This window comes from Amia ocellicauda, chromosome 3 (genome assembly GCF_036373705.1).
Source record: "Amia ocellicauda isolate fAmiCal2 chromosome 3, fAmiCal2.hap1, whole genome shotgun sequence".
In the NCBI taxonomy this organism is placed as follows: Eukaryota; Metazoa; Chordata; class Actinopteri; order Amiiformes; family Amiidae; genus Amia; species Amia ocellicauda.
Genome location: NC_089852.1, coordinates 40,752,051 through 40,993,034, shown reverse-complemented (window position 1 = coordinate 40,993,034; position 240,984 = coordinate 40,752,051). Strand labels below are relative to the sequence as shown.

Below are 240,984 nucleotides of genomic sequence, written 5' to 3'. Positions count from 1 at the left end.
GAAAACCATATTCTTGGAGATAGTCAACATGGGTTTAGACGAGGCAGATCATGTCTTACTAATCTATTATAATTTTTTGAACATGCAACTGCAGCTGTAGATCATGTGAAAGTATATGATATGATATACTTAGATTTTCAAAAAGCTTTAGATAAGGTTCTACACCAAATTGGAAGCTGTAGGCATTCAGGGTAATGTAAGTAGATGGATTATGAACTGGTTGATGTATAGGAAACAGAGGGTGTCGATTAGAGGAGTCACTTCTAACTGGAGTGAGGTTGTTAGTGGAGTTCCACAGGGATCAGTACTAGGGCCTTTGCTTTTTCTAATCTATATTAATGATCTGGACTCTGGGATAGTTAGCAAACTTGCCAAATTTGCAGATAGTACTAAAATAGGTGGCTCAGCAGATACAATCTTGGCAGCACAGGCTATTCAAAGGGACTTAGATAATATTCAGTTGTGGGCCGACACCTGGCAGATGAAATTCAATGTGGACAAGTGCAAGGTAATACAGTGCATCCGGAAAGTATTCACAGCACTTCACTTTTTCCACATTTTGTTATGTTACAGCCTTATTCCAAAATTGATTAAATTCATTATTCTCCTCAAAATTCTACAAACAATACCTCATAATGACAACGTGAAAGAAGTTTGTTTGAAATCTTTGCAAATGTATTAAAAAAAATAATAATAATAAATAAAAATGTACATAAGTATTCACAGCCTTTGCTCAATACTTTGTTGAAGCACCTTTGGCACCAATTACAGCCTCAAGTCTTTTTGAGTATGATGCTACAAGCTTGGCACACCTATTTTTGGGCAGTTTCTCCCATTCTTCTTTGCAGGACCTCTCGAGCTCCATCAGGTTGGATGGGGAGAGTCGGTACACAGCCATTTTCAGATCTCTCCAGAGATGTTCAGTCGGGTTCAAGTCTGGGCTCTGGCTGGGCCACTCAAGGACATTCACAGAGTTGTCCTGTAGCCACTCCTTTGTTATCTTGGCTGTGTGCTTAGGGTCGTTGTCCTGTTGGAAGATGAACCTTCACCCCAGTCTGAGGTCCAGAGCTCTGGAGCAGGTTTTCATCAAGGATGTCTCTGTACATTGCTGCATTCATCTTTCCCTCGATCCTGACTAGTCTCCCAGTTCCTGCGCTGAAAAACATCCCCACAGCATGATGCTGCCACCACCATGCTTCACTGTAGGGATGGTATTGGCCAGGTGATGAGCGGTGCCTGGTTTCCTCCAGACATGACGCTTGCCATTCAGGCCAAAGAGTTAAATCTTTGTTTCATCAGACCAGAGAATTTTGTTTCTCATGGTCTTCAGTCCTTCAGGTGCCTTTTGGCAAACTCCAGGCAGGCTGTCATGTGCCTTTGACTGAGGAGTGGCTTCCGTCTGGTCACTCTACCATACAGGCCTGATTGGTGGAGTGCTGCAGAGATGGTTGTTCTCCTGGAAGGTTCTCCTCTCTCCACAGAGACACGCTGGAGCTCTGTCAGAGTGACCAGAGGAGACTACGTGGGGACTTGATTCAAGTCTTCAAAATCATGAAAGGCATCGACCACATCAAACCAGAGGAGCTTGCTTTTCCAGATCAGCAGGGACACACGCACACGGGGACACAAATGGAAATTGGGCTTCAAGGCATTCAAGATGGAAAACAAGAGACACTTCTTTACACAGAGAATCGTCATAATCTGAACAAACTCCCCAGCGATGTGGTTGAAGCTGAAAATTTGGGAACATTTAAAAATAGACTGGATAGGATCCTTGGATCACTCAGTTATTAATGGACACCAAATGAGCATGATGGGTCAAATGGCCTCCTCTCGTTTGTAAACTTTCTTATGTTCTAACTACAGGCCATAGTCTAAGTAGAGGGCACATCCGTGAGTGGATAAAGGCCGCGAGCAGTCTGTAACAGCCTGGTCCTGCTTGTAAAACACATGGTTCGGAGCAGACAGTGGTCTTGAGTATAGGTATTTCCTTGCTAAATTGCACCTAAAGGCCTAACAATTTGCAGGTAACCCTAGTTACAAGCATAGCATACAGTGAGAAACACAGCTTGTCTCACTTAAATAGCAAAGTAGAATAACATCATCACTGGTTAAAGGACACCTCTATTTTTTGTTCAGAATATAAAAAAACATTTCTTGTATGTTCTATTTTATTTTACTGTTAATCATGCTAACCATTCACATCCTGTACAGACCATATATATGTTTTAGATTTGCAGCTGCTTTTTCATTAGCTTCATTAACCACTGGATGTTACACTTTCATTAAATCTATAGTGTACATCAGTACTTTATCACATTAGCAATCTGCCTGCCCACATCAAACCTTTACAATAATACTGGACCCCTTTCTTAATAAATTAAACCAAAAAACTATCACCCACGGCTGTCAGACACAGCAATCAACCACCTGTCTCTGCTGTCATATCTGCAAGGTGTGAATTAATGTTAACAGTGAACCTCCTATTGGTTGTGCAGGCTCGCTGAGCCCTGCACGATTGTGCAGTCTGTGAAGCAAAAATGAAAAAAAGGTTACTGCTCGGGACATAAGCAAGTGTACTTGTGAAAAAGCTGAAGTAGTGGTCTCTTTTCGGAAAGTCCCTTGCTATCACATAAGCTGCCCAGCCAATCAGCTTCGTGGTTTGAAAAAAACTTCAGAGAGCATGTGTTGAACTTAAAAATTATGAACCCCAATCAGTAAGACCCCTTATTCAAAATGTACAACAGGGGATGGAGACAGCACCATAACAGACAGTTTTTTAATTAAATGCTCCTCAGACTTAAGAGACAACAACATAATGAGAACCTCTGAAAAAGGACAGGCCCACAATGAAATGGAGCACTTAGAGAATATCATCAGCTGTTTTATTTTGTCAGCACCTCAGCATCTGCACCTCCTGTAAACATGGCCAGAAACAAGAGAAAGGACACGTACACAGGAGCTTTACATAAGTTTGATATAAAAACAAGGATACCAGTTATGGTGCACAAATATATAGAACCATGTGTAATGTATGAACACACACATCTTTACCAACACATTCAGACTCACATAGGCTAAACTGGGGAAAAATAAATGGCAGGAAGGAGAATCCATTTACACCCAATTTAACAAAACGTTACATACAGTTTTCAATATGAAACCAAACACACTGTGTTACAGGTTTACTTTCTTGTGTTGTAATTATAGTCCAGGCATCTCCAACTATGGTCCTGGAGAGCCCTTGTCCAGGTGGCTTGAGAGGTCACTCTTCTGTCACAAATTTTTAAACACCTGGAAGTACTTCATTAATTGTTTATAATCTCATTCATTTAGAAACCACTGGAATAATTTATTGACTTCCTCCAGTTCCCTTGCTTGCCTCGCTTAACTGATTAATTACTCACACGTTGCAAGTACAAATTGGTGATTTAGGGTGAGCTATGACATTAAGAAGACAGATGATCCTCAAGACCAGGCTGGAGATGACTGTTACAATATTAACAGCCAGGCTAGGGTACAGACCTACAGTTATTCACTTAGGGTCATGGATGACATTACAGTCAGACTGTATCAAAAAGTGATATAAAAACAAACAGATACATTCAGACATGCTGTGGCCACAGTGAGGGAAAAATAAATGAAAGTGTTGAGGTCACACTGCACTCAGGGCAGTTAGTTTTCATAAATACATTTACTACTACTCTCGTCCTGTGATGTCCTCTCTGTCTGCGTTACCAACGTGCCAAAACTAAGGTTCTCATACACCTCGTTGGTATAGACAGTGGGCTGATTACTGCATGTGATTCTCAGTGTGCGACCTGAAAGAACAGTGAAGAAATAAATAAGATCAATAGAGAACGAAAGGAAAAAACTTAAGAAAAAGTAAACCAAAGTCGTAACACTACAACATTTTTCACTTTGATTAAAAGTATTTAAAATGTTTTAGACACATTTCTTAGGATTTGTGTGGTTACTTAACTATTCTCAAGAATGAGTCCTTGGAAAAAAGCCAAAGAAGAACATAAAATAAAGATAAGCATTCTTTTTTCAACTAGATTAAACTATAGTTTACTCATTTACCAAGACGCACTATCTACAGGTAAACACAAATAATCTTGTCCGGTTTGTGAGCAAGCATCATAATGATGCATTGATAGTAAAAAACAGGTTTCTGTATTTTGGTGTAACAACAATCTGATAAGTATTGTCACAAATTGTCAAAAAAAAAAGCTGCTTAGACCTTATCTTTGCTAGCACATCCTGCTGTCTCTGGGAATATCAAAATATGATTCATCAATTAGATATAGATTTTGATGAGGAAAAAAAAAAAAAAGTAGGCTGAAATGAAAACTTTTGATTAAAGCTGCCTATATTGGAGTAAGTATAATTCAAATATTTTCTCAAGGATCACCTAGTCCTAAAATGGCTGATGAGAACTTGTGGTGAAGTATTATGTCAGCACCGAGCAGTGCTCTCATTTCTAGGTCTCATTCACAGCACCGCAAAGTTGTGCACAATTGCCAGTTATGGTAGAATGTGGTTTAAAATATTTTATAATGTGACATAATAGTCTGGCCCACGACAAAATATTAAGGACCCATTCAAATTTTTCATGAATTTTTATTTCAAATATTTTTTTGTTTAATTTCAGATTTGAAGAAGTAAAAATGTTTATATATTCAAATTGGCAGTTAATAAGGGATAGCAAAATAATATCATAGACCTTTATTCTGAATTAGAATACTGCGTAGCAGTAAGTAGCAACAAATTGACAGTACAAACACATTCAAATGCAACAATTAATTGCACACTATAGAAGAGTGAATATAAAAATATGGGGACACACACTTAGTGTAACTGTCATGTTCATGTGAAATAATTCTCAATTTGAACAAAATTAGTTTGCATGTGTTTTGCATTAGCTCTCATTTAGGATTAACTTTCAGAGAACTTGTATTCAAGTTACACTTGGTCAGCGAGGATGTACATTTTTGTTCCAGAGCTTATGTGAACATCTATCGCCATCTGTTGGATAGACAACTAAACATCACCAGAAGGTTTGTCCGTTTTCATTTTCCTGTGCATCCTTATGCATTTTAAGTTTCACACTGATTTGCACACTTTAAAAACAAGCTAAACACCACCAATCTTTTTTCCCACGGTCTAATTTGGAGAAAAAAACTGAGAGCATTGCTGTAGTATGTTTTTTACTAAGAGGAATCAATACAAAGGGACCAAACCAAAATGTTGACCCACCTGCAAATCGCAAATAACGTTTTGATTTATAAACGGTAGAAAGCAGCTACTTACAATGAATTAAACTGCCACAGGGTGCAGATTCGTACTTTGTACTTTGTTTTGATTGTACCCCAGCATTCTAAGACCAAACGTTGAACTTTGACATCCTGGTGACTTTCAGATTCACACACAGGGTCACGGAGAACTGTGGACTGAGAGCATTACTGTAGCCCCATCACTGAAAACACAAATGTTATATCTGTATTTCTGGTGCCTCCTTTTTGCTTTTGTATAACATGTGCATTTTAATATGTGGCTTTAATTTGTAAGCAGAGATAATGAGCGCGATAGAGAGAGAGAGAGAGACTAGAATCTGCGGTGGGTGGCTCGGCCTAATTTTTCTATTCTCTTTGTGGTTGTGCATGAAGGTGGTGCTTCCTTCCCTGGGTCTCTGAGTGTTTATGAACATTTATGAACATACAAACAGCTACATTCTTCATGATCAGACCAACTGACTTCCTTCTTGGTTCATAAGCAACCCAATATACCAGGTCCATACCAACTCCTACACAGTAGCACAAGAGCCTGGTGACATCTGCACTGCTTGCAAAAATGAATAAACAACAACCCACAATGCAGTGTAGCTGTTGTTTGAAGTGCAACCCAGAGTCTTCTATTAAAAAAGGACAGCGGCCATTTATTCAGGTGTAATGGGTTATTACACAAAACTACCACAGTTTCCAAAACGATTGCCTTTGTATGTCCTTGCGTGTTGGTAGGCGTGTATAAGTAAAGCATCTTTAGTTCTATTGACTTCTGCAATATTATCAGCTTTTAATATTTCAAAGTGCAACTCTCTCCAAAAACATGGCGTTTGTCTAAATCTCAACGTATTGCCGTTTCAGGGTTTCTGGATGCGAGAGTTTCATCCCTTACCCATCAATGAACATACCTGGGTAATTCTGTTCAGTGGTGCCTTAGCATTAACATCTTAATAATAACAATAATATCATCATCACCATCATGATATCTGTGAAATAGCAGGTTTTCTCATTGTTTACCTTCACAATTTACAACCACTCAACAGTCTCAGTCTCATCTTTAAAAACCCTTTCAAAACGCCTCAGACATCCTGAAGTCAGTCATGTACGTCATTAATGTATTCAGTATTTACCTATGAAAACAGCATGCAGATTGAATTAAGTCCAAGTGTTTTGTCACCCCTGACATTTTATATTGTTACCTGCAGGGGTGCACAGCACTGTGGGCGGACTGTCTAAACAGGCGAGGGAAACGGAAATAACATGGTGTGGGAGAGAGGGGGGAAGTGACATTATAGCTGTGATGATAACTGACGGTATCCAAGGCTGTTTGCTCATCCTTTAAAACATTTTACTATTATTTTCTTAAGCATTATAATAATAATAATAATCAAACAATCATCCTGTGCTATACTGAGAATATGAAACAGTACATTAACACATGCACTGTAAAAAACAAAAACAAACTTCACCTACGTTGTTCAAATCGTAATGCCTTACATTTCCCAAAATGGTAACAAAGCCCACTTGCCACCAAAATCCCTGCTGACATAAGGACACAGGGAACCACGATGATGATCCAGTTCTGATTGCAGCACTTATTATCTGAAAAAAAAAAAGTCATTGCATCTCAAACTGGTCGATAAAATATTTTCCCTTCATCTTTCCATTACAATCTGATGCCATGGCAGCCGCCACAATGTGTGGGACTGAGATGTCAGGTTCCAGTCTCACGCTCCTGTTTGCTGACTGACACACATTCTTAAAATATCTAGTCAAAGTTCAAGATTAAATTCTTTCACCTTCTTTTCCTTCACACAGACGCTCAATGCCAGCTGCTCTTAGGCTGACTTGTGAAACTTAATTCTACATTTATAAATCAACATTACAACTACTTTCAGAATCTGAAGTCTGATTCCTCAACAAAACATGGTTATCTCATTAGGGGGAAACAAGCTCAGATATATTCTAAGCTATTGGTTTATTGTGATTGTAAGGAGAACGTGGTACACATTTTAACTCATGCACAAACTGTCTTGACCATGATAATCTTTTCATCTTGATCTTATTTCTGGCTTTGTGGGTGTGGGGCTGATGTGAACATGAAAATAAATAAGGTTCTGTATCTCATGTACCACCAACCTTTCTTTGGAGGAACAGTGATGGTTTTATTAAGGATGACGGGACTGGCAGTGTGGTTTACGAGGCAAGAGATCAGACCTTCCTCCTCCAAGTTTGGTGCGCAAAATGTCAGGTAACTGGCCGCGCTGAAAGAGCCGTCATTGGACAGAACCGAATCATTGAAGGTCACCCCTTCCGATATCCACTCTCCCTTTCTGGTCCATGTGATGTTAATTCCTCGAGGTCTGAAGGACTCCAGCAGACAGACCAGGCTGATGCATTGCTCAGAGCGATTGTAAGAGATGTTCACAATATCCAGTTTCATGACTGGGGGAGCTGTGGGGAACAGGCCAGGTTTACAGAGTCCTGTACATTAACGTCTGCTTTACAACATCAATCGCTTTTCTCTCTCTCTCTCTGCGTTTAAGGATAACCCACTGACTGAACAAGTTTTGCTGAAGAAGAGGTGCAATTCCATGTATTGCTTCTTTAAAGAGTTTGCAAAGCTACATAGGTCACAGACCACTGCTTGCAATTTTTACAAACAGAGAAAAACCAAGGCATGCCATGATAGAAATTAATGCCAATAATAGAAATGTAAGATGCCAGTATAGTTACCTTGTACTGAAAGATTCATGGTGTATTCTTTCTCCTCCACTGGTGGGGGTATCTGTCTTGAAACAGTGCATGAATATTGACCTGTGTCCTTGGTCTCAATATCTTTGATTTCAATTTGGTGAGGTGTCCATTTGACCACTATCCGGTTATCACAGCTGTTTAGGATGATAGTCTCATTTTGTACAAGGTATTCACAGATTTTTCTGGAGCTTTCAACTCTCCTCCACTTAACTGAAATAAGGTCTGAATCAGTCTGTGAATCAAAGGAAATTTTGCAGAAAAGAATGACAGAACTGCCTTTCAAAGCTTCTGTGATGTTATCTGGGGGGTCAAATGGAAAATGTAATAATTAGTACTCCAGCTATTGTATAATATAGCATATGAATATAACACAGCATAACTTTGTTTATTTAATACATTTCCTTTCACCAATTGTAGACTGAAGCGAGATCGCATTAAGTTCAATTGTTTTTTGAATGACCATTTTGAGCAATGATGGCGCATATTTCATTTTATTAAACAAGTGCTACACGGACACTGTTTTAGACATAAATACATATTGTCTTTCATAAAGGGAATGTACATTGGGTTCATAATATTTACAGGAAGATAGTTTAGCAATCAACCAAGCACTAAATTACAATACGATATGATATTTGTTCTTGCTGGCTTTCCATAACCTGCACTTTGTAACCATTTCAACATATGTTTATACCCATCTGTCTCTCCCTATTGAATCTGAATGTTAACCCTGTTTTTTTGTAATGTAACCATTCATAAAAATGTAAATTCTTTATGGACAGATACTTTTTTCTCTCACAATCTAAAAGCCTCCTTTCTCAAACTTGCTAATTTGTTTAGTGTGAACACAATCAGTTTTTGAATGCCAATATTATTGCTGTGTACTATTACTACCCCTGTGAGACAAACATATTATATGATGGTTACTTAAGTTCCTGCTGATATTATAAACACAGCCCACCGTCATTCTTAGATTAGATCATCAGTTAAATCAGAGTCCAAACAGAAGAGCCAGTCAAAATGTGGCATCTTAAAAAACAAGACAACCGTACCTGTGAAAGCCATACATGCTGTGAGAATTGTGCAGACCGTAAAAAGCGATAGCAGCGGAGAAACCATTGTGGAGACAAGTGGTTCTCTATGCTGAAGCTGCGCGTATTATACACCCGTGAGTCTTTCCTGTCCCCTCTTCCTGTGAAAACTATACTTAACTGCCAGCTTCTTCATCAGTTCCTGCATGCAGCAAATCTGTGAAGATTAATATCTAATCAAGAAAATGCTGACAAAGTACCAATATCTCCTCTGACAACAACTGTTGCTTTTATTCAGTTTTCTTCTATAAAGCCTGTATAGTTGCAGGGTATAGACTCAGCCTATAAAACAGATTAACAGCATGAATTGAAAATGTTAAATACTTCTTGGTCTTTGATGGGATTAATTAATTAACTCTTTATAAAAATGTCACAGCGTGGTATCACTGTTATTTTTAGATGCATGGTCAATATTATTATGAAACAAAAATGTGCACATTCTCAATGGACTTTTTTATATTATGCATTAATTAAAAACAAAAAAGACATTTATATATTCTTAAAAAAACAAAAACCCATACCTTGCTGATGTTGTGCACAGTATCCATACAAGGAGAAAGTGCTTCAGGCGCTGAAGAAAGGGGACTGTAATTCACATATATAAGGGACAGATGGAAAGGAGAAATGAAAATCTGTTGTTTTGATTCTTCTTTTCTGGAACTGCTTTACTGCATTTAAAAAGAACAATAGGTTCTGAAATAATTTCTTTATATTACATAATCATGCTCACATGCAAAACAGTCATTAAATGTGTTACACAAAGTAAGAAATCTGCAAACATTACAACTCAGGGTTTGTCCACAAAACCCCTCTAAACACAATAATAATAATAATAATAATAATAATAATAATAATAATAATAATAATAATAAAGCACAGAGGAAGTGAGTGGAAAACATGTAATAAGCTTTATTGCCTGCTAGTAAAAGGAAATAATAATATTGTGTCTGCATACAGCATTAGGAAGAATAACTGAAAAAGTCACAAACCAATGAGACAGGCAATAAACAATGCACAATATAAAATAACGGGTTATTTTCAAATGAAGCAATTTCATAGTTTAATAGTGGCTTTCATCTAAGACCTTTCAGTAGTAAATTATCTGGATTGACGTCTTCACACTTCACATATCAGTAAGGAAATGTGCGGATAAAGCATTACAAAGGAGCTATATACACAGGCACCTTCTGTTTAACATACAGTAATCTACACTGTTGCAGGGCACATGGGAGAACTAAGCACCGGATTTAATAGTGTGGCAACTACAAAAAACACAACAAAAAACAAAATATCTAAATTAAACAAAGAATTGTGTCTAATGTACCTGTGTGTTACAAGTCAGTCATTCAGTTTCACAAAAGGTCTTAAAAATATAATATCTGCAAAGGTTATGTAACTCCATGACAACAATTTGGCTAGATCTACACATTCCACTCACTGACCAATCACACCATTATTCTAGTTAATAGACAATACCTCCTGTTGCCTCTTATTTGACCATGTATTTCTACAATTCATGAGCCCATATTTTGCATACTTTGATTTCCAAACAGTTGGGATTTGCCAGGTTAACGAGTCAAAATCCATCAGGTGCAAATCTACCTGAACAGACAGAAGAGAACAGAAGGTAGATACCATCTAAAGCTGAGAATGAAAGATTTTGGTAAGACAGTGATTTGCTGAGCATTTAAATTTCCATCTTGTCTGGCAAAGAATGCCAAACCAGCACACACACCCACACGCACACGCACTCTTCCAATGGTCAAGAAGAAACACAGAAGTCATTCAACCAAATATGTGTTGTGTAATTACACTGGGGATGCGCAGTAAGAGATCGATTCATCACACAGGACCTGAGGGATTCTGCTGACGGTTGCCATCTTAAAATGATATTCCATACAGCTGCAGGTTACTGGTGCACAGATGAAATGGTTAACAGTAAGTCCTTGGCATCAGCTGTCCAGTTCAAGTTAAAGTACAGGTGAGGCAAGTGGCCATATGCATGTGGTGGTCTGAAATAAAGCACTTTTGCTTTTAACACTGTCATCAATGGCCATAGTAAAGACACTTTGGTGTTTCGTCCATTAATAAAATTGCCAGTTTCCCTGCATTGGTATTGTATATGGGAGTTTGGGGGGGGGGGGGTGCTACAAGGTTTAAAGTGCATGACAGGAGGCCTTCCAGTTAGGATGCACAGAAGACCATTGTTAAACACTATCTAGATGAGGAGGCAGATCTGAAAGACACTACAAGGCCCAACTAGAAACATTGACACAGTACATTTTACAAAGCAAGCAACAAATATAACATAGATCTTGAACAAAGTTGGAAGAGAAGACAGTCAGTATGATTATGCGTGACAGGAAGAGCCTATACAATTACAATACTTCTGATGTATTAGAAAACCTCCATCTTCAACAGGGTATTTAGTGTCAATGCACAGGTCAATCATGAATGAATTGTATGTTCAAATTGGCAGAATATTCATGCAACTGTAATTAGAATACACTTTTCAAGTTGCTCTGGGGTGCCAAAGCGATTGAGCTAACAAAATGAGTCCAGCAGTAGTTCACTAGATCAGAAATGCTATTCTGTTTACTATGGGCTATGCAAACCACTGCTGTGGGACTCCCAACTCAGTTGGAAGGAGATCAACTAATAATTTGACCACATTATTAACCACACCAACTTCCTTCAACAAACTGAAACAATTCTACAAAGCTGATCTATAGCAAGACTATAACAGTTGCAGTTTTACCAGAGCTTTGAGTTCTACAAGCATGTGTTCCAGAGAATCAGGTTTGCGACATCAGCATAACTCAGCTAAAAGCCTGCTCCCTAATTCACAACCTAACACAGGCTTTTTATTACATACCCATGTTGGAACCATAAGCTTCTCTTCCATCTTTGCAACACCAGTGACTTCCCACACAATCGTTGATCATCTATGGGATTATTGGAGTTTTCCCTGACCTTTCCCTTTCCTGGCCACTGTAGCTGTGGAAACCCCTCACTGTTACAGCTCCCTGTGGAAGCAGTTGAGCTCTGTGGAAACGATCAATAGAAAGCGCAATCGCGTGACTGGAGATCCACTCAAAGAGAAAGAATTCAACATGACCTACAATACAAAGCTCCTCTGAATGTGTTATGTCACATGAACTCTGTCAGTCTGTATGTAAGTGGAGTGGATGGGTATAGACTAATGTACAGAAATATTCAGCAATTACATCAATTTCATGCTCTGGGTACTCTAGCATCTCAAATGTAGCAAGCAAGGAAGCGTATATCATTGAACCCAGAGGAAGACAAGTGATTTCGATGCATTAAACTGAACTCCCCTTTTTGGATTTGTGGTCGTCTTAATGGTGAAGAAGATACGTTCTCATAACAGACATCCTCTTTGTTTGGTCTGAGAGTTTGTAGCAAAAGCAAGCCAATACATTCTGATTTCAGACATGTGACTGGTGATTGCAGGCAGAAAAAAAAAAAGAAGAACCTAACAACAAAAAAATGCTGGTCATTGCACGGAAGTTGTGTTTTTCAAAACCACCTCACTCAAGAAGTGCTACTCTGCTGCTACACAGAAGGCAGAGAAAGCATGATCTAACTGGAGCCCCCTGCAATGCATGCTGGTCAATTTGTAGCACACATTCAAAACATTTCTGAGGTGGGTGGGTGAGGGGTAGGAAAAAAATGAGATAGAACGATGGCCATAACAAAAGCACTATTTAGAAAATCAAACTGAATGGGTTTAGAAGAAACATGATATCCTTCAAAAGAGGAGAGCAGTGAAATAAAACAAAACAAAATATATTAAAATGTCAGGCGCATCATATTTCAAAAATATCCTTTTGAATATAAAGTACAGTGAGGGAAAAAAGTATTTGATCCCCTGCTGATTTTGTACGTTTGCCCACTGACAAAGAAATGATCAGTCTATAATTTTAATGGTAGGTGTATTTTAACAGTGAGAGACAGAATAACAACAACGCATTTCAAAAAAGTTATACATTGATTTGCATGTTAATGAGGGAAATAAGTATTTGATCCCCTATCAATCAGCAAGATTTCTGGCTCCCAGGTGTCTTTTATACAGGTAACGAGCTGAGATTAGGAGCACTCTCTTAAAGGGAGTGCTCCTAATCTCAGGTCGTTACCTGTATAAAAGACACCTGTCCACAGAAGCAATCAATCAATCAGATTCCAAACTCTCCACCATGGCCATGACCAAAGAGCTGTCCAAGGATGTCAGGGACAAGATTGTAGACCTACACAAGGCTGGAATGGGCTACAAGACCATCGCCAAGCAGCTTGGTGAGAAGGTGACAACAGTTGGTGCGATTATTCGCAAATGGAAGAAACACAAAATAACTGTCAGTCTCCCTCGGTCTGGGGCTCCATGCAAGATCTCACCTCGTGGAGTTTCAATGATCATGAGAATGGTGAGGAATCAGCCCAGAACTACACGGGAGGATCTCGTTAATGATCTCAAGGCAGCTGGGACCATAGTCACCAAGAAAACAATTGGTAACACTACGCCGTGAAGGACTGAAATCCTGCAGCGCCCGCAAGGTCCCCCTGCTCAAGAAAGCACATGTACAGGGCCGTCTGAAGTTTGCCAATGAACATCTGAATGATTCAGAGGAGAACTGGGTGACAGTGTTGTGGTCAGATGAGACCAAAATCGAGCTCTTTGGCATCAACTCAACTCGCCGTGTTTGGAGAAGGAGGAATGACCCCAAGAACACCATCCCCACCGTCAAACATGGAGGTGGAAACATTATGCTTTGGGGGTGTTTTTCTGCTAAGGGGACAGGACAACTGCACCGCATCAAAGGGACGATGGACGGGGCCATGTACCGTCAAATCTTGGGTGAGAACCTCCTTCCCTCAGCCAGGGCATTGAAAATGGGTCGTGGATGGGTATTCCAGCATGACAATGACCCAAAACACACAGCCAAGGCAACAAAGGAGTGGCTCAAGAAGAAGCACATTAAGGTCCTGGAGTGGCCTAGCCAGTCTCCAGACCTTAATCCCATAGAAAATCTGTGGAGGGAGCTGAAGGTTCGAGTTGCCAAATGTCAGCCTCGAAACCTTAATGACTTGGAGAGGATCTGCAAAGAGGAGTGGGACAAAATCCCTCCTGAGATGTGTGCAAACCTGGTGGCCAACTACAAGAAACGTCTGACCTCTGATTGCCAACAAGGGTTTTGCCATCAAGTACTAAGTCGAAGGGGTCAAATACTTATTTCCCTCATTAACATGCAAATCAATTTATAACTTTTTTGAAATGCGTTTTTCTGGATTTTGTTGTTGTTATTCTGTCTCTCACTGTTAAAATACACCTACCATTAAAATGATAGACTGATCATTTCTTTGTCAGTGGGCAAACGTACAAAATCAGCAGGGGATCAAATACTTTTTTCCCCTCACTGTATATAAGAGACCACATCTATATATTTCACAAAAAGTACCCCAGTGAAAGCAGCAGATATAAGTATAGGGTATTTTAATAGGTGTTCAAGGAATAATAATTGCGTCAGCAGACAGTGTTATGACAGATAACTCATTAAAACGGGCTGGAGTAAACGGCTAAGGTGTCCCTTTCTAATCAGGGTGTCAGTAAGGCAAGGCTGCATGTACAACTGGGCTGTAACAATCAGGTCCATATACATCATGATACAGTACGTTTTGCCATAAATTAGATCACGCACACAATGTACAAACTTTCAAGAAGATACATCATAGATCTGGAGAACCACTTTCATTGCTCAATCAGTCACCTGTCATACATTCCTGTAATGAGCATTTAAGATATATCAATCGTTCTGGGTGTATATCCAGGTGTTAAGACTATTTGGATAAATGAAAAAGAAAAAAAAACAACAGATGAAAATAAATTATATAATTACAGGGGGTTTGGCAATTACTTTAGTTTTTATACATAATATATAAAAGTATGTCCCTTGCCCTGCCCTTCAGATGAGGAAATTTGCTGCCAGTTTCCTTTTGGTGTCTAAATCAGGGCAGTACCTACTAAGTTGTTTTTCATGGTAAGAAAGAAAAAAGTCCTAATTTCAGAGATACATTTACATAAATCAGGTCAACACGGATATCCCCCAGTTATCAGTACAGCATCTGTCTCGTCTTATCTCCATACATCGTAACAAACTATGAACTTGTGTAAACACCCTAAAACGTCTCCATATACAAGCCATCACATATCAGAAAGTTTAGACTGAATTGTAAATAGAAAAATACAGGTACAAAATCCATTACATTCAAGAGACAGTACTAGCACAAAGGGTATTATTAATAATAGTTTAACTAATATAGGAACTCTAGATTTATATAGGCATCTTCTATATAGAAAAAATGGAAGATGGTTTTTCAGGGTGGGATTACAAATCTGTGGACCAAGCATTTGTTTTAGTTTTCCTTTTAAAACTGATTTCATGCCAGAAGAGTCAAATAATCGGTTAACTGACACAATTTGCCTAAAATAATTTCATTCATATTTACATACAAAAAAATAAAATAGAAGGTCATTTCCATAGATGGATGCTTCCCCCAAACAGGTGACAGAAGGACAAAGGGTTTGACAGTATCTAGTGAACATCAAAAATAACAGTGATGGGGTGGGGGGGGGGAAACAACCCTTTGAAGAATGTGATAAGATATTTTGGTTAAGGATTTAAGGTGCAAATATTGTCTTTTTAAAAGAGGCATTTAAAGGTGTCAGTGTTTTTCTACACCATTCCCACTACAGGATTTAAGTCATAAGAATAACACCAGAAGTATTGGTCAGAAATTAGTTGTGCTGATATAGTACATCTGTTACCTGAAAATATCAATGCCCCTACAAAGGATCAGTGCAACTGCTAATCTATGCATTTTATTGGTTTGTATTGTTTTTTCCAAGAGACTGTCCCCTTTTCTTTGGCAAATGTCTGCTAAAAAACTGCATGGTTTTATCAACAACTTATTGTAATGTACAGCGAACAAGTCTGCGGTGCTCTGTGCTTATTTACGTGAAATAACATTTTCTGATTGTTAATAAAATGTGCTTTGCTGGTATGCTATTTAAAGGAAATATGTGAAAGGTCCTTTGTTTAGTCTTTTTCATTTCAGAGGGAAGTTTCTGGGTAAGTGCCATTAGCAGAAGAACAATTTAGTGACTTCTGCAAATTCACTATAAAGGGACATTACAAAATGGGACTATTCCATGAATCCCTTTTACAGGACTTAATTTTACTTATCAAAAAATGACATTTTAACATATTTCCAGGCTGCGATGCTCCAATTCTGTTCTCTTTCATTTCAATGTTATTGTGTATTTGTTATGAAGGGAAATCAGTGAAAGCAATTGACTCAAGTTAACTTAATAATTCCTTACCAAAATGTCACTGTTAGAGTATGCAGTATGACTTTGTTAGACAGTGGGAATGCAAGATTAAACCAAAAACAATCTTTGTCATTAAGAAAACAAGCAAAAAGTCTACAGTTTGTGGAGAGAAAGGACATCTTTGGAACTGTTAAAAAGGGAGAGGGCAAAACACAAAAAACTGTGCGGCCTCTTTCCAAAATGCAAATACTGTGCAAATACCCAGCAGACATTGGCCAAAAAAAGGAGATGCATTTGCTTTGAGAATATATCCTCCTGGAAGCAGTGAAGCATTAACTATGGTACTACAAGCGTGCAGGGTTTCTCAGTGCTCATCTGCTTAACAATTAAGCAAGGATACTTTTTTTCTTCTCCATATGAGCTTTTTGACAACAGTCTTAATCCAGTAAACTGGCCCCCCAAGAGAGGGTTCCGAGGTTGGGAAGAAAGAAATCACAACATATATAAAAAAAAGCAGATACGACAATTTCCTAATGCACACACACAACTGTGTCAAATGAAAACAAAAAGTCTCACAAACACATTTACAGAAAATCTTACAAAAGGAATGAAAGTAAAAGATTAACTGAACGTATGATCCTAAAAAAAAAGGATGACATAGATTTCCTTGTTTCAAGAAACAAGAAAATTAGCATTGCACCAGTGAGAAGGACAGACTAACAAATGTTTCACTACTTCAGCTCCAGCAAACTAGGTGTCATTCTTCCGCAGGGTCGGACAGACCGAACTGGTGCGGTTCTCTGTGCATCTCGGTTGATGTTTTTGGTTTGTTAGTGTGTTTTTTTTTTAAGGAATCGTAATTAATTGGATGTGAGATGCAGTCTGAAAAATTGTCAGACTAACGCCATACACAAATATATGGAGACGCACCCTTTTACAGAACTCCTGAAGAATTCGGACAATTAAGGTTTGGGGAGATACCACGTCTGAAAGTAACTGCATCGAATCTTGTTTTTGTTTTGTTTTTTAAAGTTAAAAAGCAAATGGTAATGTGCAAATGTATATTGACAAGACTTTTCTTTTTAATGATTGGGTTTGGGCTACATTCCATTTTCTGCAGAAGCTGGTGGTATTGGTGGTCCTGTAATGGTGAAAGAGAACAAGGGATTAAGTTCCTCAAGCAATTTCAGATACGGCAATGCTTTCTTCTTAATAGGTCACACTTCATACGAAGGCTGTATTGTGTCTGTTGTCACCAGCTAGCGACTATCCTCCCCTTAGAGAAGAATGACAGCAGGCTGGATAATTGAGAAACATTTTGCTGAAATCTGAATTCTCACTCATGATACATGCACCCAAAATATATGCACCACCTGTATACGAGGAATGGCAGAATTCTTTACACAACATACACTGGGATTATAGTTGTAACAGGTTACTTGAAAAGGGAATGAATGCCTGGGTGATCCATTTAAATAGAAAACAAACAAACAAACAAACAAAACAAAAAATGAAGCAATTATGATTTTCTTCAAAAACAAACTTTTTTTTTATGCTGACAGTAAATTTCATAACCTACAAGGACTGGACTGGTCCTTCATCAAGGGTTATCAGAAATAAAAAAGAAAAAGAAAAGGAAAAATTGCTTAATACGAACCCTATTAAATAAAAATAGAAAACTAAGCCTTTTCTAGCTAGAAATTAGTGCAGTGTCTGTGTTATTAAACTAGCTATCATAGGAAACTAGTAGCACACATTTGGATTAGCTATTTAGATGCTACAAAGACTGCTGTAAGGTCAAGTATTGATATCAAATGCATTTTATCTTTCAAGTATTTAAAACTGATATTTCGTAAGCATGATTTCTGTGTTGCGCGGAGTCTCAGTCTAAACTGCAAACAAGATGACAGCAATGTATGCTGCCATTGTGGAGACTAGCTTGAGATGGTATGGTGGCTGAGCTTTGGAGTGTCTAGCTTTAACAGAATAACCTGTATTCTGCCCACTATCCCCCAAAAAGTGTGTTGAATTGTGTGGCACACTAACATCTGTACAGGACTTGAAAAGCCAATGATGACAACTGAGAAACGTAGCTGGTTGTGTGTCAAGCAAGAGGCACAGTCCCAGCTTTATTTGTCACTGGTTCCACATTCATTTCTTATTGACTTCGTCTTTTCAGATTTATAAGTTAGGCCCATGAAAAGGTTTTGGACAAGTTCCAGGTCTTTCTTTCATTCTTTTTTTCTTTCTTTCCAAACATCCTATCCTTGTCTTCATTCATGTCAGCAGATTTTATGTGTTGATAGAGAAGAGAAATCATAAAAGTTTAGTTATTGATGATGAATTGACTTGAAACTGGTCTAAAACCTTCCACAGGGCATAGTTTCAAATCTGAAAAGATAAGCCAATGTGAAACCTAAGATAAACCATTCGGGACTGGTCAGAAAATCTTGAAATCAAAACCAGACTGTTTCTCACCAAGCATGGGGTGTTCAGTAAGTATAGCAGACTCCCCTAATATGACTACATAGTACAAAGTTATTCAAGTAAAATTATTTTAGGGTAATTTAGGGTAGGGTAAAAGGATTTAGGCTATACATTTCTGTGTGAGAGTGTGTGTGTGCTAAAGTATTTTCAGGAGATCTCTTTGATATAAAACAAGAAGGAAGTTTCAGCCACAAATTGAAATGTGATTAGAAAAATATTAATTCTGAGACGGCAAAAGGCAGAAGTGACAGAAACATCAATATCTCCCTTCTCTCAGAATTACTATGCCAATCTAAGGGTATTTTTGTAGTTTCTCGAAAACCAATTCCAAAAGAGATAACTTTATTGGGAAAGGAGAAAGCCTTCCCTTTTTGTGTGTGACTTAAGACAATTGTCGATTCATGCACAAATTGTTATTTTCAATTTGCAGGCATAAAGGGAACGTAGACTTCTCTGTAATCTCAACATATATTTAGTTGTGTTTATTAATAACTTTATAAATATATATATATATATATATATATAGATATACATAAAAATAATAATATATATATATGTGGTTATTTTATTTTTAAAATATGTTTTTTCACACCACAAATTATTATGGTTTATTTTTAACTCCTTTAAGTTAGTGCCTTCAGAATAAATTACTTTGGTAAACCCATAATAAATTGGTAGAAGCTATTATTAGAACCTCTTTATCCATAGTTTTTTTTTTATCCTACCAGTTTTTCTTTCCCTTCTGTTAACGCACAATAAATTATTTCATATTCAGAGGAGTCTACTGTACATCTTTCGGTCCAGAGATTTATCCCCAGGCTGCAGCACTTACACGTTGGAAAGACGTCTGGTCATGTGGTTTGAGACGAGGTTAGGAAAGCATTCATTGTGCTAGAACACAAATATCTCCCGCATTACCTCAGCCGGCTGTGCAACAAAAAGGTAGTGGTACAGGAAGCGGCTGAATTAAGGAAAATGTGACCTTGACTCTTACGATCTCATCTGGTAAGTGCAGTCAAGTGTAGATTACCCAGGTAAACAGGCAATGTTGATTTAGAAAGGAAAAATAAGCTAAAGTGGAAAAATATACTGTATATACATTTTTTTTTTTCTTCTTCTTTAAATGCACTTTTTGTTTTCAAAACTTGACCTTATAATGGCAGCCTTCTCTCGCGCAACGTAATCTGCTAACCCGTCACAGCCACCCAATGGAAAAGCCAAACTTTGGGACCAGCTCTATTCCCATTCCTCGATGCAAAAACCAGTTCATCGGGGAACCACAAGAGGGGAAAAGTCGCCCGCCGAAACCCACGCCCACCCCCCGTCCCCAACCCCAGTGTTCAATCGGCTCCCCCTGCCCAGAGCTGAACCCCGTGCGCTCAGGACAACTTCCCACAATGACCTTCCATCCTCAGGACATGGCTAGGAGGTTAGGAAACGAAAGCACACTGTTTCTCTGCTCTACACGTTGTGCCTTCACTGGTCGGCACAGGAGATGAGTACGGGTGCCTGGGCTATGTCCTTCGCCTGTCCCTCGCGAGGCATGGTTACAGTGTGCTGGCTTCTGCAACGAGAAAAGAAACACACGTTGCCTATAGAGATACTACAGTGCAATGGGGTGGTGAAGGGCAGATACGAAAGCTGGAGAAGTGAGGCAGATATTTTCAGGGTGTGAACACGTGGGAGTTTGGTTTATGCTGGTGGGAGGTTGCTGCGTGTACCTGTGCACGTTCTCCATGGCTGCTACCTCGGCTAGGGCAGCCAGACTGAAGAATGCAGGGACGGGGGACACACCGGGCCGGTCCGGGGTGATACTGCCCTCCAGCTGTGACGGGGTGTCTGTGTAGCACCCTTCTTCATTGCATAAAGTCTCTTGGGTTAATGGCTTGTCATCCTGGTCCTGCGCCAGCTCCTTGGCTTTGTCATCCACTGACAGAAAGACAACAGCAAAATCAAATTCAGGGCGCTTTACCAGAACCTTAAGAGTGGAAAAAAAACACCTGCTCACTCCACTAAATCAATGCAGTTTTAAAGACATCTCTGTTTCACTTCAAAGGAGTGTACTTTGCTGGACAAAACCGCCTGGTGGTCGGCTGCTCGCTGCAATCTCGCCCAGGCACAACGCCTTGAGTATTGTCCTCTACATCTCACACCCACTTCCTTCCCCTTCGCCTCCTCCCTGTTACTCTGCGCCCTGAGAAGCAGTCACTCACCCTCTGCTGGTGACACCCTGCCATCCGCACTGCGCACTAGGTGTGTAATCTTGCTCTTCCTCGCCTTCCTCTTCTGGCTGCCCACCAGCATCTCCGCAGCCCCCAGGGCCTCCAGGGAAGCCATGCTGGGGGGCAGTGCGAGCGTGGCCTTCTGGGCGGCGTCCATCGTGGCGTTCTCTTGTGCTGCTATGGCTGCGGGCAAAGACACGGGTCACAATCTGCTACACTGGGGGGCGGGAGAGCCCTGGTAGTTAACACTTTATTCCCCTGTTATGCATTTGTGCTTTCTGTAGATTTATTCCTGCAGTCAGCTCATTGTCTGCTCTGTTTTCTTAACTATCCAATCCAGTTCACTCCAGCTGGAACTAGGACACCTGTCAACTAGAACGATTTTATTCATATTCTACTTCAAAGCCGATGACATTGACAGGTCTGAGGGGGAGCACAGATAAAGGTGTCAGTGCTGATCATGTTATTTTCAATGGGTTGGAGGGAACAGTATTCGAACAAGCTTAAATCAGACGGCCTGAATGCTGCTGAGAGACTCTTTCTGTAGTGATTCCCATGTTAGAAGAGGGATCAGAAATTGTGCAAGTCAGACCACTAGCCTTTCACCAGCGGACAGATGGGGTCGCACACGGCCCAGACCGCTGGCCGAAGGAGCTCTGAGGTCTTGGGTGCGCATTATTTGGCCTTATTTGCCAAATCAGAGAAAATCCATTAGGAAATGTAATATCTAGACTGGGGGGACCAAAGTCTTGAATTACATGAACATTTAGAAGAGAAACAAACAAACAAACAAACAAACAAAAACAACAACAATGAGAGATGAATGAACTATTTCACCTTTATCCACTGTATGGGGTTTCTCCTTTTTGTGCTTGTACTTGCTAACAATCTTGTGGAATGAATTCTTTTTCTGAGATGGAGATGAACCTAAGATTAAAACAGGAAGAAAAGAGCACAGCATGCTATGTTATATGAAATATATGTAATCCTGAACTGAAATGAGCAATTATCAGGTTACAGACACACACAATAACAGTAAGAGACGAACTCGCAGTGCTAAGAGGAGAATACATCAGCAGTTTCCCACAATGCACTTTGCTGACCTTTGCTTGGTTTGGGTGGCTCTGCTGTGCCAATCCCGTTGTTCTTCTTCTTCTTGGTGGCAGAGTTCTTTCTGTCGAAGGTCAGAGGGCTATACTGGGGCAGGCTGTTAAACTTCTTTTCAAACTCCTCTTCCAGCTTTCCTAGCCTGCACACAACCCAAGAACTGTTACACACCACCCTACAACTTCAAGCACACAATCTGTATCACTTAAAATACGTTTTGGAATTTTCTGCATAGTAATGTATTCCTTACTGAAGGCACCATCAATTCTACTTGGAGAAGAGTTCAAAGGAAAACATTGTGTTACCATCACAAAAGGATTTTCCCCATCCACCCAATTTAATTCTATTTGTGCTACTCATTCACAGGCAGGACGCATATCTAATTTCCTCCCACCACAAGTGTTAGAAAATATAACCGGACACTGCTAGTGGTTACAGAATCACAAAGTGACCTACATAAAACTTCTTAAAGCCCATCTTCAGATGAGAATCTCGAAACTGTAAATGACCATCATATGCCAAAAAAACAAAAATCTGGATACATCTTTGTTTAAACTAATTACTTTCAGGTAAATGTACATTCTTTGAAAAACCCGCTAATGTTTCTGCTTACCCTGCGACAGACTCGTCTTTTGATTTGGATTTCTTCAGCTTCTTGGGGTTGCTGGTCCCCATCTGTGTGAATGCCCAGCTCTCGTCAGTCCAACCGCCCTCATGATCGGAGACGCTCCCTCGCCCTGCACCCCTCTTACCTGGGATTGAAACACAGAACTGGGTGTCATAGCAGTCATTCTACACACAGCATCAAATATGACAATACCAGCACTGAGACTGATTCAACAGGTATCTTTACTGGCAATATCTTGGCAGCCCACGTCCAGAGGCAATATACTGAAGAACAATTAAATTACTTGTAAGATATGCATTTTGTTTGGACCTGCATAATTTAAAAACAAAAGAAGACAACCACTGCCTTTTGCCTTTGGTACAGTATGTAATGACTAGGTTCCCCTGGGGCCCTCAGAGACACTATTCTTTAGCCACATTAGTGTCAGAGTGCCGTACCTCGATCCACATTGGCCCGTAATGACGTCAGCATGCCTTCAGACACCAGAGTCTTATACAAAGCGCCTTTGCAGGTCCTCTCGGACTTCCGCGAGCCGCAGCTCTCCGGCTTCACGCCGCCATCCTTCTCTTCCATTTTCACCTCGAGCACCGGTGGGCTGGGCGGTGGGATGATCTCTTCCGTGCTCATGGGGGGCTCCATCTTCACATCCATGTCCTCCTCTGCCTCTATCTCCTCACAGGGGGGCGTGGAATCCAGCTCCGGGGGCTTGGACTCTTCCGCTGGCTCCTGTTCTTTAGCCTTGGGCGGCTTCTTCACTTTGGCCTTCAACTTCTTCTTTGGTGAGCCAACATCCCCAGGGCTGCCTTTCTCTCCGGGCGGGGGGCGGGCCTTCTTCTTGGGCGTCTCATCGGCGCTATCTCCCGCCCCCCAGTCCCCCTTGGCAACAGCCTCTATGGTATAGATGACGCTCTCCAAGTCTGACTCGGAGGACTGGCGCTTCTTGCAGCTCTTCTTGGGAGACCCCTTCTCGGTTTTGGGCTCCTCGCTCTTCTCTTTCTTCTTCTTCTTCTTTTTCACCTTCTTGGGCTGGCCAAGGGCAGGGGGGCTGCTCTCCGTGGGAGTGGAGGAGGTGGAAGAAGAAGAGGAGGAGGAAGAGGAGGAGGAGGAGGCGAGCGGGAAGTTGGAGGCGTCCCGTGTTTCGCAGCCCTGCGTCACGGGGTCGGTCTCTGCCCCACCCTCCGCAGAGATGCCCTCCGGGGCACAGGGGGCTGGACTTGGCTCACCCACAGACAGAGGGGCCAGTGCTTCGATTTTCCCTGCCTCGGATGCTAGGCACATCTAATGCAATTACACAAATAGCAAAAAGTGAGTCCAAAACATTTAACCTAGATGAGGGTTATAGTTTCAGATAGGGGGAAATACACTGAGAATATTTTTTTGGGGGAGAAACAAGCAAAAACAGTATATAAGTTTCCAAAGATTATTTTTACCTAATAAATTCATGAATTTAAGGTTTCATCATGGGTAGCATTTAATGTTATGAAAAAAAAAAACAAAAAAAAACACAATCCTATAATCAAAGCAATGCTGGTTTCCCCCACTAGGTGGCAGCATTTATGTTATAAAATAGAGTGTAATGTACGGTAATGATGTGTTGATATTAGTAGCACTTAATAATCTGTAAAATATGATTAGCGTGGTTTAATATTCAGTTGAACTTACTTAATACTTAATAATATTCAATCCTCTGCAAGTTATTTGTGGTCCTAGATCAATTCTTCTGCAGGTACGTCCCACAGTGCTTAAAGATTAATCTTAATCCAACCTCTACTGGTCCGAAACCGCTTACCTCTGCCAGCTGGAAGAGCGCTGACTGGCCACACTGCTTTACCTCTGACACAGTGGACTGGGATGTGCTGGAGGAGATCTGCTTTAAAAGAGACCAGGAGTCTTTGTTAGATGTGTTTATTATCAGAGACAAAGATATTTCCCTGAACGCCAGCTGGGTGCTGGGCAAGGAGTCCCAAGGCAAACCTATCTCCTTCCTTCACTAAGCAAAACTGATCAGTGATATAGAAAGTGGTTCTACTAAAACACAGCCCTCAGGTCACTGTGGTGAAGTAGTGAAACATATTGAAACAGGTTCTGACTCAGAATGTGCCATAAAAAGGACCAGACGCTGGAGCCCATGTGTGTCTCGCGCTCAGATAACTTTACCTCAGCCAGCTGAAATAACGGGGATTTCCCACAAGGCTTTGCAGGGTCAGTCAGGCCCAGCTGAGATGTATTCGGAGAGATCTGAAGGGGAAAGAAAAGGATCTCAGTGTCAGAATCAACAGAGGTTCACGATGGTAGACATAACAGAAAACCTTAAACAGACTACTGGAAATGCTGTCAAGATCATGTGTGGCACTATTCTCAAGGCTGCAGTTTTACCTTCATTTTATGACATAACATGTTACAGAAAACTGATTTCATGGCACCAGAGCAAGGATAAATTAAGAATAAAGATAAGATGAGCTGATCTGACATTTCAATTAGTGTTTCTGAACGTAACTATTTATGTAGAAAGGTATCTGTACTGTTATTTAAATTGGTAAGGTACTGATATTGTGCTCAAATGGAATTAGGCTACATTTTCTGTCATGTAAGATTCTGCTGCCAACACAATAAGGTAATGTACTGTTTATAGTTATATGATATTTTTCACAGTATTTCGGCTTGGCGTGTTCTTTTCCAATACTCTTTGGTTAATAGTCTCTCCGAACTGTCCAACTACAGTCCTACAGTTTTCAGTTGCGGCAATCGACTCACCTCAGCCAGCTCAGACAGGGTGGACCTGCCACTCTTCGTTGTGTCTAACACGGGGGTCTGTGGTGAACTCGAGGAAATCTAGGAAGACATGGAACTAGAGTTACCCACAGCGTTACAATCCCAAGGTCTGGTTTAAAAGTCTCCAGGATGAAAATGGGAGCTACAGTACTCACAATGCTTTACCATTAAATAAAAAAAACATTATTTCCTCATATTTTCCCTGCAGGTAACACTCGGAGGTATTTTTTTACAAGCATCCTATGTTGCTCTCTAGCTGTGAATGGAAAAGTGTATTAACAAAGCTAGCACCTATTGGGGTTGGGTTTATTTATGGTTTTCCTTACTGTTTAGAGGTTTATACCTGGCCTACAACCCTGTAGTTCAGCCACAGCTGTGAGTAGGAGGGTGTCTGTGGCCTACGGTCTGCAGAGCCATACTGCACAGCCCCTGCTCCACAAACCCAGCTCTCCCAGAGTCTCATCCCTCATTTGAAATTAAATGCCCCCATCTCCTCTCTGCGTACGATGATGAACAATTAATTGTATTACTTAATCTGGGTAAATCTCTTTTCGACCAGCAATCATATTAATCCTCTGACACCACATTCATCGAAGTGTGCCAGAACTAGTTCAATTAATATGATTAAGAGTTATAATTAATAAACAGCTTAGTCCAAAAGGTCCTCATTGATCTGAAAGAAGGCATCAAAGTCTTTTGCCCGGCCACAGATGGCGAGATCTTCTGTCTGCGGTGTCAGTAAGGGTTCACCTCCAATTCTCATTAGCGCCCCCAATCAAATTGCAATTCCACACACCTCTGGGCCTCCGTATCCTTATTGATATGACGGCAAATACAGATATTTCCTTTCATATGAGCTTCATAGGCATTTGGCACCATACAATTCACCAGGGACCATGCAGCCCATTTATCATATGATTGCAGCACACTTGTTACTTCCATTTTACACGTGATTTTGCATTTTAGAAGGGGAAAAATTCAGTAAAAGATAAAGCAAATTAAAATAAGATTACAAAGATAGTATTGAAAAGAATTATAGTAATACATAAAATAATATACAAAATAATACAATATAAATGATCCAGGAAACCAGGACCAACAACGAGAAACTACAACTATTACATGAGCAAGTAACAATCACTAAAACATGCTGTGTGCTCCGAGTCTGACCGTATCAGGCGCTTCTGTTCTGGTACAGTAGAAGTAAAAATGCTTCTAATGTTGATTAACATGGTAGTCCAAAAGATGATTACGTTTATCTTAAAAAAACTAAATGGGATGTGAAACGGAAACAACACTGAAAAAGTCAGTGAAAAAGAAAAGTTGCAGCATCCAAAAAGAGCAGAGTTGTAAGAATGGGAAGAGTTGTTCTGTGCAAACAAAAATGGTAAGCTTTGCTCATCTTACCTGCAAGTTTGCAAGACATATAATACAAAACTAGGATACACTTTGAAACTAAGCATGCAGAGTTCGCACATTGTCCCGCTGAGACAGATCTTACAATTACGAATCTGAAGATGTATGAAAAAGTCTTCACTCTGTTGCCCTGACTGAGTCTCAGTTTCATTTCGTATTTAAGCATCATATTTGCTGGCTTCTTATTACAAAAATAAATCAATACATCAATAAATAAATAAGTAATAAATCCATTTAGTAGTCCCACTCAGTTCTGTCCATTGACCATTTTGCTTCATCTTACTATGCCTTGGGTGTGTACTGTATATAAAAGTTAATTGTAATTAAACATCATTCTTAATTATATAGCTATAGATAAAACAGTAATCTCAGCCTGTATTTCGCAGCTGAGGTTGAGTATTGCAAATTACACTCAATTATATACTTATTTTTTAGCTACATGCGGCACATTTCAACACATGGTTAAAGTAATATTTTGGATATGTGGCCCACGACAGAAGTTGAGTTGCGCACCTTTGATCTAGGCCCATACTCACGTACACCCAATTCAGTTAAAAAGCAATGCTAACCTGAACGTAAGGTAGGACTCTAACCTTAAACCTCACTTAGACCAAAATGTAACCCCAATTTCATAGCTCAACTTAATTTTAATACAAAATGTAAATGTATTACTCAAAATAACAGTCTATGCATTTTACTATTTCTACCTTCACCTATATCTCTAATTAAATCTTATTATTGCCAAATTGGCTAATCATTCTAATCATTCAGGGTCCAAACTGAAAGATTTGACACTATACACCATTGTATAAATACATAGGTTGCCTATATCATTTTAAGCCCAAGTAAGAGGCTGTAGCCAATACCAACATTTCAAGCTTGGCCCATACAAGACTCCACACACGTCGGTGGAAAAGCAACCCTCACCTTAACGGAAGCCTACGTTTACTGGGAAAATCCAAACACAACTCTAGTCTGGACCAAAATGTAATTTCCTCACTACATATCATATTATGAATAAAAACAAAACAATATTCAGCATTAGTATAGTAGCTGTGAGACCAATGATATACATTTGGCTGAACAAAAGCTAATATTAGCTTTTCCTCTTGAAAGTGACCTTGATTGGGTGAATTGGTGAAGAGCCACTTTAAAAACGCTTCACCTGGCTGGTGATGGTGACAACTTAATTTCCTCCTGAAATGAAGCTTCCCACACTGATACCAGGAGAGCAGGAGACTGTCCTGGGTCTAAATTGCAGCTTTATCTATTGTTGTTTGTCCTTGTTGTTTTAATCGTTGCAATACATTGAAAAACATTTTCAAATTTAATTCAAAATAAATGAAGGGGTGGTGTCAACTTTTTCAACATTAATACATTTGCTGGTTGTTTCATGCTTTGCCATTATTCAGACCTGTTCCACTCCTAACCTATTCAACAGAGCAGTTCTGAACATGTGTGCATTGATTCATTTGTTGTAAAGCTCTTGGTAGCATAGCATGAGAGGATCCCCATGAACTGAGATATTGAGGAAAATAAGAAACAGCAACAAATCCCTCCCAGGCTAGGCACGAAGAGTATCAAAGACTACACCTTTATTTTATATGTTTTGATGGACAAAAAAAATAGAAATCTGAAGCATTCAACATGTAAAATCCAGGTGAAGTGTTTCAGAGGTGTTCTCATCTGCCCTATGAAGTTCTTACCTCCGCAAGCTGGAAGAGTGCAGACTTCCCAGGGTGCCTTGGGTTTTCAGTGTCTCCTGACTGCGATGTGCTTGAGGAGATCTGGATAAATATTATAAACATCCTGTCAACCTGTCCAGTCTCAACTCACACTGTTCATCAATATACAGGACTGAAAATCAGATTCATAAGTTGAATTCCTATAGTAATTAAATAGCATAATTTAATTCTGAGGAAATTAATAGGATTGTAATTTTCTAAAATCCTTATTTTATCTTAATTTGTTTAAATACTCAGTTATTATTTGGTTAATGTATTATGTGAGGAAACTTGTTTATTTGAAAATCAATTGGTAATTATAGCGTTATGAGTTCACTGGGGTCATTCTTGATAAACAGCTTGGAGATAAACGTTACTTTATATGCTGAACACCAGGGACTACGTTAAGGAAGTCACGAAGTTCAGATGACCTAATGCTTTCAGGAGAATATTCAAATACTTATAGTTTTTGTGAAGGAGTAAGGGATCAGGAAAAGAAAGAAACAAGCAAACTGACAGCAGACAGACATTACATGAGTGCAGGACAAAACTTTATTCTGGGGTATGGTGTATGATTTTATGACAAATATATTGTGCTTAAAGGTAAAACAGGGTACAGGGCTTAGTGTTTGACTCAAACAAATTCAGTGAACAGCTGTAAGTACAAGGTGTGAAGGGCATCCTCACCTCAGCGAGCTGAAACAGGGCCGACTTCCCACACGGCTTCTCTGAATCCAGAGTCACTGGAGACGCACTTGAAGAGATCTGTCATTAAGAAGGAATGGGGATAAAAGCTGTGTCAAAAGCACTGAATATATGGTACATCAATTACATGTCACCTGTTCAAGAAATATAAGCCTCCTCAGAGAAACTGGCTCAGTACAGGGTGGGGGGTCCCTTTGCATAGTTGCTGATTGCTGTATCTGTTTAAAAATACCAGCTACATTTAAATAAATAAATACATATTTAATTAATTTCACATAGGGAATTGTCTCTGGTTCACGAATAACCTGTTGTTCAATCAAACTATTCAAAAACCACACAAAAAAAACAGTTTTGGGACAGATAATAAAATCTGGAGCGGAGCCTGACCTGCCGTGACCTGATCCCATGCAACCCTTTGTTTTCCTTTGCTGCTGAAACTGACACCATTATCTGCTTAAGAGGCAGGCCCTGAAAGCCTCACCTTCATCATCCACAAATCCCCATTTCCTCTAGCCGAACAGCCACTGCAAAACGGCCTGCCGTTGCCTGCGTTTTGGCTTCCCTAATCCTCATCCGAGCCCGTTTAACTGCGGATCCAGATATTTTCAATTGATGTAATGCCATATTATGATTCTCCAGCATGACTCCTGGCTGCTTATTGTTTCAGATCTACCCCCTGTGGTCCTCTCTTCTGACACAAACATTGTGCGCTGCAGTAATTAGGATCAATTTGCGGCGGGGAAATGGAATTTCCAGAGGATTACCTAAACATGTGCCCGTGACATCGCCACCGCACGGCCTGCCTGCCGCTACTGCTCAGTAATGAAGTGCTTTGCTGTGGCATTGCCTCGCTTTTAATTGTACGGCCCTGAGCCGCTCCCTGCGATCGAGAACTAGAGAGCACATCATGATGATTTGTGCCTATTCACGAAAGCACAGCTGGGCATGGCATGGTCTCCCCTCAGCCTGCTAAAAATCAGTACACCTGGCAGGGCGCCCTGGCTGGGCTCAGAGCAGCAGACAGCAGCTTTATCACTGCTCTCCGTGTCTGGGCATTGCAGGGCTCCCCGTCTCGCACAGTGTAACACACTCACCCTCACATACACACACAGGTCGACATACTCCCAAATAACACACCTACACAGAGCGATTGCTTGCACACATAGATGCCATTTTGGACCAATCAGCAGGTGCACAACCAGACAGACCAAGCACGGCCAAACATACACAGACGGAGAGTTATGTCTGCAAGAGAGCATTTCAGGATAGTGTGGCCAGCTGTAGTCTGCGGCCCCTACCGTATACAGTACTGCAGTGTACCATAGATACTACAGTGTCCCACAGCAGCTCTGACAGAATGCATGGAGCCTGTGCCTTCATTACACAGTGATAAAACAGTAGCTGATAATGAAAAACCATCTTTGCATCATCTTTTCAGTTGTGTGAATAGATTAATATCACAGGATGTTCATTACTTTAAAATTTCTGACATATGATCTTGCAGTATGGAGTTTCCCCAACTTCTGTTTCAGCACAGACTGTAATTTCCTTTTATGTCTGCAGTAGGACTCTGCCAAGGCACTTTACTTTTTAATCCAGAGCATTTCCATGAAAACTTTCTAAAACATATTAGAGGTTACAGGATTTATTCCTAGAGAACTCATAACAGTTGTTTTTTTTGCCTTATTCCAAAATCAGTCCCATATTAAAACCCCTTTCCACGTATTAGTTTAACCACATGTAATTTTGAATCTTGCCACACTTATGGCTGCACCAACATTTTCTACTGAAAATAAACCTTCTGTATTTCTTCAAATCTGGTTAATTTACAAATGCTCTCTGATATTAAACCAAGCAGCAACCTGCAGCTGCTACACAAGTACAAACTACAGGTCTTTCTGTACTATGGTTAGGTACCAAAACATGAGGAATATGCAATGTTTTTTTACAGCACCTTAGTAGTATGGTGGGGTCAGGGACTGAACTCTTACCTCCCGGGCCGTCAGTGCGTGTTCCCCAGCTAACAGCAGCATGCTGAGGCCTCCCATCTTTGTAGGGTCTTGGGAAGAAGCAACATAATAATAAGTAAGTCTAACAAAAAATACAACATAAGCGACATTTAAATTCTAGTTTTCCACCCATATTATCTGACCCTGTAAAAGATCAATATTAGCAGTCAGACACCCACCAGCCATGGCAAAGTTGAGCTGTGGCATGTCGTCAGTCTTGGGCAGTTTTTTGGCAACGGCACAGTCCTTGGAGGTGTCTGTGGGGTAGGCCCAGACTCTTTTGCGGGTGCTGACAGTCGGGGAAGGGCTCTTGACCGGCTTGTTAGTTGTCGGACACCATTTGTACCCAGGGTTGGCCTTCATGAACGCATCCTTGTACTGCAAGAAATGAGAGAGTGAGGGTCAGGGCCCGGCTGCACATTGCCTTGAACTGTGGCCTGGAAAAGTCCCGCAATGAGAGCGATTGTACACAAACAGGAAACACTCTATTCAACCCTACTGTGTGTGTACTGTGCTATATCACAGGAAACTAAATAACAAACGACATATGGTAAGGTCTTTCAGAAAGTCTCTCGGTTTAACTAATTACAATTGAGAATGCAAATTGGCGGCCACCCAGGAAATAGGCAACAATTAAAAATGCATTTTAAATGCGATGCAAGTAGGTAAATGATCAAACCTTGTAACATTTTTTTTCCCCAGCGATTAATTTACTAGGGAGATCACTGCCTTTCAACATTACTTTGTTTCCTGAATATGGTTGGACTAGAATGGAAATCTTTCAAAATCAGTAGAACCACGTAAATATCTTTTGACAAGAGCAAGCACTGATGTTTATATACACACGCACACAAAAAACCCCACCTGAGATATTCGTACTGATCAACAGATAAAGATTATCCACCATAGACAACCCAAAGTGTGCCTGTTTATTCAGCGCTGTATTTGAAGGCACTCGCTTCAAGTTGTGCAAGCAGTAGACAAGGAATATAAACCACATCCCATAATAGTAACATACCACCTGCTGTGCAATTCAGGCTGCCCTTGATCTGAAGAGGGGGAGCACGTTCCCTGCAGTGTGGGAGATCACACTCGGGGATTTGTTATTGTCAAGTCGATTCAGGGCGGGTGCTTTGTTTAACAGATCTTTAGGCTGTTGTCAGATCGTCTGCAAGACTCATCCTCTCCTCACTTCACATGCAGCCACCTTTCACCTTGATCACAATGCACCTCTCTCTGGGCTGAGAACGAGGGGGAAGCCGCACACGGAGACTCATGGCAGCCTCTGTAGCTCACTCGAGTTAGCGATCTTCAACAAGATACAAATTGAACAGATCTTTACACTGACCCTGAACTGTCCATGGAATAATTTTAGGAGTTACACTATTGCGGTTTAGATTAATGTCTGGATAAGGATCCCCCTGGTGGCGAACAGGGGTACTGAACACCCAAACGGAAAGACATCTCCTCATTTTTCTCTATGAAACACCCACAAACATACATGCAGAATGATTAGTGCCGAGGCACAGAAGATCCAACCACTGAACTGTCTGAAGAGAGCCCCGACAAACAAACGGTCTTGTTATATTCGCCAGCTTTCCTGCTGTCCGTCGTGACCTTCAGGTGATATGTGGCTTCGTCCAACAATTGCTTTAAGGTTGTTCTAAATAAGAGTCCCCTGTGTTTCCAGGAAGGACTGCTTTTCTGAAAATCAACCATGCAGCAACAAAGGTCTTGCTCTCTATTGAATAGTGCCGAGGAGTTCTCTGCTTTTGTCTCAGTCAATCCAAAACCCCATCAAAGTCTTTGGCCTCGCACCCACACGCTAACTGCACAACTATATCCCCATATGACACGGGCTCACACTAAGTTACAGCCCTTTCATAGTTTCGAAGAGCAGTCAGTAAGGTTCTCCAATTCCTTCCGAAATTATTGGTGGCCCGACATCTTGAATGCCACTTAAAATACAAGTCAATGTTGGGATGGAGGTAACTGATTACTTAGTTTTTTTTTTACATTATAATTACAGTTTCATTCTTTTTATTTTTTAACCAAATAAAATATGACAAATTAGATAATGTCTCCAACCAGAATCTCAACAAGGTGTTGAAAGCACAACAAGATTATTGTTAAATCTGATACTGGTCTTATGCTGTAAATGAACAACAACATCAGCAAAAGGTAATGACTGCAATTAAAAATAAATACATTAATTAAAACAAATATGCAAAAAAAATATATATTGTAGGTGTTTAATAATTAAAACCAAAATTCGGGTGCATGGGCAAGCAAAGGCTCTCTCACCTCCTTGGCCATGTCGGTGTATTTCTGTTTCTCTTTGGGCTCCAGCACAGCCCACCAGTCAGCCAGGATCTTCGTGGCCCCGCGGTTGTCGAGTCGGGGGTGCTCCTGCCGCACCAGGGAGCGGTGCCGCTTACAGAACAGCAGGAAGGCGTTCATTGGCCTGCGCGCACGGTGCTCTGATGACTCCTCCTCTTCCTCCTCCTCCCCCTCATCCTCCTCTGTGCCCCCCGCCTCCGCCTCTCCCGCTCCTGTCTCCCCACACAGCAGTGGCACCTGTGAGAAGAGTCGACACTCTTTAGCCACAATGTGCAGCATCGCACCTCCTTAGCACCTTACAGTGGAACAGCATCTCAAAGAGCTTTACAACAAAGCTTTACTTTATTGAGCTTTACTTTTACTGCTGAATAGAAAATGTTAGATGCTCAGGAATGGGGACGAGATCCACACAGGAAAGACAGATAGTGACTGAGACATATAACCCCCTGATATGACAGTAAACTAAACTGAGAACTTTTTCAGCAGCAGAATGCCCATGTCCCACAAAGCTCTATTTTATTCCACTGGTCACCTTGTCCAGCTCTTCCTCCTCCTCCTCCTCCTCTTCCTCAGAGAATTCCAGGGCCTTCTTGGACAGCAAAGGGTGCCACTGGAGACACTTGCGTTTCGGGCGCTTGCCGCTTACCTCCCCGTCCACTGGGGGCTCCTTCCCCCTTCCTCCTCCCTTCATGGCACTGACCCTGACGAAAGGAATACAGAGGTCAGACACATCCTTGGACAGAGACAGCAATTATACCCCAGTAGCAGTAACCAAATACATAAAAACAGTACTGTGATAAGCTGTAAAAACTACCCCATTATTGTTTTATTTGCAGCCAGTGCCTTCATGGTCAATTCACACAATATTCCTCTATAGAACTATCTTGATAGTTTCATCTGGTCGATCAAAGGGGTTTAGAAAAAAGAAAGAGAAAGAAAAGACAGAAGAAACGTCATACACATGCTGACTCTAAGATATGTCTTTGTTCATTTGAGGTATCTGAAATGCTATGTGGACATCTGACAATATTGTGTTTCAATAAAAAAAGAAAAGAAAGTTGAGTCATCAATTCCTAAAAACACCTTCTGATAATTTTAGTATCAAATCGGATTAAACTCCAATACCTCTTTTAGAAAAACATTCTTGAACCATTATTTTCCCACATACAGGACGTTATCATGTGTATCCATTTGATTGAAACTACTGCCGATGCCAAATAAATCCTTGTGTAATTGATGCATTTGCGCGGGGCAGCAGAACATTCAGCTGGAAAAGACGAGTGCAGCGCTGGCTGTTTATTAGGATGGTAAAGCATTTGATTTGAAGATGAGCTGAGAGGGAGAAAGCACCGATATGGTATTTTAATTAACACGGCCCGCTTCCCCCAATAAAATTACTGTCAAAGTTCTCTTATTACATTTGAGAAACGAGGGAAGGGGATCCATAATTCCACCAGCAAATCCACAAGATTGTCACTAATCTGAATGGAAATCCAAGTATCAAGATGAATTGAGTGTTTAAAGTTACCTAGAGAACTAACAGCATGACACTCCCGGCTAAACGCAATTAATGCCCTGATTGAAAGTGCATCTGGTCGGCTTAACTTGTCGGGAATTTTGATTATAGATATTAATCAACCAATCAAAAATGTATCTAATCCACGACATAACATGAAAAGGAAATGCCCTTGTTGACTTAAATGGCATGGGGTTGGAACATGCAGACAGACAACACAGACAAAAGTATATAGCCAATATAAGCACACAATAAACCTGAATTATGAGGTCAAAAACAGCAGAAAATCTAGTCTAGTTTCACAAAACGAGTACAGAAATTCGTTTAAAAAACGTTCCGGAAATCTGCAAAGCGAGCAAGGCACAAAAGCAATCTCCAAGGCAATAATTTCATTTCTGTAAAATATTGCAGGTGCTCATTACAATACTTTGCATCCTACTGTTATTCAATTACCCGTCAGCATTCAGAGCCAGCGCACCATTTCGTAATGTTTAATAACGTACAGTAGGCCAGAGCCTGTGTCTGTCAAATGAACAAATTACCCCTTGACCATTTCACAGCAGAAGCCCAAGCAAGATCACGCCAAAACGCTTTCAGATTCATGTGATCACCCTCCCTTTCCCCCCACTTTCCCAGCGCAGTGCTTTTTAATGAGCTTGCTCGACACAAAACGAAGAGAGAGGAGGGTTGAATGGAAGCGTGCGGTGTTAACAAGCACTGTGCACATAAGCATCCATCTCCAAAAGGCCTTGAGAGATTACACTTTTTGATTAAGAAGAAAAATATTTAGTTCACAGTTTAATTTAGCCCAAATGAAATGAACATTGCATTCTCCTCTTTTCTTTTTGAAGCATTTATTACAGCACACTAGAGGTTCCAGCCTGCCACTCTCATAATTCATCCCACATTAGGGCTTTCGGAAAATCAGCCCTGTGCCTCAAATCACAATCAATCATAAAAAATTAACTCGCTGGTAGGAACATTGTATTGCTATGAAGTGGTTTAGGCACAAACTACATCAATTACATCACCTAACAGGTCTTAGGCAAGGTGTTAGGTGCCACATCAAGGCACTACGTTTCCAAGTGCTACAGATTAACCTGTAGAGAAGTTCGTCCGAAACTAGGTGAAATGTCAGCCATTTTGGTTCAGTGCTGATGTGTTTGTTTTTCTTCCTCTATGTATGTCTGAATTGGATTCCTCTCACCTGTGTCAAGACGATTGACAAAAAAGCAAGAATGCCTATCTGGGATCATTTCTTTCTCTATCTTGAGCTGCACAAAGCTTTATCCTTTCACTTCTAATAGAAAGTCCCCTGCCTGTCACAGTCATGTAGGCCACACTCTGCATAAATAAGACCATGCCATATAGCTTTCTGAACACGCAATTGTTTTCGGTCAGTGTCAAATATACTGTAAACTTGACCTTCAATATCACTCTCCCTAATCCTTCCACCAAAAAATATTCTTATTTTTTATTTCTAGCAAACTCACTACTCTAGTTTTATTCCTGAGCTCACTGTTGTGTCTTTCCAATTAAATTCCTTCCCATCATGCAAGGCCCAGGGCTAGTGAAGGTTTTAAAAGTACTGTGGCCAAAATTACTTTCCTCTCTAATGTAGCCCTTTAGGACCTATAGTATTGAACACAAATAATATTTTCTATTATAGTGTATGAAAGGGTGACATGGTTCCGATATTAAACAGAATAAAAAGGATTGCTTCGAACGTTACTTGTTACCTCACTAGATCATTTCAAGCACAGTTTACGACAAGCAGGCACCGAAAACGAACTTGGAAGACTTGGAAATCATTTTTTTTACCTGAACTGTGAGGGTAATTGCTTCCTGTCATGTATAAAGTCAAGTGTAAGCCACTCATTGGTTACCCTGGAAATCATGTGAATTCTCAAACGCACAAGAAAAAATGGGATGGTACTGCACTGGCATTTGTTATTTTGTGATATCCCCCACCATACTAACAATGATTTTTGACAAAGTTTCTGAAACCTGTTACCAATGCTAGGAGCACACTGCAACAAAGACACCGAATGTAAAGCTGTATTTATTGTTATCTGCTGCCCCCTTGCAGGCAAATCTGAATTGCACCAACATCTTGAGCAGAACTTAAACAAATCCTGAGAACAAGATACAATTAACAAGATTATTAAAGCCAGTGGTCAAGATAATTTATAAATACTACTTTGTTTAAACTACATTCCTGACTTAAAGACAAATGCAGCATAAAATGGCACCGGAGCCCATTCCTGATGTGGAATAAGGTAGTTTCCAGATATGAATATGGGATACTAAAGAATGGGATATGGGTACCTCAACTCTTCCAGTCCAACAACTTAACATACAAGTGTCACACTACAATCACAACTAAGGACACTGAAATACTTTAGAACGATGCAAGACATGTGCTGACAAATAGAATAGCCAGCATGACATTTGGCAGCCATTTTGCAAAGCAGCCCACCATTCAACAGCAGAATCATATGCAAAACATTTTCTTCCAGCCGGTTTTATTTCATTAATGTTTGAAAGGTCAGGTCAGAGTGAATCAGAGTAATAACATACTGTAGAAATACTGTAACATAAGATTTTTGCTACAATAAAGCCACAGAGAACAGTTACTTTATGTTAGAATCAATTAACCATTTTGACATTAAAATCAGCAATGCAGAAATCTAAAATATCAAGGGCTATAAACCTCTGGAGTGCATTAGATTTCTGTGATCGAAATACTGTTATTCAGTACATTGAATTAATTGTCAAGAAAGAATGGGAAATAAATGAATTTGTTTAGAGTCCTGAACAGACACAAAAGAGCTAATTTCAGTAGGCATAGCCATGATATCTGGAAGCACAGGGTTTGCCCTCTGCAGATCACTTACTGTACAGCACTTTCTATGCTTTTCCAAAGTAAACATATGGTTAGATTACCCTGTCTAAAGTGTATTTTCTAATGCTATACTCTTCAAACACAAAAGTAGTGACATTCAGTCTTTCTGAACAGTTAGATCATGTGTTGTTTGCTCAGTATCTGGGGAGGAGCCAAATACTTTAGGCTATTCTTTTAAATTTTTGTAGACTTAAGAACTGTCCTCTATGTTCGTCGAAAGTTTAATTTTAGACTCTGGGACGCTTTCGGTTTCCACAGTGACCGCGCGCCGTCTGAAGCAGAGGACCGGGTGAAGTATCCAACGATATGCATTTCGACAATTGCAAAGCACAATTTGCCTTTTCCCACCAGAATTTAAAAGACATGCGAGCACGGACTGTGATAAAATGCAAATTTGAAAAAGGATATATTCAAAACACACAAGATTATGTAACTGGGCACTTGCTGAACCTTCACAAGTTGTGCATCTTATTATGTACAAACGTGGGTGAGACACAAGGGTCAGAGTCGATGACACACAAGGTCATGACCAAGGGCATGTCAGGCTGGTCTCTCTGCTCTGTGTCTGCCTCGGTCTCCATCACAGTTCTCTCAGGTGGCCCTGGGACGGTGACAGCTACAGAAGAGCTCTGGCGCACGATGCTAGGGAAGGCTGTCATGATGGATAGGTGCAGTGCATTCTGGGAGTTCTGTAATGCAGGCTCACCAGGCCTCACTCTGAATGCAGCCTCACTGTATTATGATGATGAAAAATAACAATTCTCAAGTATTTCCAAATTTGCTTTTTAAAATAATTTCTGGATAAATAATAAGTTAATATTTGCTTTTGGTAGTGTACTATAAGCAGTGCTTAGTTGTGAGTACATTTTTAGTAATAGTTTGTAATTTTATTTTAATTAATTTGTGACTTAATCACCCGCCAACATAATATTTCTAAAGCAGACATGGACACAAAATTTGAATTAATATGAATATCAGATATCAAGCCAGCAAAATAATACATCCTCAATACAAAAAATACAACCTTTATAAAATACTATCCATGTTGAGAAATGTCCTGCAAGAAGCATGTTTATTTGGTTTTCCAACACACTGAAGCATTTGGTTTTGCTTGTACCAACATCTACTTATCGATTCGGACCACGGGCTTCCCCCCTCGGAAACACACACGCAGAATGGTGAATGCACTGCAAGGCATCCAATATTAGCTCGTCATTTCACTTGCTTGGTCTTCTTCGTAGCAGCGTTAGTGCTGCTCCTCTCAGCCTATAGGGCTGCCTGTAACCCCGGAATAAGTGTGCGTGGAACAAAGGGAGGCTCAGACACATGCTTGATAAATGAAGGTCGGATCCACTTGTAATTACACTTTAGGAAATTGTGGGTAATTAGTGCTGGAGCTAGTAGGTGTTGTCACAGAGTGAGGTAAAAGGCAGGCGGGTTGAATCTATTTTGCTTCTTCCGTTCAAGCAGTACTCTTTTCAGATTCTGAAAATGGCTAAAAGCACTTCTGATTAAATGTGCTTTAATACTTTCAGCTGAATCACTCCATTTCAATTCGGCACTGTAGCTCCAAAGCTTGTTTGGCCTTACTGTACTATAATTATAGTGGGAATCGCCACTGAAAAGAACTTGCGCCTATTATCAGATCCGTGCTAGTAATCTTAAAAGAATGGATCCAGGTATCTTTGTAATAGCAGAACCTTGCTTACATTAATTAAATATACTGTCCATAAATACAGAGGGGAACTTCTGAACTAGATTTTCCAATCTAGGTTAAATGTAAAATATGCCAAAGTAGATACTTGAAATCATAAATCAATGTGTGCATATATAATTTTTAAAATATTCAGTTTACCCACATATAAAGTCGGGTAGATATAAGGATCAATCAACAGTCAACAACTTTATTCATGTTTTTACTGCCCATAAAACAAAGAACAATGAATACCCACAGCTCACTTTTAGATTATATCTTTCAATCTATAATAGTTAGCTTAATGTTTAGAAAATGTAAATTCCACGTGAAAGGATTGCTTTACAGATGTATTGGAAAATATGATCATGAGAAAATTGTAAAATTGAGAGCATTTATAAGAAGACTTATTTCACTCTCTGTAAAGAAGTTGAAATTATTTATTTTTTCATAAGGTGATTTAATGTAAGCCTGTGTAGTTGACCTTTAATCAAGCCATATTTTTACTTGAATGTCATAGCAAGATCCCAATCTTCAATATGACATACTCCACTTAAATACACAATAAAACATTGTTTCTGTAAACCTAAATCACTCAAATCAAACTCTTTCATGAGGAGATTAATTTGCTGCCTTAATAAGTAACACAATTGCTGTTGGTACACAAATGAAGTGTGCTGTATCCTTCAAGCTGATAAAACACAAGCATACATTAATATTTCAATTAGCTATCAATTAGGATTTAATTTGCCTCCTTGAAAACATCTAATCAGCACTCTATTAACAATAAAAGCAACAACAATAGCAATAGTGCTTCAGTGCTGTGCTTGACCCTCAGGTGTTTTGTCAGAAAAGTTCACACATTGAGGACATTTTATGTGATCATTAAGGTTGGAGGATAAAGAGCAATGAAACAGAATGAAACTGTCAGCCGGCCTCACAGGGACCACTTGCGTTGTGAGAAGAATCTTTAATCTGTACATATGTCTGTCCACCCCGGACATATATATCGACTATAAAGGTGCCAAGTTATTGACTAGATTTGGGATACAGATACTATAAATGGTAAGACAATTAAGGACCCTTGGTTCGGAAAAAAACACTGCTTATGTTTTCTGCCAGTCCAAAAAAAACATTTACCATGTATTTTTTTTAATAACCAAATATATTGACAATGGATACAGCCAATATATTGAAAGGGCTTGTGTGGAGCCAGCTGCCCACTGACTGTCAGGAAAAGTCAACACTGCATAATTGCTGGGGTAAGAAACATAGTGAAACTTCCTATAGGATCAAAGTTCATCCCAGTGTAGGAAAGGATCAGATGTCAGTCAGCCTCCACCAGCATTACTTTAAATTATAAGTGAACGAGCCCTATCTTACCAGGGGTTTTTCTGACATTACACCACAGGGCCATTTAATGGAAAACATCAGCTAAGGATGAAGGGACATTAAAACTGCTTCAGTATCAATTATTCCTGTCATTCACAACTCCCCCCGAGATTTTACTATAACCCACATAACGGTATGGCTAAATGATAGTGGAAAAGGGGGTACAAAAAAATTCACCTTGTTTTTCTTCAATGCATCTGTCATGTATACCTGAACTGATCAATGCCAACATTAGCTGCTGAAATGATGATGATGATGTATAGTAATTAATTCTATAGTAAAGAATTTAGGTGTTTGAAAACATGCTTCAAAATCCAACATAAACAATCAATACATTTGAATGTTCTTGTTTACTGAATGAATGAAAACATGTAGAGTATAAAGAACAGAAACACCTGACTGGACTGCAATCTTCTCGAATCTTAACACAATCTGCAATCGACAAGGAAAGGACAACATATAATCTCAAAAAGACTGTCCTCTTTTTGGATCCTAATTGTATATTTTAAATATGACTTCACAGATTAAACATGTGACACGCAGTTTATACTCTGCTGTTGCAATGTTCCAATAGATTGTTATTTCACACTCATTTGAGATTTAAAAAATACAGTGCACTAAAGCCAGCATCAAAATACAGTGACCAAACCCCAAAAGACGCTGACATTTTGCCCGGCGCAACAGCTGTATAAATCACTGTACTTGAATCAAAATACCAAAGCATTTCAGCTCCCCCAGTTTTCATATCGAGTCAGAACTTCAATAGAAATGAACCTGTCACTGCTCTAAACTGCCAGAGGCATTAACACACCTCTCAAAAGAAGCCTGTGACCATCTATCATCTCTCCTAAAGTTACCGGCTGGTCAAAGCCAAAATGCAAATACAATTTAAAAGAAAACAACCCCTGAATGAAGTATCTGGCCTGCAGGAGTGGAGGCTGTAATGGTGTCTAGAACCAGGCCTGTGAGAAGAACAGGAATATCTTCTCTGCTTCTGCTTTTCATTGGCACTGCTGTACTCCAGTACATTGCTATTACTGAAATATCAATTATTGTTTTGATAACATGATATATTATTTGAAAAACCATTTAGGGGCCATCTAAATTGTATTATTTGTAAAAGCTGCTTTAGACTGTTGTTTTTATTTTTACATTTAGTAATGCTGGGCTTTTAATTATTTGTAGATGCTTCCACACCTGTTCTTCAAATTGCAAATTAGCTTTATATATATATCTATTTAGGAAGGATGCAAAACAGAACCTTTGTAAATGTGTACTGTTCTTTTTAATTAACTTTTCCACTTCTTACAATGGTGATAAGCTGACTGTAACACCAGCTACTGTGGAAATCATAACATTCGGAGGGTAAACATTTGAAGGCTTTCAGGCCTACAGTACACCACAAGAAACACAGCCTGGAACTAAATTTTCACATCCTACTTCCACCATTCTGAACGTCTGAGTAAGACAAATGTGAAAACATGTTGACAGATCTGGTCTCTTTTTAGTGTTGGAAAAAGGCCTCAAAAAGACCTGGCCACCAGTTAGCCAACTAACAGCAAAAAAGAAACAAAAGAACAATAGGTGCTTTTCTTTTAACTTCAAGTTCCTCTTATTAAGCAAAGGATTCTGAAAATAATTTTCCCACTTTATCTGGCAAAGGCCTAACACCCAAACAAACTGTGGGGTATCTGACAGTAAATTCCCACAGACAAGAAACAAAACAGACATTTATAGTATTTTGTAAAAGCTATTACCAGAAATGGATACATATACACGGATACCAATGCAAAAGTCCAAGCTGTGAAAAGATCAAATGGCTGTACTAAAATGAACTTCCAAGTTGGCACAAAAAAGATTCACATAACAAACCACTTCCTTCTTCTGTATGAAATTAATAAAATCTGAACACCGTTTTAATAGGGATAGAGAGATATAGCGTTATTATTTTGCATGAATCATCAGAAGATTTCAGAAGGGAGGCATATACAACCAGTTCTTTAATGTCCCTTACACTGTGGAATGGTTATCAAAGCGTCTGATTCAGGCTCACAAAACACAGATATTCTGACTCTAAATGTCTTGGCCAGAAAGATATTCAGATGGTACATCTTAATGGAGAATTTGAAATTGAAACCCAGGTGTAAGAAATTGTGAATAAATCTAATTGGGTGACATTTCAAAATGCAATGGAGTTTCACTGAATCATATACTCTGTATCAGGTGATGTACATTTCCACATTTGCATAGAAAGATGCGTCTCCAGGTCTAGTTTATTTACATGAAAAACATTAAATATATCGATTTGATAATGTATGGAAATTATTACTTTCCATGCAGCATGTTTTAAAGCTTACCAGCACACTATACACAGACACAAATTAATTAAAAAAACAATCAAAAGGTAGGCTATAGCATAAAGTTTGAAATATCTTATAAGTGTTAGGTCAAGCCTGTAAGTATTGAAGCCATTGTGAACAAAAATGTTAGGTTTGTCCACAAGTGTGCACTATTACTGTCAACAAATGTAAATAAGTCTTTAATGCCTGCCTAAAACTTAACACCGAGCAGAATTTGTAATTTCAGGACATATGAATGATCTAGCAAACTTCGTTTCAGTAATAATAATAACAATAATCATCATCATAATTCAAAAACATTATTCTGGTGCTTATGTAAGCATAAGGTATATAACATGAAAGGTTATATCTCAAAGCAGCCAAAGCAACAGCTGATGTTGTTGGGACATGTTATTAAGGGGCTGTTGCAAACAAACAACAAAATGTGTTTATCTTCCATTTCCTCTAAATTGTTTTAGGTAGGTTACTTCACTTCCCAGGATTAGGTAAAATGAAATACAGGATGGGTTGTGTAATTTGTTGGTTGATATATTTGTGTGTGTTTGTATGTATGCAGGTGTTTATGCATATTGTTTGTGTTTCAAGCTTTAATATCTCCAATTACTAAACGGCACAAGCAGACACAGCCAGCAGGGCCTCGGTGTGGTTTGAGACCCGAACTCCACTTCAGTACAACTTTGTAAACACTGCTAAATGAATCTGCACCGAGAGAAGCTGGCTGAAGATGACATCACTCCGCATACCAGGTAATTATTAAGGTAAAACAACAGCATTGAATTGGAAGGGGTAAGGCGGGCTGTAGTTAGCTGCATATGGGCATTCGATTATGCGTACGAGCACAACAGTACCTCTCGGCCCCAGTAACTTCACACACCTACACAACGTTACCTTGGGATTAAATACTGCAAATTAGGATTTTTCTACATGTCTGTGTTATACTAATGCATCCTTTGATCTGACCAAATTCCAAAAGTAAGTGTTTTTTACTTTTCTGGATTTGCACAAAAGGTAGTGCCTCTTAGTTATTTTAACACACAAATGGAAATCCAGTGTTCACTCATTTTCTTTGCTTTTTAAGATAACTTACATGACCTGAAATCCACATCCTGATATTCGGGAGGGGAAATTCCGATTCATTAACAAGAGTCAAACATGAAAATACAGTATCAAAGTGAAGAACAAATTGCAACGTTAACACATCATATAGATATCTGACATCGGGTCTACAAAAATAATATTTACTGCCCTGCTTGACTGATCCAGGACTGATCCAGGACAGCAAATGATGCATGAACGTTTTAAAGCTGGACTTGGGTATCTCTGCTCATTTACAAACCAGCTATTGACCAACATCATTAGACTGAGTGAGAATACAGTCTCAGAAATATCACAAGAGTACACAAGCATGCAGCTCCGAAGGACTCAAAGTATCATAAATGCACTTAGGACAGAACTCCTGTTGCTGTTTTTTTAAGAAGGCTATTTTATCCAGTAAAATAATGTTTGGCGTGGTGGCTGCAATTGTCAAAAATATACAGACTGTTATGCAAATTTTGGTAATGAGAAGTAACATTAATTCTCTTTATAATTTGAATCTGGCAGTCCAGAGGATTAGGCAGCACTTGAGCAGACTGTATATTTAAGCATTATACACAATTCTAAGGAAAAAAAGATCGGTTTAGAGACACCAACATATTTAATGAGAATGCACTCTTCTAAACATGAGTTAATTAACATATGCATAAAGGTCGTAGTCACATATTACAGATTTAGGAAGGGCAAAAGGTTATAAAGTCATGGAATATTGTAGATATTATTGCAATATGTAGTGTAAATACATTGTGTTAATAGTTATGTTGGAATAAAAGTAGAATTTTACATGTGGAATGCAATTTATGTTTAGTACAAATATGCACAGGAAATTGTAAATACAGTAACTGTGTGCTGATACTGGGTGGCTTTAGTGACAGCATCTGAGGTCTTATCTGACTTATGCTCTGGGAAAAGCACCTGCCATTTTAACCAAACTATGTACTTAAACAAGATCACATTTAATTGAATCGAATTGAATTGAATCATACATGCATATTCTATGGCATGCTTATGGAGACAGCTGTGATCATGTTTTGTTAGCATGTGGTAACAACAAAAGTGAAATAATAGCATGTGTATTTCTTGCAAATAGGAGCCTACACACAATCACCACCACCATCATCATCATCATAGAAAAGCAACACAAAACCGAGTATGAAGGGGAAACAAATCATTGGATGTGGAAAAATGAACGGCATGTGTACTTACTTAGGCACAGAAAATGGAAATATCTGAAAGATGAAGATGAATCTGTCACTCAGGCTTTGTCATGTGATGATGACCTATAAAATAAAAACACACCGACTGCTCAGTCCGGGATCTCTTCATTTCACATTGCAATGTCACAATCGGCCCTTTCCACGGCCGGAGAGAGATTCACCCCCCCAATAATAACCGATAATCCTGCGAAATTAACTTTTCTAACATGTGCAAGACAGACGAGCGGTAGTCAGACTACGCCGGGCATTATTGTACGTACATCTGCGTAAAGTTCACTGCATGCTCGCCTTACAAAGCGCATCCACGGTATTTAAAGCGATTCCGGAACTTTCTACCGAGCCACCATTAAATATCATTTAAATAACAACACCGCAGGTACAGCCCGGTGGATGTGCAGTATTTGCAGTGTTGTAGCAGTTTCCAGGTAAGACCGGACTGCTGCTACTGTTGGCTACAAACCGGAGGTGCTCTTTTTCTCGGTGCTGAAAAGTGCAAAATACACGCAATGTGCCTCAAAACGACGGCCCCGGTCGCAAAGTGGACCTTGGCCGGCTGCTAATTGTGTCGATCTGCCCTCATGCTATCTGCCAGACCCGGCTCAAGTTGGGATCTCGGTGCAAAATGTCGATCTGGGGTCTGACAAGACAGACGAGCGCAAGAGAGTCCATCTTGCTTTGGGGAAAAATGAAGTCCAAATCTCACTCCTGTCAAACTCCGCGACAGGCATGCACGGAGACAGGGCTCCCCCGTGACGATGGGACCCCTTTCATTACTTAAACTGACGCTGATCGGAGCCCATCTGGGGGAAAATCGCCCAATTTGGCCCGATCTCTGCCTCCGATCTGCCGGGTGAAATAAAAGTGCCCCGATGCGAGTTGCTGTACTGAACGTGTCAGTGTTTGAACGGGCAATGGTTTCAGCCCCTGGGCCACTTCACAGCCGACATCCCCTCACTTTCCTCGCCCAAACTTTTGCTAATTTCCCTATTTGTGCCCAGCCGTCGCCTGCCTCTTCTTATTCGCTTTAAAAAGCGATGTGGGAGAGGTGTGGGGGGGCAGTGATCATACCGTTTCTCAGTCAAGCAAACAGCTCCTCTCTCTCTCTCTCTCTCTCTCTCTCTCTCTCTCTATGTCGTACATATTGTCTCTCGCTTGTGCATCGTCTGTTTCACCCGCTAGAGATGCGTGCCCACCACGACGCAGGTACCCGACACGTCTCCATCGCCACATTAATACACCACTGTGGGCAGAGCGATCACCCAGCAGAAATGAAAAGCAGAGAGAGAGAGAGAGAGAGGAAGAGAGAGAGAGAGAAAAAAGCCACCCCCGTCCCCGTCCCCTGGCAGCTCGAAAACTGGCACAATCGCGGGGCTCTCGACAAAAAGGCACCCGGGGCTGATGGTGGGATGGAAAAGCCGCAAGTTTTCTGTCATGACGGCCCCGGCAGATGCTAACTTACCTCTGGACGCCGACGGAGACACCAAGGCCTGCTCATACCAGCCCCCGTCCACCTTTAAACTTATTGACACATCCTAACAGTCCTGCACCGGGGCTGTCGGCAACAACAACACAGCCCTGCCGGACTGGGAGCACTTTTCCCGCACGGCTGCCGTCCGCCCGCAGCGCTGCCGCAAGTCGCCAAAGTAACTCAGATGTGCTGTTATCCCCCGATACGAGGCACTTGTTCAATTGCAATTTTGTTGCAGCACTTTCGTTTTCCTCGACCAGTGTTTTCTCTCTCTCTCTCTCTCTCTCTGCCCTCCCCCTCTTCCCCCGATCGCCCAAGTCTTGTGTAGTGTATGTGGATGGATGTCCTCACACACACTGGCCTAGCCGTGCATAATAACCCCCAGTCCCACCCCGGCCTGACGGGCACACGGCTCTGGTGCAAACTTTTTTGTGTGCATTGTGGTTTTTTTTTGGCGTGTGGCACTGAGGGGGGGAAAAAAGGATGACTGCGTTTGTCCCCAGCAGCCACTATCTCAGTGTGTCGTGTTGTGTGTGACTTTAGTCTCTTCCTGGGTGTCGTGTGAGTGAGGGATTGCATGGGGGGGTGTTGGGAAAATAAAGTGGACCAGCAGAAGTGGGCTCGTACTTACCCGCCAGAGGCCAGCCGGTGCAATGGTGAGGGAAGTACAGGGTGACGCTCCGAGGAGCCGATGTCCCCCCCTCTCTCTCTCTCTCTCTCTCTCTCTCTCTCGCTCCCCCTCTCCAGTGTCTGTCTCTGAACAGTTTTTGCAAACATACAGTACTGTACATGCACTGACTGGAAATCTTTTTTTTTCCCTTCTTCTTCTCTCTCCTCGCATGTAAGGCCGGTGGTGATTGGACGGCGGTCTGAGAGACGGGCTGCCGCAGCCACCCAGCGAGCCCCTTACAGTTGAGCAGCGCGGAGACACAGATGAATATAACATCTTCATAATGTGCTGGACATGCACGCTGCACGGCAGACCAGGTAGGGGGGGGGGGGGGAAGGAGAGAGAGAGAGATAGAGAAAGAGAAAGAGAAAGATCATCTAAGAAATATCAAGTAAGCCATTAGCATTGAGTGTGAATGATGCATTTATTGTAAATGGTTACATGTGGAATGCATCTATGGCCATTACCTTTCATCTAGTGTGTATCACTGGAGATAATTTTGCACCAGTGTGTTGCATGTTTTCTTCCCATAGGACAGGCTGATGTTGTCACAGTCTCATATATATATATATATATATATATATATATATATATATATATGCTACATGCAGACCTCAGTGTTATTTTCATTCATTCATTTAAAATTCCCCCATCTTACAAAAGATTAGTTACATAAGTGTCAACTGTTGACTGTTTTTCCCCCCTTCTTCTCTCTGGTCATGATAGTAATGACATCATCACAATAGGTGTATATCTTGTAGTGGATGTTTTAGTCGTGTGTCAGTTTAAAGCGCTGTTTCCGCCACACACAAATGGAGTGTCGAACTTGTTGTCAAATTAAATTCACTATGCATTCATACAATCAATGCAATTAGATCTTGAAACTGAGTTTTTTCACAGCATAGGCCGTCTATTTATTTTTTAGTAATCACAGATGTCCATCTTTAGGAACCTGGGACAGCAAGAGGGAGAGGGAGAGGGAGAGGGAGAGGATACTTCAAGATGGACCAGGTGTCTGTCTTTGCTACTAGGGAGGGCTGCTTGTTTGTGGTTTCTTTCTGATTTTCAGCAGACAGATTCATACGGCATTTGTTATCCAGAATTAGTTTGTGTAACATTCCGTAAAATCAATTAGATGTTTTTATGAGCTGTCTTTACTGAAGGGTCCTGCATCACAGTTTATTGTACCATTGGGTCGGTCACAACAGATAAGGTGTGAAGTCGTCCAGTCCTGCAGCTGTCACTGTCGGCCCGTACACTGGACGTCAGAGGAGTGGCGGTTGACTCTTTGGGCTTATCTTCATATCGCAGCATTAAACTGATTTGAAGTCAACAACAGGATTTCTGAAGTGTAAAAGCATCAGAGTTGTGTATTGGCCATTGTAATCAGTGAGTAGAAACTCAAAGGAGGACTTTGTTGTAAGTCGCCCTGGATAAGGGCGTCTGCCAAGAAATAAAAATAATAATAATAGTGGAATGTGGACACAATTTTATCTACATACATTTTTGCATTATGGTTATGATCAAAATAATTCATACAATATTTAATACAGTTCAAACTGAACACATATTCCTTATGTTGTAGTCAATTGGTTAATGTAGGAAGTACACTTGATGCTGACATTATAACACTAGTCAGTCATGGTACAGTATGCAAGGATATTTGAGCCATTGTACGTAAATACAAATATTAGAAACTTATCAACCAAAAATTATTACATTTAATCTAAACTTTCTCCTCTTAACAAAGATTACATACCCCTTCTCCCTGTCCTTTATCTCACAGCTAATACTTGACACATATTGGCCGTACATATTGAGTACATATTTTTACAAAAATGTCAAGCTCGGCCCATACAAATCTGCACCTGCTTCAGTTTAGTCAATAGTAAAGCAGCCCTAACCTTAACGAAAGCCACAATTTATTGGGGAGTCTAACCCTAACCCTAGGTTGGACCAAAATATAACTCTAACTTTGAACATGTAACTTCATTTAAATGCAATTTCTAGTTAAATGACTCCAAAGAATGCTCTATTAAAAACTAAATGTAACTTTAAGATCATTGCTACATATATCTGTCTTCCTGATTATTATTTAGCCTGGGCACATTCTCTAATTTGAGTTTTTCATTTGATATTATGTTTGTTTTTCTTTAAACAAAATTAAAATATTAAATACAGATATGACAATTATTTGGCCTTAAACCTACATACTGTCCATAATATGTGTTCTGTTCTGTGATACTATTTTGCGGTGTTGACCGGAGACCCTTACTGTGTGCACTATTGTACTACATCACTAACACATTAACCCAACCCTAGCTCAAACCAAAATGTTCAGATAGGCCCACAAATTGACACCCGATTCAGTTAAGTCAGTAGTAAAGCTAAGTTTATTGGGGGCTCTAACCCTAATATGCACCAAACTGTAACTCTACTTGTAGTACTTAGTTTAAATGCAATAACTAGCAAATCATGCTTTATTAAAACCTCAGTGTGACCATGAGATCAGAGCTGCCTTTATTTGTATCCCTGATTCATATTTAGCTTGGACACATTTTCTGAAATATTAAAATCTGCAATTCCTACCTACACCAATCAGCCATAACATTATGAGACAAGGGTCAAATTGTGATGGCTAGACGACTGGGTTAGAGCATCTCCAAAACTGCAGCTCTTGTGGGGTGTTCCCGGTCTGCAGTGGTCAGTACCTATCAAAAGTGGTCCATGGAAGGAAAAGCGGTGAACCGGCGACAGGGTCATGGGCGGCCAAGGCTCACTGATGCACGTGGGGGGCGAAGGCTGGCCCGTGTGGTCCGATCCAACAGACGAGCTACTGTAGCTCAAATTGCTGAAAAAGTGAATGCTGGTTCTGATAGAAAGGTGTCAGAACACACAGTGCATCGCAGTTTGTTGCGTATGGGGCTGTGTAGCCGCAGACCAGTCAGGGTGCCCATGCTGACCCCTGTCCACTGCCGAAAGCGCCTACAATGGGCATGTGAGCATCAGAACTGGACCACGGAGCAATGGAAGAAGGTGGCCTGGTCTGATGAATCACGAGTTCAAGGTGTTGACTTGGCCTCCAAACTCCCCAGATCTCAATCCAATCGAGCATCTGTGGGATGTGCTGGCCAAAGAAGTCCGATCCACCTTGCAACTTACAGGACTTAAAGGATCTGCTGCTAACGTCTTGGTGCCAGATACCACAGCACACCTTCAGAGGTCTAGTGGAGTCCATGCCTCGACGGGTCAGGGCTGTTTTGGCGGCAAAAGGGGGACCTACACAATATTAGGCAGGTGGTCATAATGTTATGGCCGATCGGTGTATATGATAATTAAGTAGCCTAACACCTAAATAATATTCAGACACTTTATTCTGTTCTGTTCTGCATTGCAGTGTTGACAGGAGAGACCCTGTGCGCGTGATTGTGTTACCTCATTAGGGTACCTGGTGCATTTTAAGCCCTACCAGCAGACTGGACCCCAACCCTAGACAACACCAAAATCTCAAGCTAGGCCTGTACAAAGCTGCACCTGATTGAGTGAAGTCAGCCGAAAACAGCCCTAACCTTAACAATAAACTGAAGCTGGGGACTCTAACGTAACCCGGATCAAAATATATCCTTCGTGTTGACACTTTGCTGAAATGCAAAAATTTAGATACATTACTTAAAATAACGCTCTGTAAAAACCTAAATGTGACCGTGAGAGCATTGCTACCTTTATCTGTATCCCTGATTAACAATCCAAATGTAGTGTGGGCAAATCAACAACAATTATTATTAATTATTATTATTATTATTATTAATATTATTATTGTTGATGTTGTTGTTGTATTACATCAGTAGGTTACATGGTGCATTTAAAATGTTTGCATTGTCAAATTTCCCCATTTGTCTTGTCACAATCTGGAACAAACTCCCCAGTGATGTGGTTGAAGCTGAAAATTTGGGAACATTAAAAAATAGACTGGATAGGATCCTTGGATCACTTAGTTATTAATGGACACCAAACGAGCACGATGGGGCGAATGGCCTCCGGACACTTTCTTATATTCTGATGTTCTTATGTCATTTTGCCGCAGAATTTCAGAAAAGACCCACATGAAACAACGAATGAGTGAACAAACAAACAAACAAACAAACAAACGAATAAATCAATCAATGACATTCAAAATACCCAGATAGCAAACTAAGTTGGACCAGCTTGGGTTTATGGTTGGCTTGGTTGGCCAGTGGTCGGTTGGCACACTAACTATGGGCCATGTCACTGAATTACCAGACACCACATAGTTGTTTTTGTTGTTGTGGTTGTTATTTTTACTGTTGGTACTACTATTATTATTAGCACACATCCAATCATTAAAAACATGTGTAGTCTTATTTAAAATGCTATCAAAGTCTAGTTTTAATTAAATACTTAACACAAAAAAGACTAGCATGACCTCATTGATTGGAAACAGGTGACCCTTGCAGTGCAGTTATTTAAAGCACAGGAAATATAGCCATCCACACATCAGCGCCCTCTAGTGGAGCATTCTTGTGTAGGCTGCATATTTCCATTTTCTGTCCATGGAGGAAGACATTTGCGTTTTTGCGTATTCTTTAAAAAAATATTATTATTAATAATAATAATAATAATAATAATAATTATTATTATTATTATTATAATATTGCCGTTGTTGTTATTGTGGTTATTATGATATTTGTATTAACAATGCTGTTCATGGATGCATTATTTTAAAATAAGGACACGGGGGAAGTATTATTTTTAAAAGGATACATTCTGCAAATGTTTAACCGTCATTTAGACTCACTCGTGATTTAATACTGAGCTGGTATTACGTATCATAAGAGTTTTCCCCTGTATATGTTTTCAATAGAAACAGTATGAATGGACGAGGGGGCGCTACACTTAACCTGTGAACGGCAGCTGTTTATACACTGGTGGTTGGCGCCCTCTGGTGGTGGACGGGGGTATTGTCTCGACTCTGGGCACTACAGTACTTAGGTGCTTTAATTTGCCCCCTCACGCTTTTATTCTTTCAGACGTTGTCCATCCGCAGATGAATCTCTTTTCCAGGCCTGGCCCACTGTCACTGACTCAGCGGCTGCAGGTCTGGATGGCACAATTCACTTGTCAACCTTTCCCAGCCTCTGTGGGTGACATCAGGAGTGACTAATTCATAGCTATTATTATCTGTCCCCGGCCTTAGGCATCATTATCGGGGCCTAATTCCGTCACATATAACGCTATTATGTACACAAATAAATGGAACAAATAATAACAATCATCACAGTCAAAGGTCTCCTGCTCTGTGAGACCCCAGTGTGTTCCCACTGCCACGGACGCCAGCAATCAATAAGGGCTTTGATCACATTCGCTAATGGAAAACATGTAACTGAAATCAAGGCGGTACATTCGTGTGTGTGTGTATGTATGTATGTATGTATGGCAGCGAGAGAAACACACAGACAGAAATGTGGTCCTCCAGAGAGGCTGCCCAGACAGAGCTGTTCTCCCTGTGTTTGTCGTTTCCTAGACTAACGCTGTCAGAGAACGCATTTCCACCGGGAATCGGCTCCTGTCTGTGTTTTTTTCTTTTTTTTTTTGTCTTTGAAGGGAGAGCAGTCTAGCCTTTAATTATTAGGGCTGTAAAACAAACTTGTATTATTATTATTATTATTATTATTATTATTATTATTATTATTATTATTATTATTATTATTAATGTTGTTGTTGGAATGCTGTGCTTTACATTTTCCCTAATGCCAGTAGACTCTTGAGGGTCATTCTACTAGATATTCAGCTCAGAATAAGTGATGAGTGACTGGGGACGGCCTGGTCTCAATGGTCTTGTCCTCTGTAATAAGATAAGCAGTAAAATCTTGCACATTGTTGGTATCATTATTATAATAATAATAATATTATTACTTTCAACAATGTGTGTCTTGGATCAGAAAGAGAAAGAGTCTGCTAGTTTGAGCTGAGCACATAGTCAACAGTAATCACAACTGTAACCCCACACTCCACTCCCAACATACGCACACGCACACACGCACACACACACACACACCTATGTATCCTGAAAGAGACAGGCTGTCTTTCAGGGGGAGCCGCACTCTCCCAGGTGATTCTCCCAGGAAGTATTTAGCGAGGCTATCAGAGTGCCAGAGCAGCGCCGTGCCTGATTGTAATCACTGCTGTTGTCCCTCTCCTTTCATTAGCACTTTAGATAAAAAGAAGAAGAAAAAGGGAAAACAAAGAAACAGGGATGAGGGAGCACTGATGACGAGATTCATTCTATGAAACAAAGTGACCTCGGCGTCCAGTGAGCCAGTCTCCGGGGGCGGCTCCGGAGCAGCTTTCTGGGCGATGTTTCATTCATTCATCTCAGGAAAACAACAGGGGCTGAGGTAATTGAATCAGACGGGAGGCGGGCCGGTACAGGAGCTCAATGGAGAGGAGACACCTGTAGAAATCCTGTTATGAATCCCTGCTCCCTCACTGCGACACCGGGCTCAGTGTGATCGGCTAGATTAGATCCAGTCGGCAGCCTCTGTGGGATGAAAAAGTCCGGGCCGGGCACAGGAGGGCGAGGGCACGTAGCAGAGGCAGGTCACCGCAGGACAGACGACTCAGCTCGCCTCAGGTTAACCCACTTGGAAGAAACACAGCAGCAATGCAGCATCGTGGCTAAGATGTTAATAAGCAGTCTCTTGAAATCCTATTCCAGGCCCCGGGCAGGCAATTACACCGCCGGCCGTTCTGAGTGGGTCTTAATTGGGGCTCTGCAGGATGTGGGGGACGTCACATGGCTGTGATTAAAACCCCGCTTCCTCGTGCCGTAATCGGTATTTAATGAAAATGGCTTTATCAGGCAGATTGGGCCCGCCACTCGGCCCCGCACGGACCTGTCAGCGGAGGTGCCTGTGCCTCCTGCCCGTGCGGACGTCAGAGGGAGCCGTAACAAAGGGTGACAGAGCAGCGGGGTGGAAATGCAATCTGTGTCAGAGCCTTCCCGGCGCTCATTGGCTGGCCGTGGCTTTCTAGGTTAGTGCTCTAGGGTATTGCGGCGGTGGACAGCGGAGCGGCCTGCTGCGGCGCATTACGGCTGCGGCTTCTGCCTCTAACCTTTACATCTGAGCCGCCGGTTAATCTGCCTGTGAGCGCAGCGCCGAGAAATCCCTCTCATCTCAGGCCTGGACTCGATGGGGAAACAGTGGGACTTCCTGGCTTCCCATTTATCCCCCCTCCACCCCACCCCCCGCCAGGATGAATAATCCCCCTGCTGTTATCCACAACCTGACAGAGGACAGGACCGACGCGATAGGCCACCACTAGGCCCGTTTAAAAGCAGTTAATTCTCTGGTAATTTGCATGGCGCTGACATACATTAATTTGCCCGACAATGAAGGTTTAAATCAGTGGGGGGGCGGATCTCTTCTCTGAGGGCTTGAATCCTGTAGGCTTTAATAGGATATCTTTCAATTAACGATGGCACGGGCCCCTCAAATCAGAATACAACCAATTACATAAATTGTTAGTCGATGTGCCGAACGGAGGGCACAGGTGGGATGAAGAACTGAAAGCCCCGCAGCCGTGCTTGAGATCCCCCCCCAGCGCCCCACCACTGGCCTCGTTTATCTTACACTAACGAGCACGGAGCAAGGATGTTCCCTGTTGTGTGTCTGAGAGATTGGAGTCAAAATCTCCCACCTGGAATGGATGGAGAGACTGCAACAGTGAAATGTGGTGCTTTACTTATAAAACACACACACTTACACAAACACACACAGTTTGGTTCCTGGATTCACTCGGCAAATGACTGCTCACTCCCGAGGAAGGAAAGATGAAATTTAAAATGATTTTGTGTAGACTGTGTAACATTCGTGCCGCCAAAAAAAGCGAATTTACCGATTCTTGTCCGCCAAGTAAGTTGAGTTAATACTACCCTGGATTTACCCTGATTAAAGCAAAATTAGCACAGATTCCAGAAATGTAAGTCCCCCTTTTTGTGTACTGCTTTGTATATATACAATTCAAAAATCCTTTAATTTGGAATTGATAGTTTAATAAGTATTTAAAAGCTCTTGAAGGAGCACTTCACAAACATCCAAAGGCTTCCAGTTTGGTCCGTCACCGCCGAGCTGTACGTCTCTCTACATTATCCCAACAAGGTGTTTCCTACATATTATGGTCTACACTGCAATACAATCACCTGGCTATAGATCTACCAAGAGATATCAGGTTTATTGCGTTTCCAGCAGTTTAAATTGCCTCATTGAACCTCAATTCACGCATTCCTGGGCTCTCGCAACACTGACAACACAAACTAGGCAAATGGCGGCCTGATGCACAGGACAGAAAAACTCATAGTGAAACTGAAAGGAAGTATTATTTTAACTTTATCGATTTGGTAGCGGTTTGACTTAGGTATGAGATGAGGGTATTGATTGGGTTTGAGTCAGACTTGGGTTTAGATTGAAATGAGTTTAAGGGCATGAGGTTGTGTTACTTGTTACTGACTGGTATCGGCTAGTATCATTAGTCATCATGTACAGTAGAGATTAAAGACTGGAACCAAAACCAGTGCAGGGCCAGTTTAGGCCACCAGATGTCAGCAACGGCTAACTCAAACACGTCTTAAATGGCAATTGATGTCTTATAATTTATGAAAAGTGCTGTGAACCCATGAAATATATAACATCTGTCTATTAAAGCAGTGGAAAGGAGACTTTGATTCTTAGATCTGTGTTAATGGAAGTGTGTAAAATGAACATTAAACAGGTTGAAAGGTTATTTTTTTATGTTTTCCTAGCTGTTGACACATAAGATGCAGGAAAGCCATTAGCAGACTCTTAGTTGATATATCCGTTGTGCTCATTGGCAGTTGTAGTGCAGATCTTTTTCAGTTAAGTTGTGTGTCAGGCAGAGTCCTTGTTTCCATTTGCCATGGAGACAAATTGGAGCGAGTGCTGCCTTTAGCTTACAGCCTGACATGCCTGATGTGAACAGTGGGATAATGCATTTACTATCATATCTCCTGTCTCGGAAGTAGCTGCGTTTCAGCTGCTAAATTGCGTTTTCCCGAAACAGGTTAATTGATCAGATTCTGCATAATTCAGTTAATCAAGATTTATTTTCACTTAAGGAAGCAATTATGCTGGGCCTGCACCACACATTGGAGGAGATTGCTTCAGCGCAGTATTAGATCCTATTCGAACTGAAACATTGTTCTTGGTAATTCCTTTATAAACAGTATTACTTCCTAATAGAAGGGCTCCCGTTTCTATTTTCTGCATGGGCTGCGGAGGCCACATATGGGAGTTATTTCTCATGTCATCAATTGCATTTTGTATTGTTTTATTTCCCGTATCAATTTAAATAATTGTACATGTTACACATTAATGCTTTTCCTTGAAACAGGAGTCTGGCGAGTGTGAATGTGGGTAGACCTGTATAAAAAACGTTTTAATAATCCTAATGTGAGGCCTGGGTCCAGTCAACAGACAAATAATATCTATATATGATGATAGTAATCCTCTAGCCTCAAAAGTGGCGTTTCTGAAAAGAGCATCAGACAAACGGTTGGAGTTTTTGTTGATGAGCCGTGAGACAGGTCACTTTTCAGTTCAGGACTGTGCTCTGCGGTGCATTAACCACTGTCCCTCTCGCTGACGGTCTCTGAGGGTCTCTGAGGGTTTCTGTGGATGCAGCATTCGTCTTTCTCCCGTCACCAGGGACTCTGTGAACAGGAGATTGTCTCTCGGCTCTCTGCCAGTCTGCACTGGTCTCATTCAATCAGCAAGCTGGACCGTGTGAATTGGCAGCGTGTGTGTGTTGCGGTCTCCGTCTCAACACCCATCTCAGTAAATATGTGTCAAGAAGAGGACTTCTCGGTAACTCTGCATTGACTGTGAGCTGGCTAGTGTGTTGCGTCGCTCTCTCCGTCAGTGTAGAGGTGACTGTTTGTTGGACAATCACTCTGGAGCTCAGTCAATGTCTCCCCGTCTCCCTGCGATTGTTGTGATTCTCCCCTGCAGTGCCAGTCCTGGTCACTCTGCCAGCGGGACTTGGAATAGGTCCCACAAAGTGTCTTTTAAAGGTCTTATTTACCCCTTCAGTTCCAGTCTCATTAACTCAGAGTTGGCTGTGTGTGCGTGTGCTCTTGGCTGACGTGTCTGCAGGGCTCTCTGCGGCTGACTGCGAGTCTTGTGAGAGACGATCACCAGCAGAGAGAGGTCTGGCCAAAGGGGCACAGCTCTGTCCTGCCAGCCTCTCGCTCCCTCTCTCCGGGTGAGAGCTGCCAAGGCTCTGGGCTGTGTGATATCAAGCTGGGGTCAGTCAAAGTTGAACAGAACCCATTGCATTTCAAAAGAAAGTGCTCTCAATGAATGTAATACATATATAATACATATAATACATATATCATCTTCATCATCAGCCTATATCAATCCCCTGCTGGATGAAGATGCCCCAAGATGTTTCCACTTGCTTTGATCTATAGCTTCCCTTTTCCATGTCACGCCTGCAAAGTTTATTATTTGATTTCCCCATCTTTTCATGTGGTCTTCTAGGTCATTTTTCAACTCTCTCTCTCTCTCTCTCTCTCTCTCTCTCTATGAAATATATATGTATTTTTTCCCCAAATACGGCAATGACTTCAGTATTTCTGGTAGTTCAGAGAGAGCAGTCTAGGGTTCAGCACCTCCTGTTCTCAAGCCACTGTTTTATGATAGAGAAGTGAACGTACAAAACACTAGTCAGTGCTAAACTAAACGATTCCCAGACACAAAGGCCAAGCTCATGTTTTGATTCTGCCTTTTGCCAGAACTGCATCTGTTTTTTCACTCACTTTTCGATTTGATTTCTCCGAGAATGAAATGTTTCCCGTATGACAGGATCTTCAAAGCCTAACTCGGAGGATGAAAGAGTGGCTTCTTACCATCAGAGGGGCATCTGAGCTGCCGGGAGATAAAAAGGCCAAGAAAATGAAATGGGGAGCCAGTGATCTCTGTGCTGACTGCTCGTCCACATGGGGGAAGGTGACGTGACTTTACTCTGATGTTAGCAGTCCTCTCCAATGCACAACCTCAAACGATGCTGCTTTCAACCAGTACAGCGTTCGTTTCATGGTTTCCATCAAGAGCGACATCCCCAGAGGCTGTGATATTTAAGTCCAGGTGGGGGCAAGCATTTGGTTTGTCTTCTATTTTATCCACCCAGATCAAGCAGTACTGTACTGTATATATCTCTGGAACTAATTGTAAGTGAATGTTCTTTCAGATTATATCCCAAACAACATGTGCAACAGGATTACTCTCACAACACTGTCCAACATCTGGGGCAGTGGATCACACTCAATAAAGCAATTAAATGTTTCTTAAAAAAGTGTGTTTTTTTCTTTTGCTTTTGCCTTATCAGAGGATCTGGTTTGAAAGCAATGCGTGTATTAAAAAACAGCCTCAAAAACTCAATAATTAGACAAAAACAACAACCCTTTATCAGACAGGAAGGTCTGAAAGCAAAGATAAAGCTATTTGACTGAGGATGTAAAACAGCTGTCAGGATCGATGTCGTTTCTGCTTTCATTTTACAGAGCCGAGGTTGACAATTTCCCCCGCTACCGAAGACAGCGAGGCGACTCTGAAATGTCTATTCCAGCTGTAATGGCGGCTTTAATTGGGGTTCATCCCGGGCTTGTCACAACCCATTTCACACGGCGCAGGCCTGCCTTTGTCACGGGCCACACTGACGCTCTCCCTCGAAAATCAGAGACTCCTGGTGAGCGCCATAGACAGAGCGGCGAGTGTGAGCGAACACAGACGCACGTCTCCTGGTCGCCGCGTTCCCGCCGCTCTCTCATCACAGCTCCTGAGTAAATACACACACAGGGCTCTGACTCATTTCAGTGTCAGCCTCATGATACATCAAGTCTCTGCATACGAAGTGTTCCTCACAGTGCCTGCACACCAAAGTCATCTGCGGCATCGGAGGCAGTTTATCGGAAACCAGTTTATACTGGCCTTTAAAAAAGAGTGAACATGGCGTTTTTGTTTCTGCAGATGTGGGTTTGCGGATTGTCAAAATCCTCTGTGACGTTACATCGAGATGCCTGCAGTCTAGCTTTTGTTTTTCACTCTCCTTCCCACATTCTGAATTTTTGTAAGTTTTTATGCGCAGTATGAGGTGAAGGTTAAGCGTATTTCAGGGTAAAGTAGTGAGCTAATGTGAGAGAATTTTTTAAAGCTGATTATTTCTCCATCCATGGCGCGGTGAATGGTGCAAATTAAGTACATGGTCAAATGTCATTCTGTCGGATGAATCATTTCTCCTCCACATCTTGACTGGAGTCCAGGTTTCACAGCTTGGCCCAAGAGTGCCATCCTACGCCTTTTCTAATTCAAAAGTCTGCAGAGAAGGTGTAGGCAAACAGAGAGTCAACCTGATGCAGGTTTTAGAAGTTTGAATCGTGTCTGAGACACTTGTGCATTGTTTTAGGCAGGTGTAGCTTCTGAGATGCATGTTCTTTGATTATATATATTTTTTTAATGTAATTGATTGTGACTTCCAATTAGTAGATATGGTTGGTGGGAACAGCTGTTATATGATTAATTAACTCGTTACGTTAGGGGAATGAGCAAGTGAGCAAAATCCTCTTAGGAAGTACCGAAGAGCTACAATAAGATATTTTTGGAATGAGTAACTTGTTACACTGCAACACACAACTAACGTGTCAGGAAAACCACAAAACACGATCAGTTTAATCACAGTTAGTTGATGTAAGCGGATTTAAGAAGATTCCCCCATTTTGTCTACCTCCTGAAGTGCGATAATGAAAAGAGCAGGCTCGGTAGAGGAGTCGACACTGGCAGGGGAGCGCTGGTGGTTCGGAGAGTTTGAGTGGGAGATAAAGTGAGGAGCAGCCGGTCTCTGTGGGTGGACAGGCTGTTGTGTGGTGGGCGGGCTGAGCTCACCAATACCCAGGGGTCTTCTTAAACTGCTCGGTTCAGGAAGGCAGCCCAACCTGTGGAAGCTCTTGCCGTCCCACATCTCGGATAAATATATCTGCAAACGCATAGCAACAGCTTCACAGTTATTTAGTTTACGTTGCAGCATATGATCCTAAGCCTGCCATACAAATATTTTGCAAACACTCAACTTATATTGATATGTTAATTTTGAACATATATATGTAATTTACTGTATATTCCGATATGGTGATGGTGAGTTTAAGTATTTGAGAGATATGAGTCACGAGAGGGAGTTTTCAGACACATTGCTCTCATGTCACATGGTGCTGTGGATAGTTAGGGAGTAGAGGAAGGATGCACTGCTTCGTTTGAGACTTACCTGTCCTAAATCTATCAAGACTTCATTTATTTTTCAGGGATTACTTTTTCAGTGTTTGTTTTAAATAAAGACACGCTCTGATTCGGGTTCCATCAGGCTAAAAGACAGATTTGGGTGTTTGTTAAGTTGTTGGCCAGATACATCTGCAGTCCTCTTTTGAGAGGTTAAACAATACGTTTGATTTCTGAGCCATTAGGAGCTTAAAGACATTAAATCCAAAACGTGCTAACCCCCACCCCCGAGGAGGTTTATCAGTGCATTCAAGCAAGAAATTAAATTTGGATTTTCAAGGGATTTTTGAGAATTAATCACTTAATTAAAGAAGTTTAAGAGCCGGGCTTTTTAATGACCTGAATGTAGAAGAATTAAACGGCTACTTGAGGCGGAAGATTGATCGACATGCACTACAAAAATGAAGAAAGGTCAAATGTCATCGTTATGAATCTAATTATGCGTATTTGTGTATTTGTGTATAATGTGTATTTGCCAAACAATTTTGGGCTGAAAAAGTTAAATAAATGTACTGAATAATGAGTCTGTTTGTTTTTTTTGTTTTTTTTGTACAATATAATCTGTCCAGGCCACTTAAAAACATAGAGGATAGATCCATTCCTTCAAAAATGCATTGTGGCCTGTTTGTGCTTATCTAAACAGCTGAATTCTGGGTTCTTCACTGCTAATTTCAAATTGTAACAGCCTGCGAACCACTTCCTCACAGAGATATCAGCATGATGCATCATCACACTGGTATTGAAAGAGCCCTCATTGCAGATGTCTAGAAGTGCAGTATTGTTGTAAATGTCAAGTTACTTATATAGATCGAGCTCAATTTTTCTAATGCGTCACACTTGATATACCATAGTGGTGAGGGCCTGCGATAGAAGTGAGCTACATGCACACTTTGGTAGCATAGTGATCAGTAGTATAGTGAGCCAATTGTATTATCCGATTAGCTGGTACATTTTGAATATTTCACATGATTATGATTATGCTTCTGTTAGGCGGCCCATGGCTCTTGCAGTGAAGTCTTTGTCTGTCCTTAATAATCTGAAAGGTGCTGATCAGAAAGAAGTGCAGTGCCCCATGCTTGTCCGTGACATATTTCTCATCTCTAGCAATTATTAAAATATATTTGCTACTAATAATGGCGTATTGGGTCCAGCAGAGTACCGAGGTCTAAGTGTAATAAAGGTAACTCCCTATAGGTGACACTGTTGCAGCTGCAGCACAAACAGTGCAGACAAGCGTCTCTGGCATCAAAACAGCCCCTGTGACCCGCCCTCGGCAGCGAGGCAGAGGGAATTCAATTCACAGCTTAATTCTCGAAAAGAAATTCAACTCATTCAATCAATAGGTGTGTTTCTATCTGTTACATAATGATGACTGGGAGGGGGGGGTTGGCTGCCAAAAGCCCGTAAAATAAATTCCAAGCCGGTTTAATTATGGGCTGTGTAAAGGTTAGGTTTATTTTCCTGCAGCGTTATTTGGACTTACCGCAACAAATTCAATTTCCTCGTGAAACAGTGTTCTCGGATGTGGTGCGGAAGAGATACTTTATCGACTGCGGAGACGGATCGCTCTGCCTTGTTTCAATTCTGAATCTTTACACATGACAATGTAGCACTGAAGAACATCCCAGTTCTGTGACTAAACACCTCTGGACTCAACGTGGATGTGAATTGCATCACCGTCCAGAGCTTCTGAAATGACAAAGCAAGAAAGCACAACTTTGAGAAATGTTTCAGCAACCTGGCACCCAATATTTGGTGACTTAGACATCACCAATATGCATAGAAACAAACATTTTCACCTTTTCCATTGAATGACCCTTTCACTTTATATTAATCACCAACAAGATCTATAATGTGTGATACCTGCGTCCAGATGTATTACCCTCAGAAATATATGGTCTATTATTTGATGCTGTCAGAATAGAAATAGTATAGAATTGTTTTCTTGTTTTCTTATCAGGACACAATTTTTATCAGCAGCTGCCTGCACTAATGGGGCTGTTTTATTGAGTCTGTGTGTGTGTCTCTGTGTCTGAGTGCCCCATTTCCACACACAAGACAGTCCTGCCTTAAAAGCCAAGTGGCATTTTACTTGATGATGTCATATGATGTTCTTTTCCTCTCTAGGACGAATAACAATTGCTGCGGCACAAAATCAGAAATCAATGTTCACTCCTCACATTTAGTATTTTGCCTTTAAAAGTCATATTACTGTGCAGACATCAAAGGTAGACCTTCGGATTTGCTGCTTCCCTCTCCCTCTGTTTGAGTTCACGCATTAATGACAGGATTAATGTCACAGCTTTAGAGTTTGCCCCCAATGCACAGGAAAAGGTCTCTGAACATTAAATAATACCCATAATGAAAACAAACAAAAAACCTCTCCGATTACTTTTGGTCCACTGTGTTTCTGGACTAGATTAATTTGAGTCCTCAGAAGACCTCTCTGAAATAAAAGCAAAGAGTAGTAAGCAGATAAGAGGCGAGGTGCGAGTTTAAGAGAGATGAACTCTGTAACCTATACCTTGTAATATTTATGCAAAACCTAGAAAGAAAAGAAAATGGGGAGGACCTCTGTGATCATATATCAATGACTGCTGTTATTAGGCAGTCGTTAGGTTTCACTGGGGGCTTTTCCACTCTTCAAGCCTGGCTTTGATCTGCTCGTGGATGTCTGCAGTGGGTTGTGAAGGTCAGCAGCACGGGGCCCCGCCTGGCTGTATATCCACTGATCAGGATCAGACAGGAGCTCAGCACTTAGCTTTCACTCGTGCCACACAGAGGCCAGCACACTTACACAGCTCAATTCATCACTCTTTAAAATGAGGGGGATACCAGAGGTCCCATACGTTCAAAGCAGATTGTTTTTTTAGATTTTTAACCCTTTAACCCACAAGAAAAGATCATTGTGTTTAACTGAGGGTAAAAAACCTACAAATATAATAATATAGATATAGATATACACCGATCAGCCATAACATTATGAATACCTGCCTAATATTGTGTAGGTCCCCCTTTTGCTGCCAAAACAGCCCTGACCCGTCGAGGCATGGACTCCACTAGACCTCTGAAGGTGTGCTGTGGTATCTGGGACCAAGACGTTAGCAGCAGATCCTTTAAGTCCTGTAAGTTGCGAGGTGGGGCCTCCATGGATCGGACTTGTTTGTCCAGCACATCCCATAGATGCTCGATTGGATTGAGATCTGGGGAATTTGGAGGCCAAGTCAACACCCTGAACTCGTGATTCATCAGACCAGGCCACCTTCTTCCATTGCTCTGTGGTCCAGTTCTGATGCTCACGTGCCCATTGTAGACGCTTTCGGCAGTGGACAGGGGTCAGCATGGGCACCCTGACTGGTCTGCGGCTACGCAGCCCCATACGCAACAAACTGCGATGCACTGTGTGTTCTGACACCTTTCTATCAGAACCAGCATTCACTTTTTCAGCAATTTGAGCTACAGTAGCTTGTCTGTTGGATCAGACCACACGGGCCAGCCTTCGCTCCCCACGTGCAACAGTGAGCCTTGGCCGCCCATGACCCTGTCACCGGTTCACTGCTTTTCCTTCCTTGGACCACTTTTGATAGGTACTGACCACTGCAGACCGGGAATACCCCACAAGAGCTGCAGTTTTGGAGATGCTCTGACCCAGTCGTCTAGCCATCACAATTTGGCCCTTGTCAAAGTCGCTCAGATCCTTACGCTTGACCATTTTTCCTGCTTCTAACACATCAACTTTGAGGACAAAATGCTCACTTGCTGCCTAATATATCCCACCCACTGACAGGTGCCATGATGACGAGATTATCAGTGTTATTCACTTCACCTCTCAGTGGTCATAATGTTATGGCTGATCGGTGTAGGTAGATATTAGGGATGGGCATTTGAAATGTTCACTATTTGAATAATATCCTTAATTTTGTCAGAGTATGTGAATATTCAAGATTTAGTTCATGTGGGGGGGGTACTATTTTAAAAGACGCTTTTGTTTTTTACTCTCACAAGTAATCAAATACTGACATCCCTTTGAATATTCAAATACTCAACAGATCTATATACACTCACCTAAAGGATTATTAGGAACACCATACTAATACTGTGTTTGACCCCCTTTTGCCTTCAGAACTGCCTTAATTCTACGTGGCATTGATTCAACAAGGTGCTGAAAGCATTCTTTAGAAATGTTGGCCCATATTGATAGGATAGCATCTTGCAGTTGATGGAGATTTGTGGGATGCACATCCAGGGCACGAAGCTCCCGTTCCACCACATCCCAAAGATGCTCTATTGGGTTGAGATCTGGTGACTGTGCGGGCCAGTTTAGTACAGTGAACTCATTGTCATGTTCAAGAAACCAATTTGAAATGATTGGACCTTTGTGACATGGTGCATTATCCTGCTGGAAGTAGCCATCAGAGGATGGGTACATGGTGGTCATAAAGGGATGGACATGGTCAGAAACAATGCTCAGGTAGGCCGTGGCATTTAAACGATGCCCAATTGGCACTAAGGGGCCTAAAGTGTGCCAAGAAAACATCCCCCACACCAATACACCACCACCACCAGCCTGCACAGTGGTAACAAGGCATGATGGATCCATGTTCTCATTCTGTTTACACCAAATTCTGACTCTACCATCTGAATGTCTCAACAGAAATCGAGACTCATCAGACCAGGCAACATTTTTCCAGTCTTCAACTGTCCAATTTTGGTGAGCTTGTGCAAATTGTAGCCTCTTTTTCCTATTTGTAGTGGAGATGAGTGGTACCCGGTGAGGACCACACCCCTAAATGCATTGAAGCAACTGCCATGTGATTGGTTGGTTAGATAATTGCATTAATGAGAAATTGAACAGGTGTTCCTAATAATCCTTTAGGTGAGTGTAGATATAGATATATAGATATTCACCTTGATTCCAACCACAGTGTTGCCTCTGATGTTGTGCCTTGTTCTGTGATCCACAGCCTTGCTTGCAGGGAATGACAAGGAATCAAAGTTGTTCCCAGAGTCACTGGTGTCTGCTGTGCCTTCTTCTGTTTGGTGGAGCGTGAGTGATGGGCTGTGAAGGCTCAGTGTGAAATGGCGTGTTTTCCCCGTGGCGTGCGATGACAGGCCCCAGGAGTCTTCCCAGCTGAGGCGCAGCCAGGCCCCCGAAACACACAGCAGCCCTGGGTGACATTACCAAGGAGCTGCAGGTGAGAGAGGAGCGCAGCGCCTGCAGACCGGGGGCGAGCGAGAAGAGGAGAAGGAGGCATGGGGCTCATCAGCAGGCTGTCAGAGCTGTAGCACAGCAGAAACACTCCTCCAGCCTGGAGCGCTGTCAGTGAACTACCATGCACAAGCCCAGGAAAAATTATAGTGCAAAAAGGCATTGTGAATTTAATTAAGACCTAATTAAGTCAGCTGAATAAATTAAGAATTATAAATAAATAACATGGTTGGGAAATAAACAGAAGTGTAAAACCTATTGGAAATTGAAATAAAAAATTCTTACATTCCCATGATTTCTAATTACCGTTAAACATTAGGAGGCGTTACTCAGAATGATTCCAATATATCAACCAGACAGAGTATTTATTCACCTCCAAGTAAGCCAATTTAATCAAGACCGCAAGCACCTGGACCGGGCAGGAAGTTTCAGAACTGGCAGATGTTCAAATCGATTACAGGTGAGCAGGACACATTGGGGGCGAAGAAAGAGGCACAGATGTTCCAGGGAGTGTAAGTGCTGTCGTGACACATTACAAGAAATATCTAATAAAGATAAAATAGAGGAAAGCAAGGTACCTATAAATCTACAACATAATATGGTGTGGTTAAGTCTGTATAGTTTACTATAACATTTTTGGAACATAAAAGGCTTTTTTTTGCCAAAATCTGAATTAGTTGCATATGGACAAACATATTGTAACCCTTAACATAAGCACATGTTAATTTTAAAGCAGAAAGGCAGGGTCTCTTTCGGTAGCTGTGGCAAATCTGAATGCAAAGCAGTCAAACTAGACTTAGAGGTATTGAGGCCCCCTTTCCAGGTAATCAAGATATCAGCTGTCGTAGAAGATCTGAAGTCCTGTTTTCTGGATAACTTTTTTCACCTTCTGAAGCCAATCACCAATGTGCAAATACACTTGTCTCTGTGCTGAACGGAGGTATACCCAACGTTATTATATCAATAAGTAACCTTACACAGTTTAAGTACCAACAATAACCACAACCCCAACACCAGAATTTTAAGCTATGCCAAATCTGCAGTTAGATGTGTTTTAGATGGCCCAGTTGAAACATAACCATAATGCAAACAGAAGTCTAAGTTCAAGTGTAAAATGTAGCCAAATTAGTTAAAATATTACTTTAAAAACAACCTAATTGTAGCTGTAAAACCATTCCTCCCTCTAATTATGTTATAATTAGACCTCACCAAAACCTCAATCACTTCCAAATGTATTAATTTCTTGTTTAGGATTGTATTTTTTTTTTTTTCAATCCAAATTGGCAGTTATTCCAAGAATACAAATGAAGAATTAGCCTGCGACTAAATACTATTTTCACAATCTTTATTCTGAAAGCTGTTATCTTTTTAATGTTAATTACTGACACTGATTTTATGCCCATGCATTAATTTTATAGACACCTTTGATCTCGCCCTGCCTTCATTCAGTAGGAGCTGTTTATATGTATGTAAAAAAAGAAAGAATAATTAAGAAGGATAGAAATAAGACCCAATAGCTGTGTTCGGGGGGGATTTGATTATGCTAATGATCACTCCAACAAATTCGCCAACATCTGCTTAATTGCTTCACTCGATTTCTAAATTACTTGAGTGAACATCCCGCTCTTGATAGTAAAATTACAATCATGCCAATATGTAAGAATGGATGAAAGATGTCAGAGAGGAATATTTAATAGTCAACGCAAGTTCTACAAATTCAGGGGGGTGTCATTGTTATAATTTCACCACATCTTCTATCTTAAAGTAGACCATATCTGTGTTTCATTCTCTTTCTTAAGGATCATTAATATTTACCCACTGAAGCCTTTCATAGTAGAGACAGGTAGGTTAAAAATCCTTCTGCCGGTGACCCCCTGCAACTTCAGGCGATGGAGCAATGTCAGTTTCAATCTCCTCCCGCTCTGAGCTGTCAGGGCTCAGGTGCAACCGAGATGTTCTCAGTCACAAATCAGAAATAATGGCCTTGACATGGACTTTTAGCTCTCGTATTGCAAAAGCTCCTGTGGGGATACAGATAGGCATTCTGAAACTACTGTCTTGTTAGAGAACAATATGTTCCTATCAGAACCGCTATCAAAGAGATTGAAGTAGAGAGACAATTTAGGTTTTTTTTTTCCTCAAAGGGATTTAGTTCAGGAATTGAAGAATCAGGACATTGTTAGTGTCAATATCTCAGGAGGTTGGAAGGTGGAGGGTGGGGCATTGTCAGTTTGTATGACCTTGAACTCGTATTGAAAAAGGTGATGGGAGGGTCGTGCATATTTTGATTTTACCTTTTCTTGTCATTCAGATAAGCCCCCACAACAGTCATGTCTTGCCTCAAATAGGTTCATGCAGAAACATATCTCTATAAAAGCTTCCATGTTTCAAGTTGCAGATTTCAGTGCTGCTGGAATGAAGCTCTTCTGGTGAGAGATATTCCACACGGCAAAGGATGTTGACAGGCCCTCTCTGTTGAAAGGTCCCTGGCTGTCGTGGTAGCGAGAGAGGGGGTGGGAGTAGGTGTTTTAAGCAGCGTGAAGAGGGTGTGATTTAAACAGACCTCCGAGCAGAGCCCTCTTCAGAGTCCTCGGCGCTCGTTCAGCCTGAATCCTGTGAATAACAAATGATCCCACACAGATTGAGAGGTCGCGTTATATTTTTGTGGCTGCACATCAAACTGTCAAGTTCTCGGATTCCGACGCTTCCGCGGACAAAAAGTCAGATTGGATTTCAAAGACACGGCATAATCCCTGTTTCAGTGATGCAGAGTGCTGTAGTTCTACCACTGAAACATAATTTGTGTTATGAGGAAAATCTGTTCTCTACTCGGAACTGGTCTCTGAAATTGGATTGACAACATTAGGTGTGGTTGATGTTTCACAAGAAGTGTATGGTAGAGTAGTTTGTGAAATCATAAGGTAGGCCTCTAAACATCAAAACGTGAACATTTTCTGTTTGTTCATTTGACATGTTCTTTTGAAGTTCTCAGCATCTTGAGCTCAATGAACCATGAAGTTTCAGTAATGGGGACAGTCACATTTTGATTGAGTGTGTAATTTAAACACGGCTTAGTTAAGCTGTCTGAAGTCCAATATTCTCCTTAGAAGATATTTTTCTCCAGTTTGAAGCTGCTCCTATAGTTAAAGGGCTTTATAGCAGGCCCAAGGCTAGGCCTAAATGACAACCAGCAATGTTTTTCCTTTCATCCATCTCCAGGGTTTATCCAGTAATCCCCTCCCTGAAAAAGTGCCACCCTCCTATCACCCTTTCCAAGCCCAGTGACTGAGCTTGCCCTATATACTTCACAATAGATGCCACACTGGGCTCAAAAGGTCAAGATACACAACTCAAACCCAAACTACCTTTACGCTTGTAGTACGTTTTATCTAGGCCCAAGCGATCTGTTTGCCTGAGATAGAAATATGTTGGCATGCCCTGTTATTTGACAGGTTTGTGGTGTGAAGAGCTAGCTATACAAGCAACTGGGCAGTTTGACAGAAGCTGTATTCAGCTAGAGTCCCCCTCCCAGGCTGCTAGTTTAACTGGAGCTTTTTGATAGGATACATTTTTGATAGAATTTAAAAAAAAGCAACCCCAGCACCTTTTAGTTTTATCAGAGACATTTAGAGTTTGAAATCACTTGCAGTAGGGATGCTGTTATTCATGTTTGCTGGCAGTACTTTGGCAACCTACAAATCCATAAAAAAAGCCACTTGGAAAAATGATAAGCTTTCAAAGTGAAGTTCTTGCAAATAGCTCCCGTTGCTATGTGACTTAGTTATTCTTGCAGTAAGTGAACATGTGGGTGGATGACTCCTTGCTTCCTGGTAATTTATTCCCCGGGTTCCACGTGGACAAGTCAACACCTGACCGCTGTGTCAACGAACACACATGGCAGACTGGCGGTGCAAGCTGCCTCTCCACTCCTCTCCCTCCCTCCCTCCCTGCCATCTTGCATCTTATTTTTGTATGCCAGTTCCATCAGTGACCATGGATATCAGTGTAATACCTGCTGTACCAGAGCGCTGCCACCCCTTGGGTTATGTACATTTTGTACAAATCTACAACCTCTGAATACTACCATACAAACTTTAATAATACACATAAAAAAAAAAGTATACATAAAGTACTGACACATGCAGACACAGTATCTTCAGATACTTTAAATTCTAGTCGTTACCTATTACACTGTTTCTTTATCTTCTATACTAGATTTCCACATAATAATAAAGATCCTCCAAGAGAACAGCACTCTGCATGTTCACGTGCTGGTGTTAATGAGTTTAATTCTAGTTAATTCTCCTCTGTATGTTGTATTTCAAAAATGGAAAATGTTTTCAGATATAGGTCCCATTAACAGGCTTGATTTATGTTTCCTAATAAGGTTTACATTATGTGAAGTGGTGCATTAATATGTGTCTAGCCTCTGCCTCCCAGATTCCTAGGGTGCCGTATCCCCAGTGCGAGGCTACAAGCAGATGTAGAAAAGAATGTCCAGATCGCAGCGTTAAAGAAAACATATAAAGAAGCTTTTTTTCAGGCAGACTGATATGTGCATTTATAACTACTGCCAGACGGTAATCAGTGGATGTGGTGGCCTGCTTTTGTGATGAAAGACAGGGGCAGTAGTTTGAACAGGGCTGACCTGATTGAAAACACAATGAGCGGTCTGTTCAAATGCAGTATCTCTACTGGATTTCAAAAGGAAAAGGAAATATTTTTTTAAATATATAGTAACTCTCTCTCTCTCTCTCTTCCTCTTTCTCTCAGCTGATTCTCTTCTTTATGTAACAGATTCCAGCTTTCAAAGGACACGGATGTTTCAACAGTTAATAGTTACTGCTTTCATATAGAAAGTATTCTGTCTCTTCACATTATAAAGGCCTGCTTGTAATTCAAATGACGTTGAAATAACTTCGCAATTTCAACATAGGGTCCATATCTCTGCGGAACGTCCTACATCTGGTGCTCTGGTGTTTCCCATCATTTCAGTAGGGCCCCGATAACAATGCTTAAAGGACGCGGTGGTCTCTTTGAAGGTATCTGGTGTTGGGGTGGCTTTGAACAACATCAAAGCGGGGTCACACTGTTTCCATGCCATTTCCATCACATTTGCAGGGAAAGGAAAGGTTCGTAGCATTTAAATTCTAATGAAATCTGGGAAAGACAAAAAGTATAGAACAATCTCTTGGAGATGTGGTCCGCACATGGCCAACCTGAGGCCAGCGTGGACCCTAGAGCTGGGAGGTTCCTTGCAGGGTTTCAGTTTGACTGTGGTGTTGGTAGAGACTTTGAACTTAAGATCAGCAGTGGTGATCACCTGGGGAATCTCTGGCTTACTGCATATCTGACTTCGCTATGACTGGTTGCGAGCTGATGATATTGAACTTTAACGTTTTAGCTGTGTCTCTCCTCCAGTTGGCACTTGAGGTCTTCTCTTTGTGTTACTGGAAACCAGACAATATCAAGAATCATATCTAAGGGGGACATTTGTCTTGACCTCTGCCAGTCTTGCATCTCAATTGAGGCAATATAAATTCTCTCTTATGGACTGCTAGAAGAAGGTAATTCCATTGGATTATTTTTTATTTTAGTTATTCTTTCATGGAGTAAGTCTTCCTGGGATTAAAATATTCAGGTTCTGGGAAAAAGTTGAAAAAAACAAAAAACACTTGTATAAAATGTAGAATAGGCCACCAGTGTAACAAAGAACAGATTTTTGTACCTCCAGAGCAGCTGTATCAAGAACCTTTCTGATGTTTCACCACCAGGATGGAGGCATCAGACGCTGTATGTGCTTGTGCTGGAGTTAATAAAAGGAAGTGTGTTTTTCAGCACTCTGGGAGACGGACTCTGGAGCCCGGAGAGGATGTGTGTGAGAACATTCTCAGCCTGGACCTGCTTGGGCCTGCTGTCTGCGGAGCTTCAAAGCGTTTTGATGACCAGGTGGTTCTCGTGTTGTTTTCTTCTGCACGGCTCATTTACAGCACATCAAGTAAAAAAGCTATTTCTGGTACATTGTGTTAATACTAGGCTAAATTTACTGGAAGCCATAAGGGAAACAGTTCTAATTCTAGCAAGTTTAAATTTCAATTTCTGCCAGTCAAGGTACATTGAATTAAAACCTGTTTGAAGTTTCATCTAAACCTCTTTCCCCTAAAACAATCTATAATTGTTTTAAAAATATAAACTGCTTTCAGAAAAGTAAGCATCAGTTTTTCTCTCCAGCAAAAAGCTTAGACATTAGGCAAATAAGGCAAAACAAACCTCGAGATGAAACTAAACTTACTGGTTGTTTCTGAAAACACGGTGTCTTGCAACCTTTACGAATGGTCTGGAGTTTGGTTGTACAGTGTTTTATTATTATTCAGCTGAGAAGCAGGGCTAAGCATCGATTCAGGTAAAATAACAGTGTGGCGACAAAATAAAAATATATGAAATGAAGAAGCTTGTGTGAAAAGGTAATTATATGCTTTTGGGGAACAAGTGGAGAGTTCTTACACTTTAGAAGATAACAAGCAGACAATGTGGAACAGAATGTCAGGCGTTTGTCACATTAGTGTATCATAACACATTCTGCCAGAGAGAGACTTTTAAAGTTTATTCTTTGTAAAGTCCCTATTTATATTTTACTGATAAAAAACATAATAATACTTTCACCTGCAGTGACCTCAGCATTGTAAAAGACAGTTAATTTCCATCTTTATGAAAAGTTCAGCACTTGCAGAAAGAGTCTTTTTGGTATTTTGTTCTACTCTAATTACAGATAAAAGGGAGGTGAGTTTGTGTCTGTGAATTTCCTCTTACAAAACCAAAGCACATGTGAAAGCAGCCAGGCAATTACTTCTTCTATACTGAGACTGCTATCAGAATGGTCCACAATTAGTCCTCTAATTTCCTCCTCAGGTCTTTCTTCATTAGTGTGCAAGTGAGATCATGCAGAGTCTTGTTCTCTTGTAAGATCTTTATTATTATTAGTCTGCATGTGAGAACATATACATAACCCCTTTATAATATGCATACGAGCCCAATAAGGGACGGACAGACAATGTGCGGTTCAAGGCAGACATTAAAAATGCTCTACAGGGCTAAAAATTGTCATGCATGGAATAAAAGTAAAATGGAAGCATATAGTAGAGTAACAGTAACATATATCACTGCATATTTTAAATAGGTATTAACCTTGTGTTCTTGCTGACCACATTGAGTCATAGCCAGTTGTTAACCCCTGGACCACTGGCATTATTACTGGTTCAGGGGTTATTCTGTATTATATGCTGCTGTTACTCTAATATATGCTCTCATGTGAAATGTGTTATTCATGTGTCGTACTCTTTGTCCCGAATTACAGTTTGTGGTTGCCTATGACACTTTTGTGGTCAGGTATGGTACTCTATGTCCCACTAGTTGACACTATGACACTAGTTTCCAGTGGAATTTGTTTGCCCCTGTAAGACATTTTTGGTCACGTATGACGTATGATTTTTTGGATGTCTTGCACTATACTTTGTCTGTCTTTTCCGTGTTGGACACATATTTGAAAATGATAAACCGGTTATGCTATTTCCATTGTATGATCAACAACAACAACAATAATAATAATAATAATAATAATAATAATAATAATAATAATAATATAATTGATGCGGTACAGGGTCCTGTCTAGATTACAAATATATTGGCAGCAAGATTGTGTAAACCATGTATGAATTTCAGCTTTCTCCAGATAGGCCAGGTGCAGTAGTTTCTGTGTAGCAGGTTTTAGAAAAACCTTTGATCCAAGGCTATATAGAGTACAGGAGACAAAGATGTAGTCTATGATGGAGTTGGGGTATCTCGTGTACCCAGCAACCAAGGAATTGATCCTTTTATGTGATAGTATATCCTTTAGAAAAACCTTAGATGAATCTTCCCGCTCTGTCTCCGGAGCACTTCAGTATTGTTTAATAAACTACTGTGATATTATTCAGATTAATCTGGTCCTGAGTGTTAGTTGTCCTCTATATCTATTGAGTGAGTACATTGCTCCCTATCAATAGTCATAATAATAATAATTGTAACAATAATAATAATAATAATAACTAACTTACATACATCATGAATAACATACCTGCTGTTATACTACAGCTAACCTACATACATGTACATTCAATTGCTGAGGATTTTGTTTAAATAATTTAAAGTGGAAATATCTTGAAAGTTTTTAAAGACATCGGGAACTACATCAGATCATCCAAAGGAATTAAAGTATTGTGGTTCTGTATGTTTCTGATCGCTGAGCAGGCTCCATCATTGTAGCCGTAAACTATTTGACTGATGTCTAAATGTCTGTGTAAAACCAATACTGTCTACATAACTTTTAGTACTGATACTTGCTGTAAGGGAACTGGACTATTGTCCTGCTAAAAATAGATGTTGTGTTTCCCTTTAGAAAGTTAAACTTAAAAAGAAGAAAATGTTCATCTTTAGATATTTTGCCAATAGTCACTAGGAAAGGACCCCAAAAGTCTTTTGAGTCTTAAAAGATTGTGGATAAGCAATAACTGACATTTATAATGGACTCCAGACTCTAAGGTTCTGATCGAGATTCTTACATTGTGATACAATGCCGACACTCCAGGTTCATATAGAGACTGACAAGGTGTCTCCAAAGTGCTAACACATTTGAGGAAGTGTCCCACTGCTGTTGGGCTGCGAACTTCAACAACCAGAGAAATGGGCTCCTCCTCCTTGTCGATGGGGCTCCAATGGGCATGTTTTGAGAAGGAAATTTGAAAATTCTTGGACAAGTAATGGAAATCCAAATTGCTAAGCAAAATCATATTTTGACGGAGCATTAAATTACAGTGTTAGGAAACACTCCCTTTGCGTGAGATCGAAATGCCGTTTTTTGGAAGACAGGACAGGACTGCAGTTTATAGCGCTTCACTGTGCCATATACACCACTTTCAAACATGATGGTAGCCACAGTCTGAGCAGATGGGTTTCATTCATTTGCTATGGTAGCAAAACCATAAGCAATATACGGAGCTGGCTTAGGCCCATGCAGGATTCACGCTATTTATTTAAAATGGAAAGGAATGCCAATAGATGTGATCGGGAGCATTTAGCTTTTCTTAACTTTTCTTTGTGATTAACTGTGAATGCCCCTTTCTATTTCTCTTTTGTTCCCTAAAGCCTGTACAGTGGGCGACCTTGCTACTCACAGCAGTACTGAACAGTGCAGTGCCTGGCCTGAACTCACACTAATTGGAAAGTTGCTGGTAAGTGGCAGAACACTCACTAACTGGATTTTTAAGTTAATTCTGGAAAAAAGTACAATCCTACAGACTGGTGACTATTGCCAATGGAAGGAAATATATATATTTTTTTTTACAAGAAATACCAAGACTAAATATATTGTGATTCATTATGAACTTTAGTTTCTGGTAATAAACACCATTAAGAGACATTACACATAGCAATAACCAATGACAAGCATGTATTACTGAATAATATGCTTAGCCTGAAAAGTTCATTCTCAGGAAAAGGCTGCAAAAAGTCTTAAAACACTGTCATTACCTACAGCCCTTCATTTATTTTGTCTATGCCTTTTTGAAAACGCACGAAGGCCCACTTGGTTGCATATTTTCTTCTGTAACAGTGAGCAGTGTACACTGACGCAGGTTACGTTCAGACTGAAATCTGTGAACTTGTTTTGCTAGCCTCTGTTTCATCATCAGTGTCTGCTCAGAGAGGATGAAGTGTGTCTCGTGGCAATCCTCTTTATTGGAAGGAAAACCTGGCTTGTTTGCACTTTCGGTGTCTTATTTCAAAACAATGAAGCCTGGAGCTAAGTTTAGGAGTCAGCCATACTTCCTTTTAAGGCTGTTAGCGTCCAGGCAGTTATTCTTCTACATAGAGACCATTTCCTGACTTCCCAAATTCCTTACAACACTTAGCTCTGTGTGAGTCAGGGATGCTGGGATGTGGGGGATTGTTCTGAACATGTAGTAATATCAAGCCGTCCGGCTCCCGGCCAAGGTACGTCACTGCAGCTTCCTTTCCAGGGAGGTTTGATGTAATGCTTCCATTCATAAAGACGCCAACCATGTTGAATTACAGGGGAGAGCAAAATTAAAACTCTGGTTTTAAATGCAATATAGTGCCTTACTGTTTCACTTATCATAAAGGTCCTTAGTCTGATGATATGTAAATAGTACTGTATATGTACTGCCAAATAAGGACATTGATATTTATATTTATTCATTGTTGTACCTGCAGTAAGTAAAATACTGTATTGGCATAGAACTTTAAGATACTTTTTAACTCTTGGCTCTAAATGTACTGTATTAGAACAAAGACTTGTCACTGGTTGTATTTCAGTTTCACATTGGTGACTAACAATTAAGTTTACTTTTGGAAGGGTTGGGCAACTCCAGCCTTCAAAGGACACTATCCTACCGGTTTTAGAGCTATCTTTCAACTATCAACTTATATTGCACAAAAAGGAAAACCGGTTATGTGAACTTGTTTCCAAATAATTAAAATAATTTTAAGTTTGAAGTTCCAACTTGATAAGACAGCAATTATGTATTTTTAGCATCGGCTTGTACTGGAAAATAATAAATGGGATTTTTGTTCCTTCAATTTTAATTGAGCTCTGAGGCTGACTCTTGTTGCCATGGTTGCTACAAATAAAAGTATGTGGTGTTCACACTTTCACAGCTCAAATGTCGGAGAAATGAGGATAGCATCTAGACAGAGCAGCATTAGAAGAGAAATTTAAAAGTACAATATTTACACCAAATGGGTTACCACGCTGAGTAATTTCCAAAGTAATAAATTGATGCTGAATTTAAATTTGATCAGAAATGATTTATAACTCAGGTCACTTGATTGTCAGTTCAATTTCCACTTTGTAACACTTGGTTCCCAAGCCTTATCTTCATTGTTTGGACTTACTTCCTAGCAGTTTTTTTTTTTTTTTTTTTAATCTTGAAAGTTTGTTTACTATACAAAGACATGCTATCTTGCCAGCTGTGAGACACCACTGTGATATTACGTCTTGAGCTTGAGGACTGGCAGTAACCTGATGTTTGGGAAGCTAGCAGACATCCTGTCATACACAAAAACATTATATAAAGGTCTAGATGTACAGAAAAAATAAATCCACCCTATGGCACTCAGTCTGAATGGCTTTGCTCTTAAAATCCTGCAAACAGACATGAACTGAGAAAGGGGATTTTAGTAAGGCTTAATTAATTATACATCCCCCACCCTGGTTCTCAATGTGAAAGTGTTGGTCCATGTTCATTTACAATCTCCCACACTCGGGCTACTGACTAATCTAACCAAGACTTCATAGTCAGGTCTGGTGCATTTCCTGACTTCAGACAATAACCGCCTCCGAATATAACTCAGATTCATTCATAGCCATTTGGGATCTACTGCCACATTTCCATAACATGACAAAAGTAAACCACTGACTGAAAGAGTTGGAGGTTGTTGTTATCTTTGTATTTAAGTTACAATACAACAGAATATAACATTTTCATTAGCAAACCCCTTGATCCATGAGGGATCAAGCTGATCATGTTTCATGTGCTTTGTGTAACTTCTTTGCTCTTACTATATGCACAGTTACAAAATATAATGACTAAAATAGGTCCTATTGTTTAGTGGCTTTTAGATTTTAATCCTCTGTTGTCCGCCTACAAATAATTAGTGTGGAACAAAAAGGTGCAATCCATTACTGTGTAAGGTTATGTTCATAATTAAAAAAAACAACCCTGATTAGTCAGAAAAGGTACCATTACGTCACTTAATCACATCCCACGCGGATGATTAATATTTAAAAGCACTTCCATCTTTGTGTAGTCAATCAATACTTAATTGCAGACACCTTCTGTTGTCTTATTTGAAAGTCATGCTTAAAAGAGACATCGGAGGCACGTAAGACAGGTTCCATTGTAAAATATGTCTTGTTTGTATTTTTTAGTTAACACCCATTGGCTCCTGAGAGACTCATGCAAGATGGCATTAAGTATTTTACACTAGAGACTTATTTATTTATTTAAACTCCTCTTTACCCAGGATTGTCCACTTATGATTCAGACCTGTTTTTCATGGGAAACTGACAAAAATGGAAATTGACAAAACCCTGACTAAATGAATTGGGCAGTGGGGGTCTTTAGGAAGACCAGATCGTATCATCTATGTTTGAATCTGGCTATGCCACTGAGGCTATAAAGCCCTGGGAGGAGTGCTCTAGTTAGGTGTAACATCCACCTGCTCTCTCCATTCGGGTTAGCTGTGTGAAATGAGACGACTTGCTGTTGTATCTTGTAGTGCTAGAGAACTCCAGGTGTGTGTCTTTAAATTCAACAGCAGCTGACACTATAAAAAGACAGGGTTTGCATGGCAGTGATATGGAAGCTGTCTCCCTGTCTTAGTGAAAGCCATTTGCTCCCGAGGAAAGACAACTGGAGCCTTGAAATAACATCCACCTGCTGCTGGTGGATGTTATCCCACACATATCTTTCTGGGGTCTTCAGCTATGCTTGCTGAGTCTCCCTTCTACCTGCTACCACAACATCCTGTTTTGCTAGTATTGACAGTTTTGCTATGGCAGAATGAACCTTTAAAACCTCAGTGATTGACTAGCAATCTGCAGTTGGTTGATATCAGTGAATTGGAACAGCTATGATAGGCTTATATGCTGATATGTTTTAGGCTGTATTTCCCACGGCCGGATTGAACGTCACAAATTCACTTCATGAAGTGAATTCAATGTATTTTTAAAACTTGTTTTAAATATGTGTGGAATGAGGTACTTGGATGTGGATTTTGTTTTTTACCAATCTAGAACACTGCGAAAGTTCACTTTTAATGGTAGGATCTTCATGATTGAAAACTTTACACCAGCGGAAGGAGAGGTAGGACACATAGAAGATAATAAACCAAGGGAATTTAATTGTATGTTCTGTGCTTTAAATTAGAGGAATTATAAACAAGTGAAAAAAACAAGGTGAAACCACATCAGAATTTAGTTGTGTGGCCTTGCGTGCTAGAATTGCTTCCCCCCTGAAGGAATACTTGGTGCAACGAACTGAGTGATAGGCTGTGAACAGCAATAATGTGCCCCAGTCACTCTCACCACATGTTTTAAAAAAAAAAAACAGACCTCTTTGAGCAAGCCTGACCTTCAAAGTTCAGTCTGGGAGACAAGGCAATGCTGGCTAATTGAAGGTAGAATTTAACTGACCAGACAAGGCTTCACGAACTTAAATCAGCAAATGTGTTACGTATCTGGCCTCTCGCTTATTACTTTACTAACCTTCTCGGACATGCTCACTAGCAACTGCACTGTTCTTCTTTCTAAGGTGCTGTCTCCACAAGTTATACCTCGTGCCATCCAACCCGATCTAGCACAGACTAGATTTTTTTGTTGTTGTTTTTTTTAGATTGTTTCTAAGTACATTCTAAACCGAGAGCAATACAATTATTGACTTTAGTATCATCTATGTGTTTTTATGAGTAAACAATAGCCTTTATGAAGAAAATAATGGTTGTGTGTCATGAAGAACAGTATGATAGTTGTAATTAGATCCCTGATTATGACATCAGAGGAACCACACCAGTGTAGTAGTTCTGTTCCACCTCTGCAAATTGGTTTGTAAATCTCCCATGAATGTTGTGACTCAGACAGCATTCCAGTGAGGGTGACTGAAGGTTTGCGTCTTTCTTCATCATCCCATAATTGAGTAAATTCCTCTTTGCATTTTACCACCCTAAGCATATGCCATTGCTAAACTGCTTCAGCCACATCCTTTTATTCTGGTGGAGGCATTTTTTCATGTGAGATTTAAAGCCTGTGGGTCACAATAGAAACAAAAGCAGTCAGTAAAATCCAAATACACATATTTAAACTCACTGAAACTCACTTTAGCACTGAATTCTTACATTGTTTCCTTGAGGATAACTCAGTACCTGTAGTATAATCAAACACACGTATTTCAATATAATATAAACTATGAATCAGAACCAACTCTGTGGCTTGCCTGCCCATTTTGAAAAGAAAGTTGTGTGTGTCATGCCCAATGCAGCTCTGCTTCCCTCCTTCATCCCCTCAATGTGGCATGTGTCCACAGCGCTTTGGATCAGGTTTCTGTGGATAACATGTCATGTCTCAGTGATCACTCGCTGTAGCAGGCCACTGAGCTCAGTGCACTAATAAGTGAGATCCCATATCAAGTGACCTTGTGGTTAAAACTCTGCACTGTCTGATTTTCATTAAAAGTGTCATGCATGTTGGTAGCCTTAAGAAATTGGTTTGTGTCAAATTTCAGATATCTCGGTTGAGTGGTTTTGGGAGGAGAGAGAGAGAGGGAAGGGGTGGGCCTTATTTTATGGGAGGACAATAAAAATGTAAATACATGTCACATGGAAATCTAATGCTGCTTACAATCAAATCTACTAGAGTGATCATTTAAGATAATCATTATTGAGGAATTAACTATGTTTATTTTTATGTCTTGTACTTACAGGCAAATGTTAGATGAGTCATTGTTATATCATACTATCAATCAAGAATTATTCCTTTCCATTGAATTGGGGCATATGTTTGTAAAAGCCAGGACTCCTTATTCTAATCACAGGTAACCTCAGAGCTGCACATATAATTATACTGAGAAAAAAGAACAGGTGATTGCAGTCTACAATTTGTTTCATACTGCCTAGAAGATTATCATAATTGCAGATAAAAATACAAAGATGCTGGATTCATTGTATAGAAATGTAGAAGTAATAAGTTTCCTTTTAGGTGAAATGTTTAGACCTGGTGCCTTAGTGCTCCTGGGACCCAGATTATATTACAGCCTTAGGTGTCCGTCTGTGTGGAGTTTGCATGTTCACCCTGTGACCCAGATTTTCTCCAGTTTCATCTTAAATCCCCCAAAACATGCTGCTTAGGTAAATTGGCTACTCCATATTGCCCTGTAGTCATGTGAGTGTGTTAGTGTTGACTTGATATGGACTGGTGTCCCTTCAAGGGTAACCCTGCCTTGTGCCCTGTGCCCTTCCCTTGTGCCAGTTTAGGCTCTGTCTCTGGATGAAGTGGTTATTGAATATGGATAGATGCATGTTTCAAGAAATAGTAAAATACTGCTGCTTTAGAACTGCACAGCTAGCAGAATGCATAGCAACATTATTTTGAAAACTTACAAGGTTATTTACATTGAACTACAGGGGAAGAGCAGAAATGAAGGGACAATAAATACTACCCATTCTTTGGTGTGAAACTGGATGCAAGCATGGTATTCTGTCTATAAAATGGATTATATAGGTTTTTCATTTTGTGAAGAATCTAACTTGAACAGTGAAGTCTTTGAAAAAGAGTTGTATTAAAATTCCCAGCTGGCCTATTTTGGATCTGAGCAGAGATCCTTCGTACAGTAGCAGAAACTGAACATGTTTGAAGTTTCACGCCTTTGTTTTCAGGATGCTAACTGCGCCATTTTTCCAACATCAGCATAATCTTGCAGTGACATCGACTTTCTCACACATTTCAGTTCTTAATGACCCCCTCAAGCTGAAACACACACATTCACATAGACACTTACACATAGCAGGATTGAAGCGATCTCGTTAAGGTCAGCTTTCTTTTCTAACTTGAAAGACTGGCAACCTTATGGTTTCTAAAATGCAGCTGTGAAGCCTGTTTAATTGTAGGTGGGATAGCTTTTAAGGCCATGACACACAAGGCAGCTTTAATCAGGAAGAAGTTTCATTTTAATTTATTTAGCCTTCACACTTGGGAGATGTTGTGACAGAAGTGTCGCTCCTGATTAGATGGACTTAAACTTAGGAATAACATGGTCTGAGATATGGGACTAGCCAATGATAGACTCCAGATAAGCGGAGTATAATCATTTCTTGACAGCTGTGTCTCAGCAGCCGCTATTGCCACAGGGATGGTCTTCTTATTTCATTACAATCTCACATCAGTAAAACAGTAATTGTTTTCCTGGATCAATGGCCAAATGTGAGGCTGTGACACTTTACTGTGGTAAAAATACAGTAAGGTGTAGTGTGGTGTAGCATGGTAATCACGTGGTAATATATGGTAAACATGGGGAATTATGGTAAAACCAATAGTGCAAATCATGGTAAAAAATGTACAATAATGATGAAAATGAGAAAACATGGTACAATCATGGTAATATCATGGTAAAACATGAAACAATACAGTATAGCATGCTAAATACTGCCCTACAAATTATCACTGATCATTGAATAATACATATTCAACAATATATTATGCACAAATTACTCACATGCAGAAAATATTTATTGAGATTATTTAAAGTTGAGTTCTTATTTATGATGTTCATTGCAGAGATGTATTACATTACTTTTGTCGTGTAGATTGTGACACTGACACAGCCAAGTGCTTATTTTGAGAAAGTTGTGTTTATTCAAATTGAAATACACTTTCAGTAAGGGAATAACACACAATAAATATCACACTTCCTACCGTGAAACCTGTTGCGACTGATTTCCACAAGTTTAAACACAGAAACAATTCTTATTATGTGTGCACCAGTTCAGAAATACTGCCTCGCTTATCAGTGCTGGAGGACAACCTCCACAGCCATTCCTGGCAGCATCATTTGCTGTTAAACTTGCGAAGGGAACAAAAAAACTAAACTGTTCCCCAGACTCCATTTCTATTGGCGATAATTGCTGTCTATCAAAGTTGTCACAGCTTCCTGTTTTCCAATACGGAATTTGATAGGCTGTGTGGCCGAGCGCCCCGCCCCGGCGAGACTCCGCCTCCTGGGTAGACGGTGAGTGGGACCGTAGCTGTTGCTCAGTTGCCAAAGGATTTAAAAGGCTCCTGATTTGTGGCGCCTCACCGTCAACACAGTGACTTACGCGACTGAGGGGAAAAAAATAATCAGAGACAAACTGGACCATGTTTCGCAGCTGTTGACTGAGCGAAAGCCCCCCCAGTTTCCTGTGTTGTTTTTACCGCTTTTTGGCTCTTTTTTAATTTTTTGATTCTGTTAGGGGGAACACCTAGTTACAGCTGCGAGACCCTCCATTGACATTCACTCCTGCTTGGGTTGCCGTCTGGTTTTTGCCGCAGTAAGTCTAAATTAACCAGGTTTCGCCTTATATTAAATCCGGGATTAAAATAAAATGAAAGAAAAAACACTTTACAGAAGCCAGAGCCTGTTTTCTATTGAAGTTCAGCTGTCTTAAGGAAACAGTTGTGTTTTTCCTGATGTATGTATGGTAACAAAAGTAGCTTCTCGCCAGCCAGCCACCGAGGCTACACAGGAGTAATTGATTAACACGGCCACACGATTTGTCCCAGGGCCTTTTGATAATGGTAATGCTAATGGAAAGAATTGCTTACAGATGTATTTGATTATTATTATTTTTTGATATTGAACTGCAGAAGTTTTGTCTGGGTTTGTATTTTTACATGCCTATTGGGATATGGCTTTGGCTTGCCAGCTGACTGCATTGCTAGTTGTGCTGACTTTCGCTTGTGGTGTAAACTTTCTGTGTTGATCCCCCGTAAGACGTGATCTGTGTGATTGAGAATGCAATCTTGCGTAGTTACATACTAACCAGAATCGCTACGTCACTTTCCACGTTAACCCGTGACGTCATTTTCGCACGTCTGTTGACAGAATTAGCTCTAGACTTTCGGATTATATAGCCAACAACCCAGCTCAGAGGGCTTCTTTGTACTCTTTAAAGTGTATCGAAAATGGCAACTGCACTCAGTGGAAGAAACCCCGGTGGTCGAAAAGGCCGGATTCTGGGAATCATTGATGCCATCCAGGATGCAGTTGGTCCCCCGAAGCAAGCTGCCGCCGATCGCAGGACGGTGGAGAAGACCTGGAAACTTATGGACAAAGTGGTAAGGGATGCATTCCGGTGACTTGTTAGTCTCCCATAAATTGATACAAATGGTCAAGCAAAGCTAAGTGTACAGATACTGTATGCTTGTATGGTTAAACGTATCTGCTTTAAACCGGCGTGCCTCAGTCCATGTCTGCAATTTAGTTAAAAACATGTATTTTTCATGACGCAAGTTGGTTTTCCATCTCTAGTTTATAAGCTGAATTCAGGTTTCCGCGTAAGCAATGGAACAACTTTGTCATGTTTATTTTTTATTTTTCATGTTTTCTGTTGACGCACAATCTGTAGGGGAAAACATAAGCATAATTTAAAAGAAACCCTCTGCTGCTCAGGGGTTATGCTATTTTTCCGAAATAGGCTACCTAGAACCCTGACATGACTTCATAGCACCGACATTAAAGGCAAAGAAATTGATTAGCACGTCAACCAAAAAAATAATAAGAAACGTCAACAAAGGGAAACCAGAAAAACAGCCCGACGTGACTGTATAGGCGAGGTTATTTATTGTGAAAAGACATAGTTACTTGCTTGAACTTCTTCACTGCTCAGACTTGCGTCTGTAGCATAGTTTTGATTCCCAGTGGTTTAATTTGATGACGGCTATTATTAATCATTTAAGTGCGGGACTGTAGTAGCATCTCTTCGTAGTTTTTTTTTTTTTTTTTTTTTTTTTTAGCGTAACTTTTTTTTTTTTTGTATCTAATCTTCCAATTTATGAATTGTGTTCATGTTTATGTGTCATGTTGCACTACATGATTGTGAGCATATCATTAAAGCTATTATTGCTAACAAATAATTGTGTGTCCCCCCCAGTGTTTGGTCAATAAAATAAATGAAATAAAATACATTTTCAATTCAGATGCTTATAAAACATAGTAGCTGCAGCCTGTTGTTGTCCTCCATAACAATTAGGCTCTGTCCGCTGGCACTCATGACTGATGTTTAACTTTTAATGTACTACTTGGCACAGAGAATATGATAAAGTAATTGCAGCAGTCTCCTTTAAAATAGAAGTGAAATGACTTGCTTATTGGTGGAAGGCTGGAATATGAAGTGTTGCATCATCATTCATCGTTGTTTTCTTGCATTAGTGCATCTCGAGACCACCAAAATATTCCAACCTTGTAACCATGTCCACTATTGTAATGTGTCCACAGGTAAGACTGTGCCAGAACCCCAGACTGCAGCTGAAGAACAGCCCCCCATACATCTTGGATATCTTACCTGACACGTATCAACACTTGCGGCTAATACTCTGTAAATATGAGGAGTGTCAGAGACTGACACAATTGAGTGAGAATGAGTATTTTAAGATCTACATTGACAGTCTGATGAAGAAATCGAAAAGGGCTATTCGTCTCTTTAAGGAGGGCAAGGAGAGGATGTATGAGGAACAGTCACAAGACAGGTAGGAAATTATCATGTTGTGTTTTTACGGTTCCGAGTTGACTTGTGGTTTCCCTCCGTTTCTTTGTTTGTTCTGCAAACACCGTACATCATAACTTTCACTGTTGACCTAATGTAAATACAAAAGTAATTGCACTTAAAAATGCATACATGTAAGCAGTCTTTACACCCTACTGTAGCTTTTCAATGAAAGTAACCAGGATTTCCTGAGTGCCAAAGATTTTGTGAATTTGGTCTGATGGTGGCCAATGGACAGTCATCACTGTGAAGGAGTGCGTGTCTCATGGCAGGCTGATTGATTTATTAATTGTCAGGCTCCATTGGTTTCCCCAGCATTGTTGTTGGAAAGATTTGCCTAATGGAAGAGATTTTCTGAGGATGTAGTGGGCTCTGGTTGTAGTGAGTTGGGGAAAATGGTAGTACGAAACAAAACAAGCACAAATAGGACACGTAATCAGAGCACAGAGTTATATAAATTAAGGCTGATGCCATGGGCACAGTATGGTGCAGTATGTAGATAAGGTTTCAAGTTGTATAAAAGTTATAGTGTTGTGTCAGGTTTACATGAGGAACTGAGATAAAGCTAAAGTAGTGAATTAACCTACATGAGTGTGTTGTTTTTCTTCTCATTTGTGTTTGCGGCCATGTAATCCATTGGCATTTCTCAGCATGTCTAATCGGTTTTGTACCATTTGTTCTACATTGTGCTCAACGGGCTGTTTTGTGCAGTAGTAGAAACCCTGCCACTCAGATAATTTTCTTGCTGTTGACGACATACGAGTTACATCTCTGTTTTTCTGAAGAGGCTTGTATTAAGCTGAGGAATTAGCAAAAGATTTGTCAAGTTGTTTTTGTTTTGCTTTGGAGAGTGGTGAAGTATTGACACAACTGTTACTATATTCCCCAGATTAACCTTTATAACATAGTTGCAGATCTGTCACCCTTGGAGTGGGAGAGAGTCTAATTACCAGACTTTGGACCTTTCTTGTGTTATTCAGTGATTCTAATCTGTGATGGCTTTTCGCATATAAAACGAAACTGCCTTTCCCCAAACATTTGCATCCTGCTTATTCTAAAGCCATTACTGACTTCAGTTTGTAGGTGAAGTAAAAGCAATCTGGCCCTGTCTGTATTTTTCTCATTTTGTTTATGGAGCCATAGTTTACTGGAATTCAGTGGATGACTTATTTATTTATTGTCTCCCAATCTATTTTTAGAATCGGCCCTAATTTTAAAGGGTCACCTGGACTCTTAACTCTGACGTTCACTTTGAAATCTTAACCCTTGCTGCACCAGGATGAAGCCATAAAAGATCTGACTCCAGACTCTAAGAAGTTTTCTCTTCTCCAACACACAGGTCCTGACCCTTGGAGGGCTGGGGGTTTTGGTACAGTATATGGAGTTGATTAAGATAATAGCCCTCATTTAAATGTGCTGTGTCCCCTTTGGAGATCTGTAATAGGCTCCAGATGCAGTCCTTCTTTTCTGGAGCTAGTTTCAATTTTCTTTTGTCTTGCATTCCAGCAAGAAAATATTTAAAAGAAATGTCACTTATAGGAAAGAATGTGAACATTTTTTCAAAAAAGAAATATTCCATATTCTGACAACAGTGACAAAATTGTCCCTCTAAGTCTGGATTGTTTAGAATGCAGGAAAACTGCCGTGGCTGTTTGTGCCCGGGCATCGGGGTGGTGTGGGACAGCAGATTGTCTTCTGTACTTCATGCCTTTTCTTTACTGCTTATCTTGCCTTGCTGTTGTGTCAGTGAGCCATGGTGCTGTGGACAAAAGCACGGACAGTCTGCAGAGTCTGGCAGGGCGCCCTGTTTTAAATCGCACGGAACCATCTACACCCTGAAGGGCAGATGGAGCTGCAAAAGACCCAAACTGAATTTGTCATTTAGTGAAGGACGAGAGGCTCAGCGGTGTGCAAGGCATGTCGCTCAATGGACTGAAGAGTTTAAGAACAGAACATAAAGAGCTGCTTGCACATCATGTTTACTTGATACAGTACAGACTTGCTTGAAATCCCATTTATTTTTTTGTAACATTCTCCATGAGTAGTTTCTGAAGTACATTTGAAGTCGATTGTTTTAATCCCTGGTACCCCTGTACCTGTAGTGTTTAATTCCAGCATGGCTCTAAATATTTTAATTGGAATCTTAATTAAACCATAATTACTTAAACATGGCCAGTAATTAAAAAGGTCCAGTTAACAATTGGGGATAGTTCAGGTAAGGATTTAATTAAATAGTGGAGTGCTCAGTTGGAACAGAAATCGGAAGAGACCAGGGCATTCCCGTATGAGGGTTGGAAAACACTGTCCTGCATTATAAAGTGTGGAGGAAATAGAAATGTTTGCATTTGCATGAGTAGACCTACTATAGTTTGAGTCATTGAGGAGGGGGAGCTAAAATAACCAACTTTTCTTGAGCGCTTGGGTCAAAAATGTAGAGCACCCTTAATGGAGTTATAAATTTAAGTTTGGGAGGAAGACCACCCCCCACCACCCCAGTCTTACGCCTGACTTCCGCATAACCAAGCATTAGTGTCCGGCTTTCCCAGCATTCATCACTGCAAGATTCTCCTTGACTGTACACACCACCTTTGCAGCAGTTTCTTGGCTAATTCCACCTAGTGGCCTCGTCCTCAGGGGTTGTCTGAACTCCTTTGTGGAACTATCTGGATCTCTGATTTAAATATTGTTAAAGCAACTAAGAGACTTCAACACGTATTGGTTTAAAAATGTATTTTCAAAGACTCTTTTAAAGAACCCTTTTATTTCGCTCTCAACCCCTTAGGCCTTGAAAGTAGGATCTACAGTCGTTTACTGTAAATATCTAATTAAAAAAAGATTGATAGGAATGCATACACGTTTAAGTTTGGTGAATTCTCCCCATCGTATGTTGTTTCTTGATTCTCTTTATAAATATACTTGGATCGCAGTCATGCACTCTGTTTATTCACAGGGCTTGAATTAGAAGCATGAGCCACATGATGACATTTTAATGGTGTTTATATTTTTATTTTACTGTATTCCTGTGGAAGGGTTTTGCTTGTCATGACTGTAAAATCACAAACCATGAAAAACATATTTTTAGTAACTAGAAGTAAGGGAGTGATATGCTTTGGCTTTAAAATATGATACAAGATATATTTTGATCCTCTCAATTATTGTTTTTTTGTTTTTGTTTTTGCTTTTTAGCCGTTTCAGACATGTATTCGGGAAGCACAAGATTTCACTTCTAGAACATTATGATAAATATGTTCTATGTCGTTTACTGCTTTCCTGTTCATTTGTCATTCCCATACTGGTTTTAGACTTGCTGTCGCAGTGCAAGATCATATGATATGGCTAAATATGGTCTACGTGAATTTGTATGAGTTTCCTCACTATTACAGACAAAAATCTTTCATTTTTTTCCAGCATTTGGTAATCAGGAATGGAACTTAATTTATTTAGATGCATCATACATTTTACAGATTTGGAGAATTGCTATTACTTCAAAATTGTGTACAAGTGGTTTAAGTGGTGATTTTCATCTTCTGGCAAATTGAATCAATTAAGAAAACTAATTACTAATTGCACAGTATCTTTATCCTGAGCTGTAATACTGCCATGCGATACAAAATTAGGAGACTTAACACTATACATCAATATGTTCCTTACCACATTTTAAGCCCGAATAACCTCACCATAGACCGCCAGTATTTGAACATCCGCCCTTGCAAATTTACACCCATCACAGTAGAAAACAACCCTAACCTTAGCGCAAGTCGAAGTGAACTGGGGACTTGTACCTGCACTCTAGACCAGACCAAAATGTTGACCAAATTTTGTCCCCATACCATAGTTTTTTTGTGCAAAAGTTAAATTACTCAATTCATCTAAAATAAGCTAAGTAGTAAACTAAAATGTAACTGTAACGTGATGTATGTATCACTAATTAAAACCAGTCTTAAAACCAGTATTGTAATTTTATTTATCATTATTATTTCTTAAACATCCAAGCCTTCATTTCATACTGGTTTATCCTAATTAGCCCAACAAGTACATAATAATTAGATTCTTTATTATAAACTGTGATACTGTGCAGGGATGGACTTTCTTTATCATTTTTATAGCAAATCTGAACTTTAATTTGCGTAGCAAAATGATTACAGTAGTTAACTAAAACTTTAATTGTACATACTGTATTTTCACTTTCATACTGTTTTTGAAATGTAAATGTATGAACAATACATTCACTACCTATGGGGAAACTCTTCCAGGTTAGTTGAATCACTGAAAGGGGTTTGTGAATTTGGACTTAATCTTATCGTTTTTGACTTTTGTTTACTACTAAATAAAGTAGAAATATTTCACATCTGGAATTGAACTCTTCCATGCATAGCAGCTGGAGCCACAACGGCTTTAGTCGTGGTCTTAATTAATCAAACCTAAGCCTAATTAGACAAATAAGACCTTGAAAAGTTTGCATAATTACACTCCTTTAAAGGCTGTGTTGGATTAAAAGTGTAGAATAATCAAACTGGTGACTCGTTTGACTACTTTCAATCTTTGTGTAACATCCTTTCTACACTAAACTCTCTTGAGGTTTCTCATCAGCAGAGAACAGATCTGGGCAGTTAATAACATTTGCTGACGGCTGTAATATGTGAGAATTAACTGTATTCTAGAGTGGCAACCATATTCAGACTGGGCACCTTCGAGGAGCTCGATCTTATCTGATGAACTAATGTCCCAGAGAGCGAGAGATTAAAAACTGAAGATATGTATTTGAAAGCCAAGTTTTTGAAAATATAAGCTATCAATATCTATGTATGTATATACATTTTTTTTGTTGTTGTAAAAAACGGACGGAAATTTTCCATTTCAGTGCAGTAAGCTGATTGTGCAGACTGTCACTTAATGCCATTTGATAATTATTCTAAAGGTTGGCAAGGTTGTGCACATTTTCTTTTTTTTTACTCAAGTGCCTTAAATGCATTACCATCAATTAGTATTGACGTTAACAGCGGACTTAAAGGAAGCTCAAGACAAGGAGACGAATAGACATGATGACCACAATGAATGCAGATTGAGATTGGCTCAGGGGAGTGAGTTTTTGTGTGTTTTTTGACTGTCTGGGGGGGGTGGACGGTGATGAGTGGGGGAGGGTTATTCTTTCAGTCTGTGTGGCTTGTGTTTGAGCAAAGCCTTGCAAAACAGCACCTGGTACTGATGTGTTTCTGTTTGGGTACACAGGTGCTTAAAAACAACAACAAGAACTATATTTGTGTCTGTACATCAGCACTGGCAGTACCATTCCAAAACATAAAGGTATGTGTGTTTAACATGTACTCTTATTAATAAAACAAAGTATTTCTCTTTCCGTTTCCAGCAAAGTATGAAAAATTTGGTTGATAGATTTTTTTTTTCTTCTCTCGTGTAATCAGACTTATAATTTCAATTGAGAGCAGTGTGGTGAAATTATGTACTGCAAGCAGTGAGGTGGACGTGATAGTCTTTTAATCTTATTTTCAAACCACCAAGAAGATATTCATCCATAATTTACAACCCCCAATCACCTCCTAAATGTTGGGGAAAAATCTAATAAAAGTGCACCCCCTTTGTAGTTTAGCTTTTACTTTGATGCTGCTGCTGCAGATGAGGGATAAAGAGATGGTTTGAAGCAGACAAAGGCAGGCTGCTGTGTGTGGCAGTGATGGTGGGGGGGCGTGGGGGTGCAGGTGAGGACAGGATAGGCCTCTGCAGACGGCAGTGTTTAGCTTTTGGCGATGGCTCTTTGCATTCTATGTAATTGTTCCCTGCCCAGACCTCATTCTTATGAGCAAGACAAAAATACAACAAAGGAACAATGCATTAATGCTGAGGCTTGTTAAAGGCAACTACTCTACTTCTGTATGCACACACAGTATCTGATAAAAGGTGGCTTTCAACAGTTTTATTTTATTTTTTCAAAGCAGGATATAACCTTTTGTTTTTTTTTAAAGGTGAAATGACTAACATTAGAAGAATACTGTTTTAAAAGCTTTGAGTGCAATAGAATACTTCCATCTCTTTGAGGCCAACCCTCCTACATTTTGCTCTTATTTAGTTGATCGAATGCAGAGGTTTTTGCAGGTGTAGTGTGTTAGGCTGTGGTATTGTTTTGTACAGCCTTGTGTAAAAACTACTTGAAGTAAAGTGGTTTGACATTTCCAGTGCACACATTACGGTGATGAAGACTTTCTATATTATAAAGTATAGGAATAACTAATTTTAATTTATTTTGTCATGAAATTCCCTCTGTGTACGACATGTATCTTTCAGTGAGCCGTCAAACACAGTCACTCTGTCGGGGGCTGCTATCTGTTTTCAAAAGCTGTATCGTACAAATAAAACATCCTACGCCACAAAAAAACATCAACAAAAGACTCCAAACCTTTTGAAACACCATTTGTAAAGCTTCTCGAAAAACGGGAGAAGATCGCTGATGGCTATTTAGCACGTAAAGTAAAATTTAAGGTTATTTAAATCTATTGGACTGAACATGTGGTGGACATTAAAGATGAAACAATGGCTGTATTATTAGGCCTTTGAGTCCATGTACAGTACAGCTTCATACAGAGGTCTCCTCCAGTGTGATCCAGTCCTGCCCTGGAGATCTCAGCAGGGCAGGAAGCAAATTAATACACGGACTCATAGCTGTTTGTTCTTGGCTCTTCATGTTAAAACTATCCACAGCATCCATCAAATCGGAAGACTGGTCTTGTGATTTGGACAATTGTGTTACTCGGAAGTCTTTTTTTACTTAAAAGGGTTCTGTGTGTGTGTGTGTATATATGTATATGTGTGTGTATATGTATATGTGTATACAGTGAGGGGAAAAAAGTATTTGATCCCCTGCTGATTTGGTACGTTTGCCCACTGACAAAGAAATGATCAGTCTATAATTTTAATGGTAGGTGTATTTTATCAGTGAGAGACAGAATAACAACAAAAAAATCCAGAAAAACACATTTCAAAAAAGTTATAAATTGATTTGCATGTTAATGAGGGAAATAAGTATTTGATCCCCTATCAATCTGCAAGATTTCTGGCTCCCAGGTGTCTTTTATACAGGTAACGAGCTGAGATTAGGAGCACTCTCTTAAAGGGAGCGCTCCTAATCTCAGCTCGTTACCTGTATAAAAGACACCTGTCCACAGAAGCAATCAATCAATCAGATTCCAAACTCTCCACCATGGCCAAGACCAAAGAGCTGTCCAAGGATGTCAGGGACAAGATTGTAGACCTACACAAGGCTGGAATGGGCTACAAGACCATCGCCAAGCAGCTTGGTCAGAAGGTGACAACAGCTGGTGCGATTATTCGCAAATGGAAGAAACACAAAATAACTGTCAGTCTCCCTCGGTCTGGGGCTCCATGCAAGTTCTCACCTCGTGGAGTTTCAATGATCATGAGAACGGTGAGGAATCAGCCCAGAACTACATGGGAGGATCTTGTTAATCTGGATGATTCAGAGGAGAACTGGGTGACAGTGTTGTGGTCAGATGAGACCAAAATCGAGCTCTTTGGCATCAACTCAACTCGCCGTGTTTGGAGGAGGAGGAATGACCCCAAGAATACCATCCCCACCGTCAAACATGGAGGTGGAAACATTATGCTTTGGGGGTGTTTTTCTGCTAAGGGGACAGGACAACTGCACCGCATCAAAGGGATGATGGACGGGGCCATGTACCGTCAAATCTTGCGTGAGAACCTCCTTCCCTCAGCCAGGGCATTGAAAATGGGTCGTGAATGGGTATTCCAGCATGACAATGACCCAAAACACACAGCCAAGGCAACAAAGGAGTGGCTCAAGAAGAAGCACATTAAGGTCCTGGAGTGGCCTAGCCAGTCTCCAGACCATAATCCCATAGAAAATCTGTGGAGGGAGCTGAAGGTTCGAGTTGCCAAACATCAGCCTCGAAACCTTAATGACTTGGAGAGGATCTGCAAAGAGGAGTGGGACAAAATCCCTCCTGAGATGTGTGCAAACCTGGTGGCCAACTACAAGAAACGTCTGACCTCTGTGATTGCCAACAAGGGTTTTGCCACCAAGTACTAAGTTGAAGGGGTCAAATACTTATTTCCCTTATTAACATGCAAATCAATGTATAACTTTTTTGAAATGCGTTTTTCTGGATTTTGTTGTTATTCTGTCTCTCACTGTTAAAATACACCTACCATTAAAATTATACTCACCTAAAGGATTATTAGGAACACCTGTTCAATTTCTCATTAATGCAATTATCTAACCAACCAATCACATGGCAGTTGCTTCAATGCATTTAGGGGTGTGGTCCTGGTCAAGACAATCTCCTGAACTCCAAACTGAATGTCTGAATGGGAAAGAAAGGTGATTTAAACAATTTTGAGCGTGGCATGGTTGTTAGTGCCAGACGGGCCAGTCTGAGTATTTCACAATCTGCTCAGTTACTGGGATTTTCACGCACAACCATTTCTAGGGTTTACAAAGAATGGTGTGTAAAGGGAAAAACATCCAGTATGTGGCAGTCCTGTGGGCGAAAATGCCTTGTTGATGCTAGAGGTCAGAGGAGAATGGGCCTGATTCAAGCTGATAGAAGAGCAACTTTGACTGAAATAACCACTCGTTACAACCGAGGTATGCAGCAAAGCATTTGTGAAGCCACAACACATACAACCTTGAGGCGGATGGGCTACAACAGCAGAAGACCCCACCGGGTACCACTCATCTCCACTACAAATAGGAAAAAGGGGCTACAATTTGCACAAGCTCACCAAAATTGGACAGTTGAAGACTGGAAAAATGTTGCCTGGTCTGATGAGTCTCGATTTCTGTTGAGACATTCAGATGGTAGAGTCAGAATTTGGCGTAAACAGAATGAGAACATGGATCCATCATGCCTTGTTACCACTGTGCAGGCTGGTGGTGGTGGTGTAATGGTGTGGGGGATGTTTTCTTGGCACACTTTAGGCCCCTTAGTTCCAATTGGGCATCGTTTAAATGCCATGGCCTACCTGAGCATTGTTTCTGACCATGTCCATCCCTTTATGACCACCATGTACCCATCCTCTGATGGCTACTTCCAGCAGGATAATGCACCATGTCACAAAGGTCAAATCATTTCAAATTGGTTTCTTGAACATGACAATGAGTTCACTGTACTAAACTGGCCCCCACAGTCACCAGATCTCAACCCAATAGAGCATCTTTGGGATGTGGTGGAACTGGAGCTTCGTGCCCTGGATGTGCATCCCACAAATCTCCATCAACTGCAAGATGCTATCCTATCAATATGGGCCAACATTTCTAAAGAATGCTTTCAGCACCTTGTTGAATCAATGCCACGTAGAATTAAGGCAGTTCTGAAGGCGAAAGGGGGTGAAACACCGTATTAGTATGGTGTTCCTAATAATCCTGTAGGTGAGTGTATGTATGTATGTATGTATGTATATATATATATATATATATATATATATATATGTGTATATATATATATATATATATATATATATATATATATATATATATATATATATATATATATATATGTATATATATATATATGTATATATATATATATATATATATATATATATATATATGTATATGTGTATATTTTTATATATAAAAAAACTCATAGCAAATAATACTTAAAAACTTATCTTGTTCAGTAATTAAATGGATGGACAAAAACTGTGTACACTTTTTTTCGTAAGACGCCAGTGTATTAATTCAGAAAATTCCTTTGAGTTGTTGGGTTGCCTTAAATTTGTGCTTGAAATAATAACAAAGGTTTATTTAGGAGTTGCAAGCTTTAGAAGGTGTATCAGGTGTCTACTGTCAATTCTGTTGAGCAGCGCAACAGTAGAAATGTAATGCCTGCAGGAGACGTTTATTTGAAGTCTGCATACATTTTTGGGAAGTGCAGGCTTTTGTCTCGAGTTCAGCAGGTTACAGCACTGAGGTGGTTCTTGTTTTGCGCTTTTGGAGATGTACTGGCCTGTTGCAGTAGATTTAGTGCCTTTTGAGTAATTGCAATAATTGCTCTAGATCTTTATTACAATATAATCCTCCGATTTACATTTACCCATTTAAGCCCTGTGATTTTCACGTCTTTGTTCCGATAGGAGTGTCTCACAGACGTGACAGCCAGAATGCAGCAGCTTTTTCCCATTGTACTTTATTAACTAGACTGCTGGAATAACTGGTCCTCGTTGAAATTATTTGCTGACAAAAACCTTCAAAGTAATTATACCCTTTATAGTGGATGAAAGGCCTGCATGTGTATCAAAGGGCTAGAGGGTAGATTTTCTCTTGCCTCCTGGTGCCTGGATGCCAAATGGGATCCCATGAAGTTACAGACGGCCCCCCACCCCCATCATTTCCCTCCCCTGCTTGAATAGCAATACCCACAGACGATTAATAAAACCATTACGTTGCCCTGTGTAACAGACCCATTTACCTTTTTAATTTCTTTTGAACACTTCATTCCTTCCAGTGCTTGATCGGGTTCCAGTAGATAAAGTGCCAGATGTGTTTAAAGGAACCCTGCACAAGTTCATCAAAACATCAGTGATGATGATTTAAAAAAAATATATATTTTAATCCCATTTTGTCCCTTCTCCTAGCATACATGCCTAGTCTCCTAGTCTTCTATGCCAATTCATTCATTAACTGTCCTGAGAGTTTGTTCTATGTTTTTGTGCTTTATAAAAACATCTCGGTTTAAAGGTGGGTTGTAATGCTTTGATCAATGATCTCTGGCCTCGAGAAAATCCACACCAGGCACAGGGTAATTATCACCCAGCAATCTGCTTTTAATCGCTCTGCAATTTTAGTTCATACTACAAAGCATATATGTTTTCTTTGGTTAAATTACAATGCACTGTGCCCTAATTAGTTCTGTACCGGAGTGGAAAGTGCAACACTGCCGAGTTGCCTAGCTTCTCTGGTAGTGGTTTAGCAGAGCACTTTCAGGCCTCTAATAAAAATACTTAATAAAAATTAATCGGAGGCTGACGTGAAATTTATTGAAATAGTATTTTCAAGAGTTTATATACAGGGCAGTTCATTTTACATTTAGTAAAGGTGATTTGGCTTTTGAGTTGTACTTGGATTACCTCTTAAAATCTTAATTAAAACCACATACATTTGCACAGGGACAGAAAAAAAACAACTAGTATGAACTAGGATTAATGACCTTTTAGAAAGAGATGAAAAATATTACTGCCTCTCATTTTAGAGAATCACTTGATATGTGTAATTTCATTAAAGACTAGTTACATACGGTCCTCCAGATTGGATGAATTAATTTCTGTGATCTAGTGATAGCTGCGGAAATAAGCCTGCTCTTGTTCTTTGGCAGGGTTGTTTTCATTCCAGTGTTAGAATTTATAGGGAGAAAAAGAAGAGTGGAGGGGGGAAAAAAACAGAAAAAGAAAAAGCAACATCCTGTTCATATGTTTCCTTTTTGCAATCATCCTCTTTAATTATCACCTCACGAAGACTTGGCTCAGATGCTTTTCAGATCTCTTGCTCTCTCAAAGGAATTGGGCGTTCTGTGCTCCATCTGAGCATGCTGGTTCCTTGAATGCAGTTTCCATTAACCTCCCCCTATTGACCCCCCCTCCCCCCAGCCCTGCACAGAAGGGTGTCTGCCTGTGTTGATGTCGTCTGAAAGGGTTTTTGAAAATACACACTACACTCTGCCGCCCGCACTGCAGACAACTGATTGCACGTTAGAGATGTAAATATTGTTTAATGAAGGCTCTGCTTCAACTTTCTTTTATTTTTTTTCTTCGTTCTGCAAGTTTAAACTACTTGTAACATCTGGCACTCTCCCCATCTCTTTCTCTCTCTCTCTCTCTCCATGTGTTATGTGAGTGTGTGTGTATATAATATCTCTGCTAAACTGAGTTTAGTTGTAACCTTCAGTAGTACAGTTAGTAGTTTTAGTATTGTACTTCCACAGTAAATCAGTTTCTCAGTAGAAACATTAGAAGTGGTTTACTCTTTAGTAGATCAGACACTCTGCCTGATGCTGTAACCAGTGTGTTGGGGAATCAAATCTATGTTCAAACTTGAATAGCCAATCCCAAATCAATTCAGGTTTTGACAGTTGTCTATCTACAGATGTAGGCAGTACACTGGTATCTAGCAACTAAAGAGAAGTTAATTGTCAGTAATTTTCCAAATGTTGTGTATTGTTGATCTGTTTTAAAAGAAAAGTATTTATGTAAGGCTTCAGAATGCAATGTATGAATTCTTATGTGGATTTGTACATATCTTAATTCTGATCCTACTACATAATGTAGATCTTCAGTCATTTCTATAGGTTCCTGAGCTACATATGTGCCTGTCTTTGTTGCAGTGGTCTTCTGGGAGTCTGCAGTTTGCTAGTGGTCTATTTGATTAATTTAGGTCCACAAGGCCCCCTCTCAGTCTCTCCTTCTGCCTGATCAGACATAACCCCTACCATCTGAGCTGCGGGCTCTTCATCTTGCTCTGACAAAATAAATTAAGTTAGATGTGCCGTTCGCTGAATTGCTTGATACATGGTATAGTAATATAGGTGTGTGTGCATGTGCGTTTGTGTCAAAATTCTAGTGCTGCTAACATCCCACCCCATTACCCAGAGTTTTACACTCGAGAACTTGGTTTAACTTCCTACCAAACAGATTTTTTTTTTTTATGTAGTCATTTTAACATAGTTGGTGTTGGTCAGTTCCAGATATCAATGGAGTTGGTTTGGATTTTATTCCGTTTAATGAATTTTAGCAATTTTCAGTACATTGCTGCAGTAAATGAATAATAAGATGCCTGAATATCAAACGCCCTTGCCTTAGCATGAGGGACAGATTTGAAATGCTGAATCTCTGCTGTTTGTTTTTATTTTTTTAGGCCTGTGAACAGATCATTATTTTTAATGAAAAGAGCTCCTCTTCTAACAAGTCAATGATGCTCCCAATTATTGTGTGGAAGAATAAAATCATGAGTTGGCAACAGTATTATCACTCGAAGGGATAAATTACATTGCTACAAACTGGGCTGAAGATGTTTCTCGACAGCCCTCTTAACAGCGAAGCTCACCTGAAAGTTAGTGGGGAGGCAGTTGATTTTTACTTGGTGTGGAAAGTATGTTTGTATACGAACTCTCTATTCTATTATTTTTTTCCAGGGTGGGAGGAGAATACCTCTAAAGTATTTAAAGGTTAAATTAATCTAAACAGTGGAAAAAGTTCTACTGCAATTCCATATTACTTGCCAATTTTTATTTTATTTTCTGTAATACATCAGCTGTTAATGTTATGCATCTCCTAATTATTGTTCTAAGGCCTTGATTAGCACCAAAAATGTTTTTCCTGAGGGAATAGAAATTCCTGGCTTCAGTTCTGCTCTTGTTCTAGAATAGCACTTCCTCAGACAATGACAACAGAATTAGGCCTCCTGCTCTCATCTCTCGGTAGCCATGTACTGGATGTAGGGCCTAGTTCTTGACGCAGGTGTGTTTGCTTTATAAATCCATCAGATTGAAACCCTGCATTTTTCAAGAGACGGTTTACAATAAAACACATGGCAAGTTAACTAATGCATTTATATTCAACCCTTTTCTGTTGGCTGGCCTTTCCACCTTTTAAGCTGTAAACCTGCAGCTTTAACAGCTTTCCCTTAATTATCTCAAATATATTGCATGTTAATTGTGTATTGACCTGAAGTTCAGATTCATGGTTAAAAGCTGTAGGCTGTTGTACTTCCGAGTGAGTATTTAAAGATAGAAACTTGTTAATTTCATCCATTTGTTAACAGATGTATTTGTTAAGTCTTTAGAGTAAGACTTTTTGTGCTCCTTTTAATAAGACTGTACATAATTGACATAATTAATCTCTTGAACTTCGCAGCGAGCATTCTTAATTAAAGCCGCACGCTTAATCCTTAGAACAGTTTTTCACTTTTTGTTTGATCCCCGCTCCATTTGTTTAGCGTGTGCACAGAGGTCTAGGAGAAGGGAGTTGTCACTCACATTGACAAGCTCAGCAACTCTGTGAGTGAAGACGTTTAGGCTGGAGACCTGTACTGGTAGTGAACTGACTGATTTACTGAGCTTCTGAGAGGCCAATCATTTAAACAAGCACCAGTGTGTAAACAGCTTGATTAGCTTAACAAAAAGTGTCTTCACAGAAAGAAAGCTTGGAAGTCAACCAAACCAAGTTTTTAATTTTTAATTTTGGCATATCAACTGAGCCAATCTTTCCCCTTTTAGAGAATCCCAATATAAGGGTCTAGAATCATTTGTATCTTGCCCCTGGCAGTACATTGCTGGCATGGTGTTACAGAATCTCTGTCCCAGCAAACATCTGCTTCTTCTGTAGGACTCCAGATCTCCCCCCATCCACCATGGCAAGAAAAGGCTTCATCTGACTGCTGCAAAGACCCCTCTGCAATGAAGTAAGCTGGTGCTGCAGTATAATGTGCTGCTTGGTAATGTTTCTTGTCTCCTTTGCAGTCATGCCCTCAGCAGGCTTTTAAATGTGCCAGAAGACGTTATCGGTGAGGTGTTGTTGCTTTCAAGAAAAAATAACGTCAGTTGGATTTAACTATATATAATACAGCATGTAGTCAGGAAGCAGGATGCTGCAGAAACAAATGTCTGTTATTCCCTGTTTGTTTACTCCAGTCACTAACACTGGCTCGGTGTACAGATGGTGGTAAACAAGGCAGAAGGAAATTGTGTAAACTACCATGCTAATGATCTCTTGAACCCAGAAAGAAAAATACTGTATGCTGAAAGTACAGCAGAATTATTGCTTTGGGAGGACATGCTTGCTATACTTTAATTCTATATTATATTGTGGCTTGTGTCTGTGAGAAAAGTGAGGCGTTTTTTTCCCTTGAAGAAGTGATGGAGGCAGTTGATTATCTGGCTGTAGTCAGGCACTTTGAATGCAGGCTGCATTATCATTTCCTGTTGTACTGAGCTTTGTGTGCACCTCAATTCTGATGCATCCTGCCATTTTACTCTGGACATTACTAATGTAGGACTGTTTAACTAGGGCACAGTTTGCGATTTTCGGCACAGTTACGTCCGTTGAAAGCGCCTCGCTGCAAATCTCCTTTAGCACGTCACCAGCCTTTGAACTTTGGACACTAACACTAAAATAAAAACCATGAAGTGAGCTGATCTGATGGGATATATTGAACTATCTTTGAATTAATGTTGAAATGCTTCCTTCTTCCTTCTCATAGAAATGGCCACCTACCCCAACACCACTTTACTCCTGTTGAACAAGAAAGGTTGCCTTAAACCTTATACAAACAAGTCTATTGCAAGAAACAGACCTGTAAAATAATAAAATCCTTAATATCTTTAAAACACACTTACCTTCTTTAGGAGTTTTGAACTATACTAGGATTTAGCATTATTTTGACATTGTAGGTAGTTTGATTTATAATATCTATATCCAGAGAACATTTTGTGCTTCTGAGCAAAAGGATGCAATACTCTGTGGCCAAAAGTGTTGGTTGGTTTACATTTCCTGAGCAAATGTGACATTTAGTTTAGACGTCCGTGTTATCAGCGGTGTCATCTTAGCAAATGGCCTACTGTTCAGTCCAGCATGGTATACAGGATGGCGCTGAAACTGAACGCTTCACTTTTTGTTTTTGTTCTGTGATTTTCCCTGACTGGACACTTAATTGGAACTACTGAGTATAAGACCGTATTTAAATAAATGTTGGTGAGAATTGCAGTTGAAAAATGCAGTAATTCCTGATTTAAACCTGCAGCTTCCTCAGCCACAGCACTTCTGACTAATGAAATATTATCTTCTGTAGACATGCACACCTTGTGGGATCATACTTAAGTGACACAGAACAGTATTTTGTGCAGTAGTTGTGTATGTTCCAAGTGTAATGTATTCAACAATAAAACTTAATGTACTGTAAGCCCTTTGATAGGGTGTCTAACCACACATCTGACTGGCTCTTAGACTGCGGTAAATGTTCTTGGCTGTGAAGGTACTTATTTGACGTCATTTGCAGCAACTTGTAAGATGGAGGATAGTATTTACAAGTAATTTTTATTCTCCCCGCATGCAGACTTCTCCTTGTCTGTCTTTTTGTTGGTTGTGGTTAATGTGAAAGAGTGGGCTAATGACCACGTGTAGATCTGTTTTGCAGACCAGCCGACAAATTGTAGAAGTTGCAAAGGACAAAAACGAAAGTCTCCTAAATCCTTGCTGAAGACATCTGCTTCTCTAAGCGGTCCATGTCTGTGTGGCTTCCTGCGCTCGGCTCTGTTGGAACTGAATACTGGACTCGGGCCTGGAGTTGCGAGAGCCTCACTGATCACTGTCGTCAGAATTTACCACCTCTTCTGGAAAGTTTCCAGCTTTAACTGACAAGCATCCTGCTCTGGTTTCCCCGGGGAAAGGGTTTTATCTTCAGCTTCCTCCATGACAACTTCCTGACAGTCCTGTGGCTAAATATAAGGAAGGCTGGCCACTCAATGACCAGTCATGAGGTCCCAATGCCCAGCACTCAGCTGCATGGGGGCTGAGAAACAGCAGCTGGCCAGAATCAAGGGGGGGGAGGGGCTGGAGGGGCTATCCCAATGTTCATGAAGAAGGTAGACTCCATTTTAAGAGAAGTGAACTCATCCGATTGTTCCAAGTAACAAGGTGACGGGAAATCGCAAATGACATTTAAGAGGTGTATAGGAAATAAATGATCAAGAATTCCTTTAAGGATATCCCTTTATCCAGGATATCACCTAACAGTCTGATTTAAAAAAAAAAAAAGGGATGTAAATGTTTCTATATTTAGTATTGCTTAAGATGCACCTTTGACTGGAACGTTGTGTTTTGCAGACTCTTAACAATAGGACTTACAATGTTGATGTCGTGTATTTGGTGACTAACTTCCTAATAAGATTTGCCACAGTTTGAAAAATCTCTTTTCCCCTTTTGAAAGCCTGAGAGTAGGTTGCTGTGAGCACATTATCACTCTCAGAATTACCACTGGATATTAGATGGAATATATCCTTTGCTGCTAAAATCAATGGAAAGTGTGGCTTTGAATTCAAAGTCAAATCTACCAGAAATACAGGATCCAGTTGGCCAAGGCCTTCAAGGTTCAGCAATCCCATTTTGTCTCAAATAATTGACATGATATTTTCCTTGACCTTACAGAACTACTTTTAAATCAAACAATGGTCAACTTTCTGCTTTGCCCTCATATCGGTTTCAGAGAAAACCTTTATATTGTCGGTTTTTTTAATCTCATGGGAATCTTGTGTGACACTGAGTTTATGCTGTTTTTCCACAGGCTTGGCTCACCATGAGTTTTTTCATTCCTGGAGGGATTTGCCTGCTCCAATGTTTTAAGATGAATAAGTAAATTAAAGGTATTGCTAAGCAAGTCCAAATGTTGAGCAAACAAGAGAAGTCACTCACTGAACACAAGATGCTGATAGAAAGCCCAGTGCAAGTTATTCCAGAAATGCACTTTGTGCCTAAATTAGCCATCAGTGATGGGGCTGAGGGGGTGGAGGGTTTTCTTGCTCACTTGCTCGGTGAGCAATGCGGTTTAGGAGAAATGACAAGCACATGAAGAATTGAGGGATGTCTCTCGTGTGTGAGGGAGAACGCTCACCAGTTCACACAGAACAAAAGAATGTTCCGTGGTGACGAAGCCGGGGTTCACCCGGCCGCTGGAATCAAAGGGGGTTCTTGGCTAAGTCACTGCCTCCTTCCCCTTCTCGGGGCTTCAAACGTATTGAGGAGCTTCGTCACAGGAATGTGCAGTTAATGAACTTCTTAGAAAATTAAAGGGAGGGGAAAAAATAAGTACAACAAACATGCTGTTGAGAATTTCGGTTCCCAGAAAGTATTTTTCTGCTAAAAAAGGAACCTTTCGAATGAATCCTCGACTTCTGTTACAGGTCATGAGATGCATTAGGGAAGAGACATTTAAATTGCTTGTTTTGCAAAGCACACCAACAGATACCAACAGCTAATGCATATCTTGATGCACAAAATGTATATTGATTTAAACATCTGTTTCAATTGTATAAGCATATTGTTTTTCTTGTTATGCAGCTTATCAATGTGCTCTTAATGATACATTTTAATTCTAGGTAGTTTAAAAATATATGTATTTTTGTGTTTGTTATGAGAATGTAAGAACACTGCTAATGGAAAGCATTACAAATACACCATGCTTATCTTGTATGTCATGGGAGGCACAGATAAGCTGTAACTGACATTTTCTTCTGAATAGGAATTAATTTTAAACTTTCAAGGTCATGGTTTTTACCCCATCTCTCTGGTTTAACAGTTGCATTATTTAATGGGAACTGATGACTGATGTATTTAATTACCCCATTAATCCAAAGTAAAAGTTATTTATTTTTATAAACTAATCCAAATGCATAGTAGACATGCATGTAATCCATAGGGTATCAAATAAACATTTATATGAAGATACATATTTTTTTATGAAGTTGGATACCAAATTGATTTCCTGGCACCTAAAATGGGTAAAAAGACTGAAGGGCTGAGGTTGTTATGAATTATTTATTGCACTATTTTCTTTTTCTTTTGTCAATTGAATATCTCACTGTACACCTTGAGTGTGTGAAATGGCTCATGCCAAACGTAGTGTGCGGGGTGGTAGCAGGTTGCTTCATCCCAAGCCTTTCTTCCTGGTACGGTCTGTGCGTCTGTAGTCTACAGTTTGAAGGCAGTGGGGCTGCAGTCTGCTCGATGCCAAATTTCAGATTGATAGAACAGTGCGCCTCATTTTACAAATTAGATGATTTTTCTGGCTGTAGTCCAATGTCTGAACACCAGAGACGGTACTGTTAAAGAGTACCAAAGGATGCATTCAGATACTGTCATAGTCGCAGTGGCTTGGTTATTCTTGGGAAGTATTGTCTGTATGTATTCATGAGAGTAAAATGGATTTTATTTTTTAAGTGCTTTAAGAATGTGCCAGACAAATGCAGTCTAGAAATTCTCTCGACCAAAATCTCTTGTGGTCTTCAGAGAGGACTCTTGCCATACCATACACCAGGTGTGACAGTTTGTAAGATTTCCTCGTCAATGTGATGTTTTCATACACTTTTAGTATTATACTTCTACTTAATTTCTGTTTTGTAATTCTATAACAATGATACACAAATGGTTTCCCTGTTGTTTGGAAATTGACCTGTAGATCATGCTACATCCATCTTGTCCAATACAACTTTGATTAGTGGTGGATTCAAGATGCCTGCATATCTAAGGTAAAAAAATATATATGCATAATGTTGCAGTATTTAACAGATGTAATAAATAAATAAAACTTCATTAAATATGTGACTGTGGAAATATACTATGTACAGTGGGGGAAAAAAGTATTTGGTCCCCTGCTGATTTTGTACTTTTGCCCACTGACAAAGAAATGATCAGTCTATAATTTTAATGATAGGTGTATTTAAAAGAAGTTATACATTGATTTGCTTGTTAATGAGGGAAATAAGTATTTGACCCCTTCAACTTAGTACTTGGTGGCAAAACCCTTGTTGGCAATCACAGAGGTCAGACGTTTCTTGTAGTTGGCCACCAGGTTTGCACACATCTCAGGAGGGATTTTGTCCCACTCCTCTTTGCAGATCCTCTCCAAGTCATTAAGGTTTCGAGGCTGACGTTTGGCAACTCGAACCTTCAGCTCCCTCCACAGATTGTCTATGGGATTAAGGTCTGGAGACTGGCTAGGCCACTCCAGGACCTTAATGTGCTTCTTCTTGAGCCACTCCTTTGTTGCCTTGGCTGTGTATTTTGGGTCATTGTCATGCTGGAATACCCATCCACGACCCATTTTCAATGCCCTGGCTGAGGGAAGGAGGTTCTCACCCAAGATTTGACGGTACATGGCCCCGTCCATCGTCCCTTTGATGCGGTGCAGTTGTCCTGTCCCCTTAGCAGAAAAACACCCCCAAAGGATAATGTTTCCACCTCCATGTTTGACGGTGGGGATGGTATTCTTGGGGTCATTCCTCCTCCTCCAAACACGGCGAGTTGAGTTGATGCCAAAGAGCTCGATTTTGGTCTCATCTGACCACAACACTGTCCCCCAGTTCTCCTCTGAATCATTCAGATGTTCATTGGCAAACTTCAGATGGGCCTGTACATGTGCTTTCTTGAACAGGGGAACCTTGCAGGCGCTGCAGGATTTCAGTCCTTCACGGCGTAGTGTGTTACCAATTGTTTTCTTGGTGACTATGGTCCCAGCTGCCTTGAGATCATTAACAAGATCCGCCCGTGTAGTTCTGGGCTGATTCCTCACCATTCTCATGATCATTGAAACTCCACGAGGTGAGATCTTGCATGGAGCCCCAGACCGAGGGAGACTGACTGTTATTTTGTGTTTCTTCCATTTGCGAATAATCGCACCAACTGTTTTCACCTTCTCACCAAGCTGCTTAGCGATGGTCTTGTAGCCCATTCCAGCCTTGTGTAGGTCTACAATCTTGTCCCTGACATCCTTAGACAGCTCTTTGGTCTTGGCCATGGTGGAGAGTTTGGAATCCGATTGATTGATTGCTTCTGTGGACAGGTGTCTTTTATACAGGTAACGAGCTGAGATTAGGAGCACTCCCTTTAAGAGTGCTCCTAATCTCAGCTCGTTACCTGTATAAAAGACACCTGGGAGCCAGAAATCTTGCTGATTGATAGGGGATCAAATACTTATTTCCCTCATTAACATGCAAATCAATGTATAACTTTTTTGAAATGTGTTTTTCTGGATTTTTGTGTTATTCTGTCTCTCACTGTTAAAATACACCTACCATTAAAATTATAGACTGATCATTTCTTTGTCAGTGGGCAAACGTACAAAATCAGCAGGGGATCAAATACTTTTTTCCCTCACTATACCTACTTGTGGTAGTGCATGGCAAATGTTGTCGAGTTATCGGTCCAGTGTAAGGAATCCCATAACGTTTCTGTCACGCTGCTCGGCGCAGTTTCACTTACAGCATTTTGTGGCCTGTGCCAGGTTGAGTAATTCACAGGGGGAAGAGGCATCCGACTGAAATATCTCCTCCTGTGGTTTTGTATGGTCACCGCTGCCACAGCTTTCTTTGTACACTATAAAATGTTAAATTAGGACTTCAATAGCACAATGCAAAGATTTTTATTTATTTTGTCCTTGCCAAGTTTGTAATTCTTGATTTCTTCCCTGGAAAGGCAACGGAGATATACTGAGGAATTAAGGGTCTATTGTGGTCTTCCCAAATTGCTAATGTACTCCTTCCAAACTTCCCAAAGTGATTTATCACTTTCTGTTAGTGTACAGCTTTTACTGTAAGTCTGGTCTCAATGCCTTTTTAAAACCAAACCATCCATTCTGAGGCTCTTTTTGTTCCTTTCCTAGTCATCTCAACAGTGTGTGAACTTATCAGTTGACCACATAAAGGTTTGCCTGGCCTTTCTTAATTAAACTTTTACCCAGGTTTTAAAGCTTTGCCAGTGGTTGGTGTGATCTGTAGTTTTCCAGCCATGCAGCACGTTAAAGACCAGGCTGTGTTCCCGTATGATACAGGATCCTGGCATATGCTGTGCAGACTGTGTTGTGGTGCTCTGTAAGTTATTATTAAGGGAGGATGTGGTGAGTTAATGGCCTGAAGGTTTGTGTAAACTTATGATTCAGATCAGTCTGTAATTGGGATTCCTCCTTTTGGATGTGGAGTGATTTCCATGACACCAGTTCTCCCACACTTCCCAGAAGCCTTTCTGAGTGATATTGATTTTTATCCCACACAGCCAGAGGAGGATTAGTGACTTTCAGGAACAGCCTGGCTATTGTGGAATCGGTTACAAAATGAGATTAGCTGCATCTCACCTACTTTCTACTTCTTTAAGACTAATCTAATACAAAAACAACCTACATAATTGTGCTACATTGCTTAATGTTAAGGATGCTGCTGAGTTTTATAAGACAACCTTCATTATTCTTAATTTTTTGTAACCATCACCTTAAAGATTGCTGGTAATTAATACCATGAGTAACCAAACTGATCTTGCACGGTATTCTGCTTTGCTTACATCAGTGTATCGTGTGAACGTGGATCACTGCTTGTCCAGACATAACCTTAGTCTGTGTGTAATCCTTTTGTTTGTTACAGAAAAACAAAGGGACTTGAGGCAATTGGTCTTAATGAATATGCTGTGGCGCTTCTTCACACTTTTACTGTAAGAGAAGCTGCAGCTTGAAGGTGATCAGAGCACAAAAAAGGAAATTTTCATATCATTCATCCTGTTTTTATGTATATTAGTGTATATATGCAGATATTAAAAGAAAAAGTAAGCTTAGTTACTATATTGTCTGGCTCACAATCCTCTGCTGCCCCAGCCTGCAGTGTGAATGGCTGTCAGTGAGATTATCATTGCAAACGCATGGCAGGGACACCACGCATACAGGAGGCAGAAGGAACCCATGTCTGATTGGCAACTGGATTTGGCTCTCATAGAAATGCCATTAAGTCACCATCCCATATAAAGACAGGCCTACAGTATATCAAGTTGCCCAGTTATTATTGCTGTTAGCCTTATGCCTTCCTGCGAGAACTGCTGTGACTTTAGATGTGTTTCCTGTGTATCCCTATATACATACTTCTTTATTAAACCATCTTCCTTGATTTGTGCTTGTGCGTGTAGGGTGGGGTATGGAAAGAAATACTTGCTCTTCTGTCACCAACATTTGTCATTCAAAAGGTCTTTTGATTTTGATTTTAAATGTATAGGCCTATATTTGTCAAGACAAATTATTGGTCTTGGCTGTTTGAAAGAAGAATTCACGATCCAGTGAGAGTGAAATACATGGTTAGCACAGCGGGCAGATTCTAAAAACAGCACAATATATTCACACTAATGAAACTCGGATTTGTGGGAGTATGCATGAGTTTGCATGGAGACCATTTACAAGATGCTATATTAAGCTTTGACTTTATTTGAAGCATAACTGAAATTTGATTTGCAAGAATGAAACTGCAAAAAGTGCAATAATATTCAGGTCTCTATTGAGATGCTATTGGTAATATTGTGTTCTAATGAGCTTGTTAGCTGCATAGTAGAGTTGATGGAAAACAGGTCCGTTTCCTCCAGTGGGTGGTGAGAACGGAGTGTCAGCAGACAGCTCTATGTCATTACATAGTCTTTGTGTTAATCCTATGGTTCATCTTTCATATGTTCTCACAGTTTTGAAGGAAATGTCTGAAACCATTTTGAGCAGCTGGGTAGAGGAGATGGCAGTGCGGCTATATTCCTATTTCTTTGCATTGTACATTTTTGACGTGAAATCCATACACTGCATTTTTAAACTGATAGAAAAGCTAAGCCAAGCTAGGGTTTCAAGCTTAAATGTATTCGATGTATCCCCTTCTGCCAGCGTTATACCATCACTGTTTACTCTGAGAAAGTCTGTTGTCTTTTAGCATGGGCATTTCTTCAGCTATAAAGCCAGCTATAGGAGTCTTCAGTCTAATAATTGACTGTGAATCATTGTATCAATCTTTCATTCATCTTGTATAGATTGCATCTGCTGCACTACAGTGTCGCACAACACTTGATCTTGTAACTCTTTCCATAAGTTTCCACTTAAATTATTATATTAATGTATTGACACTATGCAGGAAAAATACAAGGAAATTATGTATCCATGATGATCAAATTTAGTCTTTTTGTCTTTTTGTGGGTGGCCTCAGTGTGCGCTGATGAATCATTGCATTTGGACTGTACTCCTTAGTCATGAACCCCCAGCAGACACAAGTGTTTGCCAGTTGGATCTTGTTGAGCTAAGGAAGAAAAAGCCAAGTTTTCCCATTGTGTGAATACTAAAACTGCCAATACACAGGTCCTTTCAGGCTGTTATCTGGTACTATTCACTACTGGTAGATACTGATATACACTCGGATTAAATTCTGCGGCAGGTTGCACACAGAAGGAACTTTGTTTTGTGATATCAGACCGATCTCTCTCTCTCTCAGCAGCCTCAGGGATGTGATGAGTTGAACACGACAGCTTTGCATATGATGTAGTGTATACCTGAGGGAACTTGATTTCCTTGTACTGTACTGTACTGTACTTTTCTCTGGCTTCACCACATTCAAATGCAGCCTCCGGTTAATTCCCTGAGTCTTAGTGAGGGTTTAGAAGAAATGTATAATATCCTTCAATGTTGAAACCGGCTTCCTAGATCTTTCTGCGTATCATCTGGTTATTGATTTGGGTTTCGTACTTTTTTCCAGAACTGAAGCAGCAAGTTTATTCCTTTGTGCTGCTGAATGAAACGCTTTTAGTAGGATTTAGAACTAAACCGGGCTTAGGCATAAATCATGTGGATTTTTCTAAACTCTGGTGGTCTTACAGCAGAGGAGTTTTTTACATTTGTATAAATAACGTAGTTCCCAAAAATAAAAACCAAAACAAACTTATGGTACTTAAAACGTATTTAGTTTCAGGAGAACATTTAATTTGTTCTCATGAAATTACAGTAGACTCAAATTTGACTGTCAAGTGGAATATAGACGCTGTAAAGTGGGGAGCTATTCTTGGTACTGTGACCTCTCTAGTGTCTTTTATCTTTTTAAGGTTGTACCCCACCACACTCACCACCTTCTAACGCTTAAACTTGTATTTGTTTGCTGTATGGGCATCTAACACTTAGTACATTCTGAATAATGCTGCTTCCTAAAACCTGTGCATCTCAAGACTGTTAATTGAGCTGTGTTTTTGGTTTGGTAAATTATAGAAAATCTAAAGTAAACATTACCTTCGGTGGGCAGCTTGTAAAGAGTGACAGCGTGTAGCTCTCTGTGATGACCAGATGACCTTTCCCCCCCTTTGCTGTTCTCTAGCGTGTTGATAAAGCCAGAGCTACATGCTGGAGAGATGACCGCGTTTAACCTCATAGTGCCTGTAAGTGCTGCCAAGAATCCCTGATGAAAGGGCTACTGTACTACACAGCTGCTCTTGAACAGTGCTAGCATGGTTTACTGCCAGACCTACTTTACTAACACATCACATCAAAATAGAAGAAGGTGATAACCAGAAGATGTCTTCACTGACTTCTCTAAGCTCTCATCATGAAGACATATGCCAGCTTATTCAGGCTATAACTGACTGAATCACATCTCAAGTGAGTCAGGTTGGCTAAATTTAAACTCCATTATGTCTCTCGGCTGTTAGTGTTTCTTTAGCTAGGCAGTGTTTCATTCATGTGCCTTTATTAATTCACAGGATTTAATTCTATTCTGATGAATTTATTCGGTTCTTCTTTCAGTGCAGTTCTACTGTGGGTTAATCATAGAACAAAAGGCAGTATAGATACAGGCGATATTCATCTGCCTCATTTCCATGTGTATCTGTTTCCTTGGCGATGTACAGTATAAATAAAAGCACAGAGGAAGAGATGGTGTTGGAAGTACTTCCGTTTCTTTTAGGATCTGGTTGATTTTGTACTACTTTTTATTTTATAGTTTTGTAAAACATACCAAAACTATAAAACTATGAATTCCAGCTTAAGCAGATTGTTTTCTCTGGCTCGGTTACATATGGCCTCCCTTTTTGGGCTGGACAGGATGTATGTGGAATCATGTTGTTGGCCACATCCAGTTTGGTTTACTTTGATACTGATATCCATCCCCTACTGAACACACTACTTCATTTTCGGTCCTAAATACAATCTTACTTTCCTTCTACAGTGGTGAATTTAATTTATAATGTCAATTACATTTTAGTAAGTTACATCTATTTAAAATGTGTATGCTGAGACGTCAAGAGTAATTAATCGGAATCAAGGTTAAACGGAATAGCAAACAAAACCACACACAAAATACCTTTTCCAGATGATAAACAAACAAAACCTCTCCTCCCCCATAAAACTAATCATATGTTTTATGCTTCTTACTCTAGATTGCAGATTGCATCTCATGAACAGATTGGAGCTCTTTTAGTTCCCTGCTTGATCTTGCTGGGCTGGGGAAGAGTTGCGTTCTGTCGGGGGAGGGGTGCTGTGAGGGAGTATGGCAGGGAAGGTTGCAGTCCAGCCAAGGGTGTGCGTGTGCGTGTGCGTGTGCGTGTGCAGCTCCTCTCCCGTCATTATGGCCCCACAGAGGCTGGGTCCAAAGCTAGGGGTGTCTGATCACCACCCTGGGACCCGTCTGGCTCATGTCAGTATGTCTGCTTCACGACCCATGTTCCGTTTGGCTTCGTGTTCCCTCCCACTTGGGCTCCTAGCACGTGGAGCAGTCAGTGTGTTTTGGAGGGACATATCTGAGTGTACAGACCCTCCCACAATGTTTAAGGCCAAGTCAACTGAACTCTGGACACTTTTTTTTCCTTTGCTAATGCTCTGCATAGATTTACCTTTTTGTATTTGTTCTCCTACTATACAGCCTACATGTATACAGTGAGGTTTGTTTTCACAATATGCTATCTCATGTTTATTTCTTTCTATCTTTCTTTATTCTGCTTTTATTTTACAGTAAAGTTCATATCGCCTCCCTTCCCTTACGGAGAACCAAATATTTTAAGTTATTGCATTATCGAATGGCATCCCCAGCTGTGCAAAATCTGTTTGAGACACCCTTTACATCTTCCACATGTGTGAGACCCCAATTTCCATTTGAGCAATGTGTTAATCAAGCAGTCAGAATGAATCTATATTGAGTAACACGAACGGTCAAGTGAGCTTTGTTTTTTAGTCTCTTTCGGTTTCTGTTCTCCAGAGACATGCACTGAACTGGACCTCTTGCATCTGGATATTTTGAGCGATTAGTGTGGGTGGACAATTTTGGCAGACAAGCCCTGTCAGTGTTTTCAGCAGGGGTGAATTATCTTTATTACTCATTTTGCAACAAAAGGTTGGTGTGGGGTGCTTATTGACTATGTAACCCTTGAAGAGTGCTCACTGATATTGCAAATGTTTGTTTTCTTTTAATTGAGTGAATCAATTGCTAGTTGCTTTGTGATGGTCTACACACTTTAACAAAAACCTTTTGAATCTGCAAACCCTTTTCCAAATCTTGCAGGCATATGAATAAATGATTATTATTTTAAGCTGTTTTAGGGGAAAGGCACAACTGTAATGAACTGTACTATAAAATGGACTGTAGTGAACAAAGCGTATTCTAATAAAGCCTGTAATTCCTTGTGTAGTGAAAGTGGGAACTGTGGCACTTCTTGATGTAAGATTGTAAGGGAAAAAGTTGGTCATAGCCCAGCCTGAGAAGTTCTCTTGTGATTCAAAGAAATGTGAGTGTATGGTAAACTTTGCATATTAATTACCAAGGGGCTACATTTATCATCTACCAGTCTTTACAAATGATTAATGTTGATGACAAAAATAAAATTCCACTCACGACATGTAGGTCTTGTTTTGTATCTAGCTTGTTAGGGTGAAATCACTCCCACACATCGGTGGGGGACAGCGTCGATTGCCCCTGCTTTGTCCGGATCATGTACTCGGAGCAACGCCTTGATCAGCACTCGGCTTGCACACATCATTTTCATGTTGAATTCTTTCTCACCAGTTTTGTTTGCATCGCACAATTAAGTATTTTGCTCATTGATGTATTCTATGTATGTGTGCATCTAAAATCTCATTTTTGTGTACGTTTTTTTTTTTTTTAAGTATCGGTTAATGGTTGCTATGGTGTAGGTTTGTACTTATCTTTGTTTTATTTTCTTGCACAAAGGTAAGAATATGGTATCATGGTTGCCCATAATATTTTGCCGATTTTTCATATTTTGGTAATGCCTGTATGAGATCAAATAAAATGTGAAATTTCCTTTGGGTTTGTCTTCTGTCGTGCCTTTTCGTGTTGCAAAGGAGCCTCTCTGTCTGTTTCTGTAACCTTTGGTGACATTTGCTGACAGGGGTTTGAGGGGAGGATATCTGCTGATACTCGTCTTATCAGGGAGCTGTTGCTGAGCAAAAAAAAAAGTGTAGTTATGGTTTATTGAAATATAGCCTTTACAGTGTGGGTGGTAGAGCTGCACAATGTACCAAGTGACAGATGGGCCTACCCAGCAGTCTCCAATATCCACTAACAATACAACTTCAGAGTTAAAGAATTTGATACCAAGTAGCTTTGTGTTTGTGTACATGTGCGCACACATAAACATAGATTGGGTAGATTTGTGCTCCTAAGTATAGAAACATATTTTGCATACATATTTTAGTATCAAAATAGCCTCAGCCCTGTAGTGATCTTCTGGTTATTTTTAAATCGCAGAAACGGATCAAAAACAGTTTGGCCTTTAAACATGGACACGTTTGATATTTTAACTGCGGTGTTTCCGCTGTAGCACGGTGACCTTTTAAAGAAGTGTGACTTTGTTTTTGAAAGATGAAGAATAATGATAATGCCATGGTCTTTTTTGACACCGCTCCACAAAGGACAGACATATACAGAGAGAGGTGGAGCACACAGACATCTGTCTTGCAGCTGGGGGATAGTGTTATGGCCATTGCCATATCGGAATGAATTAATCTCCTGGCCAAAGGCACAGATTTCTCCTAATTAGTTACCCACTTATTCAGTTGGCTTACTGGTATAATATAAACAAGTTCTCTTAATAATATAATGTTATTAATCATAATAATGAAGTTAAAAAAACATATATAGGCCTACTGATGCATGAAAGCCATGGAATAAAATAGGACAGAATTGAACTAAATGCACATGGAAAATGTGTACTGCTCTCAATTTTATTTTTATTATTTATGCAGTATTATGACACTTTGCAGTCTGTTAAATCCCAATGTTCAATGTATGTGAAGTCTCACTGTTTTTGAGGAGGCAGCATAGTGCAGCCTTGTACATCTATATTAACAGTCAATTCCTTACCTTCATTGCTTTGTTATTCAATTGTAAGGAACTCATAACCAGTGGCTCTTTCTCTCATAAACTTAATTTGGCGTCATTGAATTACACTCAAGGTGGCACATCTCTGACCGCACAGAGGACTGAGGACATTGATTTTTGTAATAAAATTTATATTTTTTCTTGTTCCAAACCTCTTTAAAGATGCTATACACTCACCTAAAGGATTATTAGGAACACCTGTTCAATTTCTCATTAATGCAATTATCTAACCAACCAATCACATGGCAGTTGCTTCAATGCATTTAGGGGTGTGGTCCTGGTCAAGACAATCTCCTGAACTCCAAACTGAATGTCTGAATGGGAAAGAAAGGTGATTTAAGCAATTTTGAGCGTGGCATGGTTGTTGGTGCCAGACGGGCCGGTCTGAGTATTTCACAATCTGCTCAGTTACTGGGATTTTCACGCACAACCATTTCTAGGGTTTACAAAGAATGGTGTGAAAAGGGAAAAACATCCAGTATGCGGCAGTCCTGTGGGCGAAAATGCCTTTTTAATGCTAGAGGTCAGAGGAGAATGGGCAGACTGATTCAAGCTGATAGAAGAGCAACTTTGACTGAAATAACCACTCGTTACAACCGAGGTATGCAGCAAAGCATTTGTGAAGCCACAACACGTACAACCTTGAGGCGGATGGGCTACAACAGCAGAAGACCCCACCGGGTACCACTCATCTCCACTACAAATAGGAAAAAGAGGCTACAATTTGCACAAGCTCACCAAAATTGGACAGTTGAAGACTGGAAAAATGTTGCCTGCTCTGATGAGTCTCGATTTCTGTTGAGACATTCAGATGGTAGTCAGAATTTGGTGTAAACGGAATGAGAACATGGATCCATCATGCCTTGTTACCACTGTGCAGGCTGGTGGTGGTGGTGTAATGGTGTGGGGGATGTTTTCTTAGCACACTTTAGGCCCCTTAGTGCCAACTGGGCATCGTTTAAATGCCACGGCCTACCTGAGCATTGTTTCTGACCATGTCCATCCCTTTATGACCACCATTTACCCATCCTCTGATGGCTACTTCCAGCAGCATAATGCACCATGTCACAAAGGTCAAATCATTTCAAATTGGTTTCTTGAACATGACAATGAGTTCACTGTACTAAACTGGCCCCACAGTCACCAGATCTCAACCCAATAGAGCATCTTTGGGATGTGGTGGAACGGGAGCTTCGTGCCCTGGATGTGCATCCCACAAATCTCCATCAACTGCAAGATGCTATCCTATCAATATGGGCCAACATTTCTAAAGAATGCTTTCAACACCTTGTTGAATCAATGCCACGTAGAATTAAGGCAGTTCTGAAGGCGAAAGGGGGTGAAACACAGTCTTAGTATGGTGTTCCTAATAATCCTTTAGGTGAGTGTAATGCAATGCATTACACACACAAACACGTACAGTGAGGAAAAGCCAAAATGAACATGATGATTTTCATTGTGAAAATCCGTGCACATGGGCCACTTTCATTTTTCCTCTTGACAGACAGCTAATAATCAGTTAACTGTTTTGGCTTCTCTCTGTCATTTGGAAAAATTCAAGCTAAATAATTCATTGAAATTCTCTAAACAGAAATTGAAAAACAGCATTACTGTGTGGGATTTATTGATAGTGTACTGCCAGGAGCTCTTGAGCTGGTTTAAGATGAATATCACATTAGATTGGGAGGCTTGTATGGAGATATGACCATTAGCAATGGGCATTACAGTAAACGCACTGGCAGCCTGTCTGGATCATCTCTGATAATTGTCTTGTCAGTTGCCTTTGACCGTTTCTGAGGGACATCCTTTAGTCCTGCTGTGTTAGGCTAGGAGATCATGTTTGACTGCTTGTAGTCTTTTAAAACGTGATCAAGCTCCATTAACTGGCAGTTGGGACTCCTTAGAGGTGAAAAAGATGCAGAGCTTAATTTACTTAATTTTGTTTAATATGTAGTTTTATGAACAGACTTGGCAATGATAAAACCACAGGATAAGAGGTCTTTACGGACGTTCAAATAGAATAACTTTCATAAACTAATTTCATACACTTTCATTTCATAAATAGTTTAAATGTCATGGGATTGCTTATTCTGCATAGTCCTCACCAACTGTAGAAGACACATTTCCATCGGCTGTTGTGCAATACAAAAGTCACTTAACTTTATAGCCTATCGTACATTTTCCTTTTGCATATTCACATAGGGTGAGGAAGTGTTGCTCGAGAACCCTCTTTCTGAATTTCATGAATTCATCATAGGCTGTGGCCAGTCAAGGGACAAACAATCTTCTTATTGAGAATGGCTGTCAGAGGGAAACATATTCACAAGGAAGTCAAGAAAAATAGGTCTGGGTAAAAAAAAAAAAAAAAAAAAAAAAGATCAAAGAAAATAAGCTCTAGTATGAGTTGCTCTTGAGTTCGAGCATCACAGGTGCCAGGAAACCAGAGTTTGATATGTAGGCTGCTGAGCAGAACCATGTCGCATTGTGTTAAAGGTGTGAAACCCCAGTGTTGTAACTGATCAGGAATTGGAAATTGTTACCCGATTACCAGAAGACAACAATAGGGTTTACAAAGCACAAGCAAAGCTGGGTGCAATACTGTTCTGCGATGCCTTTTCATTTCCACATTGTTTTATAGGTGGTTTCTCTGGTTTCACTGCAGGATTCTCACATGGGCTGACAATTATGCAAAGTCAGACAGGATTACTTAATGCATAAGCCTACTTGTTTTTTCCTATTAAAGTAACTGCAGCTCTCTCCAGAGATGATGCTTGACTTATATCAACACCATTAAATATCAGTCAGCATGGACTAGGATGAGGTGCATCCTTATTTGGTCCTTTTCTGTTTGAGGATGGAAAAAATGATCTCTTACTCTGAAATTGCGGCTTTTCTGTATATTTACCATTACAATGTGAAATATGATTAGATTCTGTGCCTCTCAACTTTGAATGTAGGGCCTAAAGTTTTATGTAAAGTGTTTTGGCACATTGTAGGCATAAGATATTTCTGTAACCATATAGCCATTTTTGTTTTGACTTAAGCATACGTTTAGCTTTATTGTTATATTAATATATCATACTTTGACTATTTTTGACTATTATAATTCTATACATTTGTACTCTTTTCACTACTACTATTGCAATTATTACTACAAGTAAAAGGAAAGGTTCTGCTTATTCCACGAGAGGCCTTGTGCTTCAGGGATGTTGTACATGGTGGTACATGAACCCTTCCTTCAGGTCAGCAGTCCTCCATTCCCCAGGCACAGCCTTCAAAGCCCTGGCCATTAATTAGATCATTGGACAGGGTGTCCCAGGGTGGTGTGCAGTCCTTCTAATCATGGGGCTGTGTGACATGACCCCTTGTTAAAATGCTGATGCCCATAAGTTTCAAATACACGGGTCGCAAATACGAACTGAGCTCAGTATTCTTCTTATTTAAAGAGACCTATTGCTTCCAGGCTTCTAGGCAGTAATTGCAAAGCCAACTTTTTTAAAACCAAGCAATATTGCCTGTCAGTATACTGAATCTTATCAGGTGTTAAAGAGAAGGGGAGGGAGAATCATTACTGCCTGACCCTCGGCACATTTATCCAACTCTTTGAAAGTGGAATACATAAAATAATATTGCAGTTAATTTCCCCCCAAAAAAACATTACTATGTGGTGCTCCGGTTAAATTGTTACATGCAGCTCGGTTAAACCTGACATGAGTTTAACCTGCTGAGCATGTGGAAATTGAAGAGATCCGTTCATCGTGTTTAGATCAATTAATCTCCCCTTCTTTCTGACGCTTGTGGTTTCAGAGCCGGCTATCAGGTATCTGGAGCGATGTGCTGCTCTATGGTCCGTTTCACATCCTGACGGCAAGACTTCTGGGATTGTTGCCATGTAAGCCAGTAGGAGTGTAATTTACTGTCGTCTCACCCACTCTCCTGTGACCGGATAATGAAAAGCCAATCGCGTGTTGCTATCTCAGCCTGCCCTGCCAGCTAGTCCTCAGACCGAGCTGTAGCTTAGTGCTGAGGATGATCTGCAGCCGGGAAATGAATTGGCATTATTAAAGCCTGTAGAAGCTGACCGTTCACTAGGGTCTGCAGATTTCTGTTCAATCCTCTTGTTAACTGTGTGACAGCCCCACATGTGTCCTCCATAATGCATCACATCTGACAGGGGAACAGCCTGCTAGACATTTACAACCTGCTCCTATGAGCATGCAGTTCAACTGGAACATTTTGGTTACAGAAAGAGAATGTAAAATAATCTGAGTAGCATTGGAGAATATGAAAAGCATTTGTGGAAAGGATGTTGTGTGCCAGATTGGCACCCAGTTGCTACACAGAGCTTTCCCACAAGTTCTGCTAGTTGCAACACTGAACACTGAAGTAAAAAATCAGGCCTGATCCTCATGGGTTTAAGTTGTCATTTCAGATCATCTAGAAAACAACAACAAATACCGTTAAATGTTTTCCCCGCATATTTTTACAATATAATTAAGAACAACTAACACCTGGAGTAAAACCAACAGCTACAGATGTTGATGTTGAACTGTGCAGTGAAGCAGAGCATCAATAAAAGAGAATTCTTTATTTACATCACAGATTTATACGAGGCCATACGGGATACTTTCCCCACATATGATTCACAAAGTTATAGTCGGTATTACAGCCAAAGTCATAACAACCACACTATTTAAGTTGATAAATAGTATTAACTCTTTTCAGATGAAAAATAAATCCTGCCAGTGTGTTTATATGCTGCAGCAAATTCACCCTGGGGATGAACGTAAAGTGAGAATTAGTGTTTGAGTTTGCTCACCGTGACTATTGCTGTCCAGTTGTGGGGTTTGTGCTTGTGCATTTTCCTGTAGCTGGCACTTTATGGGTGAATTGACATTGACCCTAGTTATTAATCTGGTGCAGCAAGTGTACTAATATGCAGTCACGAGATGTAGGCATTTATCCGAGTCCTGTTGTACGTAGTGTTTGTCAGCTTCTGAGGCAAATGACCGACACTGGCTACATACCCTGCCGTGTCAAGCACAGCCAGTACATCCATCCTGATCTCATTGCAGGAGCACTGCATGCACATTAACATGGATTTAATTTCCTGTTCTGTTAATTTATAACTGAACATGTAGATGTTTTCTTCACAGTCTTACATTCCTTTTATGTCCAAAGCAAAAAAATAAAAAACTCCAGCAAACATTTGATTTAAGGAGAAAGGGGAAGAAGCGATTTAAGAACTGCAATGATTGGCTTATGAAATAGCTGAATAGCATTTTTATTTGAACTTTGCAAATACATTTTCACACAGGTTTTGCTTATTTAAAGTGTGTGTGTGTGTGTGGTGATTAGCGGCAAGTACTTGGGGGGGTGACTGTGTTAGAGGGCTTGGAGGCATACTGTATTTCACTACTCAGTGCATTCAGTGCAAACCATCGGGGCTTTGGGATTAGTGGAGTTGTAAGCAGCCTGTCTGTCTTATTGCAGCATTCAGTTGAAAGGCGAGAGAATTAAAAAAAAAAAAAAGAGGTATTGGAGCCCAGTTACCTCTCGCACAAAAATGGGTGCTGCTGCCGACACAGCTGTTTTTTAAATGCTACAGATCACACAGTTCCTCATTACTTTATTTCTGAATTGCTAAAAATAATACTAGAGTATCACTTTAGGCCTGTTTGACAGGGGAAGTGCTTTAAGGGTGATTTATTTTTTTATTAAGCTTGGTGTTTAAAGTTTAAGACTTATTATTGGCCACTATCCTGTATTTTTTTAATTTTTTTATTTCTATTGTTATAAATGCCTGGGTGGGCATTTCAAACCTTCAAACTTTCCCCAACCAGTTATTCCTCAGTGTTGCAACCCACCTTTAAACTGAAATTTATATACAAAATGAGACGTCGTATATGTATTTCAGGAACAATATGGATCTTTCTCTTTCTTGGTTTGAAGCTTCGTCTCGGTGCAACCTTCTCGACAGTCCCTGACTTTAATAATAAACACATGCTCCGCGCACAATGCAAGAGAGTTTTCAAAACAAGGTGGTCAGCTCAAAGACTGTGTAGGAGGTCTTCTCTGAAACTGAAAACCTCTTTAGCATGCCTAGACTATGACCAAAGATGTGCACTCACTGCAGTTTATTGTAGTGCTTAGTACAGTGATATCGTATTTCACACTTCAGTGCGCAGTGCATATTTTGCGCTCTACTGTAACTAGTGTGGCGTACTGTACAATATAAATAATGGTAATCCAGCCCCCTTGAGTTGGTTTAAGGAGATATAACATGAAATCTCCCAGGGTTTGAATAAGACCATTGTGTTTTTCATGTGCCGTGCTTTTTGGTGATACACCCAGTTCATTTGTTTAGAGACTGTACAAATACAAAACAGTCTTTGGCTTCCTGTTGTAATAGAGGCTAAAATATAGAATTAATAAAATCTATTTAAATGACCCAGATCACAAAAGCCTTTGGTAACCCCTTGGCTACACTGTCAGTCATCCACATGGCTCGCTTACTGGAAGCCAAGTGATAAGGACTCAACATGCATTATAAGCAGATTTACCAATTAGATAGATAAAGATAAGGTCTTGCATCAAACCAGATCAGTCGAAGCATGAGAAATATTTATAGACAGATCTCTATCTATCTATCTATGGATAGATAGATGTATAGATTTGAATGATTTAGTTTTCTTTCCCTGTTTAGTTCAAGCAAGTCTTCCTTTTTTCCTCTCATTTGACATGAATTAATGAGGCCTTCAGTGCTTTATCTCCTGGGCCTGTCTGGCACATTGAATTTTCTCTGCTGTACCGCACTGTGCTCTAACATGGGGGACATGTGGAAGCACTGCATCAGCAGGCCAAAGCAATCCCGGTGTATGATTTGTTCCTGTGCAATCCACAACCCACAGATTCAGTGACTCATTCATGATATCCCTGGTAATTCTCAATATAAATATGGTACAGACAAGGTAGACGCATGTCACCCACTTGCTCGTCATCTTGATCATGGAGAAATGAGCCAACCATTCTTTAATTACTGAAGAATCGCATGCGTGAAGATTCCTCCGACTCTTCGGGGGACCATATGGGAGGGTTAAGGCTCGTAAATATGATTGATTGCTATATGAAATTGCTTCTCTGAGGAAGTAACTGATTTTCTTACTGAATCATGACTAAGTGACACTTTTTTTTTATATGAACCTTTCACACGCACTAAGGACTTGTGACAAATCCAGTCATTCCACACAGTCTGAGAAATTCAGCAGGAATGTTTTGACATTAACATTATTTATTTCATGGTCTTGGCTCCAGGAATTGCTTACAGTCTTTAAAACACTTCTGCAAACACTGAAAGATTCTGAGTGAAAATATGAACCGGGCATATTTGTTCACGTTGGCTTGTACAGCCACTTTCTTTGTCGCGTTTTCCTTCGAAGACTTCACTCCAGCTTCCATTACAATAGAACTATAGATGGTGAAACACAATACGAATTCAACATATTTTAGCCTGTAGGTAATTTAAAAATGCATTGTTTAGGGCTGTATGAAAGTTTAAATTGTATTAGTATACAGTCTTTGTCTCTGTCTTCTGCTTCATTAACTTCAGGAAATGTTTGTCAGGTCTCAGTGTGGAGCCAGGCTGCTTTGAAGACAGTGTAAGTGTAATTGCTGCAGAAGTTTTAGAAATTGGTTTGTTAATCCTCTGACACTTTAGTTGCAGCATGATACGTAACAAGAATAACCCTGCCAGTCAGCTGCTGGATGTCAGCCAGCCAGATTTGTTCACTATCCCTGTCATTAATACATACAGGGTGCAGTGACACCATCTGCAGCAACACTGTAAACACGGCAGTAGGGACTGTGTCCGTATTTCTTAATCTGAACTGTATGTGTTCTGCAGGTCTCAGAGCTTGAATGTGTTTAAATAGCTACCTGTACCTCCAAATGTGTGTCCTGTGGTCTCCAGGGGGATGGAGTGCACAGCCCAGCATGATAAACATTCTGATGATGTGCTGCCCTGTTGCATAGACAAATGAATTTCCTGTCTGACTTGTTAAATGTCTTTGCGATAAGCACACAGCTAATTGAAAGAATCCTTCTGCCTTAGTTTAATGGTTTGACAGAACTGGCTAATAATGATGCATGCTAATTCACAAGGACTCCAGTTCTAGCAATTAGGCCGGGACGTTAATTATAGTAGGACGGGTGTTATGGGCCTCCAGTGTAGTTCAGTTCAATTTTTTGGGGCTTTAAAAGAAAAGTGAAAGGTTTTGAGAACGATCTGAAATTCTGCGATTCACGATTGATTACTTAATGATCTTTTAAGGTAGGTTTAAAAGCAGGTGGTACTTTAAAATGAAAAGTGAAGTCTCATCTAAAAATAGTATACCTAGCTAAAATAAATGTGTATTTTGTCATTGCATCAGCAGTGTGAAGTAGATTGAAAGCCGCCATTCCAGGTTCATGCGCCCCTGAGGAGCTGGTTATCAGTTCTCTACAGCCAGCGTTTCAGTCCCGTCTCATTCACATACCTTGGATAAGTCACACTGCCTAATTGAGTGTCTACGCAGACGTTTACTGAAATCGCATTTATAACGGCACGCTAATCCCCGAGGTGTCTGCCGGGTCTCTGGGGCATGGGGATTTAACATCTCGCAACTACCACATGCCGTAAATCAGCAGTCAGTTCTCATCGCACCAAACGGCACTTGTCAAATTTCCTTGGGTATCCTCCAGATCTCTTGGTTGAGCTTTCAGAGTGCAGGGTGATCTGTAATGCCCGAGTACTGTCCTCGTTATGACACGCTTGTCGCGCTCCAGGACTACAGTTCACAACAGACGGAGCACAGCTGCAGAAATCACCCTCGCGGTGTCACCGTAGCCGAGGCCTGATGTGGTTTTGGCTTGGCTTCATGTAATAAACAATAAAATACCCTGTTTTTTTGGTATCTGCCTTCTTGGTTAGAAGCATCTTTCTGCTTCAAAACGGAACAAACTGCTTCTCAGAAGTGTCAGCACTGTATTTCTGACTGCCTAATATAATCAAGCAGCTGAAGAGTAATTTAACCGAGGAGGCTTAGACGTTTTTCAAACTGTCCCTTTGAAATGTGCTGTTCTTGTCGACCACGGTGGCTGTGAATTAGGGTGTCGTGAGGAGAGTGTTGCTTTTCACACCATAGCAAGAACGACCATACACTCTGTATTCACTGAAATGTACAGTTCTCCTCTGTCACGTTTTTGTATTCTAGTGCTATAACACTTTATTTTTTTTTGGTTTGTTTGTATGGTGGTACAATCTATTCTGGGTTTTGGCCTGCCCAATTTGCGCGGTTTGTTTTTAATGTGGTTTAACTACCATTAGTTTTTTTAGATGAACCCTTAGATTGTCTTCTAAATGTCTTCTAATGTCTTCTAAAAGAACAAAATAAAAACACACTATTGATTGTGAATACTGTGTTGTTTTTCCCCCCTGATTATAGTTACTAAGCTGAAACTGCATTTATTTCTGACGCTGCCTAGTTGCTATTAACCGATTTTAATCATGACTCTTGATATTAATGTATATATTTTCTTGATGCAGGCGGAACCTGACCAAGCTCTCCCTGATCTTCAGTCACATGCTTGCGGAGATCAAAGCCATCTTTCCTGCCGGTCAGTTCCAGGGGGACACGTTCCGCATCACAAAGGCAGATGCTGCAGAATTCTGGAGACGATATTTTGGGGAAAAGTAGGTTTCATTTATGTGCTTATCTTTATCCGGTTACATTTTGCAATGTTTGATGTACCTTCCATTGCATTCTTTTTGTTTATTTTGTTTATACCATTAAAAACGACAAATGGCAATCTCAGCCCAAAGGATACCTCTTGCATTCTTGTGTATAGGATACTGCTATCACATTTAATTGCGCATGAATGTGAACATTTTAAAGGATTTAATAACAGTTTTTAATTATATTTTAATACGTTATGCATTTCTGAGGGTGGTTTGTCAGCAAGAGAGCGAACGCTGCAGTTAAATATTCTTGCTATATTTGTGGTGTGTATTTATGGAGTCCAATTCGTTGAAAATACCATCATGGCAGCATGGCCAAGACCTCTGTCTGAAGCAACGGGAGCAGGCAGATGCATAGCATAAGGCCTATAGAGCAGATTAATGACATGGTTAAAAATATTATGTTTAAGCTACAGACCTTCCGTGCTCCTCAAATGAAAATGAAACCAATACTGAAATATGTTGTGGCACAGAAGAGATTTTCAACCCATTAACGCGTGTTCTTTAGGCTCCTCCAATGTGTTGCGCAGCCTAGTCAATGGTGCAGAAGCTGCTTCACCATTGCAGGACATTTTTCTCTTTTCCTATACATTACTATTCCTGCTGTACCCTGTAGCAAAACTCAAAGCAATGCAGATGGCCTGCAAGGTCATGCTCACGTCTCAGCCCATCACTGTCTCTATATCCTTGTATCTAATACAATTACTGCCATGAATGTGCAGCAGGTTTTCTCCTGTGATGTTTTTTGGTCTCTGATTTAGCTTGCGACGACTTTAATTAAAAACGAGATGAAAATGCTTTTATTTTTCCTACATTTGACGTAAGGTTTAATGTATGCCCTATTAGAACAAATGTGGACATCTTTACATAATGTTTTTACCCATTTCAGTTTAATACATAAAAAATCAGCATTAATTTATTTTTATTAAGGAAGGTAGAGAAAATGCAAGACAGGAGGCACCCAAGCCAGCCAATGTAAAATATTTTTGCAAAAGATTCTTTTGTTTCTCTAGTTTATATTTTAATGCCACTAGAATACATTTTGTGGTTTCATTATGTCAAAGCACTTCATCTTGCTGGATAAACCTCCCTATCCCTATTTTCTCCTCGTTATTTACGCTCCTTGAAATGCCAGGTTTTATTTGGATTTCATTTATTGAATTTTGTTTAAAGTTAAGAATATCATTTTAGATTAATAACCCAGACTGTACTGATGAATACAGCTCTGCGTCACTCGAGACAATCTACCAGAAACGACAGACTGGTTTGAACTTGTTAGATAGAAACATCTGCCCACGTCTGTGCCTTCTGATCTCTGCTTTAGTTACTTTGTACTTAGGATGAAATTATAGATTTTCTTTGGCTGTTTGTTTTAATTGAGAGTGATCAGCACAGTGAAAAATGTGCTTTTTGAGCAAAGCAGCAAGAGATTGGAGTTGAGTGCTGCCGCCTTGTTGGAATATTTCTCCTATAGTTTAGTGAAAATGTGTTGTATTATCAATATTTTAAGTGAATAAAGCAGACCTATCTGTCTCAAGCTTATCTTATTAGCCAGATATGGCCACCAGTATCTGGTATATTTGTTTTTATCAATATTACATAATGTTGTATTCTATCCATGTTGCAATCATATCTAGTTAGCACGTGATTCGGTGAAACATCATCAGTCTGTATTTCATCTTGAATGTAGGAGATAATTCAGCTTCTGTTTGTGTGCTGTTCTGTCGATTTGCAGAGTCTTGAACATGCTTATATCCCCTTTAAAGGGTGAATTTTTAATTAATTTCAAATCCCTGTAGCAGATGCATATTTTAGAAACTCTGAGTTCAAATGTTTTAGCTCATTATATGTACATTTTAACATTAAATGTACAAATTTTCTTGTTACCTTAAGGTAAAAGTAAAACAATTATAAAAAAAGACACTCTGCTGAGCTTCCATACCACTGAAAAGGCAAAAACTGAGTGCAAGCCCCTGGAGCCATATCCTCTTTCACATTTGATGTATTATAGATTATTATAAACCTCAGATTCTCTGCCAATCAGGAGAAGATGGGCTGTTACAGAGACCCTTTAAACTAAGGGGGCTTTCAGTTCTGATGTACTGAATAATGCAGAACAGTAGTTCAACCAAAAAAAAAAGTAATTTAGTGTAGCCACTTTAGAGATGGATATTCCTTGCTTATGAAATGATGAAATACGTATGTCTTTAGAATGAAGACAAACTCTTACATTGAAGTAGGAGTGGTGTATTGTACATTTTTCTTATAAATGTGGTACTGAACTTTTTGTACGAATTGTTTGTGCCTCAGTTTATTTGTAAAACTGTATTTTAATGAATAGCATAAATAGCATAGCCTTGCCTTTATTAAATATCGATCTGAAGGCTAGGTTTTGATGCTGAAACAGCATTTGTGCAGCTTCACTGAAAGGAGACGTGCTGTGTAGCCTGCGTTGTGTACTTCTAAGTGGGGGAGCACCTGATTTCTGTTGCGTTTCTTACCCGAGGGATGCCTAGTGGGGTGCAAAGGTGATAATGCACATATCGTTTTGCTGGGAAACGGGCTGAAGCCAAGGCCAGCTGTGACACACAAGATGTACAGGCTGTGTCATAGCGGATATTATTAGTGACAGTCGAGTCAGTTGATTATTTCTTTGCTTGAAAGAAGCAGCTCTCAATGCGCTCTGGCACGAAGCTGCAGCTTTGGTTTGTAGCGAACTGAATAATTGCACTTTAGTGTGAAACCTGTCAACCTCATTCTCGAAGTAACGGGAGAAAACCAACCAGGGCCCGACCTTTTAACTCTTCACATCTCCGGACGTTTCCAAAACTCACTTATTTTACTGGTTTAGTCTTTAGTCTTCTTGATAGCAGTTAGTGTCTACTAAACAGATCCGTTGTTCTTATGTGTTTACTTACCTTTTGCTTCATGTCCTTGTGTTTTTAAAAGTGTAACCAAAATGAATTACTTTATGCAGCTCACAAAGGGATCATTCAGTTCAAATGATGTCAGTTATTGGATTACAGTCCTGCTACTTTACGAGTCATAAAGATAATGTTAGCTTTGGCTACAGGGTTGCAAGAAGTCATTTTTGGGCCTTGAGTGCTTATAGTGATCATCTTAGAACAGATGACTTGTGGATGTCTGCAGTATAATGCAGTGACCTAATCAGAATGCTTATTTTGCATATGAAGTTAATAATTATTCAAGCTCTTTTGAAGCTAGAAGCCAGCTCTGTACTGATGGGTGGCGTCTAGTAGAAAAAGGAAATGTACAAGAAGTTATCGCTATTTTTTAAAATTATTCATAATTCCAACCCTGAGACCTCTCTGTCCACCCAGGCTTTCACATACTGGGGAGAGAGGACCTTCCTCTTACAAAGGTGTTCCTTCTTCCTTTGTAGGGACCTGTCATGGAAGTGAAAGCCTGAGTCCAAATGTTTGCGTTTGAGTCTAGTTAGTGTTTGGATGGAGTACAATGGGAACAGGCAATGGAGGTGGTTTGCAAGATCAGTGGGCAGTCTCCTCAGAATCAAAATAAACCCACATGGCAGCACTGGGCGAAGGTGGTTGGGGGGGCCATTCTTTATGAAGTAAACATTCCTCCCAAGAGTCATCTGTTCTTGTGGTAGTCTTCAGTAATCTTCAGTGAAACATTAAATGTTTGTCATTGGTCCTCTCTCAGTGGAGACACTTGCCTCCAAGTGTAAAACATTGACCAAGAAGCAGTTGTGGAAAGCGGGTGCCTTGAACTCCACTCTGTCCTTGTGTCTAGAGTACTGCCAGTTCTCCTCGGCTGGTCTTCGTTACCGAGAAGGATTAAGGGTTTTTGCTGACAATGTCTGAGTCTTTTCAGTAATGCCTCTGTCCTTGCAAGTCAAAATACATGCAGTGTTTTTTCAGGATGTGTTTTGGCAGCAGTGTTTTGAATTTGTTACCACTTAGAGGTGATGTTTGTGATACGGTATGTGTTATCTAACTCAAGAACTGAACACATAGATGGATATCTAATAAAACCAAGCATATACATCCTACATGCCTTTTCAATGGGACTGATGTATAAAATTAAGTTTCTTTAATATTAGAAACGGTTTTATGATCAGCATATAATCTGTTTTAAGTGCTCTGCATGAATACAAAGTACCTTAAGGGCAGTTACCAATGGCAACACCAACGTCCAACCGTGAAATGCCAAGTTATTAAAACTAGCCTAATGCCTAAAGAATTTACAATGAAAACTAATCAATAACTTCCTGTGTTAAATACAGAACACAGGAGTGTATGAATGGAATCTTCAAAAAGTTCAGTATTTTATACTTTGGCTTTATTTTTCTTCCCCTTTACTCTGTTCTGATTTTTATTTAATTTGTCTTCTCCGCACCTTGAAATATCCTTGAGACATTGCATTCCCTTTCTAGGCCTTACAGTGTTGGAAAACATGCCTTGGGAGTGTGTCAGGGTCCCAGTGTAGGCAGCAGTGATCCTGCTTCATTGACCTTGATGTTTTTAGAAGGCTTTCGTCATCTCCGTGTCAGTGTTGTTGCTGGGGTTGGAATCTCAAACTCCCCTTTGTGATTTTTTTGCGTGTTCTGGAGTGCGGAACGCTCCTGATGAAGGTGTCGCTGGCCTCGACCAGGAGCTCTGCTCTCTCTAAGGAAGTGAACTTGCTGAGCTGAGCACTTTCTGGTGGCCTGGGAGTTTGTGTCCGTAGACACAGCCTTGCTGCACGTGCTCCTACCTTTCCCAGCATGCACAGCTCAAGTTCCGAAAGGAGCTTATCTGAGCCTACCAGAAAGAGAGTATTGGTAAAGAGGAAGGACTAAGATTTAAAAAACTTTGAGGATCAAGCATCATGAATAGTTAAATTTACATTTCCAAAATCTCCCTTGTGTGCTTCAATTATAATTAATTTTGCATTTATGATTTTTAGAAGTAGTATAATGAGCACATTGAAAATTAGAATTTTAGTACATTGAACAAGTCCTGATACAGACCTGGCATTTGACAGGTTGGTGATTTTAGATATTTGGAACTAAGCTTACATCTTCAATTATCAAATAGTTTAATTATAGATTGGAAATTAGGAGCCATGTCCAATTTACACTTTCTGGATCAAGATATTTTATTTTTTGTGTAGTTGAAACCATTCTTGCAGGGGATTTACCATGAACACATTATATGCATATTAAATATGTATGTTAACATTGTGATAAGACTCCACAGTTCTTCACATCAGGCAGAATTTGTTGTTGTTGTTGTTGTTGTTGTAGTCTAATAAACTATGGATTTACCATTTTCTTTTGGCACACCTCTTGATTTGATAGTGTCACGTTACTGTTTTTACAAAGGAGGTTAATTAGCCGTAACAGCACAGAACTGTTGGCTGCAAATCCTGAGGGAGAATGGTTCAAACTCACTGCATTGATGCTGCTTATTAAACAATCATCCTCTTATTAAGACTGAGTTATCCCTGGCTGTTTGTTAGATTTTTACTTTTTGTATTTATAATAGCTGCAAGACAAATTGTTACAATTATTATCTCTCTCTAATTAGTCTCATGTTCGTGCTTTGTGTGAAAAGGAAAAGGTTCATGTTCTGAGTCAATGGAGTCATATTTACTACAGAATAGAAACATTCACATGAACACACGGAAAAGCTCTTCCAGAAATAGAAAGTAATTACAAGGAGAAATAGATCTGATCGGCGGAAACTTTTTAAAATACTTTTTGAATATCAGATGAATGATTCATGCTCAGAACAGTTTACTTAGTTATGGTATTTAAACTCATATGCCTGCATCTTTCAGGAATCTGTTCCCTGTTATAGAACAGCTGCAGTTGGGTAAATGTATGAATGAAAAGAAACCCTTAGGAATAGTCATAGAAATAGTGCACCTTAGGAATAGTCATAGAAATCTAAAACATTGAAAAGATGAGCTCATTGCAGAAGAACAGTATAACACAGTGTTGCAATTGGTAGGAAAAAACTTCCTACAGAGGGTTTCTGAACAGCAGCTCCCACAGGACTGCTCGGCATTCTGGGTGACTGAGCGCTAATCGGGACTCGGCCTTGGCTATCTCAGAACTACGATTTATTGAAAAATGGGGAGAGACCAGAAGCAACATTCTGATTGTACCAAAATGTATGACGGTGAAATCACATGTATGGTATGCTGTAAGACTGTAAAACAATTAAAGACCATCAAGGGGCCTATTCAGCTAAATTATTGTTAAAGTTTTTTGCACTCAATAATTCCTTATAGATTAATTACAAATTATGAAAGTGAATGAGGACTGTAATTTTAAATGGTTAATTGATCATTTAGGACCTAACTGCAGTCTACTATTAATCAGTTATACTCAGTTATGTGGCAATAACACTGATTTAATTGAAAAACTGCCCCCAAAACCAATTAGAAATGTGCATTATGACAAATTGCTTTAGTAATTAACAGATTAAATTTAAGGATGTCTACATGGTTGTAGAACTACTAAACTAACTCTAGCCATTTAGATGTAACCCTTTCCTTGTTAGTCTCCAAATTAAATGCATGTGTTATGAAATTGTCTCTGACAGATGATGCATATTGCTTTCTGGGAGGTGTTTAAATATTTAATAGTTGCTAATCATTATAGTAAATCCTGGTGGCAGTGTGTTAATGGGACACACTATGAAAGCACAAGCAAACTCGCAAGGGAAGCAGACAAAAAGTGTGTTGAGCCCCTAAGGACATTGCTCTGCTGGAGTGGAAATTATGCAAGACAAGGCCTTGAAATCCAATGTGTGGCATCATTTATAAATTACACTATTTGAGGAAAGCAAAGGAAGGTTAACATCCACTGAGAACGGGCTGGATTTCTCTGCTGCCATTTGGGATATTTATGGGCTAATCATTATTCCTAGTCTTGTATTGGCTTGTATTGTGTATTAATAAAGCTCGAAGAAGACCCTGTAGTTTTTTACTTTTTTTACCCTAGTTTTTTTTATTATTATTTCTTTCCATAAAGTCAGATCAATCTGCTAGTCATTTAGCAGAGGTTAGCGGTTTGATTTAAAGATGAAAATTGTTTCTCAACTGGTAAAAAAAAATCAACAACTAAAAACGGTAGTTAGTTTAATAACTAATAAACCCTCATTGTGGTTATGATATTACCGGAAAGAAAATGAAGCACAATATGATATTTTAAAGTCTTCGCAATGTTTTTCTGTCAGCACTTTTATTGACGCTTGATGATTTTGTAATGCCGATAATCACAAGTTGAGGTCTTGATGAAGTGTAAGGATGGCTGGCAGAAAGACTGTAAATATTCAAGATTAATTTACACCATACCATACCATACCATGCCATGACCACAAAAAAACTGTTTCCTCAGTTCCTTGGTTTGCTGCTTTTATGTTTTGTTTTAATGCAATTTTCACAGGGTTTGACAATAATCAGTTTTGCTCTCGACTGTCTCTGGTAGGTGAATTGCAGTGGTGAGTCCTGTATTCAATTACTGTGAAGCTCCCAACTGCATCTCAGCTGTTACCTTAATATAAATAAAACCCAGCTTTGTGATAGTGAACAGGTGGTCCTCACCAGAAAAGTAAAGGCAGGGATTGTTGTGAACATGGCTGGACTCCCACTAAAATGTGAATTAACTGAAGGAAAGTGTTGCCAGCCCCCCTTTTCCATTTCTACTCTATTTATTGTTGTTTTTTCGTGAAAATACAATTCTGCTGCACTGCAGAAAAAACATCTATAGTCTGTCCATCCTTTTGTAGTGTTTAATATATATGTGTATATAGTGTGTGTGTGTGTGTACATGTATGTATGTATGTATGTATGTATGTATACAGTGCATCCGGAAAGTATTCACAACGCTTCACTTTTTCCACATTTTGTTATGTTACAGCCTTATTCCAAAATTGATTAAATTAATAATTTTCCTCAAAATTCTACAAACAATACCCCATAAAGACAACGTGAAAGAAGTTTGTTTGAAATCTTTGCAAATTTATTAAAAAACAAAAAAAAGCACATGTACATAAGTATTCACAACCAGTTTCCACTGATCATCCTTGAGATGTTTCTACAACTTGATTGTAGTCCACCTGTGGTAAATTCAGTTGATTGGACATGATTTGGAAAGGCACACACGTCTATATAAGGTCCCACAGTTAACAGTGCATGTCAGAGCACAAACCAAGCCATGAAGTCCAAGGAATTGTCTGTAGACCTCCGAGACAGGATTGTATCGAGGCACAGATCTGGGGAAGGGTACAGAAAAATGTCTGCAGCATTGAGCACAGTGGCCTCCATCATCCGTAAACGGAAGAAGTTTGGAACCACCAAGACTCTTCCTAGAGCTGGCCGCCCAGCCAAACTAAGTGATCGGGGGAGAAGGGCCTTAGTCAGGGAGGTGACTAAGAACCCGATGGTCACTCTGACAGAGCTCCAGCGTGTCTCTGTGGAGAGAGGAGAACCTTCCGGAAGAACAACCATCTCTGCAGCATTCCACCAATCAGGCCTGTATGGTAGAGAGGCCAGACGGAAGCCACTCCTCAGTAAAAGGCACATGACAGCCTGCCTGGAGTTTGCCAAAAGGCACCTGAAGGACTCTCAGACCATGAGAAACAAAATTCTCTGGTCTGATGAAACACAGATTGAACTCATGTCTGGAGGAAACCAGGCACCGCTCATCACCTGGCCAATACCATCCCTATAGTGAAGCATGGTGGTGGCAGCATCATGCTGTGGGGATGTTTTTCAGCACAGGAACTGGGAGACTAGTCAGGATCGAGGGAAAGATGAATGCAGCAATGTACAGAGACATCCTTGATGAAAACCTGCTCCAGAGCTCTGGACCTCAGACTGGGGCGAAGGTTCATCTTCCAACAGGACAACGACCCTAAGCACACAGCCAAGATAACAAAGGAGTGGCTACAGGACAACTCTGTGAATGTCCTTGAGTGGCCCAGCCAGAGCCCAGACTTGAACCCGATTGAACATCTCTGGAGAGATCTGAAAATGGCTGTGCACCGACGCTCCCCATCCAACCTGATGGAGCTCGAGAGGTCCTGCAAAGAAGAATGGGAGAAACTGCCCAGGAATAGGTGTGCCAAGCTTGTAGCATCATCCTCAAAAAGACTTGAGGCTGTAATTGGTGCCAAAGGTGCTTCAACAAAGTATTGAGCAAAGGCTGTGAATACTTATGTACATGTGCTTTTTTTGTTTATTTTTAATACATTTGCAAGGATTTCAAACAAACTTCTTTCACGTTGTCATTATGGAGTTATAAGTTATAAGTGCTTTGAATACTTTCCGGATGCACTGTATGTATATGTATATGTGTATATATGTATGTATGTGTGTGTGTGTGTGTGTATATTTCTGATAGAAAGTACCTATCAAAAGTGGTCCAAGGAAGGAAAAGCAGTGAACCGGCGACAGGGTCATGGGCGGCCAAGGCTCATTGATGCACGTGGGGAGCGAAGGCTGGCCCGTGTGGTCCGATCCAACAGACGAGCTACTGTAGCTCAAATTGCTGAAAAAGTGAATGCTGGTTCTGATAGAAAGGTGTCAGAACACACAGTGCATCGCAGTTTGTTGCGTATGGGGCTGTGTAGCCGCAGACCAGTCAGGGTGCCCATGCTGACCCCTGTCCACTGCCGAAAGCGCCTACAATGGGCACGTGAGCATCAGAACTGGACCACGGAGCAATGGAAGAAGGTGGCCTGGTCTGATGAATCACTAGTTCAAGATGTTGACTTGGCCTCCAAATTCCCCAGATCTCAATCCAATCGAGCATCTGTGGGATGTGCTGGACAAACAAGTCCAATCCATGGAGGCCCCACCTCGCAACTTACAGGACTTAAAGGATCAGCTGCTAACGTCTTGGTCCCAGATACCACAGCACAGCTTCAGAGGTCTAGTGGAGTCCATGCCTCGACGGGTCAGGGCTGTGTTGGCGGCAAAAGTGGGACCTACACAATATTAGGCAGGTGGTCATAATGTTATGGCCGATCGGTATATGTATGTATTGGTTCCATGAGTGCAGAATATTTTGTTACGGGACGCAGCAGTTTTTTTTTTTTATACTTGTCTTATTTTCTTTGTTGGTTTTCAGTTTTTGAAGTATTCCATCAATACTTCATGTTCTCAGTCTGTGTGCTTGTGTCAATTAAGATCCTCTCCGCATCTGTACTAATTTATAAAGAGTCTCATTGTATCGTCTAAGGAGGTCGGTGTTGTATAGACTTTTTCAGGTGTACTATTGTGCGCACACATGTAAAGGTCACACAAGTCTGGATTCAGTGCAGCCTAGGCTTAAAGTGTTGGTGGTTCATAAAAAGACTGCCAGTGTGGTATTCCATCTCACACCGAGGTTTCCTGTTTTCATACCAGTAAGTGTTTCTGATGAAAACTGCACATGAATCTTGGTTCACCCCTTACAGGAAATAGTCACTCAGGGTATGTTTAGACCCAAAACCCTAACTTTATCATTTTCAAATCAAACAGGAAAGCATGTTATATTTTCTAATTTCATCATTAATCATCTAAAAAGTGCAACAAAAATGCTCCTCTATGGATTATTGATATGGTTTTGAAATATAAACTAACTTTTGGAAGTTACTTTGCATAGAATGTTCTGTAAAATTTGGATAAAGCAATCCTAAGAAAGTGAATAACAGGATACATATTTAATAGTCTTTATAGAATGCATTTGCAATACAAATTAGGATAACCACAGGCAGTTTTTAATTTAACAGTGTTTAGCTGAATCAACTTAATGTAAAGGGGGAAAAGTAAATGATGATCATTTTTAAAACCCTTGTCTTTCAGGACGATCGTGCCGTGGAAAGTGTTCAGACAGTGCCTTCATGAGCTGCACCCCATCAGCTCGGGCCTGGAGGCCATGGCGCTCAAATCCACCATTGACCTGACCTGCAATGATTACATCTCCATCTTTGAGTTTGATATCTTCACCAGGCTCTTCCAGGTACCTCCACCTGGGCCGTCGTTTTGTTTTTGTTTTTGTCTAAATTATTTTATAAGGTGCTTTGGAGTTATACAGTTGTGATGGGTATAGCAGCTTTCTGAGATCATTATTATTATTATTAATTCTCCTTCTCCAAGATCTTTCTCTTTGTTGGCTTGTTTGTAGACTAGGAAAATGTGTTGTACCTTCACACATTTGCATTTGTGTATTGAAACAATTAAAATATTTTATTTTTTATATAACATATTCTCATATTCTGAGTTTCTGCACCAGAGCTCCAACAGCCTGTTAATCAGAACGCAAATCTTGCCGAATTTGTTTACTAATTGTAAAGGAAGATTTCACTCAAGGGACACCCCCGCCCCCTCAGCAGAAATGAAACGACATGTCTCTGATTATAAATGTCAGATGCAGGCTTGAGATCACTAAGTGAAATGGAAACCTGTGCAAGGGATCACCTTCCCCCCCCACCCCAGGGGGGTGTATTGTTACACTTACAGGAAACGCCTCCATCTTCTTGGATCAAAGCGCATTAAATGACTTTTATATCAAAGTCGTGAAGCACCAGATCTTAAATCCTTGACACACAAATCCGCTAAACTATAAAGCTAAACTATATCTATATATAGATACATTTAGGGGTATGGTTTGTATACATGTATTTATGCATGCATATTTTTTTTTCTATTTTGTTTTCCACTTCATACTAATACTGAAATTTCATTGCTCACAAGCTGTGTGAAAGTCAAATGCTTGATGTCTCATCATTTCCTGGGGATCACTGAGCTAGTGGAAGGCAGGGATCCCGCCTGACTGACTCGTGCTTGGTTTTTCTGAAGAATACATTTTTGAAGCATGAAAGAGTCAACCAGATCCCCTAAGTCCATAAAATCTTTCACCAGTATGTGTAAATCAGCTTACCCAAAAAGACGTATTAGACAAGGGTATTATGTGTAAACTTGCTTGCATGTCTGAGCTTAACTGAGAGGCTCCCAGCCACTGATACACAGACGCTTTCATCCCAAAGGCAACTGTTCACAAAATACAAAGGATGTCTTCACTTCCGCTCATTTGATATGAATTACATTTATGTGCGAGAGATTTAAATGCAGGGTTATGGCAACCAGTTAGTGCTGACACAAATTATTTGAGAATATAAGGTTATGGCTTACGAATGAAATTGTCAGCTGCTCCTTGCGGTTTTTGTGCTGTATCTTGCAGTTACTGTTTCACTCTCTGTCTAATCACTGCTTTAAGTAAAAAACAATCCGAGTATTTAATGTAAGCACTTGATAGACAGCCAGGGTGTATTACATCTCCTTGTTTGTGGCATTTAAGGTATTGTTCAGCCTTACGGTACAGCGCATTAATTTTACCAGTTGTGCACATCTGGAACTTTTTCAGTCTGTATTTTCAATGACTGTATTATATAGCTTTTTATTATCTGGTAGGTGATTCTCCTACCTTTCAGTGCCCAGGGCTAGGAAAGATAATATATGTATCTTTCATACTGTGCTGAATGTGGAATATGCACACTTCTATGGTTTGTCAAATTGCTTCCCTCATTAACACACTGCTGTTTGTGCTACTTTTGTCTTCTCATCTGGTGTAGCCTTCTGAGGATACATTCCCACAGACTCTAATAACCCCATCTGTATAGGAAGTTGTAAGAAATACAATTAACTCGAACACAGCATTGCTGTTTATCTAGAATGTATAGTCATCTTTCAGTATGAATTTCTAATGTAGACATCTTTTTAAATGGGACTTTGACCTGCATTAATATTCTGGAGTGATTAAAACCAAATGCAAAACGAAATCTGAGGCTTTTCTTGTCTTTTCACCTAAAATTGCTGAAGAACAGCTTGGCATTCAGTGTAATCTACTGTAGGAGACATAAGCTTTTTATATTTCCCATGCTCAGAAGAGAATTGGTGGACTGTGCACCAAGATATGGTTTCATTTTGATGATTTTTTTCAATTTGAGAGAAGCTAATTATATTTTGGATGAGTTTGTTTTGAGGTATTCAGCTTTCTGTTGTCCATTAACTTTGGAGGGATTCTGTTTTTGTCATGAGGGTTTTACCATGCATCATGGCACAGCTGTAAGTCACATGTCCTTGCCTGTTGCTTGTCGATATTGGTTGGTATTTTTGTTTATTTGTTTTGCTGCCTTCATAAAACACTTGTTTAAAGCAGCTGATCTGAAACTTTTGGAATGGTGCAGCAGAACACCTTGACTTTCTGTTTTGACTGTGTTGCTGTCAACACGTTCTGTCGGTCCTTCTGTGTAGAGTTCATATTAAACACACAACCTTGAGTTTCAAAGTTGAGGGTCACATCATCACAGATATCTGCCACTATAAAGCCTCCATTTAAAATGCAGTCTGTCCACAGTGTCTCATCAGAATACTTCTGTGTTTCTGAACAATACAAATGCAGTTCTGTTTAAATTAGACCTTAGTTGCTGGTTTCAATGGTTTTACTTGCAATAAGTATTGAAACCAAGTGCAGGAGGAGACCAAGCAAGCGGAAGTTTAGATACCGACGGTATCGACGGAAGTCATTTGACAAACGGAACATCATTGTCATCTTTAATCGGAGTGTAGAAACAGGGATATATAAGTGTGTGTGTGCGCTCAAATGTCGGCATGTGTGTTGCATTTAATTTTATTTGCTCCCCTTTTGGAAAATCATGCTCTTTTGTTGCATGCACTGATTTTTGCACGTCTGATATGAGAGCATTTGTAAGGAGTGTATGTGGGATGTAGCTGTTGGCATCTGTGTCACGCAGGTGTGTGCATCTGGACGCGTGGTGACTCCTCTCATATCCCTGACTCAGTTCCTCCTTGTGTTTTCAGCCGTGGGGCTCAATCCTGAGGAACTGGAACTTCTTGGCTGTGACTCACCCGGGCTACATGGCTTTCTTAACGTATGATGAAGTGAAGGCTCGACTCCTGAAGTACATCAACAAGCCTGGCAGGTATAGAGGGACAGCTGCGCCGGCTCCTTTTGTCTTTTATTATTTTTCTTGTTTGAGGTTTTTATCCCTGTTTTTAAATCTGTAATTGCACGTCTCCCACACACTCGGGAGAGTTTGCCAAAGCCGTCTCCTGTTATTGTGAGTGGGCGGTGCCGAGACACAAACTAATTAAAGAAGGGTTAAGGAATACAGGTTGCCTTCCTATGACTTGGAGGGATGTGGGATGAATGTCTTCTCGGGCTATGGATTTAATTGTCGATCTTCTATGGAAAACCAGAAGTTACGGAGGAAGTTTAAAAAAATCAATAACAAATGTGTGAAGATTAATAAAACCCTAATCTGATAAACTGTGTGTACTTAATAAACCTAATGTTCAAAATAAGTCAGTATATGAATAACTAAACACTTTACCATTTCTGAGAATTGTGAATTGGAACACAACATGGGTCTGTATCGTAAGACTAATAGTTGCTCTTAGAAAAACCTATTCTCTCACAAAGCTTAGTACGTCTTGTGTAAAATATATGGCTATGAATCAAACGTATTGTTTTATTTCCTTGATTGGTTGCACACAGCACTCATCGTCACGGTGGCAAGAAAATGAATAAAGGAAACCACTTGAAATGTGTAGGATGCTGGGTGGTCTGCTCTAATCATCTTCTGAATCTGGTCATGCAAATTCCAGTTTTCTGAAGACGGAAAAAACAGCTGTCATGAGGTCCCAGCCATGAGAAGACGAACAAGCACCTCCATTTGCACACTCCACTCCCTCCCGTGCACAAATAGACACACAAAACAGCAGTTATCCGTCACAAAGGGCTGCACGGCATATTTGTTGAAGCACAAATCCTTCACAGAGTCAACCTCTAGATCTGAAATCTTATCCAGTGTGTGCTTTTCTAGGCTTGTTGTTGACAATGCGCCCAGCCCTGTTTGGAGTTTTGTGGAGAGTGTTTTCCAAGTTAAACTCCTGAATGAATGGCAGATGCTTATTATTGTTGACATTTAAAATCTTTTCAATCAAATGTAAATCTTTCTTAATTTCCTGGTCATATAACAATGTTCTTTACTCTGCCAAAAAGGGGGAAAAAACAGGGAATAATGGTTTATTGTGATTTTAATTATACTTCAAGTGGACAACAAAGAAGTGACAGCTAATTTGTTTCCTAAGACAGGCGTTTTTTTTTTGTTATTAAATGCAACCATTTTCTGTCTCGCAGTTGAAGCCTAGCATATCCAAAAAGCAGTAAATAATGGATGAAAGCAAATTTTAATTGCGATATTTGAAGCAAGCCTCACATCTGTGCATTTGGTTTATCTAATGCTTTAGTTGGCATCTGATGGATTCCAGTTTAATTTTATTGATGACATTTTATTTCCGCGTCCCTTGTTTTACTTTTTCTTTTGAAATGCGTTAGTTTGCCTGCTATGTATTCAAATATAAAAAGTGTTTCTAATAGGAGAAATAAAATATCCAGAACCATCACCCACAATCTTGACCCCTTGACCATTGGTAACCATCTACTGTCATAAAGACATACTGCCATAATACACACCGTATCCAAATGCATAGGATAAAATCGTTCATGCAATTGACAGTGAGAGCACGATCTGAAAATCTGGCAATGTGTTTTATGGTTTCTGATACTTAAACCTTGCCTGCAAATATTGGCGCATGACTACAGTTTAGCAGTGTTGTCTAAAAATGTGTACATCAAAGGAAAAGGCCTTATTTAATTAACCATGTAAGCATAAGGACTCCTTCAAAGAGTGTGAAAAAAAAAAAACATGAGTATATGAGCCAGTGAAATCCCTGTGTGGTTTTCTAAAGGGTGTTCACATGCCATTGGAGTTCTGTAGAAGGGAATTTCAGGTCTGTCTGGGGTTCATTCTGTACTTCTGACAGCAGGGGGAGGGAGCAGGAAGGTTAGAACATCACTAGGATTACAGCAGTTTTACATCTGCTGGAAACATGTTTTGTGTTCTTTCTGGCTGTTAAATATGTATTTTAGCTTTCTTAATTTAAGGTTTAATTCCTATATGGATTTGTTACACAGCTTTGGCGTGCGTTTGTAAAATATATAATACAAATGTTTTGTTACAGGTGGAAACCAACATTTTCAGCTTTCAGACTTTTATTGTCAGTTTTAGGATTAGCCTTTCTTTCTAAATCCCCCTTTGACACACACCGGCTAGTCCAGACTCACCTCCTGTTATTACTGTGAATTGTTTGAAGTTTTCAATGAGCTCCATTTGCTGGATGAAGCAATAATCAGTCTTAATGCTTCTTATAGAAACAAGCCCGTGTGTATGGATCCAGGCTACCAATCACTGACTTATTACCACATCGTTTCTCTGAACCCCTTTGACAGAATTGCATACACTGATTTGTACTTGTGAGGGCATGCTATTGTATTGTTGCGTGCTCCTGGCCACGTGCTGCATATTAATTACGCATAACTTCGGGAGCAAGCTAAGCTGCACTATTCTTCCTAATGTATGAGTTGCATTGTTCCTGATTTTCTTGGTATTTTGTCTAAATAAAACCAGAATAAACTATTGTGGGCAGCAGCACACTCTTAGAGATGAATCCCGATGCCTTTTCGTTGCATCAGCTTATTCGGTAAGCAACAGGGTTTTCCAGTGAAACATTCCCGGACAAAAGAGCCAAGAACCAATCTGACATTACAACTGGATTGGAGACTTCTCTGTGTGGTCCTCCCTCAATGTCAGCTGTCCTCCGTCTCATTTATGTACAGCTATATCTTCAGGCTGAGCTGCACACGACTGGGTCAGTGGGCGATCGGTTACGTCACGAATGACGGCAACATTCTGCAGACCATCCCTCACAACAAACCCCTGTTTCAGGCGTTGATTGACGGCTGCCGAGAAGGATTGTACGTATAACCCTGCCTCTAAACCTTCCCTTCTGTTTAGGAAGTGTGGTGTGTAGTCCGTAAGAAGTGGTTTTGGGGGTTATATGATAAAACACATTTTTAATAGAAGCGTCTCTGACATCAACTGGGGAGGGAATTCTTATGGTTTGGGAAGAAAACTGTTTTTCATCCTAAGGTAATGTTTGCATTCTGCAGTCCTTGCATTTCATATGAACATAGTATTTTCAGGCTCCCAGATTTGTCTGCATGGATTATGACAACTTTCAATTCAGACTTTTGATCTGTTATACACTTCCAGGCAGTTATTAGTCTGTATATAGCTGTCAACTGTATTGATCAGCTACAGAACAGATTGCCCTCCTTCCCCAGCTCTCTGCAAGTGTTTTTCTCACTTGATGAAGCATACAAAACAAATCAGGTGTGAAGTATGAGCCTGTTTTCCACTGACAGTTATTTTCTTTTGAATCATTGTTTGAAAAACCTTCTCTCTTCTATTGCCTCTATCAATTGTCTTTGTCAGATTTTTTTTTTTTTTTTCTCCCTAAACCAGCCGGGTGGATCTTGAATAGAAAAATACTTTGGAGCATGGGAGTACGATTGACAAGGCACTATTGACAATGATAAAAATGTTAAGCTGTGTTTTTATTTTATTTTATTTTTTTATTACAGATATTAATAAAATTGACAAAAAAATGATATGCTGGGAAAGAAAATCAGATTTTAATAATCATGCTCTGCTCCCTTCTTGTTAAAGTTTGTTCACTATTCCTTTTCCAATATCTAAATGTTTATTTTGACCATGCATTAAATTAATTTCCAAAACAACTATTGTAGGGCAGGCTAGAACTGTAGACCTTTCTAGAATACTTCTCTCTCCATGCTAATTGGTATGGACATATTTGGTCTCCTGAACAAATAATTATCCATTACATTTTCAGCTACATTACTTCACTCAAGAGGCAGAGTTAGCTGAGCAAAATGCAGTTTGACTTCTCTCCCCACAGCTGAGTAGCTTTAGTTTTGGCTCCCATTGAAATGGGAGTAAAAGGTGGCCCACTTTTGTGTAGTTGTGCTAATGGAAATGCCAAGAATGCAATTATGCATGAAAACACATTAGTTCTACTGTCTGCCTATGTAACAAATGCATCTGTCACATTGGTGGGACACGACTTGGATTTTAATAAATACCCCTCGTGGTGTTCTAACAGAAGGGGTTTTGTAGGGCTTTAAAACTTTCAATGTTTATAAAAAGCAAACCGTTTGCTTCTCGTTCTAGTTACCTGTTCCCGGATGGGCGCAGTTATAACCCCGACTTGACGGGCTTGTGCGAACCAACGCCTCACGATCACATCAAAGTGACGCAGGTGAGTTTGAGAGTTCCCCACACAACGGAGGAAGTTTCAATTTAATAAGCTCTTCTGAAAGTGAAAGTTGGCACGTGTGTATTAATAATCATACTATATTGACATAAGCTTTGTTTTATTGGTCATTAGTCATTCACCTGGTTACTGACTAAAAACAGTTGCTACACGATAGTAGACACGAAGTAGGATAGACACAAAGTACTTACTGCAAAAAGACTTCCTGGGTTTAATTAGAACCTAACCACTTGAAGAATTTCTAAAGGGTGAGAAAGTACAGACTTATTACTGTAGCAATGCACTACAGCTTCCATGCACATACAAAATGAAAGCTTTTAGCAGAGAGGTTATAGTTTTTAATAGTTTTTTATTTTTAGGGTCATTTTCTTTTTCTTTTTCCTTCATACGATGCATTCTCAATCCGTTGCCTCACTGCATCACACGCGCTCTGTGTTTGCAGGAGCAGTATGAGCTGTACTGCGAGATGGGCTCCACATTCCAGCTGTGCAAGATCTGCGCCGAGAACGACAAGGACGTGAAGATCGAGCCCTGTGGACACCTCATGTGCACTTCCTGTCTGACAGCGTGGCAGGTAATGTGAGGAGGAAGGGAAATGCTTTCTCTTTCACTCAGTAAGGAGAGAGCTCTGTGCTCAGCGATCACTGAACACAGAGCTCTCTCCATATTGAGTGGAAGAGAAAGCATGTACGATTAAACAAGAATGCTTCCCTTTATCATTAATTTGAGGAAAAACGTTCGCTTCCAGGAAGCTGATTAATCCCTATATTAGCTACAAGTCCCCGCCGGCCAGGAGAGCGACCTGTCAATGCTCTGCAGGGAAACCTCTGTCCTTATCGACCTGCGTCTACCTGTAGGGCTGTGATAATGTCAGCCTCGCTGTATTTTAAGTGTTTTCAAAGACTGAGAAGTGTAGTCCTTGTCCTGTGAATTAAAAGACATAGGGGGTTGATTTTATCCTGATGCTTGGTGTAATTTGCCAGCTGATGCGTAAAGCATTGAACGTCACTTTGCATGCGGTCTATTAAAAAACAAACAAAACAAACAATTGACAGAGCTGCTGACAAAAACTCGAAATGAGCCCCAGAAGGCTCCTAATCGGTGAACAGCAGGTCCCCATCCGTCCATTGGCATCTGTGTCCTGATCAAACTTTATTGCTGATATTAACATAGAGGATAATGGTTATTAAAAAAAAAAAAACCTGGGATGGTGCTGTCAGCTGCGGAAAGCTGGTAGTGTTGTGCGTGTTTGTAATTACTGTCCTAATGACTCATTAGTCGTGCCTCCGGAGATTTTCAATACCTTTCTTGTTGTAGAACATCTGTGCTGTTTTTTCAGTAAATGAATCGAGCAAGGTTTTTTGGCGTCGAGCGGAATACTAAAGTAAGGGCTGCATTATTGATTGTCTGCGGGAAGACATTAGCATAAGGCTGCTTCTCGTGCACTGCTGCTGCTGTGCATGTCTAGGTGATGGTTTTGTGTTTTAATCCGAAGCCTCCCTTTAGTCTGACACTTTAATTGCAGATTGGCGGTGTGTAGACCATGGCTGCAGTTGTGGTCTCGCAAAACGCTTGCAATTTGAGCACATTACTGACTAAATGTACTGCCGTCTTTTTCTCCTTTCAGTGTCCTTCTCCCCTGTTCCTGGGTGTGTCTGTTTCTTGTCTAGTAACCTCTTTTGTCTTCGATTTCCTCATTGTTGAGGTTTTCCCCCCTTTACAGTCATTCAGCACACCCTTACCCCTGTCAGACATCTGTGTCCGTCGTGTAGAAATCACTGGGATGCTGGCCAGACACATGCTTGATAGGAAGACCTGAGCGTCTCAAACCGGTTTTAAAATGACTTAGAATGTGGGGGATTTCCTTTTGAATCTGGGTTTCCCTACAGAGTAAATGGCACCTATACTTCTACTCACAGACTCGTGGTACAATATTCTTCAAACGGATGATTTACTGTGGTTTGAGATTCTCACGAGTCCTGTTGTGTGCCTTTCTGTGGCATCGCGAGACTCTCAACATGAAGTTGCTGTTAATGAACAAAGTAATTTACAAGTGACTGAGAGGCCCTGCTGATCTTTAAAATAACTGATCTGTGAGAGACTGATAATTCGTGTCATCCTATTCTCTACAGCTCCCTTGTTACTTATTGGTTTGTGTTGTTGGAGTAATGGAGCTGAGTAACTTCCTTTTCCTTTCATATTTGTGCCAGACACATTTAACAACCAGCAACTAGTTTCTGTTTAATCTGGCAGCTGGGAAAGGTCTTAAAATTCATTGCTGCTTTTGCAGCAATTTGAAGTCATAATATCAGCAATTTGAGTAGCAAATAAAACCCATTGCAGGCACTTAATGAAAACGTATTTTAGTATATATTTACCTGAAAACAAAATTGAGGTTTTGAAATCTGAACCAGAATGACATTCATGCCGTCTGATTTGAAGAGGGGTAGGATGCGTCTGTGAGCCTTTTCTCAGATATTTGAACACAGCTTGGTTTTATAGTGTTAAGGTTTTCAAGCAACAGTGACCATCTTATGTTTGTTAAACCGAATAAAAACTTTGGTTATTAATTATGAAATGGACACACTTTTCATTTTCAAAGTTCCAAGTAAACTCTTTTAATCTTTAATAAGGTCACAGTCTGTGCGAGTGTGAAGAGATTACTAAGTTGCTTTCCTGCCAATCTGTGTACATAGGTCTTACTAACCCAGCGGTTTATTTTTTTAGGGAAGTAAAAAAAAAAAAAAAAAAAAAGATATTAATGCTTACAGATTATTCTAAATAAAACCATGTTTCTGGTAGGAGTGCAGCTGTTCTAGTTTCTGCTTACGATCAGAAAATGTATAGTTCAATATATAGTGTGTATAAATGTTACAAGAATGTATCACACAGAGCTAGAGGTAAAATAGTCTGTTGTATGCAGTGTTTTATAAACCGATGTCTCCTCTCCCGCAGGAGTCGGACGGACAGGGCTGCCCATTTTGCCGCTGTGAGATCAAGGGGACCGAGCCCATCATAGTGGACCCTTTCGACCCTCGAGACGACGGGGCCAAGTGCAGCTTCCTGGACCAGTTCATCTCCCCCATGCTGGACCTGGACGACGACGACGACCGCGAAGACTCGCTCGTCATGAACAGACTCGCTTCTATTAGGAAGGCAAGAGAGCTTTTGTTTTTCAAGTTTCCTCGTTTCTTAGTTTTTTCCCAGTGGGAAAAGCAGGGATTTCAGTGGCATCCAATGTCCCCTCTTTACAGCACATTTAATTACTGGACTGTGTTCTGCTTCTTCAGACACCAGCTATGTCTAAGAAAAAATTTAAGGCTGGGGAAAGGAATGTTTTGTGTGGTAATTAATGATCATGAAAGTACCAGATAATAAATCAGTTTGAAACGTGAAAGCCTCCAGTGAAAGTCATTGTAGTTTTGTACTGTAGGTGGCTGCAACATAGAGTTCAAAATCATCACACGGTGTCAAATACTAACGTTCTCCTGACTGATTTAATAGTATGAAGCACAAGCCTGAGATGAGTGGATCACAGTTTATAATACTCTTTTCCCCTCATTCTTAGTCATCTCTTTAAATGTAATCATTTCCTTTGGACTCGCATGATTTGCGTGAAAAGCGAACGGTTGAGTTACGGTCTGCAACTTCATCAATAAACAACTGATGAGTTAGCAAGTTGCTGATGCGATCGTATGTACTTTGCATTGAGACCAGTTAGCATTTTCTCAAACTGCTGTTGTTAGTAGGCAGCTTTTGTGGAAATTAAATATATATTTATTACCCTGATTCATATATATCATGCTGTGGGGGGGAATCGGTTTCAGGAGTCCTAACCACAAATGCAGTCTGGTTATATATGGCATATGGTGATTGGCAAGATCTTACCAGAACGAATGGCACTTCGTCTCACCTCACCAAAGGTTATATCGAGGCTACAGAAGCTGCAGGAAAGAGCAACCCAATCTGATATTCTCGGCATAGTTGGGCATCTTTCATATAGAATCTATAAATGTAAAATGTTGACCTTTTAAATAAATGTATAAAACTAAGAAACTACAAATAATCTTTGTAGAAGTAGGCGTTAGGTTGGTGACACATTAGCTATGACACAATTTGACATAAGATCAGCATTGCAACAATGTCCGTACATCAACTGAAAACTCGATTCCATCAGTCTGTTTTGTCAGTTGCCTTCCCAAACCCCATTTTTTTTTCACAATGAGCATTCTTCTACTTCTCTAGTTTGCTCAGCATACCAGGAGACAGGGAGCCAAGCACACCTTCAGTAGCTGCGCTGGCACAGCTGCTTGTCTCAGCAGGTGCTTCACTGTAGCCAACGTGTCCTGAGGAAGGCAGCGGCTGATTGGTTGACGCGTTTTGTTTTGCCTTGTTCCACTCTAGTGCACAGACAGACAGAACTCCCCAGTGACGTCCCCGAACTCCTCCCCGGGGTCCCAGCGGCGGAAGCCTCTCCCAGACCCCATGAACATACAGCACCTGAGCCTTCCGCCCGTGCCCCCCCGCCTCGATCTCATCCAGAAGGGCGTGTCCCGCTCTCCTTGCGTCAGCCCCACTGGCTCGCCCAAGGTTTGGACCCCACCACCCCCTTCCTCTCGAAACCACTAACCAGGGCTGTCTCTCTGTCTCTGCAAACGCTGCAGATTTTTTTTTTTCACTGGCATAGTACAATTGAACCACAAACAGGGTTATTTTATTAGCACTTCTGTCGGTGTTAAGCTGGTTAAAATGGTGACTTCAGACATTTCCTGTCAGTGATTTGTATGGCTATTTAGAGTGGTACTTCTTACCACTGTGGCCACTCAGAGACACAAAGGTGGCATAGCTACAGCCCACATTAAGTCGAGTGGGCCAGAGCCTGGCATTTCTTTAGCCAGCTGAAGTTTCTCTCCTTCCTTGGCAGTCGTCTCCCGGTATGGCACGCAAGCAGGACAAGCCTCTCCCGGCCCCTCCTCCTCCTCAAAGAGACCCTCCTCCGCCGCCCCCTCCAGAGAGACCCCCGCCAATCCCCCCAGACGGCCGGGCCACCCGCCTGCACCATACCCCCACGGGGCTTCCCAGAGACCCCCACATGACCACCGAGGCCTGGTGCCCGAGAGACGGCATGCACGCGGACTCCCGGGGTGGCGCCGATCGGTCCCCCAAACAGGGCTTTGCCGCCCCCTCCCATCTCAATGGCAGACCGGTTGGCTGCTTCCCTATGGACCAGGGCTTCCGGGGGCCCCACCACCGACTAGACATGATGCCTGAGTCAAGTGCCAAGGTGAGGAGTGTGACGATCGAGAGACGGCAGAGGTGTGCTGTGTTATAGATCTGTATATTCAATGAAGCCTCGTGGTTCTAAGATTCGTTATCTAGTCATGGCAACGTGTCTTCCCAGAGAAAGGAAGAGAGGAGACTCTTCAATAGTGGGCGGTAGTGTCAAAAATATCACAGCCTTTAGTAGCCATGGAGTGATCACACCTGTTCCAGGCTGATCTGAGTGGTGTTGATCCCATTAGTTTAATCAAAGAGAAGGAAACCAGTAGTCACCCTTCATAACTCTCAAATATATCAATACTGATCGCTTTAGCACACAGTAAAACCTATTTTAAGATGGACAAAAAAGCCTTATTTTAATATAGATCTGTTGCTTAGTAACGGGGAAGGATTTTTGTTATCCTGGCACTGGGCTGTGAATTTTGGCAGTACAAAATGTTAACAGCTCTCTCTGGTTGTCATAAACATTAGGGGTTTGATTTAAAATGTACAGCAGATGAATGGCAGTAACTGCATTAAGGATGCAAATAAGCATGATTTAATTGTTTTGCTTTTACTTAGCCTATTTAAAACCGATTAAGAGTATTTTTCTCCAGCTGCTGTGATTTGTTCTGATGTTCCAATGGTTTTTAAATATAATATTTTTAAATTGCTCTTCAACTTCTGCTGCCTTATCCCCAAGGTGTATTTACATATACGGGTTGCTTGTATGAATTTGTCTCTGCCACACAGCCCAGAGTCTGACACTGCACTGCCCCACACGACTGTGGCTGTGGGGCTCTTGAGCATTAAGATATTAAATTGAAATCCAAGCTTGTGCGTGACATCTGAATGGTACCAGAGGAGCTGCCTGGATCTCATTAGAAATCACTGGAGGCTTGGATTGCCTTGGAGGGAATGCCAGTTAAATTCATTACATTGTTTCTGACCACAGTGCCATTTGTAGTATTTAACACTGAAAACCAATAGTATACAGATTGGGGAAATGAAGAAAGCAGCCCAAACCCATACCTTTTACACAACACAAAGTAGGGCTGGGCGATTATATCAAGATTTTGCGATATACTCAGTGTATTATTTTGCACGAAATGTGTTGATGTTAGTAACTTAGTAGTTTTGAGGTCCTTAATCAGGAGATGCAACTGCTTATAAAGTTGCATATTTATTTTACAAACAGACGGGGTCGTGGAATTATGATCAATGTTACACTCACTATATTTAAATTTTATTTAAAGCAATGGAAGTGAATCAACGAAATGGTAGTTATTAAATGTTTGAATTACACACTAAAAACAGAACTGAATGTGGATATACACCGATCAGCCATAACATTATGACCACCTGTCTAATATTGTGTAGGTCCCACTTTTGCTGCTAAAACAGCCTGACCCGTCGAGGCATGGACTCCACTAGACCTCTGAAGGTGTGCTGTGGTATCTGGCACCAAGACGTTAGCAGCAGATCCTTTAAGTCCTGTAAGTTGCGAGGTGGGGACTCCATGGATCGGACTTGTTTGTCCAGCACATCCCACAGGTGCTCGATTGGATTGAGATCTGGGGAATTTGGAGGCCAAGTCAACACCTTGAGCTTGTGATTCATCAGACCAGGCCACCTTCTTCCATTCATAATCATTCATAATGGTCATAATGTTATGGCTGATCGGTGTATATACACATACATACACACGGTTTCCCGCAGCGTTGTTCAAGCTAACCGTGCTAACACACAATGTTGCCACAGCGTTGTAGCATGTATGTTAGCTGGGAAGCGGCACCCCTGGCCAAACATGTGTGAGCGAAAAAAATAATAACCAAAAGAAATTTTAAAACACAAACACACATGTTCCGCCCCGCTCTCGTCGCTAAACTTGATCTGCCACCACCCCTGACAATACGCCACTGCACCCCCGCTAATTTAGATCGATATAATGTGTATAAAATTAAAGAATAATAAAGTTGGTTTGCATTTTAATAAATTGGAAAGCAATGTAAACAAATGCAGAATGTTTCATTTTCTTTTTATTAAGATGGTGAAGTGGTACAACAGTTTTTATTATTATTATTAGTAGTAGTAGTAGTAGTAGTAGTAGTAGTAGTAGTAGTAGTAGTAGTAGTAGTAGTAGTAGTAGTATTATAACTATTTTGTATTAACACATGCTGTGCTGGTAAGTAGAATCGAAACGCAACAGTCAGAGAAGAAATGTACCTGTCCAAGAGATGCTAAATGCTCCACTATAAACCCGGCTGTGGTAAATTTACCTGAATCTATAGCATTTTACAGCGCATGTGTTGCGTGATTATTATTACTTGTTATTGTTATGTGACAGTAAATCATACTGTGTGTGTGTGTGTGTGTATATATATATACACTCACCTAAAGGATTATTAGGAACACCTGTTCAATTTCTCATTAATGCAATTATCTAACCAACCAATCACATGGCAGTTGCTTCAATGCATTTAGGGGTGTGGTCCTGGTCAAGACAATGTCCTGAACTCCAAACTGAATGTCTGAATGGGAAAGAAAGGTGATTTAAGCAATTTTGAGCGTGGCACGGTTGTTGGTGCCAGACGGGCCGGTCTGAGTATTTCACAATCTGCTCAGTTACTGGGATTTTCACGCACAACCATTTCTAGGGTTTACAAAGAATGGTGTGAAAAGGGAAAAACATCCAGTATGCGGCAGTCCTGTGGGCGAAAATGCCTTGTTGATGCTAGAGGTCAGAGGAGAATGGGCCGACTGATTCAAGCTGATAGAAGAGCAACTTTGACTGAAATAACCACTCCGAGGTATGCAGCAAAGCATTTGTGAAGCCACAACACGTACAACCTTGAGGCGGATGGGCTACAACAGCAGAAGACCCCACCGGGTACCACTCATCTCCACTACAAATAGGACAAAGAGGCTACAATTTGCACAAGCTCACCAAAATTGGACAGTTGAAGACTGGAAAAATGTTGCCTGGTCTGATGAGTCTCGATTTCTTTTGAGACATTCAGATGGTAGAGTCAGAATTTGGCGTAAACAGAATGAGAACATGGATCCATCATGCCTTGTTACCACTGTGCAGGCTGGTGGTGGTGGTGTAATGGTGTGGGGGATGTTTTCTTAGCACACTTTAGGCCCCTTAGTGCCAACTGGGCATCGTTTAAATGCCACGGCCTACCTGAGCATTGTTTCTGACCATGTCCATCCCTTTATGACCACCATGTACCCATCCTCTGATGGCTACTTCCAGCAGGATAATGCACCATGTCACAAAGGTCGAATCATTTCAAATTGGTTTCTTGAACATGACAATGAGTTCACTGTACTAAACTGGCCCCCACAGTCACCAGATCTCAACCCAATAGAGCATCTTTGGGATGTGGTGGAACGGGAGCTTCATGCCCTGGATGTGCATCCCACAAATCTCCATCAACTGCAAGATGCTATCCTATCAATATGGGCCAACATTTCTAAAGAATGCTTTCAGCACCTTGTTGAATCAATGCCACGTAGAATTAAGGCAGTTCTGAAGGCGAAAGGGGGTCAAACACAGTATTAGTATGGTGTTCCTAATAATCCTTTAGGTGAGTGTATATATAATATATATCCCATAACAACACAATAGTAATCAAGCAACACTTGCACTGTAATGTGTTGCATTCTGCATATATTTACTATGACAGCCTGCATGTGGTATAAATAAATACTCGTAGTTTGAATGCCTTTGGTCTTATTTTGTAACTTGATCTGGATAAAAACAAGAAATATCGAGATATATATATCGTGTATCACCCAAACTTCTAAAAATATTGAGATTATTTTTAAGTTATATCGCCCAGCCCTAATGCAAAGGTAGCACAGCATCCATCCTTTCCTTTCATTTCATTTCATTATCATCATCACAGACACAGACACTGGCATACTTCTGCCGTTGGCTCAGACTGTCTCATTCAAACATATGGAAAGTCATCATAAAAATAAAGAACTGACAAATAAGTTATTTTTCTTTTTTTATAAAATAAAGAACGTGTTTTATCTGAAACCTCAATTAGGTGTGTTTTAGGGATGTTGGGTATCTGGTGTAATTTATTTTCTGGTTCAGCTTGGGGGCAGTTTTGTTTGTTTGTTTGCTTATTTGTGGTTTGTGCACCTAAAACTTCTCCAGATTAGTAAAGTCCAGATGATTATATAATGTATATGAATTATTGCCATACAGAAACAAAGCATTTCAAGTGTTCAGCACGATTACTTTCCAGCATTTTGCCAGTTGACATTTAATGTGGTTAAAGTTATATACTGTGTTAGATATTGTGAATGCCTGTTTTAGTGGTGCATACATAAAATATGGAAAAATTTAAGCTGTAACATTGACCTCAATTTGTGCAGTCGAAACATCCAGCTGCTAAATTTCATAATCTCGGAAGAATTGATCTTGCTAGCCACTGTTCATACAATTTGGCAACAGTGTAATACAGTGTAAAACAAAATGTTTAAATCTTTGATGTTCCATTGATGGACAGTTTCCCAGAAATGCACAGAAAATGATCACAGTGTGTGTAATATAACCATTGTAATACCTACACTGGTTTCTGTTGATCATTAATGTTTAAAGATCAGTGACCGGTATCAATTTGTGAGCACATATGAATCCATATTACAAATGATGGTGTTCGTGTCTTTGTTCGTGTATCATAACATGTTTTTGTTTTCAGATGATTGCTTTATGAATATTCAGTGCACCCCTTTGACTTTTAATGCTATACTCACTCTACACATCAATAAGAGACGTATTCAGATGCAGCTGCAAATCTTCTCATGCAGAAAATATACATCTGATGATCTCATCACAGTATTGAGCATCCTGGTATGCAGTTTTCACTTGTTTGTAGTTAGATATAACTACAAGATCTTGGCTGTAGGTTTTTTTTTTTTTTAATATATAAAAGAGTTGGCTGAACCTGTATTTGACCAATACAAACAGCATCGGCTACATACTATGCAGAACTGGAGTCAGGTTTAATAACCTGCGATTTGGAAGTCAAGCTTTTAAATGAATCATTCAGACATTCTTCCTACGACATTGTTCAAATAAATCCTATAGATTTAATTTATAAGAGTATTTATTCTCATGGTTTAATTCCAACACCTAAGGTAAAGAGGGGGAAAGTATGTTTTTGTTTCCCTAGTCGAATGTTGCTCTAGTAGCTGCAGTTTGTGGTTAAATGAGTGTCTAGTCACTGTCTACAGGTGGTGCTTTGTTCTTTGCCTTAGGAAGAATATTGATCTTTAAATGGCTTTTACATTTGTAATTATTCCTTTAAAGAAAAAAACATGAAGCTTGAGTTGCTATTCTGTGCCACAATCTCCACTCTTCTTTTTTGACACTCTCTCTTTGACTCTCTTTGCAGTCTTTCACCAATGGCCTCCTCCTGAGCGACGAATACGATGTCCCGCCCCCTCCTCGCCACTCGCCCCCGCCTCCCAGTCTCACTGCCAGCCAAAAGTGAGTGCCCCCCCACCCCCGCGGTATATCGGACAGCTCGAAGACGGCCTCTCATTCACTCCCCTGTACCGGCTGTTCATAGACATGGGCTCAGACAATATACCAGGATGACGAAAACTCCGCTGAATATTAGTTATAAAAGTTTAAGTGTTTTCCATGTACTGTGCATAATTTATTCATATCTTTATTCATAGGTTTCTGTATTCTATAGCTTGCAGTTTTTGGTTTTAGTCCAATAATTACATGAGGAAGTCTAGTTACAAGGACGCATCATTTTTTTCTGTACGAAATATAACGATGATTTTGACCGCCTTGAAAAGAATGTAATGAGTAATTCGATACTGACAGATGGATTTGTTTTGCAGTCTTAACCTTTGATTAGGAGATGCTTTCTGGGAAGTCATGATTTCTTATTCTTCTGATGACCTGGGAACTCTGGGGCACAGGAGGTTTTTGGGACACATGCATGGCAATTACAGAAGGATTTCAGGCATCATCACAGTCTCGGCTATAAACAGATTTAAAACAGTTCTTGGCCTAAATGATACATTCAGCAGTTTTGAGCAGCAACGTGGAAAGTGTTCATATTGCCGTCTGGAACGGTCTGTTCTTCTATAGTTGAATTGCCATTGGTTGCATTAGAAGGGGTTAAAACACACTTTGTTCCTCACTGCAGCTAAATATTCACTGCGGCCATTTTCCTCCGTGCAAAGGCAAAAAAAGCTAGACTTATCCTTTCTGATGACAAATGGCACATACTTGCACGAAAGGATAGCTACAGGATTTGGGATTTGAATAACCTTTCTAAAATAGGAGTCACTGAACTGCAGTCTGTACCCTGACGATTCTGCAGATGTGTTCAAGATTTTGACGTGTTCAGCTGATAAGTTCGCATTCAAACAGTTTCTATGTCAGGTGATTTTCTGACAGCCCTTTTGAGAACTCTGTCAGACTCTGAATTAGTGCGAAGTCTCCCTCTACAGCACGAATACGGAACTGCTATAGCAATTCTCCCCTCTTTGAAAGGACGCGGGTGTTACTTTCATAGAGGAAATCAATGTGTGGTTGATAGTCTCGGTGTCGTCAGTTCAACAGGTTCCTCTCGAGGTGCCAGAGGAAAAGCGTTTTTTAACCTGTTTTGAAGAATCTGTTTTTCTCCAGTTGGGTTGTCCTCTGAGCTTTTCACATGCTGCAGCTGAGAGAGGTTTCAGGACCTGCCAGTGAAATCTGTGTGCAGTGATCAGTCTCTCCTCTCACCGCTGCTCTGCCCTTGGCATCAAAGTTTAGTATCTTCTCCTGCAGAAAGGGGGTGGGAAAAGGTGTTGCTGTCTGGCGTAGTGAGTGTTGTGGGATCTGAGCCTGCTTGTGTTACTGACACTGAGTTGTGTTACTGTCTCAGGTACCCCAACCCCTTCACGTGCGCAGAGAAGCCCCGCGTGCTGACGGACCCTGAGGAAGACGAGTATCAGATCCCGTCGTCGCACCCTGTATCCCTCGCCTCACAGCCACCCCTCTGCATCTCCGTCAGGATCCCTACCAGGTAATGTGTTTGCGGTTTGTTTTAATTTCTTTCAGATGAAGCAACTCCATTACTGAACAAGCAGGGACACGGTTGGACAGGCTTGCTGCATACATTCTTACTGAAAGAAAACTAAATGATTTTGTCCTACAAGGAGAGGAATGGGGTGGAGCGCTTGCCAATAGAGGCAGCTGGTCACATGCTGCTGTTTTCCTCTCTTGCAGGGGTCTGGAGAATGGGCAGTGCGTCAATGGGGCGTCCGAGCACTCGGGAGAGGGGAAGAAGCACAAATTCCTAGAGCACGGTAATTATTTTCACCCACTACAATCCCTTTGTGTCATTTCTGTATTCATACATCGGGGAACAGTGTAATGAAGTGACACCAGTCTCGGTCGCAGGCATTTCGGAAAGTGTCAGATGTCTGATTTCCATGTGACGTCAGTGAAGAACAGCCATTCGGCATCGTTCGCGGTATTCGTTAAACGGCACTACGTTTATGACCAGCCCATATTCCGGCTGAATACCCCTGACTGCGTGTCGTCTCTGTGCCAGTGTGCCGCTCTGAGGCGCAGGCAGCACAGTTTAACGTCTCCTTGTGTTCCCCAGGTGCTCAATTTGACTTGCCCTCTGGTATGTTTCTCCCCCGGGGGCCGTGTACCGCTCCCTGCCCCTCCCTCAACAGGACACCTTCAGACTACGACATCCTGGTGCCCCCCCAAGGTAGCCACTGCACCCCTGCTGTCTCTGTCCCAGCCCCCGCCCGCCGAATGGCTTAACACCAGGAATGATTAATTCGTAGAGCTTGCTAGCATGTACAGATGCATGCCTTCAAGCTTTAAAATACTAAAACATTACTTTTCAAACTTTTCCAAACTATTTTCACTGTTATTTCACAGGGATGTGCTTTAAAAAGGCTTTATTACAATAAATACATGTATATCCTTACAAGCAACCCTGAGTGACTTGGAAAACCTTTACCTTAATCGAATTCATCATAAATTAACTGTGCATCTGTTGCAACTGTTCGGAAACCGAAAGCAAAAGTCTCTGCTGTCTGGATGTTTGGAGAACCATTTAGAGCCGTATTTGGTTTCTGTCATCTGTTGATTCACTGTTATGACCCCAGCAAACTATTTTCCCTGCTTATCTTCCAATCTCGGAGTGTCTGGGTGTTTTCCACTCATGGGAAAATCCCTGTTTCCTTGCTGTTCACAGCCATTGAAAATTTGAGTTTCCCAGCTTCCCAATACCCGGCCTTGTGTGACAGTTTAGTTATGCAAAGAGCACGTGAAACCGCGTTGCATCTCTTAGCCCTGCGGGACAAAAGCAGCCATTGTAAATGCTCAGGACAGTGGCCACACTGTGTTCCGTTTGTACATCGTGTGAGTGAATGGCAACTCAACATGGTACGCCCAAACATTTCTGTGGTTATTGTGAAGGCTGACGCTCGCCATGTTGATCAGAGTAATGGTAACAGCTCTACAGTTTCTCTGCACTGGGGTCAATATGCAAAAGAAACTGAATTCTAGTGTGAAGGAGCAGTGATGTAATATTCGACTACTTCAACACCTGATAAATACTCACAGAAGAGTTGCTCGTGAGTCGCAAAGGAAGGTTTTCCTGTGTTGCGTATTCAAGCAATTTCAAATCAGATTGTCATGTGCTTGTGAATGTATGAATGTGTTATACATGATTTTACTCTCCAAATGACTTAAAATGTCAATATATTAAGTTTTTTTTTACTCATAATGAAAGTGAAATGTGTGTTACTGCAGGGAAGTAGGGATGTTTTCTCCTCCAGCTTTAATGCGGATTGCATTCAATTATTCACCATTTTGTAAATTTAAAATATACATGTATATGTATTCAATATTGCCTGAATGAATGTGTCTACAGTGCATACACACCCGGCATGTGCTTGACTGAAATAATGGACTATTAAGTGGCAAAATGCTGTTCGCATTTGTTGTGAATTGTTGGATGGCCCCTAGTGGTAACACATGGTAATGTTTTTTTTTTTTTTTATTATTGCCGTTTTGTCTTTGTATAGTAGAGGATCCATTTGACATGCCCTCCCTGCCTCCGCCTCCTCCGCCTGCCCGCCACAGCTTCGCAGAGCCCTCTTCCTCCTCTTCCTCGTCGTCGTCCTCCTCCTCTTCATCGTCCTCCTCGTCCTGTACCAAAGCCAGCGCCCCGGGCAGCCGGCCTGCCTCTGGACACGACCCCTTTCAGCTGAACCCCGGTGAGCCCCGCCTGCCCGATGCGTTTAGTTTTCCTCAGGCTTTTGTGGAGACACGAGAGAACTGAATCCATGCTTAGACAACAGTCCGTCTAATTAAATGTGATTTGAATGTACAGATCACTTCTTCGACTCTCTGAGCGGCCCCGTCCCCGTGCCCCCTGTGAGGAGACTGACCGGAGACAACATGAAGCCCCCAGTGAGGGTCTCCCAGGACTACGACCAGCTGCCGCCCACCTCAGGTACAGCACTCCGTCCACCAGGAATGCATCGTGCCGTATCTGAGCAACCGCATGACGCTCACGGATAGAAATGTTTCGTTTCCATCTTCCACTTCTGCCTGCCTTTTAATCTGCTGTTCTCACTGCAGTTCTCGTAGACGGCGTCCAGGCACCCGCCCGGCCACCTAAACCACTCCCGCGCAAGACCCCCCCGGAGATCCACCACCGGAAGGCGCACGGCCACGAGAACGCCGCGGAGAATGTGGACGCCAAGATCGCCAAGCTGATGGGGGAGGGCTACTGCTTTGAGGACGTCAAAAGGGCCCTGATGATCGCCCAGAACAAGGTGGACGTGGCCCGGAACATCCTGCGCGAGTTTGCGTTGGTGGCCCCGGGACGCAACCTGTAGCCGGGTGGGGGGGGAACTCGCCGAACCTGATTTTCAAACTGCAGGAGGATTCCCTGAAAAGACTTTCTTAGGCAGTGGCCTTGATTGCCAGAGCTGCCGTGGGGAAAGCAGAGAGAGGAAATGTGGAGAAAGGATTCTTCCTGTTCGATTTCTCTCTTTTTTTACGTGAACGCAGGGAGCAATGCACAGCTATTTGTTTTAGCCATATAAATCAGGGTTGAACTGAAGACATTTAAGTTTACTTCTCGAACGTGAAACCTGTGAAAAGCTTGTTGTTTACAGTGGACAGCTGGGTCTTCGTTGCGGCCGTGTTGGTTGCCTTCGTGTTCCTGTGGCCGGTGTGCGTCCGTCTGTCCCTGTGCCGTGGCTGCGTCGCGCTGCTGCTGCTGCTGCCGCCCTGCCCTTGCGCTCCCTCACGCCTCACCGGGAGACACTGCCGGGGCCGTGCCGGATCACCGTGGGTTTTATTTTCCTCACGCTTTAATGAACTGTGCATTTCAATTGAATCAGTGATGCAAAAACTAAACGGGGGGAAAACAAACAAAAAAAACGCATGTGGCCTTCACTACTGAATCTTTTCTCTGAGAAAATATTTTGTTGTCGACAAACTCATTTCTGAATGTAGAGTGCATTATTTTGTAAAAAAAAAAAAAAAAAAAAAAAACCCCAAAAGGCAGACCATCGTACAGTTGCTTAGTTACGTGAAACTCTCGAGCCGACACCCCTGCTCTCTGCAGACACTCTCGCTGTGTGAAGAGATGCTGTGACGTCCAGCTGTTTTGCATTCCAGTGACACTTTGTGGAGATCTCTTGTGATCGTGTGGTTCGTCTGCCCAGCAGCGTCACAGCGGGACGGGGAACCTCTGCCGAGACGCCCCTGCTGGCCCCGGTACGGCCGCCCCGCGAGCCCCGACCCTGCATGACCTTTCCGCTGTAGACCAGGGGTGTGTTAACATGTATATCCAGGCAGGTTGTGTTTGACAAAAGCTTCCATTTGTCTCCTGGAAGGAATTATTTATGAATGTATGTAAAAACCACGTCAAACGGACAGTTCTACAGTTCTGATCAGACCCGACAGCGGCCTTCCCATTCACTTATACAAGCTAATGAATCTTGAATGTAGTCGTCCCGGACGGGCCCGGACACACAGGCGCGTCTCTCTGCAGCCGAGCCTGTCTGATCATTGCTTCTGATCCTGGGACACAACCCCACTAGAGCTGGATCAGGGTTAGTGTCTTCATGTGCCAAAAATAAATCGATTCACAGAGCGGCTGTGCAGAGGAGCCTGGTCTTGCTTTATGAGCAATATGTGTGAAAGTGGGTGATTTATTATTATTATTATTATTATTATTATCATTATTATTTTTTATGCAAGACCAGTACAGAGTTTAATGCTCTCTGGTTCCTACATTTAACCACAGTTTCCCTTCAGCTGTGATGGGATTGTAACCAAGTCTCCTCCAGGAAAACATCTGGATCTGTTCCCCAAAATCCTGCAGCTCTCCAGCAAATGCCCTCATGTCATAAAACCTTCCTATTTAAATGTTACTGGTAATTGATAGCAAAATTAGGATTTGCTAAAAATGTAAATTAAAAACCAAAACATCTAGAACAGCCCTGGGGTGAGACCCATACTTTGCCTCCTATCAGTGCATTTAAAATGTTTATTCCCCATCATGGGTGAAAGTTATAGAATACAAATACAAGTAAATCAATGTCAACTTATTTCCAGGAGGGGTTCACATGAACTGGTTTAATCAGGATTTGGAAAAGGCCTTCGGCATGAGCTTGTATCAGTCGCCCATGGTTCCCTGTTATTTATGACAATGTGAATTTATTTCGTTGTGATACCAGTTGCATCCTCTTCTTTCTGTGTTCAGGTTGTACGTGTCGTAACTTGAAGCTTTATTTTGCACTGGTCATCTTTTCTTTCGTCTTAAACTTGAAAAGTCCAAAACTGAAGGTCCATCAACGTCAGCTGAGGACTGATGGGCCTCTTCAGGTTGCAGTAAGAGGTTTTTATTTTTAAGAAAACGTATTTGTCAAAAAAAAAAAAAAGCCTTGTCTAACATGTAAAACATAGTGATGTGTGCAATTAATTTATATTTTATGAAAGCATTCTCTAGATATTTTTCCATTTTTCAACAATTCAATAACACATAATCTGTTCTTGTGAAAATGTTTTATAAAACCAGTATTAACAAAACATGAGAACAATGTCTGGGCTCTTTTATTTCCTGTTTCTGATGTGCTGTGAGGAAGCAGAACTGTAGTATCGGCCCCTAAGCATGATGGGAAAACTAGTTCAGTTTGTCTGGGATTCAGAAATGGTAGTTAGGAATAGAAGAATGTAATTTAAACTTCATATTGTTGACCATGACTACCTAGTACAGATTTCAGTGTTTAGAATTCAGCTCAGGAGAGCGATCACTAACCAGAGCGGCTTTCAGTGAGCAGCCTGTAACCACCTGTGCCAAGGTGTTGATGGGAAAAGCATCTCTCTCCCCAGGGCTCTGGTGTTAAAGGACATTTTATTTGGCAGGGAAAAAACAAAACCCACTCCTGTTATTGTTTCACACCCTGCAGACAAATGAACCCAGCATATGCCGAAGTCACATTTCCATGCTAGTTAAAAGGCAGAGGAAACGGTACAGCACACTGGTGTTAAAGGTCACCTGTGGAAATTGCATCTCGGTTGCTCTTTGAGGTGCTACTTTTCCACAAACACTGCCAGCACTTTGTGAAGTGATAGGGAAATGTTTGCCTGTTATCTGCACATGGGGCTTTTAATCTGCAGATATGATTTAGGAAATTTGTGTTTTAGCTGTTAGCACCTTGTGGTTCTCTTTTTAATAAGTGTCAATTAAAATCAGGGCTTAATATCTGAGAGCCAAGTGGCAATGGTGAGAGTTACGGCTGTGGGTGAGGGTGAGAGAGGGGTCTTTGTTCCCATACCTGCCTGTGGGTGCATCAACAAGAGCAAGTGTTGAACAGGTAACACACCCAAGAGCACACACACCCCGTCACATATGTTGTAGCCTGAGGGACACTTGTATCATACAGGTGTTCACCTGTCCACAGCAACACCCATCTCTCCAGCCCACTGTGGACTTTGGTTTTCAATTAGAAATATGAATCTTTGATCACTTTCACATCTCCAATCAAAAACCTTCGCTGAGCCTCCAGTTTGTTTTCCAACTTTCTCCCATCCAGACAATCCTTATTGAAGTGCAGGAAGGCACCCAGACAGCACAGTAAAAACACACCCAGCACTACGTTTTCTGGAGTTTATTCTTTTTTCTTCAAAATGTACACTTTTTATTTTAAACAAAAGTACAAAAACAAAAATCAGTATTTACAGTACCAGTATGGCCTTCTAATTGTTTTCCCCCCTCTTTGGTTTCACTGCTGACCTGAACGGATGTTTTAAAATGAACAGAAAATGCAGAACAATTAAAAACAGCTTGTCAACAATGTTAAAGAAAAACTCCAGTAGCACATCTGCAAGATCTTCTCCAGAGGACTTTTTTTTTTTTTTTTTTTGGTTTACTTTTTATAGAAAAACTCACTGAAGGGGAAAAAGGGTTTAAACTTTATACATAACTTAGTACTGCTTTGCCTGTCAGTTCTGAGTGAAGGCTAAAACCTTCGAGTGTACAGTACAGCACAGTACCATCCAGAGACCTACATGATATCTGTTCACAATGTCTTATACCTACCTAATGAATGCTGAAGCACTGCTAGACTCGTGTCCCTTACAGTATAAATAGTGCCGAAAACAAGCTAACCATCCCGATCCAAAATATTTACAGTGGACCGTAAACTAATGTGAACACAGTGTGTATAATCACAGCCCGAATTGCGCCACTCGAACCCGACGTAGTGAGGGGCGCGACACCTGGCAGTTTACATGCGTAGTGCGTGACAAGAAAAACCTTGATAGGAAACAAAAGTGTGCGCGTGGAGAGACCTCAGCGCTCTAGTGTAGTGCTACAGTCGCGATGCAAACCGCGTCCAATGATTAGAGACAACATGATGACCAGGGGCTGGGGGGGCGGAGGTAAGGGGCAGCAGCTACTGACCAGAGAGTCCTTTTACAGACGTTCAAAACCACTCCGCAGCCGGGTCTCTAACACTGCTAGTCCAGCCACACAACAAGCAGTTGCCTTACATTAAAATAAATACAAAAATGTTCCAAACAGGGGCCTGAACTCTCAGGTTAATTTTTATTCTCTTCAGATGGAACTGTTCTAGCATCTGTGCTTTTTATGGATGCTAGTTAGGAGAGAGAGGGAAAAAACCCATTTCAGTCAAGAAATATGAAAAGAATCCCACACCAAATGTATGTTTATATCAGAGGAGGAGGGGAGCGTTAAAACTCGGCGAAGTTTAAAACCGTTATGTGAAGACAAGAACGCATGCGGTCCGACACGAACAAAAGTGTAACAGCAGTGAAGTCTTCAGTCTCCGTCAAATGTACGAAACCGGTCGGCCCGAAGAACGATAATGGCCACAGCTAACCGGGGGGGGGGGGGGGGGGGTGATCTGGCAGCGGTCGGATACGATTCTGCTCGCCCGTGAAATTCACATACTTATATGGATGTCAATAGTGTACCGAGAATTTACATTTTTACTAAAGCAGAAAAAAATATAAACAAAAGGAGCTGAACAAAACAGGAAACCCACTGAACCAACAAATAGTGTATCAAACAAAGGCATTCACCAGGAACACAAGGAGGGAAAAACAACAAAAGTTTCAGTGCAGACTCAGGGGAGAGGGGCGGGGGGGCAAAAAAAAAATCCATATACAACACAAATATTTCCATTGAGCTTTTCTTTAAATGTTGGCGGTAGTTACGCTAATTCTGTACAGTTCTGGCTTGTCTTTAAAATGGTTTCCACTGAACGTGCTGTGCGTTAAAAGCTTGAAGGATGGCGTCCAATCAAATGGCTTTCCAGATAGTTTGTGTGTTTGTGTCATTCGTTTGCTTTTTCTCTAGACAGCAAGTCCAATGTGAAAGGCATCTCGTTACGGCTTCTTCCCTGGAAGACAAACGGTAGGTTTACAATCTGTGCCGCACAGACATCCACAGGGCTTCCGAGTTCCTCACACGGGCTCATTAATTAGCGTGTTTAAAGTGTGCGACAGCCTCACCTCATCTCTCCACTGCCACCGTGGTCTCTACACTTCTGCCTTGTGGTTGTTCTCCTCCAGCTTTTTGCTCTCCTCTGAAGTTCCAGCTTCCTTCTCTCCGGTTTTCCAGGTTCCTTGTCTGAAAGAGAGAGAGAGAGACGCACCATTTATTCTCCTGCTTGGCCTCCCTGTCACACATCACTATTCACGGCAGATCGAATCATTTGGTTGTGGAGGGAAACCATGCAGAACTTGTACAAAAAAAAAAAAAAAAAAAATCTGAAATGCAGAACAGCGTTTCTCATTTAAAAACGCCTCTTGCAGCACATGTAGATTAGGGACGCCCAGTGCAGACTAAATGCTTTAGTCGTAGGGTCTTAGAATACAATTAAATTCCGCTCTGAATCTGGAGACGTGAAAAATCTTTATGGTTCCCATTACCGCCAACACAGGTTAAGCCTCTTAACAGCTGGCAAATTCATTTCACTGACGGAATACATTTCTGCAGTGATGACTGTAAAACTAAAGAAATCTTCACAGCCAAATTCATTAGAAGAACAGAAGGTCAAGCTCAAATCTTACTTTGATTTCTTCATGTACAGCCAGTACACCAGCCCCACGATGAGGGCGGCCACCAACAGCCCCACCACGATGCCCACGATCAGCTTGGCCTGGTCATTCACGTCTTCCGACTTGTCTGAAAACGAACGCCACGTGGTTAGAAAACACTGTGATCTCCGGCCACCTGCTGGCAGCCATTAGCCGTCTCTAACTGCAGGGTTTTCAAAGCTTTTTCTGTCCATTAAGAAACTCAGAATCAGTGTAATATCACATCTGTTAAATTAGGGAGGAGCCAGAGGGAGCATGTAATTTAAAATCATACACAGAGGCTAGTTTAGTAATCTGTGGCTTTCTCAACGTTCTTCAGTGAGGAAAATGTTCAGTAATTTCAGACCAGCTAGAAATATAGACCTCCAGTGCTTTAAGGGTTACAATTAGTCATCTCTGGCAAACTAAGATGGCGGTCTGGATTCTCAATGCAGTCAATGGTATCCTGTAGTTTTTCTCTCCCTAGTGTCCTGGTTCTGGTCAGCTTTAAGAGATTACAGATCGCTTTATAACCGAAATGGTTGAGAGCTTTTCAGTCCATTGACATTCCTTATGGTTAAGCTGACACAAAAGAAAGACAACAACAAAAAACTTACCGGTTTCATGGTCATCCTCATCAACAATGACTGAAATAAGATATAAAATAAAATTAACTTCCAAACCACAAGACAAATGACACATGCATTGCACTTTCCTTCACTTTAAAAAACGATCTGTAATCAATGATGTTTGGCTTGAATCACCAAAAGGATTAGTGGCAGTGATCCTGCTCCGTAAACAGAAAAGAAACAGCGACGGCGTACTGTGAATTGAGCCTTCGCAGTAATAGGAGAGGCCGTTTCTGGAGGTACTTGAAAACAGTGGAAATCAAAGCAGAGAGGGAGGAGGGAAAAAGCTTTGAGTGTAGAGAACCCAGCACCCAACACAGCCAGACAGACAGGAGGAGAGGAAAGACACCAACAGGCTCAGATTGTCCCAGCAGGAACCAGGTGCGAGTTAAACATCTGTTTAGCATCTGCTCGACACTTTCACACAAACACACTTCTTTGCAACGGCCCAGTAACCCATCACTAATGACACTGGAAACTGGCTTTCAAGAACAAGTCAAAACAGAAAAGTGTAAAAGTTGGTAGCGTTCTCTCCTATTCTGTTCTCGGAGGCTTATTCTGCGACAGAACTATACTAATTCACCTGAGGTTATTAACCAAAGACCTTTCTCACTGGCTCTGCTTTAGGGAGATGGGGACCCTGATAGCGAGGTTCCTGGATGCCGGTTGTGCACAGTTCGCGAGAGAGAGAGAGAGAGAGAGAGAGAGAGAGAGAGAGAGAGGGAGCTGGCAGGCGGTGCCGGTGCCGGTGACCCGGGTGTTGAAGTGCAGGCGTACTTACAAGATGACACGCTGATGGAGCGCTCGTGCTCGCCCAGCTTGTTGCTGGCTGTGCAGGTGACAGTGACATTTCCCGGGGGAACCACAGTGATGGTGTGGGTGAACTTTCCGTTGATGTAGGGGCTCTCCTTCTCCTGTGGAGCAGCAAATACACACAGTCACGTGATCAGCACACCGTCATTCGTATCGCAATGAAACACACCACTGTACTTGGTCCGTTTAATGATATTTCATGCTCCTCTGCCCAGCCCTGTAGTAACTGCAGTTTGCAGTCATAATTCTTTTCTGCCACCAGAGGGCAGTCAGAGGCCTCAGCCATTGTTCTAACTGTAGAGCCAGCTAGTTCCAACTGTTGGCCACACCCAGAACTGTAACTAACAAGCCCGGAGGCGCGTCAATACCCAGCTCACAGAAACAGCCAGGCTGGTCACAATTAGTTTTGCCACAGCAGAACAGGTAGAGCCGTTCTTAAAATCTATTTCAACATTGATTGGTAAATCTATTTTAACATTGATTGGTTTTGTGCCCTCAAGTTTACATATTAAGTTACGAGGGTGGCAACAGAAAACCAGGCAGACAGATAAGACAGATAAGACAATCTTTGAGAAAATGATGAAACATCCAACGGCTCCTCAGAACACCTGCTGTTCCCATTTCTAATATAAACACATCACTGGGTTTCACTCCTCTGGACAAAGCATTCATTTTTGCTTTTTAAAAGGATCTAGACTCTCTTCCCCCCAGGAGAAAGGGTTGAGAAATGGCATTTGAGCCACTGGCCGCACAGAGCACTTTTCTGCAGGCAGCTCAGTCATACACAGTAATATAGAGACAGGCGAGGCTAGGAACAGCTCAGTGCATCTTTAGAGGATTAATCAAGCAGTCCTGTAATAAATCAAGCTGGTTCCTCAGCACTCCTGCGCCGGGGTGAACAGATGACCCTCACGTCTCTCTGATTTCCTCTCTGAGTGGCCGCAGAGCACAGCCAGACAGGCAATCTGCTCTCAGAACCAACTGACAGAAGCACTTCTGCCTCTCCGGCATCTGACATCAAAACCGCCAGGGTACTTAGAGAATAAAGCCTCTCTGACGAGGCAAGTGAATTTACGTCCTGCCCGGGCAAGACTGGAGAATTAAATGCATATGCAACACAAACACGGTCTGTGAATTCACAACATCAACACGCTGCTCGGCAGGTGTTTGAGGCAGCAGTCGAAACACAGGAGAACAGAGCGAGCCAGTGATTGACACTTAAAAGGCAGACCAGAGTGCTCTGCAGAATGCAACTAATTTGATTTACTCCTGTAGAAAACTAGATCAAAAGACTAAGCACAGTATAAGGCTAAGGGAGCCAGCAAATCTTGTTTTTGTTGGCAAATCTGATTCAACCTGCCAGGAGCTAGTCCCCTCTGTTGTGGGGGCTGTTAATAAATAGGCCAGACCCCAAACATTCTCATTAATAGATCCGTTTGTAAAAGGACACCAGTGTCATCATGTAAAACTGCCAGCCATCTCGCTTTGTGTCACAACTGCCCATCTCAGCATGAGCCAGCGCTGAGTCCAGCCCACAAGAGATGTACACATCAGGCAGTGTCTCTATTGCTGGGCTATACACTGCTGAATATTAATGAGAAAAGAAAAATCACGTACAGTGGTGGCGTTGATGTTCCATCGGACAATTGGCTTCGGAGATCCCTCGGCTTCACAGCTCAGTACCTTGTGCTTCCCATCACTACTGCTGGTTTTGGTGAGCTTACTGACCTGTGGCTTCCCTGGAAGGCAAGTTACCCGGTCAGTTTCAGGGGGAAAACAGCACAGGCTTTCACTGACAAAGGTTTTAATGTAGAGTAAGGGTGTGTATTACTTTATTTTTCACATTGGAGTACGGTCCTGTTAAGTGTAGATGCAGGCAAGCAAAATATATTCTATAACATCTGTACACAGCCTGCATTCAACCCCCCCAGAAAAAAAACAAATCTGCACCTTCAACAGTCAGTTCAAAAGCAAAGCTCTTCTTTACTCCCGGTAACCCGACAGCAGACACTTCACAGACGTAGTAGCCTGCATCCTGGTACCTCAGCTTGCTCAGTTTGGGTTCTTCAGTCTTGCCATTATCCTGGGGAAGAGGATGCAATGCTTAGTTTGACCAAATTGTTGCCTTCCCGTACTTTGCCAGTCAATTGACTGTGAATTACAGTGTGTACACTGTACAGCGTCACACACAGCTGGCGTGTAGTAGTCAAATCTAAACTCGTAGCACCATTGCACATCTTGTAACGCAAGTATTTTCATCCTGTTTGAGATGCACGACATCACACTAGTGTGTAATCCCCCGGCTTACGGCCTTGTTAAAGTCTCTCGATTTGCTCCTACCTTCATCCAAGAAACCTTCATTTCTACAGAGGATTGTTTCTGCAGTGTGATGTTCACGCTGTCGCCAACCATCCCAGTGATCTGGCCTGTCGGGTTCAGACTGGCCTCCAGGTCTGCACAGGTAATAGATAAAATTCAAATGAAATGAGCTCCACAGCCACCTTGCGACTAAAAACAGACCATCATTTGTCCCGATATCTATCCATTAAAACATGGAGGAAAGGTCATGCTTTTGAGCTGCCGAAAGTACCAGCCTCTTGTGTCCCCCTTCATGTGAAAATAATTAATCCTTATCTTAATTTCATAACTTTAAGCACTCACTTTTAAAAGTTGTAACTGAAGAATAAAAAACATAGAAAACATCTTTACATCTCCTCCTGAAAAAGAGGGTGATTTAAAGTCTCAATCCTGTGTTACAATGGGGGCATGCGGTCTCATTTCTGATCTAGTACAAATAAGGCACACTTTGGGGGAACCAGAAGCTTCAAGGAAATTGTCAGCAGTTAAACGCAGTTCCCCCCCATCTGTGCATTATTTTACTTCACAGTTACCCTCTTTAATATGAACGCGATTGCTTCTGCACCCGTTTCCTAATGAATGTAATCGTAATACAATTAAATCAAAAATCCCCACTAATGGTAAAAATAAATCCTGCTGTTGGTCCGTAATTGAATTGTCTGGAACACATCCTCACTCTGCTTCCTGCGAGGCAACAATGTAACCGGACAAATGAAGTGATTAGCTGTATTGTTGGCACAGCACGCGCAATCCTTAGGATGGGTTTTAAGGACCAACTCACAGTGTACAACGATGCTGGTCGAATCCATGAGTTTGTCGTTCTCGACAAGGGAGCAGTTGTATTCCCCACTGTCCTGCCGCGTCACCCCGGTCAGAGTGTACGTGTCTGACATCACCTTCTCTTGCCTGCCCTGCAAGGAGCAATAGGAAATGATTAACACAATAGAAAACCCCAAGGTCTTTGATGCAAAATGATAAAATCACGGCCCTCAAATTGAAAATGCCCGTCACAACAGTGATGGAAAACACAAAATGACACGCAATTTTGCTTGAAATCAAATGATAGACAACTTGCCTTAATGTAGAAATTGTAGCTGGTGGGAGGGGGGTTCCCGTCAGCAGTGCACTTTATGGTCACGTTGTCTCCCTCTTTGATGGGAACCTTGTTGAGCACCTGTACACTGACTTTCTCTGTGGGATCTGTGAAAAGACCACACACAATGAAAAATTCAACTTTTGAATTCACTGCGACCCTGCCACAGCACTTTGAGATGAAGCGATACACCCTTCGGCCAGTTAGCATAATTTTACCAGTCATTTCCTGTATATCTCTTTTGAACGCGGTAGCAGAGCGAGCCGCATTGCATCTGTACCCCGGGGCCCGACACAAAAGCTGCTTTCAACCTTCAATAAGTGCTGTGCCAGACAGAGCATATTACACACACGCTGTCAGACGAGTCAAAAAGCCTATAGACTCTGATAAGACCAATTTTGAGGGCCACCTCGAGGCACAGGACAGTAACTACGCAGACAGACCTGCTGCTGCGGCTCCAAATGAAACCACAGCAACGAGGAACACCGTTTCTCACAATTGCTTCTCCAGGGGACGTTAATCGGTATTGTGGAAGCTTTTCTGCATGTGCACAATCATTACTTAGGGATGTAATAAAGTGAATGCAGATATTCTTTATAGAACGAATGATTGAAAGATGCAACAAAAATCCTCTAACTTATTTATTTCTTGGCAGATGCCCTTATCCAGGGCAACTTACGGGTTACGAAGGTTATTGTCAAAACATTCCTGCCTCCACTGAAGGAAAAAAGGAAATCGATATTTGGCTTCAGTCTCAAAATCAACGTTTCTCCCCCAGAGGACTGGGCAGCTAAGCTCTGCACAAAAGCCCCAGAGAGCTGCTGTCAACACTCACAGTGGATGGGGAAGGTCTCGGCAGCAGATACTTGATTGGACCCCAGGACGTGCTGGACGGAGCAGGTGAACATTGCTCCCACGTCCGCTTTGCTGGCTGTGTAGTCCAGCCTGGAGAATGTAGTGGAGAGACCGGTGGCCTTGTCTATCTGCACGGAGCTGTTGATGAAAATTACTGCAAACAGGAGGGAAGACATTTACTAAGTTTAGTTTCACTGCAATCATTCCAGAACTGAATAAGTAAGAACTTTCATATATACATATACATACAATACTGTGCAAAAGTTTCAGGCAGGTGTGAAAAAATGCTGTAAAGTAAGAATGCTTTCACAAATAGACATGTTCATAGATTATATTTATCAATTAACTAAATGCAAAGTGAGTGAACAGAAGAAAAATCTACATCAAATCCATATTTGGTGTGACCACCCTTTGCCTTCAAAACACCATCAATTCTTCTAGGTAAACTTGCACACAGTTTTTGAAGGATCTCGGCAGGTAGGTTGACCCAAACATCTTAGAGAACGAACCACAGTTCTTCTGGGGATTTAGGCGCCTCAGTTGCTTCTCTCTCTTCAAGTAATCCCAGACAGACTCGATGATGTTGAGATCAGGGCTCTGTGGGGGACATACCATCACTTCCAGGACTCCTTGATCTTCTTTACGCTGAAGATAGTTCTTAATGACTTCACTGTATGTTTGTGGTTGTTGTCATGCTGAAGAATAAATTTGGGGCCAATCAAATGCCTTCCTGATGGTATAGCACGATGGATAAGTGTCTGCCTGTACTTCTCAGCATTGAGGAGACCATTCATTCTGACCAAATCCCAAACTCCATTTGCAGAAATGCAGCCCCAAACTTGCAAGGAACCTCCACCATGCTTAACTGTTGCCTGCAGACACTAATTCGTGTACCGCTCTCCAGCCCTTCGGCCAACAAACTGCCTTCTGCTGCAGACAAATATTTCACATTTTGACTCATCAGTCCAGAGCACCTGCTGCCGTTTTTCTGCACCCAGTTCCTGTGTTTTCGTGCATAGTTGAGTCGTTTGGCCTTGTTGCCACGTTGGAGGTATGGCTTTTTGTCCGCAGGTCTTCCATGGAGGCCACTTCTGACCAGACTTCTCCAGACAGTAGATGGGTGTACCAGGGTCCCACTGTTTTCTGCCAATTCTGAGCTGATGGCACAGCTGGACATCTTCCGATTGTGAAGGGAAGTAAGCATGATGTGTCTTTCATCTGCTGCAGTAAGTTTCCTTGGCCGACCACTGTGTCTACGGTCCTCAACGTTGCCCGTTTCTTTGTGCTTCTTCAAAAGAGCTTGGACAGCACATCTGGAAACCCCTGTTTGCCTTGAAATGTCTGCCTGGGAGAGACCTTGCTGATGCAGTAGAACTACCTTGTGTCTTGTTGCTGTGCTCAGTCTTGCCATGGTGTATGACTTTTGACAGTAAACTGTCTTCAGCAGCCTCACCTTGTTAGCTGAGTTTGGCTGTTCCTCACCCAGTTTTATTCCTCCTGCACAGCTGTTTCTGTTTCAGTTAATGATTGTGTTTCAACCTACATATTGGATTGATGATCATTAGCACCTGTTTGGTATAATTGTTCAATCATACACCTGACTATATGCCTACAAAATCCCTGACTGTGTGCAAGTGTATCTAGAGGAATTGATGGTGTTTTGAAGGCAAAGGGTGGTCACACCAAATATGGATTTGATGTAGATTTTTCTTCTGTTCAATCACTTTGCATTTAAATAAATATAATCTACTAACATGCCTATTTTTGAAAGCATTCTTACTTTACAGCATTTTATCACACCTGCCTAAAACTTTTGCACAGTACTGTATGTGTGTGTGTATATATATATATATATATATATATATATATATATACACACACACACACATATATATATACATACATACATACACACACACACAGTTTTCTTAAAAATCAAAAACAAGTAAAATGATTGTTTTTATAAATTACTGTATATGGAATAGCTGTTGCTATACAATTAAAAAAAAAAAGTATATATAATATCATTTTATATTCTGAGGCAGCTCATGCCACCATGGTTGAACTTACAGTTCCCATCTGAAACCAGAGGCTTCCCATTCTTGGACCACATAATGTTTCCTGCAGGACTAGCAGCTTCTGCAACACAGTCTCCCACCTGAATTGCAACATTAACAGGTAAGACAGTAGCAGGGAATTTGTTTCAAAACATTTGAACCAAGTGTCATTAGGGAGGTTTGTCTCTTCGACATCAACACCAGCAGACCAAACAAAACCAAAACTGTGGGGTTGAGATGACAAACATATCTTGGAAGATATTCTGCAGAAAAGAACCTTATTTTTCCATTCCAAAAATAGTTCTATATTCACGTTGCTAAAAATGAAATGAAAATGTTCAGTCAAATAGATTAAGAATACATAGTTCTTTAGAAGATACTGTAGCTCCAGGAAAAGTCCTCTGATTAATATCAAGCTATTTTCAGAGCTGATTTGTACCGATGTCAGACATATATGTAAAACATCCTGCATATAGAAGAGGTAGAAAACGGATCATTATTATTTTTTCCCCGATGCTAATTATATCTGATGCTGAGATTAATCTCTCTCCTCCATGAACGTCGCCACCTAAGTGAAGAGGGTAACAGACCATTACAATAAAGCACTCGAGTGACACTCCGCCCATTAGTGTGAGAGATCATGTTCAATCGTTAAGAGAAGTTTTTTTAATAGAAATCCTTCCCTCAGTGATCCCACTGAGGAGTTTAGACTGATTCACTCTGGCAGGTACCTTCACTAATGGTGACAGATCGGCAAATTTTCAGCACAACAGAAACACTATCTCCAATCCCTATCTGTAAAACTATATCCTCAGTACAGTCTGATAGCAAAACATGTCTCCGTATTATGCCCCCTTCTTCTACAAGAAAAATTAATCTGCAAAAACTCTATTACAGGAAAAGCTGAAGCGACATTAATAAAAATGTGACAGGATTAGGCTCAGACTAACTGAACGGCAGCGAAATTCTCTTTTGGGGACTGGAGACGCAAACATGGGAAAGATTGGTCAAATCGCTGAGATGCAATAATGGAGAAATTTTTATGCTGAGGGTGAATGATGCATTAGCCCAGGGTTTAGCAGTGGCACAGGAAACCAAATAAGCACAGAAAAAGGCACGCAAAGAGCTGCTGCGAAGTCTGCATCAGATAATATGCAGGGCCTAACAGAAGGAATGGCCTGAAATACATTACAAAAGTAAACTGCATTCTGTATCAACCAGCATACTGAGCACACTACCATGTGTCTTTGAAGGTCACCCATTCATGAGAGGTTAAAATATAAATGCCTTTTCCTCTAGCTAGTCTAAGTCTAAGGAGTTTGAAGCACAAAAATGCTTTCGATGAAACTCTCAAGTACATTTGAAATTACAACACCAACCAAGGCACCTCTAAAGCATAACGTCTCCCTCTCAGAGGAAGGCTTGCAGACCTCCACGCAGTGTGGGCTTTGAACTCCGTGACTGCGTTTCATCTTAATCTATAATTCAAAGCAACCAGTGGTGCTTTGAAAGTATTCCCCCACTTAAGGCAATTTCTCCAAACGCACTAATCTTTCCCACTCCCCTCGGAGGAGCCGGATGGGAGGGGACTCAGAACGCAGGTGCAGTCTTAACAGGTTGTGTGCTTGAAAGAAAGAAGTGCACCTTTAAAGAAAGCCACACACGGTAAATCCTAAAAAAAAAAAATCAAGGGAAAAGCCAACGGTATATGAAGATGCATCTATGACTTTCTCTTGCGCCGCTACCTTCATGCCTCATAACGGCCATGCTAGAACTGAAACCTTGAGGCATAGGACTAATAAAAGTAACCCCCTGAGTAGTGACTACTACTAGCTTACAACTTAATTTCACAGGTATGTAAGAAACTCACCTTAGCCAGTTTTCCATTCTCCAGCTGGGTGGCCTTGCCTTTGATCTGAGGCGTGTCAGGCAGCTCTGGAAGACAAGCAGGACAGATGGTGAAGTAATGACACCAGTGATGTAGTAAAATAAATACTTTTTTCCTTAAACGTTCTTTTTTGGTTACAACTCTGCATGTACATCAGTTCAGTCCAAAAGGAAGCAGCATCTAAACAGAGAAAGTCCTCTCATCCTCTGAACACTTACTGTACACGTGGACGGTGACGGAGTACTCTGTGATGTCCCCTGGGGTGACGACCATGCAGGTGAACGTGTTCTGGTCCTGCAGTTTGGCCTGGCTGATCAGCAGGCTGTAGTTGGTGGCCACCGAGATTCGGTCCTTGTAATCATTTTCAGCTACAATTTTAACATCCTCTTTCTGTGCCTGTTTAGTCAGAAGATCCTTGTGAATGTCACCCTTTTCCTAAAAAACAAAAACAAAACAAAAAAAACTGATTAATGAGACCAGGAAATTACAAGTAATGCAGGCGAGACTGATTGGTCTGTAAAATGTTGGAAAAAATGATTAGACAGAAAATAGAGGAGCATCTTAATGAAAACAATATTCTTGGAGATAGTCAACATGGGTTTAGACGGGGCAGATCATGTCTTACTAATTTATTAGAGTTTTCTGAACATGCAACTGCAACTGTAGATCACGTGAAAGCATATGATATGATATACTTAGATTTCCAAAAAGCTTTTGATAATTTGAAGACTGATCCTCAAATTGGAAGCTGTAGGCATTCAGGGTAATGTAAGTAGATGGATTATGAACTGGTTGATGTTTAGGAAACAGAGGGTGTCGATTAGAGTCGCTTCTAACTGGAGTGAGGCTGTTAGTGGAGTTCCACAGGGATCGGTACTAGGGCCTTTGCTTTTTCTAATCTATATTAATGATCTGGGGCCGGTTGCACAAAACAAAATAAAATCAGTTTGGTCTTACACCAGGCTTAAATGGGGAAAAAAGTATCTCTTACTATAGAAAATGACATGAAACCAACATGGCAGCACATATGCCAAATTGAAATTGTTAATGAAAGGGCATTTCATCGAGAGAGGAAATTTAAGGGCAGGCAAAACCCTTCTTATATAAATAATTAAGAAATAACACAGGAGAATGGAAAAGCTCTAAAAAAAAAAGTGTGGCAACACTTAATTACATACAAAAGTAATGGAAGTTTGAATAATAAAAACTAAATCTGACAGAAATGTTTAATTTAATTAATAAAAACATACATTTAGGTTGAACTATTACAATACAATTCAAATCTAGTATATATTATAATGAATGACAACTGTATTAACAACCTACAACACTTAATAATTACAATAATACTTTTCTCCTTCCGAATTAAACTCAAATTGCCATTTTTAAACTTTGACTCTGGGATTTTTAGCAAACTTGTCAAATTTGCAGATGGTACTAAAATAGGTGGCTCAGCAGATACAATCTCGGCAGCACAGGTTATTCAAAGGGACTTAGATAATATTCAGTTGTGGCCGACACCTGGCAGATGAAATTCAATGTGGACAAGTGCAAGGTATTACATGCAGGTAACAAAAATGTCCACTATAATTACACTATGGGAGGAACAGAACTAAAACTAGAAGTAACGCATGAGAAAGACCTAGGAGTCTATGTGGACTCCTCACTTTCTCCATCCAAACAATGTGGGGAAGCAATAAAAAAGGCAAACAGACTGCTAGGGTATATTGTCAAAAGTGTAGAATTGAGAACAAGGGCAGTGATGTTCAGACTGTACAATGCACTAGTTAGAGCTCATCTGGATACTGTGGACAGTTCTGGGCTCCACACTTCAAGAAAGATATCGCTGCTCTAGAGGCAGTTCAGAGGAGAGCAACCAGACTTATTCCAGGTCTGAAGGGAATGTCCTACTGAGAGACTGAGGAACTGAACCTTTTCACCCTGGAACAGAGGAGACTATGTGGGGACTTGATTCAAGTCTTCAACATCATGAAAGGCATCGACCACATCAAACCAGAGGAGCTTTTCCAGACCAGCAAGGACACACGCACCCGGGGACACAAATGGAAGTTGTGCTTCAAGGCATTCAAGACAGAAAACAGGAGACACTTCTTCACACAGAGAGTAGACACAATCTGGAACAAACTCCCCAGCAATGTGGTAGAAGGTGAAAATTTGGGAACATTAAAAAGACTGGATAAGATCCTTGGATCACTTAGTTACTAATGGACACCAAATGAGCATGATGGGTTGAATGGCCTCCTCTCGCTTGTACACTTTCTTATATTTATCTTCTTCTGTTCTTAATTTTTTCTTGATATTTCAGACATCATCTCACAAGCAAAACCCCCAAGGCCATGCTCCTCACTTTACCAGCATCTCTGCAAGGGTTTAAAAATATTTACTTGAGGGGCACAGATAACGGCAGAGATATATTTGTTGCTTGACTGTTTTTTTTTTGTTTTTGTTTCATGCACAGACCTACAAACAAATGAAGATGAAGCAGAAGGAAAAGGGTTCACACAAACTCAAGGGAAACATGGAAAAGACGTGGTAGAAACAGCACTTACGTATTTCCATTTCACAAACATTAAATCCTCGGGCATGGGAGCCCCTTTGTTGCATGGCACCTGGATCGTACCTCCGTACAGCGCGGTCACCCCCTCAGAACGGCACACTGAAACAGTCAAAGGCGGGAGGATTAAAAAAAACAACCAATACATTCAGGACTGCACCAAACTCAACGGATAACATTTGAAATGTATACTCTTGTGCTCAACTCATTACTTGCAGACTTTCAAGAGGAGTTATTAACCACTGTGATTAAGTTAACACAGTTTTTGTAAGTTGCAAATCTGTCTGAGCGGGCATGTAGAAATAGTGGCACGCTGTAGTTTGCAGGAGAGATAATACACACATCATTCATGAATACACACATGTATATACACAGGAAAACATGCACCAGGATTGATTTAGCCGCATCAATTGATAAATACAAATCTTTTCCCTATCGAAAGTAACTTTGCAGAGTAGGACAATTAGATTTCATGCCGAGTAAGCTTAATGGCAAGGGATGCTTCATTAAACAACGGGGGAGGAGGGGGGGGTGGGGGGGTGGAGGCTGCTGCTGCACAATAAAACATTTTTCTCATTTTCAGAATGCTTTGTTTCTCCCCTCAGAATAATTAAGTCCTACACCCATAAATCTTATTTAACATTTAAAGCCCAAAACATTTACTGTGGCGAAACAATTCACACTCTCTTATCTAAGTAATGTTCTCAGTATCAGCATGCAAAACAAGGACACTAAAAGCATCCTGGAACAAAAAATAAAAATAAATTATAGAAGCATTGCAAGCCTTCCAACAGGTTTCCCCGACAGCAATGCTAAGATGTTGCTCTATGGGGATCAGTCGGCTCCCCAGATAAGCAGCCCCGCTGACTTTTTCCACTGCCGTCAGCTCTGTTATGAGCACGAATGTGATGCGTTCTGAATTAGTGGTCGGCTACAAAAGGTATAGCTTCACGCACGCTGTGAACAACTATATATGTTGCATTTTTATTTTATTTTTAGTTAACGATCTATGGTTCACAAAAATCTCAAAATATCAATAACCACCATTTCACAAAATCCCAATAAATAGGGCCTGCAATACAGCTGCATTATGGGTAATGTGTTTGAACTATAGCACAGTAGCCAGTCACACTTCCTCCAAAACACCGAACAAGATGTCTTTTCATGGATTTCAATAAAATGGCATCAAAAACAACCAGCACATGATGCACGTCTGACACTAAGGTGTACACAGACACCTCGAAGGATCGTTTTGTAACAACGAGGCCCTTTTCTACGCAAGACTCAAACACCTCCCGAGGGGTTGCCTTGGAGATGGGGTGCAAGGCAAAGGCACTCAGGGTGACAGAGATGAATGGGTTCAGGCAGGAGGGAAGGGTGGAGGGGTGTTTGTTTGAACCCCTTGCGTGAATGCTTTATGGGCTTTAACTTTAAGTCAAATGAGCGGGACAATCAGGGTTCACATTCTGGTCATCCTAGGGGAATTAACTGGAGGAAATTACATTACATTACATTGAATTACAGAGGTTATAAAACTTCCCTGACTAGAGCACGTTTAGTCAATTTAAGACCCTAGTAAGAATACAGGGAGGTCTACCCTCACTACACAGACACAACAGTCAGTGAAACCAAGGATTTTGAGATTTGTTCTAAAAACAGACGTCTTCGTATCGGCTACCCCCACAGCTTTACCTTTTGAAGAGATCAGATTTTAACCCATTTGGGTAAAATATATCAAACAAGAAACATCTATGAATTTGTGGTTCAAGTCCATATGAATGAACAGTGTAAAATGAGAACTTGGTAAAAGGTTTGAAAAAAGAAAAGAAAAGAAGGGTGGAGACAGTGAAACAGGTGTTTGTCCAAGTGCGCTCAGGGAAACAAATGCCTTTGTGCTGAACTGAAGCCAGACTGCTGTTCCTGTGAACTCGGCACTGATAAAGAACAACTAAGACATTTCTGAGAAAATGCGTTTACAGGTTCAGTTGATGACATCCCAGGTAAGGTGACTTAATTGGGAAGACGAGAGAGAGGCGCCATCATCGTCCGCACAGGGCCCGGGGGGGTCTGCAGACAGGCCTGTCATGCCTCCAGGTCACCACACCCACTACAACATTTGTATTTTTACAACAAACCGGAGGGAGAATTGGCTCCCAGACAACAATCGCTCACCACATTCCAACCGACACAAGCACACATCGCTTTTTCAGCTCCAGATATTCTCACAACTATAAAGCTTAATAGTTCCCCATCAGTAAACATGAATACATTATATACACACACAAGAGAATATAATGATTCCATTAGTTTTGGCTAAAACTCTTTGTGTAACCATTAACAAAAGTGTCAGATCCCAAACTTCTACGTTAACAATGTGGACAGAAGATGCCTAAAAGCTTTTTGGAATTATATTATGCAAACACAGTATGGAAAAAAGCCTTTTGACTAAACCTCGAATCAGTCAATGGCTAGATATTGAATATGCATCACTTCATACAGGCCACAGATCACACAGATTACTGTGAATGGGCTTCACAGATCTGCGTTTACTTCGAGGGAATAATAAATCAACGTTCATGCCTAATTTCTGATAAGGTTTTTATCTCTGTTTGATAATACAAAATCCATTAAAAACATACCTACAATAATTCATTAAATTGATCAAATGTCCCTAAAATAAACATTCACAGCAGAGAACCTGGAAGGAGTTTGGGGGGGGTGGGGGGGGGGGGCAGGGAAGAAACAAACAAAAAAGATTGAAGGTTATTAATGAATGAACACAATCACTAAGTCTCACACTGTTTTCTCAGGTTCCAGTCTTAATCCAGAGAGGCCAGCAGGTAATAACACAGCCCTTCCCTCTCCCGAGTAGTAGGGCAAGCAGCCACATCTACACGTTCCCCTCTCTCGGGTGTACTTGTTTAAGAGTTAATCCACCTAAACCGAGGTTCAATCCTCTCATGTGTAACTTGGTACCACCACCACATGCTACCTATGTCAAAAGCACCATGACAACGGCCGGGGTGAGAGGCTATCACCTGGAAAACAGCTGCTCCGCTCCCAGGAGTGCAGGTGGGCAGCAGCCACTGAGCACCGTCAGGACTTGACAACTCGATAAATCATGCCTTTTGTAGGTAATGCAGTCCAGTGTTTGAACAGTTAAAGGCTAGTGGATACTTTAGGGTGAAAATGAAGGTGTCAGAAAAATATTCCAGACTATTCAACACTTAATATTTTCATTAAGTAGTTATTACTATTAGTAGTTGAAACCCTGCAAGTCATTTTGCATAAAGGTGTCTTCAAAATGAATACTAACATTACTACTAATAATTATATATTACTTGCATTAGCATAAAACATTTTTGGTGTTCATATTCATAAGGGAAAAAAGCAGACAATAGTTTAGATATTATATGGTCTGCATATACCTTATAAATGTATGAACACAACATTAAAATAAATAATAAAATGTCCAAGTGAATAAAATGTTTATACTCCTCTTTCTAGTCGATTTAAATTCCAGTCAAATTGTCCTGTCCAAACCCATTAATCCCGGCTCTTTGCAGAACAGACGATTGCTATTGGAGATTTTTTATCAGATCAACTAATCAATCTTTATACAATCAAAGGCCAACAAAAGTAAGACGGCGCTACGAATGCAAGGCCAGGTAAGCAGGCTTGTGTTGGCTTCAGTTGTATTTCACAATGCACCACAAAAAGAACTGAGCATAGGTCAATCAAAACTGAAGATCTTCACAGAGAGTTGCTTTAGTGGGCTGACCACACGTACTCGACATGTTTTCTGCACACAACCCCCTCCCCCTTCATCATGCAACTCTTTCATTTAAAAAATGCTTCTGCAATAGTTACCACCCTTTTCAAACATAGCAAACTGCCCTGGCCATTAAGAGTCCCACAGCATATATTTGCACTCAGTCTGGCTGTCTATAAAGCCATTTGCTCCCTCCTCCATTGTTCAGTTTTTGCTACTGTGTTGCATGATGTGACAAAGACTCTGCCAGTGCACAAGTGCAGTGCTCAGAAACAACGTAAGCTCTTAGCTTTTATGTAAAATGCATTAGGGATATTGATCTGGCTGAGCTTTTATGATGTACACTGTAAACTACAAAATAAGTAAAACAATCATCTTGTCTTAGGAGTCAAAATTAAGAATTTTCCAACGGTTGTGAATGGAATTAACTGATGATAAAATATTTAAACTCAAAAAACACAAAATTAATGGTTTTGGCCTAGGGCTTCAACTCAGTAGTATTATTATTAACCTTAACTCTGACGCACACCAAGAACAACAGTTCACAATCACTCAAGTATGCTTCTTCTGTATTGTATCGCATATTGTCTTCTTGAAATTCAGATGCATTGCTCATCTGTGAATAGGTAAAGTAAGGCGTGTCCTTGGATCAGGACTGTTGATCACACCTCCAATACAGGATCATTATAAAAAGGGGGGATATTTGCATGCACAAGAACATGCCACCTTGAAAATGCAATGTGGTAACAGCCAAGGCTGGCGTTGGTTAAAGAGATACCGGAGCTCCTGTAATTCCCAGAGTGCTAATATGCAATTTATAAACACAAAGAACATTTCCAAAGCCTAGGCTCTGCAAAGAGTGCAAGGTAAAACTATTTAGATTTTGTTTTGTACCACAGCCTTTTTTTCTTTTTTTGTATAAAGTGATAATAGACTAACAGCATCCTTCTCCACTTCAGGGTCAAATTACTCACATTGCGAGAAAGAGGTTTGCAGCAGCCTACAGTACACAAAGGCCTCCTGATTTTCCACAGATTCGTGCTGGGAACATAAAGACGACACAGCTTAGCACTGTTACTACAGCAGCTAACTTATATACGTGTCAAGAGCTGCGAAAAGAACTGCAAAGGGGGAATGCTTTGAGATGGGGGGTGGGGTGGGAAACAGAGGGTTAATTATAAACCAGCATGCACCGGAAGTTTGGGAGGCAAAACATTTAATTTAAGTTGGCGCACATCTGAGTCGCTTTGTACTGGAGACATGACAATTAAAAGTCAGACACAAATGGCCCATGTCTCATCACTACCACTAAATGTGGAAATCTTTAGATTAGCTCTCCCCAGCCACAACCAAAGAAAATACTTTTTTTTTCCTCTAGAACAAAATTAGAAATGTTTCTCCAGTCTCAGAAAGAGATCAAATAGGTCTGCACTGGGGAAATCATTAGATATTTTTTTTATATATTTTTTATGGATTCCCATATAATGTCATGTGAATGATCAAAAGCAGAATTGGATTTATTAAACACTGAAATTGGCAGACTTGAACACACTGCTGAAATTGAGTTGTGTTCTTATCTTTTGTTTAAATGAGAGAGAACCAGCTTATTTTTCACCCTGATGGTAATGAGATTCGGTAAAATAAGCAATACACCACAGAATTAGAATGGATTAGCAGTGCGTTTAAGACACCATACTAGTTTTACAAGCTCATGAATAAATGTTCATTTATCCATTTGAACTATAAAAGTGTATAAAAAACAAACACTTGTGGACTGACAAAGCGCATTTCAAAAAGAGCAACACAATTGCCTGTGCTCTGTTTGTACAGCTTTGCAATCATGATGAGCACAACACCTTTGTGCGATTTATATGTAAAATGTACAGCTGCCTGGCTCCCAAGAAACCAGAGGACTGAAGTGTATAATAAATACGACTTCATTCACAAAAGAACACGCAATAGCTCTTGATTAGTCCTTTGCTTCCTTTCAACAGCTATTAATCTAAGTAGTCCTTGGAAAAAGGCACCCATTGTAGAACTGACCAGCCATCTCGAGCAGTATTTGGAGCTTAAAAAGATATGCCAAAAATCAATTAGAATGAATGAAACATCCCAGAATTGGGTTTTGATTAAATTAATCAAGCTTGCAGTAAAGTATGTAATGGCTTAAGGTTGTATTAGAACACTATTCACTGAATGGACTGAACAGGAAATTGTTATGAATTACTACATTAGATAAAAATGACAGTCGGGACAAGGAGAAATATTTCAATGGCTTGAGGCGTGTGCCAAGTTATTTCTTCTTATTTCTCCTTACAGTGAAACATTTTACATACCAAAACATGAAATGTATGCTCCCTGTTAAACACACACATGCACATGCACACAGCATGAGTGAGATCCCAGATCAAATCTGATGGAAAACACTATGCATCAAATGAGCAGCATCACATTGCCTACTTTTGTGTCTCAGTAATTTTAGATTTATTTATGTGTAACTACAGCATTTTACCGTGACCTTATAGGCAATACTAACATCGCTAAAAACTAAAACTATAGTAGTTCATAAAGAAATGCAAACTGCAGTTCAACTGAAAACTGAAAGACTTAAATACACTTGATTCTCAGGACTTGGGACTCTTGCAACCAAGAAAGACAAAACAGCAGCTACAAGTGGCTTGAGCCTATAGTTTACCACTGTGCCTTCCCTCCCTAGAGCCAAGCCTAATGTTATATTAACCACTGATGTCTAGCTTGCTTTGTAGTTCAAAAGACCTTCAGTCCTTTAAAATGCTTTTGACAATAATGTTTATGTAATATCTGAGTGTTATAAAACCCATCTGGCAAGTTATGATTGGTGTCAAGTTCCCCACAACCTTTTTCTCTTTCTATTCTTCACTCATCACTGTAGTGGGTCCTTCCACTAATTGAAACAACTTCAATGGATTAAGATCGCAATGAGAAAAATATTACAGGAAAAGTGATAATTTGAAGCCTGATTCATGAAGGTTTCCAATACATCTGCTGGATAAACGCATCAAGATAAACCTGCAGTCATTAGGTCAATACTAATACAGTAGTAAGAAAGGTTTTCTGAACCCCAGTAGTTCAAATGTTCAAATGGACAGTTTTTAGTCTGTCTTGTTCTGGATTACCCTGAGCTGGGTGTAATTGTGTTCAATTTGCAGCACAAGAAAACTAGTCAAAGAACTGAAGCCATAATAAAGTGAGATGTTTTCTATCCAACTGTTTTTATTTTGTGCTGTAACTTAAAAATGGGTTTATTATGCAAGAACCCTGCATTTTTGTTTGTCTTTGATATATATATATTTTTTTTAAAGAAACAGATCTGTGTGTGTGTGTGTGTGTGGTTGTGTGTGTGTGGGGGGGGGGGGGAGATTCTCTTTTCAAATGCAAATCTTACAAATCATCTCTCGTAGGAAGTTTGTTCTCCTTGGTTGTCAAATCCATAGGGAAGGCGTCTAATTTTAAGAACGGGGCTTTGGATCTGATCCCTTTATCTCCCTGTAATCCTTGCTTTTATTCCTGAATTTTTAAACCACCAAAAGGCAGGTTTACGCCATTTCCCCTGGGCCTGGGGTTAAAAGCCCAGGGGCAGGTTGAACAAAGCTTTTTGGCATGTGTGCCAGACTGTACATGTATCAAGTGTCGGCAATTAAAACACGCAGTTGTACCATCTGCAACGTCCAACACCCTCCTCACTTCCACCTTAGAGATCCGCACCTTGGCTACAAGCGGATATCAAATGTGCTGCTGGATCATGTTCTCGGCACTTAGTGGACAATTGTACTCTTCAAAAAAAAAAAAACACTTGACATACACCATATGCACGTCAATACAAAATATCGATACATGTTTTACATTGACAACCATCTATATCGATAGACAAACGTTTTCACACTGCAAACTTCCCTCATACAAAAGAGGTTCGCCTTCCTGGATACTGGTAATTATATGATCCCTCATTTCCAAAGAATGATACAAATATCAGACTACAATCATGATTAAAAAAATATATAAAAATAAAATACAAATGTAAAATAATATTATATATATATATATATATAAAAAGATCAGGGTTTAAAATGAGGTTTCAGTTTTGCAGATCATAATTATGCCCATCAAATTGTAAAAGCAGCCTACATACAAATCTGTCATGAGGCATCACTGATGTTTTCCTGTCCTGTATGGTGTAGCCAGTTCAGCCGGTTGTGTCAAGGAAGTGTAGGCATCACTCTAGTAAGGAAATAATCATCTCGTTGAAGGGCAAGTGCAATTACAAAACTGTGAAAACATACTTTCAACGGGCTCTTTGTTCAGCCCTGTTCACTGAAGATGGCAAAGAGAAAGATCTTGACTTACAGTGAGCCGTCTTTTACTTTGCCCCTTTCTCCATATCAGGCATGGTTTTTGACAACCTGCTAATAGTCTCCTGGAGATTTTAATATTCTATAGTCAATAAGATGGCCTTGATGTAAAGAGGCAGCCTGGGGAAATAAATGGTAGCAGAACTGGTTTGAACCAGTTCCTAATCAAACAAGGCAACGAAAAACACCTCAACCAGGAGCACATGATCGGCTCCGTTTGCATGAAGAGATTAAACTTTTGAATAATAACAGCTTCTGCATTGTCCGCATGCTGGCGCGTCCTGTGAACCTCTGTATATCCCAACCCAAGAGGAAAATCAAAGAAACAAATAATACAGAGCTAAAGTGCTTACAAACTGTAAGAATGTGTACTGGTCAGGACCTGAATCTTGTGGGAGAATTTCAGCTTCATATTCAGATAGAGACTTCAAATCAGGACAATGCAGTATAGGTTTGTGACAAATGTTATTCACCCTGTTCAAGTAAATCTATCTTGCCATCCAAACTCTTCCCAAATCCTCTATTCACAATACATATTTAAGAAACCGAACTCCACTTTTTTTTTTTTTTTTTTTTTTTTTTTAAAGGGCAGAGTCAATTAAAGTTAGCCCTCCTGAAGAATAGAGCAACCATAACCCTGTGCTGCTTAGCAACTCCATTCAGATTTTATTTCTAGAGTGCAATAAAAAAATTGCATAGTCAATAATGAGAACAGGGACAGATTTAAAAAAAAATGTGCTTTTATGAACATCAAGAAGTCAAGGGATTGTCAACATCAGGTTCTTTTTCAAGCCACTAACACTGGTCATGTCAGGAGGCAGACCAGTATAGGACAAATGGTGTCCACTGCAGATTATTCTCAGATTAATTATTTTTGGATCAAAGATTGGAGTGCAATGTTAGAAATCCACAACAAATGTTAAAGTCTCTAAGCACTTCAAACTACAGTGACCTAAATCTGCATTTCTTTTTTTTTTTTTTTTTTAAATGAGTGGGAAATCAATTATCTTGACTATTGTGTTATTACTGATAAGGTGAGAAACAGATAGGCGATTAAAAAATGCTCATCAGCTGTAATGCATATAACTGTACTGCAGCAGCCCTCCTCTTCTTCCCTGACTAACGACAGCTTCCCCCAGTGAGTTTCCAAGTCTGGGATATTCCTCCAATACAAGAATACAGTAATCATTAGCACACATTCACCCATCAAAGGCAGGAAGGGATCTCGTTGTTCAGGTTCATGAGGAATGACCCAAGTCATAGGAAAGATCTCTAACATACAAAAGGCGTTAACAAAAAAATCCCATTTAATAACTCTTTGAAGTAAGGTTTTGTTTTGTTTTTTCTTCCCCAAATAGAGCAATATATGACATGAAAGAGGGGAAGACAATCCAAGGATTACTGGGAATAGTTCAGTGGTTCAAACCCCCTATACTTCCAGTTAAAGCTACCCAGGGGTTTCCAGGTGTATAAACTATTAGCTTGCTTTTAACTCTCAAGTGTCTGGTACAAAAAGTTACACCATTGATATTACTGCCCAACAGGCTATCTTTCGTGGTGATCACATACAGGCGAATGGGAATACTGGATCCTTCCCTTGCCTTTGGAAGCTGGGATGCAAGAGGCTCTCCTTCAATAAGCATGCTGTACTCTTTAGGTTTTAATATAGATTGTCATCTTCATTGTCCTTCTATAGTATTATTAACAATTAATCTTCTCCATGTTAACACCTTTAATACAGCAACTGCAGCTGTTCATAGGTATGTTAGTTAAATCATCAGTTTGACACTGAACATTGTTCTAGAACAAGAGTCATTCGTTTAATAAAGTTTTAATATAGTTGAACTGATGTCATTAGAAATTCACCTGGCGAACTATCAGAATGACTTGGGAAAGGCATAAAAACAGCTTTTAGCATTGCACCTGTATCCCCCCGGGGAAGCAGCTGGGGTGTAAAACAATGGTTATGTTTCGATGGTACACAATCTTTTGAAAAGCAGCTGCATGATTACAACATTTTTGTGAAAAATATATATACATTATTAAAAGTAAAAAATGCGAATGCACTTTTCCTTTTGTGTGAGTACGTATACAGAAACAAAGCAGTCTGAACAAACCCTGCTTTGTTACTGAAAGCACAGAAATGATGTAAAATATTTTCAAGGCAACTTACTTTCTGTTCTCCAAGGCTTCACTAAATTCCTGCCAGAAGTTCCTGGTGTAGGCCTACCTACAGCTTTACCTCCAATGGAGCACACAGACTAATTAACCTATGTGGGACTCTCGCGTCCATGTAAAGGGACGCCAGCTAGCCTGCAGTGGCAAAATAATTGACTTAATAAAATGTACCAACATCCTCCCTGAATCCCTGTGGCACTTGCTGGGCTATTTCCAGAAGGTTCCTCAGTCGGCAAAGTGCACCGTTGATTAGCTCTCTCCATTCCTATATTACAACTTGATTAACTAGCTGCAGCAAAGCACTCTGTACTTAGAGAGATTATCCATTTGTCTTTTTCAAGCCTTGTCCACCCCTTCACCCCCCTCCGCAAACGTATAGAATATAGCATTTCATATTTATGGAGCAGGGAGGAGGCAACGCACAACCACCCCCGCACAAGGACAGTTGTTCATTTGCTAAGTGTCTGGCTAAAAGATAACTGCTGAGAAGCCATTATATGATTGTGTCATCCTTTTCCATAAAGCTGTAAGGCTTCAAAAAAACACGTTAGAGGTCGACATAAGACACCATTTTAGTCATGTTTCCAGTGAGGGGTGGGAATAAACATCCAAACTGATAGCATTTCTCCAGTGTTCTTTCGAATGGCAGGTTGCAGAGGTCCCAATAATGCTGAAAGTTGGTGTCAGAACATTGGCATTTCTGTTGGGTAACGCACCACATGACTACCTCCAGGTCAACAATGTGTACAGCTTCAAACTTATTCCCATGTACCCTCGAAACATGCAATCTTGTTCTCATAAGAGAAACTGCTTTTGAATTGGGACCTGTGGGAACATGCATGCACTCCTTCAGCCATTTTGTTTCCACATCATCTAAGAAGCACCCATCAGTGAACTACCATTTTATAGAATATGGAGGGAGGGGGTGTTAAGCTTTCCACCCTTTTGCTCTTTTGCATTAAAGCAGCTGGATTCAATTCCTTTACCTCTTGTAAATCCTTATCTATGGATTTTGTAACAGCATGTTGGTTGAGAGGAGGAGAGAGGGAGGTGCTCTAACCTGGTATTTTTCTGCTCTCACATGTATACAACCTGCCACATTGTAGCTTCAGTGAAACCCAAGTTCCAGTCATACCTTAAGAGGACATTCCAGACACTAGGAATGCTACCTGCATAGACTTGTAACTGCAGCGAGGCCGAGACCTTGCTATTCTCATTAAAAAAAAAAAAAAAAAAAAATCCTATTTTGCTAATCAAATAAATGACCTCAGTACCGTTGCCAACAATAGCACAAAAATGTTTTCTGTTACACCAGAGGATCTGGCAGAGAAATGTAAAAACACAAACACCAACGTTAAAGAGTAAGAATGCACCATAATTGCCCTTGCCCTGTTAAAGCGTGTTTCTCAATATCATTGCCAGAAGTAATGGCCCCGAGGGTTTTTTAAGCAGGTTTTCTCCATTTTCCCCTTCGTCCACAACACACACTATCTGAGCCAGTATCATCTGCTTAACAAGAGCTCCAATAAAAACAACAACAACACAGAACAAAACAGCTGTCAACTGCAACATTTTTGAGTCACAATGCATCAGCACAGTATCAGAGGGATTTCTGCCCAATTACTGTTTACCGGCACTGCATCCACATTATTGTGGAAACACAAAGCAACTGCTGTTGTTGTGGTTTGTTTTCTAACAAGACATTCATTTGCAGTCTTCAAGTAAACCGATTCATGTAAAAACAGGTAATCGTTACACGAGAGCCAGAATCAGTCAGTCAAATAAGAGAACATGTTCACATTGAGGGAGAAATTGTGGAAAACCATCAACCTACCACCTTCAGATGGAGGGGCGGTTAATTTCCAGAGACAGGGTACGTGAATAAATATTATTGTTGCTCACCTAAGCAACCTTGCCACCATCATTTAAAGGGATATCTGAATGTCAAAGGTACTGTAAGGCCCACCAAAACTTTAAAATAATTCAATTTGAGGTTAAAGCACACCTGCGAGTAAAGAGAAGAGAAGAGAGGCAATTTTCCTACAATAGCCCTGCAAATAAGGCCCCTGTGCAGGTGATGCCAAATCCACTGCAGCCAGATCGTTGACTAACTCAGCCTTGGGAATGCGTTTCTAGGAGTTCAGATCAATGTTGGCAGTCACAGCTCCTTGCCAATGTGGCAGCGTGCATTGTGCATTTAAAGAGGTGCAACAGATTTAGTTTCCGTTGACAGATTTTTGCCCCCGCAATGGAGTGTGAGGAGGTATTGAAATAGAGGCCCTTGGGGCTTGCCAAGCTACAAATTTAAGAGGACTATTTATCTAAAATGTTTGTTTGTCAAACTCAGGTTTCTTTTACCTTCAACATTCAGGCAGTATCCATCACGGAGTGGCATAGAAAGCGGGGGATTTCTGAAAGGTTCCAACTCCTTTATGTCTGCATTTTGAAGTAAGACTTGCAGCTTAGAGAATAGGCGACCCACATAGACATCAATGAGATGCTTTGACTATGGAATACATAAGACATACTACAAAAAGGATTGTGCGTTTAGTTTACTTTTTAATGCCCGAAGCCATGTCCTGGTCAGAAGCATACAAATTTTCCATAACTGAAGGGATTGTTTGTGAACAGGTGCTGCATTCTCATTATCCACAACCACTATGAGTCACCTGCACTACAGACAAAAGACGGAAGAAAATATTCACGTCTCCTCACACTCTCTCCCTCAAGTGTGCTCGGCTACGTGTTCATTTGATTTGATCTTCGGCTTGAAAGCAATACCCAACCTAAATGAGACCATTCCCTGCACAAAAAGACAACCAGAAATAAGCACAGCCATATTTTCATGCAATGCAAATGTATGAAAATAAAAGCAGACCCAGGTAATCAAACACAGAGTGGCAGAGAACCCCAATGAATTATTATTCTATATTTGGATTTAGTCTGATAAATGTGCTTTGGTTTTGTTCTGCCATGTAGTTTATGTAGGCTTATATATCTTAGGCTTAAGTTGGACTTTAGCCTCATTAATTAGTCATCTGGAATGCAGGAAACTAAAGAAGAACAACCTATTAATCCAGTCTAGGGCCGGACCTCTATTGCTTGTTCTCCTGATAGAATAAACAAAGCCTTGTACACGGTTGTCGCTACTTCTTGGCAAAATCAATTTTCTTGTTTAATTTATAATAGAAGTTGGATTAATGAAAGAGAAATTAAACCAAGCATGACACTATGCTATGGTGGGGGGTTCGCGGTCTCTCTGTGACCGGAACAGCTGAGAATGACTAACCGTTTTTGTGGAAAGTTTCCTATAGACCCAGCAGGTGCTAGGATGAGCACTGCATTACCGCAAGAGGGGGAGTGTATCAATCAGATGTGACTAATGCATAATTCGTTGTGCACTTGAGCAATGGCCAGACTTTAATTGGTTGAAAGATTGAATTTTGCAAAGACTCCATCCCTCTCACCCCATCCACTGTGATACATATTTCTAACCCCTCTTCCAATCAAATTAAAGCACCACATTTTGGTGGCGGGAGGGATTGGTTAGTATGCGATTGGAAACAGGCGGTGGTTTAAAAGCTATAGACATCTGTCAGGTTCAGAATGCATGCACTCCAAATAAAGCCCATTAAGATTTAAATTATGTATGCGTTTGGAGGGCGAGCAAGGAGCAACGTCCCCCCCTGAGGAATTACTGTAATTCTTCCGATGACAATTTGGGCTGCCTTGACAGGACCGGGGAGTCAGATCAGAGACACTGAGGCATACACCACATCTATCACTCCCTCTATTGAACTGCTATTAACAGGGATATGCAAGGCCATTTAAACAACAACAACAAAAATGCAACAAATAGCCCTGGGAGATCGCTGTGCTCCAAATCGAATTTCTAAGCTGCAGGTAGACAAACAGTTTCATTTCCCTGCAGCTGCTTTCCATGGTAAAATGATTAGAACATTTTTTGCAACACGATATTGAACATAAATGAAAGCCGCATACATCACTGTAATGCTCTGCTTCATGACTCTTTCTGCAGTGAAAATGAAACTAAACTTCCTTCAAATTACTTTGCTAGGAGTGGAAGAACTCCAGTCATATGCATATGTGAAATACAATCTTGGGCATCAAGACGTAATTGCAGAAATACATTAAAAAAAACATTAAATTTACTGCGAGATGTTTTCTTGTTTCTTGAATGGTTACAGTGTTGTACCCGTCAAACACATCTTACCTTTTCAAAATACAGCCATTTGTTTGTTTTTCTTCACAAGAACTCGTCCTTGGTATGTATTCATCCATTTCTTATCACCTACCCTGACAGAAAACACCCAGGTGGTCTTCTGTGCCGGCATAGTGGCCCAGTCTGCATGTTAAGACCATGAGATGAAATATTTTGGGGAAGTGTTCAAGATCACTCATCTCAGGATTTCCATTTTCAAAACTTGTTCCATGAAGATTGCGAGTCAAAGGTTTGTGATACACATCCTGAGATAAGGCACCACTATTTATTTCTCCGCCCGTTTGATCATGGATTCAACAAGTCCCTATTAGCTGCTGTATGCTTGCTTACATCCTATCAACAGGGACCAAGATTAATTGCTGAGTGCTAATCTTTTACTCAATATGTGTCACAAGTGTCATTAATAAAAGTAATCTTTAATGAAACTGCACAAAACTTTTAAACTGAGATTACCTAGTGTATGTGAATGCAATGTGAACACCAATCTGATTATGCATTATGAGACTGGCAAAAGGGAAAAAAAATAACAAAAACAAGAAGCCAAAATGGCATTTCCAAAAAGCACGAGGTAAGCGACAGATCCCTGCTTTTCTATCTTGGTTTTGTTAGTTTTCTTCTTTCAAGTTGGTTAAGGGCCAAAAACTTGCCATGATATAATATCAGATCTTTTTTTAAACAATCAAACTGGGTGAAGTCCCTCACTCAACAGAGACCAAGTTGCATGAGGAATCAATATCCTCTGAGAAAATCAAGGTGTTCGAATGAAAGAATTAGATTTTGCCTGCCATGTAATGCACAGCAAAATCACAAAAAATGAAACTCCTGTAATAAAGCTTTTTATGTCACTTATTATATACAGTAGAGTTTTTTTTTGTTTGTTTGTTTGTTTGTTTTTTTCTCCTCCCCGTTATACTGCATTTTCCTCTCTACACACAGTACAAACCTTTGGTTTTACAAACTCAGTAGTCAAGGGTATATCAACCTTTAGGTGAAACAAGGAGCCTTGACAATACAACATTCTGCACTCTAATCACATTTATCTGCATAAAGGTTGGTGTGACACACACATCCTTTTAGCCATCTAAAATGTGTGAAGGGCCCTTTCTAGTTAATTTCTCACATCAGAGTCGCAGGATACAAATGAATTAAGTCCTCCTGTTCTGATATCCCTGTTCAAAATTTGAATCCAGGTAGAGAGAAAGAAAATTAAAAAAAAAGCAGTCTACTGTACCATGCAAGCCAAGGGAAATTGTTTCCAAATGGGCTAACTCATTTAAAAATACACGGTCTTAATGAGTAGTGGTTTAACAAATTATATACACACACACACACACACACACACACACACACACACACACACACACAACACACACACACACACACACACACACACACACACACACACACACACACACACACACACACACACACACACACGTACGCACGCGCACACAGACACCAAATGACATTGACTTGGCATCTAAAGCAGTGAAGACTGATCTGAACACAAATGGTAGGCTGAAGGGCAAACGAAGGCACGAATGTGTGTGGTGATAAAGGCAGATGGTATTTCAACTTGCCAGTGTTGAAGGCTCAGTGCCTGGCATCACTTCTGTGTCTCATTTTAAAAAGTGGCAACGAATGAAATTACGGTTTGTTCTTAATTAAGTTCTAACACAACTGGTGGTGAGTTTACAATGGGACCACAAAAAGGTGTTACAAATCCACAGTCATTTGGTTTGCTGAAATAAACCTTTTTAATAGGTTTATTAAAAGTTTAAACATCAACTGTTTTTATTTTGAGAAGCCAGAGAAGAAAACGTCTCAAACTGTCTTGTCTTAAAGAGTCCAAAATCACCAACTGACCACATTATTGCTTAAACAGGTGGCAAAATTGATTTAACCAAGAGCATTTTTCTCTTCTTATTCTGGCTTAACAAGAGTCAATTCTGTGTGCAATGATTGGAATACATCTCCGAAAGTCATCAAATATTACTGCTCTCAACTGTTGTTGTTTTTATTTTACATAAAAGAAACCTGTTCTCCCCATCATTCACTTACATGTTTTTTTCCCTGCATGAATTTGCCCTGCTAATAATTTAGTACAATGGTCTATAAATCACCTGCAGATGGGCTTGTTGCAGTTTGTTGTGTGCTCTACCTTACATTACCTCAGCTCAGCTGGCAGACACTGCTAGGTTTGTTTACAACAAAAACCAAAAATATGCAACTAAAATCGGAACACTGTAATTTTCCTTTCCTGTTCAAGAGAATCTTAAGATTAAAACAAATTTGAAACAAAACACTTCAGAGGGGAAAGGGAGAGAAGACATGTTTGTTTGTGGGTTGCTGGTAGGAACGAATGGCTCACAAGCAGGAAAGTGACCTAACAGAAGTTATTTGGTTTAAATTCCTCTTTGCTTCTTCAGTGACTAATCAAGATACTGCAGGCACTCCCTAAACATAACCCCTTATCATAAGTGCACCATTGTTGGCAAGTTAAATGTACATGGGTGATACAGGACACAAACTCAGACAATGCAAGAGGAATGCAAGGAAGAGATGACTCACTCCTTGGGTATGTGGCTCTAACACTATGGTTTTGCAGCGAATGGACTTCAATTACAAGTTGCAGTCATTTCAGTTTTTGAAGAACCTGCAATTTGGCAGTGTAAAAGGTGGCCACATTTCCGAAGTGAGTCAAACTGGTTTGCACCGCCTGATGCATTCTACCAGCATTAAATCACACAGCGTTCCTTCCTGCCTTCCTTTCCCATAGACCGCTTGGAATCAAGATGTAGATTAGATTTTGCAACCTGTACAACACCCCCACTTTGCACCTCCTGTACAGCTGCATAACAAAAGGGGGAGGGGGGATAAGTTAAAAGGAATTTTAATATAATCACTTTACAGAGGCGTAATTAAAGCCACAGGGAGAAGAGAAACATATGGTATGCAAATATACACAGAGGTACAGTCTGATATTTTATTGTTGAACAGGTGGCAATTACCAATTTCATGCCGAGTTTTCTAACTTTTCTCTCCAACAAGGCATAAGTCAGCCGCAATGTTTACTGAAGCGCCACCTTAATGGGTCAGCCAGGCTGTACGGAACAACGGTTTCTGAAGGCCGCAGCTTGAAGGATCACCCAGTCACTTGGCACAGTTTGGTCAACTTCTGAACGTCTGATATGAACACAGGAGGGTACAGAACTCCACACCACCTGCTTATGTCATCAGGAGCAGGAGAAGACTGTCTCATCTCCCTGAAATAAATAGACTTGTAGGTATCTTGGCTAACCTTTGCTTGTTTACAGCAGACTCAGATTCCACTTTCCCATAAAACCCAGAACATTACACTACTTTCTTTTACACTCAGACGCCAGCGATTTCTTTACCCCCGACAGAAAAAATAGAAAGGCTCCAATAAGGACACAAAGGTCAAACCATCAGCAACAGTCACTGCCTTACACGTGCTAAAGATGGCCCTCATTTTACTAAAAGCTTCAGCTCACAGGCTCATGATGAATCTCTGTTGAAAATGTAATGGGGGTCTTATTTTATTTTAAAACAGCATGTCTGAACATAAATTCAGTTATCTCACCCCCTCACCCTGCCGGGCAGTTAATGACTAAATGTGGTCTAAATTTATCTTGGCGAGTACACTTGCATGGCTTTGATTTGCTGCACCAACTGAACTACGTATGCAGTTTCCAGTAAATGTCCTGTGGACAGACCTGACAGGGACAGCAAATTCTCTAGCCTGCCGGTAAACTTCACGAGTGGTGGAAATTTAGTGGCATTTAGGACACAGACGGTGGCTTATCAGGACAAGGTGTCGCACGCCAAAAACATTTCATAAAAAGGGGCTAAGAAGCAGTTGTTTCTAGTCATCTCATATTAAGGCGCTGTGCCTGATAACTGTTCATCTTCAATGTCACAATGCCCAGTCATAATACGTGTAAAATATAGAAAACAAAACCTAAGGGGGGGATTTTTTTTTTTTTGTGAAAACTGAATTGCTGTACAAGCTGTGGTGGCACCATAAAAGAGATTGAATTCATCCCTTAGTAGGAGACCTGCACTTAAGTGGTTCATTTAAGTCCCCGCGGTTGGTTTGCACTCTTTAAAAGGAACACCCACCTGTTCCCACACACAGGCGCCATTAGCCAAAATAACCCGCAGAAATTGATCATTTTATGCTCAGCAGAAGGGCAATGGAAAATATCCTGGGTTCCGCTCCATCATTTCCTCAGATTACTTCAATGCTGCTGTTTGTTTTTCCCCCACAGCGTGAAATTAGCCACAGACAAGCTTCCATACATGCTTACACCTGGGCAACTATCACAGTCATAACACGCATGGCATCACTTCTGCCAACTTTCAAAAATATACAGATCAATGTACACACAGTGCACATGACTTTAAACCTCAGCGGGCAGAGTGGGCTGTATGTGTCGGCACCAGCATGTCTACGGCCTGATCCATATCTCTCCTCACAAAGCCTTGAAATACTCAGCTGCTGAACATAAAAGGAACCTAAACGCATGCTAATTACAATTCGAAAGAAGCAGCCTATAATTTTCAACTGTCAACTTCATTCAAGGCTTTGAAACTGTGCTACAAAATAAATAATGGAAAAAAGTACATCAAAGAATGATTTGCTTTGATTCCTATAGAAATTGTCAAATTAAGGGTACATACAAGTAAAGAAAGAGAATGATACAGCAAGCTTTTACTTTGAGCCGTCAAAACGTTGTCCTGCATGTAGATGTTTCAGGGATAATGTGTTATTGGCAGCTATTCTAAATATCAACACAGCTACCTGTTCTGCTTTCGGTTTCTGAAACATCTCTCGCAGGACATGCTGAGCATTTCCCACTCTTAGAGTAAGCACACCCGCGGCACAATCTGCATTACAACCAGCCTGAATGTGTATGGCTCCCCGATAGCTGCTGAAAACCATATGGGAAATCCAGCTGCTGTCTCCACGGTGATTTGGCATTGCCAACAAAGTTGAATTCCTCACACTTGGTAAACACCAGCCGCACTGCCCCAGGACGCTCCTCTTTTCAGGACACACTGGACAGAACGTCCTGCGCTGACACAGAGCAGCCTCATGGGTGGCAACACGGGCTTTCCACTTCATTCTTCTAAAACAAAGATTCCCACAGAATCAGTGGTGTCCATTTAGCTTAAAAACAAAAGTGTCCTTCCTGTTGTACTCTGCAGCTCTTCTCTAATGCACATGAAATCACAGCCAGCACTGTCTGCTACCACAAGGAACAAAACAGAGAGGGATACATATTTTTGAATGCTACCTTTGAGAGAGCCTCATGTTCATACACATTGCTTTAGTGCTTTATACACTACAAAATCCAGTTAACAGCATAGTGAACGAGTAGTGATTTGGTGTCCCAGTTACAGAAGTGAAAAAACAAACATAGCATTACAAATGTGTAATGACATGGCTAGTTAACTTCTGCAGCAGTTTGTAAAGTAAATCTAGACATTTAAAATAATATTTTCCAAAAGGTAACAGGTGCCAAAATAATTTCAAAATTGCATGCAAAAACTGAACTATTACAGTTGTGAAGATGAAGGTTGCACAACTAAAACAGCATGACCCCTTCCATCAGCTCCGAGCCACAAACAAAGGAAGTATTGAAGCCAAAGGGCAAGTGAAGGGCAGTAACAAGAAAGGGGAAATCTGCTGCACCGCTTCAGATAAATCAGATCTGCTTTGTCAAGCCTGGCCGAAACTTGTAACTGTAACTATGAAATCTGGGTGGTTGGGACAGTCTGTTAGCGGCCTATTCATCCGTTTCGGGGCTTGGCTGCCAAAGCTTGATCAGGAGGCAGGTGTAGTTTACGTTTGCTACAGAGGCCCTGTGTTGGCCGCTCTGCCAAGGAGTGTGACTGACTCCACTCTCAACAACAGGCTTTGTTCAGGCAGAGCCCAATCTGCCACCTCCAGCTCCAGCTATCGCTCAGAGCAGCATGATGGAGCTCTGTAGAAGCCAGCATTCCCCGTCCAGTAAGGCCTTACCCTGCCGCGCCGCAGCAAAGGCAGATCGAGGAAGGCGCGTTGCACTACAGTGTCTGAGCCTCATCAGCACAAACATTCAGGACCAGCTAGTGTTACCTTGGGTCATGTACTCCCAGCACCAAGTGCGGTACAGGACCCGGGAAAGCAGCCAGCTGAGTGAAAAACAAATCTGCAGCTTGAGTTTCACATTCACAAAGTGTGCCCACATTATCAGATGCTTAGACTGATTATTCTCCAGTAGAAGAGCCTACGCGCAAGACAAACTTTTGACATTTGCATTGATAAATGAGGCTGAAATTTAAATTAGACGTAGGGTCTAACTTTGCCAAATTCATCTTTTTTGGGGTTTTATTTTATGTTCCGTTTTATGCTGCTAAAATGTTGCAGATGCAGATGAAGTTTGTAAGCACAATTAAATGCAATGCATTTTTTTTCTGTCAGATACACGGTAAAACCGAGAACATCAATACCCTGATGAATGTGTCCAGCTGTTCCGATTCGGTCTGAAAAATGGAGAATGACGTAGTTGTTACCAGATACAATTTCTTCTAGCGTTTACTAGAAGATGACATTGGCTCTATAAAGCTGGCACCGCATCAGTTTATTTTAATTGTATAAGAATTTGAAGAATGTATACGATTTTGAATTGTATAAACCATTAAAAACAAGTGCAGGTCAGAGAACCCACAACAAGAGGGAAAGCAACAAGTCAAAGGCATGCCAGAAAAAAAAAAAAAAAAAGTCTATAAAACCGTGCCAGGAAGATTTATTCAAATTATTATTCTTTCCTATGAACTACACTTCATCTACCAATGGGAAAGAATCCCCGAGATACAACTGCTTAACAACAACCCTGCTCTGCTTCGGCTGAACATGCCTGACCTATTATGTTTTTTGTTTTTTGTTAACAGTTTCCACAGTGGTGAAAAAAGAAGAAAAAGAGGATTCTGCCTGCACACTAATGATCAGACCGACTGATGAACCGTGAAGATGAGAAATATTGTCTGTAAAGCGCTGCTGAGAGCAGAGAGAGCTGAATTGATCCACTGAATGATGATCTGATAATGTTTTACACAGGCGGGCTGTTTATATGAATAAGTTAGGCCTTGTGGACCTGCTGAGGATGTGAGGACGACCTTTGCCCTGGCATTCCATCAGTAGCTCAGAGTTCTACACGGAACACCATTTATTTTGACATCCATCACTGTGCAGATATACGTGTTAAAAACAAGACATAACTTGATGGAAAAGGGGGGGTGGGAGAAAGAAAAAAACAGCTACATTCACTTTTTCAATATAGTTTTTTTTTGTGTGTGATTTATAATCCCTGCAACTGTAAAAGAGGTTTCCAGCATACGTCAATTTATCAGGAAAGCAGCTCCTAGATTGTCAGATTCAGCTCGACTACATCTGTTAAACAGGAATGCTTTATTCAGTTAATGCACTGCAAATCGGCAACATTTTAAAAATATCACAATTCTCACATTATCAAATCAATATTATAGTTATCCTGATAAGATTCTTTTCATTTATATATTTTCATGTAGCTTTCGGGGTATATTGGTTTTAACAAAGTGTTTTCAACAGAGATTTGGCTTTTAGAAGACAGTGGTCGATTAGCAAAACCGAATCCAACTGATTTAGTAAGACTCCCCGATAACATGTTGGTATTTCATTGCTAAAGAGGAAAAATTATTAACCTTTCCAGGCAATTGTTAACGGACTGCCTATCAAATTTCAGGCTCATGAGTCAGAGTACAAGACATTCACGCTCCGGCAATTTCAACAGAATTTCTTCAGTGACTCAATCTACTACAGCACTGCCGAAAGTGACCCAGCTTCTTCGGTATGCCATGTGTCACATTGACTAAGGCAGTTGTACCCGATTGGATTCGCTTCTTGGATGATAAAGTTTTGCTCCTGAATGTAAAGTATTCAGTTTCAGTTCAGTTCAGAGCATTTTCGCTTTAAAAAAATATATAAAATAAAAAATACCTCTCCTACACAGAGGTATACATCTTTTTTATTTTATTTCTGCTTGGCATTTTAAGGAACAGCAACACACAAAAGTAACAGATTTTGATCTTGAAATGAACAGTTTAGAAGCAATCCAAGCAAAACACTACTAAATGCAATCATTTCCAAAGCGGTCTCTCGAGCATGAATGCTTTGGTTATGAATGTGCGGTAGCAAAAAGCGCGATCAGACGCACAAACTTGAGCAGCAGTGGTTTATAGCTTGATCTATTGCCTCTGCAAGGAATGATTACAGACAAACAAAAAACAGGAGGCGAGTTAAGAATTGTGCTGTTTAGATGTAGCCTTATCTAGAGACGGTTAGCAACCCACAAAATAAACAAAAAAATGGTGCTAGTTAATTTTCTCTACCCGATTTCAACAACACCGCAAAAGTACAGTCCTATTAACCCACAAACATCACATCAGCAAAATGGATATATTTCAATCATTCATTGATGAGAGGGTGGTGAGGAGAGGGGGTTCTTTGTTGAAATTTCTTAAATTTCCCCTCTGGCTACCAAGGGGGAGAAAAATGAATGATTTTATAATGCTTTATGGCAGTTCCATTATTCAAGAAGAAATGCTTGAAAGTTTATTTTACAGTATGCTTATTTTAATCTCCGATATTGACTAAAGCTTCTAAATTAATTCTACGGGGAGTTCCCAAGCGACGAATTCAAGTTTCTCTTTTTTCTTTCTTTTTCTTTCCCCCCCCCCCCAAGAAGCATTGATAAAACTGATTTTATGACAAAGGCACTATGCTGGAAAGATGCACGCAAGGAATTCTCAGTGGGGTAAGATGTTCCATGAGAGGCATCCAAAGATCAAACCGCTACTTCCAAAGAAACATCTGACCAGGCCTTCTGAAACTGCCAGGGTTAGCGGACACAGATTACATGAATATTTGACTTTGTTATTGCAGGATGGCAAAGCTCCCTTTGACCTTTCGGTAAGGCACATTAGAAAGCTCTAGATTGAGTAAAATCAATATCCTACTCTTTGGCACAGAAGTGTGAAAGACGAAGAATAGTTCAGTCAAGTAATCCTTAACAGTCCATTGTGTTCCGTGGGGGTCTTACCAGCTTTGGAGGAGCTGTACGTTATTTTTTTGACAACCTAAAGAAGGAAAATCATTTCCAGTGGGAACGACTGTAATAACCTTGAAGACTGAAACTTGGATATAATTCACACCGGTATTACAAACTATTATAGTGCGGGAAAGGGAGTATTACAATGATTCATAAAAATTAACGCTTCAAGGCATTGCTTTTATTAGGTTTTTTTTTTTTCTTTCCTTTCTTAAACTACCTTGGCTGAGAAATCAGTAGGGCACAGACAGTGTGAGAAATCATAGTTTATACAGACTAAGCGCCTTCACAATAGAAGGTTAAAGCCCAGGCATTACTGGTTTATATAGCGATGGAAGGTTTGAGCTTTAGTGAAATTATGCTACAGTGAATAATACAGAAAAAGGCAATACAAGAAAAACGAACAGCGCTTTATTTATTTAGGTGAAACGAGTCCTTCTGGATTTGAGTGTAATCTGACAACACTGCCCGAGTTACCAATTCTCAGAACTTTCTAATCTTCTCAGCGTCCAAAGGAAGGAGTAGAGAACTTTGATGAAGATGGATGAGCCCAAGGCCAATCTCCAATCAAGCGATCCTTGTTCAGGGATTTTGTCTGTTGAATTTCAGTACTTTGTACTCAGATCGCTTCTTCCCAAAGCGACCTTGATGATAAGTAAGTAATTAAGCCATATAATGGGTCTACGTGTATGTGTTGCGATGTGTAAGATTTAAACGCAGTTAAATTTAGGCTAGCTTAGAATGGAAAGATGTACACCAGGTAAAATGCATTTTTTTTTTTTTTTTTACTTCAATGTAATTCAAATCTGGCTGAGGGCAGCGATGGATTATGAATTCAGAATCCCCCATGTTCATTTATTTTGAAATGCATTTTAATGACATCGTATCGGGGAATACCCACAGCTCTCTGGGCTCAAGAAGTTCACAAACTACGAGTTCAGCACATTGGTGGTCGTGTGGAGTAGTCATTTCAATATAAAACTATGAAATTAAGAGGGTGGAAAAATGATATCCAATTCCACATGAGCTACCAACTCGAACAGCAGTGAGTCGCCCGCCTGCTGGTTTCTCGATGTGAAACACAAGCTTAGTCTCCAAGGGTTGTCTTTTGCTTACTGCCTCCACCCACAAAAGCAGAAAGTTTACTTTGGTAGTGATACTTGGAAAACAATATTGGAAATAAATAAATAAAATAAAGTGAGGTGTTCGTTAATAAGCAGTGCAGTTGGGGATTCAATATATTTCAGTCATAAAAGCCCTTCCTTGGGGAGAGAATAGTTGTGTTCGCTCACTTCCCATGTCAGGTAGGCGAGGTAGCATGGCGTGGGCAGAGTATTGTGTGAGAGGATCAAGGGCAGCACAAACCAACCCAGTGATTGTGCGGGAACTGAAGAATAGGTGTACTAATCAATTCATTCATCAGTTACTCCATTCTTCGTTTTATAAAGCTATGTACAATAAATTTACAGTCAGATAAAAATTCCAATTGTAATTTAAAATTGCTTCCACCCACACATTTCGCATGATAAACACTCATGCAATAAATGCAAATCCTCTGGCTTAACAATTAAAAAAAAATATCCTGTGTATATTCTGCATTATAGAGTGCCACTAATCAGAAACTGAAATATTAAACAGGTAATTTTATTTTAAGAGTAATTTTCCCTCTGTGGAGAAAGCAAAACACTTAACAGAAGATCAATAAATAACCCAAGTCCTCTGAAGCAATACAACGCTCAATTATATTGTAGTATAAAACAAATTAAAATAATACAGCCACAATATAAAATATCATATCACTTCCTTTACAGTAGTGCTTATTTCAAGAGATTCTTACATGAAAGATTTATGGTTTTCTAGGAACAGCTCAAATTGTCAAATTTACATTGTCTCCATTTCAATTTGGACTTATTTTTATCTTACAATACAAATGAAACCCTGCAGGAAGCCATGTGCTCAAAAATAAAACCCATTCAATTTTTTATTCAAAAGAAATACATTTTGTCCATGGGATTCATTTTACTCAGGGCCAGATCAAGGTAATATTTCTGTCTTTGAGAGTACATTCCTTCCAATACACATTACCTTAGGCTATGTATTTTTCAGACTCCTGTTTCACAGGAAGTCCACTGTCCTTTAGATATGAATGATGTATGTAATTTCTAAATTCTGTGTTCAGCAACTTTTAATTTATACTCTTTATTTCTCTTTTTTTTTTTTAAAGCCTTAGAAGAGTACACGTTTCACCATCAACAAATGATTTTGCTTTCAAGCAGTCTTCTTTAAATACATTTCAAACCCTGACACATTTCAGGAGGACTGAAACTCTAAACTCCTGACAGACACCTATTGGAACCAACACCCCAGAAAACCTTTGCCAACACAAACACTCAGAAAACCTACCGACAAAAAGAAACCCTTACAGTTGGACATCCTTAAGATTTATATTTTCAGTTTGGATATAGTGAGACACAAATTCAATGTCATATTCTAGAAAAAGTCTGAGAATAAGCCACAACAATATATATGTATTACATTTAGATGGTTATTATTATTATTATTATTATTATTATTATTATTATTTTTGAGTGAGCTGAAACAAATAGACAATTTGTATTTCTTAGGTGCCCATGTACAATATTAACTACTGCTGAATTATGTATTGTGCAGTTTTGGCATGTTATATGGCTTCATTTTTAAGAACACTATTAAAACTTTTTTTATATTATCTACTAGAACAATGTGTACTTTAAGCAAAAACTCTGAAAAAAACCTCTGCTCCCTTACCATTAAAATAAACTAAACGTCAGCTAAAATGAAATCTATGACATAGATCATATACAAACACACAAACTCAATTATAGATGCACAATACTCTAAACAAGTTCCTCTTAATAACAGTATGAGTTAAAATACCGTACGGCACCATGGAAAATATAGAGAACCACATACTTGAGTAACAGAAGTCAGCAGATGATTAACTGATTCTCCAGTCATGAGATTTCGAAGCTGACAACAGGCAATATTTTTCAACAAAAAAGTCAATATAGTATACCAAATCATGCCCACTTATTTCAAATAATTATGCTGGTTTCTAAATTTTTGTAATATTTTAAAGGAAAGTATGTACCGAGTAATACAATAATAAAAAGAAAGTACAGTTACATACATATGGTGTGGGCCACAAATTATACACATATATATATATATACACATATATATACATATACATATATATATACATATACATATATATATACATATATACATATATACATATATATACACATATATATATATATATATATATATATATATATATATATATATATATATATATATACACACACATATACATATATACATATATATATACACATATATATACGTATATATATATATATATATATATATATATATATATATATATATATATATATATATATATATATATATATATATACACACACACATATATATATATATATATATATATATATATATATATATATAATAAACAAACCTACTATTTGTATAATATAGTCCCAAGTATAAAAACATGAGCAGAATCTGACAAGACTGAAGAAAGTGTGAGCTGTGCCTGACTGTGCTCTGACTTCTCTTAGGGAAAAGATAATGGTAGATGGTTTCAATCTAGAAATTATTTCATGGAGGTACAGGATTGAAATGACGACAACAACAAAATTGTTTTCAAAATGTTGCATTTTGTTTGGCGTAGGTTAATCTCGAGTCAACACTTCATCTAGATCTGTGCTTTTGTTTCATTTTCAATAATGTATGCTTAGAAGCTGGAAGTGTGCCCCCGAGCTGTCTGCTGTGTTTTTGAAAGTTTTGTTTTGTTGCACAAGACTTAACTTGAAGTTAAGCAGAAATGTAATCAGAATCCAGGCCCACCTACAGGTATCTTTCAAGAGAATCAAAATCCCCCTACGTATTTAACAGTCACATTGTACACACTTTTACACTTGTACTAAGAAGCTGAGATGAGGCTTCTTTCTTGTTCTGACAAAAGCTGAACATCAACGTGTTATTGATCTATCCTGTATTGTGTACCAAATATCACACTCATGTGGGATAAAGACACTATATAAACTGCAAAGACAATGGATTAACTGGTTATAATGTTAAAATCTTAAAAGATCTTGCACATGCCATGGCCTATAATATAAAGCTTAAAACATAAGATCAGCTGAAGTGAGTATTGCTTTGTCCTGGTCAATTATGTGTTACAATCAGACAGATACAAAGACATCAAATAAACAGCAAGGAACTGTAAACCTATCATTACCATCATCCATTTGAAAATGCTTAACCACACAAAAGCTTTTAACTCCTGGGCTTCCACTTCAACTTTTTTTTCCTCTCTCTAAGCATGAAAGAGAAGAATTCTGCATTCGAAAACACCTTAGAAAACAGTAGTTCAAAAGTTAAAGTCAGGCTCCTAGCAACTATTTCCTGCTGGAATTCTACATATTTGTGGGGTTGTTTTGATGTGTCCAAAAAGCAATATACTGAAACCTATTTTTAATCATTGCAAACCATACAAAACAACCGCTGGCTCAGTGATACTAGAGGAAGAATTTGATATTTTCCAACAGCTTTACCGCTAAGACTTTAGGCAACCTCTCATTTACAGCAATATTTCTTCAGTGTCATAAATGCCAGTCTGGGTTTCAACAAAAACAAATGTAATCCACGAACGGGGGAAGATAATGCCACAATATTCAAAGATAAAGCGGGTACATACTGTACCATTTCAGCCCAGATAAGCCAGCCAACAAATGCCTGTTCCTTACTGCCAGATTAAATGGTGCCTTCGACTCAAAGGAACTGGATTTAAGCTAGATCACTTCGGCCTGTGGAATAAAACGTTTTCATTTAGCAACAATCCATGTCCTTAACAGACACTGTAGACCTCACTCAATCCTCGTGCAGGGCAACAGAATATGAGCATTTTCAGTGAGGGAAGATTATGGGCAAAACACATATTGCTTAAAGGCTATTACCAATACTGTAGGTATGTGGAATATAATACCATATACTAAACCCATAATATTAGGTTTCACGCTACAGAAAAAATGTCCCACAGAGGAAGGGTCAAAATAACACTCTTTATCCAGAGGCCATAACTATGTATGCCATGTAAGCCGTGAGGAATACAGGAACAACTCAAGTTGGAGAAAGGCGGTTTGTTGACAAGGTACAGTACAGATGGAAGCCTTGCGGTATTATTTTTCAACCAGCTGCATTCAAAATTACAGACAGTGAAAAGGATTAGCTGGAGATGTGGTGCAGCATGCCGAGTACAATATCCACGTTTATTAATAATATCGGCTATAGATATATTCATGTAGTTATGGGTATCTGTTTTTGAAGACTGTGCCCTGCTGCCTTCTTCGTCCCTCAGCTGTTTGGCGAAGCGAGAAAAGGGAGGGTGGGAACTTCTCAATGAACAAAGGCTGCCTCACTGTCCAAGAAGACAGCTGCCTAATCAGGAATATAACATCCCCTTGCCATCGAGTGAAAGAGTGCACAGGTTTATAGGACAATTCTTGCTTATCGGAATCACCACATAATTAGGGTCTGCTTGAGGCCATTTTTTTTCCCGTAAGAAAAAATATGGCATTGTAAATAGTACAAGTGAAGGCCACCGGGACAATACAAAGGAACGATTTAGTTTCATGGGACAGAATATTGTTGCTCATTGGGGAGTGAAAAGAAACCATACAGTCCCTTTTGGACTAGCCTTGGGGCAGAGGGCTGTGCATAAAGCAGATGTTTGTGCATGGAAAAACAAAGCAGCACTCACAACGGGTATCAGAAAAAACTAACACAAAGGAAGTGTTCAATACACAAAGTTGGCCCGGAAATAGCTACTTCTCTTTTTAGCACAATGTCTTTCGATATCAGCTGCAATGAAATGAGAAGTGAACCATTTAACCATTGCTCACACTTGCCACTTCCTATGTGACTAGTAGTACAAAATCTTTTTAAAGAGCAGCCCTGACTCTGCTAGTCCCTACAGGTGCTTACGTCAGGGAAAGTACCAAAAATAGTACAGATAAAATTGCACCTCCGAGCTGATTCACCCCTAAGCTACAGCCAAAATCAAGTCCAGGGCAATATTAAATGGCATTGGCAATCTCAGCTTGCATCACAAGGTCTTCTTAAAATTGAGAGAAACAAGATTTTATGGAGGTTTTTTTTTTCAGACGACAATCAATTTCAATTACTTGGTACTAATGAGCTCTTTCAATATACCTTGGTGGTCTGGGTGCCTATTTATTATATGGGCATTAGTACCAGTAATGACAAATCTGACGGAAAGTTGCAGAAATCCTGCCCAGGGACTTTTTAAACTGCATCACTTATCCACATATAGTGCCTTCATTCAAATCTCTACCAGTTGGTGGCATAGTAATACGGCAAATATCCATGAGGCCCCTTAACCCAAACCACATGTAAAACAAAACAAACCCCTCCCCTCCCCCCAAAAAACCTTATCTTACAAAAATACTTTCGTCTTTCAAATAAGGAGGCATCCTTTGACCTATAGCGCATATTTTCAGGTTGGAGTAAGAAGCTTCTGTATCTACAGTCATTCATTAAGTTTGCAATGATGGGCAAAAAGAAAAAGTTTCCATTGGGAGGGATATCTAAACTATGAGACTATTCTGAGCTATCTCTGAAAGAAACTCAGTGTTATCTCTGACTGGTACAAATGATATCGTGAGTATTTCCCCTATTAGGTTAAAAGAATGAGCCCCAAGTGGTTCACCTCTGCCGAGCAGTTAAAATTAGACATAAGGGATTGCATTATCACTTTCAAGCTTTCAACACGCACCTTAAAGTACAACAGGCTGCTGGAGGAGTTCTGAATGCGCGGAAGGAAAAACTTTTTTGGGTTTGATTACCATTCTGTTACACCTGCTTTCATAAGGTACTGAAAACGAAGCAAACAACTTTTTGCAAAGAAAAGTTTGTAGAGGTGTTTTAAAGCATCACATTGCCTAATAGGTGTATGACAGATATTTCCATTTTAAGCGCTTTGCTGCAATTCCCCCGACTCACGAGGTACTTGGTTTAACACGCAGAGGCCCAGATTTCTAGATGTTGACTTACATAAATAACACTGCTTGTCTGAGCAAAGCACAACATTAGAAGCTGAAATACAAAAACAGGACTATGATTATTATTTTTTTCACCAGATTTTTGACATTCAACAGGTCAATAACGCATAAATAAAGCAGGTCTCAATACAGATGTAAATTAGGAGACATTCAAGTTAATCTGAGCAGGAAATCTGGCTCCTAACTGAAGAGATGGGCAATATGGGGAAAAAATAAATAAAAACCTTACATCTGTAGTTATAAGCCTGGGGTTTTGCCTGAGGCTGTGTCAGAAACATACACACATATACACAAACACGGCCCCAACACACATTCAGGAATACCAATCACATCCCAAGGTAAACTTGCATTCTTTAGTATGTATGGAAAAAAGCTCTTTAATGCTTTTACGGCTGCTTTATATTAGTGGATATGAATGGCACGGTTGGGGAAAATCTTTAGCTTTTCACATAGAAGGTCAGCGCTTTCCTTTGAAAAGAGACACGCCACAGGTGAAGTGTAGTAAACAGTTACTTAAGGCATTCTCTTATGGGGTGTTTTTTTCATCATAATAGCAATGGGGAAAGGGTAAATAGGAAGAAGTCATGCCCTTATTGGTTGAAAAGAGCCCATCTCACAATGGTCTCTGCAGGAGGCAGTGGAAGAGGGGAAAGCAGCCCGTTTAACAAAAGGGATGTTGTGTAAGAAACAACCTGGCTTCCTGTATAAAACAAAGGTAAGCCAAAGCCAGGAGGTGGGGAGAGAGGGGGGGCTTTCTAAATCTCCAGTGGATTTTGTGGGACCCCCTTCCCTCCTCCCCCATGGGTACCTTCATACATTTCAATTGAGAAACTTTGCATGAAGAGAAAGTCCCTACTTCTCCATCCCTCCCCTGGAGTTGAGCAATGCACTTCTTCTTGTGTCTTCTATAGAACATAGTTTACACATTTACAGCTCTTTTTACATTGAAACAATTGTACTTGATCCCTCTGGTGGGTAAATAAATAATTTCAAACCTAAAACAAGGTTTTGGGGAGGGGGGGAACCAACAACAGCAATACAAAAAAAATTGCTAGGGAGGGGAGCTGCAGTGGATTCTGGGAAGTAGCTGGAATTGATCTAGCAACTATCGACAAGGCTCGGAATCCTGCATTAACATTCCAACTGAAAACACTGCACCGGACCACCGCAGAAAAGCCTGTTGCTCTACGGTCTTGCCAAGGAATATGAAAGTTAAATTAAAAACCTCCTAAATCCTTTCTGTTGGTGCTATCAGGATTTGTAACATTTTTTGCAAGAAAGAGAAATGGTAAAAACAGTTTTCTTCCGAGTTTTTTAACCCTAATCCATGACGTGACAAGAGAAGCAGATGTTCAGGAGTTGGTGGGATAGGACAGGATAAACAGAAAGCCCATGAAAAACAGCCCCAGGCACTTTGTGGAGCGGGTACGATGTGTTGAAACAGGTAGAAGCACAACTGTAAACATGTTATACATCAGCATAGGTCTCACAGAGCGATTTACATACAGGTCTGCTTACGGCAGCAAACACCCCCCCCTTGCATCTATCTTTATGCAAATGCCACATATGTACTAGTTCGCAGGCTCTAGAAAAACACCATGCCACCCCGCAGTTATTCATTTGCGACTTGACAGAATGGGTTTTCTCAAGAGCGGCGCAAACCAGTGACTCGGTTCTATAATTGAAACTCCCAGGGCGACGTTTCATCGATGCTTTAGGGATAAAACTGTCACCAGCAAACAAAGAAGACAAAGAAGACAAGCAGCGCTGGGCTTTTAAAGTAGAGCTATTCTTTAAAAAGTCACCTGAGAATATTACCAAATACAACCTTTTGATCCCAAGGCGAATTGGGTTGTGTCTGTGTGTCTGGGTTTGTGCCCCATCCAACCCCCACCCCTCTTATGTTGCTTTGAAGAGTAACTAAAATGAAAGAAAGAAGCTCCTCGTGAGGATGTGTGTATTAAAACTCTGAGGAGAGACTAAATTTAATAAATTTCAGGGTCAATGAGTCTATTCAGGGAACAAAGACACACAGCCCTTTTCCCTGCACCACCCTCCACCCAGGCAATCTTCATTAAGCTATTCAGTAACATTGTTATCTTCTAGACTCAGGCCAACTGGTTTATGGCCTAAAAAAATGTGGGAATGCGTTTGGTGTTTTTTCCCTCCACAACCCCTTCCCCACCTCCAGAAGTCATTAAATCAAGTAGCTTGCCAGTATACATGTATTGGTGGGATTGGGTCTTGCTTAAAAGACTAAATCAACCTTTCAAAAATGATTTAAACACTTCCACAAATACTCTAAAGGTGGCTATTGTTATAGAGTGGATGTAATTATTGGTGACAAGATTTCAACTAATCCATTAAAATTAAAATAATGGCACAACAAACTCATTAGTATGTACTGTAATCAAGTCTTAAGGGAGAAGGTGGTTGCAAATGTGTCAATTTCAAGCACAACTTGCAATAGAGTCAAGATTCTGCATCTTGGAATTACTGAAATATTGAAGCCTATCCACCAAAAATAAATAAATAGGTATCAAATGCTACTAGTTTGAAATGCATTTTGAGAGATTAAATGTGGGGACATTTGCCAAATACAGCCTACACATTGTTAACCAAACCTCCCTGCCCTTCTTTATTCTCGGGCTAAGGTAATGAATTCAACAATCTTTATCAACTTGGCGGGCTTAAATAATTACGTCTTTCTTTTAGAGCTTTTTCTGCTCGATGGGTTGCAATCCTAAAACAGCATACCCTTTTATGGAGCAGAAGAGTTGTGTTCTGGTGATAAAGCATGCTCTGCATTCTTACCATATTTTAAACCAACTAAAAGTTAAGAGACTACATTTCTGGCAAAATGTTTACATTGTCAATACAAAGACAGCAGTAATGGGAGCCTCCCTTACCCTATACATGACCCCCAATTGGCAGTTTCTCTGACCTGTCCTATTGGCAATCAGTCTCTTTGAACATGGTCATCACCATAAAAGTAATGTCTATGCTTGACTTCACTGGGTATAGATTTACCCCTGACATTATTTGTGGATGCTCATCAACAGCTCTCTGGAGCTTCCATTGTTGTTTTCTGCATTTATTTTTTTCCATGGGGACAACAAGAAAGATTCACAGAACTACATTTCATTCGAGTCCTTTGCATTCAGTCATTTAGATCTAAATTATTGGTGATGGGAAGAGCATACAAGTATAGTAGATATCTTGATGTGGTTGAAAATGTCATCTGCATTAGGAAAAATATATTTATTTATTTTCTTCAATCTAAGGAAGTTACTTTTTGGCCTCTATGATGTACATAAAGGTTGCCCTGCTTTGAATGTCAGACTCATTGATGTGTTAAAAATACCAGATGACTTTTGTTAGAAGATGATAAAATAACTTGCTGGGAATATGTGGCCTTTAAAGTACAATTTTTTCAAAATTATTTTTTTGTTTTGTTAATAAGAATCCTAAATGCCAGAACAAGCGTTTAACCATAACCCCTTGAATGAGTCCAGATCCAAATAGATCACAAGACTAGTTAACATACTGATGCAGACAAAAACACACGGGCTAAGCCTCTGATAGCAAACGACAACCTCCTTGATGGATAACATATGGAGAGACAGGCATACAATTGTATCACTTTCAGGATTATCAAGCCCTGTTGATTGGAATAAAGGAATTAGATAAAAGAGAGGGGATTATGCAGACACCTGGATTGAAGACAATGCTGTTTGCAGAGCGGTTTTATCCGCATTATTCATATACAGAAAACCCTTATCTCCCAATTTCAGTTTTGGACACGTTCAAAAATTTGTTTTTTGTTACGTTTCATTTTTATATTTTGCCCCAACATTGAGCACTCCTTGCAGGCATGATACATAAATGCATGTTCAGCCCAATAATGACTCATTACCCCTCAGATTAATGTTGTACAGCAATAAACTATTAAACTATACATTAGCCTGACATGGGACCAGTAGGAGAACAAGAAGAAAAATCCCATCAATCTCTGGACCATACCTGGTACCTGCATCAGTGCAAATCCATTGACTTACACATGGATACATTTGAATCACCACACTTATGATGCAAGAGCTTCTAAAATGTGTCAAACTCAATATTAATGGTGAGCGAGGACTTCAAATGAAAGCATTTGAATATGCATTAACCAAGAGGGAATGGGTGCAGTCTAGCCTTAATGCCTCAATTGCACTGTAATATGTAAATTGGAATTTGTAATGTTTTATATCTTGAACTGCACTGTATTTTTGCACTTTGTATTGTGCTTATATTTTTTAAGTCGCCCTGGATAAGGGTGTCTGCTAATAAATAAATAAATAATAATAATAATAATAATAATAAAGTAAAAAAGTTAAACTATAAGTAAAATTAATAATACTCATAATAAGTATCAAACATTTCTGAACTTCAAGCCAAAGATTTTATTGATGTTAACTTCCAATTGTCCAAAACATTGATATATTAAAAAAAAGATAAAATGGCATGTTTCCTAGTAATAACAGAAGTAGTAAGACTGTGGTCAGTTAACATTTTTTTGATAGCTATTGATTTTCTTTAAGTGCGTTCTGACAGCCAACCCCAAGGTTTTCACAATCTAATCGAAATCAGAACTCCCCCTGTGGGAGTCTGGTGACGGCTAGAATTAAGAAGCACTTCTATAAACTTCATTCTTTATTATAAAGTGCAGCTCCACAGACTGACAAAAATCCCTGCATGATACAGGGCAGATTCTGAAGGGGTTTGCTCACATTTAAAACTGATTTGCAATCGCTTTTCATGCATTGCTCTTTATTATGCACACTGAGTAGGCCCACATACAAATCCATAAAGTTATATTTTCCCCCTCCAGAATATATTTGATATATACATACAGAAAAAGAAAAAAAAAAAAAAATCTAAAAGTTGAAGCCTTGGTTCAAAACAAGAAAAGCAACACTCATTGTGAAGCAATCCCCTAAAACACGTCTCTATGCCACATAGAGACCAACCCAGGCCTCCAACATGCCATTAGAATATTAAGTCACGGATGAAAACACTTTTTTTTCAGAAGCCAAAAAATAAATAAATGGGGAAAAGGGAAGACGGAGGAAGGAAGCACTCTGCCGTTTTAATAAATAAATCTCCAAGAAGTAATTGAAGTCATTCAGATAGGAGGTCCCAACTCAACATAGCAGAGATTAGTCCATTAGCAAATTAAGAGACTTGTTGCTTGAACTACAAACACGGGGGGGTCATGATAAGAGGGCCTGGTGGGGAGGGGGGCAGAGCAGGAGGATAGCCAGATGCCTAACCCCTCAGAGGACCCTGACAATTTGCTGTAAAAGCCTTTGATGGGACTCCCCCAGCTCCCCCTTTAAGATGGTATGCTTTGCTAGAGAGCATTTCATATCCCAGAGGTGGAAACAAAAAAGAAAGACTAAGTACATGCTGGAACACCCATGAACAAGAAATCTTGATAACTATTCAAATCGCCAGTGTGCTTGCCAAATCAAAGTAATCCTCTTAACAAATGTGTCGGCTTTTTTTTATTGCATTGTATCCACAAATTACACTCTATGCAATTCACATTCGTTTTCTTACTTAGGTCTTATCATTGCTATTAGTCTATGTGCATTATGTTCTTCTAGCACAATGAAAATAAAAAAAAGCAATCCCTGGATGGCGGGGGGAAAACACACCCAAAAAAACCTTCAAATTAAAAATGGGACTAATAATATTTGCTGGGTTTCCCCACTGTGTGCTGCAGTTGAAAGTCAGATGAAAAGGCCAAATATTTGAGTGGTATTGGATTTTTTTTTTTTTTTTTTTTTTTTTTTCTAATGCAGATCTATTTCTGTTCATTTCTGTTCTGTGGTTTTCCCACCTGGGTCTTCCTGGCATATAGAAAAAGTAATATTCCTTTTTCTGTACACTCTGACCACAATTTGTTTTGGTTCTTTCCAAGGCCTCTCAAACTAGAGAAGACATTTCACACACTGAAATTTTCGATTCCCACTTGACGTACTTGTCATATGACTGCTGAAATGACATAACTGAGACTTCCATCTTGCACCGCAAATGAAGTGGCACCTTGTTTGTGAATCTTATGCTTCAAACTCTCCCAGACCACAATGTGACAGCTGACCGCCCCCCCAAAAAAGGAAATTTGATCTCTCCTGAATGCATTTGACGTATGACAAATGCTCAAGCAAAAAGGAAGAAAAAAAGCTTGAGGGTAAATGAAGGAACTTGTAATTGCAACTTGAAACCAAGCATAAAAAAGCTTTGATGGAGGAAGTGACTCGGTAGACGTGAGAGAGAGAATTAAAGGCAGTTTCTGAAAAAACTCCAGAAACCAGAAAATTATCAAAGTACCGTGACACTGGTCAATTTAATTAAAACTCTATAACTGACATTGCAATATTACCTTCATGATCTTTTTCACACGAAAGGCATCTCACTTAGTATAAACATCCAGCAAAAAATTGAATTAGGTGTTGGATAGGTAAAGAACAGAGCAATGAGAGATGTTCTGGTCTAATTTGTCATGGTATTTTGAGCTTCATAAATTAAATAGAGTTCAGAAAGGTGAGATCCAAAAAGCAAAAACAAAATCTTGCATTTCTGTAAGAGGTAGTTGTGGCAGGGGGTTTTCATACTTGCATCCAAAAATCGAATTAATGCTTAAACACAAAACTGCTATCAGGACTGTGTTGGGAACAGTTAATCCCTCTCCACCTGCACCAGAAATCAGATATTTTAGCATGCGCAGTTAATCAATCTCCCCTCCAACATCTAACAAGCACGTTCTTTTTTAAAGGAAACTCACCTACGTAAAACCAGCACACGGGAACTCTACATGAATGTGTCCTTGTGGACTGAAACCCCCCACCACAGAGCCAGAGCCAAGTACACTCAAATGTTGACCTGAAACACTTAATTTTAACACCTACCAACTTTTGATTAAGTAAATAATATACTGAAAAGGCAGAAGGATACTTTACGGTCTTCTTGAAAAGGATTGATTTACAAGGTTTGGGTAGACGCCTCCAAACGAGTAGCACAGCTGACAACTGACAAATATGATGGCAACAATCTTTGAAATGTGATCTTGTTTCTCATTTCAGTTTCAGTAAAATTCCATTATGCCCCTGCTTAAGAGCAAATAGACTTCACCTATTTTCCAACATGAAACTTTCAGAAACATGGAACTGGAGCTCCCAAAAGCACAAAATATGTTGCAATGGCATAACTGTGGTAGCAAAGAAGCTAGATGAAACAGCCTAAAAGCCCTCAGAAAGATTAGGAGCTGTGGTGAAACATATCAAATAAGGTCAAGAGAAAATCAAACCTGGATTTCCAAGCTGCAAAATGCCATCAATGTTTTCTCCTTATATCTTATCCCAAAGACAGTGCAAATACCCATAGTCCCAGCTCAGAGCTGCATGGCTTATTTTAGACCTTTCAGGCTGTAACAAACCATTTCAGATTCTCGGGTTTTAGATTTTATATATAAATCTCACGAAGTGTATATTTGTTTTTGCTTTTTTGATACAATTTATTTTATCTGCTATATCCTGCATAGGAGTGAAACTCCCGTTTTTTGACGTTATTCTGCATCAAGTACAAATCAGACCTCTCCCGCACAACCCCTACCTCAGGCTAATCTATTAGGACAATGCATCCTGTCAGGAAAGCACTATCATTGCTGTCTCAGGTCTCACTTTCCTTTTTTAATCAGACAAAAGTCAATAAAAAAGCATTTCTGTTTGATATTGGGATCTAAGGGCGAGAGAGAGAGAGCGAGAGAGCGTTCCAAAATAAGATCTGTCGCTGGCAAATAAAACTGTACTGCAATCATTACAAGTCCATTCTCTCAACCTATTCATTATGAACAATTTCCAGAAGTGCTACATTGCACAGACCAAAAGCACTTCAGTGACTGGACTATATAATATTAGTTGTGACAGAGCCGTTACAATCTCACTACTTCAGGCTCCAAGCACAGAAGGGGGGTCTGTCATATTGGCAGAAGTATCCGAAGTGTTAAAAAACATATGTATAGGATGGGGGGGGGAAGGAATATGCAATATTAAAACAGAGCTCAGATTTTGTTGTTGTCTTGGACTCATTTTGCAATCACTGTAGTCTAATGTTTTTTCAAAATAGGCACTGGTTTGTGAAGTAGATTTGTCATCTCATGAGTGATGCTGCGGGCCCTTGCCTTTGCAGAAAATCCTAAATAATATTTCATACACAACAAACTGCAGTGAGACTGACCATTTAAAAAATGCCTCTATGGTTTCGTTTTGTTAATAAATACCATTAATGAGAACAGATTATACTGTCTAGCTTCACAAAAATATTTCATAGGGGAGCCAGCATTCTTTGTGTTGTATTGGGTGCCAGTTTCGATTACTCAAAAGCTAAACAAAACCAGAAAACCTGTCCTACTGACAGGGGTCAGTGATTCTGAGCTGCATGATAACATCAGTTAAGAGAAAGAAAAAAGTGCCAACTCCCACCCAGAACCCAACAGCCAGATACTACAGTCTCTATGATCTTAAACAAAGGAGGCTGTTTATTGCCATGGACTAGAAAGATAACGTTAACATTATCGCAGCCTTTTTATTTTTTGAAGTGGATGCGTTGTGTGAAATGTAAATTTATCCAAATATGTTTTTTTAGACCTTTTTCATATGTAGAATTAAAATTGTTAAAATGTATTAAATCCTTGCGTGTTGCACAGACAAGGTCTCAGTAGAAGCAGTAACTTGTTGCCAAAGTGGTCATCTATGCTTGCCTGCCTTAAAATGGACCCCCTTCCAGAGCATGGACTTTCCATCTTGCCTCAAAGATGCATACAAAATGTACTTCATAAATGCATTAATAAGGCAGGGACTGGCAGTCCAACTAGAGAGATGATGAATCAGGGGAGGACAGGTGATAATATGATACAATAACTTCTTTATGATCTCGATACAACCACACCTCAACAGCTGCTATTCTACAAGACTCTTTTAATAATAATGGTGTATTTCCTAAAAGTGATTAGCAGGCATCTAAGATAACAAGGCATCGCAGAGTATTGATAAGCAATACCTTTCATCTCAGTACTAAAGACACTCCTTTCCTTTTATCTCGTTAGGCATTTTTGTGAAGATATGTAAATCACTTACACAGCACAGACACAGGTAGACTAGTCATGAGAAAGTATTAGCTTGTTTTTCTTTCAAATGTCTTATCTAAAGTACATATCATGCACTATGACTGTCGCTTTTCATTCTCTCTTGGCTCCGTTTCCTGGTGTGGAGCAATGCACAATCGTTGGTAAATGTTCACCCTTCCAGTAAAACGCACAGGTACACATTTTTAAAAATTTAGTTATCAACTGATTTGTGCACATTAATTACCAAAGAAAAGGTAGTGCAAGCGTTTTACAATCTCAGACTTTGTGGTTTTCTTTATATGTCCCACCCTACTAGGGAATCATAGTTCAATATATGCTTAAATATGAAACCACAGCATTTTGCACATTTCACAGCAGGCGTGCCATTTACAAAGCCAGATTTTCAGTGCCAATTCAGACGCATATAGCGATGGTCACCTGTGCCACCTCTTGCATGGGTGATGGCTGGCTTGAACAACTTGGTAAACCAGAAAATCCACTTTTAAGTCTCCAAACGTCCGGCCCCTTTCCATCTCCCGGCCGATCAATAGTTAAGTCGCTCTCCTTGACGTGTAATTTGCAATGTAAAATAGAGCGTGATTGCTGCAAATGCAATAGTTTCTCTCCCGTAACCCCCTTTCCTAATGAGAGAATACACTTCTGGAATAATCTTAATAAATCAATGCATGGGAGCAGGGGAAAAAAAATGCTCCAGATACATATTCGCAAGTTTAAAGGAAACAATGTAACTTGCATACTTGTTGGAAGGAAACACAACTAACAGCCCGACTTGAAAATGGAATGAATGGCAGCAAACTACGTACTTTAAATCTGCATTTGTATTATGCTTGATTTGTAATGTGTGTTATTGCACTTGTAAACCGTAAGTCGCACTGGATCATTAATAAATAAATAATAATACATCATAATAATAATGCCACTGCAGTTTGTGTAAAGCGCAGGGACTTCACTAGTGCCGTAATTGTCCACATGGACGACGAGGAGCCGCTGGGGACGGACTGTAGCAGAAACCCCCTCTGAATTCCCTGAGCAAATGAAAGTAACTTAGAAATGACGTCCTGCATTCAAAAAAGGAAGAATAACGTCAGCCAAACTTCCCATTACTCTCAATAGCACACTTTCGTTTAGTCTAAATCTTCCAAACTTGTTGCTGCCCTGTAAACAAAGGCAAAGCACCGTTTTAATAGTATCCCCCCAGAAGCATGGCTCTCCCAGGGCTGGGAGAGGGATTGTCTGTCGCACATGGGACACTTGTGAGAAAACATGTCTGAGAATAAAACACTTTCGACAGACTCACCGTGCAGCAGCGTCGCCGATATGACGGCACACAGGGCAAACACGTCGTGGACCGCGGACCGCATCCTTATCAAATTTCCTCACGGACCTGCTAATACCAGCAAACTCGCACTTGCGTCTGTTCCGAGGAGCAAACAGGAGTCTGAAGCAAATCCTTGCTGTTCTCGTTAGTAATGCGTAGTTTGAGCTTCAAAGTTAGACGGCGCGACCGCACTTCGGTGACACTGCGCTCAGTCCCGTCCGGCGCCTCCGCAGCAGCGAGCAGGTGAAATGAAAGCGCAGCTCCGCGCACAGACCACTAGCGAGGCCCCGCCCCGGCGCCGACGCCACGCCCACCGGCTGCGGCGACGCCCTCCCCTTCCGAACACAGAAATCTCCTTTCGGGGAACTCCTGGACTCTGCCTCTCTGCCTCTCTGCCTCTCTGCCTCTCTCTCAGATTTCATTTGCAATTTCACGCTTTCTGCTTTTCTTAGCCATACCTACCGTTCTTTTGACATTGGCCAGCGATGCATATTGTATATGAGACTTTAATCGGATAAATATGAAGATGCTGAAACATTTTAAATTTAAGTGGTGATGATGGCCAATATGCAAGCGTGTGTGCCTGTTTATATGCTTGTGGTGTTATGAGGGTTTCACTTAAATATTAAGTCATCCCCGAAACAGCTTAGGAATCATTTTATTAAAATTATATAATACTAACCTTGATGCCAGTGTGAAATATCTGTAATATATAGGAATTAATTAAAAAAAAAACATGCTTTCTCTTAATATTATTAATAGAAAATGAACACTATCACAGTCAACTCAGTTTACTTGGTATTACTTAAAAAAATATTATATTATATTCATAAACCCTAGAAGGAATGAAAATGATTTAAGTTACTGGGCAGTTTTAGTGCCTGGAGTATTGTGTGTATGCTAGACAGTAGCCTGTGATTCAAAGCTCATACTCTTTCTAGATGTCTCTGAGGAATCATTTTCTCTATAGGATTCCAAATAGCATTATCCATATGGTTTATATCTCTTTAATGTTTATCTGCTGCAGCAATCAGTAAATATCAATGCCATATTCCATAGCTGGGGGAGTTTGATTGAAGGGAAGCAGAATACTTAGGAGATAAGGGAATTGAGGCTGAGTGTTTGCCTGCGCTAAATTAATGTAAAATGCTAGACTTGATGCTAAATGCTAAATATTGTGTATTTATAATATATATATACATGTATATGTGTTTGTGTATTTGTGAATTGCAATGATGAAATGCCAAGAAGCAGTTTCAACACTGATGCACCATAAACATTTCATAGCTCATTTATGAGTAAAAGTGAATTATAGTAGATTTTTATCCCGAAATTCACCTTCAATTTAATTTAATTTGAAATATTTTCACTTCACACATGTTTTAAAATTAATTATGTATTTCTCTTACTTTGTAAGTTATACAGCATGCTTTACCCATAAACTATCATCGCAGATCCAGAGTTTTGATCTGTTGATTAAAAACAATATCACTGAAGTAATTGATTCTGACTATATGTGATGTCCTAGCCATACTGCAGGCAGATTCGAGGACATATTCTGGAAAATAAGCATCAGTCACTTCAAAGGACTCATGAGAGTAGGAGCCCTACACCACAACTTTATCATTAAGTGCCGTTTGTACATTGACTAGAATGTCCGCCCCTGCAGAGTGGCATAAACAACACAGAAAGTCATAAAAATATTTTCTTCCACCTTGAAAATTCATTAAAAAATTCAAACAAAGGCTGTGCCCCAAAGGAAATGCATTCAAATAAATGTATGTGATTCTAAATTAAACACACACAAAAAAAACAATAAATATAGAAGATGTGTAAACTCTCTCTCTCTCTCTCTCTCTCTCTCTCTCTCTCTCGCTTATTATATATATATATATATATATGGTATTGACTGTTTATTAGTCACTGGTAAAGGAATGTACACTGTCCATTGGAACCCCAATACAAACCTGTCCAGGATCAGCAAAACTTAACAAAAACATTAAGGTAGTTTTTCCAGTAACACAATAGCAATCCCACCCCTGTTCAGCCCATGACCCATGTTCTCTAAGCTGAAACCAGGAGTCAACAGATATGTAATAAAATGCTAAATTGCCTTTTCAGTACCAGGACACTTCTAACTGCCTTCAGTGTAAGTTAAATGAGCAAGTCTTCCTCTATTGAGTTAATCATTTGTCATTGTAAGAGACCAATTTCAAATACATCCCCCCACCCACCCACCCCCGGCAGCTGAAACCCCCAACCTGCAACTCTATCAAAGGTGGGGCTCTCTCAGTGGGTGGAGAAATGTTTAACATCTTTTCGAAACCTCCCCATACCCTTGACAGTCTCTCATTGTCTTCCTTTTTATGACGCTAATGGCCAGGTCCTCATTTAATTTGCAAGCGTCTAACACTGCTGCCACAGACCACAGTGAACAATTCACACAGTCCCCAGATCACAATGCCACCCTCAGGAAGCTGTTATAGCTGTTTGTGATGATGAGAACCAAACCTGTGCCTGGGGTCTTTTCGGCACACATTTACAGTGGACAATGGCTGCTTTTACACAACATGGCAAAGTGAATTCTCAGATTTTATTTATTCTAATCCCAGCAAACCCTCCAATCTATCCAATTCCAGTTCATTTTCAGAACCTTCTTAAAGGAGATTAAATAAATCAAGTAAATATGTCTATTCAATCTTCTAGGTTATTAATTTAAATGTGTTTATATCTATCTTATTGTATACGGTTTATTAGAAACTGTACTTTATATCTTGGTGTTCAATTCTCATTTCATGACTTCCTATATACTAACTCACAACAGGCTGATACGTTGTTTTGACCTGGATTGTGGAGACATTGTCTAGAGGTCATCAGGAATGACTGGTCACAAGGCAAGCATGTTCAAACCACACTTCTTACAAAAGCATTGTCCTGTGACTCCATGCCCACAGTACCTTCAGCAGCTAGAGCTCTCCTTGCATATGAGTGGAACAGGATATGCAAGGCAAACGTGTAGGGCTTGAATGGGCACTAAGCGGTGTGGCACATGGTACCTAATTCTGAAAGTTACACCTGATAGTAATTGGTCATTTGTAAAGAGGATTCGATGTTGTAGCACAGCTATGCTCTTGCACATGATTGGTTTTTAGGTTTGCCTTAGTAGTGTGTGCAAAGCAGTTCTTGTATCTGTATTAGGCCCTTTAAAGTATATCAATGTCCTACATAATACTTCTGAGCTGAAACTGCAGCAGTTGAGCTCTACTAAACCCTCAAACTTTTTCAACATCCATCCGTGTAATTGTAAGAGTGGCAAGGGTCTATTTAATCCACAAGTGTTTACTGAATGTCATTTAAAAAATGTTAAAAATGCTACCGAATTACACAGAAAATTGTGTATCTAGTTTTTCTGCATGATTAATTTCATAAGAGTGATAAAGCAATTAAAGTCTTGTCTTACCAGCATATAACTGTAGTTATTTGTTAAAGTATAATTGCTGGCATTCATATTAAAAATCATTTTAAGATATATATTGTACATCATGGAATGGAATGAATGAATAATTGAGTGGCCATTATTTAATTGCTACTCATTATTGTGCCATGGCCACTTAACAGTGTCTTTGTTTAAGTGGTTGGGGTGTTACAGCTCAGTCAGTGACAATATACTGAAAACTCTTATCTGTCCTTCACATACAGAAACTGCATAAAACTAATTTTCTGAGCTGCTTATGGATACAAACCTTACACTCAGATGGAAGCCTTCTATAATGTATAATTCAAGAGCTGCATATTTCATCATAGGCTTGGATAGGGCTTTAGGTTTTTGAATAGATGTTGCCCATTACTGTAAACCATTGTGATTCTTGCACAGGGTTCAGAAAAGGCCTTTTATGTATGAATTCAATATTTTGATAGGCAAGAAGGACTCAGCCTTGTGACATTAATACACCTCATACATTTTATATCTTTCTTTAGCACAAAGAGAAATCATTCAATCACTGTTCCTATTAAACTCAATAGAGGATCATGCACAAAATAAATACATAAATACACACATACATACATACATACATACATACATACATACATACATACATACATACATACATACAAACACATATCTATTGTATACAGTTTTTAAATTGGAACTTGTAAGTTCTTAGAAAATAGGTTCAAATTATATTTCCGTGATATATATTGAGAGTTTCACTGTGTAGAAAAAACAAAACAAAATATTTTATTAAGCTTGTGCATTTGAAGGCAATGCTCACTTTAGTTCCTGTGCAGGAAGCAATTGGACCACCTTTTGAACACACCTTAATTTTCTTCATTGGAAGGCACGATTGCCTGCAGATCAGGAAATGAGCTGGAAGAGAGATCCAGCAATGCTCTCTGCCTATAGTAGTGTAACAGGCTAAATTTGAACCACCAGAGACCAAGTGAAATGAAGTCTGCAACAATGAAAATTGTAACACCTACATTATAGGACACTCCTGAGATTTCTTTTTTAGATGTCGGAAAATTGGATTTTTGGGACTTATGGTTCAAATAGTCATATATTTTCAATGATTATTTTCAATGACACCTTTTCTCCCTCTTGCCTTTGAATAGCACAGAGAAAACATTGTGATCTTTTTAAAAATAAAATGTATCAAATAAAACATTTTGGATCATCTTAAAGCTTATGGATAATTTTCTTCATGGCACATAGTGATGGCCAATGTACATTCAAATATGGCAAAGCACTGCAAGAATAGAAATGTACAGTAAAATAGAATGAATGTGAACACAAAATACATACAGAAGAGAAAATTACATCTTGTAAATATATTACTCAAATAATTATTCAAACATATTGTTAGACATTGTATTAGAGCATTTCTGCCATCGTATCAGCAATACATTAAAATACAAATAGTAATAAAAATCACCTGGGCACTATACAAACCAACAAATTTACCAAAAAGACAGCTACATTGAAATTGAATCTTTGTATTTCCATTAAATTATTAGAAAAGATGTAATCTGATCACAAGCTTCTTCAATTTTTATATCTAGGTGAAACAGCTCCTTTAACAAAACTGTCAACTGAAACATAGGGGGGTGGAGGGGAAACTTCAGTGAAACAATAGAAAATATAAATCACCCATCACACTTACAGTATAAGATGGAGTTAGTAGACTGTGCAAACATATTAAAACTATGAAGAAGCAATCTAATAAAGTCAGATGTTGCACTTGATATGTTGCATTGCTGTTCCCCAGAGGACAAAATGATGAACAGTAAAATGGATTAAGATCTGACATTTACATTTATTAAACTCAGTAGAGTAAATAAACACATAAATGGGCTGACTTCCATAGCTTAAAATCTATTGGAGTCCTTAAATGTCATCAAGGGTTTTGGAAATCATTGTTAATTGTATATATAAATAATATCATGCAGTTAATTTGAATGTTATTAGCCATATACATGTATGTCCTGTAATAGTCTACTTGGTGTGTTTACCCTGTTCATGCAATGCTTCATAACAGAGTTGAATACATTCAACAGTTCTTCCGATATTGAAGTTTCCATGGAGACATTGAGACAAACAATAAGACGACCCAATACTGATGATAATCAAGAGTTTAAGCTTTCACCACATCCATCCAAATGATGATCTACAACTCTGCTGAATCCTGGGATTTGCATTTCAGACTAAATCACCTGGTATCTAAGAGTGTGTTGTTAATGGGGTGAGGAGATGGGCTGGGTGACAGGAGGAATCTAAATGTAGATCATAAAGACACATTAGTAACAGACCATATAAATATTTCGCAAACCAGTGTGACGTGGCATGATGGTGCACCTTCAGGAATGAACGGGTGTGTTGTAGAAATGCATTTCTCATTTATTTCACATTTCCTGAAAGAATTTAATTAAAGATTGCTGTTCCCCAAAATGATTTTATTAAGTAGGGGTCCCAAATTGTATTACATTATTGCATTACCAAAACATAATAATCTTCACTTAATTCAGGGATTAAAAAATGAATAAACCTAACACCTAAACAATTATCAGAATTTAAACATTTTATTTTTTAATTGTGACAACTGTACAAATCTTCAGCTAATACAGATATGTCAACTAAGCAAGGGCAGGAACAGGGGGCTGCTCACCCTGCTGTGAAGCTTGGCCATCCCACTGCTTGTTACAGTTGAACAAGTAAGTTTTCAAAACAAGTTTGTCTAGTCTTATATGAATGTGTAAGCTTAGCGACTGTAGAGTCTAAAATGTCAAACGCCTTGAATTTTGATTAATGAGTTAATATTTTTGCTAGAAACCATAACAATTGCAGCTGTTAAAATGATTGTCTTGTGTTCTCTGCCTGCCCACTCACTGGATACATCTCTCATGAAACAATGTGTTTTGATGTGAGATCTACCTGCTGCAAATATTGTGCTCAGGAGTAGCCAAATGTCTCTTTATTCAGGGATTTGTTAGTTGTGTTGGTGTGGAATCTATAAATCTACACAGAAAAGAAGCAAGTGCTTTGTCATTGAATAACTGTATGTGTGGAGTACAACTTGGGTTGGAAACTTGGAAAGGCGTTTATTTCCTAGGTAACAGTATTGTGGGTAATATTTTACTTTAAGGGATACATTGTGTTAGTATTGTTATGTATTTTTGCACTTTAATATCCCAAAATACAACATTCAAATTTAAATGTAATGGTGTCTGTCTCTTACAGTAGATCTTTATAAGGGATATCGTGGTCAACTTTTCAATGTTTTATCTACTTTGAGAGCCATTTTGACTTATGGTTGACTTTCTGATGAAAGGGCACTCTATTTAGAATTATCTTTTAAAGATGGGCTAAGAGGAGGTTGTTATGCTACAACTGAGTGTTAAGTGACCTGTGAGCAGTAGAGGTCATGTTTTCTACTAATTCCAGATATTGGAGCTTTGCCAGCAATAGTTTACTTTTTCTGATAATGAACTGAGGGTTTATGGAACAGTAATTAGGTGACACATTGGGGTGTGCACTGTGCAGATTTAGATTAGATGTTTAAAATGGCTGGGGGTAGTGGAACGGAGGGAGGATATTCATTCTTGTCTACAGTCTAGAAGGTGAAGTATATGACATTATTAGTTATACATTCCTTTTGGCCAACTATAGCGAAACCTTTTTCTCCTAATCACTCTATTATAGGTTATTTATTGACATTACATGTATTGACAAACATGAGTGCCTTAAATAACTCCCTTTACCAGCTGAACACATTTTTATTTAGTGTTTCTGTTGATTATTGTGCCACCCCAAAATAACTAATGGACACATCTGGCCACACCATTTAAAATGTTCAGGACACGGCACTGCAACTAATTAGTCTAATACCGAAATAATATTCACAAATAATTACTCTGAAATGTGATACTGAATTTCACTGGGGAAAGGACAGAACTGTCAATATGAACAACTGTATAACACTAATAGGTAACCTACCCCATTTGAAGACCAAACCATAGCCCGAACCCCAACCATTGCCAGCACCAACCCATTGTTTACCTGTCGAACATATTACAGCACTTGTGATATGTGATATGCCCTGCACTAAATGATACAACAGATTGAATTCTCAGTCCTTGCTTCTGCACAAACAAGCCACGAGGAGCACTATACCAGAGTATAGTGACTGACTTTTCATTGTGCTGCATGCCTCTCAAACCAAGGCAGTTAATAGTTAAGTGCTACCAACTTTTATTTTGTTTTTCATTAAAACTAATCTTTTTCCTGAAATTACAGTCTTTGTAACATAGATAATGAAACTGGAGTTACCCCAGAGCTTAGTTACTGCTTCAGAAATGCACTGTGCAAAGTCAGATTTTAATAAAGACATCAAGGTAGTTTTCTAATCAGCGAGATGTTCATTGGGACTGGTGGGCAGCTGACTTTATTTAGTGGATTTAAGTGTGTCCCAGGGGCAATGGAATTAACAGCATGCAGAACAGCAAACCGAAGGAAAGATGTCAGATTCTTCACATGAGAAAGTGTAAATGCTTAAGACACTTTTATTATTAAATGGAAACTTTTCTAAGTAATTTGGGGGGTATAATGTGAAAATGCTTCCTACAGCTATCCCACTGAATAAATCTTCTACATTCCTTATGGCGTGGAATCATGCCTGCTCTGGAAGACAAACACTAGTGAGAAACTTATTTTATGATCTGTCACAGAAGTATTCTGTTTTTGTTTTTCATTATCACTATTTAGGAAAGCTTAAAGGAGTCTGCAAGAAAGACAAATATTGCACCTAATACTAAATCTTGTTTGACAATAATAAAATATGCGAATTATACCTAGAGGGCTTCAGAAGATTCTTTCTAGCAAATGTTTCTTTTTTTTTCCTAGAATGCAATGCTTTTTAAATTAAATTATTTTAAAGAAATAAGACTGTGGTTAGCCTTGAAGTAAAAGAGCTTTCAGTCAGAAATCCTGACATAAAATACAGTTGTCATCCCTTTGATAAGGACAGCTGATAAAACTGAAAAGCTCTTAAAGATTCTTGCAATGTAAAATGGTGGGGGGGGGGAAGAGGGGGTAGGCAGAGACTACCAAAAACTATCTACTTGTGATCTGAGACAGATCTGAACTTTCCTTTCTTCCCAAGACTTGATGGCAGAAGCTTTGTTCAGGCAGCTAAACAGTTTGCTTTCTTTCATCACTTTTTCTGAGGATTTGACTCCCCTGTAGGCAAATTAGTAGATAAAACTCCCTTTAAAACTCAAGTCAAAAGGCTAATTACGAAAAAATGTCACGAGACAGTGGCTGCAGAGCTTTTAATTTCTTATGCAGAAACTGGAAACAATGAGGCTAAAAATATTCTGTCTCATGGAGCAGATGCAGAAAGCACGATTCCAGATGTATCATAGCTTCAGGGTGGAAAAACACTGAGGTGTATCCATAAAGCATCAGTATGCCAATATGCTGATGATCCTTACAAATTAATGTGACGCGAACATGTGTGACTGCACAGTGGAACCTAAACAGATAAATACACACTAGACTTATTGCTAGGCTGATATCACAACTCATGCCAGGCAGGGCACCAGACATAGAAAACACTCTAGGAGAACTCACCAGAGCAGGAAATTATGCCACAAGTGACTTATTAACTCAAATATGTAACAATTTGGAAGACAGGTAACTGGCCAAAGCCATGGCCATAATCACTCATCATTATGCGACCGAAGAAGGGTAACCTGAAGGATATGCTGAAAAGCCACCCAAGCAAAGAAATGTTAAAAGTGCTCCAAAACAGACTGAAACCTCAAACAGAGGAAGTATTTGCCAAAGAGCAGGCAGGTGATAGAGAAAGAATAAGCTGCTAATTTGGGTTTAATATGCACATTGCAATTGATCCATGTTTTTTTTTTTTAAATGCCTTTGACCAACTGTGTCATGAGGTACTCTTGGGTTACTATGAGGAAGTTAAACATGGGAAACAAACTCACAAACACCATCCAAGACCTAAACAGAAAATCAGAAATTGCAGTTCATGTAAACAGCACAGTTGTGGAGCCGAGGAAAGAAGAAACAAGCGTGTGGAATACAATGCTGTAAACATCTAAGGTTTTCCATTATACGAGCTGTAAATCAACTGTGACGAGGAGACAGCTCAGTTGGTGCAGTGACATCATCAGGACTAACCAATAGCATCCTTCCCAGGAATCAAGGACGCCAATACAAGAACCATCTCAAAAATGTTAGGCAGTGGACTGGACTGACATTCCAAGAAGCATTACAGGCTTGGAAGACTGCAGTCTCTGGAGAACTGTTGATGATATGACACTCGAAATTCCTCCCCCATGATTCATAGATGTGTAATGCAGAAGGTGAAGAATATCAGTTTATGTCAAAAGACCTGTAACAACAATGCAGTCACCTCACTAGCTTGTAAATCTTTAACTAAGACTGCACTCTTACCACACTGTCTAATTCATGACAGACCACATATACCCGTATAAAGAAAGAAAGTCAGTTTTCTAGACTACTGAGGAACCAATACCTTCAGCACTCAATGTATAAGCAAATCTCCAAGCTGCTAACTGTCCTTCAATTTGACTCCCTCTCTGTTTTCCCCCGCCTCCCCTCAATTTATTATTTTTGATCGCTACAGTATTATTTTCGAGAGTGGCAGGATATTATCTGACATTTTTTCAAGAACAGGTAGGCGTTCTTTGGCAGTAATCCAGGTTTTTTGTCACCTCTGGGGACTAAGACTCTTTGCCTAGCAACAGAATAGTTAGAGCAATATCTGAAAGGTTGAAAATATGTCTTTCCAATTTGTTCTGCAAAGCAAAGCTAGTCCCATGAACGTCTCCCTCCGTAAAAGGCACACTTAAAAAGCATCCTTACATTTATCTTAATTTCTCCTATTGATTTCCATGTATCTTCCAGTCACCATTCTGAAAACAATTAGGGGAACTCTGTTGTCCATTGTAAATATATTAAAATATGTTTAAAATATGTAAACATATGTCTAATTAAATATGCTGAAGTGAAGCCATACAATAGTGCACAACATAGTATTGGGACCAACATCGCATATATTACAGAGTTAGAGCACAATGCTCTTTGAAGAGAAGGATGACCATCGTGAATCTGAGAGCCTGCCGTGTATCAAAGAGCACAACCGAAGGCAGTGGTGAACTGTTGTGTAGTGGATTTTGGCATACAGTTAATGAACCACAAAGCAGTTTAAACTGATGAGTTTTAAAGGGAAGCTAGAGTGTGGCCAGGGGTGGTGCTGTGTGGATGTTAACAGGTAGCTATTTTAACAACAGTATGGAAAAAGGAAAAAGAGAAAAAGTGAGCATGGGAGGAAGGGAAGCATGGGGAAGGTTCAACAAACCAGCCATCAAAAGGACGAACGATAAGAACTAGAGGAGAGACATGAGATTAGAGATTGTTGAGTGGGGAAACTGCAATTTAATGTTGTCAGTACTGTGTCAAAACATTCCACAGATATGAAAATATGAAATTGTGTTAAATGTTAACTTTTTAAGTGTTACTTTTTTGCAGATACGTCAACACAACAATAACCATTCTTTGATGTTACCATAAAGTTGTTCGGACAATTTAAATCTACAATGTTCAAGTATTGAAAGCAATCTTAAATTATGTTAAATAATGTGAAAAACTATGTTACGCAGGCTGGAAGATCATCCCACAGTTTTGGGGTCCTCTAATTAAACGCTCTACCACCTGTGGTTTTTATTATGTATTTTTGAGACCACCAGATAACAAGCTTCCTGGGATCATGATGCCCAACCTGGAGTATATTCAATAAAAAGTCATTTTTAATACGGGTGTGCCTTGAATGCTAGTAGAAGGGCTTTAAAATCTACCCTGTAGTATACTGGGAACCAAAGAAGAGAAGCTAAGCTGATATGTTAATGTTTCTTTGTTTTGGTTAAGATCCACGCAGCACATTTTGAATTTACTGCAATAGCTTGTGCTATCTAACAGAATGGCATTACAGTAATCCAATCCAGACATAACAAACCTGTGTATCAGTTGGACGAAGGAAGATCTCGGCACATGCTGAATGTGGGACTGGGTCACAGATGACATCCTGGTTCTGCGTCCTCTCCCTAGGGGTGAAGCTCTATTCAATCCTATCAGTCGTATTTTGTCCCCCCGAATGAAGACTTCTTATCGGAGTTTATCATCAGGAAACTTCTTGTCATCCAGATTTGAATCTCAGACAGACAAGAAAGTCGTAAAGAACACTATAATAATTCAAACACTTTCACCGCCTTCATTTAACAGATAGAAATAAACAGAAACTGTATTCAGTTTGGTGAAGTGCGGTGGTGGGGTGGAACGAACTACAGACAGGAGTCATTCCATCTAATAAGTATGGATGAAGATGAAAAATGAACTAAATAAATTCAAGCAAGGAAATCAACAGAAGCCAAACTCACCAATATATAACACGTTACGCTAAAATAATTTACAAAGTAGTATCCTGCCTCCTATGCAGGACGTCTGAAATTGAATGAAGAATTCAGTTGGTTAATGCTGTCCCTGAATTAGCCTTTGTATTTGGGCCTTCAAACAGTAAATGCATGAAAATCAGGGCTTGATCCTCTCTACTTTTATGTAATGCGCTTTTTAAGAATATTCATCAAATCCCAGATGAGCACAAGGATAGTTTAATTGTGTGTTTGACACATCGATTAGGCCTAATTGATGTTAGTGAAATATCAAAAAGGCATGGTATGAAAATAAATAAAACAAGTTTAATTAGGCTGGGGCAACTCTGATTAAAACATAAACACACAAAAAAGCTCATTACATAAATTTAATTATAAGGTAAGAGAAAGGAAACAATTTTCTTCAGCTGCTCGTCTCCAATATATACATATACAGCTCTGGAAAAAATTAAGGGACCACTCCAAGTTCAGAAATCAATGTTAAGTGGTCTCTTAATTTTTTTCCAGAGCTCTATTTTTTGCCACAAATATCTTGTATGAGAATTCAAGACTTATGTGAAGTTCCTGCACAGTAGCAGGCAGGGATTGTGCGCTACCGAGAAACAATGTTCACTTTATACATGCTGTCTAACCCAATTTTTCTGCACAGTAGGCTATGTGAGATTATGATGGTGGGTTTTAATTTCATAATGCCTTTAGAGGTGATGATTTTAACATCTCTCCCTCCCTCTCCCTCTCTGGTGCTCTCAGAATATATAGTGTATCGTTTTTAAGATTAATTTACTTGATTTCTACCAAGCAGCAGCCCAAAGCCTACAGACCCTTAACTCTTTTCAATCAGCTAGAATGTTTACAGTTCTCCTTAGGCTAAACCAGTGTTCAATAAACTCTGAAAACATATAATTGTAAAATAACTGTAATCTTTACATATATATTCAGAGTTATATTCTCCTGTTCAGGGTTTTATGGGACCTCTGTATAATTTAAGTAAACAGCTGTTGTTTAAATTTTGCATTAAAGGCAATCACATAGTCTTAATGTTGTTCCTGATTGTGGGTTTCAGTATAACCTCAGATATTTACACCTCTGCAGACTGCAAAATATGTATATTAGAGAGCCTCTTTTATATTGCTATATACTGTATGGAAGCAGTCCATAACTCAGTGGCAAAATATAAAGGAATGTTAAATTAAAATGCAAATAAAAAAGCAAGGGGAAAAATAAACAGTGAATATAAATATGTAGACCTGAGTACTAAGCAGTCTTTCTAGCATACAAATCATCATAAATATAACTATATATCATATAATATGCAATGCCTAGGGAAGTATCCACCCGCCTTGGATTTTTTCACATTGTTGTGTTACAACCTAAAATTGTGACACATTTAAATAGACTTGTTTTCTCCCTTTGATTTACACAACCTACCCTGCAGTTTCAATGTGGGGAAAAAAGTAAATAAAATAAAAATCACAAAAGTCTTCAGTAGATAATTATTCATCCCTTTTTATGACACTCCCAAACAAGCTCAGCAAAAAGTGTCTGGTGCAAACTCAATAAAGCACATCACCCAGGTAACACCATCTCTACTGTGAAGCATGGTGGTGGCAGCCTCGTGCCATGGGGATGCTTTGCATGGGCAGGGACTGAGAAGCTCGTCAGGGTAAACAGCAAAATGGATGGAACTAAATACAGGCAAATCCTTAAGGAAAACCTGCTTTAGTCTGCAAAAGACCTAAGATTGTGATGAAGTGTTGAGTATGTTGTGTAAATCAAAGGAAAAAAAATCCCATTTAAATGCATAAAAATTTTAGGTTGCAACACAACAACATGTAAAAACATCTAAGGGGGTGAATACTTCCTATAGGCAATCCATTTACTACTGAGAGCAAAGGCAATGTGTTCTAAAAACATTATAAAATATATATATCTTAAAGAAAACTGTAAAAACATTTCATCGGATCGGATCCAAAAGAAATTTGAATATATATATATATATATATATATATATATATATATACATATATATATATATACATATATATATATATATATATATATATATATATATATATATACATATATATACATATATATACATATATATATATATTTGAGCATTTATCTTACATGAAATGGCATTTATATGGAAGGCCTTTAAAAGACCTTTTAAAATATTTTTTTTTATAGATTTTCTTCATTTAAATTAAACATTATTCAGGTGAGCTGCACTGTTTCGAAAAGAGCAAAGCAGTCTGACTGCTCAGAAGACAGTTTCATATGATCTAGCTCAGTAAATCATGATGAAAAATAAGCCCAAGACAGGGTGTGTTTTTTTATTTTTATTATGAGGAATACTCTACTTCCTTCCTATTCATTCTACACCTACCTTAATACATTGATAATTATTTCATCAATACAAGCCTGGTTTCCCTGATGCATCAGGCATGTCCCAAATGTACAAAACTATTTGTGTAGCACAGAAGTAAAATACAGACTAGAAGCTACAACCTTTGAGCACAGCTTTCACATATACATATTACTTGATTTTATCTTTCCAAATGTTTTATTGATCTTTTTTTTTCCGTCTCTAAGGATCCAGCTCAGTATTCCCTTTGTAATCACCTTCTGAAAAAGCTATAGGGAATTCTGTCTCTTCAGTATGTTTCGAACATCTTAGAACACACAACTGAACCAGTCTGAAACAGAAGCAATGTAATTTAGCCAGAAAAATTCTTCATTGAATGGCAAAATTGATCTTATTGATCTTACAGCTAAAGTCTTCATCAAAGCGGTATCTTGCATTTTGACATTTTTGAGGAGTGGATGCATATTCCCTCCAGAGATTGCAACCTGCACACATAGTTAAGACTTCAGATACCAGGGCAATTTTACCATTAAACCAGTGGCAATACTTGGAAAGGTTATTTACAAGCAAAGCTATTGAATGTGAAAGGCAAACGGGTCAAAGCCCATTGTGATCAGCATGAAACTCACAAACGGGGGTTGGAATTCAAATACAATAGGCAGAAGGTGTATTGAGTGGATTGCCACAGCAAAATAAAATACGGTGTAATTAGGAATTATCGCTTGGCGATTTTCATTCTGAAAGGCATAGCTGAATACTGAAGAAAAAGAAAGGATTATTTTCTTCCTGGCTAGGGGGAAAAAAGATTGAACCTGCATAACAATGAACCCTCACATTTTACCATTCAATTACCTAAACAAAGATGGGTTCATGTATGTAAGACTTGAAATGAACTCGAGAGGGGGGCTGCAAAGCAACTTCGGGAATGCATTGTTCAAATTCAAGCAAATACGCCACCCTTTGAATGGCCAAACCGATGAAGTTATAAAAAAAGGTATGTGCTTACATAACCACTGGTGTCTCAAACTTTGAACAAGTTTTTCAGCTTAAAAGAACACAACATTCCTTGATGACCCCTTTGTGAATTTACTGTAATTTTAAAGTATTGTGTATATTTTCAAGTCCAAGTATAAAACTAGATGAGTGATTTAAGCTTTGGATACGGGTATATGGCTTCAGGCTAGCTTCAGTTTGTTTATTTCCTGTTTGTGTTCTGTCTTGCAGCATGTGGTATATTGATTCCAATAAGATGCAATTTTCCTTTTTTATTGTCTAAGATTGCATTCATTTAAGAGAAATGTATTATATAAGTATTATATAAGAAAATACGTCTGTTTTACCTGAAATACATTAAGTCTTTGTCAATTATTTATAATTGAGTGAAAATTTGATAAACAAAAATGGTCTAAATGTCTGTGAAGGGTGTATTGATGCCTTTTTCCTGGAAGAGCAGATGGATATTAGAAAAACAACCTTGCCAGTGTGTTAGCAGGGTCTATTTACATCAGTGACAGTGTCCGGCACACTCACGGCAACCATCACCTTGACAACCTGTGACATTCACACTTAGTTTCAGGGCAACCATGGCGCACCACTGGCCTTCATGAATTAGACACTAGTAAAAGTGATTGCATCACCAGAGTACGAACAAATTGTCTGCACTACTGTGTGATGCATTTTTTTTCCCCCCATAGCATTAGCATTTGTTTTAAGATTATATTTTTTCTTTCACAAGACTAAATCCTTAATTGATAATGTTTGTTATTTTTTTTTAAGATACACCTCTTCTCAGGGAAAAGAAAACTGGAAGTACACTTGCTGCCATCCATTCAAACATTCTAAAACAGTTTCCCTACTTTCAGTTTCAATTCAATACCAAACACAAACAAAAGCCAAACCAAACACACAAGCAAAAGCTTGGAAATTGCTTCAATAAATCTAGAGTCAAAGGTTTGTGAAGAGAAGCCTAGAAAATGCATAATGCTTACATACAGCAAGCAAGCAAGAGTTGGCTCTGGAAGAGATTCCTGAGGGTAAAATCAAATATGAAACTGCTTGACAAAAGAATCACAGGGCAACATTGACAATGACTTTTCAAAGCATGATTCAAAATAGAGTATTTATTATTATTCTGTGTGTGTGCTCCGCTTCGTGACCTACGAGGCTTTGGAAAGATCCACTTTATTAGTAACTGATAAAAAATAACCTCCAGTTCTGCATTCAGATTGTTCTCAGCCATTTGACACTCAATTCTAGATCATGCAAAGCAAAAATCTTCAAAATCCAATATAAACCTTTTATTGTTGGACCATTTTCTTGCTCATAGTTAGTGACATCTTACTCTTTACTGTATCTGGATGGGGATATGGGTCAGGAGCCATATAGCACAAGAATCCCCACCACGACCAAGTTAAAGCTCCATAATAATTGTTGTGAAACGGCTTTGTAATTTACCTGCTGCTTGTTCTAATTAAATGAAGAGAAATGCCACGACATACGACATAAGGTTCGGCACTGAGCAGCATCATCTCCAGTCATTTTCAAGCTTTATACTGTTCCAGTCATTAAACTTTAAATATCAGCCAGATATATTGTGCCTAAATATACTTTTATTGGGGAGCTCTTTAAACTGTAGAGAATCAATAGTTAATTAAAGTAGAACAATCCGAGAAAAAGCCAAGTGCAGTTAAGTTTAGAGCACCTTATCATTCAGGGATACTAACGGGGGAAAAAAATTAATGGAGGTGTGATTTTTCACTGCCCCAGCAGTCGATATCTCTGGTCTCTTGAGTGTGAAAGTGTATAAGTCTGTACCTGCAAGAGAGGTAGAAACAAGCTGAAAAAAGAGCACTTTGTACACCTTCAGCAGCCTGAACTCTGCTGTGGTACCAGTTAATAGGTTTTAAAATAATTAAAGAAGTGTCCAAGTCTCCTCCGAAAGAGAGGAAATAAAATAAAAAAACTTCTGAAAAATAAATAAACTTTTATACACTTCAAATGGGACCCCAGAGAAGGAGCATTACTGGTCTGGAATGTGGTCAAGATGAGAGTAAATAATCTCTTACAGTGTCTTGTATCTCAATTTACCACTTCAATTTTCATGTGGCTTGAAACACCAGTCATTCAAAAGAACTTCAAACAGATACTTTATATCTTATCCTTTTTTTTTTTGTTCGTGTGTGTTCTTAATGGAATGAATACATTACATTAATTAACAATTCCAGCAAGAAAACTTTATTTCCTCTCGTCGGTGCTAACAAGAGAGACGGAGGTAAAACAATGTAATTGAACCTTCACTACAAAATTCTTCACCTGAATGACTTTTTACAAAAGCAAGGCCAGTCTCTGTGTTCACGTTTCGCTTTATCATTCTAATCAGCACCGTACCTAGCTGAACAATAACCACATGTAATACAGCCCTCATCTCCTCCCCACTTCCTGCTCCCACGGCACTGAGTCACAAGCCACTGAAACACCAGCCTCACAGCCAGACAATCCACTTAAAGTCAGATATATCTTCCTTTTCCTCCCTGTTAACACAAAACTCTTTTAAAGATCAGGAATACTTAGATCTCACTGCTCACTCTCGCCCTTCAAGGCATGGCTGTCACATTTTGAACCAAGCCCACACAGCAGTTATGTCTGCTTTTCATACAGATTGAATTTGAGATAACAAGCCTCTCGTTATGTGAAGTCTTCTTGGCCAATGAGCTTGGAGGTCTTTTCCACACATTGCAATACTAAATAAGGTGAAGACTGTCATTTTCACAATGATAAAGTAGCATTTGGCAGCGAATAAGTCAGTAAAATGAAGCGCATAGGAACTTTTAGTATAGTTTTGGTAGTTTGGATAAAGAGTTATAGATCAAATATTGCCTTCCTTGCCTTTCCAATACAAAATACTTAACTTCACACAGAAATTAGAAAACATGGATACATGTGTATTGTATATAAAAAGTCTTAACAGTATTTGTGTAAAACAATATATTACAATTATGCAGCCAAATATAAATTGTATAGTTTTGGGCACTAAGCATACAAAACCAAAGTTAAGAGTCCCAAAGCAGCAGTAATGGCGCAGTTAATTAAAATGAATTGCACTAAAAAGAATAGAGTGTAATCCACAATATTAACACTGTTCTGTGTTCAAAATTCAGCACTGAAACACACATACAATCATAGTCCCCGGCAGACACTCTCCTCATAAAGTATTTACAGTTGTTTTTGTTTCTCTCCTGTGATGCCACACGATGAACTACGTAGTGAAACTGTGTTAGTCAAAATACACCTCAAAAAAACATCCTGACCCGGCTTCCAAACTCATGACACAGCCGACAGGAGGAATGTAAGCAGACCAGCATTTTGGACGCCTCTCTTTCAGTGAGTGTTACATGATGGTACATTTAAAGAAGAATGTTGGTTCACAGCCAACAGAATACACAAATGTTCATGTAAGTATGTGTTCATGTATGTTTCTTATGTTCAGGAAAGTATCTGAGAGCAATGTTTGTGACAGAAATTCACTTGGGAAGCTTCAGCTGAGAACAACAAACCACACAACAACACATACCAGCATTATCTGGGTTTCCTGTTAAATATTTATCCACAAAAACTGCAATGGGCAACCATATCACGAAGCACATTACTTCTCATTGTGGATTAGAATCCGTGTTTGAAAGGGAGAGCGATTAAGAAACGGTGAGCAGCAGCAAGGGTTTTCAGGTAATGATATATTAAAGTATTCCTAATTTGAATTTCTTGTATATGTTCTATGCTTGCTCTTTTGTTTTCTACAAAGGGAGCCTGTGGTTTGGTAACCTGGGTAACATTCACAAAGGCTTGAATATATAACACATGTGACTGCCCTATTCCTTATGGGCTTCAAGAGATAAAATATTAAATAAACAGCTGTTGTTTTTGAAACCTACCTGTTTTTTAAATTCTTGAATTAAGCTCACATTGTTCTGTTCTTTATGGTTTGCTTTTTTAAATTCTTCAGTAAATAAACATGACGGCACTGCATATTTTAACAACTTTTTATATGTACAGTGTATTCATTATACATGTTATTTAGAAACAGTTTCTCAAAGCCTCCTGCCTAGTAAAAACACAAACAAAAAACAGCTCACACTCTAAACTGAGGTGGTGTGATTCCTCATGAATTAATAACATTGGATTAAAACATCACTACCTCATGCACTTCTGAGTTCTGGTGCTGAACACATGAACCCTAAAACTAAACCTAACCCTGTTATACATATGATTAACATCAGATATCTGAAGAAGTGCATGACATAGTCATGTGTTAATCCTGTGGTATTCACACCTAATTCATGAGGAACCACACCACCTTATTTAAAAGTGTGACCAAATAGCATCGGTCCTTATCTACTTTAAGAAAATGTGGCATTCATGTTCTTTATATATGCTTTTTGACAAACTACACATAAGAACTATTCATATCAAAAACAGACACACAATGCATCAGATGGGTCATACCCACGTGGCACAAGCACACCTTACATCCCTGGTGAAAATTAAGAGAAAAGCAATTAAATCAGGTTCTATCCCCAAAAAGCAGTGGATGCAACCCATAAGCTTTCCCATTACACTAATCCTTCTTGGAACCTGAACACGGATAAGAAATCCATATGACACTCTGCAGACTCTCCTCTCTCAAGCTTTAGAAGACATTAAATTACCGATCACAGAGAATGGATGAGAGGTTATGGCTATAACCAGTCTTTTAAAAGCAGTATAAGGATTATTTGCCGATGGGCCTCGCCCTGTGTACTGGAGAGGTGGTTGTGTGCCGGATGACCTCTATAGGACTTTGGGAGGTGCGAAGCCTCTTAATGGCCAGCAACATGCCAATCAATGGTGAAACTTACAATCAATGATTACTTTATTAGCTCATCTGATTGAGTATACAAGACATGTAGTCGATGGCAGGTCAGATTGTTTCCTGAGAGCGGGCTGCTTTTCATCGATTTCAATGTTCTTCTGACAGTTTAAATACAGAAAACTTTTTTGGGGCATATTTATCACACTCATGAAATAAATAACATATATATGTATATATAATTAATTATATATATATAACAACAGAGATAGTATAGAGAGAACTGAAAGACTGCCATGAGACTGGGACCCTGAGAATATTGAGTTTTAGTGGTTCAAATCCATGTGCTTGTGATTTTGTATTTTGTGATTTTGTCTAATTAAAAGTACTTTATTAACTTTAATTGTTTCTGCCTTCTGCCTCCTGGGTGCAAGCTCACTGTATCAATATATCTAATTGTACTATATTGGAGCTGGACTAAGGTTCATTAGGGGGGATTCCACACTTATTTTGTGCAACGGATCGGTCTTGTTACATTTTGTAAATTAAATAAAGGTTTTGTCACTGCCACAGTTACACTAGAGAGCGATAATATTGTTGTGATCAATTCTGATGTTTATTCAATATGCGAATAAAGGGGTCTTGGATATTCTTTTTCTTTTTGCAAAGTCAAATCGTCGATATGTCTCTAAATCTCGCCTTTTAAGACCTAAAGGAAATACATATCAAAGCATAACAAAGAGCTACTCCACTGCCTATGACAGTGCAAAGGAGATAAGGCTTGCAATGAATCTGCCGCACTGCTTCACAGCACCGTTTCAATTTCACAATCTTATTACATTTTACTGTTTCTAAGAAAGTGTTCTCACTTCTAGGCAAGCCTTTTCTTTTAAAGTCTGCACTGCAGAGTAGTATTGATGTAGCCTATTTAAAATGAGGGATTACATAGGAGTCACACATATGGAATATTGATCACAATACAATTGTTAAACATGTTTGGAAGAGCATAGAAAACTATCAAAGACTTACTTAACATTATGTACTATTAATATTACTAGTACAATTACTACTAAGTTTCAACCACACATGGCTGGGATGCATTTTTCAATTACAATACATTTTCCGTGAAGGGTAGGGTGTCATTCCTCCCTACACAGCCACCTCTACCCCAAACAAACATGCTGTAAGTCACCACAACAAACCTGTGTATCAGAGATACAACTTTATTATTATTGCAAACAGGTTTCTCCCCACGAACCCTCATCTGTTTCTTTACATTCTGTTCAACATCTGTCCTTTTGTCTTGTTTTATGTAGTCATATCTAAATGTAAATCATATCAAAATAAAGATTAATTAAGATACCAAGTAAGGAATGATTAACAAAAGCAAGAATCACAGCCATTGTCTGTGTAAATTCGAATTACCTACATTTGTTATTAAAAATTGAAATGGCGTTGCATCATATAATGTCTGAAGTAAACAGCAAATACCCCTGCAGCTTAAAGGTGCAATACAACTTGATGTGGGTTCAACAGATTGTAATATTTTTCTTGGGGAGGGTGACTAACAAATTAAAAAAAATAAGGTGAATAATATCCCTCCATACTGCAATAGAGGCAACTTCTGGAAAACTCCTGAAGGTAGGCCTAAAGTCAATAAGTGGGATACTTATTCATTACCTGTTCTGAATTATTTATTTCTGGATTATCTTCATTCCCTCTAGTCTGGTAATTAGATCATTTTCTTTCTGGAAGAGTGATAACCTGTGATTTTCTTTCTCCACTGTCCATTTGACCTGAGTTAATAAGCTGTCTTCTGTTTTTCAGACCAAAACTAAATTAAACTCTTTTCCTGTTTTCATTTCATTTAACAAGCCTTTCTTGCAGTCTAATGAAAGAAAGAAAAAAAATCAACATATTTTGAAATGCATAAATTGGCTTGGGGGTGTGTGTATGGGGGGTGTAGTATAATCTCCTGGATGTATGCAACTGGCATTGCAAATTGGACCACTGTCCAAAACAAATTATACACCACACCATATCCGGTGTAAGATAACTATGCTTTTGCACACATGAAAATTTATTTAATGATGAATAACTCAAGCATCATGTAATCTCCAATCAAACCTTCCATATTACATTGTGTATTTCAGAGAAGTACACATTTAATTTGTATTGGGAAGATACCAAAGTGAACCTGTGAACCTCTTTTGCAAACTGAACTGAGCAATGATCATGCATCCCTGCATCTCCTAAGCATGTAACCATGAGATATTTCAGCAGATCTTGTCTGATTTGCTAGAAATGTTTGCATAGTACCATACATGTATTCTCCAACTGAAATGTGTAATGCACAGCTCTGTCCAAGGCTACACACAATCTATTATCATATAGATAAATGGTAAATCTATTGGATGACTCCTGGAATTCCTTCACATTTTAATTTGGTAATGTATCTCAAATCTTCTGCATTTTAATAATGCCTTACCTCTTATATTAAGATTTTTTTTCTGAGCTGAAAACAAGTCTAATTAAAACAAAATGCATAAGACTTAGAACATGCACAGTTTCAATTTAATATCTGCCAACATCTGACCTTAATCTCAAAACTATACTTCCTTTGCAGCTGCTGTTGTGATTGCTAGGCTGTTTTCTATTGTAAAAGTCATTTCTAGTGGGATGTTATTGTTTGATACCCCCCCACCTAACCCCCACATTCAACCATTCTCAAATGCCGGATTCGCTGGGAATGGGCTCTGTGAAAAAGGCTTAAGTTCTTGGTAATAATGCCTTTTTCAGCAGTATTTTTGCAATTGCTTTTTCATACGGTAGTCGTTTTGTTTATTCCTGGTAGTTTTTTTCTTCTTCCTCTAGTGGTTCAAAGCGAATGAAATCTGTGGAAAAAACAAAATAATAATAATAAGGTACTGTAATTTTATGTGGGAAAATACATTATTTACACAAAACCCCAGACAAAAATACCCATGTAGCGTTCATAATGATTCAGTAATGAAATATTTTGAGCAGCCTTTCCTAGTGACAACCCAGTCTGTCAATTGAATATGATGCTCTGGCTGCAGCTGCATGAAAAACAGCCATCCTGCAATTACTTCGTTATTAAGTTTAGCTGGAAGGGCTAATGGCTCATAAAGAGTTTGGACAGCACTGGCTGGAATGACCCTGTGTAGCC

General features: G+C 40.0%; 4 protein-coding genes across 8 annotated transcripts; 1 reads left to right on the top strand and 3 right to left on the bottom strand.

The window, feature by feature from the left end:
• Positions 1-2,863: 2,863 nt before the first annotated feature.
• LOC136746749 (H-2 class II histocompatibility antigen, E-D alpha chain) lies at positions 2,864-9,741 on the bottom strand. 3 transcript variants are annotated; one of them, XM_066699475.1, is made up of 6 exons: positions 9,655-9,741; positions 9,095-9,290; positions 8,022-8,342; positions 7,425-7,739; positions 6,759-6,887; positions 2,864-3,821 (listed from the first exon to the last, which is right to left on the bottom strand). In XM_066699475.1, exons 2-6 carry the CDS (start codon positions 9,159-9,161, stop codon positions 3,676-3,678), a joined length of 978 nt encoding a protein of 325 aa, XP_066555572.1. In that variant the 5' UTR covers positions 9,162-9,290; positions 9,655-9,741; the 3' UTR covers positions 2,864-3,675. The 3 variants fall into 3 exon arrangements, with proteins under 3 accessions (XP_066555572.1, XP_066555573.1, XP_066555574.1); XM_066699476.1 differs by having other exon boundaries at positions 6,783-6,887; XM_066699477.1 differs by lacking the exon at positions 9,095-9,290.
• A 4,884-nt stretch (positions 9,742-14,625) lies between these two features.
• On the bottom strand, positions 14,626-47,814 carry bbx (BBX high mobility group box domain containing). The gene is made up of 18 exons (XM_066699474.1): positions 47,526-47,814; positions 46,056-46,129; positions 34,421-34,589; positions 33,853-34,125; positions 31,728-31,926; positions 31,531-31,598; positions 29,522-29,599; positions 28,817-28,897; positions 25,677-25,754; positions 25,080-25,160; positions 24,712-24,789; positions 23,360-24,200; positions 22,908-23,046; positions 22,291-22,436; positions 22,025-22,114; positions 21,179-21,370; positions 20,687-20,894; positions 14,626-20,529 (listed from the first exon to the last, which is right to left on the bottom strand). The coding sequence occupies exons 3-18, from the start codon at positions 34,577-34,579 to the stop codon at positions 20,442-20,444; spliced, it is 2,799 nt and encodes a 932-aa protein (XP_066555571.1). The 5' UTR covers positions 34,580-34,589; positions 46,056-46,129; positions 47,526-47,814; the 3' UTR covers positions 14,626-20,441.
• A 35,834-nt stretch (positions 47,815-83,648) lies between these two features.
• Positions 83,649-161,762, top strand: cblb (Cbl proto-oncogene B, E3 ubiquitin protein ligase). Of its 3 annotated transcripts, XM_066699469.1 has the most exons (19): positions 83,649-83,913; positions 84,538-84,700; positions 85,860-86,110; positions 124,618-124,764; positions 135,634-135,790; positions 138,652-138,773; positions 141,533-141,670; positions 142,947-143,034; positions 143,492-143,623; positions 146,005-146,205; positions 147,454-147,639; positions 147,974-148,333; positions 153,726-153,820; positions 155,220-155,360; positions 155,564-155,643; positions 155,946-156,059; positions 157,390-157,581; positions 157,698-157,820; positions 157,949-161,762. In XM_066699469.1, the coding sequence occupies exons 2-19, from the start codon at positions 84,548-84,550 to the stop codon at positions 158,206-158,208; spliced, it is 2,940 nt and encodes a 979-aa protein (XP_066555566.1). In that variant the 5' UTR covers positions 83,649-83,913; positions 84,538-84,547; the 3' UTR covers positions 158,209-161,762. The 3 variants fall into 3 exon arrangements, with proteins under 3 accessions (XP_066555566.1, XP_066555568.1, XP_066555567.1); XM_066699471.1 differs by lacking the exon at positions 155,946-156,059 and having other exon boundaries at positions 157,393-157,581; XM_066699470.1 differs by lacking the exon at positions 155,946-156,059.
• alcama (activated leukocyte cell adhesion molecule a) lies at positions 161,482-217,852 on the bottom strand. The gene is made up of 16 exons (XM_066699472.1): positions 217,576-217,852; positions 176,194-176,300; positions 173,842-174,058; positions 173,606-173,670; positions 171,749-171,836; positions 169,659-169,832; positions 168,806-168,930; positions 168,512-168,641; positions 167,713-167,825; positions 167,323-167,455; positions 166,990-167,111; positions 165,341-165,473; positions 164,548-164,577; positions 163,925-164,039; positions 163,364-163,481; positions 161,482-163,251 (listed from the first exon to the last, which is right to left on the bottom strand). Exons 1-15 carry the CDS (start codon positions 217,637-217,639, stop codon positions 163,391-163,393), a joined length of 1,707 nt encoding a protein of 568 aa, XP_066555569.1. The 5' UTR covers positions 217,640-217,852; the 3' UTR covers positions 161,482-163,251; positions 163,364-163,390.
• Between the last annotated feature and the right edge of the window lie 23,132 nt (positions 217,853-240,984).

Excerpts from the sequence above, each read along its gene's own strand:
- bbx (XM_066699474.1), bottom strand. The coding sequence starts at position 34,579 with ATGAAGGGAGGAGGAAGGGGGAAGGAGCCCCCAGTGGACGGGGAGGTA. Across the intron at positions 31,927-33,852 it reads ACACCGACATGGCCAAGGAG|TACAAGGATGCGTTCATGAA; the intron begins GTGAGAGAGCCT and ends CATTTCTTGCAG. Across the intron at positions 21,371-22,024 it reads ACCCCATACAGTGGATAAAG|CCATAGCAGCACAAGAGAAC; the intron begins GTGAAATAGTTC and ends CTTTGCCCGCAG.
- LOC136746749 (XM_066699475.1), bottom strand. The coding sequence starts at position 9,161 with ATGGTTTCTCCGCTGCTATCGCTTTTTACGGTCTGCACAATTCTCACA. Across the intron at positions 7,740-8,021 it reads CATGAATCTTTCAGTACAAG|CTCCCCCAGTCATGAAACTG; the intron begins GTAACTATACTG and ends TGTTCCCCACAG. Across the intron at positions 3,822-6,758 it reads GGCATTACGATTTGAACAAC|GTCGCACACTGAGAATCACA; the intron begins GTAGGTGAAGTT and ends CTGTTCTTTCAG.
- alcama (XM_066699472.1), bottom strand. The coding sequence starts at position 217,639 with ATGCGGTCCGCGGTCCACGACGTGTTTGCCCTGTGTGCCGTCATATCG. Across the intron at positions 174,059-176,193 it reads TGTTTGTGAAATGGAAATAC|GAAAAGGGTGACATTCACAA; the intron begins GTAAGTGCTGTT and ends TTTGTTTTTTAG. Across the intron at positions 173,671-173,841 it reads CGTCACCGTCCACGTGTACA|AGCTGCCTGACACGCCTCAG; the intron begins GTAAGTGTTCAG and ends CTTGTCTTCCAG.
- cblb (XM_066699469.1), top strand. The coding sequence starts at position 84,548 with ATGGCAACTGCACTCAGTGGAAGAAACCCCGGTGGTCGAAAAGGCCGG. Across the intron at positions 124,765-135,633 it reads AGACGATATTTTGGGGAAAA|GACGATCGTGCCGTGGAAAG; the intron begins GTAGGTTTCATT and ends CTTGTCTTTCAG. Across the intron at positions 157,821-157,948 it reads CCAGCTGCCGCCCACCTCAG|TTCTCGTAGACGGCGTCCAG; the intron begins GTACAGCACTCC and ends TTCTCACTGCAG.